This window comes from Lepus europaeus, chromosome 13 (assembly GCF_033115175.1).
Source record: "Lepus europaeus isolate LE1 chromosome 13, mLepTim1.pri, whole genome shotgun sequence".
Lineage (NCBI taxonomy): Eukaryota > Metazoa > Chordata > Mammalia > Lagomorpha > Leporidae > Lepus > Lepus europaeus.
In genome coordinates, this window is record NC_084839.1 from 57,779,802 (window position 1) to 58,068,159 (window position 288,358).

General features: G+C 44.4%; 3 protein-coding genes and 2 pseudogenes across 5 annotated transcripts; 3 read left to right on the forward strand and 2 right to left on the reverse strand.

Annotated features, from left to right (window-relative positions):
- Positions 1-1,351: 1,351 nt before the first annotated feature.
- On the reverse strand, positions 1,352-19,017 carry CCT4 (chaperonin containing TCP1 subunit 4). Its single transcript, XM_062209508.1, has 14 exons — positions 18,753-19,017; positions 15,050-15,102; positions 14,119-14,208; positions 11,944-12,052; positions 10,952-11,094; positions 8,604-8,725; positions 8,148-8,280; positions 7,201-7,340; positions 4,600-4,696; positions 4,401-4,511; positions 4,176-4,306; positions 3,802-4,036; positions 2,094-2,207; positions 1,352-1,881 (listed from the first exon to the last, which is right to left on the reverse strand). Exons 1-14 carry the CDS (start codon positions 18,877-18,879, stop codon positions 1,867-1,869), a joined length of 1,620 nt encoding a protein of 539 aa, XP_062065492.1. The 5' UTR covers positions 18,880-19,017; the 3' UTR covers positions 1,352-1,866.
- A 13,377-nt stretch (positions 19,018-32,394) lies between these two features.
- COMMD1 (copper metabolism domain containing 1) lies at positions 32,395-191,156 on the forward strand. Of its 3 annotated transcripts, XM_062209512.1 has the most exons (4): positions 32,395-32,608; positions 89,157-89,438; positions 107,579-107,610; positions 190,928-191,156. In XM_062209512.1, the coding sequence occupies exons 1-4, from the start codon at positions 32,432-32,434 to the stop codon at positions 190,962-190,964; spliced, it is 528 nt and encodes a 175-aa protein (XP_062065496.1). In that variant the 5' UTR covers positions 32,395-32,431; the 3' UTR covers positions 190,965-191,156. The 3 variants fall into 3 exon arrangements, with proteins under 3 accessions (XP_062065496.1, XP_062065495.1, XP_062065497.1); XM_062209511.1 differs by lacking the exon at positions 107,579-107,610 and having other exon boundaries at positions 32,396-32,608; XM_062209513.1 differs by lacking the exons at positions 32,395-32,608; positions 107,579-107,610 and adding an exon at positions 85,768-85,925.
- Positions 68,548-85,947, reverse strand: LOC133772958 (large ribosomal subunit protein eL6-like; annotated as a pseudogene).
- LOC133772173 (transcription factor BTF3-like) lies at positions 180,135-180,989 on the forward strand (annotated as a pseudogene).
- A 92,434-nt stretch (positions 191,157-283,590) lies between the features above and the next one.
- B3GNT2 (UDP-GlcNAc:betaGal beta-1,3-N-acetylglucosaminyltransferase 2) lies at positions 283,591-286,181 on the forward strand. Its single transcript, XM_062209510.1, has one exon. The coding sequence runs from the start codon at positions 283,591-283,593 to the stop codon at positions 284,782-284,784; it is 1,194 nt and encodes a 397-aa protein (XP_062065494.1). The 3' UTR covers positions 284,785-286,181.
- The last annotated feature ends 2,177 nt before the right edge of the window (positions 286,182-288,358 follow it).

Genomic DNA, 288,358 nt, shown 5'->3' on the forward strand with positions numbered 1-288,358 from the left:
GAAAATGACTCCATTCTTAGAAAAAATAAATCTGAGCACTTAAGTCCACATCTTTCAAATGATTTAAAAGTGAATAGTTAAGTAATGCTTATTTTGAAAATCATGAATTCGCTATTAGTGAACAAGTTGAGTAAAATACTAATTTCACATTTGCTTGTGTGATTTCCTCAGGAAGAAATCTGGGAATATACCAGGTTGAACTGAGCTCCCAAAAACGCAAAAAGCACACCACATACTACTTAACAGTGCGTTATCAATCTCCCATAGCTGGCATTCCACCGCTTTACAACAGCCTGGGTTGGGCCAGGAGCCTGAAACTCATTCCCAGCCCCTCACCTGCCGACTTCCAGGGTGTATAATAGCAAAAGCCAGAATTGGGAGATCTGGGACTCAAACCCAGACACTATGGTACAGAATGGTGTTCCTAACTGGTGTCCGCTATATGAAAACATCCACCCTGATGTATCCAAAGCTTTTATAAAGAGTGCCTGGGCATTGTGGCATAGCAATAAAGCCATTACCTGCCATGCCAGCATTCCATATGGGCACCAGTTTGTGTCATGGCTGCCCCACTTCGAATCCAGGTCCATGGTAATAATCTAGGAAAAGCAGCAAGAGGATCCAGTGTTTGGACCCATGTCACCCACAAAGGAGAGCTGACTGAAGCTCGTGGCTTTGGCCTGCACCCCCCCCCCCCACACCTATTGTAGCCATCTGGGGCAAGAACTAGTACATAGATATTTCTCTGTGTAACCCTTTTCCGCATCAACATAGCTCCGGCCATTGTGGCCACTTGGGGAGTGAACCAGCAGATGGAAGACCTCTCTCTCTGCCTCTCTGTAACTTTGCCTTTTGAATAAATACATAAATATATCTTCTAAAAAAAAAAATCACTAGCTAAAATGTACAGATAAAATGTGAAAGTGACTAAAGCGAGAGAGACTAACTAGGAGATGATTAACTATTCACTGTGAGATCCAATGCTGCTTGGGATCAGAGCACTGGCAATCAAGGTGTTTAAAAAGGAGCTGGCATTATGGTAATAGGCTGAGTGCTGCCTGTAACTCTGGCACCCCATGTGGGCACTGGTGCTCGTTCTGGGTGTTCCATTTCCTATCCAGCTCCCTGCTAATGCTCCTGGGAAAGCAGCGAAGATGGCCCAAGTCTTTGGGCCTCTGCACCCATGTGGAAGACCAGGATGAAGCTCCTGGCTACAGCCTGGCCCAGTCCTGGCAGTTGCAGCCATTTGGGGAGTGAACTAGCAGATGGAATCTCTCTTCCACTCTAAGTCTGCCCATTAAATAAATAAAGTCTCTAAGAAAAAAACCGTTTTAAGAAAACACAAGACATATTCATTAAGAATCCCTTTAGTGTAAGATTTGCTACATATAAGCACATACTCATTTGCAGAAGCACTGCCAATTAACAAAGTAGTGGTTACCCTTAGGGAAAGGGATTAGAAGGAAAAAGAAAAAGGAGGCTTTCATTTGTTTCTATCACTGACTTTTCTAACAGCACTTATATTTTGAAATTTTTTATGCCAAAGGGTATTTTTCAATGAACAGATTGGGCCATTTTTTCTGCTAAAGACTTAAAAGTACCCAGGAGTAAACCATAATAAAACCAACATGTAAAGATGTACTCTTTCTGCCTTTAAGAAATAATAGAATGTTTTAAGGGAATATATTAAGCTGCCTTTTCAAACCAAATATTTAATATTTTAATTAAATTTTTAATACAACTTTAAACAAATGCCAACTGGAAGACCAAGCCCAGTAATTTTTAGAGGAAAATCTTCCAAACAAGGAACACCAAGGAGATCTTCTTCCACTCTGGCCACATTGATGACAGTCAGTGTTACCCAGATTATCGAGTGTTTACCTGGAAAGAGAAAAACTCAGTCTGTAATGATAGAATTTTAAGACTGGTAATGTTTAAGGCATCCAAATTCCCCCCATGTTTACAGGTGAGAAAAAAATTAGTTAAATGTGAACTTATATCATCTTGTTGACTAGCAAACATTAAAAATAAAAACCTTAAAAAAATATGCCTTTTTGACCTGGTAGGGAAACTTGCAACCTGAATATACTTACCACATCATCAATTTTCAGAATGCTCCGGACAGTTTCAGTTGCTAGGGTCAGAGCACTGACTGAAACCAATAGAGGCTGGACCACCAGTTCCTCCAAAATGTTGGAAATACCACCCTGCAAAAGCACAAGTTGCTTTCAGTGATTGTGTGGAAAACGCAAATTAATGCTGGATTCTCCCAATCCTACTCCAAAACAACTTTTATGTATCATTTGTTTTAAAATCACCTTAAAAAATTATGTAGACCCTTTAATACTTAGATCACACCTGAATCTTATTTCTAAACTGAGCCTAGCATGCTCTACATTTCACCCCCATTGTACTATCCTAATCCCTTTTAACCCAGGATTCACTGCTGATGGACATAACATCCATGCCTCCAGTCTTCTCTCCTTTAAAAATCCTTTCATCGGCCGGCGCCATGGCTCACTAAGCTAATCCTCCGCCTGCAGTGCCGGCACACCGGGTTCTAGTCCCGGTTGGGGTGCTGGATTCTGTCCCGATTGCTCCTCTTCCAGTCCAGCTCTCTGCTGTGGCCTGGGAAGGCAGTGGCCCAAGTGCTTGGGCCCTGCACCTGCATGGGAGACCAGGAGGAAGCACCTGGCTCCTGGTTTCCGATCAGCGCAGTGCGATGGCCATGACAGCCACTTTGGGGGTGAACCAACGGAAGGAAGACCTTTCTCTCTTGTCTGTCTCTAACTCTGCCTGTCAAACAAACAAACAAAAAAACTTTCATCATGGGTTCTTGCTTAAAAACCAACTTTGGTGAATCCCAACTACTGGAAGGAAAAGGGGCTCCTCATTCTATCTAGTACGAATTTTTTCACCCTGAAGTTGGCTACCTCACCAACATATAATCCATGCTGCAGGTTGGATCCTGTCACCAAATTGTCCCATCTGAAATTTTCTGATTCCTTATGTGCCAAAATTGTCTCCTACATTAATAAAAAAGGGAACTTTCTATTCTATGTTTACCTTGTATGACTACAACAGCTGATTCTGGTAACAGGAACAATGGTTAATATTTACAGTGTTAATTAGTAATGCATTTAATCCTCACAACAGACCTATGAAAGTAATAGTAATTTTTACAACTGGGGTCAGCACGGTAGTGGTGCCCTTGGCGCCTGCATCCTCTATGGGCACAGATTCAGGTCCTGGCTACTCCTTTTCTGATTCAGCTCTCTGCTTATGGCCTAGGAAAGCAGTGGAAATGTCCCAAGTGCTTGGGCCCCTGCACCCATGTAGGAGACCCGGAAGGCTCAGCTCCAGCTGTCGCAGCCATTTGGGGAGTGAACCAGCAGATGGAAGATCTTTCTCTCTCTCTCTCCCTATCTGTAGCTCTTACCCTCTCAATAAATAAAATCTCAATTTTTTTTTTTTTTTTTTTTTTTTTTTTTACAGCTGAGAAATCAAAACAACATACTAAGTACCAGAGGGATGGGCATTGGTATAGCAGTTACAACACTTGAGATTCCTGAAAACCTATATAGGATTGCTTAAGTTTGAACGCCAGCTCTGTGCTCACTTTCAGCATTCTGTTAATGTGGATCCTGGGAAGTGGTAGGGTCATGCAGTTTGGCTCTTGTCACTGTTGTGGAAGACCCAGATTGAGTTCCTAAAACTAAATTATCCACTCAATAAATGATTACAAAGCTTAGAAAATTTCATATTACTTTTTTCTACAATGACTAAAGATTAAGTGATTACCTTTCGGACATTAATGCCTGTAGTTTTCTCGCCCTGGGCATGCCGGTTTCTTAGTTCTGTTACTGTAGAAATGGGATTCAGGCCAGCATTTTCAGCCAGTGTAGATGGAATGACCTCCATAGCATCTGCAAAAGCACGAACGCAGTAGGATTCCATACCACTCAATGTTCGTGAATATTCAGTCAACCGCAGGGCCAACTCTATTTCTGGAGCACCACCTCCTGCAATAAGAGCTCTGAAATTCACAAATATTTTTAGTTTATTTTGTCCAACAGAAAGCTACTTTTAATAATTTACTAATTATACCTTAAAAAGTCAAAATATAGAAGCTTTAATGTTCAAAATGTTACTTAGTAATGTAACATTCATATTACCTCTTTTTCACTAAACAACGAATAACACACAGAGCATCATGAATGGATCTCTCCGCTTCTTCAATCACCAGTTTGTTAGAACCACGAACAACAATTGTAACTGTTTTCCCAGGGCTTGCACAGCCTGTAATCTTTAGTAAACAAACTAAATTAGGTATCTGAAGTGGAGGAAAAAAAAAAAAAAAAAGCCCTCACCAAATAAAAGCTTCATTATGATATTGTTACCTTGAGCAGTTTGCCAGAGCCATTTAAATTGACCTCCTCTGCTAACTCAGCAGAACCCAGCATATCAGCAGTGAACTGGTCAATATGAGCAACTGGTTTGGTTCCAATTGTCTGGAAAAACAGTACAATCCAAAAATTAAGACATCATGTATTTTACTATTGGGAATTTTATATATAGAGAGAGGTGTTAACATTTTACCTTACAGATGAATTCAATGTCTTCTCTCTCAATATCCTTAATCACCATAATCTTCATTTTGTTCAGGAAATGTAATGCAAGATCACTAAGAGCATCTCTAAAATGCAAATCAGTGATTAAGCTAATGCTAGGTAAAACAAAACAACCCGCATTTTGCTGTTCAACTTCTATTTTACTGTTAAAATGGTCAATATTATTTGTGAACAAAAATATCAGTTGTAAGCTCAAAATTCTTAAAACAATTTCCAATTATACTGGAAATTTCACCGAAATTCTCATATTAAAATATATTCCCCTTTTGCAGGCCTTATGGTGCAGCAAGCTTTGGGTCCTTGCACCCCATATCTGAGTGCCGAGTGTGCATCTTAGCTTATCCACATTTCCAATCCAGCTTCCTGCTAATGCACCTGCAAAGTTGTAGGTGATGGCCCAAACACTTGGGTTTCTGCCAGTCACGTGGGACATCTGGATGGAGCTCCAGGCTCCTGGCTTCAAGTTGGCCCCACCCTGGCCACTGTGGCTGTTTGGGGTGTGAACAGGCTGATGGAACAGATCTCCTTCTATCTCTTCCTCTCTGTAACTCTTTCATATGAATGAATCTTTCTGAATTTTATTTTTAAAAAGTAGTATGACTATAGTCTAGACTCCATAAATTTATACTTTTTGGAAAGATGAGCAATTTGTTCAGTTTACACTTGCTGTAACATTAATTATTGATTAAAAACAAGTCTTCCAAGCCTTCACATGATCTATTAAAGATGAGCATCCAGTCTTTCTGGCCTATTCATCAATAAATGAGAATATGCATACCTTTTAGGAAAAAACAGATTAAGTGAAACTGGATAGTTCATTTTTTCTATTTTTTCCAGAGTAGAAAGGTTTTTATTTAAATTATTTATCCATTTTTTCTTTTTCTTTTTTTTGACAGGCAGAATTAGACAGTGAGAGTGAGAGTGAGAAAGTGAGAGAGTGAGAGTGAGAGTGAGAGTGAGAGTGAGAGTGAGAGTGAGAGAGAGAGAGGTCTTCCTTTCCGTTGGTTCACCCCCGATGGCCACTGTGGCTGGCGCACCGCGCTGATCCGAAGCCAGGAGCCAGGTGCTTATTCCTGGTCTCCCATGTGGGTGCAGGGCCCAAGCACTTGGGCCATCCTCCACTGCCTTCCCATGCCACAGCGGAGAGCTAGACTGGAAGAGGAGCAACAGGGACAGAATCTGGCACCCCAACCGGGACTAGAACCTGGTGTGCCAGTGCCGCAGGCGGAGGATTAGCCTATTGAGCTGTGGCGCCAGCCTCCATTTTTTAAAAAGGCAGACTGACAGAATTTTCCATCTATTGGTTCATTCCCCAAATGGCCGCCAACAGCTAGGAACTCCATTCAAGTCTCCCACATGGATGGCAGGGTCCCAATTAAATCAGCTGCTACCTTTCCAGGAACATTAGCAAGAAGCTGGATGGGAGTGGAACAGCTGGGACTTGAGCTGACTGACCCTGCATTGTGGGACGTGCCACAACACCAGCTTCAATTCTTTAATATTTGGACTACGCAAAGCATTTTCCTCAAAGGAACTTCAAATTTCAAGGCCAGTAATTGTACAGATACCTAAACAAAAGTTTCTTTTAGATTTATTTATTTGTTTGACACCCCAAATGCAGATTCATTCTAGATTTTTAGTGGTTTACCTATAAAAAATTGCTATCAGGGATCCAAAATCAATTATTAAGGCAGGGCTGGCATTGTGGTGCAGCAGGTTAAGTCGCTACCCACGAGTGCCAGTAAGTTCTGGCTGTTCCATTGCCCATCCAACTCCCTGCTAATGTACCCGAGAAAGCAGTGGAGAATGGCCTGAGTACTTGGACCTCTCCCACCCACGTAGGAGAACAAGATGAAGACCCAGGCTTCTGGCTTTGGCCTGGCCCAACCCTGATCATTACAGATAGAAGATTTCTGTCTCTCCTTCTAACTTTGCTTTTCAAATAACATTTTTTTTGTGTGAAGATTTCTTTTTTTCAAGTTAAGAATTACACGGAGGGCGGGGGGCATATCTTCCACCTGCTGGCTTACTCCCCAGATGACCATGACAACATGGGCTAGGCCAAGCCAAAGTCAGGAGCCCTAGTACTTGGGCCATCTTCCTCTGCTTTTCCCAAACTGTTCCCTGGAGCAGAAGTGGAGCAGCCAAGACTTGAACCAGCACAATATATGATGCTGGTGTTGCAGGTGGCCCTTAAGTAATCTTTAAAAAAAGCTATTGCGGCCGGCACTGTGGTGTAGCCAGTAAAGCTGTCCCCTGCAGTGCCGGCATCCCATAAGGGCGCTGGTTTGAGTCTCAGCTGCTCCATATCCTACCCAGCTCTCTGCTATAGCCTGGGAAAGCAGTACAAGATGGCCCAAGTCCTTGGGCCCCTGCACCTGCATGGGAGACCCGGAAGAAGCTCCTGGCTTTGGATCGGCCCAGCTCCGGCCATTGTGGCCAACTGGAGAGTGAACCAGCAGATGGAAGACTTCTCTCTGCCTCTTCTTTTCTCTAACTTCGACTTTCAAATAAATAAATCTTTTAAAAAAATGCTATTAAAGAATGAACAAAGCAAACAGCCTCCTACCTTAGGATGGACTTCTGTATGAGAAGGACATTACATCCTGTTTTCTTAATTTGCTTCACTAAGTTTAAAATATAGGCTCGCTCTTCTCGTAGCACTCGGTCCATCTGGACATAGTCAGAAACGACTATTTGATTATCCATCTGTTTACAAAAGAATTAATAATTTGCATTGGTAAAGAAATTTTAAGTGAAGTTAAGACTCTCAAGCTGTTTCAACTAAATTCACCTAAATCATAGTCAAAAATAGATATGCAAAGAAAAAGGACTGGAAATATGTATTCCAAACTCGAGTGTTTTAACTGTATCAACTGTTGCCTTATTTATATTTTTCATAATAAAAAAAGTAAAATAAATATTCTACTTCTTGAATGTCATCTTTTTCCACATCAAGAAAATTGTATTACAGAAATTTCAGTTCAATCCTCTTAATTTTATTGCTTGTAATAAAAATACTACGCTGAGAAAATAGCGGAAATCTTATCTATATCAAAAGGTAAAACATGAGAGCAAACCTACATAAGGTGACAATCCCCCCTCCCTTTCAGAGAATGCACTCATGACTAAAGGGAAATACCTTACATAAAAAGCAATTGCTTCAGAGCACAGGTATTAAACTAAAGTTCCATTTGTACAATGTAGAACAAGATGCCCAAGGTACTGGATTGGTGAAGGTTTCCATTCTCAGAAAGGTAGAAACAATCTGAAAATTCCACATATAACTTACAATACATTTTTATATCCCTGTTACTTATCTTCAAGTCAGAATTTAATTTCAGTAAATATTCAGTTGAGGCGATATATTTGTTACATGTGTCATCAACAATTTCTATGTCTCTATTTTATTAATCCTTTTTGAGATCTTTGCTTTTTAATTACAGCATTTTCTATTTTCATTTTAATGAACACATGACCCATTAGAGGAACCAATTTCATTTGGAATCTACTTACATCTGTTTTGGGAGCAGATAAGCAAAACTGAATAAGCCCGATCTTAGCCTTTTCAACTCTGGTTATGCCAGTATTTGCCACTTTTTGGGTGAGAACCAATCCTTCCACCAACTCACAGTCATCAATTGTCCCACTCAAAAAAGAAAAGGAGATCATTAAAGAGTAGAAATCTGCAAGTTTAACAGGTTAAAAAAGTGTAAAAATCAGTCCAAAAAATGTGAATCAAATGTAGTTGTGGCCCCATTTCTGAACCTGATTCACTACTGCCCCACCCAAAGATATTATTAACACAGTATCTTGTGATTCCTATACTAATACCAATTTCCTATAAATACAAAACCAAAAGGAGAAAAACAAAGCTATATGATTGTTCTCTAGGTATTTTTTCATTTTAACCTGTTTAAAAGCAGCTTATGCTATCGTATTTTTTATTGAAATTTTATTAGAGATACTTACCCAAGCTTCTTAACTATCTTAATATCTCTAAGATCCACACTAGTAGCTGTGGCTGGGTCAATCACTTTCATCACCGCATTTACACTCATTGGAGAAAGCAGACTTGAATACTGAGACACAACCTACAATTAAAAACAGAAGTTACCTTCACAGTAAAACAAAACAAAGACCAACTAATTCTTCAATTAATGACACAAACAGTAGATGACTCAATCACTGTTTGGGGTACAGTAGAAAGAGGGGGAATAATTCCACACCAACTACTTTTTCTACTCAGGTTATCAGTCACCAGTTGCAAAGAATATGTATGCTCTCCCCTCCACCTTTTTTTTAACTAATGCAGTAGCTGAGACTACCTAAATAACCAAGCATTACAGGAAATAAAAAAAAAAAAGCATCAAATTAATTTTATCTGGAGGTTTCTGATCTACAATGAATGAATGAATGAGTAATCAGGTATCAGAGCTATGCATGCCCACCCATAATACTGGAAGGGCTGATAGAAGCAGCCAATTGCCAATATTATCAACCACTTGCTATAAGCCAGGCAGTTAATTTAGCACTTAGATATTTAACTCATTCAATCTTCAACTGGGAGAAACCAAACAAAAACAAAACGGAAGGATTAAATTATCTGCCAAAGTCCCACAGCTTAAACTCTGGAACCAGTATAAAACACAAATAGTCCAGACTCTGTTACTAGTGCTTGCAACCTTTATGCTATATTATTAGTTCTGGGGATATTTAACACCAAATGCCATTTAAACGATCAAACACAGGCTGGTGCTTGTGGCTCAGCGGGTTAAGCCACCACTTATAACGCTGGCATCCTAAATAGGCATTGATTCAAGTTCTGGCTGCTCCACTTCCAATCCAGATCCCTGCCTATGCACCTGGGAAAAGCAGTGGACGATGGCTCAACTACATGGGCCCCTGTCACCCACATGTGAGAAGCCAACGAGGCTCCTGACTCCTGGCTCTGGCCTGATCCAGCCCCAGTTGAGGCCATGTGGGGAGTGAATCAGTAGACGAAGATATCTCTGCCTTTCATTTATTTGAAAATCTAAATAGATTTTAAACAAACAAGAAATTATTTAATTTAGGCCAGTGTTGTGGCATCAGGTTAGGCTGCTAAGACACTGGCATCCCATATGAGCACTGCTTCGAGTCCTAGCTGCTCCACTTCCAAATCAGCTCTCTAAAGAGCCAGGGAAGGATGGCCTAATTGTTTAGGCCCATGTACCCACATGGGAGACCTGAATAGAGTTCCAGGCTCCTGGCATTGGCCTGGCTCAGCCCTGGCTGTTGCAAATATTTGGGGAGTGAATCAGCGGATGGAAGACCTCTCTCACTCCCTCCATGTAACTCTGCTTTTCCAACAAACAAATCTTAACAAGCAAAAAAACCCACAAAAAATCAGCCAGCTAGCTTCCTATCTGACAAAGAAAATGCAAGTCCAGATTTAATACTGATGACAGAAAAAACCAGGGTGGTGGTGGTGACATACCACATGATGGAAAGTGAAATCAAATTTTTTTAAAAAATTGTATTTATCTGAAAGGCATACAGACAGGCAGATCAGAAGAAATGGAGAGATTTCCTATCCAATCATTGCCTTCTCAAATGCCTGCAATAGCCAAGTCTTGACCAGGCTGAAGCTAGGATCTCCTAAGTACTTGGCAAGGACCTAACTTCTTGTGCCATCACCTGCAGCCCCCTACAGTGCACATAAGCAGAAAGTTGGGATCAGAAGTGCAGATAGGACATTAACTGAGGCACTCTAATATGGGACTGAGTCCCAAGTTGTGTCTTAACTGCTTTATCAGACACCTGCCCCTACATGAAACATTTTATTGTTAATTTTGTTAAAACTTGTTGAAAGTACTTACTATTTCAAATCTCACAAGAAATTTAAAAGTACACAACTTTTTGCTTTTAGTTTCATAACTAAGTAAAGCACCACCGGTTATCAGTTAAGAGATGGACTGTGGATGAGGAAGCTTGCTGTAGGTTTGAATTTTAGTTACACCTCTTAGTAGTGGGTCTTGAATAAGTTTACTCAACTTTTCTAGATCTATTATTTTCCCATCTATAAAATGGGGATAATTATTTATCTGAAACTCTTGAAAACATAAAAAAAAAAATCTCTTTCAATGTTTGGCACATTCAAGCGGCAAAAATAAATTAGGATTTATGGTCCATTTCATCTCATAATCTTACTTAAATCAATTCAGTTATACAAATTAGTCACTCGAGATTTTACATATTGTACAGCAATAAGAATCACAATATAAGAGCAAAGCACCTTAAATTATTATTTGGTAACTATCCCTGAATGCTTGTCTCACCTTTGAATTCAGTGAAGTAGTTGCACTATTTAACAAAGTTTCTCTGTCACTCAGTTCCACAGGTCGAGACATGTCAGTCAAGACTTCAAGACCCTTTTCCAAAGCCTTCTGGAATGACTCAGAAATGATGGTTGGATGAATCCCTGTCATTATAAAAGCACAGTTATTTAATTATAACAGCTATATTACATTTCTGGCACAATCTAAAATCTTTGTACTCATTTAAAATGTCAAAAATTACAAATTAATTCTTAAAAATTTTTGTAGTATTTATTTATTTGAAAGGTAGGACAAAGAGGGAGAAGCAGAAAAAGATCTTCCATCTGCTAGTTCACTCCCTCAATGGCTGCAATAGCCAGGGCTGGGTCAGGCCAAAGTCAAGAGTCACTATCTCCATCCAAGACTCCAACACAGATGTACACCCAAGCACTTAGGCCACCTTCTGCAGCCTTCCAACAAATTTATTAATTGCAAACTAACTGATGTTTTAGTTATAAATATAGTGGCATAAATAAGCTTAACTGCTAATAATGGTTAATAATTTACTTCCACTTAACTTTAAACATCAATTACAAACTCATGTAATAAAAAAAACAAATTTTAACTTTTTTAAAACATCACATATTAAGTAGAATAGTAACTGGAGAGTCACTATTGTGATTCAATATTATTTACCAGAGCAAGTATCCTTTCTTTCTCTTGCAATTCATCTTTCTCATTTATAATCTAAAATTGGTAACAACATCATTTATTTTGGAAAAGCAAAATTCTAATCAGTTCCATTCAAAGCTGCCTGGCAAAAATCAGAAGCAAAAGGAAAAATTTTTTTGAATTTATATTACAGAAAAACCTAAAAACTTCTAGTGAAAAGATTCTGTCTTGAATCAGATCTTAAACATTATATTACTTAAGAATACCTTAGCCTTTCCTAAAGTTTGCTTTTTTTAAAAAAAATTATACCTTTATTCAGTAGTAAAGCATGTTCTACTTACCTTTCTGAAGAAGTTTGGTACAGGAATCTAATAGAGAGCCAGCAATGATGACCACTGATGTGGTGCCATCTCCTGCTTCTATATCTTGGGCCTTAGACAGCTCCACCAGCTACATGAACAAAGGGCATAAATGTGCTCAACGAGTAATGTGAGAATTAAATAATAATTATTTCAAATAATCGTATCAGAGTCACAAACAGACCTTGAAGATTTACTATAATTCCTGACCTCTGACTTCTTGGCCAACTTGAGTTTCACTCAAAAATGAAAACCAATATATTTGTAGGACATATAATTCTTCTTAGAAATTTTCTGTTAAGAGGTGATGCTGGGGCTGGCCCTGTGGCATGGCAGGTTTTTAAAGCCATGGCCTGCAGCACTGGCATCCCATATGGGCACTGGTTTGAGTCCCAGCTGCTCCACTTCCACTCCAGCTCTCTGCTACGGCCAGGGAAAGCAGTAGAAGATGGCCCAAGTCCCTGGGCCCCTGCACCCATGTGGAAGACCTGGAAGAAGCTCCTGGCTCCTGACTGACTCAGCTCCAACCATTGCAGCCATCTAGGGAGTGAATCAGCGGATGGAAGACCTCTCTCTCTCTGCCTTTTTTTTTTTTTTTTTTTTTTGACAGGCAGAGTGGACAGTGAGAGACAGACAGAGAGGAAGGTCTTCCTTTTGCCGTTGGTTCACCCTCCAATGGCCGCCACGGTAGGCGCGCTGCGGCCGGCGCACCGCGCTGATCCGATGGCAGGAGCCAGGTGCTTCTCCTGGTCTCCCATGGGGTGCAGGGCCCAAGGACTTGGGCCACCCTCCACTGCACTCCCTGGCCACAGCAGAGAGCTGGCCTGGAAGAGGGGCAACCGGGACAGGATCGGTGCCCCGACCGGGACTAGAACCCGGTGTGCCGGCACTGCAAGGCGGAGGATTAGCCTAGTGAGCCGCGGCGCCGGCCTCTCTCTGCCTTTTAAATAAATATTAAATAAATAAATAAAATTACTACTATGCCTTTAAAAAAAAAATAAAGATTGGGAACCCAAGAAGTTATTCCAACTGAGCAAACATTACCAGTTTAAGAACTAACTCCATCATTTCAAAGTCATCTCTACATAATGAAAGAGATTTTTTTCAATAGACCTGTTTTTTTTTTTTTTCCTTTCTAAAGATTTATATATTTGAAAGGCAGAGGTACACAAAGAAAGGGAGAGACAGAGATATTCCAGCACCTGGTTCCCTCCCTAGATGGCTACAACAGCCAGGACTGAGCCAGGCTGAAAGCAGCACTTCATCTGGGTTTCCTACATGGGGGATAGGGTCCCAAACACTTGAGCCATCCTCTGCTGCTCTCATCAGGCCATTAGCAAGAAGCTGGATTGAAGTAGAGCAGCCAGGACACAAACTGGCTTCTATATGGAGTATGAAATGCTGGTGTTGCAGGTGGTGGCTGTACCCACTATGCCACAATACTGGGGCCTAGACATGAATTTCTAAGGCGACTGTTTTTACTGATAACGGTGATTTCTTGTCACTGGAATCTTCATGATCTCTGGTTATTTTTAATAAATGTCAGTGCAAGTTTAGACATGACTTACTCTGCATACAATTAAAATTATTTTGTTCTATCAAACATCCAAAAATAATTTGTACTTTAAAAATACTACTTTGGGGGACAGTGTTGGGGCCCAGTAGGTTAAGCTGTCGTTTGCAATGCCAGTTTCAGTCCCAGCTGCTCCACTTCCAATCCTGCTCCCTGTTAATGTTCCTAGAAGACAGCAGAAGATGGCCCAAGTACTTGGGCTCCTGCTACCCCCATGAAAGACCCAAATGAAGTTCCAGGCTTCTGGCCACGCCCTGACCACTGTAGTCATCTGGGAGAATTAACCAGCAGATGGAAGATCTGTCTCTCTGTCCTTCAAAATAAATACATAAATCATTTTATGTACTACTTTGTTTTTATCCTCTCCTTCCTCAACTGTATGGCATGTTCCTATGGATGAAAATAAGGTGATTACATTTTATTATCATCTTGCATTGACTAGGACAAGGCTAAACATACAACATATCCTAAAAACAGCTGTTACACATAAAGAGAAAAAAATCTTCACCATGCTTAAATGATACTATGTCATCAAATAAACAAATCTGCATATCAAACAATACACTTAAAATGATGATACTTACCATTCTGGCTGCTGGATGTAATACTTGCATTTGTTTTAGAATGGTGGCACCATCATTTGTAATTGTCACATCACCTTTTCCATCTTGAATCTGGAAAAAAGGTGATTTTTTTGGGTACAAAATTGTATTTCATTGTGACTCGAAAAGCACTACTGAATTTTAACACTCCACAGTAGAGATTTGTGTAGTGCTTCATTTCAAATTTTCTCCCCTTATGTCATTATAATTAAGAATACGCAGTCAAACTTTACGAAATAACTGGCTTTGATCAGAATATTTTAGAAATGAATCAATCAAGATACACAAACACACTGGAAAAGATACAACACTATCATTTATATCTTCATATTAATAAGAAACACAAATTTCTACCATAGACACCCGAGAAGACTAAACTATATAATATGGTGAATTCTTACAGTTAACACAGTAATTTGTTTCATGGTAGCCTCAAAGAACGGCAATAACATCACTAGGAAGAACAGATCTTATAACATTCAGAAAGAATAATGACCTGTATATTATCCAGACAATCCTTTAAATCGCTTTTTCTTTTCAGTATTAAATAACACTGAATTTGAAATAGGTATATCACTCAACTGTAACGTTATCTGTTTTATGCTAGGAGTTGAAACCCCACAATAGGACACAGAATTATATTTACAAAGAATACTGAATTCAAGTGAAGTCATAACAGTTGGACTTACCATACTTTCCATCAAACTACACAAGAACTACTTTTAGTATGCACTCTCCTTTAAAAGGCATTAAACAAAAACATAATTAATAGGTCCCTATCCATAATCTCTCCTCCTAATTCTGAAAGAAACACTTCAACACTTAATTCTGAAATAGCACATCTTAACCCTCTATCAAGATCTTGCAGCGTAAATAGTAGCATTCACTAATACTGAAAGACTTATCATTTTACCATTTTATCCATTCCTTTTGGCCCAAGACTTGTTCTAATAGCATCAGCAACCGCTATAAACAGAAGAGAAAAAAAAAAGTCAGATCTCCTTTAAAAAGTATTTTTCCTCTAAAACAATCATTTTGTCCTTATTAGGGTATAGTATACAGCAGTTCACTGTACCTACAAAGACAACTCACTAATAATAACCCACTTGAAATAGTAACTCTTCTTCTTTTTTTTTTTTTTTACAGATTTATTTATTTGAAAGGCAGAGTTAGAGAGAAGCAGAGGCAGAGAGAGAGGTTTTCCACCCACTGGTTCACTCCCTAGATGGCTGCAATGGTCAGAGCTGCGCATATCCAAAGCCAGGAGTTTCTTCCAGGTCTCCCATGTGAGTGCAGGGGACCAAGGACTTGGGCCATCATCTACTGCTTTCCCACGCCACAGCAGAGGGCTAGATTGGAAGTGGAGCAGCTGGGACTCAAACCAGTGCCCATATGGGATGCCAGCACTGCAGGTGGTGGCTTTACCCACTACTCCACAGTTCTGGCCCCAGTAACTTATTCTTTACATTCCTGAAGGTTCACCTTTTTTGTTGAAGTTGCTATACATAGTATTTGTGTTCTGCTTATGGCAGAGTACATTGAGAGTTTACCTAATCTTTCTGTAAATATGAAAGTGGTACAATGAGGCCAGCACTGTGGTTCACTAGGCTAATCCTCCACCTGCGGCACCGGCACCCTGGGTTCTAGTCCCGGTTGGGGCGCCGGATTCTGTCCCGGTTGCTCCTCTTCCAGTCCAGCTCTCTGCTGTGGCCCGGGAAAGCAGTGGAGGATGGCCCAAGTGCTTGGGTCTCTGCACCCGCATGGGAGACCAGGAGGAAGTACCTGGCTCCTGGCTTCGGACTGGCGTAGTGCCAGCTGTAGCGGCCATTAGAGGAGTGAACCAACGGAAGGAAGACCTTTCTCTATCTATAATTCTACCTGTCCAAAAAAAAAAAAAAAAGTGGTACAATGTACTGATAAGTTCTGATTGAGGACTGCAGTATTTCCTTCATTCCTTAAAACAGGACAGGCTAGATCTTGTAACATACATTATACATTTTTTTTTGTCTGTCCTCCCACCACTTACAATCTCAGAGAGCAGACTTTGTTCACTAATGTGAATACAGATGGCACCCACTGTCAACATAACAAACCAGTGGTGTGAGCCCTGAAAATGCTGTAGAGCAACACGTCCTCTGAGAAAACCAACAAACAAAACCAAGCAAATGCCAAAACCCTCAAATCATAGCTCTTAAAGAAAACACATTTATTTATCCATATAGTTGAAGGACAGAGTGACAGAGATCTTCCATCTGCTGGGTCACTCCCCAAATAACAGCAGCTAGGAGTGGGCCAGGAGTCAGGAACTCTACCCTGGGATCCATCACATGGGTGGCAGGGGCCCACATACTTGAGCTACCTTCTGCTGCCTTCCCAGGTAGATTAGCAGGGAGCTGGACTGGAAACCAAGTGATCTCTCAAACTGGCATCCCGGTATGAAATCCTGCCATCCCAAATCAGCCCTTCAAATCCTAGCTTCTAGTCACTGTTAGTATAGTCTGAAATATCTTGGGATATACAATCTATTATTCCAAAGTTATGTTCTTAAAATTACAAAAGTTAGGGGCCAGCACTGGGCTAAATCAACACTTTTGAGTTGCCCCGTGGCTAAGACTGCTGCTCGGGATGCTCACATCCCAGTCATAGCGCCTGGGTTTGAGTCCAGGCTGCTTCCAATTCCACCTTCTTGCCAAAACATCCCAGGAGGCAGCGAGTTACAGCGGGAATACCTGGGTCCCGGCCATGCATGTGGGAGACCCAGACTGAGTTTCTGGTTTCCACCTGGCCCACCCTCAGCTGTCTGTGGGCATTTGGGGAGAAAATCAGCAGATAAAAATTGATGTCTTTGGCCGGCGCCGCGGCTCACTAGGCTAATCCTCCGCCTTGCGGCGCCGGCACACCGGGTTCTGGTCCCGGTCGGGGCACCGATCCTGTCCCGGTTGCCCCTCTTCCAGGCCAGCTCTCTGCTGTGGCCAGGGAGTGCAGTGGAGGATGGCCCAAGTCCTTGGGCCCTGCACCCCATGGGAGACCAGGAGAGGCACCTGGCTCCTGCCATCGGATCAGTGCGGTGCGCCGGCCGCAGCGCGCCTACCGCGGCGGCCATTGGAGGGTGAACCAACGGCAAAGGAAGACCTTTCTCTCTCTCTCTCTCTCACTGTCCACTCTGCCTGTCAAAAAAAAAAAAAAAAAAAAATTTGATGTCTTTCTGTCTTGCATATTAAATAAAAAGATGTAAGAGGTTACGTTAATAGATAATTTACACAGCTTTTCCTTCCTATGTAGGTAGGTATCCTTTTCTGTTTCAATTCTCTTACACATTACTGCTTCAACGTTACTCAAGTAAATGTCCAATTTTGTCTCATATACTCTGTTGGTCATTCAGACAGAATTTAAGCTCCAATTATGCCCTCCAGGCAACTATGTGCCAAATCTGACTTCCAGGTATATATTCTTCTAAACTTCAAGTGACTCCTAAATCCACCCACCCATCCCATCATTCTGATTTCTCCAACTCATAAAGCCCAAATTGGAAACCATCATCTTTTATTGATCACTGAGCTGATGAATGCAAATACTTGTAACATGGACTTCATATATAAATAAGTCTTTATACTTTCTCATGAATCCTCACAGCAACCCTACAAGTTAATTATTATCTCACTCTACTGCAGCTTAAGGAGCCAAATGCTTTCCAGAACATCCAGGCCCTTCCAGAGCTGTCCCCAACCTACCCTTCCACACCCTTCTCTCCAGGTATTGTATTCTCCAGCCCAAACGAAACACTACACACTTGTGCAACACCTCTAAACCTTGTCACTTGTCCTTTCAGGATTGCCTATCTCAATTCGACTTCTCTTAATTCTCACAACTCTAAAAAATAAATATTTCCTCTCAATTTTACAGATAAGGAAACTCTAGCTTAAAGGTTAAAAGTCACAAAGCCACGAAGAAACTGAAGCTGTGCAAAGCGGTCTTGATTTCTGCCAGGTTGCCACACTGTTCTACAAAACCCAGAACCTTTCGTGTCTTAAACTTCTTGTATTTGCATGTGCAGAGACGACTAAAAAGCACAGTTTACTTTTTCATAATGATTGCCCAACAAGACGGGTTACGATGGGTTAGGTCAATTCCCCACAATCCGGTACAATGGGCACCCCTTCCCAATTTTGACGCATTTACACAGTTCAGCTCAATGGTTCTGTCGAGGGAAACCCATTTGAGCGTTTTTCTAAGAATTAAAAAAACTGAAACCTAATGTACAAACAACGTTCCACTAGTGGAGTCCAGCTCTTCAATGTCGCATCCCAAGGGACTGCGGAACGCAGGCCTCCGCATTTCAGTGTGAACTGCTTTCGGCTCCAATGTGGTCAACGACTCATAACCCAGGAGGAGGAATTATGGGTGACTAAGATACAAAATGGGGCCGGTCCAAGGGACTCCACACTCGGGAATCATTGGCAGAGAACAGAACGGATTCCCCTCCGCCCCTCCGCCAGCGTCCACAGGGGAACAATAAAGAATCACCTCAAAGAACTGGGAATGGGCCACACTCACGCAAGGTAAAAGTGGAGCGGTCCACCCCTCAGCAGCGCGGGGTCAAGCCCAGGGAGCGTTACCTTTGGCGGCGGAAATGTTGCTGAAGCGAATCTGGGCCGGCTTGTCGCGGTCCTGATAGGCGCCTTTCCCGCGGCCGCCAGCGGCCCCAGCGGGCCCCCCGCTTCGGGGTGCCACGTTCTCAGGCATGGCACACTCGGCTGGGTCTGTGCGAGACCAGGAAGGACGGATGGACGCGGATTCCGAACAGCGGCGGAGTAACGGTACCGGCCACCCGCCTGCACGAACCTTCCAGAAAGCGGCGCCGGCGCCGGCCAGAGACGGGGGCGGGGAAGGGGGCCTGGCTGCCAGCGCGGCGCTGCTGTGACGTAGGAGGCTGTCCGCCGCGCGCCGGCTGAAAGTGGCTGTGAGCGGGAAGCTCCGCAAGTAGGGCTTTGTCGGCCCCGGGTGCTTCGGGTGGGGAGCGCCGTGCGGTCGGGTGGGGTGCATTCACTCGAGGCGTCAGCGACGACGCGCAGTTTGACAGGCGGCTGTTGGGGGCACCCTCATCTCCCCATTCCCGCTCCCGGACTGTAAGGTCCCCTCGGCGTGCTGGCTGGAGGTGCCTACTCTCTGAGCACTCCCGGGTGGGTGTGGCTCAGCCGGTGTTCTGGTGGCGTTGACCTGAATTTTACACATAGTTTTAATCATGTTGGAAAGGATGCAGAAGAGGGAGATTTGGGTTGTTGGAAGCTTTCGTATTTTGAGTGTTGAGGTTGGTTGTTTTGTACTGATTGATGTTGGGTGGTAGATACAGGTTTAATTTAAATTATGGAGAATCTTTTTTTTTTTTTTTTTTTTGACAGGCAGAGTGGATAGTGAGAGAGAGAGACAGAGAAAAAGGTCTTCCTTTTTGCTGTTGGTTCACCCTCCAATGGCCACTGCGGCTGGCGCATCTCGCTGATCCGAAGCCAGGAGCCAGGTGCTTCTCCTGGTCTCCCATGCAGGTGCAGGGCCAAAGCACATGGGCCATCCTCCACTGCCTTCCCGGGCCATAGCAGAGAGCTGGCCTGGAAGGGGGGCAACTGGGATAGAATCCGGTGCCCCAACCGGGACTAGAACCTGGTGTGCCGGTGCCGCAAGGCGGAGGATTAGCCTGTTAAGCCACAGCGCTGGCCAATTATGGAGAATCTTAAAGCTGAAGAGCTGGGACTACCTGCCAGTCAGGATTGCCTGTCCCGTTACTAGTCTGCTTTTTTTCACTAGCTTCTCTTACATAACGTAGCTTCTGAGTCTTAGGGATCCTAAACATTATAGTGATTGTTGCTATTTGCTAAGCACATTGGTAAACATTTACATGTTTTGTTCTACGTAATCTTCACAATAATCCTACGAAATAGGTGCCCTTTATTTAGTGGATGAGGGAAGGAAGCCCAAGGTAAATATTCAGATACAGCACAGGGACTCGGAAGCCATAAGCTAAACTGCCAAGCTCCTATTAGGACTATGAGCAGAGAAGTTTATGCAGGTCAGGTTCATTCAATATGCATCCACAGGTAATCATTAGGTGGCCATAAAAGGATGAATGCTTGCATAGGTCCAAGGGGAATTGCTCAAAGCACTGAATTCTGCGATCATGAGACGCTTTGCTGCATTCAGGAGATCAGCACTAGGCGCTTGCTAGGTGCTCCGTGATCCTTAACACCCCGGCTGACTTCTCTTGGTAGAACTAGATTACCCCCTGTACTGCGTACATATCCCATGATGGTTTGTTTAGACAACTGATGCAATATAATGGAAAGAAGTGTGTCACAATGGAAATAGCATTAATCTGGGAATCTGAAATCCTGAGCTACTTATTGCCCTGATCTTGGGAAAGTCATTTAAGTTTTCTGGTCTCATTTTCCTCATCTTTAGACTAGGAAGATTGAACTAAATGATATTTGAAGGTTTGTTAAACTCTTCTCATTCTGTCAGTGTAAGGATTGGAACTGCCAACCATAGAGCACAGGGCCAAATTTGGAAGAGGCCTTTGTTGGCTTGTTGGAGTGGTCTCTGTAGGTATGACAATTGCTTTAATTGTTTGAAATGTTTCAAGTTATAAACATGTTTATAATATTTTTATGCTAACTTAAATTGGAATTATTTTTGTTCCTTGGATTCAGCAATAGATGTAAAATTTTGCTTACATTAAAATGTTGGTGTACGTTAATTCTCAATTGGAATGGGATTTCAACAAGTGCTAAAAACTTTTGTAGGATGCTTTATATAAACAAAGCACTGTTGCTAATGAAGAACAAAAATATGTGTTAAATCCTATCAGATATAAGCAGACATAAGGCATATGTGGGGATGTTGGCACTAACACTAGCCTTATGGAATTTCTTAAAGGGTGTATGGTGCAGTGGTTAAGACACTCCTTAGGACACCTGCATCCCATATCAGAGTGCTTGGGTTCGAGTCCCTGCCCTGCTTCCGATCCAGCTTCCTACTAATGTGCACCTTGGGAGGCAGCAAGTGATGGCTTAAATAACTGGCCCCTGCCACTCCATGGGAGACTTGGATGGAGTTCCAGGCATCTGACTTCAGCCTGGCAGCCCTGGCTCTTTGCAGACATTTGTGGAGTGAATCCGCAGGTGGAAGCTGTGTGTGTGTGTGTGTGTGTATCACAGTGTTTTTCAAATAAAAATAAATAGGTAAAACTTAAAAATACAATTTCTTTAAAGCTTTGCAAAAAAATAATATCTGGCCGACTATTTAAATAAAGACTCAGGGTTGTATGGCCCACTGTGTCCTAGATCCTCAGTCATAAGATAGGGTCAGGCACTGGTTAGGGTTGGAAAAAGAGATGTATAATGTGTATATTTTATCTCTCATAGGTTTTTCTTCCATTTCAAAGACAATTTTTACCATTATGTATTACCTGTATTTCTTCTCTTTTATGTTAGTTTATGTTGTTGAGATGACCATTAAGCCCTATTTTCTAAGCCACCCTGTTTGCATCATTCTTTTTTTAACTTAAGTTTGCAAAATCAACATGAAAGAGAAGCCTATTTTCATTAAATATATTTGGATCTTCCTTGAAAGGTTTCTAGTACACAGTTTTTTTTTATCACTCTCTAAGCCTCCCAGCAAAAATATTTGTTTGAAAAATGGGAAAAAGAAAAGTCAAAGGAGGATGCTGGGAAGCTCAGAAGTTTTGTGATGTGGAAGTAGGTAAGTAATAGTTTTTTTCTATTTAAAAACAGAAATGAACTAATCTGCAATTACTGTGGTTCTGTCGAGAGCTAGAAAAATTAATTTTTTGACTAAATAAGTGATTGTTATTTTAGGGATTCAGGATGAGGTAGGGCAAAAACATGAAAAGCAAAGGAAGCAAACATTATTTAACCCTGTGGCTTCAAATCTGATTCAGCTCTCTGCTAATGGCCTGGGAAAAGCAGTGGAAGATGGCCCATGTGCTTGGGCCCTTGCCACCTATATGGGAGACCTAGAAGAAGCTCCTGGCTCCTTGCTTCAGCTTGGCCCAGCCCTGGCCATTGCAGCTGGGGAGGGAACCAGAGAATGGAAAATCACTCTCTCTCTCTGTATCTCCCTCTTTCTGTAACTCTGACTTCCAAAAATATAAATAAATCTTAAAATAAAATTGCATGTTATGCTAGCAGCAACCTCATACATCTCACCTTTGCCACTTCTCTTGATTATATCGAGAGGATATATTGAGGGACTGGCGTGGTGGCATAGTATGCTAAGCCTCCACCTGTGGCACCGGCATCACATATGGGTGTCCGTTTGAGTCCCAGCTGCTCCTTTACCCATCCAGCTCTCTGCTTATGGCTTGGGAAAGCAGTGGAAGATGGCCCAAGTTATTGAACTCCTACATCCTCCTGGGAGACCCAGAAGCTCCTGGTTCCTGGCTTCAGATTGGCTCAGCTCTGACTGTCGCAGCCATTTGGGGAGTGAACCAGAGGATGGAATACCTTTCTCTCTCTATCTCTGCCTTTCTCTGTCTGTAACTCTACCTCTCAAATAAATAAATAAAATATTTTTTTTTTAAAAAAAGAGGATATCGGCCGGCGCCGCGGCTCACTAGGCTAATCCTCCGCCTTGCGGCGCCGGCACACTGGGTTCTAGTCCCGGTCGGGGCTCCGGATTCTGTCCCGGTTGCCCCTCTTCCAGGCCAGCTCTCTGCTGTGGCCAGGGAGTGCAGTGGAGGATGGCCCAAGTGCTTGGGCCCTGCACCCCATGGGAGACCAGGAGAGGCACCTGGCTCCTGCCATCGGGTCGGCGTGGTGCGCTGGCCGCAGCGCGCCAACCGCGGCGGCCATTGGAGGGTGAACCAACGGCAAAGGAAGACCGTTCTCTCTGTCTCTCTCTCTCACTATCCACTCTGCCTGTCAAAAAAAAAAAAAAAAAAAAAGAGGATATCTTGAGTGACTGACCAAAGCCATGTAGGTATGTATAAGTGTACTCTATGATGTTTACACAATGATGAAATCACCTATGGATGCAATTCTCAGAACATATCCTTGCCATTAAAGTGACATGTATTGTAATCATCTTAAAGAAGCTCAGTGAGATACAAAAACACAACAACATATAGACATCTAAATGAAATTAGAAAAACAATGCATAAACAAAATGAGAAGTTTAGTAAAGAAATAGAAAGCATTAAAAAAGAACCAAACAAATTCTTGAGCTAAAGGATATGATGATAGAACAGAAAAACTCAATAGATACATTGCTAATTGTACTTGGCTGGCTTAACAATTATTTAAATACTCAAACAATTAAAAACTTGTTTATGAGCTTCTTTTATAGGCAGCTTCCTAAGATAGTGGAGGGGCAGGTCCTGGTGCTAGATGGCCAAAGCTATCTGAGCAATCTATCAGCCATTATGGCCAAGCAGATACTGTTGGATTGGAAAGTAGTGGTTGCACATTGTGAGGACATCAATATTTCTGGCAGTTTCTACAGAAACAAGTCAAAGAAACTGGCCCTCATCTGGAAGTGGATGGACACCAAACCATCCTATGGCCCCTACCACTTCAGAGTCCCTAGCCATATATTTTGGTGAACTGTGCAAGGAATGCTGTGCACCAAGACTAAGAGGGGGTTAAGCTTTTCTGGACCATCTCAAGGTATTTGATGGGATCCCACTGCCCCATGAAAAGAAAAAGCAGATGGTGGTTACTATAGCCCTCAAGGTTATGTGATTGAAACCTACAAGATGTGGCTGGTGCTGTGGTGTAGTGGGTAAAGCTGCCGCTTGCAGTGCAGGCATCCCACATGGGCACCGTTTCAAGTCCCGGCTGCTCCACTTCTAATCCAGCTCTCTGCCATGGCCTGGGAAAGCAGTGGAAGATGGCCCAAGTCCTTGGGCCCTGCACCTGTGTGGGAGATGTGGAAGAAGCTCCTGGTCCTGGCTTTGAATTGGCTCAGCTCTGGCCGTTGTGGCTATTTGAGGAGTGAACCAGCAGATGGAAGACCTCTCTCTCTCTCTCTCTCTCTCTCTCTCTCTCTCTCTCTCTGCCTCCTTCTCTCTCTGTGTAACACTGACTTTCAAATAAATAAATAAATCTAAAAACATCAAAAACCTACAAGAAAGTTTGCCTCCCTGTGGCATCTGGCTCATGGGGTTGTCTGGTAGGAGAAGAGGATGGAAAAACAGCTCATGAGGATACAGAAATAGGCCAAAAAGAACATGGGAAAGAAAAAAATTCAAAGAGGTCTGCAAGACTCAGGTACTCCTAGTCTGACCCCAGTAAAGACAGTAACTGAAAAACGTTTGAGTTGGGGCCAGTGCTGTGCATAGCAGGTAAAGCTGCTGTCTGCACTGCCAGCATCCCTTACAGATGCCGGTTCCAGTGAGTCCCAGCTGCTTCATTTCCAATCCAGCTCTCTGCTATGGCTGGGAAAGCAGTGGAAGATGGTCCAGGTCCTTGGCCCCTGCTCCTGTGTGGGAGTCCGAGAAGAAGCTCCTTGCTTCAGATCAGCACAGCTCCAACTGTTGTGACCATCTGGGGAGTGAACCAGAGGATGAGTTGTAGGTCACTCTAGGTCAGCTTTATCTCCCTTAACTGGTATGAACCTGCTCCAGGCAGGGAATCTATTTATCTTTGGAGCAAGAGGACCCAAACCCATATCATGTAGGCCTTGAGATAATAGAAATACCCCTGTGTGGCTCCACCACTGCTGCCTCCCTGTCTTACCTGTACCAGAAGGAAGATGTTTTTATTACCAAAGAGGAGGAGTCCCGGATTGAGGACAAGAGACAAATGTAAAAACAAACAAACCAACAAACCTGGAGGGCCGGCGCTGTGGTATAACAGGTAAAGGCACAGCCTGCAGCTCCAGCATCCCATGTGAGTACCAGTTTGAGTCCCAGCTGCTCCGCTTCCAATCCAGCTCCCTGTTAATGCATCTGAAAGCAGCAGAGGATGGCCCAAGTGCTTAGGCCCCTGCACCCACTTGAGAGACCTGGAGGAAGCTTCTGGTTCCTGGTTCCTGGCTTTAGCCTGACCCAGCTCTGGCTGTTGTGGCCATTTGGGTAGTAAACCAGCAGATGGAAGACCTCTCATTCTCTCTCTCTCTCTCTCTCTCTCTCTCTCTCTCTCCCTTTCTCTGCCTCTGTATTTCTACGTTTCAAATAAATAAATAAATATTGAAAAACAATTTTTCTGTCACACTAACCTCTATTTTCCCAGTTACTTCTTTGCACTAGCCCAAATCCCCATGTTTTCATGATTTATTATTCTTTGTCCAACTTAGCCTATAATCAAGAGACTCAAACTGCTTCTTTGTGTCTTCATTTCTTTATGAAGTCTCCTGTGTCATGTAAGACTAACATTAAAAAGGGACCAGCATTGTGGCACAGTGGATAAAGTTACGGCCTGTGATTCCATCATCCCATATGGTACCAGTTCCAGTCCTGTCTGCTCCCCTTCTGATCCAGCTCCCTGCTAATGTGCCTGGAAAATCAGCAAAATGTGGCCCAAGTGCTTGGGCCCTACAACTCATGTGGGAGACCTGGAAGAAGCTCCTGGTTCCTGGCTTTGGACTGGCACATCTCTGGTCATTGAGGCTGCTGGGGAGTGAACCAACAGAAGGAAGATAGCTCTCTCTCTCTCTGTATTTCTGTAAACTTTGCCTTTCAAATAAATAAAATAAATCTTTAAAAAAAAACCTTACATTAATTAATTTGTATAGGGGCTGGTGTTGTGGCACAGCAGGTTAAGCCACCACTTCCAGTTCAGTAAGCATCCCCTATCAGAGCACATGTTTGAGTCCTGGCTGCTCTGCTTCCAAAACAATTCCCTGAAGATGGCTTAAGCATTTGGGTACCTGTCCCCATGTAGGAGATCAGGATGGAGTACCTGGCCCCTGGTCCAGCCTAAGCCATTGCAGGTATTTGTTGAGTCAACCAGGAGATGAAAGATGTCTCTGTCTATCTCTATGTGTATGTGTAAGTATATGTATATGTATCTTTCTGTGCATGTCACTATGCCAAATAAATTTTAAAAATCTTATTAAAAATACATTTGTGTGTTTTTCTTTTGTTAATCTATCTTTTGTTAGAATGCTAGCCAAGGGGCCAGCGCTGTGGCATAGCGGATAAAGCCGCTGCCTGCAGTGCCAACATCCCATATGAGTGCCGGCTGCTCCACTTCCAATCCAGCGCTCTGCTATGGCCTGGGAAAGCAGTAGAAGATGGCCTGAGTCCTTGGGCCCCTGCACCCACGTGGGAGATGTGGAAGAAGCTCCTGGCTCCTGGCTTTGGATTGACGTAGCTCAAGTCGTTGTGGCTAACTGGGGAGTGAACCAGTGGATGTAAGACTTCTCTCGCTCTCTCTGCCTCTGCCTCTCTGTAACTCTGCCTTCAAATAAATAAATAAATCTTTTTTTTTTTTTAAAGAATGCTAGCCAAGAACCTAAGATGGGTAGAAAGTAGATTCTTTCTCTTGTATAGTCCACAATGACCAAGTGTAACAGTTGTCATTACATGTGAACTCTCCATCTCTGTGTCCTAGATCCTGTCTCTTCGGCTTTATTACCCTAGATTCCTGGCTTCACTCTTGCTACACTGTTCACAGGTCCTTCAGCACAACATTCTGTTCCATGCCTCCGAATAGGAGTATGGGTGTTACTGAAAGCTCAGTCCCCGTCTTTAGTGTCAAGTCAAAATAAGGAGCACAAGGTTTGGGGGTGAAGAAGTAGAACATTTAGTCAGTTGATAGATGGGAGGGTAGCAAATCACCAGGTCTCAAGAACTATGACCCTGCCAAGAGGGTATTTTTTTTTTTAAAGAGGCTACAAAGAAAGGGGAACCGGTATGGTGAAATTACAAAGGAGCTACATGTCTCTGGTGTCAGGTGTCCAGGCTCGTCACCAGACAGATGGCAATATATTTCTTCTCTGTTTGTCAAGGTGGTACTAGAGAGCCACAGGTGTTGGCCGGCCCCGCGGCTCACTAGGCTAATCCTCCGCCTGCGGCACTGGCACACTGGGTTCTAGTCCCAGTCGGGGTGCCGGATTCTGTTCTGGTTGCTCCTCTTCCAGTCCAGCTCTCTGGCATGGGAAGGCAGTGGAGGATGGCCTGAGTCCTTGGGCCCTGCACCTGCATGGGAGACCAGGAGAAGCACCTGGCTTCGGACCGGCATAGCTCCGGCTGCAGCAGCCATTGGGGGGTGAACCAACCGAAAAAGGAAGATCTTTCTCTCTGTTTCTCTCTCTCTCTCTCTCTCTCTCTCTCTCTCTCTCTCGCTGTCCACTCTCAAAAAAAAAAAAAAAAAAAAAAAAAAAGAGAGAGAGAGCCACAGGTGTTGAGATTAGACCTGGCTTGACCAGGTCATCCTGTTTTCTTTGTCTGCAAAAGAAGTTGAGATAAAGAACAAGGCAGTATGTGCCTTAGGACATGGGTGAGTGGGAAACCAGCGGCCCAGCCTTGATGCATCAACTTTCTGGCTTTACGTTTAATATAAGTAGTTAAAATTATTAGTTTATATTATTTTATATCTGGTTACATAGAACATGTTGTTTCACCTACAACATGGTCAGCTATTCGTCATTAAGCCTTGACCTATTCAAGCTGAGTTAATGCCTTCATTATCCTACCAGCAACCTGACAGCTACTTCTTGGTACTAAATCATAACATTCCTTGATTCACTGTATTTTATTTTATTTTTTAATGATTTATTTATTTATTTGAAAGGCAGCATTACAGAGAGGCAGAGGCAGACAGAGGTCTTCCCTTTGCTGGTTCAATCCCCAACTGGCCAGCCACAACTGCTGGAGCTGATCTATTGGAAGCCAGAAGCCAGGAGTTTTTTCTGGGTCTCACATGCGGGTGCAGGGGCCCAAGGACTTGGGCAGTTTTCTACTTTCCTAGGCCACAGCAGAGAGCTGGATCAGAAGTGGAGCAGCCAGGATTGCAGGTGGCAGCTTTACCCGCTATACCACAGTGCTGGCCCCTCGCTGTATTTTAATAATTTGTTTACATAATTTTCCTTTGCCAGAATTTAAGATTTTAAGGAAGAGACTGCCATTTATTTCTGTATCCCATGGAGCCTAGTAAAATGCCTGGTACAAAGCTCTGACTAATATCTGTTTAGTGTCTGGTTGACTGTGGAATGAATGGTAATAAAGGCAGAATTGCGAACAGGAGAGTAGAGATGGGAGCAGAGAGTGCTGCAAAATTTTGGGACCCTTGTATTTGCATACTATTTCAGTATCTTAATGTTTTCAGAGGTAGAAGATCTTATAAAAATACCTATTGCCTGCCTGGGACCAGTTATTTAATAGAACTTAGAATGGAAACCCATTTGGCTACAAGAGAAGGAAACCTTATAAGGTGAGCTGCTATTGAGGTATTTATAGTTTTCCCTCTGAGTCAAGGTTTCAGGGTCTTTGTTTTGTTATTGCCTTTTCTTAAGCAATTATTTTAATATATCTGTACCCAAGTTTGTTATCTACAATACAGGGTGTGTTTTGAGATTTAGCAAAGTAAAGCTTTGTACTTTTTTTCTTGTTTGAAAGGCAATCTAAAAATGCAGCTGCTACCAACTTTTAACAGCAGCATTGGCAATAGCAGCCCCTAGTGGCACAAGAGTGAATTTCTTTTATTGGTCACCCAGGTATTCTGGAACTTGCTATAGGTTCAGGGAGGCAGGGTTATGTATGGTGATACGCCACGACAGGACATGATCCTTTGGTAAAATAATTCAAGCTAAAACACTTAAAAATCAGCAGGTGCAACAAGTGTACTCTGATCCTTCTCTTTTTTCTTCCTTAAAGCAGGGGTTAAGAGTCTCATATGGAAGATGTCCTCTGTGTACCAGAAGAAAAGTAACAGGGGTAGCAAGTTGTGTCTGAGAAAGTTCTGTACAAACAAACCTTGTAAAAATAATTATCTTCCTGTAGCCTCCCCGCATGGTTTAGTTACTTTTTCACAATTACCTCTCTCTCTCTCTCTCCTTAAAGATTTATTTATTGGCCGGCGCCATGGCTCAACAGGCTAATCCTCCGCCTGCAGTGCCGGCACACCGGGTTCTAGTCCTGGTCGGGGCGCCGGATTCTGTCCCGGTTGCACTTCTTCCAGTCCAGCTCTCTGCTGTGGCCCGGGGGTGTAGTGGAGGATGGCCTAAGTGCTTGGGTCCTGCACCCCATGGGAGACCAGGAGAAGCACCTGGCTCCTGGCTTCGGATCAGCGCGGTGTGCCAGCCGCAGCGCGCCAGTCGCAGGGGCCATTGGAGGGTGAACCAACGGCAAAGGAAGACCTTTCTCTCTGTCTCTCTCTCTCACTGTCCACTCTGCCTGTCAAAAATAAATAAATGAATTAAAAAAAAGAGATTTATTTATTTATTTGAAAGACACAGTTACAGAGAGAGGGAGGGAGAGAGGGAGAGAGGGAGAGAGGGAGAGAGAGAGAAAGAGAGAGAAAGAATCTTTGCTGGTTCACTGCCCAAATGGCCATGACAGCTGGAGCTGGGACAAGCAGAAGCCTGGAGCCAGGAGTCAGGAGCTTCTTCTGGGTCTCTCATGTGGGTAGCAAGGGCCCAAGTGCTTGGGCCATCCTCCACTGCTTTCCCAGGTATATTAACAGGGAGCTGGATTGGAAGTGAAGCAGCTGGGACATGAACTAGCATCTGTATGAGATGCTTACATTGCAGGCTGTGGCTTAACCCATGTTGCCAACCCTTACCTCTCTTTTTAAAACTTAATATAGGGGCCAGTGCTGTGGCATAGCAGGTAAAGCCACTGCCTATGATGCCAGCATTTCATATGGGTGCCAGTTCGAGTCCAGGCTGCTCCACTTCCGATCCAGCTAATGTGCCTGGGAAAACAGCAGAAGATGGCCTGAGTGCTTAGGCCCCTGCCACCTTCAAGGGAGACCTGGAAGAAGCTACAGATTCCTTGCTTCTGCCTGGCCTGGCCCTGGCCATTTCAGCCATTTGGGGAGTGGACCAGTGGATGGAAGATTTCTATGTCTCTTCTGACTTCAAATAAAATAAATATTAAACAAAAAACAAAAAAACTTAGAGGCAGGCACTGTGATATAGCAGGTAAAGCTGCTGCCTGCAGTGCTGGCATCCCATATGGGTACTGGTTCGATTCCTAGCTGCTTCACTTCCTATCCAGCTCCTTGCTAATGCACCTGGGAAAGCAGTAGAAGATGGCCCAGGTGCTTGGGCCCCTGCACCCACGTGGGAGATCTGGAAGAAGCTCCAGGCTCTTGGCTTCGGTCTGATCCAGTTCTGGCCATTGCAGCCATTTGGGGAGGGAACCAGCAGATGGAAGACTTCTTTCTCTCTGCTTCTCCCTTTCTGTAACTCTACCTTTCAAACAAACAAATAAATCTTCAAAAAATTTTTTTGACTTTAAGACATATTACTTATTTAATGGTTTAATTAAATGCCTATTTTTAAAAAGGATTTATTTATTTATTTGAAAGGCAGAGTTACAGAGATATCTTCCATCTGTTGGTTCACTCCCCAAATGGCCACAACAGCTGGAGGTGGGCCAGGTTGAAGTCAGAAGCCAGAAGCCAAGAGCTTCATCCAGATCTCCCATGTGAGTACAGGGGCCCAAGTACTTGGGCCTTCTTCTGCTGCTTTCCCAGGTGCATCATCAGGGAGTTGGGTTTGAAGTGGAGCAGCCTGGACTGGAACCAGCACCCATATACAATGCCAGCACTGCAGACGGTGGCTTAACCTGCTGTGCCACAGTACTGGCCTCTAATTAAATAACTGTTTTATTGCAATGTTTAGAGAAATCAGGGAATTAGAAAGAGAAAATAAGGAACACCCTCATTTAGTGAGTGATGTACACTATAATGTTGGTGAATAATCTTCCAGACCTTTCTATGCATGTAGACAGATTCAACTATATAAACTCGAGACAAATATTTTAATATAGGTGACAAGCTTTAATATTCTGAATATATAAGGAGTTCTTAGAAATCATTGAAGTGTCAGAAACCCCTATAGGGAAATGGACAAAGAAATCGGAAGAAATACAAGCTTCCTATATATATAAAGTATTCACTCTGAAAATTCAAGAAATGCAAATTAAACATAATATTTTTACATAATAAATGGCAAAGATTATAAAGAGTAATCAAGTCATAGTAAGGTTCGGTAAGCAAAATAAGGTAATGGTAAGGTTATAGTAAGGTAACTTACTATAGTAATAATAAGGTTATAGTAGGGTTTCATAGAAATAAATGGATACAGACTTTCTGGTGGGTAATTTGGAAGCTGTGTTTTTTTTTTTTTTTTTTTTTTACAGGTAGAGTGGACAGTGAGAGAGAGAGAGAGACAGAGAGAAAGGTCTTCCTTTGCCGTTGGTTCACCCTCCAATGGCCGCCGCGGCCAGCGCATCGTGCTGATCCGAAGCCAGGAGCTTCTCCTGGTCTCCTATGCGGGTGTAGGGCCCAAGGACTTGGGCCATCCTCCACTGCCTTCCTGGGCCACAGCAGAGAGCTGGACTGGAAGAGGAGCAACCGGGATAGAATCCGGCGCCCCGACCAGGACTAGAACCCGGTGTGCCGGCGCCGCAAGGTGGAGGATTAGCCTGTTAGGCCACGGCGCCGGCCTGTGTGGCCTTTTGTGTCTGGCTTTTCTCACTTTAGCTTGGTTTAAAGTTCATCCATGTTATGGTATGTATTAGTACCTCATTCCTTTTTATAGGAAGTTATATACTCATGTTATCTAGGTATTTCCTTTCAGGATAATAAAGAAAGCTCTAGCAAAATATTTGCTACAGAAAGGAACATGATCAAGGCCACAGATCTAGTTGAAAAGCCAAGACACGGGTATGTAAAATGGCAATTAACAACCCAAGTTATCAGGAGATGGTTACATTTTCTTGGACAAAGTGTCCACAAAGGAAGAGTTAGAGATTAGATCTGAGTGTAGAATCTATTCAGTTAATGGGTTGTCGAGTCCTGAAATGAGACACGGCCTCCCAAAGTTAAACTGGCCCCCTTGTGGAATGCTAAGTGCTGCCCACCAAGCCATCTCTCTTTCAGTAGGCATTGGAGTGCTGAAGCAAATCAGCGGAAGTAAGTGAATGAGCATTTCCGTTCTGGCTCTCAAATGAGATGGGTTTTGCAGAACAAAACTGGGAATTGCCAATACTGACCCCTGGAGGAACCCCGCTGCCGCGTTTCCTGCGAGCCTTTGCCCACACTATTTGGACCCGCCTCGGCCGCCGTTGGGGGAAACTGCGCTCAGCTGTTAGGGGGCGGGGCCTCGGCCGACCATGGCGGGTGAGCTCGAGAGCTGCAAGCCCCTGAGTGGGTTACTGAACGGCTTGGCCCAGGACGCGTTCCACGGGCACCCGGGCATCACGGAGGAGCTGCTGCGGAGCCAGCTCTATCCGGAGGTGCAGCCCGAGGAATTTCGCCCGTTTCTGGCGAAGATGAGGGGAATTCTTAAGGTACTGCGCTTCCTTGTGTAGTTTGCGCCGCGGAGCCCAGACCCTTCCCTTCAGCCCGCACCCGCACCCAGCGCTAAAAGCTTTCCGCCTCAGGCCTCTACTCCATTGGCTGCACGTTGCGCTCCTTCACATCTGGGGTGCTTGCTTCGTCGCCCCTTCTCACCTCCTTAAGAGTGACCCCTTTCTATTCAGGCTCACTGACACCTGCGGCGGAAGACTGGTTTTTTTCCTCAAGGCATCTCTTCTCTGTTGCTGGGTAGTCCACAGTTAGGAAGTTTCCTTGGCGGTTCTTTGAGCTCTGGACTTAAAGAGCGATAGATGTCCAGTTTTCTTGGGTTGTGAGTCCGTGTCTGCCAGGGTAAGGGATGGGTTAGCCAGAACACTTGTCAAGCAGACCGTGGCATGGTTAAGAGAGCGTATTTACCGGCTAGAAGTCAAGGACGGCCAAACATAACAGGTGAAATTAATTTTAGTAATTATATTTTACTTCGTACCATATATTCAGAGTACCACCACTTCACACGTACTCAGTATACAGAATATTAATAAGATTTTTATTGTTTTAAAGATTTTGTTTATTTATTTGAGAGGCAGAGTTACGGAGAGAAAGGTCCACCTGTTCACTCCCCAGCAGTGGCCAGAGCTGGGCCGATACAAAGCCAGGAGCCAGGAGCTTCCTCCTGGTCTCCAACACGGGTGCAGGGGCCCAAGCACTTGGACCATGTTCCATTGCTTTCCCAGGCCATTAGCAGAGAGCTGGATGGGAAGAGGAGTAGCCGGGACCTGAACTGGCACCTATATGGGTTGCTGGCACTGCAGGTGGAGGCTTAGCCTACCATGCCACAGTGCTGGCCCTGATTTTTTATTTTTTAATTAAGTCTTAGAAATATGGTTTGTTTTTTACACTTAAAGCACATATGTATGTCAGTTTGGACTAACTACGTTGTGAGTGCTCAGTTATATGTGGCTAATGAACAACTCTGGGGTAGACCAAGAACTAGTCATAGTAATGATCTAGTGCCAAGTTGTACTGAAGAGACAGACTGTAAAAAATAATTACTGATTTTTGTGGGCCTCCTGTGTGTTAGGAACTGTGTTAGACATTTTACATTGTTATTTGTTTCTTGCAAAAGCATTACATGGTGGACACCTGTTTTAAAATTTAGGAAACAGGCTAAGAAAGCCAAACAGCCTGAAATCACATTCTGTTACAGTCAGTGTTGAAATTTCATCTACTGCCGTTTTGCATTTGATTTTTTTTTTCGAAACTGCTTAAGCTTTTCAAGGCAATTTAGTTTTTGTTTGTTTGTTTTGTTTGAGATTGATTTATTTGAAAGGCAGAGTTAGAGAGAGAGGGAGAGACAGACAGGTCTTTATCTGCTAGTTCACTCCCTAAATGGCCGCATCGACCAGGGCTGAGTCAGGCCGAAGCCAGGAGTTTCTTCCAGGTCTCCCACGTAGGTGCTGGAGGCCCAAGCACTTGGGCCATCCCCTGCTGCTTTCCCAGGTTTATTAGCAGGGAGCCAGATCAGAAGTGGAGCAGTCGGGACTTGAACTGCGCCCATAGGGATGGTGGCATCACAGGCGGCTTTACCTGGTACTCACAAGGCTGGCCTAGTTATATATATATATATATATATATATATATATATATTTTTTTTTTTTTTTGACAGGCAGAGTTAGTGAGAGAGAGACAGACAGAAAGGTCTTCCTTCCATTGATTCACCCCCCAAGTGGCCACTACAGCCGTAGCGCTGCACCAATCCAAAGCCAGGAGCCAGGTGCTTCCTCCTGGTCTCCCGTGCGGGTGCAGGGCCCAAGCACTTGGGCCATCCTCCACTGCCTTCCCGGGCCACAGCAAAGAGCTGGACTGGAAGAGGAGCAACCGGGACAGAATCTGGCGCCCCAACCGGAACTAGAACCTGGGGTGCTGGCGCCGCAGGCGGAGGATTAGTCTAGTGAGCCGTGGCACCGGCCAAGTTCTATATGTTTAAAAACTATTTTTGCAGCGCTGGCATTGTGCATAAGGCTGCTGCCTACGATGCCAATGCTGGCATCCCCTAAGGGCGTCTATTCAAGTCCTGGTTGCTCCACTTCTGATCTAACTCCCTGGTAATGTGCCTGGGGTGCAGTGGAGGATGGTCTAAGTGCTTGAGTCCCTGCACCTACATGGGAGACCTGGAGGAAGCTCCTGGCTCCTGGCTTCTGCCTGGCCCATCCCTGGCCTTTGTGGCCATTATGGGAGTGAACTAGCAGATGGAAGATCTCTATCTTCATATCTCTCTTTCTCTCTCCCTTCCTCCCTCCTTCCTTCCCTCCCTCCCTGTAACTCTGCCTTTCAAATAAATAAATCTTAAAAGAAAAAGTGAATTGTAAAGGAAAATAGTTCAGATATGATCCTAGACATCCTAAGTAATTTAACTTGATATAAACCACTAGTGAATGCCTCTTTCTATCAGATCTTACTCTTCAAGTAATCATGGAGGATTTTCTAGAAAATTTGACATACCTGGATTTTTGAGGTGTTTGTGTGGGGGATGAAGGCAGATTGCAGTCTGAAAATAGCATATGTGTAGTTAATGGCAGTGTCTTAGGATTTCCAAATATTGGGGGCTATTGATTGCATTTTGGTGGTTTTGTTTTGAGATGAAAATTGTGGGATACCTAGAGAAGAGATTGCCTGCAAACTGCCCTCTTACTTTAAGTACATTCTTGAGTAATATCCAGGATACTTAACGTTTCCTGAGTGGTTCTGGGTTGTTGAGCTGGATGGCTCTCTTGAAATTGGGAGTAGGCTACAGAAGATTTACCTGTGCTCAGGTGATTGGTCTGAGGAACTGTGGGAGAAAGCCTTAGATTGATCTAGGGTTGAAAATGTGGGCCTAGGATGACATCTGCTTCCTCCCTCCCTCCCTTCTTCCCTCCCCTCTCTCCATTCCTACCCTTTCTTCCTTCCTTCCTTCCTTTCTTTCTTTCTTTCTTTTCTTTTTTTTTTTTTTTAATAAGATTTGTTTATTTCAAAGGCAGAGTTAAAGAGGAGAGAAACACCTTCCATTCTCTGATTCACTCCCCAAATCACTGTAATTTATGCTATGGCCTGGGCCAGGCCAAAGCCATGAGTCAGGAGCTTCATCCAGGTCTCCCATGTAGGTGGCAGGGGCTCAAGTACTTTTGAACCATTTTCTGCTGCCTTCCCAGGCCCATTAGCAGGGAAATGGATTGAAAGTGGAGCTGCCAGGAGGACACCAACTGGTACTCATATCTGATACTGGCATCTCAGGCGGAGACTGAAGCCACTGCACCATAGTGTTTTTTTTTTTTTGTTTTTTTTTTTTTTTTAAGATTTATTTTGTTTATTTGAAAGGTAGAGTCTGGTTCATTCCCCAAATGCCCACAACAGCTGAGGCTGTGCCAGTCTGGGAGCTTGGAACATACAGGTCTCCCACGTAGATAGCAGGGGCCAAGCCCTTGGGTCATCTTCAGTTGCTTTCCCAGGCACATTAGCAGAGAGCTGGATGTAAAGTGGAGCAGCTGGGACTTGAACCGGTGTCCATATAGGATACTGGCTTTGTGGATGGCAGCTTAACCCACTATGATGGCCTTGACAGCAGTTTCTAATCTTCATTTACCTTATGTAACACTTATGGTTAAATGTTTAATTCTTACGGAAACATTAAAAAGCAAACTTGTCTTTTACTAGTTTTTTAGAATATATTTATTTATTTCTAAGATTTTATTTACCTATCTGAGAGTGAGAGTTACTGAGAGAGGGAGAGAAAGAGAGAAAGGTCTTTGATCCACTGGCTCATTTCCCAAATGGCTGCAATGGCTGGAGCTGGGCCAATCTGAAGCCAGGAGCCAGGAACTGGGAGCTTCTTGCGGGTCTCCCATGTGGATGCAGGGGCCCAAGCATTTGTGCCATCTTCCACTGCTTTGCCAGGCCATAGCAGAGAGCCGGATTGGAAGACAGGCAACTGGGACTCGAATTGGTGCCTATACGGGATGTCACTGCAGGTGGAGTCTTAGCCCACCACATCATAGCTTCGGCCCCCAGATTTATTTATTTGAATGGCAGAGCAGAGAGAGTGAGAGCGAGCGAGCTTCCTGCTGCTGGTTCACTCCCCAGATGGATGCAATGGCCAGGGCTGATCCAGGCACCAGGAACTCCATTCACATCTGCCCCATGAGTGGGAGTGGCCCAAGTACTTCAGCTGTCTTCTGCTGCCTGGTGTGTTTAGAGATACAACATCTTAAAAAAAAATTTTACTCTCTGCTATATGCTGCTGTTTTAACGCTTTATATATTGTCCTGTATATAGGGAATCTATAAAAACTTGAGCAGTGCATATGCCACTTACGGTAATTTTGAAATAAATATTATGTCATTGAAATATTCACAGAATTAAAAACTTGGAACTTAGTGAGATTTACCTAATTTTTAAAAATTTTGAAAAAAAAATTTTAAATTCAAGAAGCAGAGAGAGAGAGAAAGCAACCTATCATCTACTGGTTCACTCCTCAAATGCCCACAACGGCTAGCACAGAAGCCAGGACCCAGGAACTCAATCCAGGTTTCCCATGAGGGTGGCGGAACCAAACTACTTGAGTCATCGCTGCTGTCTCCCGGGGTCAGCTCCAGGCTTCTCTGCTTCTCATCTAGCATGCCTGCTAATGTACACTCTGGGAGGCAGCAGGTAATGGCCCAGATACTTGGATTCCTGCCACACATGTGGGAGACCTGATTGAGTTCCAGGCTCCTGGCTTCAGGCTGGCTCAGACCTGGCTGTTGAAGACATTTGGAGAGTGAACCAGTAGAAGGAAGGTCTCACTCTGTGTGTGTGTGTGTGTGTGTCTCTTTCTCTCTCTGGCACCCTGTCAAATAAGTTAAAACTTAAGACCCTCTCCTTTAAAACATTGTTTTTCTTTATTCTGATACCTAATTATATTTCTAGCATGTAGTAATAGTAAAAACAGTGATACAAATTTATAAAATAAGTAAATGAATGCATGGTGCTTAAATGTGGGTATTGCTACTGAAACGGTAAGGTAGTTTGGCCTAGCAGTTAGGATGTCCACGTCCCATTGGAGGGCCTAGTTTGGAGTCCTGGCTTCTGCTCCTGAGTGTAGCTTCCTGCTAATGAGGACCCTGCTGAGGCAGCAGTGATATCTCAAGTACTTGGGTCTCTGCCATTCACATGGGAGAATTGGATTGAGTTCTGGGCTCCTGATTCTGGTTCCCTGGCTGTGTGGGCCTTTGGGGAGTGAACCAGTGGATGGAAGACCTCTCTCTACCCCTCCCTCCCTCCTTCCCTCCCTCTATAACTCTGCCTCTCAAATAAGTAAATTTTTTTTTTAAAAAAAGATTATGGTGGGGATGGTGCCGTGGCACAGTAGGTTAGTCCTCTGCCTGTGGCGCTGGCATCCCATATGGGCACCAGGCTGCTCCTCTTCTGATCCAGCTCTCTGCTGTGGCCTGGGAAGGCAGTAGAAGATGGCTCAAGTCCTTGGGCCCCTGCACCCATGTGGGAGACCCGGAAGAAGCTCCTGGCTCCTGGCTTCGGATCAGTGCAGCTCTGGCCATTGTGGCCATTTGGGGAGTGAACCAACAGACGAAGACCTTTCTGTCTGTCTCTCCCTCTTACTGTCTGTAACTCTACCTCTCAAATAAATAAATAAAATCTTAAAAAAGAAAGATTATGGTAAGAGACTTGAAGAAATATTTAAACACCTGATTCTGTTTCTTCTGTTGAAGTCATGAAATTTGGTAATTTGAGAATTAGATACACTGGGAAGGAAAGACTCATGGTAATTCAGCTTTGTATATCTTGCAATATCATTTGAAGGATGTTGTATTTAATTTTTTTAAAAAAGCTGTCCAGCAACCTCTGTGCCTATCCTTTATTAATTAAAAACATGTTCATTTATTTGAAAGGCAGAGAAAGAGACAGATGTTTCCCATATGCTGGTTCATTTCCCTAACAGCCCAACCTGTGCTACACCAAAGCCAAGATAAGGGAATTCATTCCAGGCATCCCACATGGATGGCAGGGACTGGAGTACTTGAACCATCACCTGCTGCTTCCTAGGGTGCTCATTAGCAGAAATCTAGAATTGAAAGTGAACCTGGGACTTGAACCCAGGCACTCTTAGATGGGATGTGGGCATCCCAAGTGGCATCTTAACCATGGTGTCAAACACCAGTCCAGACACTGCTTTTTTTTTTTTTTTTTATTTTTATTTTTGACAGGCAGAGTGGACACTGCTTTTTTTAATGTAGTTCTTCAGTGTTAGCAATTTAATCTGTTTGTATCCAGCACTGATGAAAGCTTTTAACAGAGGCTTTTGACAAACATTAAATTGCTAAGATGTTTTTGGGTATGCTGTAAATGCAAGAGTTTATCTGGAGAAGAATATACCACTTAATCTTTTTTTTTATTTGCCTTATGAAAAAGCCAGAATGTTTTTAATATTGAACATGTTTTGTTTTTGCAAGAAGTTTTGCATTTATTGTGTGTTGTAAAAAAGCTTTCTCATGTAAGATAATTTTTCATGTATTAAAATCTTTTTTAAAGATTTTTTAATATAATCTCTTTACAAATGAAAAATGTAGTGTACCACCTTTAATAATTTAGTGTCAATTTAAGAATGAACTTTATTCTTGCATATTTTGAATAACTTGTAATTTTAGTAAGAAGTTAAACAATTAAGAATAATAGATATAAAACATATGGTCTTAAAGTGTTTAGATAGGGGACATAAATTGAAGAGGTTGATAACATTTGACTAATGAGGTCATACTTTTAGGGCTGAATCACAAAAGTAATTCTCTCTTTCCACTGTAGGTGGCAGTAGAATATTTGGTAGTGTACAGATAAAATATGCTAGAATCAACATAATGTTTGAATGTTCTTTCTCTGGGATGATCTAGTTGTGAAAATGGTCAAAAATTGGCTACTCAACAATAAGAACTTCTTACCCCAAAAGAAATCTAAATATTTGGCTCATATTTTGAATTTAGATATATCATTATTTAGAAAATTTAAAGCTCTGTAAATAGATTCGTTTTACTATAGTTTTTTTTTTTTTAATATTTATTTATTTGGAAGGCAAAGCAACAGAAGGAAAGAGACAGACACAGAAACAGAAAGAATCTTCCATCCACTTGTTCATTCCCCAGATGGCCACAACAGCCAGGAGCCAAGAACTTCATCCTGGCCTCCCATGTGCGTGGCAGGGGCCCAAGCACTTGAGCCATCATCTGCTGTCTTTCTAGGTGCATTAGCAAGAAGCTAGATCACAAGTGGAGCCTCCAGGGCTCAAACTGGCATTCTGATATGGGATGATGTCCGTGATACAAGTGGTGGCTTAACCTGCTGTGCCACAATGCAAGCTCCTCTATGGTTTTTATGTAACTGAGTTTTGCTAATTTGAGCATTTTTGAAAATTTAGATGATAATGCATGAGATGTATTTTTAATTCTCTGAAGGATTGACCAGTGATTGTTATGTTATAGAATATCACATGATAAAGCAATGATTGCAGATAACCCAACTGGGGTTTGCAGAACATTTTACCAGAATCATATGACCTGTAAGGTGTTCTGTAGGCTTTCTTTCTTTTTTTTTTTTTTTTTTCTTTTTTTTCCCAGTGCTCAAAAATAATTTTAAAATAGACTTAAAAAATTTTTGAAAGCCAGATTTAAAGAGAGAGCAACACCTTCCATCTACTGGTTTACTCCCTAGATGGCTGCAATGGCTGGGGCTGGGCCAGGGCAAAGCCAGGAATCTGGAACTCCATTCCAGTCTCCTACATATGTGTCAGGGGCCTAAGTACTTGGGCCTTTTTCTGCTGCTTTGCCAGGCACATTAGCAGGGTTCTGGATAGGAAGTAGAGCAGCTGGGACTGAAGTGCGTGTTCCTGTGGTATGCTGGCATCCTAGCTGGTGGCCTAACCTGCTGATCTACCATGCTGGCACCAAGTTGAATATAATATGTATATTTTTATTCATAATTGACATAATTGTGTATATTTACAGAGTACAGTATGATATGCATGTAATTATCAGATTAGAGTTATTAGCATATCCATCACTTCAAACTTTTGTCATTTCTTTGTATTGGGAACATTCAGAATCTTCTCTATTAATTATTTTGAGATAGGCAATTGTTTTCAGTTAATCTGCTATGCTGAGAAGATTACAAGTTGTTTCTCCTATCCAAATATACTCCTGTACCCATTAATGATTCTTTCTGCATTCCCTCCTTGCGCCTCCCCTTTCCAGCTTCTAGTTATCATCATTCTCTTTTATTTTTATTTATTTTTAAAAAATATATATTTATTTATTATTTGAAAGGCAGAGTTACAGAGAGGCAGCGAAAGAGAGAGCAAGCGAGTGAGAGAGGTCTTCCCTCTGCTGGCTCACTCCCCAAATGACCATCACAGCTGGAGCTGGGCGGATCTGAAGCCAGGAGCCCGGGGCTTCTTGTATGTCTCCCACATGGGTGCAGGGGCCCAAGGACTTGGGCCGTCTTCTACTGCTTTCCCAGGCCATAGCAGAGAGCTGGATCCGAAGAGGAGCAGCCGGAACTAAAACTGGCGCCCATATGGGATGCTGGCACTGAAGATTGCAGCTTTACCTGCTATACCACAGCGCCAGCCCCCAAATGTACCCATTTTTTACATGCGTCCTTCCTCCTCTTCACCTCTGATCTTCTTTGATCACTTAAAAGTATTGACAGAATTTACCTGGGAAAATGAATCTTTTTTTAAAACATTTATTTATTTGAAAATCAGAGCTGTGCAGAGGAGGAGAGACAGAGAGAGGTCTTCAATCTGTTGGTTCACTCCCTAAATGGCCACAGCAGCCATGGTTGTGTCAGCCAAAGCCAGGAGCCAGGAGCTTTTTCCTGGTCTGCCACATGAGTGGCAGGGGCCCAAGCACATGGGCCATCTGCTGCTGCTTTTCCCAGGCCATTAGCAGGGAGCTGGATCGACAGTGGAGCAGCCAGGACTCAAACCAGCACTCATGTAAGCATCTGTGTCGCGGGTGGCAGTTTTATTTGCTATGTTGTAATCCAGCCCCTCTCCCTGCTAATAATGAATCCTATATCATTAGTGTCTTTGGCTTCTTATGAGAAAACCAGTAGATTTTTATAGTCAAAGTAGTAAATGTTAGTATTAGTTTTCTACACATTTGATGTTTAGAACAGAGTATTTTCAGTGACTTATTTTGTTGTCCAGATTTCCTTAGTAACATATAGTGGTTTTTTTCTTTTAAAACTTTTATTTCAAGAGAAACCCTCTCCCCTCATCTGCTGGTACAGCCCCCAAAAGGCCCATAATGGCCAGAAGGCCAGAGCCAGGAGGCAGGAGGGAAATCTTGGACTCCCAGGTGAGTGGTAGGGGCCATCACCAGTAGGTCTTCACATCCTTCTTGGCTTTTTAGGTAGCTCTCTTGAAAGGATGCTTTGTGGCTGGTGCTGTGGCATAGCTCATTAAGCTGCTGCCTGCAATGCCGGCATCCCATATGGGTACCTGTTTGATTTCCTGCTGCTCTGATTCGATCCTACTTCCTGCCCATGTGCCTGAGAAAGCAGTAGAGGATGGCCCAAGTGCTTAGGCCCCTGTATCCATGCGGGGATGGATATAGAAGAAGAAACTACTAGCTTTGTCCTGGCCCTGCCCCGGCCGGCCGTTGTGGCCATCTGGAAAGTGAACCAGCTGATGGAAGATCGATCTCTCTCTGTCTCTCTCTGTAATTCTGCCTTTCAAATAAATGTTTAAACAAATAAAAAAGGAAAGGACGGCCTTCCTTTCCTTGGCCTCTTACCAGCACGGAGCTTGCTGCAGCCCTGTGCCTCTAGGGCACGTCACCCCATGCTTCCTGGCCTAGATGCTCCTCCACATGGCTGGTTCGTGGTACTTGTTATGAACCCAGATTTACCTCTTTCCTATAGATAGGAGAGATTTACCTCTCTCCTGTGCATCTTTTGCATTGAATAAAAGCTTAAAATGTAAACAACAACAAAAAAGGACACTTTAATTAGATTTCTAATAATTTACCGGATTTAGCAAACATACAGAAAAGCAGACACGTCTTAGATGTGCCAGCTTAATGGATCTTCACAAACTGAATTTACTGAATGTACCCGTGTAACTAGCACCCAGAACAAGGAACCGAACACTTCCAGCCCTCATGTTCTCTTCCAGTTACTAGGGCCCTACACCCGGGGGAATCACTTTCTAACTCTCCTCACCCACTTTTAAAGATTTATTTATGTATTTGAAAGGCAGAGTTACAGAAAGGTAGAGACAAAGAGAGAGAGAGAGAAAGAGAGAGAAAGCAAGCGAGTGCAGGAGCTTCCATCTGCTGGTTCACTCCCCAGATGGAGCTGGGCCAGGCCAAAGCCAGCAACTTCATCCCAGTCTCCCTTGTGAGTGCAGAGGTCCTAGCACTTGGACCATCTTCCACTGCTTTTCTAGGCCATTAGCAGGGTGGGACGTGGAACAGCTGAGACTTAAACTGGCATCCCTATAGGATGCTTAATGTCTTGTGTCACAGTGTCAGCCTTTTAATGTCTAATGCATGGTTTAGTTTTGCCTGTTTGTAAATTTTGTATTAATGGAATCCTACAGTACTCTTTTGTGTCTGGCTTCTTTTACTCAACATTATGTTTATGAGATTAAGCATTACTGCATGTAATCATTTATTCTCATTGCTGTAGGGAAAGGTCAGCAAACTACAGCCCACAGCTATATTTGGTCCCTTGGTTGTTTTTGTATAGCCAGTGAACTCATAAGAATTTTTATGTTTAAAAAAATTTATTTTTTATTTTTAAGATTTATTTGAAAGGCAGTTACATATGGAGAGAGAGGGAGAGACAGAGAGATCTTCCATCTATTGGTTCACTTCCCAAATGGCTGTGACAGCCAGGGCTGGGCCAGGCCAAAGCCAGGAACCTGGAATTCCATCCAGGTCTCCCACATGAGTGGCAGGGGCCCAAACCCTTGGACCATGCTCGCCTGCTTTCCCAGGCCAATAATAGGGAGCTGGATTGGAAGTGGAGCAGCTGAGAAGAACTGGAGCCCAGATTTTTATGTTTTTAAATGGTTAAAAAAGGGTAGGCAATTTGAGATGCCCACATCTCATTTTGGAGTTCTTAGATTCAAGTCCTGGCTCTGCTCCTGATTCTAGCTTCCTGCTAATGTGCAACTAGGGAGGCAGCAGGTGATGGCTCCAGTGGTTGAGTCCTTGCCACCCACATAGGAGACCCACATTGAGGTCTTTTTTGGCTTCAACCTGGCCCAGTCCAACTGTTGCAGGCATTTGGAGAGTAAACCAGCAGATAGGAGAACTCTGTCTGTATCCAGCTCTTTTTCTTTCAAATAAATTAAATAAAAATTATTAAAACATAGTTAACGAAATAAAAAGTGAAGATATTTTGTGACACATCAAAGTTACATGAAATCCAAGTTTCAGTGTCCATAATAAAATGTGAAGTTGTTTTTACTCTGAAAGGCCAGAGTTGAATAGTTGCAACATAGATTGGATGGCCAGCAAAGCCTAAAATAATTGCTCTGGCCCTTCACAGAAAAAAATTTCCAACTCTTGCTTTGTATTCTAATATTTGAGTATATCATACATAGTTTGTTGATGGGCATTTGGGAAGTTTGCCTATTATGAACAAAGGTCCCATTTATATTATTTTTATTGAAAGGTAGAGAGACTCTCCTCTCTCTTCCTTTCTGTCTCCTGACCGCTGTCTCTCTCTCTCTCTTATGATCTCCTCCTCCCTCTTTTCCTTCTTCGCCCCTTACCTCCAGTCTGTCCCCCAATAAACTCTTTCCTTTAAAAAAAAAAAAAAGAAAGAAAGGTAGAATGATAGGTAGAAATAGAAAGAGCCCTTCCTTCTGCTGGTTCACTCTGCAAATGTTCACAACAGATGGGGGCAGGCCAGTCTGAAGTCAGGAGCCAGGAACTCCATCTTGGTCTCCCACGTAGGAGACAGAGACCCAAGTGTGTGGGCCATCATTTGCTCCCAGGTGCATTAGTGGGAAGTTAGATCAGAAGCAGAGATGGGACTTGACTCCAGGCACTCATATGGGATGCAGGCATTGAGTAACCTGTTGTGCCACAATGCCTACCTGAAGGGCCCTAATTTTTTAAAATTTATTTTTATATTTAATTTATTTTAAGATTTATTTTTTATTTTTTAAAAAGATTTTATTTATTTGAGAGAGTTATAGACAGTGAGAGGGAGAGACAGAAAGATCTTCCGTCCGTTGGTTCACTCCCCAAATGGCCGCAATGGCTGGAGCTGTGCCGATCCGAAGCCAGGAGCCAGGAGCCCCTTCCAGTCTCCCACACGGGTGCAGGGGCCCAAGGACTTGGGCCATCTTCTACTGCTTTCCCAGGCCATAGCAGAGAGCCGGATTGGAAGAGGAGCAGCCGGGACTAGAACTGGTGCCCATATGGGATGCCAGCGCTGCAGGTGGAGGATTAACCTACTGTGCCACTGTGCCGGCTCCAAGATTTATTTATTTTATTTGAAAGGCAGAGTTACAAAGAGAAAGGAGAGAGAGGGATTTTCCATCTGCTGGTTCACACCCAAAATGGTCACAATGGCTGGAGCTGGGCCAGCCTGAAGTCAGGAGCAGGAGTTTCTTCTGGGTCTCTTACGTGATGCCATTTTCTGCTGCTTTCCCAGGAACATTAGCATGGAGCTGGATTGGAAGTAGCACAGCTGGGAAGCGAGCTGGAGCCCTATGCTATCTTTGCAGGCTGTGACTTAACCTGTTATGCCGTGTCACCAGGCCCTTTTTTTTTTTTTTTTTTTTTTTGACAGAGTGGACAGTGAAAGAGAGAGACAGAGAGAAAGGTCTTCCTTTCTGTTGGTTCACTCCCAATTGGCCGCTATGGCCAGTGTACTGCAGCTGGCGCACCGCGCCGATTGGAAGCCAGGAGCCAGGTGCTTCCTCCTGGTCTCCCATGCGGGTGCAGGGCCCAAGCACTTGGGCCATCCTCCACTGCCTTCCCGGGCCACAGCAGAGAGCTGGATTGGAAGAGGAACAACCGGGACTAGAACCTGGGGTGCTGGAGCCACAGGTGGAAGATTAGCCAAGTGAGCCGCGGCACCGGCCTCCAATTTTTTTATTCTTAAAATTTAGTCATTGTTTTCCTTGTGTCTGTTCTATTGATTAGAGGACCATTTTTGATTTTACTCACAGACTGGATGAGTTTTAAAGTTTTTGTATAGTTTAACTTGACTTTTTTTGGTACTTACAAGTTGATTGTGAGGTAGGAATCTGTGTTCTGAGTTCTATTTGTTTTGAACCCCTTTTTTGACAGGCAGAGTGGATAGTGAGAGAGAGAGACAGAGAGAAAGGTCTTCCTTTGCCGTTGGTTCACCCTCCAATGGCCGTTGCAGCTGGCGCATCTTGCTGATCCGGAGCCAGGTGCTTCTCCTGGTCTCCCATGTGGGTGCAGGGCCCAAGGACTTGGGCCATCCTGCACTGCCTTCCTGGGCCATAGCAGAGAGCTGGCCTGGAAGAGGGGCAACCGGGACAGAATCCGGCGCCCCAACAGGGGCTAGAACCCGGTGTGCCGGCGCCGCAAGGCGGAGGATTAGCTCCCCATACTTTTTTACTTCTGTTCCTCATCATACAATTTTTAGCTTTTTTGGTGTTCTTTAAGAGTCGTATTAACTAGTACAGTTAGTGCAGTATTTTTTTGTCTTTTCTCATTTTTCTTTATTATTAAATCATTTAAATTTCCACAGACTCAAGACTTAAGATTTATTCTTCTAGTAGAGACCTGTGAAATTTAGCTGGTAGTGGGGCTCTGGTTGTAATAAGAGATGACCTCTTAAATAATTGTAATTTTTGAATAAGCTTTTGTTTCTTTTTTATGTAATGTTATTTTATGTGCTTGAGTAGGATACTGTATTAGATTAGATACTAATCTAATACTCTTTTCCAAGAAAAGGATTTAGGAGCTGTCAGCTGTATTGAAGAGATAGTTCTAGGGGCTGGAGTTGTGGCTCAGCAGGTAAAGCTGCTGCCTGTGACACTGGTATCTCATTTGACTGCCAGTTCGAGACCTGGCTGCTTCACTTCCAGTCCAACTCCCTGCTAATGTAACTCTGCTTTTTAAATAAATTTAAAAAAATAAGTAAGTAGATGTTTAAAACGAAAATAAAATATAGTTATAAAAGTGATTGGAGAGGGAGAGGCTCATTAACAGGGAGCTAGTTTGGAAGCAGGGAAGCAGAATAGCTGGGACTTTGATATGAAATGCAGGTGTCCCAAGTGACAATTTATGACTGTCCCAGACCTTGTCATAGGTCAATTTGAAGAGTGGAAAATTTGGCAAGGTGAAAAGGCTTTGACAGGAATTTCTAGCAGTTACCAGGAGCCATTATAATATATGTAGCATTTAAACTCAGGGATGTGTAGAACCACAGCATTTGGAAACATAAACTTGAAGGATGTCAGACCACTAGGAACTTCTTTTGAATCAATGTATCATGCCTCTACTGCAGCCCATTGAGGATCCTCACAACATGAAGAACATGCATTCACAGAGCAGTTTCATGTTTGGGATGATCTTCCATCTTCACGTCCAAAGGGAGGCATCGAAGGGAGTATTTCCCTTTTGTGGACAAGGAAAGCAGATTCAGTGAGTGCATAAGTGGTAGAGCTGCAGTTAGATCTCAGGACTTCTGCTTGTGATCTTCACCTTTGCTGAGATGATCTCTGTCTTAGGAAGCATCATTCTTGCCTGCCCAGATGTATAAATCTTTTCTGTTTTTCCACAGAACTTCCTTCCACTACTCTAACCTTTATGGAAAATGATAACAGAATAAATATATATTTAATAGCTTAAAAAATGAAGGGAGAAGGAAAGAAACATGCTTTTTTTTTTTTTAACTTTGTAATTACTTGTGGAGACTTCCCGACACTTAAATTTCTGAGCTGACCAAAATTTTTCTCTAGAAAAGGCTGAATTTTTTCCCTGTGAAGTTAAAGGCTAATGTATTGCTTGGAGTGTTTAATACGAAGAAGCATTCATTGTGCTTCATTGTGGATTTTTCAGCTGTTGCTGGTAAAGGCAGAAGCTCTCAGAACTGTTAAGAACAAAGATGGCCAGTGGTTTACCATGAAAAAGCAACCTGGCAGAAGGAAAACCCCTTAGTAACGGTACCCTTGTATTTCTAAAGAGTATAATTTAGAGTTTGGCAGGCTGCTACTTCTTTATTTCCTTAATTATTAATTTAGTATGGTTTCTTAATTATATAGGTACAAATCAGAAAATTGTTTGTTTTGTGAATCCTTAAGTTGTTTTTCTCTTGCTATATTTTATAGTGTATTTTGGAGTTAAATAGTATATTACCATTTTATATAGTACTTGTTACTACATAAGAAGAAATGTAGAGGATGATAATTAGTTTTTTAAAAAAGATTTCTCTTATTTAATTGAAAGAGTTACAGAGAGAGGTAGAGACAGAGAAGTCTTCTGTCCGTTGGTTCACTCCTCAGGTGGCCGCAATGGCCGGAGCTGCGCCAATCCGAAGCCAGGAGCCAGGAGCTTCTTCCGGGTCTCCCACGTGGGTGTAGGGGCCCAAGGACTTGGGCCATTTTCTACTGCTATCCTAGGCCACAGCAGAGAGCTGGATCAGAAGAGGAGCAGCCAGGACTAGAACCAGTGCCCATATAGGATGCTGGTGCTTCAGGCCAGGACTTTAACCTGCTGCGCCACAGTGCTGGCCCCAGATAATTAGTTTTATAATCCTTTTAATATGGCAAATGACCAGGTCTTGGTGTCATTTAATTGTTTTATGGGATTATTTTTTGGAGGAATCTAGGACAAGGCAGAAAGCATTCTAAAGATTTCCCTTAAAGATAGACTCTTAAATTCTTAGTCTGATTTTGAAGATTCTGTGTCCATCTTATTTTTTGTGGCCATTCTATTATCTTATAAAAGTTTGTGAGTTTAGTTTTTTGCCCCTTTTGTAACTTTATTCAACTTGAAATTGATTAAAATAAATAAATGAGGATTAATTCCAGAGTTGCTATAATTGCAGTTACTTGAATGAATCGCATGTAGGCTTCTGGCCAGAGATTATGTATTACCTATGTAAGCGAAGGATAAGATGAGGATAAACATCTATGTGGAGGAGTATGATTAATAATCAAATTCATGGGGCCAATGTTGTGCAGTGGGTTAAAACATCCCATATTGGGGTTGGTGCTGTGGCATAGCAGGTGAAGCTGCTGCCTGTAGTGCAGGTTTGAGTCCTGGCTGCTCCATTTTCAGTCCAGCTCTCTGCTCTGGCCTGGGAAACAGTAGAAGATGGTCCAAGTCCTTGGGCCCCTGCACCTGCATGGGAGACCCGGAAGAAGCTCCTGGCTCCTGGCTTCGGATTGGTGTAGCTCTGGCCTTTGTGGGTATCTGAGGAGTGAACCAGTGGATGGAAGACCTCTTTTTCTCTCCTCTCTCTGTCTGCCTCTCTGTAACTCTGCCTTTCGAATAAATAAAATATTAAAAAAAAAAAAAAAAAAAAGACACACCATATTGAAGCTCCAGTTTGAATCCTGGCTGCTCTACTTCTGATTGAGCTCCCTGCTTATGTCCCTGGGAAAGCAGTGGAGTACGGCCCAGCTACTTGGGCTCATGCCACTCATGCATGAGACATGACTGGAGTTGTGGGCTCCTGGCTTCAGCCTGGCCCAGTGCAGGCCATTGTGCCCATTTGGGGAGTGAACCAGCAGAAGGAAGATCTCTCCATTTCTCCCTTTCATTCCTTTCATTGACTCTGCCATTCTGCCTTTCCAAAAAGAAAAAAAAAAGTTAGAAGTAATAAATTCATGGAATCACAATTGACTTTGCATGATTTCTGGGTTAGCACGTAAATTAGTTTCAGAATGACTAAAATTATAGATCTTTTTGTTGAATAATAGTGTAATTTAATATAATCCTAATGTAGTGTTCTGTAATTAGACTTGGGTAATGTGGAAGGCAGCAAATTACTTTCAAGATATTTAGCCTCAGGAGCTTTTGCTAATACAGATAGTAAGCTATTCTTTTAGACATTCAGAGTATTAAGATTTTAAAGTTGACTTGAAAACAGAAGATAGCCCTTGTTATAGAATAAAAGTTTTCATTATTACACTGTAAACTTTTTTTTTTAATCTTTTTTTTTTTTTTTGATAGGCAGAGTGGATAGTGAGAGAGAGAGAGAGAGACAGAGAGAGAAAGGTCTTCCTTTTGCCGTTGGTTCATCCTCCAATGGCCGCTGCGGCCAGCGCACCGCGCTGATCCGAAGCCAGGGGCCAGGTGCTTCTCCTGGTCTCCCATGCGGGTGCAGGGCCCAAGGACTTGGGCCATCCTCCACCGCCTTCTCAGGCCATAGCAGAGAGCTGGCCTTGGAAGAGGGGCAACCGGGATAGAATCCGGCGCCCCAACCGGGACTAGAACCCGGTGTGCCGGCACCGCAAGGCGGAGGATTAGCCTGTTAAGCCACGGTGCAGCCTACACTGTAAAGTTTTAATACTCCATTATGTTAGGTACAGTCATTAATTTTCTTCTGAGGTGGATAAACTGAATGATGAATGATACAGAATTGGCATCTTCCTTTTAATCAGCTGATAAAATAAGTATGAAGTCTTTTTTTTTAAAATGTTGTATGAAGTGGGCTTTTTTTTTTTAAGATTTATTTTTTTAGGGGCTAGCATTGTGGTATAGCTGGTAAAGCCGCTGCCTAGCAGTGCCGGCATCCCATATGGGTTCTGGTTCTAGTCCCGGCTGCTCCACTTCCCATCCAGCTCTCTGCTATGGCCTGGGAAAGCAGTAGAAGATGGCCCAAGTCCTTGGGCCCCTGCACCCATGTGGGAGACCCAGAAGAAGCTCCTGGCTCCTGACTTTAGTGCAGCTTCAGCTGTTGCGGCCAATTGGGGAGTGAACCAGCAGATGGAAAACCTCCCTCTCTCTCTCTTTGCCTCTCCTTCTCTCTGTGTAACTCTGCCTTTCAAATAAATAAATAAACCTTAAAAAAAAAAAAAAGGGCTTGAGAACAGATCTTTCTCATTATGTCAGCAGTGTACTAAGTAATGCTGCAAGAGAAAAAGACCGCAGGTTCAGCATTTAAAAATGAATATATTGCTATTGTGAGAACTACATGGCTGGCGCCGTGGCTCACTAGGCTAATCCTCCGCCTGTGGTGCCGGCACTCCGGGTTCTAGTCCTGGTCAGGCGCCAGATTCTGCCCTGGTTGCTCCTCTTCCAGTCCAGCTCTCTGCTGTGTCCCGGGAAAGCAGTGGAGGATGGCCCAAGTGCTTGGGCCCTGCACCCACATGGGAGATCAGGAGGAAGCACCTGGCTCCTGGCTTCGGATCAGCACAATGCTGGCGGTAGTGGCCACTTGGGGGGTGAACCAACGGAAGGAAGACCTTTCTCTCTGTCTCTCTCTCTCTCTCACTGTCTAACTCTGCCTGTCAGAAAAAAACAAAAAAACAAAAAAACAAAAAACCTACATTGCAGGAAGGAAGGAGGGGAGTGCTCACAAGATAAAGGGTGAGGACTACTACTCCATTTCCTTAGCACATTAAAATTGTAGCTTTTTTTTTAATTTAAAAGATTTATTTATTTATTTGAAAGGCAGAATGATGGAGAGAAAGGAACACACACACACACACATGCAGAGGGAGCATGTGAGCTTCCAACTGCTGGTTCACTCCCCCAAATGACTGCAATGGCTGGAGCTGGGCCAGGCAAGAGCCAGGAGCCAGAAACTTTATCCCAGTCTCCCATGTAGGTGGCAGCAGCCCAGATATTTGGACCATCCTCCACTGCCTTCCCAGGTACATCAGGAGGGAGCTGCATCAGAAGTGGAGCAGCTGGGATTCAAGTTGGTACCCAGATGGGATGCTGGTGTCAGAGGTGGTAGCTTAACTTGCTGTGCCACAACACTGGTCCCTGTAACTTTATTTTTTATAGGGGAACTTTTGTGTATGTATAGGAGGGGTTGCTGATGGAATTGCTTCATTATCAGCAGAAAGGAGCTTCTCATGATACTTGGGAGGAAAGAGATTTCTAGACTCACTGGAGATACCGTGAAACAGCCTGGGAGAAAGGGGCTGAGTGGAGCCAGTAGTCTTATTTTAGCAGATTTCAAAAGGGCTGTTCATTAGGCCCTTGATAACAAAACATTTGAAATGCAATATTTTGCCCAGTAAAATATTACAGAATTAGCATTTATTCTCCAACCACTAAAATAAAATGTTACCTTATTAGGAAGGCCTAATTTCCTCATATCAATCAGGGCATTAAAGTTTGTTCCATTGAATATCAGTCTGTGAAATTTATTTTTTGTTAGAAAAAATATTTAGTTATATTTATAATGGAAAATTTTGCATATTATCTACTTTCTTGGAGATGGGCATTAACACATTAAAGACATAAAGAGATTTTTCATTCAAGAGGCCTGTTTGACTTTCTTTGACTCAGAGTTTCTACAATTTACTCAATCTAAGAAATCTTTTCTCCCCACATCACCCATAATATTATTCTGTACAACAGATGATCTGTAATAATGAACACTTATATCATTCTTAATATAGTACATGTACTGTTTTAAGTGCTTTATGTCTATTAGTTTGTTAATCCCTTTTCTTAAGCCACCTGTCTTTTCTTCCGCCATGAGCCTGTATCTCACAGACTGTGATCCATGGAATAAGAGCCAGTGTAGTGTAGAAGCTGGGAGCCCAGATTTGGAACCTGGCCGACTGGATTTGAATCCCAGCCATGCCACTCACAATTTGTTATCTTCAAAAAGTCACTTAGTTTTCTCTGTGCTTCAGTTTTCTCAGGATAGAGTTATCAAAATATTTAAACAAAAAAAAAATAGAGAAAAAAAAATCTGTTACTTGATTTAATGAAGGTTAGCATTTTAAAGTCTATGTCATTTCTCTTGAATTTTTCTTGAATTTTTGTGAGCATTTCTAAACCACATAACTACGATAGAATTAGGATAAAATTAATAATTCCTTAAAATTCAAACATAATCTTCTTTTTTTAAAAATATTTTATTTATTTATTTGAAAGTCAGAGTTAACATAGAGAAGGAGAGGCAGAGAGAGAGAGAGACCGAGAGAGAGGTCTTCCATCCATTGGAGCCAGGAACTTCTTCCAGGTCTCCCATGCGGGTGCAGGGGCCCAAGGACTTGGGCCGTCTTCAACTGCTTTCCTAGGCCACAGCAGAGAGCTGGATTGGAAGTGGAGCAGCCGGGAATCAAACCGGCACCCATATGGGATGCTGGCAATGCAGGCAGAGGCTTTACCTGCTACGCCACGGCACCGGCCCTGACTTAAAATCATCTTCAGAAGTGTCTTTTATTGCTTTTTTTTTTTTTTTTTCCCAAACTAGAATCTACTCATAGACCACATGTTGCATTTGATTGTCATATCTAGAGAGAAATTTAGAAGTAGAGATGAGGTTGAGGAACTTTATGATGAAGTCAGACATGGATTCCATACAGAGACTGAGAGGTTCGAAGGGGAATTCAGAGTTTCAAGAGACTAGAAGAGATTAGTAGTGAAAATAGATAGAGGTGGGTAAATATATGCTAGGTAGTCTTTTGTTGTTGTTGTTTTTGACAGGCAGAGTGGACAGTGAGGGAGAGGGAGACAGAGAGAAAGGTCTTTCTTGGTTTATCCCCAAATGTGCACTACAGCTGGCGCGCTGCAGCCGGCGCGCCATGCCAATCCGAAGCCAGGAGCCAGGTGCTTCCTCCTGGTCTCCCATGCTGATGCAGGGCCCAAGGACTTGGGCCATCCTCCACTGCCTTCCCGGGCCACAGCAGAGAGCTGGACTGGAAGAGGAGCAACCGGGACAGAATCCAGCGCCCCAACTGGGATTAGAACCCGGGGTGCCGGTGCCGCAGGTGGAGGATTAGCCAAGTAAGCCGCGACACTGGCTGCTAGGTAGTTTTTTAAAGATTATTTATTTTATTTGAGAGGCAGAGTTACAGACAAAGGGAGAGATAGAAAGAGGTTTCCCTTCCCCTGGTTCACTTCCCAAATGGCCCCAACAGCCAAAGCAGGGTTGATCTGAAGTCAGAGCTTTTGGGTCCCTCATGTGGGTGCAGGGGCCCAAGCACTTGGGCCATCTTCTGCTGCTTTCTCAGGCCATTAGCAGAGAGCTGGATCAGAAGAAGAGCATCAGGGACATGAATTGGCGCCCATATGGGAATGCTGGTGCTGTGGGCGGAGGCTTAACCTACTATGCCACAGTGCTGCCCCGATGCTAGGTATTTTGAATGGAAACGAAAGCCAAACAACAGGAGCAGAGGGAGTCCAACAGTGGATATCACTTTATTCAAATGGTCAAACTCAATATCTTGTGTGGTCTATGAGTGGATTCTAGTTTGAAAAAAAGCAATAAAAGACACAGATGTCAATTTGTCTAATTGACATCTCTGTCTCCTTATATTACACATTGAACAGGAACAAAGCATGCTCTATATGCTGTTTGTGCTGAGAACAGTAAACTGACTCTGATGAGGAGCAATCCTGGAAAACAACTAACAGACTCTTTGAAAGTTAGGAGAGGACTTGATCATTGAGCGTCCCTTGGAGACTGGCTAGACAGGTTTTCTAAGGGAAAAAAAACTATTTTTGTGCGACAGCAAAGTGAAAGTTCTATTGGATTTGAATATATAGAAGAGAAAAAATTTGGAAAAGTAATTTTCTCTGTATCCTCCATAGTTCCTAGTTGAAATAGACCCATATATCAAAGGACAGATGAATGAGAAAAACAAACTGACATTAATTACATGTAAATTACATACATCTCACATATGGGAGATACCCAAGGAAAAGTGAGTAAATATCATAGAAGTTGCTTTTAGTTCAAGATCAAATACCATCCTCAGCTGAGACATGGCGAGTGCCAGTAATGGGGAGATGCCCAGAAAAAGCACAGGAAGCAAGGATAAGGTCTGGTGTGCAAATTTAAGTCACCGCCTTCTCTTTTGATAAGAGTTTTTGGTGATTTAGAGTCATCTTTCTCTAGTTGGTACAGAGAGGAGATACCTTCACAAAATAAGATTCCTTTTAGATGGAAATTTCTTGACAAAAAGATAGCTGCTTTGATTTTCAGAGCTTCTCCTGGGTCTGCAGTTTCTTCAAACGCTGGTTTAAAATAACCTTAATACCAAAGATGCGTATTTTGGGGTGGATATTCTGGTCTCTATTAGTCATATTTTGGGGTAGCATACTTTGGTTTCATACAAATATAAGGAGTTGGGAGTTTATTCATATTATATGACACATCCAGACAGATATAACCTTTTCAAAGGAAAGTTCAAAATAGCACAAATTTATATGAAATAAAGGAATAGAGGTGAATTGCAAATTAAAACAAGACAAGATTGGTTTCTCCTTCCCTGAGGGAAGAAGGGCTGTCGATTAAGTTATTACCTGACTGAGCAGGATTTACATATCTATCAACTATTTAAAACTTGCAGAATATTGCTGAATAATTCAAAGATAAGTAAAGGGACTTGATAGCTTGGAAGGGTGTGCTAGAGAGGCTGTGCAGCATATTTGTGTTCTTTTCTTTTGATCCTGACCACAGCCCAGTGAGGGACATGTTCTTACATTTACATAAGAAATGACAAATGGAGGCTTAGAATGGATAAATAATTTGCCCAAGATCTTAAAATGTAGAAAGAGTTAGTATATGAAAATGAAGCTGGCACTCAGATGTTAACCTTGAATGCAGGTGCTTGGTGCCATCAGGCCATAGTCTCCTAGCCACTCTCCTGGACTTAATTCACTGAATTGAGGGAGTGGTACAGCAGGTTCTGCAAGATTCAAATCACTGGACTCTGCCTATGGTGCTGGCATCCCATAGGGTGCTGATTCGAGTCCCAGCTGCTCCACTTCTTATTTATTTATTTTTTTTTAAGATTTATTTATTTTACTTGAAAGTCACAGTTACACAGAGAGAGGAGAGGTAGGGAGAGAGAGACAGAGAGAGAGAGAGAGAGAGAGAGAGAAAGTCTTCCATCTATTGGTTCACTCATCAGTTGGCCGCAATGGCCGGAGCTGCACCGATCTGAAGCCAGGAGCCAGGAGCTTCTTCCTGGTCTCCCATGCGGGTGCAGGGGCCCAAGGACTTGGACCATCTTCTACTGCTTTCCCAGGCCATAGCAGAGAGCTGGATCGGAAGTGGAGCAGCCGGGACTAGATCCGGCGCCCATATGGGATGCCGGCACTGCAGGTGGCAGCTTTACCTGCCATGCCACAGTGCCATCCCTTCAGCTGCTCCACTTCTGATCTAGCTTTCTGCTCTAGTCTGGGAAAGCAGTAGAAGATGGCCCAAGTCCTTGGGCCCCTGCACTCCCGTGGGAGTCCCAGAAAAGCTCCTGGCTCCTGGCTCCTGGCTTCGAATCGGCCCAGCTCCAGCTGTTGTGAACCAGCAGATGGAATACCTCTTTCTGTCTCTCCCTCTCTGTAACTGCCTCTCAAATAAATGCATAAATCTTAAAAAAAAAATACAAAAAAAAAATTCGTTCTCACATAGACAAAACCTCATTGGGCATTGTTATTTAGAGGTCTTTTGTTAAGGAGAATTCCAGGTCCAGGGCAGACAGTACTACCCCCTCCATATAGCCACCAGGCTGACTGATGCTCACTTGGCCATCATACCAGACAACCAGAGCAAGATAGCCTGGTCAGGCTAAGTGTGACTTCAACATCTGTGAACCTGAAAGACCTCCATGTTGAAACAGAGAAGGAACACACTGCTGTCAGTCTAGGGATAAATCTTCAAGCCTGATGCCAGAAACTTTTGGCTCCTTTGCACTATTGCCAGACCAACTCTCTCCTCCTATAGCTTCTTCCCCCCCTCCCCCGCCCCAACCTGTAGCCTCTTTTAAAAACCCCAAAGCACCCTCATTCTTGAGGGTGGAAGTTCTCTAGACTTGGAGGTCCGCTCCCTCCTTGTCTGTCAATAGATTACATTTTCTCTTTCCTCTACCTTCAACTCTTGTCCTTGTTATTTTGATTTGGCAAAATTTGAGGGACAGGGACCGAGCGCTCAGTAACAAAAACAGGTGCTTTTGACTGTTTTATAGTCTTTTTTTTTTTTTTTAATTTGACAGAGTTATAGACAGACATAGATAAAGGTCTTCCTTTTGTTGGTTCATTCCCCAAATGGCTGTTACAGCTGGCACCGTGCCGATCCGAAGCCGGGAGCCAGGTGCTTCTTCCTGGTCTCCCATAGGGTGCAGGGGTTCAAGCACTTGGGCCATCCTCCACTGCCCTCCCAGGTCACAGCAGAGAGCTGGACTGGAAAAGGAGCAACCGGGACTAGAACCCAGCGCCCATATGGGATGCCGGCACCATAGGCGGAGGATTAACCAAGTGAGCCACGGCGCCGGCCCTATAATTTATAGTTTCGATTATTCACAATAGACAAAGAAGGGCCCCTGGCAGCACCTCCACCTGCGGTCTTCTGCAGAAGAAAGTAAGAGCCCCTACCAGTTGTTGGCCTCTTTTATGAGGTAAGGGGAGGTGCCTTTCTGCTCGTGAACCCATCTGGGAATTGTATGTTACCTCCAGAGGTTACAACAGGAACTTTTTTTTTTTTTTATTTCTTTGAAAGACAGAGTTACAGAGAGAGTTAGAGACAGAGAGAGAGGTCTTCCATCCACTGGTTCACTCCCCAGATGGCCGCAATGGCCGGAGCTGCGCCAATCCGAAACCAGGAGCCAGGAGCCTCCTCCAGGTCTCTCATGTGGATGCAGGGGCCCAAAGACTTGGGCCATCCTCCACTGCTATCTCAGGCCACAGCAGAGAGCTGGATCGGAAGAGGAGCAGCTGGGATTAGAACTGGCACCCATATGGGATGCTGGCTCCTCAGGCCAGGGTTTTAACCCACTACGCCACAGAACCGGCCCCACAACTGGAACTTAATACCCGTATTTTCATGGTGTCTCCTCTTAAGTCCCTAACGAAGCAGATGCATTCTTGGAAAAGGGGTGTTTCGATTGACAAGTAGGAGAATAGAATTACTTGGGGGCTTGTGACTTCCAGGTCAACAGAACTGTCTAGATGCCTGCCTATCCCACATGAAGAGGGAGCCAGCGAGCAGACGAATGCCTAAATGGCCATAACAGCCAGGTCTAGGCTAGGCCAAAGCCAAGAGCTAAGAAATCCATCCTGTCTGCCATATGGTGGCAAGGGCTTAAGAACTTGGACCATTTTCTAATGTCTTCCTATGTGCACTAGCAGGAAGTTGGATCAGAAATAGAGTGACTGGGACTCAAACTGGCACTTTGGGCATCACATAGGTATCTTAACCCACTGCACCACAATACCAGCCCCAGTTTACTTACTGAGAGAGAGAAATCTCTTTTTCTACTTGGTTCATTCCCTACATTCCTGCAATGGTCGGAGTTGTGCCAGGCAAAAGCCAGTAGCTAGGAATTTGGTGTGGGTCTTCCACATGGGTAGTAGTGACCCAAGTTCTTGAGCCATCACTGTTGCCTCCCGGGGTGCACATTTACAGGAATTTGGAGCTGGGAGCAGAGCTGGGAGTAGAACCAGGCCCTCTGACATGAGATCCAGGCATCCTAACTGTTAGGCCAAATGCTCCCCCCAATATGTTTTTCATTTTTTTTTAAAGTTTGCTTTCAGCTACTTGAAAGGCAAAGTGGTAGATAGGAGAGAAAGAGATACTTTCCATTTGTTTGTTCACTATCCAAATGCCTACAATGACCTGAACTTGACCAGGCCAAAGCCAGGAGCTCGCAACTCCATTCAGGTCTCCCATGTTGGCCCAGGTACTTAAGCCATTGTCTGTTGCCTCCCAGAATGCATTAGCAGGAGGCTGAATCAGAATTGGAGAAGCTGGGACTGAAATTGGTATCTGGGATGTGGGCATCTCAAGAGATGATTAAACTCTCTGGGCCACTATACCTATCCCCCAGTATCTTTTTTTTTTTTTTTTTTTTAAATATCTCAAAGAGATAACTATAAAGTTTTCAATTTTGGAAAGGGAATTGTCATGTATAGGCTTTTTCAGGAATACTGCCTTCATGAAGTTCAGGTCATATATTCCAAACTATAGTATTAGCATATTGCATCTTTTTTTTTAATGATTTTATTTGTTTATTTGAGAGGTAGAGCTACAGACAGAAAGAGGAAAAGAAAGAGAGAAAGGTCTTCCGTCTGCTGGTTCACTCCCCAAATGGCCTCAATGGCAGGAGCTGAGCTGATTTAGAAGCCCAGAGCTTCTTCCAGGTCTCCCATGCGAGTACAGGTGCCCAAGCACTGGGCCATCTTCCACTGCTTTCTCAGGCCATAGGCAGAGAGCTGGATCAGAAGAGGAGTAGCTGGGACACGAACCAGCGCCCATACGGGATGCCAATGCCGTAGATGGAGGGTTAACTTACTACTACATAGAGCTGGCCCCTGAATTTTTTTTAAGCTTTATTTATTTATTTGAAAGGCAGAGTTACAGAGAGGCAGAGGCAGAGAGAGAGAGAGAGAGAGAAAGAGAGAGAGATCTTCCATCTGCTAGCTCACTCCCCATATGGCCGCAACGCTGGAGCTGGGCTGATCCGAAGACAGGAGCTGCTTCTGGATCTCCCACGTGGATGCAGGGGCCTGTGCACTTGGGCCATCTTCTGCTGCTCTCCCAGGCCATAGCAGAGAGCTAGATCAGAAGTGAAACAGCAAAACCAGCACCCATATGGCATGCCGCCACTGTAGGTGGTGGCTTTACCCACTGCGCCACTGCGCTGATTCCCCCCTTCCCTGCCGCCGATGTTTTTTAAGCTGAAGGAATTTGAGAAAATAGCAAAAGCAGGAAGATTTCCCTGACCTTCCTCCACCTTTGTCCCCTGAAGCATATCATAAAGCCAAGGGTGGTTCTCAGGTTTAACTATTTTTTAATTAATTAATTATTTTTTTTGACAGGCAGAGTGGACAGTGAGAGAGAGACAGAGAGAAAGGTCTTCCTTTTGCCGTTGGTTCACCCTCCAATGGCCGCTGCGGCTGGCGCGCTGCAGCCGGCGCACCGCACTGATCCGATGGCAGGAGCCAGGTGCTTCTCCTGGTCTCCCATGGGGTGCAGGGCCCAAGCACTTGGGCCATCCTCCACTGCACTCCCTGGCCACAGCAGAGAGCTGGCCTGGAAGAGGGGCAACCGGGACAGGATCGGTGCCCCGACCGGGACTAGAACCCGGTGTGCCGGCACCACAAGGCAGAGGATTAGCCTAGTGAGCTGTGGCGCCAGCCGGTTTAACTATTTTTTTAGGTCTATAGTTCCTTATGAAAAGCTTCTGTGTCATGTAAAACTCTTATTAAATAAATAAATTTGTATGATTTTCTCGCTAACCTGTCCCTTATCTTAAGTTCCTTGGCTATGAACTCTAAGATGGGTGAAAGGCAAGGCATTTTCCTTTTCCTACCACATGTTGTTATTTTTATGTCATTGTGACAACATGTTGTTAGAAGTCCAGGTGACTGCTACTTAATTTTAAGAAAAATAGGGGGCTGGTGTCGTGGCATAGTTAATCCTCTGCTTGCGGAGCCGGCATCCTATATCTAGTCCTTGGTGCTCCTCTTCTAATCCAGTTTCTGTTATGGCCTGGGAAAGCAGTAGAAGATGGCTCAAATGCTTGAGCCCCTGTAGCCACATGAGAAACAGGGAGAAAGTATCTGGCTCTTGGCTTCGGATTGGCTTAGCTCCAGCCATTGTGGCCATTTGGGGAGTGAACCAACAGAAGGAAGAGCTTTGTCTCTGTCTCTCCCTCTCACTGTAACTCTACCCTCTCAAATAAATAAAGAATTATTAAAAGGAAAAATAGGAGTTCTCGCATAGAGGGAAGCCATCCAACTGCCAGGACATTTGGACATTCATGTCTGGATGGCAGAACTTAGAGAGTGACTAGGATTGAGACCAGCGTTGTGGCATAGCAGGTAAAGTTGTCACCTACAATGCTGGCATCCTGTATGAGTGCTGGTTCCAGTCCTGGCTGCTCCACTTCTGATCCAGCTACCTGCTAGTGCACTGAAAAAAAATTGCTTGGGCCACTGCTGTCCATGTAGAAGACTTGGAAGAAGCTCATTGCTATTGGCTTCAGCATGGCCAGCCCAGCCATTGCGGCCATCTGGGGATTAAACCAGCTGATGGAAGATCTCTTTTTATGTCTTTCCCTCTGTTTGTAATTCTGACTTTCAAATAAATACATCTTTAAAAAAGGAAAAAAAAAAGAGTAAGTAGGATATAACATTGATGGTTTATAAGCATCTTTTGCCTTGATGTCCAGAGCAAATTAGTCTTTCAGAGAATGATCCAAGTAGACTTCTGCAAACCAGAAGGGTTTTTGGGCCACTGTATGGTTGAGCTTACCTATCCATTTACCAGAATGTTTGTATCTTTCTTTCAAAATAACTCTTTTAACATCAAATTACACAGAAGGCTGAGGTTATTAAATGGGAAGATCCTTGGATAGGCATGGAATTGGAGCAGAATGTCTTTGGGGTTTGGGGAGGAAGATCCAAGTTTCAGATATGCTAAGGATCTGGGATACTTGGTTGACAAAAGAAAATTCAAGAAGGCCTAATGAAAAATGTTGTGCTGCTGTTTAAATAGGATTGGGTTCTTGAACTTGTGCTGGATTTTAAAACCTTGAAGTCTTAATCGTACCAAGAGGATGGAAACTTAATTATGATGTTTAGAAGGTGGACATAGTGAATGATTGTCCATAGGTCACTGGGGGGCATTCTCTTCTTCTTTTCTTTCTCTCTCTCTCTCTCTCTCTCTTTTTTAAGATTTATTTATTTGAAAGAGGTAGAGAGAGATCTTCAATCCACTGATTCTCTCCCCAGATTGCAGCAACAGCCAGGGCTAGGCCAGGCCAAAGCCAGGAGCCAGAAGCTTCATCTGGGTCTCCCATGTGGATGCAGGGGCCCCAGGACTTGGGCCGTCTTCCACTGATTTCCCAGGTGCGTTAGCAGGGAGCTGGATGGGAAGTGGAGCAGTCAGGACTTGAACCAGTGCCCACATGGGATCCTGGTTTTGCCAGCATGCTGGCCACAGGGGATGTGGTTTTCAAAGGTAGTTCTCACAAGAGCATTGACTGTAAAAGTCTGAGTCAAGTCAAATTATTTTCTGCTTCCTGACTTGCCATGGTAACCATCCTTCAGGATGTCATGTCATTACCATGCTTGGCCTCACTATATTCCCAACCAGTTGGGCCACTTGATCTTGAACTGTGAACCTCCAGAACCATGTGTTTTCTCAGGTATTTAATTGTAGTAATGGAAAGCTAATACAGACAATTGATACTGAAGAGTGGGATTGTTATTATAAATAAATTAGAAGTGCAGAGGCAGCTTTGGAATTGGTTCATTAGCAACATTGTGGGCTATTCTGGTGAAGGCTCAGATGACAGAGAAACTGGGAAGGAGTTTAAACATATTAGAGATTGACTAAGTATTATGACCAGAATGCTGATTGAAATGTGGATGATGAAAGTTGAAATGAGGTTTCAGTGGAATTGAGGATTCAGTTGGAAATTAGGCTTAAAGCCATCCTTGTTACACTGGCAGAGAACCTGGCTGTATGTGTTGCTGTCCTGTGACATTGTGGAAGGTCAGATTTAAAGATGGTGGACTGGTTGATTTGGCAGACAAGATTTCAAAAACAGTAAAGCACACAGTCTGTGGCATGGGTGATATTGGGTGCTTTTAGTCAGTTTTAAAATTAAAATCAGGAGCAAAAAGGCAATCAGAAGGATTTGGAAAATTCACAGCCTGCCCAGAGTAGAATCACAGAAAAGCAAATTGGAGAGAGGTGATTTAGACAGGGCTGGTGCTGTGGCATAGCAGGTTAAACCAAGTCCCAATTGCTCTGCTTGTGATCCAGCTCCCTGCTAATGCACCTGGGAAAGCACTGGAAGATGGCCTAAAGTCTGTGGGCCTCTGGACCCTTGTGGGAAATCTGGATGGAGTTCCTGGCTCCTGGCTTGAGCTTGGCTCAGCCCTGGCTGTTGTGGACATTTAGGGAGTGAACCAGTGAATGCAGGACTTCCCTCTGCCTCTGTATGTCCCTTTCTGAACTTTGCCTTTGAAATAAATAAATAAATCTTAGACACAGACACACACACACACATATAAAAGGGAGCCATGTGCTAATAAGGACAAAGAACCTGAAGACACATAAGAGATCAGTTGTTCCTTGGAAGCCCAGGACACTTTTCTGATTTTACCCAAGACTGCCACAGGATTCATTTGCCAATATTCAGCTGAAGGCATGGTTCAGACGGGCCCAGTGCAGTTTGTTCTGGTGGCGGACCATGGTGTTGTCCACTTGATGGTGGTTTTACATATGCTCAGAAGGCAAGAGGTGGTGGGTCATGGCATTCCCAGCAAGATTTTAAAGTAAAACCTAGCAGGCTAGACGGCATTGCTTCATAGTGTTGTACCCCATCATGGAACCCTTGATAAGTCAGTGCCTGGTGAGACTGTGGAACCGAAGCCAGTGTGGAGACATTGGAAAGATAAATCAACTGGCAACATGTGTGTACCTCAGGAGAGCGGTGGACATCAGCATGCAACCTGGGAAGCCATGTGAGCAGAAGCCACCAGAGATATGGAGGCCTCCACTCAGACTCTGCACAAACTGGGGGCTCAGGCAGAGACTGGTTGCAGGGATGGAACCACTGCAGAGAGCTCCCACTAGGACATAGCTGAGCAGTAATAGGGGGTTGGAGCCACAGAGAGCTTCCACCAATGGGATTGCAGAGACAAGACTTTGACTTGTGGGAACTGAAGCATGAGGCCATAGGGGCAAGGCTGCTTCTGCCACAGTTTGTCCAGGATGCTGCTGGACATGGAATTTCAGAATTTAATGTTTGCCTGCTGGTGTTTGGTTTTTCTTTAGTCTGATTAATCTTTTCTACTTGACTATTAATCTTTTTGAATGAAAATACATACTTTGTGCTTATTCAGCCCTTGTGTCTTGGAAGTATGTCCCTTGATTTTGATTGTATAGGGGTTCACAGCTGGAGGGGTTTGCTTTGAGTATCAGATACAAATTTAGACTTTTTTTTTAAGCTTTATTTATTTATTTGAAAGGCAGAGTTACAGAGAAGCAGAAGCAGAGAGAGATAGAGATAGATATCTTCCATACACTGGTTCACTCCCCAAATGGCCGCAATGGCCGGAGGTAGGCTGATCCAAAGCCAGGAACTTTGGGGACTGGTGCCGTGGCACAGTAGGTTAATCCTCTGCCTGCGGCGCCAGCATCCCATAATGGGCGCCGGTTCTAGTACCAGCTGCTCCTCTTCCAATCCAGTTCTCTGCTATGGCCTGGGAAAGCAGTAGATGATGCCAAGTCCTTGGGCCCCTGCACCCACATGAGAGACCTGGAGGAAGCTCCTGGCTCCTGGCTTCGGATCAGCACAGCTCTGGCCATTGCGGCCATTTGGGGAGTGAACCAGTGGATGGAAGATCTTTCTCTCTGTCTCTCCCTTTCACTGTCTGTAACTCTACCTCTCAAATAAATAAATAAATAAATCTTAAAAACAAAAACAAAAACAAAAACAACAAAGCCAAGAACTTCTTCTGGGTCTCCCATATTGGTGCAAGGGCCCAAGAACTTGGGTCTCTTCTTCAGCTTTCCCAGGTAAGTTACAGGGAGCTGAATTGGAAGTGGAACATCTGGGACTCGAACCAGCGCCCCTGTGGGATGCTGGCACTGCAGGTGGTGGCTTTACCTAGTATGCCACAATGCCGGTCCTGAGTTGGGAGTTTTGAATTATTTGTGGTCTGAGCTAAGACTTTGGAATTACTGGAGTTAAAATGCTTATCTTTTGTTTTTCTTATTTATTTATTTTTTTGACAAGCAAAGTGGACAGTGAGAGAGACAGAGAGAAAGGTCTTCCTTTTTTCGTTGGTTCACCCCCCAATGGCCGCTGCGGCCGGGGCGCTGTGTCCGGCGCACCGCGCTGATCCGAAGCCAGGAGCCAGGTGCTTCTCCTGGTCTCCCATGCGGGTTCAGGGCCCAAGGACTTGGGCCATCCTCCACTGCCTTCCTGGGCCACAGCAGAGAGCTGGACTGGAAGAGGAGCAACCAGGACAGAATCCGGCGCCCCGACCGGAACTAGAACCTGGGAGAAAGACATGAGTTTTGGGGAGCCAGGAGAATAATGCTGTAGTTTAAATAGGATTTGATTCCTGAGCTAATGATGGATTTTATTTTTATTTAACATTTAAAAAAATCTTATTTTCATTTTATTTCAAAGGTAGAGAGATTGATCTACCATCTGCTCATTCACTCCCCAAATGCATGTAACAACCAGAGCCAGACCAAAACCAGGAGCCAGAATCCTCTGGATCTCTAGTGTGGACTGCAGAGGCCAAGTATTTGAGCTGTCATCTGCTGCCTTCCCAGGGTTAACATTAATAGGAAGCTAGATTGGAAGTGCAGCAGCTAGAATTTGGACTAGGGACTCTGTTACAGGATATAGTGTCCCAAGTAATATGTTAACCACTGAGCTGAATACCTGCCCCCGTGCTGGATTTTAAATTCCAAAGTCATTAGTTAATGTTTGTAGAGAGTAGAAACTTAATCCAGTTATAGCTTTTTTTTTTTTTTGGACAGGCAGAGTGGACAGTGAGAGAGAGAGAGACAGAGAGAAAAGTCTTCCTTTTTCCGTTGGTTCACCCCCCAATGGCTGCTGTGGCTGGCGCACCGCGCTGATCCAAAGCCAGGAGCTTCTCCTGGTCTCCCATGTGGGTGCAGGGCCCAAGCACTTGGGCCATCCTCCACTGCACTCCTGGGCCACAGCAGAGAGCTGGACAGGAAGAGGAGCAACTGGGACAGAATCTGGCGCCCTGACTGGGACTAGAACCCAGGGTGCTGGTGCCGCAGGTGGAGGATTAGCCTGTTGAGCTGCAGCGCCGGCCCCAGTTATAGCTTTTAAAAGTAGGCATAATGGTAGTTCCTTAGGTCATTGGGGATATGCCTTGGAAAAGATGTGGGAAAACTTTACAAATTAATTTTATTTGAAAGGCACAGAGACAGAGATCTACCTGCTGGTTCATTCTACAAATGCCCACAACAGCTGAGACTGGGCCATTCTGAAGCCAGGAGCCGGAAACTCAAACCAGGCCTCTCATATAGGTGGCAAGAATCCAAACAACAGATCAGAGGTTGACACCAAGGTAGTTCTTGTGATTGGGTTGGTTATAAAGTCTGAGCTGGGCCTAGCCAGTCTCTCTGCTTCCTGGCTCACCATGTGATCCTTCCTCTGTATGTACTCTGCTGTTGCCATCCTCTGGCCTCACTAGATGCCTGATTAGTGAGACCACCAGATCTTGGATAGGTTTCTTCCAACATCTATTAGTTAACGAATTCCAAAGCTACCTCTACATATTTAGGTATAGATTATAGAAACATAAATGGAATAAAAATAATCCCATTCCCTGGTACCAGTTTTCTGTTAGCATTTTTTTTTTTAATTACAGTGAAATACCTGAGATAACCAACTTTATAGAGAGAAAATATTTATTTTGGCTCATGATTCTGGAGGCTCATAGTCCATGACTGAGTGGCTCTGTTGTTTGGATTCTTGCCACCTATATGAGAGGCCTGGTTTGAGTTTCCGGCTCCTGGCTTCAGACTGGCCCAGTCTCAGCTGTTGTGGGCATTTGTGGAATGAACCAGCAGGTAGATCTCTGTCTCTGTGCCTTTCAAATAAAATTAATTTGTAAAGTTAGTTTTCCCACATCTTTTGTTAGAATAACAAAAAGCTGAATAATATGTGTTAGCTTCAGTTTGGAAAGGTTTCCCTGGGAAATTAGAATTTTTTTAATTTTTTTTTTTTTTTTAATTTTTTGACAGGCAGAGTGGACAGTGAGAGAGAGAGAGAAAGGTCTTCCTTTTTGCCGTTGGTTCACCCTCCAGTGGCCGCCGCGGTTGGCGTGCTGCGGCCGGCGCACCGCACTGATCCGATGGCAGGAGCCAGGTGCTTCTCCTGGTCTCCCATGGGGTGCAGGGCCCAAGCACTTGGGCCATCCTCCACTGCACTCCCTGGCCACAGCAGAGAGCTGGCCTGGAAGGGGGGCAACCGGGACAGAATCCGGCGCCCCGACCGGGACTAGAACCCGGTGTGCTAGCGCCGCAAGGCAGAGGATTAGCCTAGTGAGCCGCGGCGCCGGCCGGGAAATTAGAATTTTGAGAAGGCATATGCCAAAATAAATTGGTATTTGGGAATGTAACTGAGCACTGCAGGATTTCTATCCCAATTTGGTCTGTGTCTGTAAGATCTTTCAAAGATTCCATGATCTTTATCATGATGCTGACTGGCTTGAATAATGAGTACTCAAGCATTTGCTAACTAACTAAATAAATGTTGATATTTGAAATGTAGATAGTGAAATAGTTACAGCTTTATGGTCTTTCTTGCTGTGAGATACCCTGCTTTTTATCTTAGTCCAGCTTCCACTGTTTCTTCTTTGTGTTAGTATCTCTGATATACTGGTGGAGCTTTGGAGGCAAATATATGTCTCTGGATGCCAGAATCAGCCTCTCCAATTTTTGGGAATAAAGCCTTAGATCTCGGTTTGTGCAATCATATTTTATTATGTTGTTATTTTTAAGTTAAAGTTTGATAGATTATTTAAAAAATCTCTTTACTTGAAAGCACTTTCTTTTCCCATTTATCCATCATATATATGGCAGTTACAGACTGCATTGCAGACTGAACCTGTCTTTTTCTTACCATTTAATTTTCCTGAGAATATGGCATTGATGGGAATGAAACCCTACCGAGTAAAGAAGCCATATCTCCTTTTCCAAATTGACTACAAATTTTTCTTCCTCCTCTGCCTACATTCAGTAATGTCTAAACATGCAAAGTTTTTTGGATAAAATCTATACTAACATAGATTAATATAAAACATTACTCTCATTCATGATATTTGTTTGCTGTTATTTCAGTTGTCTCATTTGCTAAGAGATTCCAATACCACCCTGTTTTCCAGGTGCCTCAGTAGTAAAACAGGAAGCTGTATTCTGTGCATGGGGCTAAAATGTGACAGGAAAATAAGAGAACTTTTAGCTTTATGTTCTGTGCTCTAGTTCTTGGTTTATAATAGACAAAGCAGAGGTTGACACCAAGTCTAAGAAGAATGAAAAAGTGAATAAGGAACTTTTTTTTATTAGTGTAATCCAAAATACCTAGATCTAGTTTAAACATCAATAACTATATGTATTTGTTTTGTGTATGTGTATATTTGGAAGACAGAAGAACAGCAGGTTTTCTGTCTGGTTCACTCCTCAAATGCTCATAATATCTGGAGCTGGGCTGAGGCCAGAGCCAAGAGTCAGGAACACAATCCAGGTCTATCACATCAGTGGCAAGAAACCAGCTGACCCAGGGTCTGCATTGGTGGGAACCAAACACAGGTACCACAGTGTGGGATATGAGCACTTACCTGCTAGGCTAAACTCTCCTCAGATTAATTTTTTAAAGTCCCCCCTCCCCTTTTTGAGGGGGGATTTTAAAAAATTTTTTTATTTTTGAGATTACATATTATCAAGTTATGTTCTAGTCAAAGGCTCAATGCTCCACTAAATAGATTTAAACAAGTGAAAAGTAAAAACACCATAGTTCAGCAGGGATATAAGCAAGGACTGAAACAATAATCAGATGAAAATATGTCACCTTCCCTCAGATATAGTACATTTTAAGATAGCCACATAATAGTATGTTTTTCTTAACAATTTGTTTGACAAAGATTTAAAGCGAAGTTTGACAAAACACCATTGCAGCAAAACTGATACAGGCATTTCTTTTGTTTTTTGTATTTTTTTTTTTTTTTGTTATTAGTTATTTAATGAGCTTCTCTTACGAAATTCAGAACACCAGTTTGTGAGGGTAAATTCCGTTCATTGGAGCAAAAACAGATTGCAGGCAGCCCTGGAGCTGAGGTGCAGCCTTGATTTTCGGCAATATTTGCGAATCCACAGCTTTCTGATCAACCTTGTGCTGCTCTGTTATCTCGTATTTCTCTTTCTCCGTGTTGAAGATCTCACCTTCCTGGTGTCTGGGCTTCCACAGCTGCTTCCTCTTGAGATAAGCATCAGTGAGGGGGGGCAGGGGTTGGGATTTTCACACCGCTGATGTCAATTTTCGTGGAGGTGGTGATGACAAATTTCTGGTGTGTTCTACACAGAGGAACCAATTGAGGGAAAGAGGTCCAGTCACAAGCAGCAAACCACTGCTCAGCTGCTTCAGGAAAACCACCCTCTTGCCCCTGTGGCGCCCTGTGAGGATGACGAGGAAGGTCCCAGGGCTGATGCTGGCCCGCAGTTTCCTCACATGCTAACTGATGGGCTTTTTGCCGTGGCTCAACAGCTTCCGAGGGACATCTTTGGTGGGATAGTATCGAGGCATTTTGTGAAGCTTAACCACCCTGGTGCCACCATTCTTGTCACCACCAACTGGTTTTGTGACAGAAACAAGAACCTTCTCTTCTTTTCAATCCTGGATTTGGGAGCCACGTGCTTCCTTTGTACAGGGCTTTCCTGGAATACCTGGCAGTCTGGGCGTGTCTGCCAATCCCTTCACCGGGGCAGGGTTTCGGCTGCGGTGGGGCCTCCCCTTCTTGGGCCTTTCATCCTTGAGGTTCTTCTTTTCAGCTTTGCCGCTGGCATTATCTGCCTTCTTGGCCGGAGGATTCTTCTTGGTGTCCGGCTTTGGAGCTGGAGCTTTTTTACCCACCACCTTGCAAGATGGGAAAGAGAACTGTTCTTTGATTTTTTTTAAACTTTAGTTCCCACATATAAGGGAGAACATACAGTGTTTGTCTTTCTGTGTCTGGCTTATTTTACTCAGCATGATGTTGTCTAAATTTTTAAAGCTGAGAAGCCAAACCAAGAATTTGTCACCAGATTTCATCTGTAGTACTTATAGATGTGGGTGAATTCTTTTCTTTTTAATGTCTCCAAAATGTATGATTCCTAGGTAAGTAAGTTCCTTACCTTACTAACCTCTAAGTTTGGGAACTCTGTAAGTTAGGTTGGTTTTTCTTTTCATTCTTTTTTTTAAGATTTATTTTATTTATTTGAAAAGCTGAGTGACACACACAGACACACAGACACACACACACACAGATCTTTGAATTGCTGATTCGTTCTCCAAATGGTTGCATTGGCCGAGGCTGGGCTGCACCAAAGCCAGGGTCTTCCATGTGGATGGCAAGAACCCAAGTACTTGAGCCAAAGTGGAGCAGCCAGTACTTGAACCCGTCTCCAATATGGGATACTGGTGTTGCAGTAGCCTAACCCACTGTGCCACAGCACCACCTCCAGAATGGTTTTTCTAAACCCCTCCCACCAAAGAAAACTTTTATTTAACAAGTACAAATTTCATAAGTACAACTTTAGGAATATAGTGATTCTTCCCACCATATTCGTCTTCCCACCCCCACTCCCACACCGCCTTCTTCTCCATTTCCCATTCCCAGTCTCATTCTCCATTAAGATTCATTTTCAATTAACTTTATATACAGAAGACCAACTCTATACTAAGTAAAGATTTTAACAATATGCGTGTGCGCACGCACACACACACAAACACACACACAACAAAAGCTGAGAATAAATTTTACAGTTAATTCTCGTAATACAACTCATTGACAGAGGTTGTACATGGAGGTAAGTGCACAGTGACTACTGTTGTTAATTTAACAACACTTTGATGTATGATGCCAGTGATCATCTGAGGCTCCTAACATGAGCTGCCAATGCTATGGAGGCCTTTTAAATCCACAAACTCCATTAGTATTTAGACAAGACCATAAGCAAAGTGGACGCTCTCTCCTCCCTTCAGAGAAAAGTACCTCCTTCTTTGATGGCCACTTCTTTTTTTTTTTTTTTTTTTTTTGGCAGACAGAATGGACAGTGAGAGAGAGAGAGAGACAGAGAGAAAGGTCTTCCTTTTTCCATTGGTTTACCACTCAGTGGCTGTTGCCGCTGGCGCGCTGCTGCCAGCGCGCTGCCGCCAGCCCACTGCACTGATCCAAAGCCAGGAGCCAGGTGCTTCCTCCTGGTCTCCCATGCAGGTGCAGGGCCCAAGGACTTGGGCCATCCTCCACTGCACTCCCGGGCCACAGCAGAGAGCTGGACTAGAGGACCAACCGGGACAGAATCTGGCGCCCTGTCCGGGACTAGAACCCAGTGTGCCGGTGCCTTGGGCGGAGGATTAGCCTATTGACCCACGGCGCTTCTAAGAGGTCTTTGGAAGTACTGACTCCCTTAAGTCAACCTTGATTCCTTAAAATTGTGTGCTTGTATTTGATTATATGCACAACATTCTCAAATGTAACATTTCAATCAAAGCTTTGCTGTAGTAACCAGTTTTCCCAATTATATCCTCTTAAAAGGAGAACAAATTCTTATTGAACTTACACTAATAACTATGCTGTCATGAAAGTGAAAGCTTTCCATAAGAGTTTTAGAGTTCTGGAGGGTTCAGTTAGGGAGAAAAAGAAAAGTGTTTCATTTTTGTTTACAAAGGTATAATTTAAATTGTTGTGAATTATAAAGAGAAAAAACAAAGGTGTTCCTAAGTCTAGAAAAATAGAAGGTTTATAGAGCTAACAATGTTCCAGATAAGCAAACAAACCCTAAAAATTACTTTCATTCTTTAGTTCATTCTGTTCCATATAATTTTTTCTTATTCTGCTTGATCTTGAGTTACCAGTTTTATGAACGTAGCTGCCTTCCTAGAGTTATGAAATTCTTAGTCAGTGTTACCCTATGGCTATATAAGAAGTGCCATCAGAAATGTGTACCCCAGAGTATATTCTATGGGTCTGTAATGCTGTCTCTTAAGGTGAACATGAATCCTTTTGATACGTAGGTGATTGCAAGAATTTTCAGGGAAGCATCGTGGTAAAACTATATATGAATGAAGACAGTCTTAAAATGGCTGTGGTTGAGGATGTATTGAGAATTCATTATAGAAATAATTAAGTTGGGGATGGACTTTGTGATGTGATGGGTTAATCTGCTTCTTGGGATACCCACATTTTATGTCAGAATGCTTGAAACTGAGTCCTACCTCTGCTTCTGATCCTGCTTTCTACTAATGCTTCTGGGAGGCACTGGATGATGGTGTAAGTGCTTGCGTTCCTGCCACTCATAGGAGTTGGAGTTCCCAGGTTCTGCCTCGCCCAGCCCTGGATGTTGCAGGCATTTTGCATTTGGGGAGTGAGTGACCCTGCTTATAGAAGACATCTATCCTCGTCTATCAGTCTGCCTTCTAAATCAATAAGTAAAAACATTTAAAAAATCATTTGACAAGGAAATTTGATTTTCTATGACATCCAACTTAAAAAAATTTTTTAAATTGTTTGTTTTTAAAGATTTATTCATTTGAAAGGAAGAGTTACAGAGAGGGAGAAAGAAAGGGAGAGGGGTAGGGGAAAGAGGTAGGACTAAAGCCAGGGGCCAGGAGCTTCTTCTGTGTCTGTCTTGTGGGTTCAGAGGCCTAAGCACTTGGGCCATCTTCCGCTGCTTTCCCAGGTGCATTAGTGGGGAGCTGGATCAGAACTGGAGCGGCTGGGACATGAACTGGCACCCATATGGGATGCTGGTATTACAGGCATCGGCTTTACCTGTTATGCCATGATGCTGGCCCCAACATAGAACAGTTTAAGATAACTGGAATTAAGACTGGTAACATTATATTGGAACATATCATGGACAACTCAGGTACTCTCAAATTTCTTGAACATCATATAATTTCCCAAGTACTTATATTAATAACATTTACCTATAAGATATAACCTAGAGATGATTAACCATCACTTCTTATTTGAGAATGTTTCCCATGCAGTTTATCATTAATAAGCCTGGGGCTGGTGCTGTGGCGTAGCGGGTAAAAGCTGCCGCCTGCAGTGCTGGCATCCCATATGGGCACCGGTTTGAGTCCTAGCTGCTCCACTTCCTTTCCAGCTCTCTGCTATGGCCTGGGAAAGCAGTAGAAGATGGCCTAAGTCCTTTGTCCCCTGCACCCATGTGGGGGACCTGGAGGAAGCTCCTGTCTCCTGGCTTCAGATCGGTGCAGCTCCAGCTGCTGCAGCCCATTGGGGAGTGAACCAGTGGATGGAAACCTCTCTCTCTTTCTCTCTCTGCCTCTCCTTCTCTTCATGTAACTCTGACTTTCAAATTAATAAGTATTTAAAAAAATATTAATAAGCCTAATCATTTTAAATATCTTTATTTATTCTGAAGATTAATTAATTTATTTGAAAGATAGAATGACAGATTTTCCTCTTGTGGTTCATTTCCCAGATGGCCAGAAGTCAGGAGCCTGGAACTCCATTTGGATCTCCCATGAGGGTGGCAGGGAACTAAGTACCTGGGCCATCATCCACTGCCTTCGCAGGCACTGTAACAGTGAGCTGGACTGGAAGCAGTGTCAATAGGGTTGTCAACAACAGGTGGCTGGCTTGCCTGGATTATTTTTCGCTAATGGAGTAATTAATTGTAATTCAGAGAAACACAAGTAGGGATAGTAAAGCAAAGTTTATTAAAATACTTACCAAGGTTGCAGTGTTCCAGTCAGGAGAAAAACGTATTGGGATAGTAAAACAAAGTTTATCAGGGAGTAGATTAAGATGGTGGAGCAGGGAAGGAGCTTACTGCTCTAGTCTAGGGGAAGAAAGTTTAAAAAAAAAGTGGAAAGAGTACAGTCTCAGGGAAGAGTTATGGAGAAAACTGCAGAGGAATCTCTATGTGGAGGTCATGGACCCGCACAACTCAGGACCCCAGCAGCTGAGAGCCCCTGCACCAGTGTTGGAGAGTGAGGTGAGACTAGACTACAGTAGCCCAAGCCACTGGCAGAAAAGCTGCAGGAAGACTCTAGAGGGAATCTGGCTTGGAGTCCTGTGGGGGATAATGTACCTGCCATACTAGAGGAGTAAAAACAAAGTGGCGGGGAATGTTTCTCTTGCCCTGATCACCCTGCAAGGGTGTCCGGTAACAAGCTGATAGAGAGCAGGTGCCACTTTGGACATATGTAACAGCTATGCCAGCTCGTGTCCGCACTCAGCAACCAGCCAAGCGGAGACTCCTGAGTCTGGTGGGAAGAACAGAGAGAGGGGCTAGGTGCTCATGACTGTGGAGGCTTGTGTGCCAGGACTGTGAAAATACTGAGGCTGTGTGGGAGGACTCAGGGTGTGGCTGGGACTTTGGGCAGTCACTGTGGGAGGCACCACATGATCAGGGCTCCCTGGTTACCTGGTGAGAGACATTGTTGGGTAATCTGAGCCTATCCTGAGGACTGCACAGATGCTTTGTGTGATCCTTGTGGCAGAGCAGACGAATAATGCACCTATTAGGGCTGGCGCCCAGGCTCTGGTCTCCTTTGAGGAGAGGAGCTCAGCTCAGTCTACGCCTGCAGATAAGAACAAACTCCCCTTGTGATTTAAAAAAAAAAAAAAAAAAAAAGGTTTACCATGCCAAACCTGGGTGTGTCACCTCAGAAATACTCTTCACCCTAGAGCACTGAGCAGAACTCCCTGGCCACATCCACCAGATGCCTCTAGGTATTCGCTGAAAGCAGACACTCCACTAATCTGCAGAGGCATAGTACAGAGATAAAAGATGCCACTGCCAAAAAACAAAGAAACCAACGAGCATCTCCACAAATGCCAAATAACAAATGCACCAATTCAAGAAACAAGAATAAGGAAGACAACATGATGCCCCCTAAGAACACAAGAATTCAATACTAGATTATGAAGATGATGAGATAGAAGAAATGTCAGAAATAGAATTCAAAAAATTGACCATAGAATTACTTAGAAGTAATCAGAAGCAAGTGCAAGAACTAATGAAATCTGTACATGACATCAAAGAAAATTTCTCTCCTGTGATTTTCAATCACAGGACATTGGCAGATTTGGATTAAATCTTCAACCCAGAGATTAAATTCCTGAATTTTATAAATAATGCTGGAAAATAGCATGTGATAAAAGAGGCTGAGCCAACCATATGATATGGAGACGACTGCTACTGACAGCAATTCTAACATGGCTCATGCAATCTCCATTCAAATGTCTAGAATGAGAAATTAGCAGAGGCATATTCATGAGACTGTCATTTTCCCTGTGAGTACTAAGGGCACATTCTGAGAGTTACATTGCTCATCTTAGAAAGGACTGACTAAGATAATCAGTGTGCAGGTACTGTACTTACACAATTTACTGACAAATCTTACAACATCCCAGTATATATGGACACAAACATTCATTTGTCTATTCAGACATGTATACATACATAGATATTAGAGTAAGTGAAGCTTGAAAACAATAAAGGATAACTGCAGAAGTTGAAAATGTGTTATGAACTTTCTGTCAATTATATAAAGTTTGACATCTTAAAAAACAGAGCAAATAAGGCAAAAACTTACAGAATGTTACCACACATTATACAAAATGGCAAATATACATCAGCAAACACACTGTCAGTGTCTACACAAAATAGTCACATGTAACAGACATTAACTTTTCAAGAAAAGAGGTTTCAGATACAAATGCCAGTGTTATATTAAGACAGTACAGTATTACCAAAAGATAAATACTAATCTATAAATAATGTATCTATTGCATTCTAAATATATATATTTTATCTCCATTTATTATAATTTAGTTAAATCTCCATTTATTAAAATTAAATTTCACAGTAAATTGTTACTTTCTAACCTTTCACACTTTATAACAGTGTTACGTTTTTGCTACTTCAAAGAAATAACCTACAGTTTCCCAGAAGAATACTTTTTAATACTGGCAGTCTTCTTTTTCAATGCAGAAAATAAATATCTTTTTCTGTCAGATAGCTCAAAATTAAAAACTTCACACCATGCTGTTTTTCTAAATTAGAGGTTTGTTTATTATTTGAAAGTCAGAGGGATAGAAGAGACAGATACACACACACAATTGAGAGAGAGAGAGAGAGAGAGAGAGAGAGAGAGAGGGAGGGAGGGAGGGAGGGAGGGAGAGAGAGAGAGAGAGAGAGAGAGAGAGGGAGGAAGGGAGGGAGGGAGAGAGAGATACCTTACATTTGCTTATTTACTTCCCAAATAGCTACAACAGCCACAAAATTGAGATCTTAAAGAGAAATAAAAATGGAATCTTGGAAACAAAGAATTCAATAGAACAAATAAAAAATGTACTAGAAAGCCTTAACAACAGAATCGGTGAAGCAGAAGAAAGAATATCCAACTTAGAAGACAAAGTACAGGAAATTATACAATCAGACCAAACACAAGAAGAAGAAAATAGAAAACTAAAAAACACTGTTGGTAATTTAAAGGGCACTATCAAATGACCCAACATACGGATTCTAGGAGTTTCTGAAAGTGTGGAAAGAGAAAGGATTAGAAGACCTGTTTAATGAAATAATAATAGAAAATTTCCCCAATTTAGAGAAAGAAAGGGATATCCAAGTACAGGAAGCACATAGAACTCCTACATGATCAGAAAAGATCTTCACCACGACACATTGTAATCAAACTCTCCACAGTAAAACATAAAGAAAGGCTCTAAAATGTGCACAAGAGAAATGCCAGATTACTTTCAGAAGATCTCCAATTAAACGCACAGCCACTTGGGGAGTGAACCTCGGATGCAAGACCTTTCTCTCTCTCTCTCTCTGTGTAACTCTTTCAAATAAATAAATCTTAAAAAAAAGGAGAGAATGTTCCAACATTGGAGCAGTCTCTTTAAATATCACTTTGACCTCAGAATCAGCCCTTAAAGCATGGTCTGGCTGAAAAGCCCACAAGAGCATTTCAGGCATGGAAAGCCAAGACATTGTGGCAAAAAATGTCCTACATGAAGGACCTCAGTGGCTGAGACCCCAGTGCAAAGAAGTGGTCAAAGAAGGAGGTACTTTTCTCTGGAGGAAGGAGAGAACTTCCACTTTCCTTATGGCCTTGTCTAAATAGTGATGGAGTTTCTGGATCCAAGTGGCTTCCATAGCCTAGGCTGCACATGTCAAGATCCTCAGGTGATCACTGACATCATACATAAGAGTGTTAATTGTTAGATTAACAACAGGAATCACTGTGCACTTCCCATGCAGGACCTCTGTCAGTGAGTTCTGTTATGAGAATTAACTGTAAAACTTTTTCTCAAACAGCTTTTTTTTTTTTTAAAGATTTATTTATTTATTTGAAAGTCAGAGTTACACAGAAAGAGAAGGGGAGGCAGAGAGAGAGAGAGAGAGAGAGAGAGAGAGAGGTTCTCCATCTGCTGGTTCACTCCCCAATTGGCCGCAACGGCCAGAGCTGCGCCTATCTGAAGCCAGGAATCAGGAGCTTCCTCTGGGTCTTCCCACACGGGCGCAGGGCCCAAGGACTTGGGCCATTTTCTACTGCTTTCCCAAGCCATAGCAGAGAGCTGGATCAGAAGTGGAGCATCCAGGATGCGAACTGACGCCCATATGGGATGCCGGCACTGCAGGCAGTGGTGGCTTCACCCGCTACGCCACAGTGCTGGTCCCAGTTTTTTATTTTTTATTTTTTTATTTTTTTTTAAGATTTATTTTTTTGAAAATCAGAGTTACACAGAAAGAGAGAAGGAGAGGCAGAGAATGAGAGGTGTTCCGTCTACTGGTTCACTCCCCAATTGGCCACAACGGCCAGAGTTGAGCCTATCTGAACTAAGGAGCCAGGACCTTCTTCTGGGTCTCCCTTGGGGGTCAGGGGCCCAAAGGCCCAAGGACTTGGGCTATCTTGTACTGCTTTCCCTGGCCATAGTAGAGAGCTGGTCGGAAGTGGAGTAGCCGAGACTCTAACGGGCGCCCATATGGGATGCTGGGACTGCAGGTGGCAACTTTACCTGTTATGCCACAGCACCAGCCTCTCAAGCAGTTTTGTGTGTGTGTGTGTGTGTGTGTATGCATATTGTTTAATCTTTACTTAGTATAGAGTTGGTCTTCCATGTATAAAGTTAATTGAAAATGAATCTTAATGGAGAATGGGATTGGGAATGGGTGAGGGAGGAGGAGAGGGGTTAGGAGTAGGGATGGGTGGGGGGTTATGGTGGAAAGAATCACTATATTCCTAAAGTTGTACTTATGAAATTTGTACTAAAATAAGAGGTTTCTTTCGGGGTAAAAAAATAATGACAATGAAAAGAAAATTTATCAATACCTGTTCTTAGACCAGGGGAGATGGGCCAGTCAAGGCTTGTTCATCCTTTCTTCTTGGTTTAGGACTTTTATCCCTAAAGCTTACAAGTATTTACTGGATTTGAGTCCATGATGGTCATGATTGATATTTGTGATTGGTATGTAAGAGTTGCCTATCTTTGGGCTTTCTGCGTATATGGCTATAAACTAGACTATTCTGGCTGAGCTCCCATTTTATAAGGATACTTTAATGACAAGTTATTTTTTTCTTCTATTTTTTTAAATGAAGACATTTTCCTTTTTAATTTTGTTTTTTAAACATTGATTTTTATTTATTTGAAAGGTAGAGTTAAAGAGAGAAAAGGAGAGACAGAGATCTTCGATTCATTGGTTCACTCCGCAGATAGCTGCAATAGCTGGGGAAGCTTGGAACTTAAACCAGTTCTCCCATGTGGGCAGCAGGGACCTAAGTGTTTGAGTTATCACCTGCTGCATTCCACGGTATGCATTTGTAAGAAGCTTATGTGGAAGCTGAGCCAAGACTAGAACTCAGGCATTCTGATATGGGATGCTGGTTTCCCAAGTAGTGGCTTAAGTACTGTGACAAATATCCACCCCTAAAGCTGACTTTAAAATCTTACTGTTAATCTGTTCAGTGTTAGGTAGCTTGACCAGGTAATATAAGATTTTCTGTCTCTTTTTCTCCCTGCATGTGCTGTTTATATAACTATTGAGCTTTTGTCTTTCACTTTCCCTTCCTCTTTCTCATTCTGGGTCAACCTTTAGCCACCTCCAAATGACTATTTTAGGACAAAATTACTCTTCTGTCTGTCTCTTTTTTTGACAGCCAGAGTGGACAGTGAGAGAGACAGAGAGAAAGGTCTTCCTTTTGCCGTTGGTTCACCCTCCAATGGCCACTGCAGCCGGTGCTCTGCGGCTGGCGCATCACGCTGATCCGAAGCCAGGAGCCAGGTGCTTCTCCTGGTCTCCTATGCGGGTACAGGGCCCAAGCACTTGGGCCATCCTCCACTGCACTCTCGGGCCACAGCAGAGAGCTGGACTGGAAGAGGACCAACCGGGACAGAATCCGGCGCCCCGACCGGGACTAGAACCTGGTGTGCCAGTGCTGCAGGCGGAGGATTAGCCTATTGAGCCAGGGCGCTGGCCTCTTTTGTTTCTTAGCAAAAAGTTCTTACATTCCTAGAGTAATTTTCATACATAATCATTTACTTTTACCATTGTTCCGAGTAGTTTTGTTTATATATATTATTTTAACCTTTTGTTATCTTTTGACAAAATTTACTTATTGAATGGCCAAGTGACAGAGAGATCTGTTGTCCACTGGTTCATTCTCCAAATGGCTAGCAATAGTGAGGGATAGGCAAGGCTGAAGCCAGAAGCCAAGTGCCAAGGTCCCAAGTACTTGAGCTGTCTTCTACTTTCCCAGGTGCATTAGCAGGAAACTGTATCTGAAATGGAGCAGCTGAGACTCGACCTGGAACTCTGATATGGGGTGCTGGCATCACAGCCAGCAGCTTACCCCACTGCACCACAGTGTGGCCCCCGTTAATAATCTTTACTTTGCAGAGAAAAGTAGGAAATATGTTATTGTAAATTCATTGTCATATGCCAGCACTTTTGTAGCAGCTTAGCAAATTTTATTAATATAGGAACTTCTGTGGCCTCTTCCTGAAAGGCTACACTGCCAAGGAGAGAGTAGGGAGACGGTGTTCTTCCCACAAGAAGCGCTGGGGACAGGTTTCAGTGAAACATATCCATCTCTATTCACAGCCACGTGAATAAAGGGCAGGCAGAAGGGGGTAACTAATTCAAGGCAACACTAATTCTATAGGACAGAACCGACACTGGTGCCAATACGCCTCTCCAATCAGCTTGAAATTCACATAGCTAGGGTAACTTTCCAGGTTGGGCCTTGGCCACACCCAAGAACAGTTTACCTGATTGGCAGAAGGCGGGTATGGGGGAAATGTGTCTGGGGGTCCTGCCGGTTGCCAGCAGTCAGGCAAACTGCATGGTCTAGGCGGGCAGCCTCACAGGATCACTCATATCTCCCTCCTTTGTTTTAGGGCAAGTGTGACCCTGCTTAGCATGGCATGGCAACAAGCCACAACCCACGATAAGCTTTGGGTTAAACTGAAGAACGCCTAGCATGGGGATTAAGGGCAGGGAGGAAAACGAAGGGCAAAGGGAAAAAAGACCAGGCCCACTGTGTTGCAGTCTTTTTTGATTGGCACGTGGGCATACAGATGTGATCAGACAGGGACATGAGATCAGCCAGGGGGCATGGTGAAGGTGTGGTCTTCCAGCTCACAAACCGAATCCTATATACCTGCCTACATCATTCCCCTTTCAGAGACTCCATTCCCTTAATCCTAAGGGATGTTGAAAGGCACAGAGTCATCCTGTCTTCTGAAACTGCTTCCTGCTTATGAGGGGCGTAGTGCAGGCCCTGCCTGTTCTGGGTCTGGAAGTCTCTGCCTATCTCAGCTGACAATTTATTTTGTGAGCTGGAGCAGCTTCACTCATCGCCAATGTCTGCATCCCCTGCATGGTCAGTTACTCCCAGAAGTCGAATTCTGAAACATGTAAATTTGTTAATTAGTATGAGCAAAACTGGGACAAGATCAACTGTAAGTGGAGTGCCCCTCTAAGATGAAAAGAACGTATCTTATAGACTTGCAGATAGTGGGTGCTGATAGACTGTAAGTCCATTTAGCTTGAGTATAGAGAATTATAATAGAAGAACCCATTAGGAGTTTTATTGCCAATGGCAGTTCCCAGAGAGAATCAAAAGAGGCAGGTATAGCATATCTGCCTTAAGGTGCAGCAGTTTTGATGTGATGAAGGCAAAAGCTTTACTTATCTTTTTTTCTTAAGACCTCTGGCTTACAGGAATAATCAGGTATGTCTTTTGTGTTCCCCTGTGAAGACTTAAGAGATAGAAGTCTGATCCTAATTTCACTGAGGTTGTCCTGCTCAGTAACACCTGGTAAAGTCCCTTCCACTTAAGCTGTAACCAATCTGAAGAGGATCTTTCTATGAATGGCTTGTTCAGGGAAAGGCACTGACGTTGGCTTTTCGGAGGGTTAGCTTTCGGAGGCTGGCGTCCAGGGTTTGTTTTTTTATTTTGGATGTGCATTACATTCTACCAGCCATGTGTGAGTGAACCAGTTTCTTCACATAATTGCCAGCATTTGGTCTTGTCACTATGTTTAAATCTTAATCGTTCTGGGGTCGGTGCTGTGGCATAGCAGGTAAAGCTGGCGCCAGTTCAAGTCCCAGCTGCTCCACTTCCAGTCTAGTTCTCTGCTATGGCCTGGAAAAGCAGTAGAAGGTGGCCCAAGTCCTTGGGCCCCTGCACCTGTGTGGAAGACCCGGAAGAAGCTCCTGGCTTTGGATTGGCGCAGCTCCACCGATTGGAGAGTGAACAGGAGGATGGAAACCTCTCTTTCTCTCTCTGTAACTTTGACTTTCAAATAAATAAATATTTTTTAAAAATTACATTCTTTAGAAAAAATCTTAATCATTCTGATAAGTATATAGTAATATATCATTGTAGTTTTAATTTGCATTTCTAATATTTTTCATGTACTTATTTACCATCTGTATATTTTCTTTGGTTAAATGTCTCATATTTTTTGTTCATTTATAATAGGATTGTTTGTTTTTAATATTGAATTTTTGAAAGTTCTTTATATGTTTGTTACCAGTTTTGTTGGATATGTGCTTTTAAAATTTTTTTTTATTTATTTGACAGGTAGAATTACAGAGAGAGAGAGAGACAGAGAGAAAGGTCCTCTTTCCGCTGGTTCACCCCCCAAATGACTGCTATGGCTGGCGCTGCGCCGATCTGAAGCCAGGAGCCAGGTGCTTCTTCCTGGTCTCCCAAGCGGGTGCAGGGGCCCAAGCACTTGGGCCATCCTCCACTGCCCTCTCAGGCCACAGCAGAGAGCTGGACTGGAAGAGGAGCAACCGGGAATAGAACCTGGCACCCATATGGGATGCCGGTGCCTCAGGCAGAGGATTAACCAAGTGAGCCACGGCGCTGGCCCCAAGGGATATGTGCTTTGAAAATACTTTCTTCCAGTCTGTAGCTTTCTTCCAATATTCTTTGTAGAGTTTTTTGCATAGAGCAAGAGTTAACAGTTTTTTAAATACTTTTATTTTCATTTGAATCTAAAGGCAGAGAGGGAGAGAGAACTTCCATCTGCTGGTTCACTCCCCAAGTGGCCACAACAGCCAGTCTGGGCCAGGTCAAAGCCAGAAGCCAGGAATTCCACCTGGGTCTCCTACATGGGTGGCATGGGCCCAGGTATTTGGGCCCTCTTCTGCTGCCTTCCCAGGCACATTAGCAGGAGCCTGTATCAGAAGCTGAGTAGCAAGGTCTGGAAATGTCACTCCATATAGGATGCTGGTATTGTAAGAAGTGGCTTAATCTGCTGCACCACAATATCGGCCCCCTGTTTTAGCTGTTCTACTTCCTCTGCCTTTCTATATAAAGTTTAGAATAATTTTGTTTGTATCTACAAAAAAACTTGCTAGGATTTTGGTGGGAGTTGCATGTATAACAATCTATTTTCTCTCCCTACTCCCATGCTTTCTGTGTTCATATGGCATATCAGTTTCAGATGGATAACTTAGTTTTTAACATTTAAACAATTATTATTGGGTCACTATATTTCAGTCAAGTGCATCTTTAGCAGATTGTTTATCTGTAGTGACAGGAGACCAGTGGTTTCTCTCAGTTTCCCATCTTTGGCCACACCACGTGGTATCACTCTCTGATTATTTTCCAAGAGCAACTTTGTCAAGAACACTAATATGAATTACATTTTTGCTATTCAGATTCTTCCTTTCCCCTAATTTTCTTTTGACTCTGAGCCCTTTTCTAATTGCAAGGTCGGAAGTTAACACCATGGATTATTTTCTGCCTTTATCTTAAAGGAGTTTATGGTTTGTGAATATAGGTGGGAGTGTTTTGCAAGCAAGAAGTTGGTGGTGGTATATACTGCTGGACCTAATACTGTTCTGCAGCATTTAATATTTTTTATTTGACAAGTTGTTGATACAGTTTTGAGTGCTCCTTAGACATGAATTCCACTTCAGGGGGTTGTGTTAGATGTTGTGTTTGTAAAGATAAATAGACTCTGCCCTGAAAGATGAGACACTGTTGCATACAAATATTTTCTAAGCAGATAATTTCATTCCTTTGAGGTAGGTGCAGTGATAAGACATACATGTATTTAAGATGCGTTTAGGATTGAGAGGGGTACTTAACCTTACTAGGAGAGCAGAAGATTGGGGAAGCCATATTTAAACTGAGTCTTGACTGGTGAATAGAAGTTAATTTTGTGAAGGTGGTGATACAAAGACATTTTAGGCAGTTAGAATAACCTGAGCAAAGGTACACAGAAAGAGCAAGCATGTTAGGATTACTAGTAGGGGAATCACAGACAGGTTACTGGGGTTTGAACTTCAAGTGTGGGAGGCAGAAGTTGTAAAATAGGTACTAAAAGATAAGCCAGGGCCTGTTTTATTGAGGTTGCACTTGATTCTCAAGCCTGTCTAACCTAGTGCCTCCTTTTTATAGTAAATATTTCCTGATGCCCCTTTATTATCTTTGAATGGAATTTTTACTTAATTTTAATTTATATATAATAGAGTTAACCTTTATAATTTCTAAGTAAATTGATATGACATAAATGTAATGAAAGGAAATAATAAGTTAAAACAATACGTTAATTTGAAATATATTTATAATATAAATGTTCACATTTTATTGCCTTAGAAAATATAACAGATTAATCAGATGCTTGTACCTACAGAAGGAACCACTGAATGTGCAGCAACAAATGTAGATATGTACAGATGTGTTGGTAAAATCAGATATTTTAAATTGTATTGACATTGATAATGAGGTTTTCCATAATGATCAACATTTTATTTGTAAAGTTCTAATCAAGCCAAAGTATGTTATGTTACTTGTATTCTTGGAAGATTTTATATTTATTAAAACTTTACAAGCTATTTTTATATATATATAAGTTAATTTCTAGGCTTTAGTAATTATAAACAGTCTTTTTCTACATACTGTCAGAAATGGTGCTATAAAGTCATGTGCAACACAAGTCAGTTGGTTCTGTGGGATGATTTTGAGCAGAGGTTGGCAAACTACAGCCCACAGACTGCCTGTTTTTGTATAGCCCCTAAGCTGAGTTTACCTTGTTAGAAGGTAAAAAGGAAAAATACGCAACATACAAGGGATAACACCTTTACAGGAAATTTACCAGCCCTGATTTTCTTAGGCACTGTGGGATGCCTAGCATCTCTAGCTTCTGCTTGGATGCCAGTAGTGCTCCCATCACTTTGAATCCAAAGATAGCTCTAGCATTTCTCAGATGCTTTTATAGAGGGTAGGCAATATGACTTTGTTAAGAACTGCTACCCTGGTTTATCAGTTTTTGATACAGTATTCCTCTGTGACACACTTAGCAGATAACACATGCATGATATTTTTCATGTGGAGTTCCCGTGTTTGTAATTTTTTCCTTCTGTTCAAGGAAACAAAATAAGGAGTGAAATTGTTCATATTAAAATATATTGAAAATTCTCAGATTTATACTTATAAAAATAAATCTTTATAAACCGTTATTTGTATTCCTCCAAACATTATTACTTGTAGCTTACTTCATACTTACAGTAGCATGCTTCATCCTGGCTGATAACCATGGTGGCAGATGACCACCAGCCATGGGTCAGCTTTTTTTATTATTATTATTATTATTTATAATAGAGTCATACAGTGAGAGAGAGAGAGACAGAGAGAAAGGTCCTCCTTCCATTGGTTCATCCCCCAAATGGCTGCCACGGCTGGCATGCTGCGCCGATCCGAAGCCAGGAGCCAGGTGCTTCCTCCTGGTCTCCCATGAGGGTGCAGGGCCCAAGCACTTGGGCCATCCTCCACTGCACCCCCGGGCCACAGCAGAGAGCTGGACTGGAAGAGGAGCAACTGGGACTAGAACCCGGTGTGCCGGTGCTGCAGGCGGAGGATTAGCCTAGTAAGCCGCAGCACTGGCCCATGGGTTAGCTTTAAATAAAGAAGTCAGAGGATCTGATTGGCATTTTAGGTCGATCATGTTGGTGGTATAGAAGATAAATTTGAAGGGATCCGAGCTTAACTGAGGCTTAAGATAGTAAAGGCATCTATCAGGTGGTAGGGACAGAGCAGAGGGAATGTATTTTTAGGTATTTATTTCAGATACAAAGATCAGTAGAACCTGCTGGTTGGAAAGCCACAGGCATTATAACCTGTATTTACTGTTTATTTCTTGTTATGATCACTGGGATAGGTTTTAAATACCAGCAATGCCCGTGCCCCACTCCAGAATTTCTAGAAATTAGAATTCCTGGGATAACATGTGTACACTGATATTTTAAGGTGTATATCATGACTGTGATGTGCAGCCAGTATTGAGTAGCACTAATTCATGTTATGGAGGAGAGGGAAAAATCAAAAGTGAGTAGCAGTAGATGGACGTGACTTGATTTGAACAATGTCTTACTCTGTTAAGTATTCAAATATTTACTGAGTTACATGAAAATTAATGCCTTCAAACTCAAACTAAAATGAATTTCTCATTTAATTTCTCTTTTTAAAAATATTTATTTATTTATTTATTTGAAAGGCAGAGTTATAGAGAGAGTAAGAAAGTGAATGAGATCCTCTGTCCACTGGTTCACTCCTCAAATGACCACAATGGCTAAGGCTGGGCCAGGCTTAAGCCAGGAGCCAGGACCTTCATTGGAGTCTCCTACATGGGTAGCAGGAACCCAAGTACTCAGGCCATCTTCTCTTTTCCCAGGCATTTTAGCAGGGAGCTGGATTGGAAGTGGAACAGCTGGGCCTTGAACCAGTTCCCACATGGGATGCTGGTGTGATGGCAGCCTAACCCACTGCACTATAACACCAGTCCTTCATTTAATTTTGAATTGTCCTAAAGCTGGAAGAATTTACCCCATTTGAAGACACTGTTGACTGGAACTCAGCCATAATAACTTCTGTCACAGGTTGGCCAATACCATAGTTCATGTCTCTTGTTATGGGTTGAAGAAAAGAATGATACAGATCACCTGAACTGTGCCATGTGAATTTGAATTAATTGTAGTACATTATGCACATTAATATTTACATTGAGAGGCATAGCCAGAAGTTTTGGGTGCTATATCTGGTAAGTCAGCATATATTCTATAAATGTTTATTGAATTATAACATGAAATGTCATTATCAGGAAGTTACAGTATTTACCATATAATTTTTACATTAATAAATGAAAGGCAATATGTTTGTCTTTCAGCCCCACTCCCACTTCCATTAGCTGTACTCTACCTGTGTATTGTCCACCTTTATGTTCCTTTGTTCCTAGTGCTGCTGCCCTGTTGCAGTCAGGACTCCTGGTTCCAAATGATGGAACAGCCTTGGATAGTAGATAGGATTTTTGGTGCCCATAGATGGGAAGGATGCAGAGTTAGCTTATGAAAATTAAGGAAGGTCTTTAGGAACCAGGGCCCCAAGGACAATAGAACAGGAATATCACCCCACTAGGACCTCCTTTTACCTCTGCTTGGCTTCATTTTTTGTTGTTGTTGTGATTAGGCTTTTGCTACAAGGTAAGGAAGATGGCTGTCTACAATCTCAGCTTCACAACCTTCCGGTCCCATGATCCCCAAAGGCAAGAGTACTTCTTTAGGAAGTTGATTTGGACCCGTCAGTGTGCCCAGAAAAAGGAGGATACTATGATTTATCTGGTTTTGAGTTTGTGCCAGCCACCTTGGTCAGGAGAGAATAGGGACATATCAAAGAAGAGTCAGGGAGAAGCCTGCCTTAATTGTCACTGTCCTCTCGAAGGCTCCATGCCACAACCTTTTGACAATTTTTTTTACTTCAGTCCAGCTACTTAATGTTCTCAGATTTAGCATTGTAAAGCACAGCTTACATCAGGAATACCCAGTTGCCTAACCTTTAGTGGCTCCTTATTACTTATATTGGTACACTCCAAACTGCTTACTTCTCTATTTTCCTATTCACTGTTACACTAAACTGGTTGACCCTGCAAGTTCCCATAACATATTCCTCACTCAAACACCCACATTGTAAGTAAGAAGTTTGTGTTGATACTTTTCATATCCTTGTTTGATGTTTCACAAGTCTCTGCAGGTCAACACTGAAAGCATTGTAGCTGCTCTTTAGGTAATGGCATTTCTGTACACACTGTTGGCACAGTGTACCAGTTGAGAGCTTTTTTTTTTTTTTTTCTGGGTATTGATAAAGAGTCTACTTCTCAGGGCCAGCACTGTGGTTCATATGGGAACTGGTTTGAATCCCAGGTGCTCCAGTTTGTTCCATCTCCCTGCTAATGTGCCTGGGAAAGCAGCAGAAGATGGCCTGAGTGCTTGGGCCCCTGCCATCTACATGGGAGACTGGATGTAGTTCCAGGCTCCTGGCTTTGTCCTAGCCCAGCCCTGGTTGTTGCAGGCTTTAGTGAGTGAACCAGCAGATAGAAGGTCTCTGTCTCTGTAACTCTTTCAAATAAATAAATAAACCTTAAAAAAATAAATAAAACTAGTGAGAAGATCTTAAAATTTTTACTTAGTTTTAAAGATTTATTAACTTACTGGAAAGTCAGAGAGAGATCTTCTGCTGGTTCACTTCCAAATGGCTATGAATACTGGGCTGGGCCAGAACTTCTTCCATGTCTTATACGTGTGTGCAGGGGCCCAAGCACTTGTACCATCTTCCACTGCTTTCCCAGACAAATTAGCTGGGAACTTGCTCTGGAGTGGAGCAGCCAGGTATTGAACTGGTACCCATTTGGGATCCTGTTGGCATTGCATGTGGAGGCTTTACCCACTACATCATAATGCCAGCTCTGAGAAGATATTTTTTTAAAAAGTCAGCTTTATGTATTCATGACAACTAATCAGAGGCATTATGAAATTATGTAAGATTTCCTTAGATGACCAATTAATATTGTTCTTTTGTTTTATTTTAAAAGTTTTCATTTTATTTCTCCACCGTGGAAGTGAGTACATTTAGTTGTTTTTTTGTTTATTTGTTTGTTTGCTTACTTGTTTTAAAGATTGATTTATTTATTTGAAAGAGTTACACAGAAACCGAAGGAGAGGCAGAGAGAGGTCTTCCATCTGCTGGTTCACTCCCCAACTGGCCGCAATGGCCGGATCTGTGCCGATCTGAAGCCAGGAGCCAGGAGATTCTTCCAGGTCTCCCATGAGGGTGCAGGGGCCCAAGGACTTGGGCCGTCTTCCACTGCTTTCCCAGGCCACAACAGAGAGCTGGATTGGAAGTGGAGTAGCTGGGACTCGAACCGGCGCCCATATGGGATGCTGGCAATGCAGGCAGTGTTTTTACCTGGTATGCCACAGTGCTGGCCCCATTTAGTTGTTGATACAGAATTCAAGCAATGTGAATTCATTTGAGAGAGAGTGCATTCCCATCTGCTAGTTCACTTCCCACTTGTCCTTAATAGTTGACCTGGAGCCAGGACCCAGTAATGCAATCTTGGCCTCCCATGTAGGTGGCAGGAACCCAATTACTTGAAACATGACTGCTTCTTCCTGTGATCTGTGTTAGTAGGAGGCTGGATTTAGGACCCAGAGTTGGTAATAAAACCCAGGCACTCTGATGTGAGATGTACGCTTTTTAACTATTGGGCTAAGTGCCTGCTCCTCACATGGAGTTTTTACAGTAGCTTTTCTGGTTTTTAGTATTTGTAGAGAGAGTGTTTTTGTACTTATTACTGTTGCTTGATGATCCTTTTTGAACGTTTATTCAGTGGGCTGGCACTGTGGCTTAGTGGGTAGAGCCACCTCCTGGAGTGCCAGCATCTCATATGGGTGCCGGTTTGAGTCCTGGCTGCTCCACTTTCGATCTGGCTCTCTGCTATGGCCTGAGAAAGCAGTATAAGATGGCCCAAGTGCTTGGGCCCCTGATCCCATGTGGGAGACCTGGGAGAAGCTCCTGGCTTCCAATTGGCCCACCTCTGGCTATTGCAACCATGGGGAGAGTAAACCAGCAGATGGAAGATCTCTCTTTCTTTCTCTCTCTGCCTCTGCCTCTCTGTAGCTCTGCCTTTAAAATAAATAAACAAATCTTTAGAAAAAGAAAGTATATAAAAAAGTATATTCAGTGGTTAAGAATCACTCAAAATGTGATCTGTAGGTATGAAGGTATCATTTTATTTATCAAAATAAAAGTAATGCTTTTTTCTACTGTCTTTGTAGTCTATTGCATCTGCAGACATGGATTTCAACCAGCTGGAGGCATTCTTGACTGCTCAAACCAAAAAGCAAGGTGGGATCACTTCTGAGCAAGCTGCCGTCATTTCCAAGTTCTGGAAGAGCCACAAGACAAAAATCCGCGAGAGCCTCGTGAACCAGAGCCGCTGGGACAATGGGCTTCGGGGCCTGAGCTGGAGAGTTGATGGCAAGTCTCAGTCAAGGCACTCAACTCAAATACATGCTCCTGTTGCTATAATAGAACTGGAATTAGGAAAAAGTGGACAGGTAATTTCAACTTTAAGTTCTATCTGTAAACTGTATTTTCCCTTACATATTGGCTCAATTTTATGTGGCAGTCTTTGTATCATAAGAATCATAGGAAAAGACCTTCTATTCTAGAATTCCTTTTCACAGGTAGAATGACCTGAAAATATGGATATTCCCAGTTGTGGACAGAGCCTAAAAACTAAGCTCAGGACCCTGGCACCTGTGGTTCAATAAGGGGATTGCACAGAAGTTAGCCACTACTGTGTTTTGGTTAGATCTCAGAATCCTTGACATTTGGTTAAAATCTGCAATGCAATAATAGTAATATGGACTATGAATTCAGATAAAACAACACAGAATGAAACGATCTTTTCCAGTTGTCTTTGTAGTCAGGAATAGCAGGCAGTATATCTTAATTAATGTAATATTCCCAAAGACTCAGTATGCCATCTTTTCCCTAGAGTTCACAACTACTTCTCAGTTTGATCCTTTTTTTTTTTTTAAGGATTTATTTATTTATTTGAAAGACACAATAGAGAGAGAAATCTTCCATCCGTTGGTTTACTCCCCAGATGGCTGCAACATCCAGTTCTGGGCCAGGCTGAAACCATGAGTCAGGAATTGAAATCTAGTCTCCCATATGGAAGACAGGGGCCCAAGTAGTTGAGCCACCTTCTACTGTCTTCCCAAGTGCATTAGCAGGAAGCTGAATTGGAAATGGAATAGCTGGAACCTGAACCTGCACTCCAGTAAGGGCTACTGAAGTGGCAGGCAGCAGCTTAACCCACTGCACCACAACGCTGGCCCCTGAAACTCACCCAGTCTGTGTGCCCAGAGGCCTGTTGTAGTGCAACAGCAGCCACAGGCAATATGTAAACAGATGGGCATATCTGTGTTCCTGGAAGGTTTACGTGTCTCAGTAGAATCAATAGGTCTTAGAAGACAGAGTCCTTTTTTAAAAAAATTTTTTTTTTTATTTAGTAAATATAAATTTCCAAAGTACAGTTTATGGATTACATTGGCTCCCCCCCTCCCCCCGTAATTTCCCTCCCACTCGCACCCCTCTCATCTCCCGCTCCCTCTCCCATTCCATTCACATCAAGATTCATTTTAAATTATCTTTATATACAGAAGATCGATTCAGTATATATTAAGTAAAGATTTCATCAGTTTGCACCCACACAGAAACACAAAGTGTAAAAATACTGTTTCAGTACTAGTTATAGCATTACTTCACATTGGACAACACATTAAGGACAGATCCCACATGAAAAGTAAGTACACAGTGACTCCTGTTGTTGACTTAACAATTTGACACTCTTGTTTATGGCGTCAGTAATCTCCCTAGGCTCTAGTCATGAGTTGCCAAGGCTATGGAAGCCTTTTGAGTTCGCCGACTTCGATCTTATTCCGACAGGGTCATAGTCAAAGTGGAAGTTCTCTCCTCCTTGCAGAGAAAGGTACCTCCTTCTTTGATGGCCCCGTTCTTTCCACTGGGATCTCACTTGCAGAGATCTTTCATTTAGGTCGTCGTCGTCGTCTTTTTTTTTTTTTTCCAGAGTGTCTTAGGTTTCCATGCCTAAAATACTCTCTTGGACTCTTCAGCCAGATCCGAATGCCTTAAGGGCTGATTCTGAGGCCAGAGTGCTATTTAGGACATCTGCCATTCTATGAGTCTGCTGTGTATCCCGCTTCCCATGTTGGATCCTTCTCTCCCTTTTTGATTCTATCAGTTAGTATTAGCAGACACTAGTCTTGTTTGTGTGATCCCTTTGACTCTTAGACCTATCAGTGTGATCAATTGTGAACTGAAGTTGATCACTTGGACTAGTGAGATGGCATTGGTACATGCCACCTTGATGAGATTGTATTGGAATCCCCTGGTATGTTTCTAACTCCACCATTTGGGGCAAGTCCGATTGAGCATGTTCCAAATTGTACATCTCCTCCCTCTCTTATTCCCACTCTCATATTTAACAGGGATCACTTTTCAGTTAAAATTTAAACTCCTAAGAATTATTGTGTGTTAATTACAGAGTTCAACCAGTAGTACTAGAACAACAACAACAAAAAAATACTAAAATGGATAAAGTATTACATTGTACATCAACAGTCAGGACAAGAGCCGATCAAGTCACTGTTTCTCATAGTGTCCATTTCACTTCAACAGGTTTCCCCTTTGGTGCTCAGTTAGTTGTTGCCGAACAGGGAGAACATATGATATTTGTCCCTTTGGGAGAGGAGACAGAGTCCTTAAGCAATTGTCTTTTTTACATAGGTAAATTACATAGGGGAGATGTTATATCTTCAGTTTCTAGAGAGGGTATCAGAAATAGGTAAGTGACTTGCTTCATATGTAGCTAAGTGAAGTGAGAACTAAAATGGGGATCACCAAACTGATTTTTCAAAAAAAATATTCTGTGCCACAAAAACATGCTAGTTATACAGTATGGTAATCAAAAGTGTAAGAGTTCAGGTTGAATATCCTTTATTCAAAGTGCTTGGAACCAAAAATGTTCAGATTTCAGAATTTTTCAGACTGAAATATTTGTATAGACTTTGCTGGTTGAGCATCAGAATGGGATTTGGGAGCATTTCAGAGTTTTAATTTTCTGATTGAGACTGTTCACCTTGTACCACTCAACAATGGAAAGGAAACAACTTTTACATATGACCATATGTTTGGAAATCAAAATAATATGTTGAATTAAATAAGCCATACCAAAAATATGTAATGTATGATTTTATTCATACAAAATTCTAGGAAATTCAAGCTAATCTGTAGTGACAGAAAGCAGATCAGTGAATGCCTGGGAATAAGAATTGGAGGAGGGATGGATTAGATTATGAGAAATGCATGAAGACTTTGTTTTTAGATTTACTTATTTGAAACGTAGAGTGACAGAGAGTGTGGGTGGGGTGGGAGGGTTTGGAGAGAGAGAGAGAGTATATTCTATCTGCCCCAAATGCCTGTAACAACCAGGGCTAGGCCAGGCCAAAGTCAGGAGCCAAGAACTCAGGTTGGGTCTCCCATATTTGTGGCAGGAACCCAAGTACTTGGGCCATCATCCACTGACTTCTAGGCACATTACCAGGAAGCTGGATCAGAATCACAGAGTAGCCAGAACTCAAACTGGCATTCCAGTATGGGATATGGGTGTCACAAGCAGTGGCCTAACGTGCTGTACCACAACACCTACTCTTTAAGGTTGATAAAAATGTTTGTGTTAATTGTGGTGGTAAATACATTAAAGCTTAACAGAATTGTACTCTAAGTGTATGCAACTTACTGTCTATTACTTGAACTTAAAACTAGTAAAAAAAAAAAAATGGCTCAGTGACAATTGAACATTGAAATTTCACTTTAACCTGCAAAATCTTTTATATTACAAACATTGTTAAACCAAGCAAAGCTGCAAAGAAAAAGGTAAACAATAATAATAATAATACCTAGACTGACAGCAAAATATAAAGTCCAAATCTACAGGACATGTTTTTGTGAGATGTGGATCCTTAGTACTTCTGTCAGCTTTTGAGTGTTATTTATGAAATAAAACACCAAGTTGCCAACTTTTAGAGTACCTGAAGGCATTGAAGTCAAAGTTACTTTCAAACTGCTGACATTGGATGAGTGTGTGGGAAAATTGGTGATCCTGGGATGTCAAGAAGTTGTATCCAAGAGGAATGGTCAGATTTTTTTAAAAAAACTAGTCTCTGTGTGTGTGTTTTATATATATATATATTTTAAATTTTATTTATTTATTTGATATGTAGAATTACAGACACAAGGAGAGACAGAGAGAAAGGTCTTCTATCCGCTGGTTCACTCCCCAAATGGCCACAATGACCAGAGCTGGGCTGATCGAAATCCAGGAGCCAGGAGCTGCTTCTAGGTCTCCCATACGGGTACAGGGGCCCTAGTACTTGGGTCATCTACTGCTTTCCCAGGCCATAGCAGAGAGCTGGATCAGCAGAGGAGCAGCCGGGACTCATAGGATGCTGGCACCGCTGGCAGAGGGTTAATCTGCTGTGCCACAGCCCCGGCCCCTGTGTATGTTATGTTTGTAAATGTGCATATACTCCAAAGTAGCTAGGTTAATGTCTTCAATATATGTCATTTTAAAGTAGTGGTTTTTAGCCATGGTCACACATTAGAATTACTTGTGGAGCTATTTTTGATATTCAGGCCACACCCCAATTACATAAGAATTTGTGGGGATGGGACGTAGACATCACTATTTTTTAAGGCTATTACGGATGACTACAGTATTCATCCACATTTGAAAACTGCCACGTTAAGAGTAACCAAAATAATCTGATTTGATGTTTTAATAGTGCTTGTGATCAGATTTTTATGGTGAGAATCCTGTATATGAAGGCATATTCTACTTAGCATAATTTGTGGGGAATTTGGGCATTATTTACCTAGGAACTAATGGTGATATTTTTTGTTTTCCCTTCTCCCTATTTTTTTTTTCAAGATTTATTTATTTATTTGAAAGTCAGAGTTATACACAGAGAGAGGTCTTCCATCTGCTGGCTCACTCTGCAATTGGCTGCAACGGCCAGAGCTGCGCCTGTCCGAAGCCAGGAGCCAGGAGCTTCTTCCTGGTCTCCCACATGGGTGCAGGGGCCCAAAGACTTGGGCCATCTTCTACTGCTTTCCCAGGCCACAGCAGAGAGCTGGATTGGAAGAGGAGCAGCCGGAACTAGAACTGGTGCCCATATGGGATGCTGGTGCCACAGGTGGAGGATTAACCTACTGTGCCACAGTGCCAGCCCCAAGAGTATTTTCTTAAATAGTAATGGGGTGTGGGAGAGATGCTAATTTTTTTAAAAAATACTTATTTATTTATTTGAAAGAGTTACCCAGAGAAAGAAGAGAGGCAGAGAGAGAGAGAGAGAGGTCTTCCATTCGCTGGTTCACTCCCCAGTTGGCCGCAATGGCCGGGGCTGCGCCGCTCTGAAGCCAGGAACCAGGAGCTTCCTCTGGGTCTTCCCACATTGGTACAGGGTTCCAAGGACTTGGGCCATCTTCCACTGCTTTCCCAGGCCATAGCAGAGACTAGATCAGAAATGAAGCAACCTGGACTTGAACTGGCACTCATATGGGATGCCGACACTGCAGGCAGTAGTGGCCTTACCTGCAGTGCCACAGTGCTGGCCCCAGGGATGGCTAATTTATATCTTTTCTGGAATTTCTTTATGGTTACTTTTTTTTTTTCTTTTCAAGATTCATCTATATGAGAGGCAGAGTTACAGACAGATGGAGACAGAGACAGAGGGGTCTCCCATCCTCTGGTTCACTCCCCAACTCCTGCAATGTCCAGAGCTGAAGCAATACAAAGCTAGGAGCAAAGAGCCTCTTCCAAGTCTCCCACACAGGTTCAGGGGCCCAAGCACTTGGGCCATCTTCTACCTCTCTACCAGGCCTCAAGCAGAGAGCTGGATTGGAAGAGGAGCAGCCAGGACACTAACTAATGCCCATGTGGGACTGTAGATGGAGGCCCAACCCAGCACTGGCCCCTGTTTATGGTTACTTTTTTTTTTTTTATAAAAAGATTTTATTTATTTACTTGAGAGGTAGAGTTACAGATAGTGAGAAGGAGAGACTAAGAGAAAGGTCTTCCATCCACTGGTTCACTCCCTAAATGGTCCTGACGGCCGGAGTTGAGCCATTCCAAAGCCAGGAGCCAGGAGCTTCTTGCAGGTCTTCCAGGCGGGTGCAGGGGCTCAAGCACTTGGAGCATCTTGTACTACTTTCCCAGGCCATAGCAGAGAGCTGGATGGGAAGAGGAGCACTCTGAACTAGAACTGGTGCCCATATGGGATGACAGTACTTCAGGTGGAAGCTTAACCTACTGCACCCCGGTTACCTTTTTTTTTTTTTAAGCTTAAATTTCTTAAGAGATTTATTTATTTATTTGAAAGTCAGCATTAACAGAAAGCAAGCAAGCACGCATGTGCTTTCGTCTGCTGGTTCACTCCTCAGGTGGCTGCAATATCCAGGACTGAGCCAGGCTGAAGCCAGGAATCATGAGCTTCATCTGGCTCTCCCACATGGGTGGCAGGTGCCCAAACACTTGGACCACCTTCCACTGCTTTCTCAGGACAGTAGCAGGGAGCTAGATTGAAAATGGAGCAACTGGGATATGAAGTGGTACCCATATGGAGTGCCAGTGTCACATGTAGTACCTTTACCTGCTATTCTATGATGCTGGCCCTTTAAGGCTAAGTTGTGCTACTTTATAAATGTATTGGGTGGTTGATTGTCTATTTCTTTTGATGATGATTAATATCTTTCTCTGAAACTGAAAGGACATTTTTTGAGGAAATGTTTAGTTTCAACTACAGAGGTAAGCCATTTTTGTAATGTTACTCCTCATTTCTTCCTCTGAATTGTTCTTGCTTATACATTTTGAGATGCACTTCTTGTAGAGATTCTGAAATATACAGCTCTATTTTTAATTTCCTTTTAAAAAAGTGACTTATATTAATGTTTTTTCTAGACTGAGTTTGAGTGTAGCAGGCACTCTTGTAGTTTTGGGCTGGCTTTTCAGCAGACCTAGAGAGGAAGCTATATTTACCTGTTCTGATCTGATTTTTTTCATTCCAACCAGCTCAATCTGTCATTTGGAAGCAGTTAAGTGAGAGGGATATGTACTAAACATAGTCACTCTATTTCATAGAATCAGGACAGGTTGGGCGCTGGATGAAAAGCCCCAGCAGTTTGTTTGAAGCATGGATAAACATCTAATCTTAGAGGGGAATATTAATTTATTCTTAACTTCCAAAATTATTTCTGAAAGAAAGTACACTTATCTTGTGAAATTCTGATTCATAAGTAACGAGTATGAAACTGCTAAAAATCCATGATTAAAAATCATCAGTTTGGGGCTGGCACTTTGGCTTAGTGGGTAAAGCCACCACCTGTAGTTTGAGTTCTGGCTGCCCCACTTCCAATCCAGCTCTCTGCTGTGGCCTTGGAAAGCAGTAGAAGATGGCCCAAGTGCTTGGGTCCCTGCACCCATGTGGGAGACCTGCAGAAGCTCCTGGCTCCTGGCTTCGGATTAGCCCAACTTCGGCCGTTGAAGCCATTTGAGGAATGAATCAGTGGATGAAAGATGTCTCTTTCTGCTTCTGCCTCTCTGTAGCTCTACCTTTCAAATAAATAAATGTTTTTTTTTTTTTAAAGATTTATTTACTTTCTTGAAAGAGTTACACAGAGAGAGAAGGAGAGGCAGAGAGAGAAAGAGAGAGGTCTTCCATCCTCTAGTTCACTCCCCCAGTTGGCCACAACAGCCAGAGCTGTGCTAATCCGAAGCCAGGAGCCTGGAGCTTCTTCCTGGTCTCCCATGCAGGTGCAGGGGCCCAAGGACTTTGGCCATCTTCTACTGCTGTCCTAGGCCATTAACAGAGAGAAAAAGAAACCTGTAACTCTGTAATGTCTTTGTAACTCTGTCTTTCAAATAAATAAATCTTAAAAAAAAAAAAAAAAAAAAGGGAAGGGGCTGGCATTGTGGTACAGTGGGATTAAGCCACAGCTTCAGTATCAAAGCACTGGTTTGAGTCTCTGTTTCTCTGCTTCCAATCAAGCTTCTTGCTAATCTGCTTGGGAAAGCAGCAGATGATGGTCCAAGTACCTGTGTCCCTTACCCCCATGTAGGAGCCTTGGATGGAGTTCCTGGGTTTTGGCTTTGACCTCGCCCAGCCCTGAATGTTGTGGCCATTTGGGGAGTGAACCAACGCATAGAAGGTCTCTTTCTCTGCTGCTGGATCAGGAGTGGAGCATCCGGGACTCGAACTGGTGCCCATATGGGATGCGGCACTGCAGATGGTGGCTTTACCCACTATTCCACAGCGCCGGCCCCATAAATAAATAAATTTTTTAAAAGATCATCAGTTTATATGGTGCTGCAGCTCAATAGGCTAATCCTCTACCTGCGGCACCGGCACACCGGGTTCTAGTCCCGGTCGGGGCGCCGGATCCTGTCTTGGTTGCTCCTCTTCCAGTCCATCACTCTGCTGTGGCCCAGGAAGGCAGTGGAGGATGGCCCAAGTGTTTGGGCCCTACACCCGCATGGGAAACCAGGAGAAGCACCTGGCTTCTGGCTTCGGATCAGCTCGGTGCGCTGGCTGCAGTGCTGTGGCTGCAGCGGCCACTGGGGGGTGAACCAACGGAAAAGGAAGACCTTTCTCTCTGTCTCTCTCTCTCACTGTCCACTCTGCCTGTCAAAAAAAAAAAAAAAAAAGGAAAAAAAATCATCGGTTTATATGATTTCGGTTATGTACCACTGTAGTTTCACAAGTCTGAAAAGTGATACAACCCTCTGCAAAGACAAGAGTGCACATACACCCATACACACACATATACACACATTTATATTTGTGTGTGTGTGCACGTATGAATATATGGAGATATTTGTAAGGGTAGGAAGTAGAGTAAATAAAATGCCATCTTAATTTTATCAACACTCAGTCACCATTTTGAGATCTTACTGCCTTACTCCGTGTAGCTACTGAGGGTGACTTAGATGTCTTCCTTGGTTCTATAAGCTTCAGAACAAGCAATACAAGTTGGTCCATGATTATTCATATATTTAAGATTGATTTTTATTTCTAATGACATAATTAACAGAGGAAAGCTTCCAAAGAAATGGATGAAACTAATCTTCTAACAGACATTTGGCCTCCCTTTGTCAGTAGGATTGATGCAATTTAACAGCTGAGGATACTTAAGTCAGTTTAGAAATTATTTTTAAAAATAGGGAAGTGGGGGAGGCCAGCGCTGTTGTGCAGCAGGTTAAAGCCATGGCCTGAAGTGCCGTCATCCCATGTTGGCGCTGGTTTGAGACCTGGCTGTCCCTCTTCCGATCCTGGATGGAAGAGGATGGAAGATGGAGTTCCTGGCTTCTGTCTTTGGCCTCACCCAGCCCTGAATGTTGTGGCTATTTGGGGAGTGATCCAACACATAGAAGATCTCTTCTTCTCTCTGTTTCTCTTGCTCACTCTCTTTGCCTCTCCAATAAATAAATAAATCTTAAAAAAATAGTGTATAAAGGAATTTTCCATGTTATGTTTTTTTTCCATGTTATGTTTCATGTCAGGCTTAGAACATGGGATTCATTTAAACTTACATTGCAAATGAGTCGACTCTGCTGTAGCTCTTATGAAGTGTTTTATAATAGTTTATGTTCTAAAGTTGTGATTCTAAACTTACAGTTCGAGGTATAAATTAAAGCAGACATTGCTTGAAGTCTGTAACAACAATGAAAAGAAAAAGCATGGGAAATTTCATTCCTTAGAAAGCCATTGTAATTTTTATTGTGTTCATGTAGAACTTATTTAAATTATAATTACTTCTGATTTAGTTATTACCAAAAATAACTTGTACAGAAGGGAGTATTTTACAAAAAAATGCTAGAGGAAAATGTTAATTTTACTCATTACAGTGAGTGGTTATATGTTAGAGAACAGTTAATAGCTAGCTAAAGAAAAATGTAAATTAGAGTCATCATCTGGTTTTGAAAGAATTGAAACAAATCAGAATTATTCAGTAGTTGATAGCTTGCCAATTGGACAGTAGACTTTTTTTGGGGGTATGGTTTATGTAAGAATTGTGTAGTAATAGGCAGCATTTAATGTTTCTAATGTGTTGAGGATTAGACTGTTCTATTAATATAATGCTTGTTTTTCTTAGTCAAGTCTTTGTTTAAAAATTTGTCTAGATAGTAGATATTTGGTTTAGTAGATAACATGCCTGCATCCCACATTGCAGTGTATGGTTTCAGTTTTGAGCTCTGGCTCCTTACTCTAGTGCTCTACTAATGGAGACCCAGGGAGCAGTGAAGATGGTTTAAATAATTGGTTTCCTGTCACCCACATAGGACACCTGCATTACATTCCAGGCTGTGGCCCCAGTCTGGCCTTTGTCATTGCAGGCATTTGGGGAGTGAACCAACACATGAGGGTGCATACTGTCTGATTCTCAAATATAGAAAATATTTTAAAAACGATTAAAAATAGAAATTTAGATAAAGTCCGTATGTCTATTTTTGATCTTAAAAACAGCCTTTAAGATTTCAGTTACTTGATTCATGAACATTTGACATTGAATTCTTTTTTTTTTTTTTAAAGATTTATTTATTTATTTGAAAGAGTTACAGAGAGAAGGAGAGGCAGAGAGAGAGGTCTTCCGTCTGTCCCCTGGTTCACTCCCCAAATGGCTGCAGCAGCCAGAGCTGCGCTGATATGAAGCCAGGAGCCAGGAGATTCTTCTAGGTCTCCCATGTGGGTGCAGGGGCCTAAGGACTTGGATCATCTTCTACTGTTTTCCCAGGCCATGGCAGAGAGCTGGATTAGAAGTGGAGAGCCGGGAAACGAAGTGGTGTCCATATGGGATGCTGGCATTGCAGGCGGTAGCTTTACCTGTTACACCACAGCGCTGGCCTCCAAATTCTCTTTGAAGTACTTGTTTTTAAGGACACATCATTGCCTGATTTTCCTCCTAGCTTCAGGCCCATCCTTTCTTTTTCTTCTTTTAAAATCTCACTGGTTTCTTCTCATTTCCTCACTCTAAATGTTGGATTGCTCTGGGCTCAGTCCTTGGTTTCTTTTCCTTTTCTGCTTCTCACTTCCTAGGTGATCTCATCATGTTCTATGGATTTAAATACTATACATATGCTAATGACTTCCAAATTTATATCTCCAAACTGGATATCACCCCTAAATTACAGATATATATATTTATGACATACTTCAGAATTCATTTAAATGTGTAAAAGGTCTCAAAATTTTAATATGTCCCAGACTGAGTTCCTCATTTACCTCCCAAACCTGTTCCTCCTGGATTTTTTTTTTCTCATTTCAATTAGTGGCAACTCTATTCTTCTTGTTTACATCCTTGCTCTTTCTCACACCCACATCCTGTCCATCATCAAACCTTACTGGGTCTCTTTCAAAGTATATCTAAAATCTCACTTTTCACCACCACCCACTAGTCTAGTCTGTAGAGAGAGCCATCAATTCTCTCCTAGAGTATGACAACATCCTCCTAGCTGATCTGTTTTTGCTCTTTAACTTGTTCTCAACACACAGCCTCCAGATTGACGATGTTAACATATATCAGATAAAGGTATTCATGGCTTCCTGTCTTGATCCCATAACTTGCTATTGCCATCAGGGTACTAACTCTCTCCCTTTTTTTCCTCTGTCTACACCCACTGGCTTCCTTGCTGACTACAAGAATATACCAGGAATGCTGTCTCTTCAGGACCTGTGTATCTACTGTTCCCTTTTTCTGGATTGGTCTTCTCCCAGAAAACTGCATAGTTAGCTTCTTTACTTCCTTGAATTCTGTTTTTAAAAATCACCCTCTTTGATGTGGGCTTTTGGCTCATTGATTTAGGCACCACTTGGGATGCCCACATCGAGTGCTTGGGTTATGTCTTCATTCAGCTCTCCATCCCAGTTTCCTGCTGATGTGCACCATGGGAGGCAGTCATGATAACTCAAGTAGTTGGGACTCTGCCATCCACATGGGTGACCCAGATGGAGTTCCCTTGCTGGCTTCAACATGGTCCAGCCACATCTGTTGTGGACATTTGCGGAGTGAACCAGTGGGTGGAAGGCCTTTCAAATAAAGAAGTAAATTTTTTTAAAGTACGCATTAATTTTGTATAAAATTTTTTTGGTCTGAAATTTTTTTTCCATACTATGTAGAAAATACATGGTATGAAAAAACTATGCATGCATTTAAAAACTTTTATAATTATTTATTTTTCATTTTATTTGAAAGGCAGGCAGAGAGAAAGACAATGACAGACAGAGATCTTCCATCTACTCTTTTTTTTTTTTTTTTTTTTTGGACAGGCAGAGTTAGAGACAGAGAAAGGTCTTCCTTCCATTGGTTCACCCCTAAATGGCTGCTATGGCTGGTGCACTGTGCCGATCCGAAGTCAGGAGCCAGGTACCTCCCCCTGGTCTCCCCAGATGCCTATAACAGCCAGGGCTGGACCAAGCTGAAGCCAGGAGCCAATTCCATATGGTCTCCCACATGGGTAGCAGGGACCCAAGTACCTGAGCAATCACCTGCTGCCTCCCAGGGTGTACATTAGCAGGAAGCTGGGATTGGGAATGGAGTTGGGACTTGAACCTAGGCACTCCTACATGGAATGTGGGCATCCTAAGCAGCATCTTAATTGCTGTGTCAGACATCTACCCTCAGATTTTTCTTTTTGCACCAAAATAATCTTATAGTTTTAATTCTATTTTTCCACAAACTTTTTGAAGAACCTTAATATAGTCAAGAGGGAATCTAAGATATTGAGTTCTAGGGGTGGGAGGGAATCATTAATGTTGGAATTATTATAATTTTTTAGAGATATATATTTTTTGGAAAGGCCGAGTTACAGAGAGAGATCTTTCTTCTGCTGGTTCACTACTCAAATGACCATAATGTCCAGGGCTCGGCCAGGTCAAAGTTAGGAGCCTGGAACTCCAGCCAGGTCTCCTTTGTGGGTGGCAGGGACCCATGCGTTTGGACCATCTTCTGTTGCTTTCTCAGGTGCGTTAGCAGGGAGCAGGACTGGAAATGGAGCAGATGGGACTTGAACCAGTGCTTTTATGGGATGCTGGTGTTGCAGGGAGCCACTTGACTTGCTACACCACAATGCCTACACCTGGAATTACTTCTTTAAAAACAGATCTCTTCCAGGAGGAAGCACCTGGCTTCTGGCTTCGGATCAGCACAGTGCACCGGCCATAGCAGCCACTTGGGGGGATGAACCAATGGAAAAAGGAAGACCTCTCTGTCTCTTTGTTTCTGTCTCTCTCTCACTGTCTAACTCTGCCTGTCCAAAAAAAAAAAAAAAAAAAAAACCCACAGATCTCTTGATTCCAAACATCTAAAGTAATGAGGTAAAATAAGATCTCAAGGTTTAAATGAAAAAAACTTCCTGCTTCATTCTTTTAGCAAGATTAGGTTTTCAGAAGTTAATGGAGCCAGTATTAATGTTTTACTTCAAGAAAGAGTAGAAATGGGGTTACATGGATTTCTGGCATTTCCGTTTGTGTTCCTCATTCATGACAATTCCATTATTTTTTCTTAAATTGTAATATTTTCCAAAATTTATTTGCCAGGAGTTTTTGTTTTGTTTTTATTTATTTGACAGAGTTAAGACAGTGAGAGAGACAGAGACAGAGAAAAGTCTTCACAACCCCCCCCCCCCCCCCCCGCAAATGGCCGCTATGGCCGGAGCTATACCAGTCTGAAGCCAGGAGCCAGCTATTTCTTCCTCGTCTCCCACACGGGTGCCGGTGCCCAAGCACTTGGGCCATCCTCCACTGCCTTCCCAGGCCACAGCAGAGAGCTGGACTGGAAGAGGAGCAACCGGGACTAGAACCCGGCACCCATATGGGATGCTGGCGCCACAGGCGGAGGATTAACCAAGTGAGCCATGGCGCCAGCCCCCAAGAGTTTTTTTTTTTTTTTTTTAACTTAGTATTATAACTAATAAAAAAGTCACTGTTTTGGGAAAAACATAGAGCCAGGAGACTTCTTGAGGAGGCTGCTGCATTGGTCTGGGTGAGATAATATTAACAAGGTAGATGGAGATAATTTAGTAATGAAAATGGAAAGAAGTGAGCAGATAGAAGATGTTTTGAATGTAGATGGGCTGCTTTCAGATGACTTGGATGGAATGTAGGGATGAGGGAAAGTGATGAATGGTAAATAGCTCCATGTTTTTTCTTGCATGAGTTTGTAAGTAAAAGTTGGTAATCCTGGTCATTGTTTGACAGTGTTCTTGGTAAATTGACCATTTAATTTACAACTTAAAATTTAAAACAATTATTTATCTTATTTGAAAGAGAAAGATGCAGACTGGCAAGAGAGATCTCCCATCTGCTGGTTCACTTCTACAAATGCCGGTAAACAGCCACAGCTGGGCCCAGCTGAAGCCAAGAACTGAAAACTTAATTCAGGACTCTCACAAGAGTGGCAGGAACCAAACTATTGTAGTCATCACCTGTTAGTTCCCAGCTAGTGTCTCAAATGGCATCTTAACCACTGTGCCAAACATGAACCCCAACTTGAGGTTTTTTTTTTTTTTTTTGACAGGCAGAGTGGACAGTAGAGGGAGACAGAGAGAAAGGTCTTCCTTTTGCCGTTGGTTCACCCTCCAATGGCCGCCGTGGTAGGCGCACTGCGGCCGGCGCACCGCGCTGATCCGATGGCAGGAGCCAGGTACTTATCCTGGTCTCCCATGGGGTGCAGGACCCAAGGACTTGGGCCATCCTCCACTGCACTCCCTGGCCACAGCAGAGAGCTGGCCTGGAAGAGGGGCAACCGGGACAGGATTGGTGCCCCGACCGGGACTAGAACCTGGTGTGCTGGCGCCGCAAGGCGGAGGATTAGCCTAGTGAGCCACGGCGCCGGCCCCAACTTGAGTTTTTTGATAGCTATAATCACTTCTTCCACTTGGGGAAAAGAAATTAACATTTGGCAGCTAAGAATGTTGTTTGTGCTGAAATAATTTTATTTTTAAATTCCCAATTTATGAGAGATGAATTTGAGTATACTGGACTTAAATTTTACCTAACATGCTTTAAAATTTCTTTGTTTCATATGATGTACCCTTTTCTGTATGTATATTAAACTTCAATAAAATGATTCAAAGAAGTTGAGGGCGAGAGATGCATGCTGTAGCAGACTCACTGGCCCTGTGAGAACAGAACTTTGGCACTGCTGAAACCTCAGCCTCTATAATAGCCTGTTGGCTGCAGCCGTGGTGTGGGGCGTCTTTGGCATTGTTGCCAGTCAGGCTGTCTGTTGCTGTTCTTGCGGACAAATGCGCTTGAGAGGAAGCCAGGAAGCTAAGCCTGAAGAAGACTTGGAGTCGATTTTTGAATGAAGTCCTTTGTCCCAAAGTCAGGGTAACAGTGTATCCTGCCCAGGAATGTTGAAACTGCTTGTATTTGTCTCGTTTTTGTGTACTGGGCGGTTGACTATGGGCGTCATTCCATGTGTGCTGCTGCTCCACTGCTAAGATAAATGTAGAAGGTCTCTGATCCATGTCTAATTTTAGCACATTTTTAAAAACTGTGGCAAAATATACATAACATAAATTTTACCGTGTTAGCCATTTTAAAAACGTACAATCCAATAGTAGTATGTGTATTCACAATGTTGTATAACCATCACTGCCTGTCCATTTCCACAACTTTTTTTTGTTTATCCCAAAGTAATCCAGCACCTTTTCATTAATAATTTTATTTTACTTCTCTCCAGGTTTTGGTAGTCTGTATTTTACTTTCTGTCTCTATGCACATGCCTATTCTAGGTGCATAATATAAATATAAATATAAATAGAGCCATACAATACTTGTTCTTTTTGTCTGGCTTATTTTACTTAGCAGAGTGTCTTTACAGTTCATTCTTATTATAGCATGTGTCAGAATTTCATTCATTTAATGGCTGAATAACATTCCATTGTATCTTCACACATCATTTTGTTTAGCTCTTCATCTGTTGGCGGACATTTGGGTTGTTTCCACCTTTTAACTATTGTGAATATTGCTGCTATGAACATGAATGTTTACAAATATCTATTTGAATGCTTTTAATTCTTTGGGGTATATGCCTAGGAGTAGACTTGATGGATCATATGGTAATGCTTTTGAACTTTTTGAAGAGTTGCCAAACTGCTTTCCACAGTAGCTGTAACAAGTTAACACCATTTTATGTTCTCTGCAGCAGTGCATGGGGGTTCCAATTCCTGCAAATACTCACTAATACTTATTTTTGTATTTTTATTTTTGGTAGCTGCCATCCTAATGTATGTAAAGTGGTTTCTAATTGTAGTTCTGAGTTAACTTCCTTAGTAATTAGGGATATTGAACAGCTTTTAATGTGCTTATTGACTATTTATGCATCTTCTTTAGAGAAATGTATATTCAATGTCTTCCCCATTTTTTATTTACTTATTTATTTTAAGATTTATATATTTATTTGAAAGAGTGGCAAAGAAAGGAGAGAGAGAGAAAGGTCATTCATCTGCTGGTTTACTCCCCTGAAATGGCCGTAATGGTTAGGCCTGGACCAGGCCAATACCAGGAGCCTAGAATTCCATCCAAGTCCCCTATGGGGTGGCAGAATCCCAAGCACTTAGGCCATCTTTCTCTGCCTTCTCAGGGGCATTAGCAGGAAGCTGGATCAGAAGCAGAACAACTGGGAAGCAAACTGATGCTCATGTGGGGATGCTGGTATTATAGGTGGTAACTAACTTGCTGTACTGCAATGCCAGGTCCCCCATTTGGAAATCAGTTTGTTTTCTGTTGTTAGAATTGTTTTGGAGTTGTAGAAGTTCTTTGTTTACTCTGGATCTCAATCTTTTATTGGATTATAATTTGTATCAGACATGCAGATTTTTTTTTTTCATCCTGTGACTTGCCTTTTAACTCTCTAGGTAATATTCTTTGATGTGCAAAAGTTTTAAATTTTGATGTCATTCATTTTATCTGTGTTTCCTTTTACTGCCTTCCCATTTGCTCTCATATCCAAGAAATAATTGCCATATACAGCATCATAAAACTTTTCCTCTATGTTTTCATCCAGGAATTTTTATAGTTTTAGCTCTTAGGTTTAAGTCTTTGATCTGTTTTGAGTTAGTTTTCTGTATGGTGTCAGATCATTCTTAAAACATTTGTATGAGTACCAGCATTAAGGCATAGCAGGTTAAGCTTCTGCCAGTGGTGCAGGTATCCCACATGGGTGCCAGTTCAAGACCTGGCTACTCTACTTCCCAGCCAGTCCTTGCTAATGTGCATGGGAAAGCAGCTGAGAATGGCCCAAATCCTTGTCTCCACGTGGGAGACCTGAAGAAGCTCCTTGCTCCTGGCTTTGCTACCAATTGGCTGACTGAACCAGTGGATGGACGATCTCTGTCTGTCTCTCTTTCTCTGTAACTCTGCCTTTCAAATAAATAAATAAAGTTTAAACAAAGAAAAAAAAACTTAAGATCTCTCTCTTTCTCTGAAACTCTGCCTTTCAAATAAATAAAAAGTAAACTTAAAAAAACCTTTTGCATGAATTTTAAAAAATGATACATGCAGAACTTTTAAACTTAAAAGCTGACAAGTTTTAGGCTTTGTCCTGTTTCTGAACTTTTCTTTTTTTTAAAGATTTATTTTATTTATTTGAAAGAATTATAGAGAGGGAGGGAGGGAGGGAAGGAGGTTGGTTTTCTGTCTGCTGGTTCACTCCCCAAATGGTCGCAATGACCAGAGCTGAGCCTATCTGAAGCCAGGATCCAGGAGCTTCTTCTGGGTCTTCCACGTGGGTGAGGGGCCTAAGGACTTGGGTCATCCTCCATTGCTTTCCCAGGCACATTAGCAGGGAGCTGGATCAGAAGTGGAACAGCCAGGACTTGAACTGGTGCCCATATGGGATGCCAGCACTGCCAGCTGGGGCTTTAACCCACTGTGCCACAGCGCCGGCCCCATGTTTCTGAACTTTTTAAAAGTTTATTTCTTTGAAAGGCAGAGTTACAGAGAGGGAGGGAGGGATAAGGGAGAGAGATAGATTGAGATTGATCTTACATCCTCTAGTTTACTGTACAAATTCCTCTATCAGCAAGGCTAGACTTCATCTGAAGTCAGGAGCTGGGAGCATTAGCAGGAAGCTGGGTTGAAAGCACAGAGAAGCTGGGATTCAAACCAGGAACTCCAATATGGGATGTGGTGTCCCAGGCAGTGGCTTAACTTGCTGCACTGTAATGCCCACCCCCATGTTTCTGAACTTAGTAGATAGTTCTCTGTGTAGTTGATTAAAAGAACTAAGAGGCAGTCTTTTAGGGTAGCAGTAAAGCTGCACTTGGGATGCTCTCATCTCGTATCAGAGTGCCTGTGTCCAAATACCAGCTCTTTTCCCAAAGCCAGCATCCTGCTAATGTGAACCCTGGGAGGCAGCAGACAATGACCCAAGTATTTGGGTCCCTGCCACCCCCATGGGAGATCTGGATGGAGTTCCAGGCTCCTGGCTTTAGTCTGGCCCAGGCCTGACTGTTGTGGGTATCTGGGGAATGATCCAGTGATGGGTGTTCTCTCATGTGCACCCCCCCGCCCCTCTATTTCTCTATTTATGTCTCTCTCTCTTTCAGGAAAAATACTCTCCTGCACTGTGGCCTAGTGGGTAAGCTACCACCTGTAGTGCTGGCATCCCACACAGGTGTCAGTTCCAATTTCAGCTGCTCTACTTCCAATCCAGCTCTCTGCTTGCACCTGGGAAGGCAATGGAAGATGGCCCAAATGCTTGGGCTCCTGTACCCACATGGGAGAGCCAGATGAAGCTCCTGGTTCCTGGTTCTTGGCTTCAGACTTGCCCAGCTCTGGCCATTGCAGCCATCTGGAGCTTGAACCAATTGATGGAAGATTGATTGAAAGGCAGAGTTACTAGGAACCAGCTCAGATTAACTGCCAAATAAACTAACTGTGGTTTGTATAAAAGTTTTTTCATGTCTTTCATTTATTTCTTTTTAAATTTTTTTATTTAGAGAGATCTCTCATCTGCTAGTTCACTCTCCAAATGTCTGCAACAGCTGTGGCTGGGCCTCAGTCCCCATGGGTGGCAGGGTCCCAAGTGCTGGAGCTATCTCCTGCTGCCTCCCAGGGTGTGCATTAGCAGGGAGCTGGAATGGAGAATGGAGCCAGGACTTGAACACATGGGATGAAGGCATCCCAAGTGGTAGTTTTACTGTTTATCAAACTCTCACCCCTAAACTTAAGGTTTTTGTGTGTGTGTGTGTGTGAGAGAGAGAGAGAGAGAGAGAGAGAGAGAGATCCTGTCCATTTGTTCACTCTTCAGATACCAGCAATGTCTAGAACTGGGTTGGATTGAAGCCAGTAGCCAGAGACTGTAGCCAGTTCTTCCACATGGACTGTAGGAACCCAGTGTTACTTGAGCTGTCACTCCTGCCTTCAAGGTCTGCATTAATAGAAAGTTGGAATCTGGACCTAGAGCCAGGTATGGAACTCAGGTACTCCCGTATGGGATGCTGGTGTCTTAACTGGTGTCTTAATTACTAGGCTAAATACCCACTCCTAAATTTGCTTTTTGTTGCCTGGGTTATTACTCTTATTAGATTAGAAGTCAGTAATAGAAGACGTACATCTGAATTCTAATGTCATTTACTAGTGGTAGTCTTGTATATATAATAAAAAGCCTGAACTGCATTATGATGATAAAATTAATGACTGCATAGTTAAGTGGTAAATACAATATTGATCCCAAAAATGTGTTTGATCTGTCTTTTCTATATACCGTCCATACCCTTCCTTAGTCTAGAGCAGAGGTGGGGAACTTTTTTTTTTTTTATTATTAGTCAAGAACCATTTGGATATTTATAACATCATTCGCAAAGCCATTCATAATTATCAACTTAAAAAGTATCTGCTATAGATTTATTGAGATTTTTTAAAACTACTTATTTATTTGAAAGTCAGAATTAGAGAGATCTTCCATCTAGTGGTTCATTCCCCAGACAGTCGCAATGGCTAGGGCTGGGAAAGGCCAGAGCCAATAGCTTCTTCCAGGTCTCCCACATGAGTGGCAGGGGCCCAAGCACTTGGGCCATCTTTGCTGGTTTTCCCAAGCTATGAGCAGGGAGTAGAGCAACTGGAAAACAAACTGGCACCTATGTGGGATGCTGGCGTTGCAAGCAGCAGCCTTACTCTCTATATCACAGTGTCAGCTCCGGATTTAATGAGTTTTGAGTCCTGCCTGTCATTGCCTTGGCAGGGCAAGAGCAGATGACTTTGTGAGCCTTTTGGGGACAAGGTTTTCTCCCCCACTTAGCCTAGAGGAATCAGTCTAGTCTTGTAACAGTAACATTTAGGGCTTCTGAGATCCATTATCAGTTTATATTGTACTGTTTAATGATGTTAGATTGTATTTTCCCTACATATTCTTTCTTATTGCTACTTAGGATTTTTTTTTTCAATAGTTATTTATTTATTTGAAAATCAGAGTTAGAGAGAGAGGCAGAGAGAGTGAGAGAGAGTTCTTTCTTCCGCTGGTTCACTCCCCAGATGACCACAACAGCCAGCACTGGCGCCAGGCTGAAGCAAGGAGCTCCTTCCAGGTCTACCACAGGGGTAGCAGGGACCCAAGCACTTGGGCCATCTTCTGCTACTTCTCCAGGCCATTAGCAGGGACCCAGGTTAGAAGTGGAGCAGCTGGGCCATGAACCAGAGCCCATATGGGTTGCTGGCATCTCAATCAGTGGCTTTACCCACTATGTCAGAATGCTGGCCCCCTACTTAGGATGTTCTTTATCCATCCCCAGTTCTGCTTGGTAAGATTCTCTCCCTTCTTTGATGCCTGTATTACTGAATACCTTTGCTATGAATTCCTGTCCAGTATGTCAGTTGAATCTGATAACTTGAGTTCCTATGATATTTTGAAACTTCCTTTAACATTTAATACAACTTAGATTTAAAAAGCAAAAGACAAAAACACTTACATTAGTGTCAGACTCACTTAAGCAAAAAAAGAAGTTAGTGGGTTACACATTGAGGAAGCCCAAATGTAGTTCCTGGCTTCAGATACCTGTTTTGTGTGTCTGGCACTGTTCATTCTTTTTCTTTTCTTTTCTTTTTCTTTTTTTTTTTTGAGGGCGGAGTTAGAGAGACAGAGAGAGAGACAGAGAGAAAGGTCTTCCTTTTCTGTTGGTTCACCCCCCACATGGCTGCTACCGGCCGGCGCGCTGCGCTGATCCGAAGCCAGGAGCCAGATGCTTTCTCCTGGTTTCCCATGCGGGTGCAGGGCCCAAGGACCTGGGCCACCCTCCACTGCACTCCTGGGCCACAGCAGAGAGCTGGACTGGAAGAGGAGCAACCTGGACAGAATCCGGTGCCCCAACTGGGACGAGAACCCGGGGTGCCGACGCCGCAGGCCGAGGATTAGCCAAGTGAGCCGTGGCGCCAGCCGACTGTTCATTCTTTAAATGAGTTGACTTTATATAGAGGTCAGATAATGGCTAGCAGGCCCACACTCATCTTTTCAGGTGCTTGCTTCTGTCTTTCCAACATATGTGTGTAGACAAGGGGTGAATTCTTATTTCACATGGCTACTAATGGAGAAGTCACTGTTTACAGGAATCAATGTAGTTTATATATTTAATATTTGCTCCACCCTTTGACCAAGGATAAGTTAGGTATCTCAGATTGCAACTCATACCATGTGGAATAGAGGCCCTTGGAATTTTTAAACATTTTAGATTTACATAGAAGTCGCAAGGATAGTACAATGAGTTTCTTATCCAATTTTCCCATCTTAAAATTACCAAGAAACATCTGTCAAAATAAAAAAAAAAACTAACATTGTAAATAAATAAATCCTAAAAATAGAGAGGGGAAACATTGTGGCACAGCCAGTTAAGGTGCTGCTTGTGTCAACAGCATCCCATTTCAGGGTCCTGGTTCGAGTCCTGGTTTCTCAGCTTTCAAGCCAACTTCCTGCTAATGTTCTTGGGAAGTCAGTGGATGATAATCCAAGTGCTCGGGCCCCTGCCGCCCACATGGGAGACGTGGATGGGTTTCTGGCTGGTCTAGCCCAGGCTGTTGAAGCCATTTGGGGAGTGAACCAACAGATGGATGATCACATTTTCTCTTTCTCTCTCCCTCTTCCAATGTGCCTTTAAAATACATACATACATACATACAGAAATACATAACTTTTAAAAAGAAATGAACATTGGTACTATTTTTACTAACTAAATTCCAGATTTTATTTATACTTCTCGGTTTTTCCATATATATTCTCTATTTTAGGATCCAATCTGAAGAACTATTAAGTTGCTAAGTAAACTAAGTTATTGCATTAACTAAATGATGTTATTTGTATTTATTTGTCATGTTTCCCTTGTGTTCTCTGATCTCTGTTTTTCAGTCTTTCCATATTTTGTCATGTGATTGACAGCGGTTTGTTTTTTAGCCTTATTGAGGTTTAGTCAACAAATAGAGATTATATATATAGGAGATGTTCAACTTGATGTTTTGGTTTACAACATTGTGAAATGATATTGACAGTTGAAGAGTACTAGCCAGATATCCTATAATAACTGTTTATTGTTTTTGTTGTGATTAGCCTAGTTTTTGTGTGGCTTAATCTGTTTTGTGCTGCTGTAACATCATAACTGAGACTAGGTAATTATAAACAACAGAAATTTATTTTCTCACAGTTCTAGAAGCTATAAGTCCAAGATCAAGATACCAGCAGGTTTGGTGTCTAGTAAAGCTCCAGTCTTTGCCTCCTTGAATGCTGTGTCATCCAGAGGGTGGGAATACTGTGTCTCCACATGGCAGAAAGTAGACAAGCAAAAAGGGACTGTCCTTACATGGTAGAAGGGCAGAAGAGAGTGAACCCATTCCCAGAAGCCCTTTGTGGGTTTTTGGTTAAAATTTATTTATTTATTTCAAAGTCAGAGTTACACACAGAGACAAAGAGAGAGAGAGAGGTCTTTCATCCACTGGTTCACTCCCCAATTGGCTGCAATGGGCAGAGCTTCACCAATCCAAAGCCAGGAGCTAGGAGCTTCTTCCAGGTCTCCCACATGGGTGCAGGGGCCCAAGGATTTGGGCCATCTTTTACTGCTTTCCCAGGCTATAGCAGAGAGCTGAATCGGAAGTGGAGCAGCTGGGACTTGAACCGGTGCCCATATGGGATACTGGCACTGCAGGTGGCAGTTTTACTTGCTACGCCACAGCACCTGCCCCCGGAAGCTTTTTTTATAAACAGCATTAATCCATTCATGCGGGTAGAGCCCTCGTGACCTAAACCCTCCCCAAAGGCTCCACTTTCCAATGCTGTTACACTAGAGTTCAGGTTTCCAGCACATAGATTTTGGGGGGTGCATTCAGATCTAGTCATGGGCTTGGGGAAATAATACAACAATGATGAAGGCCTTTTCTGTCCCACCATGTTAGGGGATAGATGCAGTCCACACCACGTTCACCGTTGACATTAACTTGTATCATTTGATTAAGGTAGTATTTACCCGATTCCTCCACTGTAAAGTTTCTGTTTCTCCTCTTCCTACTCTGTTCTCTAGAAGTGGCTTTTTGATTGTAGAAACAAGTCACCAAATCCAGCTTGCACTCAGGAGAAGGGGACTTAGGCTGTCCCTTGGGAAGGAAATGTCAGATAATTTGTGAACATATTTTCAGCCACCACAGTATGCTCTGTAGGCACAAATTATTTACATTTATTTCACATACAGATTACACTCAGCATCTCTAAGAGCCTTTTCCTTATAGAATCACCTTTCATTCCAGGATGTTGTCATCTGAATCAGGTCCAGCTTTAGATGAGGCTCCTTAGATGTAGTTTCTTAATTGCTTTAACTGCCTTACCTCTTTATCTGAAGACTTGTGAAAATGAAGAATCTGCCCCCCCCCCCCCCCCATTTAAAATACAGTGGGTGGGCAGGCAAGAGATAACCACTTTCGGCATCCTTATTCAAAAAGAGGCAAAGTTTTTGCATAAAGGTGTCCTTACTTCATATCAGTTATGAAATTCTTCTGGGTAGTGGTTAGTAGTTCCTTAATTAGAACTCAAGGCCTGGTAATAATTCTATATGGCTTTTTATTCTGCTATTAGGGCTTTTGGTTTTGCATTCTGAGTCACACTTCCTTTTCTATAAGAAGTAGGCTATGTTCCCAGCTGTGTAGTTTGTTTTACCTGGTTCATGCCTACACAAGTTTGGGAGTCCAGGGACCTCTTTTAATTTTGTATTGTTCTGTCCATTTCAGTTCAAATGGTATTTCTACCAATGTAATTTTTTTTCAAACAGTGAGTCTCTGGTACCAGGTGTTTAGCCAAACAGTTAAGGCACCCGTATCTGAGTTTCTGGTTTGTTTTTCAGCTCTGGCCTCTGATTCCAGTTTTCTGCCAGTGCAGACTTGGGAGGCAGCAATGATGAATCAAGTAATTGGGTTCATGCCACCCTGCTGTATTGTGTTCCCAGCTCCTGCCTGGCTCCAGCTCTGGCTCAGCCCTGCCTATTGTGGGTGTTTGGGAAGTAAACCAGCAAATAGGGAGAATTTTCTGTCCCCCCCCCCCCCCTCCCCTTCTCTCTCTCTCTCTCTTTTTTTTTTTTTTTTTGACAGGTGGAGTGGACAGTGAGAGAGAGACAGAGAGAAAGGTCTTCCTTTTCTGTTGGTTCACCCCCCAATGGCCGCTGCAGCCGGTGCGCTGCGGCCGGTGCCCCCGCACTGATCCAAAGGCAGGAGCCAGGTGCTTCTCCTGGTCTCCCATGTGGGCTCAGGGCCCAAGGACTTGGGCCATCCTCCACTGCACTCCCAGGCCACAGCAGAGAGCTGGACAGGAAGAGGAGCAACTGGGACAGAACTGGCACCCTGACCGGGACTAGAACCCTGTGTGCCGGTGCCGCAGGCAGAGGATTAGCCTAGTGAGCCACAGCGCTGGCCCTCTCTCTCTCTCTCTTTCTCTCTTTCTCTGTGTCCATATCCCCTTCCCCCCTCTCAGCCTCTCCAATAAATAATAAAAGCCTATGAGTGTCCTGTAAATCTTATTTGAGCTTATGTAATTAGACAGAAGCTACTGAAAATCTCTTTGAGGGAAAAGCATTTAGCCTAGCAGTTAAGATGCCTGTGCCCCATATTGGAGTTCCTGGGTTGTATACCCAGATTTGACTCCAGACTCGGGCTTCCTGCTGATAGAAAGCCAGCAATGATGATTCAAGTAACTGAGTTCCTGCTACTCCCATGGGCTACCTAAATTCAGGCTGCTGTTCTGAGTTCCCAACTTTAGCTCTACCCAGTCCGCCATCTTTGTGGCTGTTTGAGAAGTGAACCAGCAGATGGGAGTGCTCTCTCTCTCTCTCTCTCTCTCTCTCTCTCTCTCTCTCTCTCAGATTTTATTTATTTGAGAGGTAGTTACAGAGACAGAGACAGAGAGAAAGGTCTTTCATCAGCTGGCTCACTCTCCAAATGGCCACAATGGCTGCAGTTGAGCTGTTCTGGAGCTAGGAGCTTCTTCCGAGTCTCCCATGCAGGTGCAGGGGCCCAAGCACTGGACCATCTTCTAGTGCTTTCCCAGGCCACAGCAGAGAGCTGGATCAGAAGAGGAGCAGCTGGGACTTGAACTGGTGCCCATGTGGGATGCTGGTGGGATACTGGTGCCACAGGTGGAGGCTTAGCTTATTATGCCACAGCACTGGTCCCATTAAATAATATTTGTGAAGGATAAATAAGATACAGATTTGCATATGTATTATACTGTAAACTATTTTGGTAAAATACTCATAACATAAAACCATGAATGACATTTTAGTTCATTCACAATGATAATCCAAAATTTTTAAATATACTTGCAATTATGTGGGGAAAAATGCCAAAATAAAATACACAAAAAATGTAATGAATTATTGGCCAAATTACTACATAATTATCCTTTGAAGGACTGTGCTAAAGATTAAAGATGATGTATGTTATGTATATAAATGTATCTAGAAGATATGTATATATATAAATGCATCATGATGCCTGTCATATTTAACATATGATAATGGTTTTTAAAAATTCATTCTTTCCAGAGATTATCTTAAAACAGAATAACCTACGATTTAAAAAAAAAACTTTTCAAAAATCTCTATTTAATTGCGTTTGAAATAGACAGAGATCTCTCATCCACTGATTCATTCCAAATGCCCACAACAGTCAGGTCAAAACCAGGAGCTGGAAACTCCATCAAGAAATCCCATGTGGGAGGCAAGGACTCAACTACTTGGGCCATCTTCTTTTGCCTCCCAGCTCATTAGCAGGAAGCTGAATCCAAAGTGGAGTATCTGGGACTTGAACCAACACTCTGATAAGGGATGCAGGCACTGCAAGTGGTGGCTTAACCTTCTGCACTGCAACTTTCTTTCTTAACATGACTCTTTTCTGTCTACCATAAAAATCAAGAGCTATAAGATTTAATAAGGCCATAGTCCTAGTGTTTACCATTGCTATATAATTTAAAGAGTTAACTATTATTGCAAATCTTTAGAAGAGCATGGGTAATTATCCCACTAAGAATGACTGTTATTTTTAGTATCATATTCTACACAGAATTTCTATTTTCACTTGAAATTTTTGTCATACATTTCATGTGAGGTTAAAGGCAACACGGAACACCTCCTTTTAAAACTATGTTGAATTTGGGCTTTGAGTGTATATTTTAGAGACTTTTAAATTGTTAGCACAAGTTTATGACAGAAAAGGGCAACAGTTCCTAAGCCTTAATCTAAAAATAGGGAGTAACAGCAAGCAAGTTCCTAATTTGGTAGTCCATGTCACCCCGTTTTAGGCATTAAACAGTAGATAATCCTCTTCACTCTAGAATAGAGTCTCAGTGACCCTTTAGAATGTTCAGGAGCTACAGGGTCGGCACTGTGACATAGCAGGTTAAGCCACCACCTGTAGCTACAACATCCTATATGGGCACCAGTTTAAATCCCCGCTGCTCCATCTCCCATCCAGCTCCATGCTAATGTGCCTGGGAAAGCAACAGAAGATGGCCCAAGTGGTTGGCTCCTGTCTTTGGTCTGGTTCATCCCAGAAAGTATTTTCCGGTGTAAAAGGAAAGTAAGTGGTTTTCTGAGAGAAAAGAGATGGCAAGTTTTCTGAACTTTTGCGGGGTGAAGGTAGGAAGAAGAGCTTAATTTCATGTCTTAATACACTTTAATATTTTGTAATCATTTTGCAAAAATTACTTGCCAAAATTTATTTTTAATACTTTATCTAAACAAATTTTGTATCTTTTATAATTCAAAAGCAGTATTACAGTAGCCACCCTAGCCCTGCATCCAAGGTTTCACTTTCTGCTGTTTCAGTTTCCTTTGATCAACTGAGGTCTGAAAGTATTAAATGGAAAATTCCAGAAGTAGACATTCATAAGCTTTAAATAAGTTTTACTATTTTCACATATTGTTATAATTATTGTGTTTGGTTTTTAGTTATTGATGTTAGTCTCATATGGGATGCTGGCACTGCAGGCAGTGGCTTTACCTGCTATGCCTCAGTGCTGGCCCCTGCTGTCTCTCTATTGGGTTACTTTCTGTAAGTCAGAGCATCAGGGCTGGCACTTTGATGTGGTGGGTAAAGCCGCCACCTGCAGTGCTGACATCTCACATGGGCACTGGTTCAAGTCCTGGCTGCTCCAATTCCCATCCAGCTCTCCTCTATGGCCTGGGAAAGCAGTGAAAGACGGCCAAAGTCCTTGGGCCCCTGCAGGTGCATGGGAGACCCAGAAGAAACTCTTGGCTCTTGGCTTTGGGTCTGCACAGCTCCGGCTGTTGGGGCTAATTGGGGAGTGAACCATTGGATGGAAGACCTCTCTCTCTCTCTCTGTTTCTCTGCCTTTCCTTCTTTCTCTGTGTAACTCTTTCAAATAAATAAACAAATCTTTTTTTTTTAAAAAAGACAGGACATAAATACATAAGTACTTTTTTTTTTTAAAAGAATTTTGTTTTATGCATTTAAAAGACAGGCATGAAGAGGGAGACACATACACACGTGCACACACACACAGATCATCTGCCCACTGGTTCACTTCCCAAATAGCTGCAAAGGCTGGGGCTGGGTCAGGCCCAAGCCAGGAGCCAGGACCTTCTTCGGGGTCTCTCAGGTGACTGCAGGGGCCCAAGCACTTGAGCCATCTTCCACTGCTTTCCTTGGCCATATCAGAGAGCTGGACTGGAAGTGGAGTAGCCGGATATTGAACCTGCTCCCATATGGGATGCCAGCACTGCAGGCTGCGGCCTTACCTGCTACGCCATGACACTGGCCCCAAAGCTATTTCTTAAAAAGGGGGGAAGACAGACACTTCAGATGTCCACATCCCACCTTAGAATGTGTGGATTGACACTGGCTCCAGCTCCTACCTCCATCTTCTGCTAATATGCACCCTGGGAGGCAGCAGTGATGGATCAAGTAATTGGTTCCTTCTACCCATGTGAGGAACCTAGGTTGAGTTCCTGGCTCCTGGCTTTGACATTTGGGGGAGTGAATCAACAGTTGGGTTATCTCTGTTTCTGTCTCTCTTTCTCTCTGCTTTTCCAAAAAAATAAAAATAAAGGAAACCAAGTCCTTTTCCTCAATACCTTTTTCTGGCCCTTAGCATCTCTCTCTTAGGTTTAATTTCCTCTGTCTCCACTCTGATGATTATGAGAAAACTCCCTATTAAAGATGAACTCACTAAATTAAGGGAGTGGTATATGGGTCAGGCCAGCCCCACAAGACCCCAGATCACAAGACTCAGAATTCAGTGACCACCTCTGTTGTGAACATCCTAGCACTAGACTCCAATTTGAGACACTTGACGGGAACCTCAGGCCCTGATGAAAGTACCTGTAGATGCCAGACAGACCAAAGCTCGCTTTGCCATCACAGTATTTTCTTTTCTTTTTTTTTTTTATTAAACTTTTATTTAATGAATATAAATTTCCAAAGTATAGCTTATGGGTTACAATGGCTTCCCCCCTCCCATAACTTCCCTCCCGCCCGCAACTCTCCCCTTTCCCGCTCCCTTTCCCCTTCCATTCATGTAAAGATTCATTTCCAATTCTCTTTATATACAGAAGATCAGTTTAGTATATATTAGGTAAAGATTTCAACATTTTGCCCATATAGCAACATAAAGTGAAAAAACTACCATTGGATTACTAATTATAGCATTAAATAGCAATGTACAGCACATTAAAGACAGAGATCCTACATAATTTTTTTTCAAATTAATTAATTTTCTATGCCATTTCCTTTTTAACACCAGGTTGTTTTTTGTTTTCATTTCCAATTCTCTTTATATACAGAAGATCAATTCAGTATATAATTAGTAAAGACCTCATCAGTTTGTGCCCACACAGAAACGCAAAGTATAAAAATACTGTTTCAGTACTAGTTATAGCATCACTTCGCTTTAGACGACACATTAGGGACAGATCCCACATGGGGTGTAAGTACACAGTGACTCCTGTTGCTGATTTAACAATTTGACACTCCTGTTCATGGCGTCAGTAATCTCCCTAGGCTCTAGTCATGAGTTGCCAAGGCTATGGAAGCCTTTAGAGTTCGCTGACTTTGATCTTATTCCGATAGGATCATAGTCAAAGTGGAAGTTCTCTCCTCCCTTCAGAGAAGGGTACCTCCTTCTTTGATGGCCCCGTTCTTTCCACTGGGATCTCACTCACAGAGATCATTCATTTAGGTCTTTTTTTTTTTTTTCCATGATATCTTGGCTTTCCATGCCTGCTATACTCTCATGGGCTCTTCCGCCAGATCTGAATGCCTTGAGGGCTGATTCTGAGGCCAGAGTGTTGTTTAGGACATCTGCCATTCTAACACACAGGCCTGCTGTCACTGACATATCAGAGGAAGGCCAGGACTACAGTGGACCAACCAAAGACCTGTGTACGGGCCGTTGACATACTGCTCAACCCCGGTGTTAACAGGATTCGCCACCCTCAGTCTCTTAGGGAGTCTGGGAATTGAGCAGCAACTGCCTGACTCCTTGCTCTGCTCACTACAAAGTGTCTGCTTTCTCCACTACCCTGGTGTCAGTGATTGGCTTGCTATTCCTCAGGAAAGCAAGCCCAGGTTTTATTTGGAGTTTTACAACAGAAATGCCTTAGCAGTAAGAATTCAAGTATTGTTTGAATTGCTTTGCTGTCACATTACTACAAATAAGTTTGCATCCTAGGCTTCAGCTGATGGATATATTACACAACACATTTGGGAGGTGAAACCCATAAAGGAGTGTGACTGCCTGCTTTGTTCTCTGCATTTGTGATGAAAACCAAAGGTAGATAGTGTATCAGAAGAGACTGAATTTAGGAATTCAGCCTGTTGGTGTGGAAGTTTCAGGTAGGAGACTGTGTTTTGATTTGGTTTCTATTAATAGTCACACTCAAATTATGTCAAAGAATAGAGGATAATAAGAGGAGCATGTAGACTGGGTCTAAGCCTGGGTAGCCCCAGGATTGCTTCTGGACTCAGACTGTTTGGTCCTCTTTTTTTGTGTCTCCTCCATCCCTTCCCTTTTTATAAGGTCACTTGCAATTTCTCCCTGTACACTTGCTCCACTGTCCTCTTTCTTTGGACTGGCTGCTTTTGCTCACTCCATCAAGCTACCACATGTAAAATTCTCACGTCTTTTCCAACTCTTCTCTACATTACAACCTTTTGGTGTAACTTGTCAGTAATAGCTAACAAATTCTCTAGTATTTTCTGAATATTTTCAGATGACCAGGACTGAACTTAACATTTTATAATCAGGTCATGTCTACCTTGACCAGGAAGTTGTTGGAGTATAAAATACATAGCCGTTGCATTGTGATAGCTAGTCTACATGCATATGTTTCATGGATCACCAATAAAGTTTTCTCAGTGAATGTAATACATACCAGGAACACCTTTGATCTTTGTAAGCAGGAACAGTTTTGTAAAAAGTGCATCCTGTGTTTTTGAATGCTAGACTATTAAAAGCTTTAGTTTAGACATATACTACACAAGAAAACCAAGTAATACGTGAGGCTGCTAGCATGAGGCCCAAATGACATGCTTCATATCGTCATCTTTTTTTTTTTTTTTTTTTTTTTCCAAAACATCCAAACTGTTACTGAGTACTTCTTCGGTGTCAGATGTTGTTCCACATATTTAATGCCTTTGACTCCTCCGTTGACACTTGCAGGAAGCTTGGGATATGATTTCAGTCTTTGGTTTAGACAGAAATTTCTGTTGGACTGCTTGGTGGCCATAGCTACTACATACAGACCTCTGCAGCACGGGGTCTGGGGCACAGTGGAGTAGGCATTCACTGTATGCCTAAATGAATTGTCATTTTGTATACCGATGTATTTTTGAAGTAAAATATGGCACCTCTCGTTTAATGTTTTCTATAGGAGTCTTCACAGCATGCCCTCCACTCTTATTTTAATGTTATTTATTAGGTTAAAATTGAAAACTCAACTGAAAAACTGCTCAGGCAATTAAATTAAGTTGTTACTGACATTGACATCTGGTGGATGAGGAAGTCTCACTTCTCTCTCTGTAATGTTGAGAGAGAGCCAGAGCATGTATATCATCTGTAATTATCAAGATAGGATGGTTTCTTAGTATAGATGGTAGGACTTTTTCTTATTCAGTTCACAATGGTAAATTAATATGGAATCTTTTCATGTTGAGTTTAAAAAAGATAAATTGAGACTTTATTTGCTATGATTAGTTGGTAAAATGGATGTCTTTTACAGTTGATAAGAAAAAAATTCTGAGATGTCCTACATTTAATTGTAATAGGCTAGGGGATGGAAATGAGGAAAGATAGAGGGAGTTTAATTATTAAAAAGCTACCAGCAGAAAAGAATAAATGACTGTTTTACATTCTTTTAAAGATTTATTTTATTTATTTGAGTTTATTTTATCTATTTGAGAGTTACAGAGAGAGAAGGAGAGATCCTCTATCCACTGCTTCATTCTCCCAATGGCTGTGACAGGCCAGGCGGAAGCCAGGAGGCTAGAACTCCATCCTGGTCTCCCAGAAGTGGCAGGTGCCCAAGTACTTGGGTCATCATCCATTGCTTTCTTAAACTCACTAGTAGGGAGCTGGATTGGAAGTGGAGCAGAAGGGACTTGATCGGAACTCAGAGAGTATGCTGGTGGTGTAGGCAGCAACTTAGCCTGCTGTGCCGCAGTGCTTGTCCTTGTTTCATGTCTTAGATGTGTGTTAAAACATTGACTCAGATCTTGTCCCAGGCCCCCTGGGTGCCATTGCATCCTGCTCCCAACCCCAACCAATCCAGAGTCCACACTTGCTTCTTGTGGATTGCCTCCCTATCTCAAAGCCTGCCTCTCCTGACAGGTATCCTGCAACTCTTATCAGTAGCCTTTGTAGGTTCAGTATAAACAACTTGTGCTTGCCTTCCCCAGATTTTCATTTTAAAATACTTGGGCTTATGTTTCCAACTGTTACCTAACTCTGCTGCTTGGGGCTGTGGAAATTTGTCCCAATACCAGTACTTTATGGTTAACATTTGTAGTGATTCATTAAATCTTTTATTTCAGAGGTCTCTTGGTCTTAAAAGTTGTGGTTTAACACAGTGTGCATATTACATGATATTTAGCACTTCAAATCTCTTTTTTTAAAGTTTATTTGAAAGGCAGAATTACAGAGAGGCAGAGAGATGGTGAGAGAGAGAGAGAGAGAGAGAGAGAGAGAGAGAGAGAATATGAATGAATCTTCCATGTGCTAATTCACTCCCCAAATGACTCCAGTGTCTGGAGCTGGGCCTATCCAAAGCTAGGAGCTTCTACTGGATCTCCCACATGAGTGCAGGGGCCCAAGCACTTGGATCATCTTTTACTACTTTCCCATAGCAGATAGCTGGATCTGAAGTGGAGCAGCCGAGACTCCAACCAGCACCCATCTGGGATGCCGGTGCTGCAGGCAGCAGCCCCACCCACTAGGCCATAGCGCTGGCCCCTTGTGTTATTTTCTTTAGGGCAAGAATTTTCCTTAACTACTGATCACCATTTCCTCTTCACTCTGCTGTATTCCCTACTTCCAAGATATTATGAAGATCTTTTTGGTCCATGACACAAGAAACTGTTTTTTCTCCAGATATCCATTACTCATGTAGAGAAACAGTATTACATTTAGTCATCAGGAGCCATTGTCTAACATAGGCTATCTTCAGCCTGAAGCTGTGTTTATTCATGGTTTTAATTTAAATGAATCTCTTTCTAGTCTCTAGATTAAAAATTCTGGATCTCTAATTTGTTTATAGTGAAAAATACTTACAGTTTTCTTTGATAGATTACATTTATAAAGTTGATTTGTGCTTTCTTTTGCCAATTTTATTAATAAAAGAGGTTGAGTAGTTACAGAGCTGTTTTTATGCATTTTGTATGCTGACACCGAGATAATGGTGCCACTGTTTATCAGGGAAAAAAAAAAAAAAAAAAGCCTTTACTTTCCAAAGATACTTCGAAGAAATTGAAGTAACCATTTTGTCTTTAAGGCCAAACAATGCTGTTTTCTGTGAAAATTAGGCATTCAGAAGACTGTCAAGTATCCTGTTACTTAGGACTAAGGAACACAGTGTATAATCTTTTCACCCACTAACCACACCTTGTTTTATTCAAAGATGTCAAGCCCTGTGATCGTCTTGAGATTGCGAGTTAGAACCTTTGGAAATACCAGCTAAGCTGGTATATAGCTTCTGGCAAAGGGAACAGTTTGTTTCTTGGCCCATTGCAGGTTAAACAGGGATACCAGTTACTGTTCACTGAATATGCCTCTGTTTACTAATGGCTGGGTGGTATTAGAATACCAGAGGGTAAAGCCCCGCCTGCAATGCCAGTATGCCATATGGCTGCTAGTAGGAATCCTGGCTGCTCCACTTCCAATCAAGCTTCCTGCTAGTGGCTTGGAAAAGCAGTGGAGGATGGCACAGGTGCTTCGGCCCCTGCACCCACATGGGAGACCTGGAAAAAGCTCCTGGCTCCTGGGTTCAGGTGGACCCAGCTCCGGCTGTTGGGACCATTTGGGGAGTGAACCAGCAGATGGAAGACCTCTCTCTCTGTTTCTCTGTTTCTGTCTCTTCCTTCCTTCCTTCCTTCCTTCCCTCCCTCCCTCCCTCCCTCCCTCCCTCCCTCCTTCCTTCCCTCCTTTCTTATTTATTTATTTATTTGAAAGAGTTACACAGAGAGAGAAAGAGAGGCAGAGAGAGAGAGAGAGAGGTCTTCCATCCACGGGTTCACTCCCCAATTGGCTGCAATGGCCAGAACCACACTAATCTGAAGCCAGGAGCCAGGAACTTCTTCCAGGTCTCCCACGCGGGTGCAGGGGCCCAAGGGCTTGGACCATCTTCTGTTGCTTTCCCAGGCCATTAGCAGAGAGCTGGATTGGAAGTGGAGCAGCCAGGACTCTAACTGGCGCCTATATGGCATGCCAGCACTGCATGCTACGCCATAGTGCCAGCCCCTGTAACTCTTTCAAATAAGAAGATCTTTTAAAATAAAATATCAGACTTGAGTTCACTGCCTTATTTCATATTTCTTTGTTAGCTACCCTCCCTTTAGTTTTTTATATGTATACATACATATATACATGTATATGTGTACACACATGTTTTGTGTGTGTGTGTTTAGAACCCAATTGTTTGGAATTTTTTCATCTCATGAAGGAGGAAGGAAGGTTTTATTTTTTTTTAATTTTCATTTAATAGTATTCCACATGCAGAACATGTGTCTCTATTTGCTCCGTCCTAGTTTCTAATGTGAATTAACTTGAACTTTATTTATGTATGTTAGGTCTAATTAAATCTACTAGCCAAGTGCTTGGCAACAGAGATCCATACTTACATAGTTTTCTTGCCTGCACATACATAGCTATTAAATTCAAGGTGTTTTAAGGTTTGAAATACTTGAAATGAGTATGGCAAACAATGTAAGAAGGTGAAATTATTATTTATTTATTCTTGATGTGAACAGCAAGGGAGGAAACGTTAAGTGCTTTTCATGGGAAACATAATGAGTTCATTTTTATCCTTCTTGACCCTCAAATGTCCCTTGATTATGGAGATTTTTTTTCTTGACTTCCTTACTTTTTGTAATGCTTGTCACATTTGTAGTTAATTATTTAGTATCATCTCATCAGAATTTAAGGGCCATGAAAGTAGGAATAATGCTATTCGTATTCCTTTGTTAAAAAAAAAAAAAAGAATGTATGCCATTGGGGCTGGCACTGTTGCATAGTAGGCTAAGCTTCTGCCTGCAGTGCTGATATCCCATATGGGCACTGGTTTGAGTCCTGGCTGCTCCACTTCCGATCCAGCTGTCTGATTATGGCCTGGAAAAGCAGTGGAAGATGGCCTAAGGGCTTGGGGCCCCCTGTATACCACATGAGAGACCTGGAAGAAGCTCCTGGCTCCTGGCTTCAGATCAGCCCAGCTCTGGCTGTTGCAGCCATTTGGGAAGTAGACCAGTGAATGGAAGACCTTTCTCTATGTCTTTCTGTTTCTGTGTCTGTAGCTCTACCTCTCAAAGAAATAAAAATCTATTAAAAAAATTTGGCAGTGGGGTGGGCATTGTGCTGCCATATGGGATTGCCTATTTCTCATTTTGGAGTACCTGTTGGAGTCCCAGCTACCTTATTTCTGCTCTAGTTTCCTACCAATATTCCTGGGAAGCAGTAGATGATGGCTTGAGTACTTGAGTTCCTGCCACCCATATTGGAGACCTGGATGGAGTTCCTGGCTGCTGGCTTCAGCTTGGCCGTTTGGGGAGGTAATCAGCAGATAAAGGATCTCTCTGCCTTTCAAATCAATCAATCAGTCTGAAAAACATAATAAAACTTATTTAGAAAAAGCTTTTATACAGACATATAAGTATTATACATACATATGGGTTCTTATTCTTTTTTGAATCACGGTTACACCAAATGGAAGCTATTGCATTAATGGACAAATGAATGGTCATACAATTTGAGAGGCTAGAAATTCTTGATAAGGATTTGCCTAATTTATTGTTAGTCCCCTAAACAAATCAGTCTTCTCTAAATTCTTGATAACTACTTTGAGTAGATGGAGGAAGGACATTAATCATGAATATGATGACAGGTATTCTGGGGATCCTATATAAATGTACAAGATGGATGGTAATTTGTTTTTTGTTTTTTGATAGCCATGGGAGCATTAAGCCATTTGTTTTTGATTTTTTTTTTCTTTTTGTATTTTCTTTTTCTTCTTATTTTTGGTTAGATTGTCAGGAGCTTTTTTTTGGTTGACTTTTGTTTTTGTTTTTTGATGCTCATGTCAATTTAGGGGTTTTGTCAGAGCATTTGTTTTATCTATAAAAGGGATTGCAGACATATAGGTTTTCACCATAGTAACTAGCACAGAGTATATGTTCATTTTTGTGTGGATAGAACCTGAGAGATGAGAAGGAGTACAAAAATTACATGAATTGTCTGTCAGAACTCAGAACATGATACCTCAAAGTATGGCAATGGGGTTGCCAAGTACTTTGAAGAAAATTGGGAAGGCCTCACAACAAATGTCTTGCACGCTGTCTCCAGTCCTCCTGTTTCCTGCCTGCTTTCTTTCCTGAAGCAAATCGTAGAAACCGTAATTCCTTTTACCCAAGGTGGGTCATAGAAACTTGAAGACCTTGTACCCAAAGCAAGTCATAAAACGAAGAAAGGTCACTTTCTATTTGTTTTTCCTTTGAAGACCCTCTTTGAAGAGAGGTCCTGCACTGTGCCTTGTGGAAGGAATGCTACAGATGCCTAGAAGAGTCTGAATGAACAGGCCTATTTGGCTTCTCCCCAGTCTGTTACATTAGATTATACCCTTTTGTCCAATCACATTTTTACATGACCATCCATTCTTCAACTAACCTGATCATAAAAACAGTTTCCCCTGCATCTCTGGGGATGTATGTCATGTGAAACTTTGTTGTGTAAAACTTCGATTAGTTTGTTTTACTTATTTCTTGTTAATCTGCCTGTTGAGAATGTCAGCCTGTACCCTTAGGATGAGTGAGGAAAGTTCTCACACCTTTATGCCCCTACAAATAGTTGCTTTATAGTTAGTGTTATTGTTCGTGATAATAATGTACCACTCTTTGTGGCACTGAGGAATATTTGTTATGTCATTTGTAGTATATTTTTGTTTCTCAGCAGGGAGTAGAATTCAACCATTTTCCTTAAAGAAAAATCATGATCCTGATCTAATTAAGTTTTGTTCTTTGCTGCTTTTATGGTCTCCCTACTGATACTCACCAGGTGTTAGTTTTGCCCTTTGGCTTTCCTCTTATTTAAGTTAAGTGTACTACTAATTAAGTTCCAGCACCTTTACAAACTTTGGCAGCAAATTTTAATCCATTTGGTTATTCTTTTCCTTCATTATGAGTAACCAAAATTAGTTAGCTTGAAGATTGACTTGAATTTGTGGTTTTTGTAGCAAACCTTCGTTTTGTTCAGTTAGTCTTTGTAACATTAGGTTGAAATAGAGATGTCATTTTGAATGAGAGGTCTTTATCTTACATTCAGTAACCTTCTGAACTACTTCCTGATTAATCTCTTTCTTTTGCTTTTTGTTTATTTCTCTTTGTTACTTTAAACCCCGTTACTGATTTTTGTGTTAACCTCTGTTTTTTTAAACTACAATTTTAAATTGGAAATTAGGCACAGAATTTATAAATGTGAAAGTAGCTCTTTAGCATGTTTGCTTGCATAGTGCTTTTCCTCCATAGTGCTTTCTGATTTTATAAGTGTTTTATTTGTCTTTCTGGCATTATTGCAAAATAGATTTAAAGATGTAGATTATTCTGTTTCGTTTTACTTTTTTTCCCCCGTGAAAGAGAAACCAAACATTGTGAACTAGCAGTGTCAAAAGTAAAAGGAAGTAGCACAGCAGGATGTAGAAACCAAGGTTCCATTCCTTCTTCTATCACCTACCAAAGAAATAGGTGAGAATGAGTTTCTGATCATTTATACATAAGATCTCTAAGGTGCAGGCTCCTAACCATAAGAATTGCCTATTTTCTTCTGTATAAATCATTATAGGATTTCTGTCATCATGTTCATGTTAATTTGATTGTGATAAAGACATCGGAAAATGAGATTATTAGTACTATTTTTATTAATAACTTACCAAGAAATTGAGTCCTGGGTAAGTCATATAACTTCATTTTTTTAAAGATTTAGTTATTCAGATTCTGTCAGGTTCTATTTGCCTCTCAATCAAAAAACTTAATTGTAACTTAGCACCTTTCTTAGCTCCTCTAGTAATGACTCTGTCCTTTGTTCTAGACCCTGTCTAGCGCACTTGGGCCTCATTCCTTTGTAATCATAACCTCTACTCTACCACCAATGGCTCTACTTCCAACCTGTGTGTACTGATGGTCCTCTTCCCCACTTAATGCTGTATAATTGTTCAGACCTGGTTAATGCCACTCTTAGGATCATTGGTTACTATCCTCACCCTGTCTTTTATGACCTTGTCTAAATATGATCAGAGTTGGTGAACTCGGAAGGCTTCCATAGCCTTGGCAACTCGTGACAGGAGCCTAGGGTGGTTACTGGCGCCATAAACTAGAGTGTCAATTTGTTGGGTCAACAACAGGAGTCACTGTGCACTTTCTCCTCATGCGGGATCTCTATCCTTAATGTGCTATACATTGTGATTTAATGCTATAACTAGTACTCAAATAGTATGTTTCACTTTGTGTTTCTATGTGGGTGCAAACTGTTGAAATCTTTACTTAATATATACTAAATTGATCTTCTGTATATAAAGAGAATTGAAAATGAATCTTGATGTGAGTGGAAGGGAGAGGGAGTGGGAGAGGGGAGGGTTGTGGGTGGGAGGGAAGTTATGGGGTGGGTAATGGGGGGGGAAGCCATTGTAATCCATAAGCTGTACATTGGAAATTTATATTCATTAAATAAAAGTTAAAAAAAATAGTTATTCAGTTATTTATTTTAAAGGCAGGGTGACAGAGAGAGGGGAAAAGGCAGACACGGAGATCTTCTATCCCCTGGTTAACTCCCTAAATAGCCACAACAGCCAGGGCTGAACAAGGCCGAAGCTAGGAACCTGGAATTCCATCCACGTCTCACCGTGTGGGTGGCAGGGGCCCAAGTTCTTGGGCCATTTTCCGCTGTGTTTGTAGGAATGTTACAGGGAGCTGGATGGGAAGCAGAGTAGCCAGACTCCAACTGGCACTTTGATATGCAGTGCTGGCACTGCAAGTGGTAACTTAACACATTGTGTCACAGTGCCAACACCAACTTCATTTAAAAAAAAGTTTTGAAGACAACTTTTATTTATTTACTTTTAAAAAATATTTATTTTATTTATTTGAAAGAATTACAGAGAGAGGTAGAAACAGAGAGAGAGGTCTTCCATCGCTGGCTCACTCCCCAGATGTCCACAACGGCTGGAGCTGCACAGATCCGAAGCCAGGAGCCAAGAGCTTCTTCTGGGTCTCCCACGTGGATGCAGGGGTCCAAGGACTTGGGCCATCTTCTACTGCTTTCCCAGGCCATAGCAGAAAGCTGGACTGGAAGAGGAGCAGCCGGGACTAGAACCAGCACCCATATGGGATGCCGGTGCTTCAGGCCAGGTCTTTAACTTGCTGCGCCACAGCGCCGGTTCCTATTTATTTACTTTTAATTTATTTTCTTTTATTTGAAAGGCAGAGAGACAAAGACAAATTCTTCTGGCTCACTCTTCAAATACCTAAAACTGCCAGGGCTGGGGTAGGCCGAAGGCAGGAGCTGTGAACTCAATCCAAGTCTCCCATTTGGGTGGCAGGGATCCCAGTACTTGAGTTGTCACCTGCCATCTCCCAGGCTGCACATTACCAGGAAGCTGGAATTGAAAGTGGAGCTGGGACTCAAACCCAGACACTCTGATATGGAATGTGTCACATTGGCTGCTGCTGTGTAACTCCGTTCTATTTTAGCTTTACTTCAACAATTGTTAGAAAATGTGTCTGGGGGGAAGATGTTTGGTGTAGCAGTTACGATGCTGCTTGGGATAGCCACATGCCATATTGGAGTTCAAGAACTGTCTCCATCCCCATTTCTAGCTTCCTGCTCATATGCACCCTGGAAGGCAGTAGGTGATGGATATATTGAGGACTTAGGTTCCTGCCACCGATGTGGGAAACTCAGATTGAGTCTCGGGCCCTTGACTTTGGCCTGGCCCAGCCCCTGGCTGTTGTGGGCATTTGGAGGAATGAAACAGTAAATGGAAGATTTCTGTGAGTATGTATATCTTTCTTTCAAATAATAAATAAAAATAAATATATAAAATTTATATTAAAAATGTGACTAGCTTTATACAATAAATAATATAGAATGTAAAGAACTTGGGCTGGCCAAAGATAAGATAGGTACTTATATCTGCAGTTTTTGATTAATAAATTAATGAAGTTTATTAATTTTGAGACAACGATATTAGGTATAAGGATTCATAAGCTGTTCTCTTTAACTTTTTTTTTAAAGATTTATTTATTTATTTATTTGAAAGACAAAGTTCTAGAGTTCCAGAGAGAGAGAGAGAGATCTCCCATCTGCTAGTTCACTCCCCAGATGGCTGCAAAGTCCAGGAAGTGGACTTCCTGTGCTGGTGTCACAGGCAGTGACTTTACCCATAGTCTGAAGGACTGTGGACAGAAGTAATAGGCAACTCAAAGTCAAGGGACATGAGGCTAATCAGAAACAGTGTTCATAAAATGGTGACTTAACTTGGGCTGAAAAATAGGATAGAATTTATCTGGAGCGACATAACAGATAGGTGATCTGTTGTCCTTCATTGTATTCATTATATGCTACCTCTTTCTGCCTGAGAATTAAGAGTAAGGTATAATTCACCATGACACGTTCAGTTAAGAAGTTGAACAATGGGCTGGCTCTGTGGCATAGTGGTTAAAGCCATTGTCTGCAGTGCCAGCATCCCATTTGGGTGCTTGTTCAAGTCCCAGCTGCTCCACTTCCAATCCAGCTCCCTGTTAATGTGCATGGGAAAGCAGAGAAAGATGGCCCAAGTGCTTGGGCCCCTGCACCCACATGGGAGACCTGGAAGGATCTTCTGATTCCTGGTTTCAGATTGGCCCAGCTTTGGCCATTGCAGCCATCTGGGGAGTGAACTAGCAGATGGGAGATCTCTCTCTCTCTCTCTCGAACTGTAGAACTTTGTCTTTCAAATAAATAAATAAATCTTAAAAAAAAAAAGTTAAAGAGAACAGCTTATGAATCCTTATACCTATTATTGTTGTCCTTTGAATGTACTTGATTTTCCTTACAATGGATCTTTTAATTTCCTTTGTTAAAAAATTTATTTATTTGAAAGAGTTGACAGAGAGAGAGAGAGAGAGAGAGATATCTTCCATCCACTGATTTATTTCCAGGTGGCTGCAATGACCAGGGCTGAGCCAGGCCAAAGCCAGGAATGAGGGGCTTCATCCAAGTCTCCCACATAGATGGCAGGGGCCTAAACACTCAGGACATCTTCCACTGCTTTTCCCAGGCCATTAGGGAACTGAAATGGAAGTGGAGCAGCCAGGATAGGAACCGGAACCCATAAGGGATGCTGGTGTCACAGGCAGTGACTTTACCTGCTATACCATAATGTCAGCCCCCTTGCAATGAATCTTGATAACTTATTCAATTCAAATTTAGCAGATAGAAGTCTTAATAAAAGAAGTGATGGATTTCTTTTTTTCTTTGTTTCCAATTCATGATTTACAAAGTAGGAACTCTATAGGAAACATAGGTTTCCTATGTGGATGGCAAGGGCCCAAGGAGTTGGGCCATCCTCTGCTGTTTACCTAGGTGCATTAGTAGGGAAGTGGATTGGAAAGTGAAGCAGCCAGGATTCGGGGTACTGGTGCCCATATGGAATGCTGGTTGCAGATGGTAACTTAACCCGCTGTGCCACAGTGCAGGCCCCTGGACAATACTTCTTAAAGCATGAGGCCTTGAGGTGAATTCTAAAGAGTAAGCCAAGTGAAGAGAGAGAAACTAGATAGAGAGAAGCCTACACCTAAAATTTCTTGTTTCTTCTCTGAATAGTCTCTTGAGCTGCTAGGTCCTCATCAGATTCCTATTGGGGTTTGCTTGCTTGCTTATGTGAATTTTCATGGCATTGTTCTTTCTCTCTTTTACTAGACTCATGTTCCAAGAGTCATAGTTGGTTTGGATAGAGTTGTTACTGGTCACATAAAATGTCTTCCTAATAAATTTTTTAAAAGATTTATTTTATTTGAAGAGCAGAATTCTGGAATAGAGGTGAAAGGGTGGAGTTTATCTTCCATTTTCTGGTTTACTCCCCAAAGGCCACAACAGCCTGAGGCTGGGCCAGGTCAAAACTTGGAATCAGAAGCCGGAAGCTTTATCCTGGTCTCCCAAATGGGTGCAGGGACCAAGTACTTGGGCCATCTTCTGTTGCTTTCTCAGGTGTTTTAACAGGGAGCTAGAAAGAAAGTGGAATAGTTAGGACTTGAACCAACACCCATATGGGATGCTGGTGTTGCAGGCGGCAGCTTAACTCTATGCCGCAGTGCTGGCCCTATTCCTAATAATTTTTAGTTATGATTTAATTAGTAGGATCTATCTATCCTTCCTTGCTCCTTGCTCCTTCCTCCCTTCTTTCCTGTGAGAAGAGTATCTAAGACATGAACACATGTAGAAATGTTGTTTTAGCAAGAAAATTGAATAATCATTAACTGTTCAATAATAACTGTGATATCTGTATGTTTTACTTAATTTAACTAATCCGAAAATTTGCCAAATACTTAACATATACCAGAAACTTCTGAGCATGCAGTTACCAGAAAAAAACATACGTAGCTGCCATGAAACATTCAAAAGAAATCCCACAGATGTGTGTGTAATTTGTAAATTCATTTATACTTAGAGATATGTGTTTTTGGAAAATACTAAGATCATTGAACTATATTGGCAGGACTTTTTCTTTTCTATCCTTCCCCCATCCACTCTCTTCCCTTTTTTTCTTTCTTTTTTTTTTTTCAACTTTTATTTAATAAATATAAATTTCCAAAGTACAACTTTTGAACCATAATGGCTTTTCCCCCCATAACCTCCCTCCCACCTGCAACCATCCCATCTTCCACTCCCTTTCCCATCCCATTCCTCATCACGATTCATTTTTTATTGTCTATTTATACAGAAGATCAACCCAGTACATACCAAGTAAAGATCTCAACAGACTGCAGCCACACAGAAACACAAAGTATAGAGCACTGTTTGAGTAGTAGTTTTACTGTTAATTCGCATAGTACAACACATTAAGGACAGAGGTCCTACATGGGGAGCAGGTGCACAGTGACTCCCGTTGTTGATCTAACAACTGACACTCTTATCTAAGACTTCAGTAATCATCCGAGGCTCCTGTCTTGAGCTGCCAAGGCTATGGAAGCCTCCTGAGCTCACCAACTCGGATCTTATTTAGACAAGGCCATAGTCAAAGTGGAAGTTCTCTCCTCCCTTCAGAGAAAGGTACCTCCTTCTTTGATGGCCCTTTCTTTCCACTGGGATCTCATAGAGATCTTCCATTTAGGTTTTTTTTTTTTTTTTGCCACAGCTTCTTGTCCTTTCACACCTGTGAAACTCTCATGGGTTTTCTAGCCAGATCTGAATGCCCCAAGGGCTGACTCTGAGGCCAAAGTGCTCCCTTTCTTTCATGTTATTTGAAAGGCAGAGACAGAGTTATCTTCCATTTGCAATTTACTCCCCAGATGCTTGTAACAGCTGGGGCTGGGCTAGGCTGAAGCCAGGAACTCAGTCTGGGTCTCCCATATGGGTGGCATGTACCTGAGGCATGATCTGCTGCCTTCCCAGAAGCAGATGGAACCAAACTAGGCACTCCAATATGGGATGTGGGTATACGAAGTAGAGTCTTAGCCAGTGTACCAAATGCCCTCCTCCAGGATCCCTTTCTGTTGATTGTTTTCCTTTTAAATGTGCATTTTCATGGGGCCTTGGTAGCAGTTGCCCCTCAGAGGAAATTTAGCAGTGTCTGGAAACATCTTTGGTTGTTTCAGTTGGGTATATGCAACTGGTATTTAGTACCTAGAATCCAGGGGTGCTGCTAAATATAGCATAACAAATAAGACAGCTTCACAACAAAAACAAACCATCCAACTGAAAATATCAGTAGTGGCCGGCCCCGTGGCTTAACAGGCTAATCCTCTGCCTTGCGGCGCCGGCACACCGGGTTCTAGTCCCGGTTGGGGCGCCGGATTCTATCCCGGTTGCCCCTCTTCCAGGCCAGCTCTCTGCTATGGCCCGGGAAGGCAGTGGAGGATGGCCCAAGTGCTTGGGCCCTGCACCCGCATGGGAGATCAGGAGAAGCACCTGGCTCCTGGCTTCAGATCAGCGAGATGTACCGGCTGCAGCGGCCATTGGAGGGTGAACCAACAGCAAAAAGGAAGACCTTTTTCTCTGTCTCTCTCTCTCACTATCCACTCTGCCTGTCAAAAAAATATATATGTATCAGTAGTGATAGTGAGAAGAAACCCTGCCTAGGATAGTATTTTAAAGTAACTGAAAAGCCAAAGTTGTTGAATAGGCCTTGATAAGGTAGAGGCAGGGCTTATTTGGTATTGCATTACTTCAATATCATACCATTCTGTGGTTCTAGTGTTTCGTCATTAGTGGCTTTCAGACTTATAAAAGTTTCTCTGGGGCCGGCGCTGCGGTTCACTAGGCTAATCCTCCGCCTTGCGGCGCCGGCACACCGGGTTCTAGTCCCGGTCGGGGCACCGATCCTGTCCCGGTTGCCCCTCTTCCAGGCCAGCTCTCTGCTGTGGCCAGGGAGTGCAGTGGAGGATGGCCCAAGTGCTTGGGTCCTGCACCCCATGGGAGACCAGGAGAAGCACCTGGCTCCTGCCATCGGATCAGCGCGGTGCGCCTGCCACAGCGCGCCTACCGCGGCGGCCGTTGGAGGGTGAACCAATGGCAAAAGGAAGACCTTTCTCTCTGTCTCTCTCTCTCTCACTGTCCACTCTGCCTGTCAAAAAAAAAAAAAAAAAAAGTTTCTCTGCCATACCCATAATCTGCTTTTGGTCCATTTCAGTGGATATGGTTAATGTAATAGAGGGTGGTGGCCGGAGTTTGAAGTTTAGAACTCTGCTGTTTTTTTTTTTTTCCCAAAATATTGTGGTATGGTTATTTTTATTGTTAATGATTATTTGTTTATTTTCATCTACATGAAGGCAGAGTGACAAGGAAGGAGGGAGGGATGGAGGGACGGAGTGCAGATCTTGCATCTGCTGGTTCACATCCTAAATTCCCACAATAGCCAGGGCTGTGCCAGGCTGAAGCCAGGAGCTCAGAATTCTGTGTCTCCCACATAGGATACAGGGGCCCTAATACTTGAGCCATCCAGAAATCTCCCACTGCTTTCCCAGGCCATTAGCAGAGAGCTGGATCAGAAGTGAGGCAGCTGGGACTCGAACTGGCGCACCCATATAGGATGCTGGCACTGCAGGCGGCAGCTTTACCTCCTGCACCACAATGCTGGCCCTGCATTATGCAATTTTGTAGTTGCTTTTGTTGGGAAAAAATAGAAGGAAAAAACTGCCCTTTTTGTTTTCCCTCATTTGTCTACTCTGTTAGTATGTCTGGTTGTTTAGCCTTGAATAGTTCATTTCAGGAGAGAATTTGTCACTTAGGAAAAGACGTGCTGAAGGAGATCAAGGATCACATGGTTTGCACTAGAGATTTCATTTTGTAAGCTGACTTATGTCATATAGCAATTAAAAATATACTTCTCATTACTGAGAAAAAACTAAAATGATTTAAATTTGATTTTGGTTCTCCTTAAAGATGCACGGTTGATGTTCTGGAACTTTTCTAGTCAGGAATATGGCAATTCTATTGAAATTGAATTTTTTTAAAGAAATCCCTTTTCTTCCTCATAATCAGCAGCTCAATGACAAATGTGGGACAAATATGCAAGTACACCTTGATATGTGCAGTTGCTCCAAGTTTGTGTATGGGTTAAACATGTGTTATCCAGAATCTTAATTTTCATTTACTCATATGAATAGTTCATAAATACCCTCTAACGAGATGATTGTAAAGAAATTTACAGATTTTTAGAAGTAATTACTCTTTGCTCTATGCTTTTGGTGCAGCTCATTATCCTAGTATTTGTTTACTTTAGATAGGCTTACTATCTTTCATGATATGCTTCTAGACTGGCAAACAAATACATTCTGGTGGGTTTTTTTTGGTTTGCTTGGATATTTATTTATTTGATAGTCAGAGTTACACACAGAGAGAAGGAGAGGCAGAAAGAGAGAGAGAGACAGACAAACAGAGAGGTCTTCTGTCCGCTGGTTCACTCCCCAATTGGCCTCAGCAGCCAGAGCTGCGCCGATCCGGAGCCAGAAGCCGGGAGCTTCTTCCAGGTCTCCCATGTGGGTGCAGGGGCCCAAGGACTTGGGCCATCCTATACTGCTTTCCCAGGCCACAGCAGAAAGCTGGACTGGAAGTGGAGCAGCCGGGACTTGAACCAGCGCCCATATGGGATGCCAGCACTGCAGGCAGCGGCTTCACCCGCTACGCCACAGCGCTGGCCTCTGGTTTATTTTTAATATGTGCATCTTAATTGTCAATCTAAAAAGTCAGTAACTTAAACTTTTGTCTGCTCATCTTTGGTCTTCATTTTTTACAACTTTTTAATCTTTCAAGGCTTTTAATAGTTTCTTTAAATTGACAAATTTCAAATGTGGTTACATAATATATCTCCTTGGATAGTCAGCCCTGTTAACGCTGTTGTGAATTATTATTTTATGGATTTTCTTAGGTGTGACTCTTTCAGGGAATGGATTTTTAAATCTCCTGTGGTTGTATGGTAATTGTTTCTATTTGGGCTTCCTGCAGTTGATTGAAAGCAACACTATAAATGGTCCAAAAGTTTTAAGAACCTTATGTTCAGTGAAGCTTACTAATGGTTTAGTAAGTTCATGTACTCTGTCAAGCTACCAAGGTGATTAGGCTTTATAGCAACTGATAATATTCTCTGAATATGCCAAAGACTTAGCTCATTCATTCAGCTGAGTTCACTTTTTATACAAACAATTCTGCAGATCTGCTATGTTATAATGGTGGAATAGTGTCAAGCAGTTCCTGATCTCCTTTCTCAAGGGGGGATGTATCATCTTTCAGTCAGTCAGCTTCAGTACAATGACTCTACAACTCAAAAGGAGTCTAAATTATTTTGTTTTCATTTATCTATTATATCAGTTGGGATTAACTTTAGCTGCAAATAATAGAGATCTAAATTAAAACCTCAAAAAGATAGAAGGTAGGCTTAAGTACTTGGGTCCCTGCAACCCATGTGAGAGACCCAAATTGAGTTCCAGGCTTCTGGCTCTGGCCTGGTCCAGCCCCAACTGATGCAGGCATTTGGTGAGTAAACTAGCAGATGGAAGATCTCTTTCTGTGTGTGATTGTCTCTCTGCCTTTCAAATAAATAAATGAATTTTTAAAAAGAAGTTTGTCTTACATAAAAGTCCTAAGATAGGCTTGGTTCCACATGGTCTTCAGAGTCCCAGACTTTTTTGTCAGATCTCTTCATTGTCCTTTGCATGTGATCCTTGTCCACAAGGCCCAAGGGGTTATTATATCCACATTTCAGGCGTTGGGTTACAGGAAGGGTCAAAAAAGAGATGAGCATAAAGAACATATCTGCTGTCTGTTAAAGAGGATCCCTTGAAGCTAACACAATAATTCTTCGAATTACAACCTATTGATTCCAACTTAGTCACATGGCTGTATCTAGCTGTAGGGGAGGGAGGAACATTTTTTATTTCGAGTGGCTGCATGCCCAGTTTATTACTGCAGAAAAAAGGATATTGAGGAACAAATGGTGACCCAAAAACACTTGCCATGTTTGCTATTCCATCCACTATAATTGAGCAGAAAAAACATAAACACAATTTTATGTCAATTTTAGCATAGTGGCGTTAGGATATTATTGATAAGAACTTTTTAAGAAAAATGTATTTATTTGAAAGGCAGAGCCAGAGATCTCTCATCTACTGTTCATTCCCCAGATGCAACAGTTGAGGCTGCCCAGGCTGAAGATGGGAGCTGGGAACTCAGACTGGATCTCACTTATGGGTGGTAGGGATCCAGGTCCTTGAGCCATTAGCTCCTGCCTCCCAGGTATACATTAGCAGGAAGTTGAAACCAAGAACAGAACCAGAACCAGAACTTGAACTCAGGCACTCTAATATGGGATACAGATATCCCAAATGGTTTGTCTCTCTTTCTTCTCTTCTTCCTTCCTTCCTTTCTTTTCCTTCCTCCCTTCCTCTCCCCTCCCCTGACCTGACCTGGCCTGCAAGGCAGAGTTACAGAAAGAGAGAGAGAAAGAGATCATCCATCCGCTGGTTCACTCCTCACATGGCGGCAATGACCAGGGTTCAGCCAGGCCAAACCCAGGAGCCAGGAACTTCATCCAGGTCTCCCATGTGGGTACAGGGGCCCAAGGACTTGGGTCATCTTCTGCTGCTTTCTCAGGCCATTAGCAGAGAGCTGGATAGGAAGTGGAGCAGCCAGATTTTGAGCTGGCACCCATTTTGGATGCTGGCATCACAGGCAGCAGCTTTACTTGCTATGCCACAACACTGGCCCCCCAAATGGTTTAACTCTGTATGCCTGCTCATGAATTTTTTAAAAAAATATTTTGTTTATTTTATTTGACAGGTAAGTTACAGACAGTGAGAGGGAGAGACAGAGAGAAAGGTCTTCCTTCCATTGGTTCACTCTCCAGATGGCTGCAATGGCCGGAGCTGCGCCGATCCGAAGCCAGGAGCCAAGTGCTTCTTCCTGGTCTCCCATATGGGTGCAGGGGCCCAAGGACTTGGGCCATCTTCTACTGCTTTCCCAGGCCATAGCAGAGAGCTGAATTGGAAGAGGAGCAGCCGGGACTAGAACCGGCACCCATACGGGATGCTGGCACCACAGGTGGAGGATTAACCTACTGCGCCACAGCGCCGGCCCCTGTTCATGAACTTTGATGAAGGTACTTGTAGATTAAGATTAGGAGGGAAAATAGAACTGACATGAGCAATGTGTCTGCATATTTTCTCCTCTTTTTAATTTCTATATATCACTCAAGAGTTTATTTTCTTACTAGTCACTGCAGTTTCTTTATCATTTGGGTAAAAAGGATAGCTGATTGTTAGTTATGTTTATGGAAGATCCTTCCTGTCATCAAAAAGTTTTGGGTGTAAAACCTAGGCTGATAAAAAAGAACCATTTTCAATACCTTTCATGATTCTGATGCCTACTTCACATCCTTAGAATGCCTTTCTCACCTTCGAATACAGCAGAGTGTTAAAATGTGAGTCACAAAATCGTGAAAAGAAGATGGATATGGAAGAAGTTACAGGGGGAATAATGACAGAAATAGAATGTTTAATTAAAGTGTCCTGAATAAAGCAGGACATTTAAGGCAGGCTACTACTCATAGAAATAGAATATAGAACCTTAAGAAGTTATGGTCTTTGGAAAGGAAATGAAGACCTAGATCAGCTAATAAAAAATAATGTACTGCCACATTTCAGGAGGTATTTGTCTTTATTAATTATTGGTATCAAATTTTTAAGTGTTATTTATTTTCATTTTAATCAAAAGCAGAGAGACAGAGATCTGCCATCTACTGGTTCACCCTCCAAATGCCCATAACAGTCCATCCTGGGCCTGGCTGAAGCCTTGAGTCTGGAACTCAATCTGGGTCTCCCACATGGGTGTTAGGGACCCAAATAATCGAGCCATCGCCTCTGCCTCCCAGAACACATTAACAGGAAGCTGGACTGAAAGTAGAGGACCTGGAACTCAAGTCAGACCCTCCCAATATGGGATGTGGACATCCTCAGTGGTTACCAATATGCCAAATCCCCTTCCATTATTAAATTTTTATTAGTAGAATTTTGTGTGATGAAAAAAATGAGGCGATGCTTCTCTCTTGCTTTCCTGGTGAATTACAGAAAACAATATTAATTCTCAACTTCTAGTTAGCATGCTTTTTTATTTTTATTTTTTAATTTTTATTTAATGGAAGAGTTACAGAGAGAGCGAGACAGAGGCAGAGACAGAGAGAAAGGTCTTCCATCTGCTGGTTCTCTCGCCAAATGGCTGCAATGGCTGCGCTGATCCAAAGCCAGGATCCAGGAGCTTCTTCCGGTTCTCCCATATGGGTGCAGGGGCCCAAGGACTTGGGCATCTTCTACTGCTTTCCCAGGCCATTAGCAGAGAGCTAGATCAGAAATGGAGCAGCTGGGACTGGAACCGGTGCCCATATGGGATGCTGGTGCCACAGGCGGAGGCTTAACCCACTACACCACAACATCCGACCCACAGCATGAATTTTTGAGGCCAATGAGCTAAGTCTAAAGTTGAGACTGTGAGAAGAAGGAATAAAGAGGGCCAATTCCTTTTTCTGAATTGTCCAGATGGCCTCATTGAGTTCCTGTGGAATTGACCAATCTCAGCAGTAGGGTTTCAGAAACTGAAATAGTTGAATTGACCATAATGCAGCTCAGCAGGACATCTGGAAACACATTTGACCAAATCCCAAGAAATAGTGGATGTGTCCAAGGACATCAAATTGATGTCAACACACTTTACTCCAGAGAAGAGGGCTTTTTTGTGCATGAAGTGTTACAGTTGGCATATTTTTGCATATGTATTTCCATAAGGCTAAATGTTTCACTTTTACTTTAAAAAATAAGTTTTATTTATTTGAAGGACAGAGTGGGAGAGATTGACTTCCCAAATGGCTAGAGGAGCCTGAAATTCCACTAGGTCTTCTACATGGGTGGCAGGACCCAACTTGAGCCATCATTCTGCTGCTTCCCAGGCACATTAGTTGGAAACTGGGTTGGAAGTGGAGTAACCAGGACATGTGGGTGCCTCAAATTGCAGCTTAACCTGTTACGCCACAATGCCAGCCCCTCCCTGTCCCTCATTTTAAATTTTATCCACTTAAGGCCTTTTAATACAAGAATTTAGTGTCTTTTATTAAATTGCAGCTCTTTTAGAAATAATTAAAGGCAGGGGCTGGCGCTTTGGCTGAAGTGCCAGCATCCTTTATGGGTGCCGGTTCGAATGAGACCCAGCTGCTCCACTTCCGATCCAGCTCTCTGTTTTGGCCTGGGAAAGCAGTAGAAGATGGCCCAAGTCCTTGGGTTCCTGCACCCGCATGGGAGACCTGGAAGAAGCTTCTGGCTCCTGGCTTTGAATCGGTGCAGCTCCAACCATTGTAGCCAATGAGATAGTGAACCAGCAGATGGAAGACCTCTCTCTCTCTCTGCCTCTCCTCTGTTTGTGTAACTCTGACTTTTACATAGGTAAATAAATCTTTAAAGAAAAAAATAAATAATTAAAGACAAATTGAAAGGTATATTTCATAGCTGTGGAACACTTTTGTGCAATCTCAGCACTATAAAAATAACTTGTAGAGGCAAGCGTTTGGCCTGCCATTAAGATACCCGTGTCTCACACCAAAGTGCTTGGTTCAGTTCTTGATTCGAGTTCCTGATTGCTACCAGTGCAGACCCTAGGAAATAGCAGATGATGGCTCAAATAATTGGGTTCTTGCCACCCATGTGCAAGACTTGGATTGAATTCTTAGCTCCCAGCTTCCACCTGGCTGTCCTCAGCTTTTGTGGTTATTTGGGACAAGAATTAGTGGATAGGCATACTGTCTCTCTATCTAACTCTCTAACAACAACAACAAGAACCTGTATATGAAATTAAAAAGAATTTAAGTAGAACAATGTGTTAGGTACTTATTCTCATCTTTCCAACACATTTGGGTACTATTAATATCAGTAAAATTTATATAATTCAGTTTTTAGAACTAAATTATTTGATTCTCATTAAAGATTAGCAGAAAAAGTATTGCAGTTTTGTTTTTAAATTTTTTTTGTCCAGTGAAGACTATGAATTTATGAGACCGGTTAAGGTCTTCCAACATTGTTCTAGCAGGGTAACTTGTAACACATCTGCTACTTGTACTGTCATCTCAGCACCACCTACTAGTAAAATAATGTATTGTCCACCAACTGTACTCAGCTTCCAAGACAGAGCAACAAACCATAAAGGCACACCTGTTTAACCAGCTGTTGTTGAGTCAAGATGAAGCCCTTAAACACATCACACCTGGACCATCCCTGGATAATAAATTTACTCTAATTGGAATCTGCACTTCCAGTTGTCTTCCCAGCAGCAAGCATGCACTTGTGCTGATCTACTTTTTTTTTCTTTAAGTATATTTATTTATTTGAAAGACAGGGTTACAGAGAGGCAAAGGCAGAGAAAGAGCGAGCACGAACAAGTTCTTCCATTTGCTGGTTCACTCCCCAGATGGCTGCAAGGGCCGGAGCTGTGCCGATCTGAAGCCAGGAGCCAGGAGCTTCTTCCGGGTCTCCCACGTGGGTGCAGGGGCCCAAGGACTTGGGCCATCTTCTACTGCTTTCCCAGGCCATAGCAGAGAGCTGGATCGGAATCGGAGCAGCCAGGACTAGAACCAGCGCCTATATGGGATGCTGGCACTTCAGGCCAGGGCGTTAACCTGCTATGCCATAGCGCTGGCCCCCATTGATGTGATTTTTTACACTTTGCTTTCATTGCATTTTTTTTCCACTCAAGAGGATGTTTCAAATATGGAGGTAAGTTGCATCTAACATTGTAGAAACATTGGCTTCAAAAGAGTCAAAGAAAATAAAGGTTGAGGAGTTTAAGTCTTAGAAATTTTTGTGATGAATTGGTGGTTGTAGAGTAGGCCCTGTGAAGAGCTCTGGTGATTCATAATGAGTTGGAAGGCCACTGAAGACTCTCTTAAAGCAGAAAAGCACAGACCTTTGAATAAACTGTTTACTGTGGTGACAACATTGGGTTGTGAAAAGTTAGTGCCCTCAAAACAGTGTTTCCTGATACAGTTGCAATGCCATGCCAGTTACAAATAAAAATGGACTGTTGTGGTTCTTATCTTTCAAGAACTTTGAAGAGTCTGAGATTTTATCCTACTTACAAGCTGGCAAGTTAGTCTCCTGTGGTTTTTTTTTTTTTTTTTTTTTTTTAAAGATTTTATTTATTTATTTTGAGAGAGTTTCAGACAGTGAGAGGGAGAGACAGAGAGAAAGGTCTTCCTTACGTTGGTTCACTCCCCAGATGGCCACAACAGCCAGAGCTGTGCCGATCTGAAGCCAGGAGCCAGATTCTTCTTTCCAGTCTCCCATGTGAGTGCAGGGGCCCAAGGAGTTGGGCCATCTTCTGCTGCTTTCCCGGGCCATAGCAGAGAGCTGGATTGGAAGTGGAGCAGCTGGGACTTGAACTGGTGCCCATATGGGATGCTGGCACCACAGGTGGAGGATTAACCTACTGCACCATGGTTCTGGCCCCGACCTGTGGTTTTATGAACACTGGTGGAAGTTGTGAGATTCCTGGATTTAATTGATGGCTGTAGCAATAACCAGAGTATTAGCATTAGTGCCGTTTGCCTGAGACTCATTTCTACAGGGTGATACAAGAGGTCCTGGTGACGTCTGCACATGCAGTTGGGTCTATTACAAGAGAGGAACTCTGAGCCCTGGGCAGACATTATTTATACTGATAGTAACAGACCTGACCTCTGCTCCAGCTGGTGACGCTTTCTCTGCCTTCTGAAGCTGTTCACTGTACTAAGATTATTGAAAAGGTGTTTTAGAAAAAAAAAAAGGCAGTCAGTGCTTCTCAAAAAGTTGGCAGAAATGTGTTAGACGTATGGAGATTTGTTTCTCAGTGCTGTCCTTTAAGATTTAAAGCATAGTGTTATGTGGATCATGAAAAACCTGCGTGAGTTCTCAGCTCCTGGCTTCCACATGGCTCAGGGCCAGCTATTGTGGACATTTGTGAGGTGAACTAGTGAATAGAAGCACTTTCTCTCTGGCTGTACCTGTGTGTGTGTGTGTCTGCCTTTCAAATACATATTTAAATTTTTTTTTAAAGTTTTATTTATTTTATTTTAGAGGTAGAGTTACAGACAATGAGAGGGAGAGACAGAGAGAGGTCTTCCATCCACTGGTTCATGGCTGCAACGGCTGGAGCTTTGCCAATCCGAAGCCAGGAGCCAGGTGCCTCTTCCGGGTCTCCCACATGGGTGCAGGGACCCAAGTACTTGGGCCATCTTCCACTGCTTTCCCAGGCCATCGCAGAGAGCTGATTGGAAGTGGAGCAGCCAGGACTCGAACTGGCGCCTATATGGAATGCCGGCGCCACAGGCGGAGGATTAACCTACTGTACTATGGCGCCGGCCCCCATATTTTAATTTTAAAAATAAAATCCATGGACTTTTCAACTCCTCCTTTGCTTTTGGGTATCCCATCCATTTTTTTTTTTTTTTTTTAAGATTTGTTTATTTACTTGAAAGAGTTACACAGAGAGAGGAGAGGCAGAGAGAGAGAGGGATATCCTCCATTCTCTGATTCATTCCCTTGAAGGCCGCAACAGCTAGAGCTGCGCCAATCCAAAACCAGGAGCTTCCTCCAGGCTTGGGACTTGGGCCATCTTCTGCTGCTTTCCCAGGCCACAGCATAGAGGTGGATCAGAAGTGGAGCAGCCAGGACACAAACTGGCGCCCATATGGGATGCTGGCGCTGCAGGCGGCAGCTTCACCCGTTATGCCACAGCGCCAACCCCATCCATGTTTTTTTTTGAACCTAGTCATTTATTTAAAAGGATGTTATATTTGTCCAATATTTCTCAATGTCTTTTAAGAGGTATTTTTTTAGGATATCTTGTCTACCTTTTTCTCAGAAATCAGACTCCAGCTACTTTAACTCAGATGGTATGACTAAAATTATTCTGCATGAGTAGATGCAAATGTATAATCCAAAGGAACACAGTCACTGTTTTGTGGCTGTGTTTTTCATTGTAAATATGTATGCTGTTTTTACCTGGCAACTGTATGATGAAGTTTGACATTCTGTCAATTGGATGCAGAGATTCAAAATTAGTGAATCAAAACTAATTATAACTCCAGGCCATTGTGACCCAGAAAAGCACAGTAGTGAAATTTTTTGACTGACTTTAAAGAGAAACTGGGAATTTGATTTTTATTTCAAATGCTTTTTTGGGAATATCATTTATGTGATAACAGTATATTTATTATAATTATTCATTTGTTTTTATTGAAAGCATTTTGGTGAAACTTTTGATAGGTTGTGCCTCAAGGAGAAAATTAACCTACATGTTTCTGTGTAATTTAGAAGAGAAAGAACCATTCAACTGGAAGGTTCTTTATGATGACTTGAATTCTATTGTGCAGTTCAATTATTAAACTAGAATTTTAAAAGCTATGAAAGAAAGTGAAAGGAGCAAAATAAGAATGAAAAATAGTCACAATGGAAGGAGTGTGTGACAAACCCAGATGTGGTGGTTGGGTCTTTCCATTTGCAACCCTGGTAGTATATCAGAATTTCCCACCCAGTTGGCTATATAGGCAATGAAACTGCTGTTACTTTGCCTTAATTTGAATTGACTAAGGGTATTCGTCTTCGTTTCTTTTGAATAGTAAAATTGGAGAGGACAGTTGTATTCTTGAATTATTTATCATTTCTAATCTCACAGTTATTTCCTGAAATGACCTGTAGATACCCACCTCCTTTTTATCATTACTGTGCTGTAAGTCATAAGCTGTTCCTTTTTAGCACTTAAAATACCCATACTGTAGATGGAGGAGAAGAGGGCAGAATATCTGCCTGAAAGTGATTTTGAAAATACTCAACTCCCAGGTGACAGTGAGGGGAAATTTGGCTACAGCTGCTTCACTTCTATAATGACTGATCAGGGATGCAAATCAAGATCAAATCTACAGATTTAGTGAGTTATTGTTATTGCCAAAATCCCAAGTTCAGGTTTGAATGTCACATTTGGAGAAAAGCTTGGAACCTGGTCGTCATGAGTTCTTAAAATTAGTTTCTTAAGTGAAAAATCAGAATAAGCCTTGTATTTGTATAGCTCATTTGTAGCATTTTCTTGTCTGTTCTGCCACTTGACTTTCATGTTCCTTTATTGTTAAGTATTATTTTTCTCAAGACCTATGGAAATTGTCTGATTAGGATTGTAGGGGAGAAAATGTGATTGCAAATTTCAGCGCTAACACCCCAATAAAACAAAAGACAGATTAACAAGAGAAAAATCACGCAAATTTATTAAATACAAATTTTACATGGCATGGAAGCCTTCAGAACAGAATAGCCCAGGCTGGCTTTGTGGTGCAGTGGGTTAAGCCACTGCCTGTGATGCTGCCATCTCACTGGGGTGCCAGTTTGAGGCTGCTCCACTTCTCATCTAGCTCCCTGCTAATGACAGCAGACAACCTAAGTCTTTGTGCCTCTGCACTTATGTGGGAGACCTGGATGGATTTTCAGGATCCTGGCTTTGGTCTGGGCAAGCCCCGGTGGTTGCAGCAATTGGGGAGTGAACCAGCAGAGGGAAAACTTCTGTCTCTCCCCGTCTGTCTGTAAGTCTGCCTTTCAAATAAATACATCTTTTTTTTTTTTTTTTAAGAAAGCTTTTATTTAATAAATATAAATTTCATAGGTACAGCTTTTGGAATATAGCAGTTCTTCCCCGCATACCTACCCTCCCACTCCCACTCCCATCCCACCTCCTATTCCCTCTCCTATCCCATTCTTCATTAAGATTCATTTTTAATTATCTTCATATACAGAAGATCAACTCTATACTAAGTAAAGATTTCAACAGTTTGCACCCACTGCCACACACAAAGTATAAAGTACTGTTTGAGGACAAGTTTTACTGTTAATTCTAATAATACAGCTCATTAAGGACAGAGATCCTGCATGTGGAGCACGTGCACAGTGACTCCTGTTGTTGATAATAAATAAACTTTAAAAAAAAAAAAAAGAAATGAAGACCCAGTGACCCAGGAAAACAGTATTTTTGAGCTTAGATTATTGAAACATGAACAGTTATGTAGAAGTATGATTGAACAAAAAGAGAATTTGACTCAGTGGTAATAAAATGCAAAGATTCACAGCTCCGACTTCCGGCTCCAGCTTTGGCTCCTGACTCCAGGTCCCTGCGAATGTAGACCACGAGAGGCAGCAGCTGCCATCCTTGAGGGAAATGAATTGTGTACCTGGCTTCCAGCTTCAGCCCAGGCTGGCCCTGGCTATTTGGGGCATTGAGGTGTCAATCAGTGGATATTAGTGCTCACGCTCGCACTCTCTTCCCCTTTCCCTCTCTTTCTCTCTTCTGCCTCAAATAAATAAATGAAAGTGTCTGCCAATGTTACTTCAAAGATAGTGGTTACCTCTAAAGGTAATATTGGAAAAAGCAGTTGGAAAAGGGGATGCAGAGACTTCAAAGACAGTGGTGTTGTATTCTTAAGCTAAGTGAAAAGATACTGAAGACCTTTTTGGAGAATGGGAATACTGCAGTCAAATACAGTTTCATGTAGTTTTGTCTAGAATCATAAATAATAGGATTTAGGAAAACTGGTTTTATGTAACAAAAGGTAGCTATTTTATATCCTGGCTGTTTGTACTTTTTCTGGAGCTGACATCAAGTTGTGTTTTTTTTTTTTTTAAAGACTTATTTTATTTATTTGAAAGAATTACAGAGAGAGGTAAGAGACAGAGAGAGAGGTCTTCTATCTGCTGGTTCACTCCCCAGATGGCCCCAACAGCCGAAGCTGTGCCAATCCGAAGCCAGGAGCCAGGATCTTCTTCCAGGTCTTCCACACGAGTGCAGGGGCCCAAGAACTTGGGCCATCTTCCACTGCTTTCCCAGGCCATAGTAGAGAGCTGGATTGGAAGAGGAGCAGCCAGGACTAGAACCAGCACCCATATGGGATGCCAGCGCCACAGGCGGAGAATTAACCTACTGTGCCACAACACCCGCCCCACATCAAGTTGTTGTTGTTGTTGTTTTTTTTTTTTACAGGCAGAGTGGATAATGAGAGAGAGACAGAGAGAAAGGTCTTCCTTTTTGCTGCTGGTTCACCCTCCAATGGCCGCTACGGCTGGTGCATCTCGCTGATCCGAAGCCAGGAGCCAGGTGCTTCTCCTGGTTTCCCATGCGGGTGCAGGGCCCAAGGACTTGGGCCATCCTCCACTGCCTTCCCGGGCCATAGCAGAGAGCTGGCCTGGAAGAGGGGCAACTGGGATAGAATCCGGCGCCCCGACCGGGACTAGAACCCAGTGTGCCGGCACCGCAAGGCGGAGGATGAGCCTGTTAAGCCACGGCGCCGGCCCCCACATCAAGTTTTAATATGGAATTAACTCTGTGTGTTTTAGGACTCCATAAAACTATAACAGAGGCAGATATGGGAGATATGAAGATCCTCAGTGAGACAGGCAAAAATAAGTTAACAATCTGATAGGAAACAATGCAACAGAAGGAGAAATCTTCCTTGCTTAAGGCTAGGTACTTTATTTGGCTTGAGAAAACAACTAAGATAATGTTATAATTAGAAACTCAAAGTCTGAGGCCAGTTGAAGGGGAAGGAATTGATAGGGATGTTGTGGAGGGCACACACTTAAAGCTGAGTGAAAATAAGTAAGAATGCATAAAGCTGGGTACTGAGGAACAAACTTTCACTGGTTGTATTTCTGGTTGGCAGGCTTGTGACAAGAAGTTTTCAGGGGAATGAATGTGAGTTTTCTGTTTTTGCTTTAAGAAAGAGATAATTACCAAGTTGACTTTGTCTTTTCAGTGTAACATTTGGCACTTGCTTTTGCTAACATAATCACTTGTGGCTGAGATACAAGCTGTTGAATTTTGACTGTAAGCTAAATTGTTGGCTCTGGATTATTCCTGAGATTGGAATTCTTTCTGGCATCAGCGATTTAGATCTATCAAAATGTGTTAATAGTGTTAAATCTTACACTTAGAGGAAATGCTCTTGCAATATTGCAGTATTTCAGTTCTGATGCTAACCATTCTAAGGTGGTGCAGACGCCACAAGTTAAAGGCACTGTTTTCAACTAGACGGTCATCACATCAGACATCTGCTAAAAATTTGAGAGTTCGGGCCACTGGCAATTATAATAAAAATTCAACTGGCTATGAATCTAAAGAATTTCCACAACTGCCCTTAAGTTTTATAATTAGCTAAAATAACTCAGAAAACTCAGGGAAGCACTTACACTTAGAATTAAAGCTTAATTATAGACAATGGCAGGTAATGCAGCACAGAAAGTTAAGCCAGAGAAGCTCTTCCACTTCTTATCCAGCTTCCTGTTAATGCAACCTGGAAGGCAGCAGATGACAGTTCAAGTACTTGGGGTTCTGCCACTCAAGTGGAAAGCACAGGTGGAATTCTGGGATCCTGGCTTCTACCTGGCTCAGTCCTAGCTGCTATTGCGACATTTGGAGAGTGAACCACTGGATGGAAGAACAATTGCTCGCTCACTCTTTCACGCTCTTTCACCCTGCATTTCAAAGAGATGAATGAACATTTGGTTATAAAGTATATAAACTAGGATCAGCCAAATAAAGAAGCACAAGGGCTAATTCTAGGAGAGTTCCTAAATCAGAGAATCCATTCCCTCTCCCCTTTGAATCAGGGCACATCACCTTCCCACCATATCTGTGTATTCACCAACCAGACGCTCCATTGAATCGCTGGGTCCAGAGTTTTCATTAGAACTTCAGAACATAGATATGATTGATGGAATCACTAGCCACATGATTAAACTCAGTCTCCATCATTCCTTCTGTCTGCAGATATTAAGCTGATACTAAGTGGTTCAGAGCTCCAATCTTCCAATCACACAGTTGGTCTTTCTAGTTTGGCCTGTTCCCATATCATTAACATAGGCTCTCTAGGGACTCACATTGAGTTACTTCTTGGTGTAAACTATCAGAGCCCAGCATGAATAATAAAGACACTCCTGTCACTTGGGAAAGCCCAAAGGTTTAAATTTTTCCCAACCAGGAAACTGGGAAAGACCAGTCAAGGTCTGTGTCATCTAATACCCTGAATTCAGAAGTTTAGCCAGTATTCAAGGCCTTTGTTTTTTTGTATTTGTTATTTTCTCTGAAGAATGATATCTAATTTGCCTTGTCATCACTTTTTCCATGCAGGGGAAATTAAGAACCCAGCATTGAAACCATAACTAAACATTACTTTCTACTCTTAACACATCTTTGAAGCTTCCAGCAAAGGAATTATATTTGTTGCTTCTCCCTTCTCTCATGGTCATTAAGACAAATTACAGTGCTGGTGTTGTGGCTCAGTGGGGTAAGCCACTGCCTGCAGTGCTGGCATCCCGGATGAGTGCAGGTTTGAGTCTTGGCGCCTCCACTTCAGATCTAGTGCCCTGCTAATACAACTGGAAAAGCAGTGAAAGATGGCCCAAGTATCTGGGCCCCTGCTACCCACTTTGGAGACTTGGATGAAGTGCCTGGCTCCTGGCTTCAGCCTGACACAACTCCTGCCGTTTTAGTTATTTAGGGAGTGAACCAGCAGAGGGAGGATCTCTGTCTCTTTCTCTAATTCTCCCTTTCAAATAAATAAATCTTAAAAAAACAAAACAAAACAAAACAAAACACCAAAACTGCAAACTGATGACTTCAGGTTTTAGCTAGCAGATGTTTTATTTGGTGCTTACATTTTTAAAACAGTTGATTTACCTGTCAGTGTTTTTTAAAAATGAACTGGTTCAATGCTAACTTTTAGACTTCTCCTAATTTTTTTTTTAAATATCTATAAGTCTGTGTTCCTGTGTAGCAATACTTGGCTGAAGTAGAATAGAAGTCTCTCTGATTTATCAGAATCTTTACTCTTTCTCACTCCCATCCCACAGCTTGATCTTTAAGGAATGTCGGAGTTAAAACAAAACTGCTCATCTATAGTGTGTCCATCTCTGGCTAGAGTCCCATACTTTTGTTCTCTTATTTAATTCTGGGTATAATTATTTGAGACAAACATTGGAGTTTCCATTTTGTCCTTATGAAACTGGGTGAATGAATTTCCTAAGGACTCATAATACATGGAAGAACTAGAATGCAGGATTCATTCTTTTAATTTTTAAAAAAGATTTATTTATTTGTAAGTCAGAGAGTTACACAAAGATAGAGTCAGAGAAAGGGATCCCTCCCATTCACTGCTTCACTCCCCAAATGTCCTCAATGGTTAACAATAAGCCAGATTGAAGCCAGGAACCTGGAACTCCATCCGGGTCTCTCACCTGGGTGGCAAGGGTCCAAAGACTTGGGCCATCCTCCACTGTATTCCCAGGCCTATTAGCAGAGAGCTGGATCGGAAGTGGAGCAGCTGGTACTTGAGTCTGCACACATATGGGATACCAGCATCATCCGTGGAAGCTTAAGCCCACTATGTCATAACACTGGCCCCAATCTCATTCTTTTGCTTAGCTGGCCCCAGATTTCTGGCTCTCAGCTCATTCTAAGAAATGCAACTCAAAATTAAGAAACTAACAACATGTGCTTAAGTGTCTAGCACAACTTTTTGCTAAGTGTAGTAGCACAACAAATGTGAATTGAAATCAAAATTAAGTGATACATTTATTGATAGCTGATTGTATGGTTCATATGTTGTCTCATGGAATTATAATGATTTAGAAGCTCTAGAGAAAGATACTTTCCAGCTGAGTTGCTGGAGTACCCCAGTCTGAGAGCTTTCTAACTCTAAGTTCCCTAGGACATTTCCTCTGAATTCTATGGGGAGAGACCACAACAAAAGGAAAGGAAAAGGTCCTGCAGCTGTGATATCCTTTTCCCTCTGGAAACTATACAATGGGTTTGACTTTTCACATTCTCCCTGACTCTGCCTGACTGTGGTCCAAACAAACTCTTATCCTTTCATCAACTGATCAATGAATACTTACTGTATTCAAAATACTGTGTAGATTATTGTGAAGCAGACACTTATGGAGGAAAAGAGCTGTGTTGTTTCAAACTATTGTCTTTGTTTAGGAAAGGATAATTGCCAGGAGTGTAGACAGATAAAGTACTGAGAAGGGACCAAGATGAGGCAAGAGAGGGTTAATTTTTGAGAGAGGAACGTAGAAGAGAATATCTTTGGCTCAAGCCTTGAAGGATGGGTAGATCCAAGATAACAGTGATGGAAGAGAGGCCATTTCAAGTTGAAAGATATTGAAAGCTGGGAGAGGAAATAGAACATAGGGGTGTTTATCAAGAGAAGCAAGTAGTTTGTTGACTATTTCAAGGGTATTTGAAGGGAATAAAAGTGAGCTAATTTGGCAGAGTCAGGTGGAAAGGCTAGATATTTTAAGTTCAGAGGTTAGGTGATGGGGGATAGCTTTATGGCCCAGTGGGTTAAGCTACCATTTTTGACTCCTACTACCCATATGAGCACCAGTTTGAGTCCTAGCTATTCTTCTTTTGATCCAGCTCCCTGCTAATGTACCTGGGAAGGCAGCAGAAGATGCCTCTGCCACCCATGTGGGAGACCCAAATGGAGTTCCTAGGTCCTGGCTTCAGCAATTTGGGAAGTGAACCAGCAGATGGAAGGTCTCTCTGACTCTCCCTCTTTCTAACTCTGCCTTTCAAATAAATAGATTAAAAAAAATTTTAAGCTGGTTGGAGGGTGAGCTTTTAGTACAGCAGTTAGGATGCTGCTTAGGATGACCACATCCCATATCAGAATGTCTAGGCTTGAGTCCTGGCTCTGCTCCTGATTCCGGCATCCTGTTAATATACACCCTGGGAGACAGCAGGTGATGGTTCAAGTTATTGGGTCCCTGCCACCCACCTGGAATACTAGGATTAGATTCTGGGCTTCTGGCTTCAGCTTGGTCCAGGTCTGGCTGCTGCAGGCATTTGTGGAGTGATCAGCGAACAGAAGATACCTGTCTATCTGCCTTTCAAAAAAATACTTCAGACTTTATTTAAAACTTCAGCTGGACTCGATCAAAAAGGCAATATAAAAGATTATTAAATGGGGGCTGGCGCTGTGGTGCAGCAGGTTAAAGCCCTGGCCAGAAGCGCCGGCATCCCATGTGGGCACTGGTTCTAGACCCGGCTGCTCCTCTTCTGATCCAGCTCTCTGCTATAGCCTGGGAAAGCAGTAGAAGAAGGCCCAAGTCCTTGGGCTCCTGCACCGATGTGGGAGATCCGGAAGAAGCTCCTGGCTCCTGGCTTCAGCTCAGCGCAGCTCCAGCCATCTGGGGAGTGAACCAGCGGATGGAAGACCTCTCTTTCTCTGTCTCTACCTCTCTGTAACTCTGACTTTCAAATAAATAAAATAAATCTTTTAAAAAAAGATTATTAAGTGAAAAAGAGAGGTAATTTAGCTATGTTTTGGAAAGCTTATCTCTTTACAGTGAGTAGTATATATTGGAATAAAAAGAAACTACCAGTGGTAGCCCCTGTAGGAGATGAATGCAGTGATCCAACTGGTGGAAGGTAAAGACCTAAAGTAAGATGTGGTTATGGCTTTGGAAAGAAAACAATAGATTATTTGTAATGATTTTAGCATTTGGGGATAATACACTGTGGCCTTCTTAAAGATGAACTGTATGTCTTATTCTTTCTTTCTATCCCTTATATACTTGAGCACAGTGCCTGTTGAACAGAGTAGGTGCTCCTCAGGTATTCATTGCATTCAGTTGGATTTCTCTGGGTAGAATTGAAAGATGTAACAACTTACTGGATGTTAGTCACAAAGAAAAGGAACATATCAGAGGGAGCCAAGGTCATTTATTGATGACTGGAAAGATCAAGTTTGTTGGAGACATAGGGAACATGGGTAGCAAGCTAGTTTAGGAAAAAACATAACTAGTATTTTATTTTAAAAAAAGGTTTATTTATTAATTTGAAAGAGTTACACAGAGAAGGAGAGGCAGAAAGTGAGAGAGAGATCTTCCATCTGCTAGTTCACTCCCCAAATGGCTGCAATGGCGGGAGCTGCGCTGATCCGAAGCCAGGAGTCAGAAACCAAGAGCTTCTTCCAGGTCTCCCACATGGGTGCAGGGTCCCAAGGACATGTGCCATCTTCTGCTTTCCCAAGCCATAGCAGAGAGCTGGATTGGAAGTAGAACAGCCAGGACTCGAACTGGCGCCCATATGGGATGCTGGCACTGTAGGCAGTGGTTTTGCCCACTACACCACAGCCTCCGGCCCTTGTTTTTTTAAGTTCTATATTTTTATTTATTTAAAGGCAGATATATAAATGTGTATATATATGGGGGTTTAAAATCTCTCTCTCTGTGTGTGTGTGTGCGTGTGTGTATGAGGGAGATACCTTTGGTCTGATGGTTCACTCCTCATATAGGCACAACGACCAGGGCTGGGCCACACCCAAGTCAGGAGCCTGGAACTTCCTCCAGATCTCCTTCGTAGGTGGTAGGGATTCAAGTACTTGTACCATCATTTGCTGTCTGCCAGGTGCATTAGCAGGAAGCAGGATCAGAAGAAGTAGAACTCAATCCCAAGCACTCTGATATGGGATACAGGCTTCTCAACGGGCAACTTAATCCACTGTTGCACAGTGCCTTTTTATTTATTGGAGAGGCAGAGTGAGAGAGAAACAAAAGCAGAGGAAGATCTTCATCTACTGATTCCGTCCCCAAATACCCACAACAGCTAGGGCTCGACCAAGCCCAAGGGGCCCAGAACTCCATCCAGATCTTACATGTTGGGAACAGTCTCAAGTACTTGAGCCATCACCTGCTACCTCCTTTGGTGTGCATTAGCAAGGAACTGAATTGGAAACAGAGCCTGGACTCCAATCCTGGTACTTGGCACACAGAAAACATCCCAAAATAGTGACAGGTGTGTCGTGCAATGGTTAAGATGCCATTTGAGACACCTCAATTGCCAGACACTGCTCAGGTCTTAATATGGATTATTTTGTTTAAACATCACAATAAACCTTTGCTTGAGGGTACTGTAACTGTCTTTATTTTACAGAGGAGGAAACAGGTTCATAGTATTTTAAGTAATTTACCCATTGTGTCACAGCTAATATGAATATAGTGATAGAATTAGAATCTTAACCCAGGAGTATATGGTGCTAGAGTCCATTTCTTTAGACTTGTTAGATTTAAAACACTATGAGGATGGCCTTATGACAATATCTGGCATATAGCTGGAAATACAGGAACTGTGGTCAGTAGATACATCAGGATCTAAATGATTAATCTGAAAGTAAATTACATTGTCATAACAGTGTGTTGGTTTACCTTTGCCTAGAGACAGATCCAAAGCCAGAAAGTTAAGGAACATCAGTTTACTAAGTGAGAGAAAGAAGTAAGATTCTTTGTATCTTCGGAAAATAAGAGTAATTTTGTATTTATTTTTTGTTAAGAGTAATTGTCATTAGGCAAATTCAGTATCATGTTGTTTGAGTGCTGCTTAGTGGTAGCTATTTAGTCTGGTTTAAGACAGTGAAAAGACATTACCCACTTTCAATTTGTAATAAAACTAAATTCAAATTTACTTTATTAAGTATACTTATTAGAGTGACTATTACAAAGGGAGCAAATAGTGAATTTTAAACAGAGATGACTAGTTAACAAATCAGTCCTTCTTTTTCTATTTTGAGAAGTCACTGATCAGAGATTTTTTTTAAAAATCCCATTTGAAGACATTTTTATATTTTAAATGGGGATTTCTTTGCAATCTGCCTACCAGGCAGAATTGTTAGTTTAAAAAAAAATGTCTTGAATGGCAGAGAGAGCGAGAGCTCAATCTTCTCTGGTTCACCAGGAACTTCATTTGGGTCTCCCATGTCAGTGGTGGGGCCCAAGAACTTGGGCCATCTTCCATTGCTTCCCCAGGTGCGTTAGCTGGGAGCTGGATTTGAAATAGAGCAGCCAGGGTTCTACTTCTTTTTTTTTTTTTTTTTTTTTTTTTGACAGGCAGAGTTAGAGCGAAAGAGAGACAGAGAGAAAGGTCTTCCTTCCATTGGTTCACCCCCCCAAATGGCCACAACGGCCAGCGTGCTGCACCCATCTGAAGCCAGGGGCCAGGTGCTTCTTCCTGGTCTCCCATGCGGGTGCAGGGACCCAAGCACTTGGGCCATCCTCCACTGCCCTCCCGGGCCACAGCAGAGAGCTGGACTGGGAGAGGAGCAACTGGGACTAGAACCCGGTGTGCCGGCACCGCAGATGGAGGATTAGCCTAGTGAGCCACGGCACTGGCCTACTTCTTTGTGCTCCTATATGGGATGCCAGCATCACAGGTGGTAGCTTAACCCACTGTGCCACTACACCAGGCCCAACACTTTACTCTTAATTGTTCCCCAGATCTAGAGAGTGTGCTTAGCAGCCAGAACCCGTTTTGGATACAATTATTTGTTTTGTTAACTTCTAGATGAAAGGGCAATTCTGCAGGTAAAATAGCAATCTAATTTTGGAACAATTGCTAAATAATGTTCCTTAAATAACAAAATATATTTTTAAGTTAACAACAAAATTATCAAAGAATGGTGTGAGTTATTAGTCTTTCTGAGCTTCTTAATTTTTGTTCAAGTGTCCCAAAGTTCAATGATTTAGAGATAGAGTCCTATCAGGGCTGTGGTACTCCCAAAGCCATCAAAGAAATAGGCTGAATGCAATTGGAGGGTGGATAACAGCTCCCATTCTAAAAACCTGTACTGGCATACTTGTATAAAAATAGGATCTTGAATCTTTATGATAACCAACTTCTTCCACTTTTTTCTTAAACTGTTCTGGCAGAAACCAATAGCTTTTTAACGGCCAGATTCAACTTTGTCATCTTATTTCTTGTTTTTTTCTCATTGTCGTATTTAGTACTCTGACCGCTTTCCTCCCTTGACTTCTTTGACATTGCTCTTTCCTCTTTTGCTTTCTTTTGTCTTTGTTCTGTTTCCTTTGTGATACCATTCTTGACTTTCCTGCTTGTTCTGTCAGTACACTTGGAGCCTCAGCTTCCTTCTGTTTGTGCTTTCACTTGAAAATCATCTCCTCCATCTACCACTGCTGTCTTCATTCTCAGTTCCTTATGATTTGCTTCCATATCTATATCTTTAGCTCTCCTTTTCCTCATAGGCATAGATCCACATTTCTTTTTTTTTTTCTTTCTTTTTAAAGATTTATTGATTTATTTCAAAGGCAGAGTTAGAGAGAGGGAGGGAGAGAAAGAGAGATCTTCCATCTGCTGATTCACTCCCCAAATGGCCTCAGCGACTGGGGCTGGGCCATGCCAAAGCCAGGATCCATGGAATTTCTTCCGGGTCTCCCACATAGGTGCAGGGGCCCAAGGACTTGGGCCACCTTCTGCTGCTTTCCCAGGTGCATTAGCAGAGAGCTGGATCGGAAGTGTAGCAGCCGGGATTCAAACCAGTGGTCCTATGGGTTGTCATCCAAACCACAGCACCTGCCCCAGAAGCATATTTCTTCACTCTGTGGTAAACAGTGCTGCATAAATTCAGTGCAGGGACTTCTGGCTCAGTATTTCCTGTTTCAGTTAATGGTATCACCATCATGCTCATAATTCAAATAGAAAATATGTGGTTTTCATTACTTTTCTGCCTGTTTTCTCTAGTCTGTTGAGAGATTGTAGTCCTGTATGTCCACAGTGTTTACCCATCCATCCAGCTATTGCACTAGATCAGGTCGTCTTCTGTTCTCTATAGTTTACCTCTGTAGTCCTCATACTGCTTCCTGAAATGTATGCTTGACCACTTGACTCTTGAATGAATCCTGTGGGATGTTTTTATTCACAACACCTCTGATATCAAATATGTGGAATTTGTTTTCTCAGACCAACCCATTCTCTTAACTCTTAGTACCTACCAGACACTATCTGGGTTTTCTACAATTGAATTCTTTTTTTATTTTATTTTATTTTTGACAGGCAGAGTGGACAGTGAGAGAGAGAGACAGAGAGAAAGGTCTTCCTTTTCCATTGGTTCACTCCCCAGTGGTCACTGCGGCCAGCGTACCACGCTGATCTGAAGCCTTTAGGAGCCCTGCAGGTGCTTCTCCTGATCTTCCATGCAGGTGCAGGGCCCAAGCACCTGGGCCATCCTCCACTGCACTCCCGGGCCGCAGCAGAGAGCTGGACTGGAAGAGGTACAACCGGGACAGAATCCGGCGCCCTGACCAGGACTAGAATCCAGTGTGCCGGCGCCGCAGGCGAAGGATTAGCCTATTGAGCTGCGGTGCCGGTCTCTACAATTGAATTCTAACACTAACAAATTAATGTGGAATTAGTACATACTCCATAAGTCTTGCTTGTGGGCTCAGATGCACAATATGCCCCAACTTCAGATGCAATTCTGAGTGCCAATAAACTGTCACCAAAACACAGTCTGTATTCTAGCCTTAGGACACAGTCATGTCAGGAAAGCTTAAAATATACAACATTGTAGTAGATTGAACTGTACAAAATGCTAAGAAAACTCAGAGAAAATCTCTTTTTATATGATTGTCAGAATTTGGGTTTAATTGCTTGCTGTGAGTTAAAATTCTTGCTTATCTATCATCTTCTTTACATATGCCAATTTTGTTTGGGGTTTGTATTTTGGGGCCCAGATTACATATTGATTTATAAATACTAAACCTAGGGGCCAGCACTGTGGCACAGTGGGTTAAAGCACCTGTCTGCAGTGCCGGCATCCCATATGGGCGCCAGTTCAAGTCTTGGCTGCTCCACTTCCAATCCAGCTCTCTGTTTTGGCCTGGGAAAGTAGAAGAAGATGGCCCAAGTCCTTGGGCCTCTGCACCCACGTGGGAGAACCGGGAGAAGTTCCTGGCTCCTGGCTTCAGATCGGCACAGCTCTAGCCGTTGCAGCCATCTGAGGAGTGAACCAGTGGATGGAAGACCTTTCTCTCTTTCTCTTTGCCTCTGCCTCTCTCTAACTCTGACTTTCAAATAAATAAATAAATCTTAAAAAAATAAATACTAAACCTAAATAGAACATATTAAGCTTAAATATGATTTATTGGATAAATGTGTTATTCATCCTAAATAGTACGTAAGTTCTTAGAAAATCATGAATATCAAATCACTGAAAATTTTTTAAAGATTTATTTATTTAAAATTTATTTATTTAAAATGTAGAGTTACAGTGAGAGAGAGAGATCTTCCATCTGCTGGTCCACTCCCCAAATGGTGCTTGGAGGCCAAAGGCAGGAGACTGGAATGCCATTAGGTCTCCCAAGTGAATTACAGAGAGTCATCACCTGCTGCTTTCCCAGGCACATTAGTAGGAAGCTGGATTAGAAATGAATCAGCCAGGACTCATGCTGGAGCCATGTGGGATACTGACTTTGCTGGCAGTGACTTAATGTGCAATGCACAATGCTGGCCCCTCTCTGAAATTTTTATTTTTTATTTTTTTTGAAAAGCAGAGGCACAGACAGATGTTTCCCATCTACCAAATTCACTTCCCAAATGTTTGCAACAGCTGGAACTGGGCCAAGCTGGAGCCAGGAACCCATTGTCTCACATGGGTGGCAGGGACCCAAACACTTAAGCTATCACCACTGCTTTTGAGGTTGCCCATTAACAGGAAGCTGGAATTGGAAGCACAGCTGGGACTTCAAAGTGGAGCCAAGACTTGAACCCAGGCATTCTGTTATGAGATGTGGGCATCCCAAGTGACATCTTCCACTGTACCAAATGTCTGCCCTGAATCTCTGAAATTCAAAATTTCAGCATTAGAGGTTTGCATTAGCTTGCCCTTACAATAACTAAATACCTTAGGAAACTAACTTTATAAAGAAAAGAAGGTTTATTTAGCTCACAGTTTTAGATGTTCCAGTCTAAGATCAGGTGGCCCCATTGGTCTAACAGCTGATGAAGACAGTGGGTGGCAAGGATGGAGCATAGATGGAAAAATGCTCACATGGCAAGCCAGGAAGCAGGGAATAGCTGGGCCCAAGTCAGGCTTTTGTAACCAGCCTCATTCTGAGACCTCCCTTCTGAGGACACATCCCCAATGACCTAAGTGCCTCTCACTAGGCCCAGCTTCTGAGTACAGTAATTGGATTATGTTTCTACCCTCTTAGCACCATTAGTTTACATTTTTGGAGTTTAAAATCTAGCATGGGGACTGGCGCTGTGGTGTAGTAGGTAAGGCCGCCACCTGCAGTGCTGGCATCCCATGTGGGTGCTGGTTCAAGTCCCGGCTGCTCTACTTCCAATCTATCTCTGTGCTGTGGCCTGGGAAAGCAGTGGAGGATGGCCTAAGGCCTTGGGCCCCTGCACCCAAGTGGGAGACCCGTAGAAGCCTCTGGCTCCTGGCTTCAGATCAGCGCAGTTCCAGCCGTTGTGGCCATTTGGGAAGTGAACCAGCGGATGGAGGACCTCTCTCTCTCTCTCTCTCTCTCTCTCTCTCTCTTTCTCTTTCTCTCTCTGTTTCTGCCTCCCTCTAACTGTGCCTTTCAAATAAAATAAATAATCTTTAAAAAAAAAAAATGTCTAGCATGAGCTCAGGAGCCAAACCATAGCAAGGATTATGCTTTTTAAGGACCTGTGAAATCATTCCTTTCTGCACTGTTATGGTTTGAATTTGTCACCCAATTCTTGTGTTGCAAACTTAATCCTAATACATCATTAGTGGGAGGTGGAGCCTACTGGGAAGTGTTTAAGTCATGAGGGTTCCACCCTCATGAGTGGATTAATAAAATTATAAAAAGACTTGAGGCTGTGAGTTCTGTCTTGTTCTGACCCTTGTGCACATACTCTCTTCTCTGTCTACCTCCCAAAGGACCTTGACAGATATGGGTCCCTTTACCTTGGACTTCACAGCCCCTAGAGCAGTAAAAAACTAAATTTCTTATAAATTTCCCAGTCTGAGATACTCTGTTAACAGCAGCACAAAACATCTGTCCTGCCAGCTGACCAAAGAAAGCTACTTTCTCTACATCCTTGAAAAGTAGACCATGACAGCTTTTTAACCCTATTCACTGGCCCTAGCTAATTATATCAGAGGAAGCCTTCAACAAGGGTGCTCCATCCATTGTCTCCATAGGTACTTATGAGGTGGTTTGGTGTGCTCTGCTCAGGTAGATAATATTTTTTGAGTGAGATAGATTCTTCTCAGGATTTTCAATTTATCGAAGGAAGGAAGCTCCCAGATGGTTATGAGCACTGTAACAGGTCACATAGAGCTTGGATTAGGGGAGTTACCGTTGACCATCTGTGTACTGTGGAAGTTTTCTGGAAGGGAGAAGATTTTGGGTGTAGTAGGTATATATTGTGATAATATATATGTGAGAGTTTGCATGTGTGCAAAAGCACACATGAGAGAATACCAACAGTTCCTGATGGTTTCTTAGGCTCTGAGAGGCCCAGGCTAGCTTCCTTATTATGCTGTAGACCTACCATCCTCAGTCTCAACTCTGCTCATTTCCTTAAGTTGGTCTTCCTATTTTGGTCTTTCTGTCTGCCTCAAACCATCCTTAATATTATCCAGATTAGCTTTCCTTGAAGTTGCTCTTGGGTCGGCATTTTGGTACAATGGATTAAGACGTTGACATCCCATATTAAAGTGCTGGTTCAAGTCCCAGCTGCTCTGTTTATGACCCAGTGTCCTGTGAATATGCCTGGGAAAGCAGCAGAAGATGGCCCAGATACTTTAGTCCCTGCCACCCAAGTGGGACACCTTAATGGAGTTCCAGGCTTCTGGCTTCAGCCTGGCCCAGCCCTTTAAGGGGTGAACTAGCAGATGAAGATTCTCAAGAGTCTGTCTGTCTGTCTCTCTCTTTCTCTGTTTCTGTCCCCCTCGCATTACTCTGCCTTTTAAATAAATGAATAAATCTTTTTTAAAAAATTATTTTCTGAGGTCCTGAGCCATGGTGTAGCAAATAAAGCTGTCGCCTACAGTGTCAGCATCCCATATGGGCACCGGTTCCAGTTCTGGCTGCTCCACTTCTGATCCAGCTCTCTGCTGTGGTTTAGGAAAGTAGTAAAAGATGGCCCAAATCCTTGGGCCCCAGCACTTGTATGGGAGACCTGCAAGAAGCTTCTGGCTCCTGGCTCCTGGCTCCTGGCTTCAGATTGGCCCAGCTCTGGCTGTGGTGGCCATTTGGCAAGTGAACCAGTGGATGGAAGACTCTCTCTCTCTCTCTACCTCTGCCTCTTTGTAACTCTGTCTTTCAAATAAATAAATAAATACATAAATAAATCTTTTTAAAAAATTCTATTCTGATCATGTTTACCTGGTCATAATTCATTAATTGCTTTCTCACTATCTTATAAAGTTTATGTTCTTTTTTTTTTTTTTGACAGGCAGAGTGGACAGTGAGAGAGAGAGACAGAGAGAAAGGTCTTCCTTTTTGCCGCTGGTTCACCCTCCAATGGCCACTGCAGCTGGCGCACTGCGCTGATCTGAAGCCAGGAGCCAGGTGCTTCTCCTGGTCTCCCATGGCGGTGTAGGGCCCAAGCACCTGGGCCATCCTCCACTGCCTTCCCGGGCCACGGCAGAGAGCTGGCCTGGAAGAGGGCAACCGGGACAGAATCTGGCGCCCCGACCGGGACTAGAACCCGGTGTGCCAGTGCCGCAGGCGAAGGATTAGCCGCCAGAGTTTATGTTCTTTAGCAGTGTGTATATGGGCTGTTTTGACTCCAGGATATTTTCTCTAGAAGAGCATAGTTCACCTAACTTTGTATTTCGATTTTGCAGTTTATGACTAAAGTCACTAGCTCTATTCTCTCCCAACCATTTGTCTTCAGGAATTCTTGTGGGAGAATCAACTGGGCTGTAACCACAAAATCATTTGTTGCAAAAGAAAATGAAAATGGGGGTGATTGTTTGGCACAGCAGTTGGGATGCCACAAACCACACCAGAGTGTCTGGTACAGGTCAGGTAACCTGGTAGCAGCAAGTATTTGGCTCCTTGCAACCACATAGGAGATATAGATTAATATCCAGGCTCCTGGCTTTGGCCTGACCAGCCCTAGCTGTTGGGAGTATTGGGAAGTGAACCAGCAGATTGAAGATATCTCTCTGCCTTTGAAATAAAATGCAAATAAATAAATAAATCTTTTAAAAATGAAAATGGCTCTGAGGTTGAAACATGAATTGCTGTATGCCTATCTCTACATGGCCAATATGGATGATGCTGTGTTCTGGGGTTTTTGTGCCTGGTTGAAGATTTTTGTGAAGCCAGTCTTCCCCATCCAGTTTCTTGGCAACTGGCAGGCAAGTCTTGATGAGAGCACTGTCTGATTATGAACCTGACAGTGTGCCAAACTGTCCAGAATCAGAATCCTTTTCTTGACATTTTAAATTCTAAATGTTTTTTATTGATCAGAAAGAAATAGTCCTTCAGAGATCATTTAATTTTTCTTTGAAAGCCTTTACCACCACTTTGCCAGTAGAGTTGACTCATTTTCATGGGTCAGTATTCAGCCTTATCTTCTATTTTGAAAAAAATGGTAAGAATGGTTAACATATAATCCTTGACAAGATGTGAAATACTGGGGCCAGCGCTGTGGCTAGGTGATAGCGCTGTGGCTAGGCCTCTGCCTGTGGCACCAGCGTCCCATATGGGTGTCTGTTTGAGTCCCAGCTACTCCACTTCCAATCCAGATTCCTGCTAATGGCCTGGGAAAGCAGCAGAGGATGGTCCAAGTGCTTGGGCCCTGCACCACGTGGGAGACCCAGAAGAAGCTGCTGGCTCCTGGCTTTAGATCAGCCCAGCTCTGGCCATTAGGACCATCTGGGGAATGAACCAGTAGATGGAGGACCTCCTTCTGTCTCTTTTTCTCTCTCTGTAACTCTGCCTTTCAAATAAAATAAATCTTTTTTTTTTTTTTTTTTCCTAAAAAAGTGAAATACTGGGGCCGGCGCTGTGGTGCAGCGGGTTAACGCCCTGGCCTGAGGCGTAGGCATCCCATATGGGCACTGGTTCGAGACCTGGCCGCTCTACTTCTGATCCAGCTCTCTGCTATGGCCTGGGATGGCAGTGGAGGATGGCCCAAATGCTTGGGCCACTGCACCCATGTGAGGGACCCGAAGGAAGCTCCTGGCTCCTGGCTCCTGGCTTGTATCGGTGCAGTTCTGGCCATTGCAGCTAGTTGGGGAGTGGACCATCGGATGGAAGACCTCTCTCTCTCTCTCTCTCTCTCTCTCTCTCTCTCTCTCTCTACCTCTCCTCACCTCACCTCACCTCTCCTGTGTAACTCTGTCTTTCAAATAAATAAATAAATCTTTAAAAAAAAGTGAAATACTGTACAATTGTCCACTTCCTCATAATGCTTCTCTATTTTCTGTAGACTTTAAAACTTAATAAAAACTGTAACTCTGAGAATTCAGTGCCTTTTCAATTAAAAAAAAATATTTTAAAAGTGGAGAGAGAAAGTCTTCCATTGCTGGTTCACTCCTCAAATGCTTGCAACAGCTGATGCTGGGCCAGGCAGAAGTTGGGAGTTAGGAACTCCGTCTGCTTTCCCACCTGCATGGCAGGAACCCAGGTACTTAAAACATTGCCTGCTGCCTCCCAGCGTGCACATTAGCAGGAAGTTAGAACTGGAAGCAGTGCCAGGACTCAAACCCAGGCACTCCAATATGGGATGCAGGCATCCCAAGTGACATTTTAACTATTGCACCAAACACCTGCCCCAATTATATCTCTTTAGAGGGTAGTTGTACTCTTCCCTTTGGTCTCACCATTCATCACACTTCCCATGTTGTCCCAGCCATCTGTTAGTCAGGTTGGCCCTCTTTTCTTGTAGATAACTGAATTTAAAATGGTGGCTATACAGATATTTAGGAAAACCAAGGTACAGTCTTCCAAGGAGAGAGATTATCAAGGTGCTTGATAATCATTGTCTTAACAGCTAAAGGGGGGGGGGGGGATTTCATACTTACTTCCTACCTCCTAATTGAAAGTAATCACAAGAATAACTCATAGCCGGCGCCATGGCTCAACAGGCTAATCCTCCGCCTTACGGCGCCGGCACACCGGGTTCTAGTCCCGGTTGGGGCACCGGATTCTGTCCCGGTTGCCCCTCTTCCAGGCCAGCTCTCTGCTGTGGCCAGGGAGTGCAGTGGAGGATGGCCCAGGTGCTTGGGCCCTGCACCCCATGGGAGGCCAGGAGAAGCACCTGGCTCCTGCCATCGGATCAGCGCGCTGTGCCGGCTGCAGCACGCCAGCCGCGGCGGCCATTGGAGGGTGAACCAACGGCAAAAGGAAGACCTTTCTCTCTGTCTCTCTCTCTCACTGTCCACTCTGCCTGTCAAAAAAAAAAAAAAAAAAAAAAAAACCTCATAAAGAAAGAGCATTTATCATGGGAAAGTGTACCAGAAAATGGAATACCTTTCAGAAAGTGATTTTCTGATTATAGCTCAGTTGGGGCAGAGAGAAGGCTAATCGCTAAAAAGAGCTCACTGTGCTCTGACTTCACTTTTTGGGACCTCCAAAGGGTGAGCCTTTGGGGCATAAGAACAGAGGAGATTTCAAAATAACCATTATATAGAAGCAGGGTTTCTGTTTGGTCTGCAGTGTAGTTCCTCTTGTCTTTGGTTCTCATATGAGTATTCCTATAAATGTTATAGTTAATTATAGATAGTATTTGATTAGTGTTTTGAAATTTTTCAAGTATTTTCTGTTTTTTATTTAGATACATTTTTATATTTTATTTGAATACAGAATTACAGAGAGAGGTAGAGAGGGAGAGAGAGAGAGGTCTTCCATCTGCTGGTTCACCTCCCAAATGGCCGCTGGAGCTGAACTAATCCAAAGTTAGGATCCAGGAGCTTCTTTTAGGTGTCCCATGTAGGTGCAGGGGCCCAAAAACCTGGGCCATCTTCTGCTTTCCCAGGCAGTAGCTGATAGCTGGATCAGCTGGGACTAGAACTGTTGCTTCAGGCTGGGGCTATAACCCGCCGTGCCACAGTGCTGGCCCCCTCAAGTATTTTCAAGTATGTTATTGCCTTATTAAAACTTCCTAAAAATCCTGTGAAGTGAGATTGAATAGATGGAGTAAGTTAGCCTCTGAGCATTTAAGTGAATAACCTAAGTTCCCACGAATATTAAGTGATAGAATTGGAAGTAGAGCCTAGATCTTTTGACTTCTAATCTTATGCTCTGTAATTTTATACTGATTGGATCTTCTTTATCTCCCTATAAGTGATGTCATCCTGCTTTTGTATATTATCAGAGGACCCAAGCAGGACACAGGCAGTGATGCTAACTGTAGTAAGTAGACAATAATCTGAGAATTGAATTTTGTAATTGGGTCAACCTCTGTCTAATTAATTCAGTCTCTGCCTCCTTGAATAAACTATTGGGAAATAGGTAACAGTTTTCTCATGACTTCAAGTTTTGGTCTCATGTCTACTAAAAATGCCTTTGAGTTGTTTTGGCTCCCCACTCCTGCCCCATTAAAATTGGATCTCTTTAAGGGCAATGACTGTCTTATTTAAAACAGAAACCACAGTGTCTGGAACTGTACCTGTCAAGTATAAAACATTCAGTATTTTATATCTAATTTACTAACTTAAGAGTTTTATGATTCTTAAATTGAAAGCTGCCTGCGCAAGTCACAATATTTACTGCTTTTCTGATGTCCAGTTTCTCCTTTAGGTCTGACAGGAGTGTAGTGATCAGTGTGAACACTGACCCTGAGCTATTTACCACTGAAACATTTAGGTTCATATGCTAAAGTCTGTATTAGATGGCAAAGTTTATCTTTGTATACCTTTTCTTTCATTGCCACTTTCACTTGAACCCTTTGTGGTGTAGAGGGAGGAAAAATAATTTTATTCTCCATTCTTCTTGAATTCTTATTATACCCTTCTAATAAAAGACAAAAAAGAGAAAAACAAGTTTACACATATACCTCCTTTATACTTGGGAGGTAACCTAGAGAGATGATTAAATCTCCAGAGTAGATCTCAAGGGTAGTTTAAATTTTAGCTTAAATACCATCATTCTCTGCAACAGAGAAGGATAAGGGCAAAATCCCTGATTAGATGAGGGGACAGAGAGCACCGTGTAACAAAGGTAAGATTTATTACACATGTTTAAGTCCATGCCTCCTCTGTTGAATAAGAGTGGCTCATGATTGCTCATCATCCTTTTCCTGGTACAGAAAAGGAGAAACCATTATAAATGGAGATTGTCTCTATAGATGTGAATTTCTCTCTCTCTTAAAGATTTATTTATTTATTTATTTGAAAGAGCTACAGAGAGAGAGGGAGAGACACAGAAAGAGTTCTTTCATCAGCTGGTTCACTCCCTAGATAGGCACAATGGCCAGGGCTGGGCCAGGCCAAAGCCTGGAGCCAGGAGCTTCCTCCAGGTCTCCCATGTGGGTAGCAGGGGCCCAAGGACTTGAATCATGCTTTTCCTAGGCCACTAGCAGGAGTTGAACTGGAAGTAGAGCAGTTGGGACACAAATTGGTACCTATAGGGAATGCTGGTGTTACAGGCAGTGGCTTTACCTGCTACACACAAGGCCGGCCCCAAAAGATGTGAATTTCTCATAGGAAGATTAACTTTTCAGGACTTCTATGTCTGCAGTTTCTCAAAAGGAGCCTTATGCCATAGAGGCAAATTTTACGGTAGCATATTCTGTGGTCTCCTACAGCCTTCTTTTGGAGTGCTATATCCTGAGCCCTATCAGTAGTCATCAGTGTTTTCAAATCTGTTTCATTCAGACCGTTCCAAGAGGTGCCCTGTATAAAGATCTATGAAGGTATTTTTAAAAGTTCTAGAAAATGGAATTAAAAGATAAATTTATTTTGGTGTAAAACTTTTGAAATCTATACATCGAGTTCATGAGAAATGCATATTATAAAAAATTTCACAGATTTCAATTTTTTTTGCACAAAAACTTATCTTTTAATTCCATTTTCAAGAAACTTTTGAAAGTACTTTTAAAGTGGGAAAGATTGAGAAGTACTATTTTATTAAGCTGTAGTCAACCTCTGAGATTTTGGACTTAAATAAGAAGTCCTCTGCATCGTAGGAGTTCTTTGATAATGTGGGTAAGGGAAATACATAGACATGTTTGAATCAGTGCAAAGGCAATCTGCTGTTTCTGAGAACAGGATGCAAAAAATTCCTATTCTAAAGGTTAAGAAGAGCTTACTATTTAGTCCTGAGATGTTGCTAGTTTTTTTAATAGTTGAACCTGTCCTTATCTGATTCCTAATGTTTGAATCCATTGGGTGGTCTTGTTGAATAAAGATCTGTATTAAGAAAGGAAAAGAGAGCAAATGGTGTGCAGGGAGAAAGACTCTTGGAAGAGCCCTATGTTCTCAGGATGTAAAGTAACGCTGTAAAAACATGCAGGGAGGGATTCACTGGGGCTTGTCATAGCCTGAAGCAGTTGGTGCTGTTCTACATTGTGAGAACTTTTTTGTTTTCTGGGACAGTGTTGGCTGTCCCAGTGCTCTTTCACATGACTGTTTGTTACTATTAAAAGCCAAGTGTTTGTTTTAAAGAAAACAGAGCTGGTAGTTTAAGTTTTTAGTAGAAATACTTACAAAGCATTATGAGACAGGTGTGACTGGATGGAAAGACTTACGTTTATTGAGAGCCTGTTTCACATCAGATACAATGTTGGGTGCTAATACATCAGCTATCTTACTTAATCTTTGTAACAGTTCTATAAAATAGCCAGTATTTTTTCATTTTTTAGATTTAAATAGCAAGAAAGTTAAATTTTTCCCCAAGCTAATACAGCTAATAATAGTTAAGCCAGCTCTAAATCCAAGTAATTTCAACTCTCAAACCAATGATTCCACTCCCCACCCCCACCCCACCCCACCCCACCCCACCCTGCCACAATACTGCTTTGAGTTCCCTAGATAATGATGGAGATAATTCACTCCCTGATTTTCTGTAGAAAGAAAGGGAAGTTGGGTATAAAGTGGCAAAATTTCTATGCAGATGCTTTTCTAATGCTAACCTTCAAAATACTTCAAATATAAGGAACTTTTACATATAATTCCAAGATCTCATGAGTGATATAGTAATAGGGGCTAAGGAAACTTCTTCATCCTCTGAAGGTTTGGTAATCAAGTCTGCTGAGACAAACTAACAGTGGATAGATTAACTGGAGAAAAGGCGAGCAGATTTACTACCGTGCAAGCTGATGGGAGTCAACACAAGCTATGAAAACTCAAGAAAGGGGCCGGCGCCGTGGCTCACTAGGCTAATCCTCCGCCTGCGGTGCCGGCACACCAGGTTCTAGTCCTGGTCGGGGCGCCAGATTCTGTCCCGGTTGCACCTCTTCCAGTCCAGCTCTCTGCTGTGGCCCGGGAGTACAGTGGAGGATGGGCCAGGTGCTTGGGCCCTGCACCGCCATGGGAGACCAGGAGAAGCACCTGGCTCCTGGCTTCAGATCAGCGCGATGCACTGGCTGCGGCAGCCATTGGAGGGTGAACCAACGGCAAAAGGAAGACCTTTCTCTCTGTCTCTCTCTCTCACTGTCCACTCTGCCTGTCAAAAAAAAAACCCAAAAAACAAAAAAAAACTCAAAGGGTCAGATGGTTTATACCTATGTACCCCCTTCATAGGAGAGAGGAACTGGGGAGCTATAGGCAACTTCAGATGAAGAGCAAATCCCTTTTAGGGGAAATAAATAGGCCCAAAGAACAGAGAGTAATACCCTGGGACAGAGCTTGCTTGGGCTCTCTACGTGGTGTCTTTCTTCCTACAAGGTAATCTGGTGGACCCAGTCTCTGGGTAAACAGAGGAACTTCAGACCCATCCCGTGCTTCAGGAGAGAAAGCGGATCCAGACCTGGTGAGAAGGGGAGTAGAGGGGAGGGTCAGAGAGACTCTGAGACTTCTTCCTAAGTTCAGCATTTCAAAGCACCCTACTTTGGGCTAGCGTTTTCTGAAGCCAACACAGTGGAGTGAGTTGAGAAGAATGTCACTCTGTTTTAAGATTCATTTTATTTATTTGAAAGGCAGAATTAGAGAGATACCTTCCATACGCTGGTTCACTCCCCAATTGGCCGCAACTGCCAGGAGTGGGCCAGGTCAAATCCAGGAGCCTGGAACACCAGCCAGGTCTCCCACATGGGTGGCATGAAATAAAGCACTTGGGCCATCTCCTGCTGCTTTCCCAGGTGTATTAACAGGGAGCTGGATTGGAAATGGAGCAACTGAAACTCGAACCTGTGCCCATATGGGATGCTGGTGTCGCAATCAGCAGCTAAACCTGATCTGTCACAACTTCGGCCCTAAGAATTCACATTTTTAAAACTGTTTATTTTACTTTGTTTCTCAGGCAAATTTATATTTAGTGCCTCTACCCTCTAAGTGGCAAAATTATTGGGTTCTGTTTTAATGTTCATGTTACAGTGAATTTACTCTTTGTTGATGAAGATAAAACAAAGGCTTTGCATTAGAATTTTTTCTCTTTTCTGATTGCAGATGTAAATCCTCATTACAGCCCAGTGATGAGGATATTATTTTATACTAGATTTGCTAGAGACTGATCATCACAGCTTGAAATGAGCAAATCAGGGGTTTCCTTGTTTAATTTTTTGCTGCTAAAATGCATTTGACTTTCATTTGAAGTCCTAATTGGCAGAGGGGAATACAAAAATGATAGACTTTTTGAATTAATGTCATAAAAAAATCCAAACTAAATTTTATTACAAGTCTCAAAGTGGGTTTGTACTTCTATACTTGGAAGAATTGAAGCAGCAGCAATAAGCTAAGCTTTGTTTTGTTCTTTTTTTAAAAAAGATTTATTTTATTTATTTGAAAGACAGAGTTACAGAAAGAGGTATAGCCAGAGAGCGAGAGAGAGGTCTTCTATCCGCTGGTTCACTTCTCAGATGGCTGCAACGGCTGGAGCTGAGCTGTAATCTGAAACCAGGAGTCAGGGGCTTCTTCTGGGTATCCCACACAGGTGCAGGGTCCCAAGCACTTGGGCTATCTTGCACTGCTTTCCCAGGCAATAGCAGAGAGGTGGATTAGAAGTGGAACAGCCGGGACTCAAACCAGCACCCATATGGGATGCTAGTTTTGAGGCCAGGGCTTTAACCCACTGTGCCACAGTGCCAGCCCCTGTTTTGTTCTAATCTCCAACATAAATGATTGATTCAACATAAAAAGAAATCGTTTTATATTTTTTTCCAGAGCTGGAGAATATGAGATTATCATATCAAAGCAACAGATTGGAAATGCTCCTCATACCAACTCCCCAGCCTTCTTGCTAAGGGCAAGGGAATTATGGAAATTAAGTAGAACTTCCTGATTTTCAGTGTTATTATTGAATATTAAAATTATTTCTTAATTTGATTATTCTCTTCTTCTTTCTTAAGAGATGGGTAGATAGGAAGGACAGAGTTTGCACCTGCGCTCTTGACCCCTGCTTTTAGTCAGAATGTGCATCAGTAGTCCTCTAATCAGGTTCACATTCTTGGCAGCTCCAGCCTGGAGTCTTGTTTGCATTCAGTGCCTAATTATATTCTTCTCTACTCTGCTGCACTGGCCAATGTCACAGGCAGACCTTGGTGAAGGAACACACTGGACTGTGGACTTCTGATATTCTTCCTCTGGCTAATGGACATGTATTTCTTAGGCTCTTACAGGCAGCAGCAGGATATTGGGAACAGCCATTAGGAACACCCAGGAAGTGGGATGCTGCTGCTGATTTCAGGCCTTGAAAGATACATTAAATTTGGAAGTAGTGATGACTCTCCATGTGGGAATAATAACAGGAGTAAAAACAGTAATGCTGACTAAGTGCAATGTATGATCATTGATTTGATTCTGGACCAGAAAAAAAAGTTGTACAGGACATGACTGGGGCATTTGATAAAATTTGGATATAGACTGGATTACACAGTAATTTATATAAGTGTTAAGAGTGGTTGGCTGGCGCTGTGGCTCACTTGGTTAATCCTCTGCCTGCGGTGCCGGCATCACAATTGGGGGCCGGGTTCTAGTCCCAGTTGCTCCTCTTCCAGTCCAGCTCTCTGCTGTGGCCCGGGAAGGCAGTGGAGGATGGCCCAAGTGCTTGGGCGCCTGTACCCGCGTGGGAGACCAGGAAGAAGCACCTTGCTTCTGGCTTCAGATCGGCGCAGTGCTGGCCATGGCAGCCATTTGGGGAGTGAACCAATGGAGGGAAGATCTTTCTCTCTGTCTTTCTCTCTCAGTGTCTATAACTCTACCTGTCAAATAAAAAAAAATAAAAAAAAAAAAGAGTGGCTATGTAAGAGAATATTTTTGTCTTTAGGAAATATACACTAAAGTACATAGGAATAAAGGGGCATGACATAGAGTACTTATTCTTGTGTTTAAGAGAGAATGACAAAGCAAATGTAGTAAAATAGAAACAATTGGTTAATCTGGATAAAGAGTTTAGGAGAGTCATATTTGTATTTTTGTATGAATATATATGACAAAAGTATTTTAAATGTCTCATATTTATAAATGTGGCTAAAATTCTTCAGAAACCAGCAAAACCCAACTGAGATATCAGCCAGGAGTCCAAGGTCCATATTTCTGTTCAAGTTTGCTCTATTGTCAAAGAACTTGCCAAGCAAAATTGACAGGGTGACCAGAGACTGTAATTTCACAGAGGAATATAGAAATCATATAGGCAAGATGTTTTTTCTTTTTTAAATTAAATTTATTTGACAGGTAGAGTTATAGACAGTGAGAGAGACAGAGAGAAAGGTCTCCCCTCCGTTGGTTCACTCCCCAAATGGCCGCTACGGCCGGCGCTGTGCCGATCTGAAGCCAGGAGCCAGGTGCTTCTTCCTGGTCTCCCATGCTGGTGCAGGGGTCCAAGGACCTGGGCCATCCTCCACTGCCCTCCTGGGCCACAGCAGAGAGATGGAGTGGAAGAGGAGCAACCGGGACAAGAACCCAGAGCTCATATGGGATGCCAGCGCAGCAGGCGGAGGATTAGCCAAAGTGTTAGCCAAGATGTTGGCACCAACCCCATGATGTTTTTTCTTATACCTCCATTGCAGACATATCTCATTTTTCTACAAAAATATTTTTTTTTCATTTTTTTCACTCATTATTTGAGAGAGAGAAATATGTTACATCTGCTGGTTTACTCCCGAAATGCCTACAACAGCCAGGACTAGAAATTCCTACTGATTGTAGTTGGAAAGAACCCCAGTTTTTTTTTTTCCTTAAGATTTTATTTATTTATTTATTTACTTACTTATTTATTTGAAAGATTTACACAAAGAGGGAAGGAGAGGCAGAGAGAGAGAGAGAGAGAGAGAGAGAGAGAGAGAGAGGTGTCCCCCATCTGCTGGTTCACTCCCCAATTGGCCGCAATGGCCGGAGCTGTGCCTATCCAAAGCCAGGAGTTAGGAGCTTCCTCCAGGACTCCTACATGGGTGCAGGGGCCCAAGGACTTGGGCCATCTTCTACTGCTTTCCCAGGCCATAGCAGAGAGCTGGATGAGAAGTGAAGCAGCCAGGACTCAAACTGGTGCCCTATGGGATGCTGGCATTGCAGGTGGCAGCTTTACCCACTATACCACAATGCTGGCCCCTGAACCCCAGTTTTAAGCAGATATTTTGGTACTACTGATTCTGACTTAGGATGATGGGAGAAGGAATTTCATTCACAGAGCTCCACACATTGCCCACAGAAACAAAGATTCTGTGTTGCTGATGGTAACAAGTAGCTGAATATAGTGAATCCTCCCTGTCTCCTGGAATAGAGGCCACCCCAGGATGCTTGTCCATTATCTTCTCTGCGGGGTTCATATTGACTCAGCTGCTGTCCCTCACACTATTATGTTCATGCCAGAAATCTTCCAAATGCTGTTAGGATGTACTCATTGACTACCCTTGACATGATTTTTAGAGGCAATTTTATATTGACTTTAAGTATCATGCTAGCAGCTCCTGGCCTTCCTTGGAGTCTTTCTTGAAGTTAACTAAATAATAGAATATAACTTTCACATATGGATACTTAATGACTACTATTGATGGTACTTACATATGAATATGAGTCAGGATTGTGAAATGGTTTAAGTGTTTTAGTTTTGAAGCCAGAGAGATGTTGGGTTTGAAACTGCCTCTGCCACTTACTACTTGGGTGGCTTCAAACAAGTTACTTACCATCTTGCCTTATTTTCCTCATCTCTAAAACTAGATAAAATTATTTTCACCAACATGAAATACTACATGTACAAGATTAGTTTGATACATGGCATTTTGTGTGTGCTCAATGTTAGCCATTGTTAGTTATCATTACTTATTAATATTATTTTAAGTGTTACTTCTGTCTCTCATGAAATTACAAATATCTTCAGATTTGTCAGAACTTCCCCACAATGTTCTCTTTTTTTTAAACTTTTATTTAATAAATATAAATTTTCAAAGTACAACTTTTGGATTATAGCGGCTTCCCCCCCCCCCCCCCCATAACCTCCCTCCTACCTGCAACCATCCCATCTCCCGCTCCCTCTCCCATCCCATTCTTCATCAAGATTCATTTTCAATTATCTTTATATACAGAAGATAAATTTAGTATATACTAAGTAAAAATTTCAACAGTTTGCACCCACACTGAAGCACAAAGTATAAAGTACTGTTATTTGTATCTTCTGTGCTGATTGTTCTTTAGTTCTGTAGGCATTTCATTTTTGCAGAGGACCTAGAGAGGATCCCTGCATTTTCTGTTCCCAGTACACACACTTTCTATTTTCTCCACCACTTCCAAAGTCTACTTCATGAATGATGACCAAGAAAGAGTATTTCTTCGTTAGTCAGGACCTGATTGTCTGCTTTGTTTTCTGCTAAGCACTGAACTTTTAAACTAATTTCTAGATCTGTGGGCAATTTTAAGTTTAACGAGCCCTTTCTTTTCATCCATAAATGTGCTCAGAAGTATAGCAAAAGCCCACGAAATCTTTCGCATTATGTGACAAAGTCTGCTGGGTATGGCTAAAAAGATCCGCTTTATGTTAGATGGGCAAATTCTGTCACTTACAGTTCAGAGTACCTTGTCTTCTGACTTGGTGTCTTCCTAATTCCCAAGAGTGTTCTAAGCATTAAATGAGATCATGCATGTGAAAGGGCTTTCTAACCTATAAAGGACCGTGTGTTCATGTACTCAATGATTATTAACATTTGAATAAAGGCCTCAACAACCCAAGTAGTGTTTGAATTCAACCATAGATAATAAAGATGTAACATTATCTTCTTGCCTTCCTACACACCACCTCCAAAATGAGGCAGTAAGCTGTTTGAGAGGCTGATGACTAACCTCATGTAGCTGCTATTAATCTTTCTTCTTCCCTCTTCCCCACATTATTGGCTCACTGAATGGTGTGCCAGATCCTGAGTCAGTCCTCAAGGTTAGGCTTTGGGAAGCAATATGGCTGGCAAGGCATTCAATAGGATTTAGAGGTGAGGATTAGGAGAGACTTTTTTTTTTTTAATTTTTAAAAATCTTATTCAAGGTATACAAGTTTCATGTATTTCCTATATATAGATTCAGGAACATAGTGATACTTCCTACCCTGCCTTCCCTCCCACCCATGCTCCCACCCTTCTTCCTCTTCCCTCTCTTATTCCCATTCTTAATTTTTACAAAGATCTATTTTCAGTTAATTTTTTACTCATAGGATTAACCCTACACTAAGTAAGGAGTTCAACAAATAGTATGAGGAAAAAAACACTGCTCCTTAACAGTTGAGAAAAGGGCTGTAAACAACCATCAAAATGCAAATTTCACTCCTATAGATTACCTTTTAGGTACTCTGTTAGTTACCATTGATCAGGGAAAATTGGGGACTGGCTTATTTCACTAAGTATAATGTTTTCCAGTTGCATCCATTTTGTTGCAAGTGACAGGATTTCATTTATATTTTTTACCACTATTTAGTATTCCATAGTGTATATATGCTATAATTTTTTTATCCAGTCTTCAGTTGTTGGACAACTCTGGGTTGATTCCATATTTTAGCTATTGTGAATTGAGCTGCAATAAATATGGGGGAAAAGATCACTTTTTCATGTACTGATTTTATTTCATTTGGGTATCCCAGGAGTGGGATGGCTGGGTCACATGGTAGGTCTATATTCAGATTTCTGAGGTATCTCCATACTATCTTCCACAGTGGCTGCACCAGTTTATATTTCCACCAACAGTGAATTAGGGTACCTTTCCCCCCACATCCTTGCCAGTGTTCACTGTTCGTTGATTTCTGTATAAGAGCCTTTCTAACTGGGGTAAGGTGAAACCTCATTGTGTTTTTGATTTTCATTTCCCTGATGGCTAGTGATCCTGAGAATTTTTTCATGTGTCTGTTGGCCTTTTGCATTTCTTCTCTTGAAAAATGTCTGTCCAGGTCCTTTGCTCATTTCTTAACTGGATTGTTTTGTCATTGAGTTTCTTGGGCTCTTATAGTTATAGATATTAATCCTTTATCATAGTTTGCAATAATTCATAGTTTGGAAATAATTTCTACCATTCTGTTGATTTCCTCTTCACTTTGCTGAGTGTTTCTTTTGCTCTGCAGAAGTTTCTCAATTTTATGTAATCTCATTTGTCAGTTTTGGCTTTGATTGCCTTTGGAGGTCTTTTCCAAGAAGTCTTTGCCTATGCCAATGTCTTGCAGAATTTCCCCAATATTCTCTAATAATTTGGTGGTATTGGGTCATAGATTTAGATCCTTGATCCATTTTGAGTGGATTTTGGTGTAAGGTAGGGGTCTAGTTTCATACTGCTGCATAAGAAGATCCAGTTTCCCCAGCTCCATTTGTTGAAGAGACTGTCCTTGCTCTTGGGATTGATTTTTAGCTCCTTTGCCAAAGATAAGTTGGTTGTAGATGCATAGATTGATTTCTTTTTTTTTTCTTTTTTCTTTTTTCTTTTTTCTTTTTTTTTTTTTTTTTGATAGAGTGGACAGTGAGAGAGAAAGACAGAGAGAAAGGTCTTCCTTTTTGCCGTTGGTTCACCCTCCAATGGCCGCCGCGGCCGGCGCAGCACGCTGATCTGAAGGCAGGAGCCAGGTGCTTCTCCTGGTCTCCCATAGGGTGCAGGACCCAAGGACTTGGACTATCCTCCACTGCACTCCTGGGCCACAGCAGAGAGCTGGCCTGGAAGAGGGGCAACCGGGACAGAATCCGGTGCCCTGACCGGGACTAGAACCCGGTGTGCCAGCGCCACAAGGCGGAGGATTAGCCTATTGAGCTGCGGCACCGGCCCCATAGATTGATTTCTAATCCCCTGCCTGACCATTTTTATCCTGGCAGCCCCACAGTTTAAATGACATTTCAGAATCAAGTTCAGTGCAGACAAAGCAAGATATGGCTTCTGCCAAATGTAGCTGGTAGACAGCAGATGGCTTTTGTGTATAGTATGTTTTTCTTATTTCTGTATTGATTGCTAGAAATTCTTTATTTGTACAATATGAGCAAGAGTTAATAATTATGAAATCATCAACCATGCAAACTGGAAGCCTGCTAAACTTAGGACTTTCTAAGCATTGGAGATTGTTATTGACTGAATTATTTACCCCCAAAATTCATATATTGAGTTTCCAACACCTGTCCCCTCAGATGTAACCCTTTTTGAGATAAGGTCATTAAAGTAGTGATTCTGTGAGGCTAGCATTGTGTCGCAGCAGATTAAGCCTCAGCAGGTTAAGCCTCAACCTGTGATACTGGCATCCCACTTGAGCACTGATTGGAGATCTGGCCACTCCAATTCCAATTCAACTCCCTGCTAATGTGCTTGGGAAAGCAGCAGAAGATAGCTCAGGTGCTTGATCCCTTGCCATCCATGTGGGAGACCCAGATGGAGTTCCTGGCCCCTGCTGTCAGTTTGTCCCAGCGGCCGTTTGAGGAATGAACCAGTGGATAGATCTCAACCTTGCCCTACCCCCACAGCTTCCATTCAAGTAAATAAATAAGTCTGATTTTAGAAAAAAAGTGAAGTGATGATTGAGTTAACAGTGAAGCTGTTAGACTAGAGCCCGAATCCAGAGTTACTTGGACATGGAGAAAAGGCTATGTGAGAAGGCAACAGAGCCAAAGGGAGGGCTCTGCAGGATTGAAACCTGCTGACAGCTTCATCTTGGCCTTCTAGCTTCTAGAACTGTGAAAAATGAATTTTTTTGGTTAAATTACATTTTTATACATATATTTTAAGATGTATTTATTTATTTGAAAGGCAGAGTTACAGAGAGGCAGAGGCAGAGAGAGAGGACTTTAATCTACTGGTTTACTCCCTAAATGACTGCAACAGCTGGAGCTGGGCTGATCCGAAGCCAGGAGCCAGGAGCTTCTTGTGGGTCTCCCACATAGGTGCAGGGGCCCAAGGACTTGGGGCATCCTCTACTGCTTTCCCAGGCCATAGCAGAAAGCTGGATTGGAAGTGGAGCAGCCAGAACTCGAAGTGACACTTTTGTGAGATGCCGGCACTGTAGGCAGCGGCTTTACCCACTATGCCATAGTGCTGTCCCAAGAAATGAGTTTGTGTTGTGTAAATCACTCAACCTGTGGTATTTTGTTATAGCAGACTCACTCAGGGACCCATGTAGGATGATGAGCTTTTGTAGCTGGAAATACAGCAAAATCAGTCCACTATGTCACCCAAATGAAAGGAAAAAATTCAAACCTTTTCCTCAAATCAGCATTTTCTGCAAAGTCTTCCTAGACTTTGTCATTCCTATCTTTGTCCTTATTGCATAACCCTTTTGCTTTCCCTAGGGCAGGGCCAAGGAAAATGCTTAGTGATCTCTTCCTTGCTAACTGACACTACACTGAGAAAGTGGGAGAAAAATTGGTGGTGCTGTTGTCAGAGCGAGTTGGATTCCGCAGGTTGGAGAAAATCTGCAATCCCAGAAATGGTCTGGTGATTACCACTTCTGCTTTCCTCCCTTGCCAAAGAGGTTGTCATTCATTGCTGTGCTCCTGTTTTTGTATTAGATGTAATACTGTGTTTTCTCCATCTTATTGTAGAATGTAGATTATCAAGGACTCTTTAGAAAGCAAGTGTCATTGCATAGTTTGTTCCTGCATCTCTCAATATGTTCCAGAATGACTTTGGGGTATGGGTGTGGATATGTGTGTTTTCTTGATATCTCTTTCATGTCAATACATGGTAGTTTGTCTAAGTTGTTTGCGCATGAGTTTGCTGTGAAATGAACCTCATCTGGAATGATGGCGGTACTCAATTTGAACTTCAAACTAAAGTCAACAGTGATCTTTATTTAATGTACTAAGAGTTTTATCATTTGGCCTCCTTTTTTAAGATTTATTTATTTATTTGAAAGAGTTATAGAAAAAGAGAGGGAGAGACAGATCTTCCATTTGTTGGTTTACTCCATAAGTGGCTGTAACATCTCGGGCAGGGCTAGGCTGAAGCCAGGAGCCAGGAGCTTCCTGTGGGTCTCCCGTGGTGGGTGCAGGGGCCCAAGCGCTTGGGCCATCCTCTGCTGTCCTCCCAGGCATATTGGCAGGGAGCTGGATTGGAAGTGGAGCAGCCAGGACTCCAACCAGTACCCATATGGGATGCTGGCATCAAAGGTGGCATCTTGACCCACTACACCATAATGCCAACCCCTGGCCTCTTAATTTAAGTGAAATTTCTCTCTTTCAGTGTGATTTGCATTTCAACTATCAGCTGTTATTCCTGTGTCTATTGTCTTGTGGGAAGTAGTCCTACTTGGGCAAAAATTAGTATGATTTCCTGCAGATGAAACCAAAGCAACTAAAAGTAGTTCTGTACTCAAATACTTTTTAGGCGAAGGTTTCCAAAGTATAGAAAATCTTAATGGCTAAACATTTTGAATACTGGTGAAAATGGGGAGTTCTAAAAGGAATTGAGGCATAATGTTTTTGGAAAAACATATAAATTAGCTAGTAATTTAACTGTATTCAGATCTTATTACTTATACAATGTAGCTACATTTTATTTTCTAAAAATCTTTTTGTGCGGTGCCGGCACACCGGGTTCTAGTCCCGGTCGGGGCACCGATTCTGTCCCGGTTGCCCCTCTTCCAGGCCAGCTCTCTGCTGTGGCCTGGGAGTGCAGAGGAGGATGGCCCAAGTGCTTGGGCCCTGCACCCATGGGAGACCAGGAGAAGCACCTGGCTCCTGCCTTCGGATCAGCGCGGTACGCTGGCCGCAGCATGCCGGCCGCGGCGGCCATTGGAGGGTGAACCAACGGTAAAGGAAGACCTTTCTCTCTGTCTCTCTCTCTCACTGTCCACTCTGCCTGTCAAAAAAAATAAAAAAATTTAAAAAAAATAAAAATCTTTTTGTAAGTGTTTGAGTCCTGGTCCTTATGTAATCAATAGAAAATCAGACATTTATAATTAGTTCTCATTCTACTGTGTTACATGTACACTTGTGGGGATTGAAAGCATCCAGATTCAGTGAGTGTAGCAGATGAGGTAAAATGGGAGAGCTGGGGTTCTGGTCTTCACATAATTTGGACAAATCTGTGGGTTTCTTTTGTTTTCTAGTGGCCAAATGAAGATCCATGGAACCTCCATCTTTGATTATCCACTATAATGGGGTCATAATATATGCAGGCTGCTTTGAAGTCTGGGGCAAAAGAGTGGTGATAATCTTGGTGAACACTACATAATTCAGCCACTGAAAGAACTAGTCATTCTTGCAAGATCAGAACGTTTTTCTCCTTTAAGAAATAAGTCAAGGTTATCTGGGCCAAAATACATGTTCCTTTGACCATGTATTGGCAGGACAGGAATGGCTACTTTTCTTCTAAACTGTGGGCTCTAGCATGTTTTCAGGAAAAAAAAAAAATCTTAAACTGAAAGAAGCAACTCAGGGTCTTGTTCTTGGCATGTTTCTACTTTACCTTTTCTTAGAAATCAAAACAGTTCGAGTGGCGATGTTCTTGAAGTCTCCTTGCCTTACTAGCTCACAGGCCCTAAGCTTGCAGACAAAAACGAAAGCACAGCAGCAAGAGGGGGTGGGGTGATGTGTGTGTGTGTGTGTGTGTAAATTCAACAATTGACCTTGATTTTTTTTTTTTAAAGATTTAGTTATTCATTGAGATCTTCTGACTAAAGCCCTTTGTACAACTACTCGTGTTTTCCTGATGACTAGCAGCCTTGGTAACTGGGTGGTTAAAAAGGCATGGAGCCTCTAGCTGCCATCCTGTGTCCCTGTGTGTGTGCACTTAATCTCAGTTGGTCTGCCTGGGACCCCCCGAGCACCATCCCTAGTCCCCCACATGGCCCCATTTCCACTTGGACAAGATGAAAGAAACTATCATGAACCAGGAAGAACTTGCCCAGCTGCAGGCAGAGGTGCACACTGGTGGGAAAGGAACTGCTTGCAGAAAGAAGGTGCTTCATAGAACAGCAACAGCAGATAAAAAACTTCAGTTCCCCTTAAAGAAATTAGGGGTAAACAATATCCCTGGTATTGAAGAGGTGAATACGTTTACAAACCAAGGAACAGTGATCCACTTTAACAACCCTAAAGTTCAGGCTTCTCTGGCAGCACTTTTGCCTTTGTAGACCACACTGAGACAAAGCAGCTGACAGGAATGCTCCCCAGCATCTTTTTTTTGTTGTTGTTGTTGTTTGTTTTTTTTGACAGGCAGAGTGGACAGTGAGAGAGAGAGAGACAGAGAGAAAGGTCTTCCTTTGCCGTTGGTTCACCCTCCAATGGTCGCCACGACCGGTGCGCTGCAGCTTGCGCACCGCGCTGATCTGAAGACAGGAGCCAGGTGCTTCTCCTGATCTCCCATGGGGTGCAGGGCCCAAGGACTTGGGCCATCCTCCACTGCACTCCCTGGCCACAGCAGAGAGCTGGACTGGAAGAGGGGCAACCGGGACAGAATCCGGCGCCCCAACCGGGACTAGAACCCAGTGTGCCGGCGCCGCTAGGCAGAGGATTAGCCTGTTGAGCCACGGCGCCGGCCCACTCCCCAGCATCTTGAACCAGCTTGCTGCAGACAGCCTGACTAGTTTGAGGAGGTTGGCTGAAGCTCTGCCCAAATAATCTGTGAATACAAAAGCACCACTTGCTACTGGAGAGCGCGATGACAATGAAGTCCCGATCTTATGGAGAATTTTGATAAGGATTCTAAGGATGAGGTGAACTGAATGGAGTCAACTTCTGAGGAAAGTAAAACTTGAAGAAGTTACTGGGAGCTGCTATTTTATATTATGACTGCTTTTAAAAATTGTTTTGTTTATGATCTGATAAAATCTAGATCTCTAATATTTTTAAGCTGGAGCCCCTTGGACAGTGCAGCTGTTTTCAGTTTTTGCTTATACACGATTTGTTCTTTGCAGCTAATTAAGCTGAAGAAGCCTGGGAATAAAATTTGAAACAAAGGTTAATAAATTTCTTTGCCTAGGTAAAAAAAAAAAAAAAAAAAAAAAGGTATGGAGTATGGAGTGTATAAGTGAGAGCACCTGAGAAGCTGAAGCTGTTTTGCCTGCTTGTCTGTGCATGTGTCTGATAGGAGTTAGAGTCAGAAGAGGGAATTTGCCTTTGGTACTTTCTGGTTCTTTTATGTTTTGTGCTCTACTTATTCACCCTCCACTCCCAGTTACTCCTCCTCCTCCTCCCCCCACCCCCAAATGGCTGCAGCGGCCCTGGGCTGGGCCAGGTCAAAGCTAGGATCCAGGAGCTTTATGCAAGTCTCCCACATGGGTGACAGGGGCCCAAAGCATTTGGGCCGTCCTCTGCTGCTTTCCCAGTCACATTAGTGAGGAGCAACAGGGACTCAAACCGGCACCTACACGGGATACCAGTGCTGTAGGAAACTGGTTAACCTGCTGTGCCACAAATATAGGCCTTTCTTAATTCCTAACCCCTATACTTTTAAGGCAAACAACTTGGATTCATATTTTTGGGAAAAAAATAAGACTCTTAATTTTTAAGTAATATAAAGATGTTAGTGACTTTGGTATGACCTCTCCTGGGAGTATTTGTTTTGAAGACATAACCAGGCCATTTTTATCCAGAATCATCTTCATTTCAAATACAATTGCTAACAAGTCCCACATCTACTATATTAAGAATATACTAAGGATATGAACAGACATTTTTCAAAGGATGATGAACAAATGACCAACAGACATACGTTCATGTCCTTAGCATATTCTTTAATGGCCTGAGTAAGGATCATTGGTAGTGATATTTATTGGTAAAAACAAAAAGCCTTTATTTAAAGATAAACAAAGAAGTTCATAAATCATGTAGGTTATAGAGATGAGGCCATGTTTTTGGTATCAAGGATTTTTGATGCAAATTTCTCATGAAATCTTATATTCTGTTGTTATTGGTGGTAGTCTTCCTCTTCTTCCCTCCCTCCCTCTCTCCTTCCTTTTTTTTTCTAAATAGTACCCTACAAGATTTCAATATCAAATGATTATTTTTTAAAAATCAAATACAGTTGTTTCTTCTTATCCATAGTCTTGCTTTCCATAGTTTCAGTTACCAATTGTCATCTTCAGTTAGGAAGTATTAAATGGAGGGACCGGCACTGTGGCCTGTGATGTTGGCATCCCATATGGGCACTGGTTCTAGTCCTGGATGCTCCACTTCTGATCCAGGTCTCTGCTAATGTGTCTGGGAAAGCAGTGGAGGATGGCCCAAATACTTGGGCCCTTACACATAGGTGGGAGACCTGGAAGATCCTTGCTTCTGGCCCCTGGCTTCAGCCTAGCCAAGCCACAGTGGTTGTGACCATTTGGGGACTGAACCAGCAGATGGAAGATCTCTCTTTCTGTCCCTACTCCTATCCCAGTTGCGCCCCATGCTCCTATAACTCTGACTTTAAATTTTTAAAGAAAATATTTAATGGAAAATTCTAGAAGTAAATAGTTCTCCACATTCTAAGTAGCTTGATGAAATCTCACACTATCCTGTCCAGAAAATGAGTCCTTTGTCCCATGTATCCATGCTGTCTATACTATCTGCCTGTTACTTCCTTTGTGGCTGTCTTCATTATAAAATCAACTCTTGTGGCATTGCAGTGTTTGTGTTCAAGTAATCCTTATTTTAATTAAAGATGGCCCCACCGCCGCTGTGGTGGGTAAAGCCACCGCCTGCAGTGCCAACATCCTATTTGAGTGCTGGTTCAAGGCCTGGCTGCTTCACTTCCAATCCAGCTCTGTGTTATGGCCTGGCAAAGCAGTAGAAGATAGTCCAAGTCCTTGGGCCCCTGCACTCATGTGGGAAAACCTGGAGGAAGCTCCTGGCTCCTGGCTCCTGGCTTAGGATCGGCGCAGCTCTGGCTGTTGCGGCTAATTGGAGAGTGAACCAGTGGATGGGAGACCTCTCTCTCTGTCTCTGCCTCTCCTCTCTCTGTGTAACTCTGACTTTCAAATAAATAAATAAAATCTTTAAAAAAAAAGATAGCCCCAAATTGCAGCATAATAGTGCTGACAGTTCAGATCTGCCAAAATGAAGTCCGAAAGCGCTCTTTTTAAATGAAAAGGTGCGCCGGCACCGCGGCTCACTAGGCTAATCCTCTGCCTGTGGTGCCGGCACCCCGAGTTCTAGTCCTTGTTGGGGCGCCGGATTCTGTCCCTGTTGCCCCTCTTCCCTGTTGCCCCTCTTCTGTTCCAGCTCTCTGCTGTGGCCCGGGAAGGCAGTGGAGGATGGCCCAAGTCCTTGGGCCCTGCACCCCATGGGAGACCAGGAGGAAGGACCTTTCTCTCTCTCTCTCTCTCTCTCTGTCTCACTAACTCTGCCTGTCAAAAAAAAAAAAAAAAAGAAGAAGAAGAAGAAGAAGAAGAGATGAAAGTTCTCAACTTAATTAAAAAAAAAAAAAATCATGTACTGAGGTAGCTGAGATCTACTATAAGAAGGAATCTTCTGTCCATGAAATTGTGAAGAGGCAAAAGGAAATATGTGCTATTTTTCTCTCACCTGAGACTGCAAAAGTGGTAGCCATACTGCATGGGAAGTGGCTAGTTAATATGTAAAAAACATTAAATTGTGTATGTATGTATAGGAAAAAGCACAGTATACCTATATAGGGTTCTCCTGTCTGTAGTCTCAGTCATCCACTAGGAGTCTTGGAACATATTCCCCATATATAAAGGAAGGGGGGGGAGGACTTCTATATTGGTTCTGGCTCATTCTGTTATTTATCACTTCTAAGCAGCCTTCTTACCAATTTAGACTTGATGAAAATCTTTGCTGTGCTCATCTTTGAAGTTTGTGCTTGGTGGTTATATACTTTGGTAGTCTGAGGAGACTCAGTTTTATTCTTGCTTATGTGAACCAGAAGAGGCAGTATTTGCGGTCAGTAAATAGGAAATGAATGATACTTCTACGTAGAAAATGTTGGAAGCCACAGCGGAGGAGTTGGGGAATAAACATCATCACCTCTTTCTTCCCTTGCCTGAACCCAGCTGTAAGCCAGAGAACAGCAGAGTGACACAACCCTTAGAGTATAGCTTCCCAGGATATGGATCTGAAAAGACAAGTGGTCAGTAATCACCACGGTTTTCAGGGAACTGTAAAATTTTAACTTTGGATAAATAGTTCCTAGGAAGGAGTTTGAGCATCCTTTGCTGCAGAGAGGCAGTTTCTGGAATCCACAGGCTTCTGAGGCGCTGGGGAGCAGTAACAGTGGTTGTTCTGGGAAAGCCGTTGGATGTGTGGCAGTGTGAACGCAGGTTTAAGTTCTGACTTTCTCTGGCAGACAGTGTTCTGGATATTTTATTATATAGTTGCAGTTCCAAGAAGCCGTTGTTGCTTTTGAATTCTGCCTCATGTCCTGTCTCTTTCCTTTTTTTTTTTTTTTTTTAATTTAAAGATGAGTTTATCTTAATGCAGAGAGTTTTGAAATCCTTGCATAGTTTTTCATCATATGTATTTTTGTGAACTTTTGCTTTATATCATTTTTAACTGACATGTAAAAATTGTACATATTTATGGGGTACTGTGTGATGTTTCCATACATGTGTGTACTACATAATGTCAATCAGAGAAAACATACCTATCTCCTCAAACATTTGATACTTTTTTAAAAATTTTATTTAAACGATACAAGTTTCATGTATTTCATATGTACAGATTTGGGAACATAGTGATAACTTCCCACCCTAACTCTACCTCCCTCTTGCTCACACACCCACCCTTCTTCCTCCTCCCTCTCTTATTCCCACTCTTAATTTTTACTTTAACTTTTTACTTTATACTCTTAAAAATCACAGAATTTTAGATAGTTGCAGATTATAGAATTCTTTTAAGTTTATGAAAGGACAGTCCAGATGGAAGATAAGCATTATGGCTCAAGTTTGTGCTCCATAAAGGTACCTTTGTGTCAACAAATGAAACCTAAAAAAAAATTTGGGGAATAAGCCTTAGGAAAACCTGGCTAGCTTTGTGTGGCCTTCTTCAGTCTATTTGTTAACTGGATCGTATGGCAACCTTTGCCATTCTTTTTCTTTATCCTCCAATTTTATCACTTTATAAGAAACCACAACACATTAGAATTTACCGAGGTTATATCATAATGCTAAATATTAAAGCAGTAAATTGGGTGATCAAGATTTGTGAAAATTTTGGCCGGCGCCATGGCTTAACAGGCTAATCCTCCACCTTGTGGCGCCGGCACACCAGGTTCTAGTCCCGGTTGGGGCACCGGATTCTATCCCGGTTGCCCCTCTTCCAGCCAGCTCTCTGCTGTGGCCTGGGAGTGCAGTGGAGGATGGCCCAAGTCCTTGGGCCCTGCACCCACGTGGGAGACCAGGAGAAGCACCTGGCTCCTGGCTTCGGATCAGTGTGATGCGCCGGCCGCAGCGGCCATTGGAGGGTGAACCAATGGCAAAAAGGAAGACCTTTGTCTCTGTCTCTCTCTCTCTCACTATCCACTCTGCCTGTCCAAAAAAAAAAAAAGATTTGTGAAAATTTTGCATGGGAAATATTAATTGAATAGAAAATAGATTATAGGGGTTTTGTTATTTGTTGAATTTGCTCTAAATGTTTACACTTAAGTTTTTAGATTTTTATTTATTTGAAAGAGAGACAGATCTCCCATCTGCTGGTTCACGTCCCAAATGCCCATAACATCCATGGCTGGGCCAGGCTGAAACCAGGAGCCAGGAACACAATCTGTGTCTCCCTTGTGGGTGACAGTTGCCAACTACTTGAGCTGTCACCTGCTGACTCACTATGATGCACATCAGCAGGAAACTGGAATTGGGAGCAGAGCTGGGACTCAATGCTAGGCACTCCCATATGGGACTCAGGCATCTCAAGTGGCATATTAACCACTAGACCAAATGCCATCCTCATTTAAGTGTCTAATAAGTCATAAATCTTTTATTATTATCTATTTTTAGCATTTTGTCACTGTAGTATGGTTTTACTGAATTACTTGGGTGTGCTCATTGGCCTAGAAAAGGAGGTCATTTAGTGGACATGATACACACAGAGGTCATTTAGTGTATAGATAAAAACCAAACAATCACTTAATAACAGCCTTCATTTTTATATAGACTAATAATCAGTTATACTCTCTAACTCCCCAGAAAATGAGCTTAAGCATTAAGGATTTAGGCTTGACAAGTATACAGGAGTTCCTTAGGAATAACTGAGTATAGCCTCTTCTGGAAGTGTTAAAGCTGGCTTAGTTTATTTTTGGTTTGGAGAGAGTAGCCTCTCAAGGTTATCTAGGATTTTATGACTAGCTTTTACACTTAAAAAGTTAAAATTTGAATATTTTGCCTTTGCTTTTTATTTATTTTGATGTGGTTATTTAACCCCTTGAATTTCACATGCTGCTATACTCCCTATGATCATAAAGTACAAGTTAGGCCCAGATAAAGAAAATGAATGAAAAAATATATCAAGTGTTTTCAGGTTTTTTTTAAAAAGATTTATTTATTTATTTGAGAGGCAGAGTTACAGACAAAAGAGAGGAACAGACAGAAAGGTCTTCTGTCTGCTGGTTCACTCCCCAAATGGCTGAAATAGCCAGGGCTGGGCCAGACTGCAGCCAGGAGCGTATTCTGGTTCTCCCATATGAGTATAGGGGCCCAAGCACTTGGGCCATCTTCTACTTATTTCCCAGGTCATAGCAGAGAGCAGGATCGAAAGAGGTGCAGCCAAGACACAAAATAAATATCTTAGTGAAAAAAATCCTGAAATTCATGTCGTTTTTTCATAATACACATTCTTATGAACTTTTCTAAGCCTCCTCAGATACATGCATTTCACAGTTTTTTGCACCAAAAGAAACTGATCTTTTAGTTCTGTTTTCCATGGACTTTAAAAAAAAAAAAGATTTATTTTTATTTATTTGAAAGACAGAGTTACAGAGAGAGGTAGAGACAGAGAGGTTTTCCATCCGCTGGTTCACTCTCCAGTTGGCTGCAAGGGCCGGAGCTGAGCTGATCTGTGGGAGCCAGGAGCTTCTTCCAGGTGTCCCATGTGGGTGCAGGGGTCCAAAGACTTAGTCCATCTTCTACTGCTTTCCCAGGCCACAGCAGAGAGCTGGATCAGAAGTGGAACAGCTGGGACTCGAACTGGTGCCCATATGGGATGCTGGCACTTCAGGCTGGGGCTTTAACCCGCTGTGTCACAGTGCCAGCCCCTTCCATGGACTTTTAAAAAGTGCCTTTAGGTTGGTAATTATTAGTTTCTAGACCATTGTTTCCAAGGCCAACTGTTAAAAAATATTTTTTTCAAATATAACAGTGTTTATGGATAGATACAAGTATATAAAATCAGGGCATGAACATGACTTAATAAATTAAATAGACTTAATTTCAACATTATAATAAGAGGGACCAATTCAGATTCTCACAATTTGTTTCACACCTACAAAAACCACTTCAAGAGCATTAATGATCTCAATACTGTTCTATCTTGTGCAAGTAAACCTTACTTCATTTTTTAAAAGATTTTATTTATTTATCTGAGAAGTAGAGCTACAGATAGAGAGAGGAAGAAATAGAGAGAAAGGTCTTCCATCCACTGGTTCACTCCCCAAATGGCCGCAACTGCCAGAGCGAGGCCAATCCAAAGCCAGGAGCCAGGAGCTTCTTCTGGGTCTCCCACACAGATGCAGGGGCCCAAGCACTTAGGCCATCCTCCACTGCTTTCCCAGGCCATAAGCAGACAGTTGCATTGGAAGAGGAGCAGCCGAGACACAACCCATATGGGATGCCAGCACCACAGTGCCAGTCTCCATGTTTCTTTTGAAAAGATGTGTGCACTTGGGGCTGATGTTGTGGTGCTGTGGTTAAACTGTAGTCTGAGATGCTAGCATCTCATATGAGCACTACTTGGAGTCCCAGTTGCTTTGCTTCTGATCCAGCTCCCTAGCTATGTGCCTGGGAAAGCAGCAGAAGATGGCCCAAGTACCTCGGCCCCTGCCACCCACTTGAGAGACCCAAATGGAGCTCCAGGCTTCTACCTTCAGCCTGAGTCAGCTCTGGGCATTGTAGCCATTTGGAGAGTGACCCAGGTGATGGATGATTGCCCTCTCTGCGTCTCTTTCTGTAACTCTGCCTTTTAAGTAAATAAATAAAACCTTTATTTAAAAAAAAAAAAAAAACTTATTTACTTGCCCAGGCTCAGGGACATTAAAAAATATTTTAAAGTCAAGCTAAAGATCTAGATAAAATGGAATGAAGAACAAGAAACTTTCTGATCTGAGATGTGTCCTTTTAAAAAAAAATATTTATTTGATAGGCAGAGTGACAGAGAGGGGAGAGAAACCGAGAGACTTTTTTGGGGGGTGGGGGGGTCTACTGGTTCATTCCCCGAATGCCTGCAATAGCTGGGGACGGGCCATGCTGACACCAGGACCCAGAACTCCATCCAGATCTCCCATATGGATGGCAGGAACTCAAGTACTTGGGCCATCACTTTGGGCTCAATGAAAATATAAGTTTCTAAACAGTTGTTTGAGTACCAAGTTCCTTTAAGCAGCAAAAGAAGCTGCCTTCCCCCATTTGGAAGCCTTTTGTCTGAGAGGCCCCTTTCTCTCTGCCCCGATTTCTCCTAGGATGTCCAGTGCATTTATTATAGACTTAGTAAATCAGCTTAGCAACAACAAAGGTACTTTTTCAAAATAAATTCCTTTTAGGTGATAGCAGAATGGCTCCTTCCTTCTGAAGGTGCTTATTGGTCTTTCTTTACTGGTCGCTTGGAGATGAGAGTGGGAAAATCCCTAGCATAGTTCAGCAAGAAAAAGTTTTCCTTTACCTTCTTAGGTTATGTCTGTGATGCCTATAAATTAAGTGTAAACAAACAAGAAAAAGCTAATGAATTTTATTCATGTTGATATCTTTAACATTACATGCACAGGAGTTTCAACAACAATAACAAAAAGTAAAGACCCAAAGAGGCAGTTAGCCTTGGAATATTATATGCCATTTTAACAAAGAGGGATAAATTATGGCCAAGAGGCTAGTCAGTGTATAAAGGGGTTGGGCTTCTAAGGACAAATGAAGTAAGTATATGGGGAAACAAATGGCAAATAAGGGTTATTTTAACAAGGTTTGTGTAGGCTCCTCTTGTTGCCAACTTTTCATATTCATGGCTAGAAAACTCCCCCAGACAAGAGATTTATAACTGTCCTTATTTACCAGAATTTTCTGCTTTTAGTCATATAAGGGATACTGCAAGAAGACTTCTTTTTCCATCTGTTGGTTCTCAATTGCCTTCAACTCAAAATAATCCATATGCCAAAGTGGAATGTTTTGGAGTGACATAGTCTGGTTCCCTTCAATATTTAGAGAGGAAAACATGGAGAAAACAGCTGATAAGTGTGCCATCAACAGAGGGATATTAGGCATGTCATTTACCATGGCTAGGTATGTAATTTCATTATCCGGAAAAAAAGACAATTGGGTTATATGATCTCAAGAATTCACACTGCTTTCAAATTGTTTGATTTTTGGGGCTGGCACTGTGGCGCAGCAGGTTAAAGCCTCAGCCTATAGCACTGGCATCCCATTTGGGTGCCCGTTCGAGTCCTGGGTACTCCACTTCTGATCCAGCTCTCTGCTATGTCCTGGGAAAGCAGCAGAGGATGGCCCAAGCCCTGGGGCCCCTGCACTGCATGGGAGACCTAGAAGTCCCTGGCTCCTGGCTTCAGATTGGCTCATCTCTGGCCATTGTGGTCATTTGGAGAGTAAACCAGTGGATGAATGGCCTCTCTTTCTCTCTGGCTTTACCTCTCTCTTTCAAATAAATAAATCTTTTTTTTAAAAAAATTGCTCGATTTTGTTTTTATGGATCTTGAATGTAGTCACTCTTGGATATATACAATTTGCCCTTATCTCTTAAAACATGTTATACTTGTCAATAAACATGAAATTTCTACCACTATACTTCAAATACCTTATTCTTCAGTATCTACCTAACCTAGGATTGATTGACCAATCCTAACAGTGAATGAAGGGAATGTGTTTGAGGGCGCTGGAAGGAGGGTGGGCTGGCAGCAACTGGAAAAACCCCAGAAAATGTTTGTTGCTGTTTCAAGATCTGGTTATCTTTCAATTATCTGACTGATAGTTCCCAAGCAACTTGTTACAGCTTCTTGGCATAACCACTACTTCTGAGTTAGCTCAATGCCTAGGCTATCTCAGAGCCAATCAGAATCCTTCTTTTATAATTATACTACAGGATGCCGTAGAGATGATATGGACTTTGGAGTCTGCCAAACACAAGCTGACTGCTTTTTTCTATTTTTTGAATACAGTTTAATCTTTCTGGGCTCCAGGGTTGTCATCCATAAAACAGCAGTACTTAACTCCTTGACTTAAAAATCATCATAGGGTCAAATGAGACAACAGACAGGAACAGCTAGCTTCTCACATGCCTCATAGTGAGAGCACCTGACATATGTATACTTGTACCATTAATAGAACATTCTCAAAAAAAAAAAAAAACAGTTTTGTTTAAGGCATTGTGTGTATTTGCTTTGCTGGGTAAAATATCACTTAGGTATTAAAGGTCTGAACTAGGCTTGCTGAGTTGGGACCCTGAGCCTTTGGAACTTGGTCATGACAGGATGCCTCAGGGGTCCCCCTCTAAAACATCCTTCTATGTTTTCCAGGAATCTGAATTTCTGTGTTTGGAATTTGATGAGGTGAAGGTCAACCAAATCCTGAAGAAGCTGTCAGAGGTAGAAGAAAGTATCAGCACACTGATGCAGCCAGCGTAACTGCAGATGACACAGGAAGGAGTTGGAGTTTTTGAAGCAAAGGTGTTCGTGATTCCTCCTCTCTGACTTTTTTTTTAAATATTGTTCCCCCATTGGTATTAAATTTTCAAATTCAAATCTTGCCTGTCTCTTCTTCTGGGATTTCTTTTGTCCTTTTCATTCACTCTTTTGTTGTTGTTGTTAGAGATTCATTTATTTGAAAGGTAGAGATACAGAGAGAAAAGGAATGAGAGAGATCTTCCATCCGCTGGTTCACTCCACAAATGGTTGCAGTGGCCAAACTGAAGCCAAGATCCAGGAGCTTCTTCTGGGTCTCCCGTGTGGGTGCAGGGGTCCAAGGACTTGGGCCATCTTCCACTGCCCTCCCAGGTGCACTAGCAGGGAGCTGGATTAGAAGTGGAGCAGCTGAGACTTGAACTGGCAGCCCTATAGGACACCGGTACTGTAGGGGAAGGCTTAGCCTTCTGTGCCACAGCGCTGGCCCCTGCCCCTCATTCACTCTTTGAATTGTTCTTGTAAAAGCATTCAGATTTAAAAAGGAAAAGAAACAAGGTAGCAGGCTTTCAGGGTCCTATCCCCAAAGACTTGGATTCAATAGGACTAGGGCAGGTGGAGTCAACTTTGGAAACCATTTTTATCAAGCTTTGTTCCCGAAAGGGATTTTAGTATTATGTGTAACAAATCAAGAATTTGAAAAGGAAGAAAACCCCATTTTAGTCATGCAAATACAGGTGCCATTTGTCATTAGTTGAGGCCTACAGGATCCTTCCCAAACTAGAAGAGATTTACCTGACACTAGTAAAACCCAAGGTGCTTCTGGACCTGGTTTGAGCATTTGGATTAGTTCTGCCTGAATCAGGGAGGTAAGATAAGTCTGGTTTGGTTTGAACTACAGAAACACTTGGACTTTTGTGGCACCTCAAACTAAACTGGCTTCCTAACAGAAGGATGTCTTCACTCACTTGCCTCATGTCAGGATTGCTTGGAAGGAAAAATGTCTACTGGGGTGATAGGAAGTCTTTTACCTCAGACAATTTTACCTGAATCATCAAATAAAACTTTTCCAGGAAAACTAATGTAATAAAAATGAGATCCTTATAGAGAAATTACCAAATACTAAGAATGTTCACAGGGGAGGAGATTGTCAAACAGTATATTGAGGCTTGAGTCTTGGTTGAACAGGTTTTGTCATATGACACTGATAGTATTTCAAAACTTCAGTGGCCTTTGGGATCTAATGTGTTCAAAACATGTGGTTCTCTTAGTCTGTGGTTACAGCTTGTGTCAGTCCTAATGAGTTTATTGCAGAGCAGAAAGAATTCCTCTTCTCTTAAGCAGTTTCTCCTCAGTCAGTTTGGAGACATCTTAGGACCTTTTCCAAGAACCCAGACTGAAAATATTGGCTCTTCCTCGATTAAGACCATCCCAACAGTTAGCAAACAATGACCAGAAGGTTTTGTATGTAGTCCCTGTGGACTCTTTAGAGAAGATCTTGAAAGATGTATTTGAAAGAGTGCTGCAAATAGATTCAGAAAAGGCATGTGGTTTGACCAAAACAAATAAATAAATAAATAAACTGAAACTTGCTTTCTGTTCCCAGTGATTCAGGAGAATTTAGATAGTGTCTTTTGCTGTAACATGCAGGAAAAGAATATCTCATCACATAATGGTATTCTAGCGGTCCTTGGAAGGAGCATCTATGCCTTCTAGATCTGTGGAAGCATGAAGGAACAGCCCAGGACCACTCATCGTTGTGGTCTGGATCTCTGTCTCATCCCATGAAAGTATCAGCCACAAAAATGAGCATGGGCTTGTTTATTATATCTCCAAACACTAGATGTTAGAAAAACAACTGTTAATATGTACTGAGTTTTTTAATAATTATAAAACAAAACAAAACAAAACCTAATTGTTAAAGGTGGTCCCCCACATTTAACACTTTTGAATGAAAGTTGTTTTGGACAGGATATGTTTAATGTTTACTGAAGATTTTTAGTTTTGATTACCACACAAATATGTTTATTATATTCCATTATAAAAATACTGAAAGAACTGTTAAATGAGCCATCAACATAACATCCAGCTATAAAGCTAGAGGCTGACTGACATGTTACACACAGCATGCGACAAGCTACATGCAACATGTGACGTGTTGCTGCTTGGGACACCTGCGTCGCTTGTTGGAGAGCGTGGTTTAAGCCTTGGCTACTGTGCTTCTGATCCAGCGTCCTGCTAACGTGCACTCGGGGAGGCAGCAGCTGATGGTCTAAGTACTTGGGTCTCTGCCACCCACATGGGAGACTTGGACTGAGTTCCAGACTCCAGACTTTGTCCTGGCCTGGCCCTGGCTGTTACAGACTTTTAGGGAGTAAACTAGTAGATGGGAGCGTTCTCTCCATCTGTTTCTCTTTCTTCTTTCCTTTTAAATAAAATGAAAGAAAGAAGCTGGAACTAAGAGAAAAGGTGACTTTACTTGAATAAATTCCTGAAAGTAGAATACAGTGTTCTTAAGGCTTTGATAATCATTGCCAAGTTGTTCTCTAGTAAGGTTATATCAGTTTCTATCCCCTCTGAGGAAGTATGAGAGTAAATTGCTCCCCTTCTTGCCCAGTTGGATATTAACACCACCACCATCCCCTTTGATATCTCCTAGGACTGAGTTGTTTGGGTAAACTTTTATCAGGAAGACTTGCATTAAACCAGAGCATCTCCTTGGTGATAATGGAAACGTGGAGAAAGGATCAGAGGAGAAAACTAGCACAAGGATCCCGGAGACGCCGCTCGGTTTTATATCTCTGTGATCCTAAGTTTAAACTACTACGAGTTCAGGAAATAGGGGACAAAAGGAAAATAATCCTCAGCCTGAACTGGGCCTTGTAGCAATGATCACTGCTTGAGCAATAACACTCTAACTTTAGTCTGTTTATAATCAGTGCAGCTGAAACAAAAGTTAGCTCTCAGAAGAAAGTTAAAAAGTTAACTCCAGACTTGGGTAGTTTCATGTTGATACGGAGCAAAGGATTTGGCCTTATTTTCGTGTTTGACTTTTATTGGAGGCTCTTGTTCTCATCACCTTCATCAGCAAAAGTCAAATTTCACTCTCTTCCTCTAGTCACTCTCTTCCTCTAGTCTTAGTTTAATGACAATTCAAAAATATTTGCAGCGTTTTTAAAATTCATTGTAACCATTCTCCCCAAAATACAAGAAATCAGTGAGAAACAAAGGATGACACTGAGTATCTTAAACCTTAAATACTTGGTGTAGTGTCAATTCATTATTGAAGTTCTCTTTTTAGACCTGGGTAAAAATTTGGAAAGCAATATAAATAGAAATTAAAGGAAAATAGAAAGTTAAACAGATGTTAGAAAATATGTTACTGATGTGTATAGTATAGTTCTAGACCAGTGAGAGAGACAGGAGAATAGAAGAAATCCTTTCAGGATCAAACAGAAATGACTGGAATTCTTCCTAAAAGAACAGGGTGCTACAAAGAATAGAATTTGTGGGACAGTTGTTATCTTAAAATTCTTAGCTCTCTAACTTTACAGTCAGGTTTTTAAAATATTTTAGATGGAGATTTAGCCAGCAGAGCAGAGAGCCCAAATAGAATATATAAATAGCTTAAACTTAACTCTAGTTGTAGATTATGTAGTTTTTAACCTCAACACTTCAAAAATAGGAATTTTTATCTAAGTGCAGCCAATTTTCCATTCTGTGGGATGGCTGTAATTGTGTCTTACAGCATCACAACCATATGCAACACTGAGCTAGCTTTTGTTGCACAGGAACCCGCCTGGACCTGCTTCCTGTGAGATAACAGTGCCAACTGACATGATTTGCAAGTTCAGTACTTACTTCAGTTATCAGAATAATATACTGAAGTTATACCACAGCAGATAATAAAAATTTGCATATTCACATCACTATTCACCAAGGACTGTAATCAGGCCCTTTCCCACCCCTCTCTTCACTGCTTGCTTTTGACTAGTTTTGTGTTTTCTGCTGGTGTGAGAGTTTCAAGTTCTGTTGATTTACAGAATTCGGGGGGGGGGGGGATATGGATTTGATTGATCAAGTAAAATAAGATTAAACTGTTAGTTTAAAGGAATTCGAGGATGAAAAATTGAAATAAATACTTTCCTTGACTGCTGTTATTATACTATTAGGAAATAAGCATAAATTTGAGAGTTTTATATGATTTATATTCTGTCTGCTTTCAGAACTATGGCTAAGAATTGGCAAAGATCTTAGAATGGCTGATTTGTATATAGGTTTTTTTTTTTTTGTTTGTTTGTTTTTTTGTATATAGGTTTTGGTAAAAGCTATTTTAGTATCTTTTAAAAAATGAGGAAACATCTGGACAGACAGGGCAAATGACTTATACAAGGCCATGGTCAAGAAGAAATAATGGGCTGCTGTCTTCCATCTCTATGTTCTGCTTGCCAGGTCCTTCAAAAGAGTAATTTTGTGTGTGTGTGTGTGTGTGTGCTCATTGTGTTTAGATGATGACAGTTCCTACAGTGAGGGTCACCTGTATCCTGCGTCTGTGTTAGATCTGTCTCTGGGTCTGGGCTGCTGTTGCTCTTTGTAGAACCTCTTGTTGTGATAACCTTGGCCTCACTTTCTATGCAATGCCAGCAATCTCTGGGTGCAGTGTGTTAGATGAATGAGTCTGTTGCACATAGGACTTCCTGACTACCCACACACAGTACCCAGATTGGCCTCAACCAAGCTTCCTAAGTACAGCCATTAATTAATTGTAACAATATCTGTTGTGAATTCTGTAGAATATTTACTCCTCACTATGATGGTCTTCTCAACATGGTCTATTCATAGTACAATAAAAACAGAGATCGGCCGGCGCCGTGGCTTAACAGGCTAATCCTCCTCCTTGCGGCGCCGGCACACCGGGTTCTAGTCCCGGTTGGGGCGCCGGATTCTATCCCGGTTGCCCCTCTTCCAGGCCAGCTCTCTGCTATGGCCCGGGAAGGCAGTGGAGGATGGCCCAAGTCCTTGGGCCCTGCACCCGCAAGGGAGACCAGGAGAAGCACCTGGCTCCTGGCTTCGGATCAGCACGATGTGCTGGCCGCAGTGGCCATTGGAGGGTGAACCAATGGCAAAAAGGAAGATCTTTCTCTCTATCTCTCTCCCTCACTATCCACTCTCCCTGTCAAAAAAAAAAAAAAAAAAAAAAAAAGAGATCATTTTTTACTATAAAAGCATTACATATACATTACAAATTACTAAATTAACTTTTAAAATTTATTTTTAAATGTTTATTTATTGAAAGGCAGAGAGACAGGGAGAGAGATCGCACTCACATCTGCTTGTTCACCCTCAAATGCTCACAAGAGCTGGGGCTAGGCCAGGTCAAGCCAGAAGGTAGAAACACAATTTGGGCTCCCAAATGGGTGGCAAGTTCCCAACTACTTAAGCCATCACCTGCTGCCCTGCAGGGTATGCATGAGCAGGAAGCCAAATTCAAGAGTCAAAGCCGGGGCTTGAACCCAGGCACTCCAATATGGAATGCAGACATCCCAAGCAACATGACTATTATACCAAATGCCTTCCCCTAATTACTTAATTTTTCAGTCAGCACAGAATAGTATGGAGCAGAAAGTGAATCTCTTTTTCTTTCTACTTAAAGAAAATTCAACCCAGAAGTGGTTTTTAGGCATACTTTCTGTGTGTATAAAAACATGTGTTCTTGTGTGCATGTATATGTATTTATGTATAGGTATATTTAAGGATTTATTGCTATATATACAGGTACAACATCATTTTAGTGATTCATAAGTTTTGCATGGCACTTTAGATCATTAAGAATCAAGGAAAGCTATGAATTTTCCTCCCCAGGGGAAAACACACACACGTGCACACACATTCACACAGAAAATTTTTTATTCAGTGTCAGTAGTTCAACAGTTTCCTACAAGAAATTTGTGACTGTCCTCACCCCATTTCCCAGATTTTGTGGTAACCCATAGAATAACAGCATTTCATAATAAATTTGGAGAGGATGATGGCTTATGGCAAAAACCTAATGAACCAGAGTATTTAGGGTGCTCTTAGTTTCTGGACAGTGGAGCTTATCACAAAATCTGTTTTTATCAAAGCCTTTTTTTTTTTTTTCTTGTTAAAAGGTGAGCATTTGGTGCTGTGGTAAAGTCACTGCCCGTATTGGATGCCAGTTGGAGTCCTGACTCTTCCACTTTTGATCTAGCTTCCAGCTTGTACCCCGAGAGTCAGCAGGTGATGGCTGAAGTACTTGGATCCCTGCTGCCCATGTGGGAGACATAAGTTGAGTTCCATGCTCCTGGCTTTGGCCTGGCCTAGCCCTGGGCATTTGGGTGGAAGATCTCTGTGTCTCTAGCTTTCACATAAAATGAAAATAAAAGAAAACAGTTTTACAAATGTTGAATTCTGGGTCTACTTCCCTATGTGACAGTCCCAGGAACCCCGGAATATTGAGAACTTCATCTGTCTTTGTGCCTGCTGAACTTCCGGAACTGCCACCACAGTACCTACATTACCTCCTGATCTGCACATCTGTCTTGTCTCTCCCACTCTGTCAACTCCTTTAGGGCAAGGACCTTATCTTCACATCTTTGTATCTCCACCCTGTCACACACACTCTACTTACAAAATCCTTTCTACAAATGTGCGTGAGTTTAATGATTATCAGAGAGGTGCTGGTTGAGTGTTGATCGAACATATGGTTTCCAGTTAATGTGGGCAAAGAAAACATTAGAGCCAGATGGACCTACATTTGAATCACAGCTCTGCATGGGGTTCTTGGTCTCAGACAAATTTAGTTTTCTCACCTGAAAATAGGGATGATAGGGGCTGGTGTTGTGCCATGGCAGGTAAAGCATATGAGCACTGGTTTGTGTCCTAGCTGCTCTGCCTACAATCCAGCTCCCTGCTGATTGGCTTGGGAAAAGCAGTGGAATATGGCCCAAGTGTTTGGGCCCCTTACACTCACGTGAGAGACCTAAAGGAAGCTCCTAGTTCCTGGCTTTGGCCTGGCTCACCCCAGCCATTACTGCCGTGGAATGAACCAATGGATGGAAGATTTTGTCTGTCTCTCCCTCCTGCCTTTGTAACTCTGACTTTTAAATAAGTGAATAAATCTTTTTTTTTTTTTTTTTTGACAGGCAGAGTTAGTGAGAGAGAAAGAGACAGAGAGAAAGGTCTTCCTTCCATTGGTTCACCCCCCAAATGGCCGCTGTGGCCAGCGTGCTGTGGCCAGCATGCTTTGCCAATCCGAAGCCAGGAGCCAGGTGCTTCCCTCGGTCTCCCATGCGGGTGGAGAGCCCAAGCACTTGGGCCATCCTCCACTGTCTTCCTGGGCCACAGCAGAGAGCTGGCCTGGAAGAGGAGCAACTGGGACAGAATCCGGTGCCCCGACCAGGACTAGAACCCGGGGTGCCGGCGCCACAGGCAGAGGATTAGCCTAGTGAGCTTCGGCGCCGGCCTTTTTTTTAAAAAAAATTGGGAATGAAAAACCGGATTGACAGGCTTAGATACTGTGGAGTAAATGGGATTTAGGAGATAGTGTGAAAAGTATCTTTTAGAAACCTAAGGGCTAAATAACTGAGACAGGTCTTTGCTCTTTTACTTACTGGTTGTGTAACTTTGGCCGCTTCTATGCCTCCTTTTCTCCATTTGTTAAAAAAATAAAAATGGGGGCCGGTGCTGTGGCACAGTGGGTTAAAGCCCTGGCCTGAAGTGCCGGCATCCCATATGGATGCCAGTTCTAGTCCCGGCTGCTCCTCTTCCGATCTGGCTCTCTGCTATGGCCTGGGAAAGCAGTAGAAGATGGCCCGAGTCCTTGGGCCCCTGCGCCCATGTGGGAGACCTGGAGGAGGCTCCTGGCTCCTGGCTTTGGATCGGCACAGCTCCAGCCATTTTGGCCATCTGGGAAGTGAACCAGTGGATGGAAGACCTCTCTCTGTCTCTGCCTCTCTCTGTAACTCTGTCTTTCAAATAAATAAAATAAATCTTTTTTAAAAAATGTGATAATCTGATTGTACCTACCAAGGTAGGCATATTAGGGGGAGAAAGATGAACTAACATGTTTCCACACATGGAGTGGTAGCTGACACAGAGCACATACTCATGGTTTGCCACTGGTATCACTGTCACCATCATCACTACTGCCAGGAACTGTCTCCTTAGGAAGCTGAAAGCAGTAACCGTGAAGCTGTTGATAAGCTGAATTGAGTGGTGCGAACAATAGTTGCTTTGAGAATTTCAGCAAAGAGAAAGGTCAAAGGAACCTGGAGATAAAAGGTTTTTAGCAAAAAATCAGGCAACTTTGAGAAGGATAGAGGAGTATTCTGCCCTAGGGTGGAGAAACCAAATAAATGAAAGTAAAAACAGTGTATTTGGATTTGGAGCTGGGAAGGCATTCAAGAAGAGGTGAGGTCAGACCTTTTATGGAAGAGGGCTTTTTTTTCTCTTGATGGCTAGTTACCCACCTTGGTGATAGCCAGCTCAGGTTCTTGCTGACCATCTGTTGTAAATGGAGAGCTGAGGAAAGGAAGACTAAAGCATTTGTGTTCCCATGGAAGACAATCAAAGCTAAATATAGCCAGAGCACCAGAACTTACAGCTGCTACCAGATGTGGGACTACGCAACTGAACAAACCCCGAGGCTCACCATCTCTCTCTGGGGGGTTGAGGCCAGAAACAGTTTTTGTAGCATCCCTATCAGAGCCATGGGGCCTTTCTGGCTTGATTGGGGAGGCAGGTGATGTCTCTTGCTCTTTAAGGGGTCTTTTATCTGACTCCTGGATCTGGGATCACTAGAGAAGAGAAAGTGGGGAGATTATTTAAAAAAAAAAAAACATGTGGGGCAGGTGTAGCGCAACAGGTTAAACTGCTGCTTGCAAAACCAGCATCCCATATCACACTGCCTTTTCTGTATCCCAGCAACTCCACTTCCTATGCAACTTCCTGCTAATGCATCCTAGGAAGCAGCAGATGATGGCCCAAGTGCTCAGGCCCCTGCCACCCACATGAGAGACCCAAATGGAGTTCTCTGGCTCCTGCCTTCAACCTGGCTCACCCTTGCTGTTTACAGGCATTTAGGGAGTGAACTAGCCAAGGGAAGATCTCTCTTTCTCGCCCCCTCATCTCTTTCTCTCTCTCCCTCTTTCTTTTTCTCTCTTTCCCTCCTCCTTCACCCCATCACTCTTGCCTTTCAAGTATATGGAAATAAATTTAAAAAATAGACATTGCAAAAAAGAACCATTTTTTTGTTAGCCCATGAGATTCAAGTTCATGTTCCTAAAGCAGATTGCCAAAGGAAATAAGGGTTCTTAAAAAATAATAATAATGTCTTCCTGCTCTTTCCCTCAAAGCAGAATTATATTATGGAAGACTTAAAGGGAGTGAAGGTTGTTACTCTCTGCAAAACTAACTTTGCTCATTGGGTTTATATTTACTGTCAACCCATATCAGCCTAAGAGTAGTATGAGAAAGCAGGCCAGCCATGTAACATTTCATTCTTTCCAGAACCCTGAGGCTGGCCCAGATTGGCTGGCCTAGGTGGGGCTAGAGGTGACTCTTGACTCTCTGGGTATATGCCAATCACATTGACCCAGAAGGTGCCTTTCCTCTGATCCCCTTTGACTGAAAGAAAAGTGATTTAATGGATAATCCACTTAAACCATAGAGACAGCTATTTACTGACTAGTATACCATCACTTCGATACAGTCTGAGAGAATTTAGAGAAAAATGTTTGGCCCCACAGTATCAGGAAGTTAAAAAGTAAATAAATAACCAGATAACTTGGGACCAGGAGCATCTGGTGGGAGAGTTATCAAGCCCACCCAATCTTTGTGCTGAAATGGATGAGAAAAGCTGACTTTCTCCTTGTCAGTGATTATGGATACCATTTAAGCAAGTGGGGATGATAATGCAAAAGTTGTAATAAACAATTCCCTTTCCTCTCTCTGTTCGCAGGGGAACAGTTGAATAAAAAGCTAAGGGAATTTAGTTCTGAAGGTCCCCAAGGAGCTGGAGAGATCTCCTCACCGTGGAGAATTAACTTGCAGCCCTTTTGGGCAACAAGCACAGAACTGTTGCTGTAAGGGCAAGACCTAGCAAGTCCCTGTTGTCTTCAGTCAGTCCTGGGAGAGAAGTGGTTACTACAGTAACCACAGCCTGTGCCATTCTTTGTAGCTCAAATGCCACACCTAGTTTTGCACCTGGAAGTTTAACGAGTTAACTGTGTGCTTGGTTGTTAGGGTGCTGGTTTGAGGAGGCTAGTAGACATTAAAATCTTGTTGTCCTTCTCTTTGGGAGGACAACTGAAAATCACTAGTTTTCACTCTTATTGTTTGCTGCTAAATTACCCAGTAAATCAGAATTAAGCATATGCATCTATACCTAGGCCAAAATTTTTTTGAGAAATTAAAAAATTTCAAATGTCAAAAGTATCCTCATAGTCATTACAGGAAAAAGCAGAGCTTTGTAGAAGTTACTTCATAGTGGTTTTGTTTTGAATTATACATGCTAAGGAGGGAGAAGCAGCATTTTTCCCTACTTTTAAGGAGGCCTCTGGAGAAAGATCATGTTCCAAGAGTAAGACTCCCTCCACTTTCTTGGCCTTTGGGAAGCTTATGGATATCATGTCTTCATGGAGTTATTTTGCTTTGATTTTAACTCTACAGAAATAATCCATATATGTATTGTCCTTAGGAAGCATCCAGACCTTATATATAAAGCTGAAGTCGCCTCTGACTGCTATCATCTGTCCTGGTTTCCTCTTCCACTTCCCTCTCACTTTGAGGGCATCTCCATCCATATTGTTTTTGTGATTTTAACCTATGTAGTAGTCAGATTTTCACTGCTTTAACTAAAATACTTAAGAGGAGCTCTTATGAATAAGAGTTTATTTTAGCTCACAGTTGCAGGATTCACAACCCGAAGATCTGGCAGCCCCATTAGTCTGTGTCTGATGGAGGCTGTCAGTGGTGGAGCACTGGTGAGCCTAGAAGAGAAGAGGCCGTTAACTCAGCTTGAATAGCCAATAGCAGGAACAAGTTCCCTGGGGCCTGAAGACCTCCCACCAGGCTCACCCCTAGATGCCATAATTAGATCAAGCTTTTTTTTTTTTTAGAGATATTTATTTATTTGACAGGTAGAATTATAGACAGTGAGAGAGAGAGAGAGAGACAGAGAGAGGTCTTCCTTCCGTTGGTTCACTCCCCAAATGGCTGCAACGGCCGGCGCTGCGCTGATCTGAAGCCAGGAGCCAGGTGCTTCCTCCCAGTCTCCTATGCGGGTGCAGGGGCCCAAGCACTTGGGCCATCCTCTGCTGCCCTCCCAGGCCACAGCAGAGAGCTAGATTGGAAGAGGAGCAGCCGGGACTAGAACTGGCACCCATATGGGATGCCTGCACCGCAGGCGGAGGATTAACCTAGTGAGCCATGGCACCGGCCTCTAGATGAAGTCTTTACTCTTAATTCACTAACCATTAACATAAGACTTTGGGATATAAATGTCCACATGAGTTGGGGGAGCCAAGTCCTGTTCAGGCCACAGCGACCTACTTGCATATATACCCATATTTGCAGTATTGTTTTCTGTATTTCTGTAACACAAATGCAGTCGCTGTGTATTATCCTGCATATTGCTTTCCCCCCAACAGTATGTCTTGAGACTTTTCTGCATTAGCACCAAAGAAACCAACACCCTGACAAACTGATACTGAGAATACTTCAAAGTGGAAACATCTGAGCTATGGAAGATGCACAAAGATCTCTTACCTGAACTTCCCTATCTGACTCAAAAAGAGCTTTGCTACAGTCATCACCAAACAACCTCCCTCCCTAAGGAGGTCTTTAGTCAAGGAGTCACTGACCTTGAACATTGGGAAATCCCCCCCAAAAGTATGTAAACAAGCCTCATCAGAGGTTTCCATCCTTTGAAGCCCTAAATGCCTCCCTGCTTTTGAAACTGATAGGTTTCTTTACCCTTAGATGTTCTTGAAGCGCCTCTTTTCAGTGTACGGCTGCAGAGTAAGCTTTTACTTAATTCACAGGTCATGGGCCTGAGTTAGTAGAGACCTTTTTCCTCCCAATAGTTTATATACATTTATCTCATTAATTTAAACTATAAAATGGTATTCCATAGACAAAATAGGTTGGAGTTATTTGTGAATTCCCTATCAATGTGTTTAAGGTTGTCTCCAACTTTTCCCCATTGCAAACAATGTTGGACATACCTGCCTGTATACATGTGCAAATGTATGTTAGGAAACAGAACTTGCTACTTAATGGGTTATGTGCTTTTTAGGCTGTAGACACTGTCAAGTAGACTCTGGAGTGCTGATAAATGGCTAACAACCGATCTACCAATAAAAGGGGTGGGGCTGATAGGCAACATCTGCTGCTTTCCACAGTGTGAATTCTCCTTCCATGACTTATTTCAGCTTATTTCAGCTACTGGGATGTAAACCAAATGGCACACAGTTTATTTATGCATGTGGGCCTGACTAGACTTCTATCTCAAACCCCATCCTTTGTCTTTTTCTACCTTATACCCTAAATTAGCAAGGAAGTAACAAGGCAGTTGCGGGGTGGGGCACTGTTATCTTGGGTATTTCAGGAGTTAACACATCACAGCTACCAGGTAAGCTAGTTTTATGACACAGTAACTAGTAAATCACAATTTCAAGGTAATTTTAGGAGGCATACAACTGTCTTATCTTAGAGATGAACTAAGCTTTTAATGGCAGCTGGGGAAAGGATTTCTAAAGTCATCATTGGCCTATTCAAACCCAGCTGGCCTTTTGATAAGGGGGAGGGGCTTGCTAACAAGCAGGAGAGGGTTTTGTAACATTCCCTCCCCTTCTTTTAGAATCCTCCAAAAACTTTATCTTCCAGGGACTGGTCCTCTAGGGGCCAGTACTCCGGTGAGGAGTAGCTGGAGCTTGACTTTGGCAATTTGTGAGTCAATAAAACGGGTAACGGCATTGAGTATGCAGGGGCCAACCATAGTTATCAATAACAGGAGAACCAGGGGCCCAATAAAGGTGATATCCGATCCATCAGGGAACTTCACCATGTAGACGGTGACAGAGCCTCATGTCTTTTATTGATTCTGTCTTAAAGTTGTTGTTGTAGGGTCTTTCAAACTACACCTGCCTCTTTGGTATAGAAACAACACTCTTGGAGGGACAGACAGATGCTTCCATGGGTGGCGATCAGGAGATCAAGGCCTCGATAGTTTAGTCTGTCTTTGGAGGGCCAAGGCAAACCAAGTCAGGTCTGTGAAGTTAATAGTGATTTGTTCAGTGAGAACTCAGTATTGAGCCTGGAACAGCCCTATGCCTGTGGCCCCCATAGCAGCTAGGGGAACAGCAGCAACTGGACTGCGTTTGTATCTATGTGGACAGTTAGACAAGGAGGGAACCTGAGACCCCAGAATCAGGGAGAGATCAGGCAACAGACTAACAACCTGGCAAGAGGAGTTACCCAGCAAGACTCAGGAAAGGACACCCATGGGAGCAGGCCAGGACAGTGTGGTTGGGACTGCAGACCGTGATAGATCCAGATATGACAGAAGAATTTCCATAGATAGGGGCTGGGGCCATCGGTAGTGTGTCAGTGCAGTTCTTACTCGAGGGGCTAGCTGTGGAGGAATTGCCAGCTAAGCTGATATATCACAAGAGCCCTGGGGTCAAGCACAGTCAGCTGTCCCTAGCCAGGTCTGGATTGGATTGACTGAGGGCAGTGTGGATAAGATTGACCACTTGGATAAGTTGGGCCTTGCTCTCTTGCTTTGAGGGGAGTCTGTAACTACTGGGCTGTCTTCAAGGGATCTTAGTTATTCCAAGAAGACTTTTGTCTTAACAGGTTGCTTCTGGGAGGGCTTTGTTATATCTAGCCTCTCCCAGGCATCCTGGAGCTTTATGTTCTGAACCACACCATGAGGAACAAGCCTCGCCTTAACCTTAAAAAGGACCATGGGGTTTTTATTAGGGCATGAGTGGTACTGGCCCAACTGGAGGATGGTTCCAGTGGACCATAGGCCATGTCAGGCTTAAAGACAGTAATGATGAGAGTAACACATTCACTGTGTCTGCAATTTGTTTTTGTTTGTTTGTTTTCAAAGACCTATTTATCTATTTGAAAGTCAAAGTTACACAGAAAGAGAAGGAGAGGCAGAGAGTGAGAGAGGTCTTCCATCTGCTGGCTCACTCCCCAATTGGCCACAACGGCCGGAGCTGTGCCGATCCGAAGCCAGGAACCAGGTGCTTCTACAAGGTCTCCCACGCGGGTGCAGGGGGCCAAGGAGTTGGGCCATCTTCTACTGCTTTCCCAGGCCACAGCAGAGAGCTGGATCGGAAGTGGAGCAGCCGGGACTGAAACCGGTGCCCATATGGGATGCCAGCACTGCAGGCGGCAGCTTTACAGGCCCCTCTGTCTGCAATTTGACAGAGGCCTCCTGCCATTCCACCATAAGGATATGGGGATGTCTTGACAGAGGTTTTGGGGCCCAATGCTGAAGTAAGTGCTGGGGGCCTTCACGACCCAGGACTCTCAACCCCAACCAGGTGTGCAGTGTTGAGTGCACTTTTTGGGGCAAGTGGGAGTGGGTCCACCTCAGAGGTAGGTGTCAGCCAGGAAGTAATTATTGCGGGGGCCCCAGTAAGAGCAGTGTGCAGCTGTTATCTTTGGCAAAACCTAGGAGTACACACCCATTGAAAGTGAGGCTAAAGGCTGTTGACCTTGAGACCAAGTGGCTGAGGTGATAGGATTTGTCAGATCATCAGGGAGTACTTCAGAAACCCATGTGTCCTGGAACTTAGCAAAACACACGTTACAAGAAACAAAAATTCCTCCTAATAGACTTAATATTCCTATATAGAACACACCTAGAGCAACTCTCTGTGGCCAGCTGCAGTCCTTTGGGCCAACCTCAGCTAAACCTATAGACAACAGTAAAATCAGCATCATTATTATCCACCACAGAGTACGGTGACAGCGTGACCCCAATACCCAGGTGTCCTTTGTTAAGTTTTCTAGACTTTCGCCATGCATTGACCGTTTGGCCTCCAGGTTTGTGGCTGGAGCAAAGGCTGTAGATTCCTCAAGCTTCCACCATGCTGAGACCGACCAGCCTCTGGTGTGTGCTTATGGCAAGGTGTCAGTGTCTGAGTCAGGTGAGCTTTCTGAAAGGGACGGCTCTTGTGGTCTCCTGCCAGGGCCCTTAGACAGGAGGAGCTTTAGGGGCTCCCCAGGAACCAGGTTAGATGACCAGGTAGTGTGTGGAGTCGGCTTAACCTGAGTGTGATGAATCCAAGGGGTGAAACCTGTAACTGAGAACAGTGGGAGAAACGAGCACAAAGAATATGGTTCCTGCCATAAGGGCTCAAGAGGTCTGTTTTCCAATCTGTGACTAAAACAAGGTCACCTGGTGAATGTCATTACCCAAGACGACTGGGGTACGTTCTAAGACAGTTGTATGAGTTTTGTGAACAATCTTCCTAAAGACTGAAGCTCACTTTCTAGGTGAGCATCTCCCAGTGCCTGGAAGCTACCTTTAAAAAGGCGGGGCAAAGGGGGAGGTTAGCTGTAGAGTATCTCAAATGGTGAGGACCCAGCAGGCTCTGAAGTGGACCTGACCCTGAGCAAGGCTGATGGGAGCAGGCTGACCCATGGCAATCTGGTTTCAAAACACAATTTTCCTAAAATGTTTTTGAGAGTCCGATTTAGTCTGTGAACCTTTCCAGAGCTCTGCAGCCCCCAGGCTGTATGGAGCTTCCATTTGATTCCAATGGCTCTGTCTAGCTGCTGGACTATATTGGCCACAAATGCAGGACTGTTATCACTCCCTGTTGTTAGGGGAAGTCTGTATCATGGAAGGATTTCCTGTAGGAGAGCCCTGACCACTTCTCTGGCCTGCTGGGTCCCAGTGGGGAAAGCCTCAACCCGTCCAGAAAAAGTGCAGACTGTCACCAGGAGATACTTGAATCCTTGACATGGCTTCACTTCAGTAAAATCAATGACCAAGTCCTCAAATAGAGATGTTCCCGTCCTCTGGATTCCTGGGGCGGGGGCCAGGGAATTATTTGGGTTGTACTTAGCACAGGTCTGGCAGCGGCTGGTTACAGCCATGTTTAGAGTGGAAAGATGGGGCACGAAGATTTGCCAACAAATCTATGAGTGCTGTTTCTCCTGGGAGGGTTAACTGGTGATTTGATTTTACTAGGACATAGGCCAAATGTTGGGGCACAGTCCAGCATGTGTCGGGTAGTACCTGCCATCTGTGAAACTCTTTTCTTCCCTCCCTCCGTCTGGGCCCACTCTTCTTCTGGAGTATAGGCAGGTGTCCCCAAATGCCCCAGGTCCTTTACAGGTGCAACAGGTTCCGGGATGGGTGCTGCTCGCACGTCTTGCTCCTCTGTCTGCTAGAGCACTGCGCTTTGAGATGTGGTCGGTGCCAGTTTGGTGGCCCTGGGCATGCATGACTGCCACTTGCTGGGGATCTCAGATAGCTGAGTAACTTTAAAACCTCTCTTTTGTTGTTAATTTCCTTGCTGCCGGTGCTGAGGAGACCCCTTTCCTTGTAGATGGCCCCGAGGACATGTGCAGTAGCACAAGCATACCTAGAATTGCTATAGATGCTGGCCTCTTCTCCCTTTCCTAGCTGGAGGGCTCATCTTAGTGGGCGCCTTCAGCTCTTGTGTTCTGGAATACAATGGCTCCGGCACAGTTCCTGGAACCCCTCAAAGTCACAATGCAAACAGATTTTGGCAAATAGCTTTCTGAAGTACCCCAACCAATTTATTAGACTTTTACAAGTAGTGCGTGAGACTTCTCCTTGGCAACAGTTAATAATATCAGATTTGCTTACCAATATCAGACTTGTTTATCCAAATCATCTTTGCAGTTGAACATCTTTTCGTGTCTCTTCCATTTGTAGTTCTTCTTCTGTGAAATGGCTTTTTTTTTTTTTTTTAAGATTTATTTATTTATCTGAAAGTCAGAGTTACACCAAGAGAGGAGAGGCAGAGAGAGAGAGAGGTCGTCCATCCAATGGTTCTCTCCCCAAATGGCCGCCCATATGGGATGCTGGCACTTCAGGCCAGGGCTTTAACCCACTGCACCACAGCGCTGGTCTCTGTGAAATGGTGCTTATTTGTCTTTTTCTTACTGGTTTTTTGGATCCCTTGATATAATCTGGAAACACTTGTTTGTCGTGAAGTTCTCAGTATATCCTAGAGAATCAAAGAGGGAGAATGTTCCCGAGTTGTATAGAGTATTTGCATATGAGCATACCCAACGAGGGCTGGGGCTGAGAGAGAAAACTCCATTTACAGGTTTAACGTTGTGGCAGGGTTCTGTTGAATCCTCACACTAGTGATGGTAATCAAAAGTAATTCCTAGGAGTAGTGAATAAACTCAGTATTATATCTTGGCTCAGCCTATTTTTTTTCCCACAAGCATCCTAATAACCCTCAGTTCCTTTGGGTCACTTAGGTCACTGATTTTGTTTTATTTTTTGAGAGGTGACACTAGCACCTCCTGTTCTCACTCTTTAGTGGATTTTCCTGTGAGTCTCTTTCCTTTTCACTGTTGGTTGTGGTCTGCAAAGGTAGAGTGTTTTTTTCCTCAGACTGTTTCTCCCTGAAAATGGCTGGCCGTCCCACCTGCTTCCATCCTCTAGACTGAGTTAAGATGCTCAGTTTTTCTGTGCTATGAGCCGTCCTGTGCAGTATGCAGGGGGTAGCTGGGTCTTAGAAAGGCAGGGTTGTGGGGGAGTAAACCACACAGTTACTGTCTTCAGTAGGAGTGCCTGCACAGTGCAAGCCAGAGCTGCTTCTCACCTGCTGCTTAGGAAAAAATCCATCCTTAAATCAGATACGAACATTTCACGTTGAAAAAATACTAAAATGGTTCCAGGTAGTAACGTAGACATTAGTTACAGAAGATAGCTCACGGATCCCTCAGTTCCCTGGAATTCTCATCCTCCTCCCCAGCACCCAGCTCTTGTCCAATACTGATTTTAACAAATTCTGAAAGGTGACCTCAATGCTGCGAATTTGCACCGAGGTCTATGGTAACATGTTAAGTAAGGCACTAAATGGTTCTTAACTAGGGATGGACATCAAACCCCCCTGGGGAGTGTCTGCTAAGTATGCTCAGCCTGCTGAGCGAGAGTCTTGGTGGAGAGCAGGCACAGATATCAGAGAAAAGCTCTGGGAATGGTCCACGTGCCGTCTTCACCGGGAACCACTATTCTAGTACCATGCAGGACAAGATCGGCACAAACGTTTGCAGTTAACTCCACAGAGTATATCTGTCAGAGGAATGAGTTTGGGCTTGTATTTTCCAGGAATTTTATATCATTTTATAGCTTATAAAATGATCAGTCTGTGATGATTTGGAAACTTTAAAAATTGCTGGAGAAGTGCTGTTCTTGGCTGGTTTAGTTGTGTCCAAATCAGACAGACACAACTCTGGTGTTAAAATAGTTGAGAGAGGCTGAGACACCTCCAGTGCCTTAAATTGCCCCCCCCCACCACCTTTTTTTTTTTTTTTTAAAGACTTATTTATTTATTTATTTGAAGGAGTTACAGAGAGGGAGAGAGAAAGAAAGATCTTCCATCCACTGGCTCACTCCTCAGATGGCCACAGTAGCCAGGGCTGAGCCAGGCCAAAGTCAGGAGCTTCAGTCAAGTCTTCCACATAGTTGGCAGGGGCCTAAGTATGTGGGCCATCATCTGCTGCTTTTCCCAGGCCATTAGCAAGGAGCTGGCTAAGAAGTGGAGCAATCAGGACATCACTGGTGCCCGTATGGATGCTGGTGTCGCAGGCAGCAGTTTTACCCGCTGCACCACAGTGCTGGCCCCAGTGCCTTAAGTTTCCATGTGAACAATCAAAACCAACTCAGCAAATGATCATAGCCTAGTAAAACCAAATTTAAGTTTAACCAATCCCAACCTGCCAATTAACTTTTAATAAGAGAATTTACCAATCAGAAACCACTAATTAACTTTTAACTAGGGATTTTTCACTTCAACCAAATATTTTGTTTGTCTTCCATCTTGAACACCTTATAAATGGTTTCCCACTTGATTCATGAATCACTGCTCAAATAAACCATTTAAAATTTCAGATGCCTAAGTTTATATTTTAACACTGATTTGTGGCTTCGTGACCTTAGGAGAGTTACTAAATTTTAATGACCTCTTCTGGTGAGTTTTGAGAGGATTTGAGATAATGATGTATCTGAAGCACCTAGTATTATGCCTGACATTAACAGAAGTATACAAGCCCATGATGCAATACTTCTTAACAAAACTATCTTCCAATTGATTGTTGAAGAACAAATAGAATCCTGGAGGGTGGTAGGTGAATCTTTCTATTCAGAGTCATGCATCGTATTCTAACCAGAGATTTGAATGGTCTCTCTAAACTGTTCAACTTGGAGTATAGCCATGGGCAAGAGGGTCATGGTAGGACAGGTCCAACCTCTGGTAGGCAAACCCACCCCCAACCTCTTCTTCCTGACCCCTCTTTCATATTTCCCATCTTTATGGTGATTTTTCTCTTTTGTACTCCACTGAACCTTCCCCCAAATGACCCAGCGTTTTTTATTTCTTACCTCTAGTACAATCATTTTCTGTTCCTAATGGAGGGTGAGACAGGTGAAGGATGGAAAGTTCTGGCACTGTGGTCTAGTCTCCTATTCGAGCATCTAAAATAACCCAGACATTCATACTGGGTCAGTTAACCCCCTGTTGTCCTCAGTCCTGTGCTATATTATTTTTTCCAGAAGAGTATCTATCCCTTCCTTTGACTTAAATTACAAAAAGCCTTTCTTTAACTTTTACCTTGTGTAGGAACTGTTATTACTACCGGGAGCAGCACTGTGATAAATACAGGCAACTTGAATTGGATTCTGACTTTGCCATTTACTAGTTGTGTGGCTTAGGGAAAAAATTTAATTATGATAATTATTAGATGCAACAGTAGCAGGGATAGTTATTCTGCTGGAGGATGGGTTTGAGCTCCTCACCTAACTTCAGTATTGAGGAAAGTCAAATGGAGTAAAGGGCCATCTTTTCTTTCAGAATCCACAGTTCTTCTAGATGGTAGTGAAGACCACTGACTATAATTCTGAACAAGAAGTTCTCTGGTTCAAGTTTTTAATTTAGATCAATGTGATTTAAAATTCCTCCATCCCCTGAGGATGTATTTCCTGTATACCAGAAGTTAGTACTAGAATTTTTAATAGTTCATATTAAAATCTGGGGCAAGAGGGGCCAGTGTTGTGGTACAGCAAGATAAGCTGTTACTTATGATGCTGGCATCCAATATCAGAGTGCCTGGACACAGCCCAGGCTGTTACAGACATTTTGTGGGAGGCGGGGCGCCCAGTGGATGGAAAATCTTTCTGTCTCTTCCCCCACCCCAACCTCTGTAACTCTGCCTTTCAAATAAATCTTTCAATAAAAAAATTCTTATACCCCCAAAGTTTTTTTTTTTAATATTTATTTATTTATTTGAAAGGCAGAGCAGCAGAGATTGCAAAAGAGACAGACCTTCCATTTGCTGATTCACTTCCCAAATGTCTACAACAGCCAAAGATTAGCCTGGCTACAGGAACTCCATCTGAGTCTCCCACGTGGATGGCAGGTCTCAAGGACATGAGCCATCTTTCACTCCCTTCCTAGTTGCATTAGCAGGAAGCTGGATTGGAAGCAGAATAGCTGGGACTCAGACTGGCACTCCAACATGGGATGCAGGCATACGGAGTTGTGGCTTCATCTACTGTGCCACCATACTGGCCCCAAGAACAATTTTCCTGAGCTTAATTGCTACACAGATTTAATTCTGGTGATTAGTAGCTATTGGCTTCCCCATCTTCCCTATGCTCATCTCAAATGACTTGGTCACCCTTCCAGCCTCAACCAAGCCATCACTGCCTCCTGGAAGTTACCTCAGACCCTCCAAGTCTTACATGTAGGTTCCTTCCTTTCCTAGCTTCTCCACAGGGATTTCTAACTGCATGTTTGCCCGTCTGTGAGCTTCCTGTAGTCCACCACCTCCCATACTATTTCACACTAATCATTTTCTCCCACCACACAGTGTGGCCCCCTACCTTTCAACTACTTGATACCTGTGCATTCTTCAACTGTCACCTCAAGTGTCACACCCTCTGAGTCAGGTTCCCATTGTACAGGTTCAAACTTCCTTATACTTTCTTTCTTAGCATTAATTGCAAGTTATTGCTGGGTTTCCTTTTCTGTGAATGGTTGTCTCACAGTTTGACCATAAACCTATTGGAAACAGAGCCTGTGTTTGCATTTACTTAATGCTGTGTCCCCAGCACCTAGCATGGGGCTTAGCTCCTTGTAGCAGTTACTAGATATTTGTTGGGTAATAAAGGGTCCTGTTGCATTCATTCAGCTCCTCTGGGACAGGAACCGTCATTGTTGCTTGTGGCCTTGGAATCTAGCTGGTAGATGCTGCATAAGGTTTTTCGCACAGGTGCACAATTCCTTCATGGAATGAGATAAATGCAGGAAAACCAGGCCTATAGGGAGGTGAACAAGATGGAAAAATAAGTCTGTATCACCTGTGAACTCTTATTCGCAAAAGTGTTTAATTTGAACCTAATCAAGCCTTTAGCCCTAACTTTTTACAGAAAATCCAGAACTAGAGAAACATGCTTGATAACACCATGAGGAAAGCACTCAGACAAATCCAGAATGCCAGACATCCTGCAGCACAACTGGCTTGAACAAAAGGTCATGAAAAGAGAAAAAAGTTATTCAAAATGAGAGATTGAATAAACATAATAGCCAAATGCATTATATGACCCTTGGTTTAATCCTGGTTAGAAAAAAGATAATTATAAGAGACATTGTAAGTACAACTGGGAAACTTGCAATACAGACTATAAATTAGATAATTTGAGTTATTGTTACTTTTATTAGATATCTTATGGGGGAAAATTATCCTTAGAAGATATGTGATGAAATATTTAGAAGTAAAGTATTCTGATATTTGCAATTTTTAAAAATTATTCCACATATAAAGTATAGATTAAGCAAATGGCCAAATATTAATAGCCATTAAATCTGTATAGAAGGTACACATGATTTTTTGTTTAATTTGTTTTGAGATTTGTTTTAAAAATCAGATTTATTGGGACATGGTTTACATAGAACACAAATTCACCTATTTGTAAAATTTTATGAATTTTGACAAATACATGCAATTATGTCTACCACCACAACCAAGATAATAGAACTATTTTACCAATTATCCCAAAAATTCTCCCGTGCCCCTTTGTAATCATGTCCTCCCTCTACCCCCAGTGCCTGGCATCATTAATCTGTCCTCCATCCCTCTGATTTTGCCTTTTCTGCAATATCATAAATGGAATTGCACAGTATTTTGCTTTTGAATCTGGCTTCTCTCACTTAGTTCATTAATTTCCAGGGCCATTGTAATGAAGTACCACAAACTAAGAGGCTTACAACTACAGAAGTTTATTGACTCATGGTTCTGGATGGTAGGAATCCAGAAGGAAGGGCCATGTTCTCTTTTTTTTTTTGACAGGCAGAGTGGATAGTGAGAGACAGAGAGAAAAGTCTTCCTTTTGCCGTTGGTTCACCCTCCAATGGCTGCCGCGGCCGGCGGACTGCGGGCTGCGGCCGGCGCTCCGCGCTGATCCGGACGCAGAAGCCAGGTGCTTATCCTGGTCTCCCATGGGGTGCAAGGCCCAAGCTCTTGGGCCATCCTCCACTGCACTCCTGGGCCATAGCAGAGAGCTGGCCTGGAAGAGGGGCAACCGGGACAGAATCTGGCGCCCCGACCGGGGACTAGAACCCGGTGTGCCGGTGCCGCAGGAGGAAAATTAGCCTATTGAGCCACGGCGCCAGCTGGAAGGGCCATGTTCTCTTAAAAGCTGTAGGGCAGAATCTGTTCCACCCCTTTCTTTTAGCTTCTGGTATCACCAGCGATCCTTGCCATCTGTTATCTTACAGTTGTGTAACTCCAGTATCTGCTCCTGCCACTTCGTGATGTTCTCCCCCATCTCTGTGTGAGGACACCACCCTGATGAATGGCCTGCTGTGTTCCAGGGTGACCTCATCTTGAGTATTTACATCTGCAATGACACTATTTTCAAATAAGATCACATTTGAGGTGTTAGGAAGTTAGAACTTCATATTTTGGGGAGAACACAATTCAGCCTCTGACATAAAGCATCTAAGACCCATATTTTTGAATGTGTTGTAGTTTCTTCCTTTTTATTGCTCTGTAGTATTCCGTTATTTTGCATACACCACTCTTTGTTTATCCGTTTATCAGCTGAAAGACATGTGGGTTGTTTCCATGTGTTAGATAACTGAATAAGCCATTATAAACATTTTCATGGGGATTTTTGTGTGAACACAGATTTTCACCTCTCCTGGGTAAATATGAGATTCCTGGGTCTGACTTGTTCCCTCGGCTACTAACACACTCCCAGCTGCAGAGTTATCAGGCCTCCCTGCCTCTGCCAGACCAGGATGGAAGGCTGGCTGATGCTGCAGAATCTGTGGCCTGAAGGGCAGCGGTTTCCTCTCGTTGCAGGCCGAAGTCTTCCAAAAACAGATGATAAGCAGATAAGAAGAATTCCAGTCTCTGTCCCGGCTTCCTCTGTAGGCTCCTCTCCCATCTCTCCTGGGCACAGATGTGCCTGCCACATCCCTCACTCCACCACCTCTCTGATTCTTTGAACTTCTACCGGCTCTCTAAATGAGAGGCTGGGACAGGTTTTCTGCAAGACATTTCCTGGGCAGGAGCCAAAGCAGAGGAAGACTTAGCTCATTTTTTGCCCATGCCCTTGTGGTTTCTCTTACTTTCCATGCTGCATTCATTCACTCTGCCAAAAAGGAGAAAGTTGGACACAGATGGATGCTTAATTCCATTTGGGTCCTAGTTTAGATTCTAGATGATCTTTGAAATAGGCCCTCTGGGTGGCTTTTGGGAGACCTCCTTCTGCTGAAGTCTGTTGTGGGTGAAACCTAGCATTATCACACGTTCAAAAGTGGGCCTCTTCCTGGAAGAGGGTGCCGCTCCTTATCAGGCCACAGCTGGCCTTGTCTCCTGCTGGGTGCTTCCAGTCCCTGGGTAATAGGTAATTGGAACGGTCCTCCAACCCTGTCTGCGGTAGTTTTTGTGTGTCATTGGCTTCCCAAAATTCATTCCCTATGAATCATTCAGACCCTATTTTATGCCTACTGTAATCATTTTGGATTTGTCCTGTGACCTACATTCTCTCTCAGTCAGTATGGGTGCTACCCAGCTTCATGAATTCCTGATCCTGGAGAACATACTGAATATGACTAGACGCCACCTTGCTATTGGTCTGTGGTGGCTGCTCCCATTAGAACAACAGCTGGGACTCCCGCCATGGCTAGAGTGGGGCTGAAAGCAATAACGGAACCCGGCTGACCCAGAGGCCAAATTTGAAGAAAATCTAGAGAAAGGGAGAGTCACAAATCATCCCTTATAGAAGACACAGAAATGGCAAGACAAGCATGATAAGTACATGAAGCCAATGCAATGTCCCGGGGCCACTCATGCCAATCAGCCTGGCTGCACAGCAGGCTCATGCAGGCAACTGTGAATTAACATCACACTACTATGTGGAGATGGCTATAATACAGGGTGTCCATGAAACGTGCAAAGAAGGCTACCCTTCATGTCCCAGTGCTTACATCAGTCATCCCCAACTTGTGGGTCACAAGCCTCACGGAGCCTCAGGACTTGCCATGGATGTCTCCGGCTCACATGTTTTCACTGAGGGGACATTAGGATGCTATGTGATGCTCTCTGTGTTTCCAGTGCACCGAGCAAGGAGATACCAATGTGCATTCCTAATTCACGGGCAAGCCCTCATGCCTAGCCATAGCTCCAGCGAGGTCTCTGGAAATGACTCACAGATGTCTAGTGATTTACCAAAAGTATTAGACTTTAAGGCACAAAGAACCTTGTCCTGGTTTTTCACAATTCATTTTTAATTATTTTGAACTTAGTAAATATTTCTTAGACACATTTACCACATTTGGAACTAAAAGATGAAAGAAGAAAATATGGATGTGGGGCGGGTGCTGCGGCTTAACGCCCTGGCCCAAATTGCCAGTATCCCACATGGGTGCTGGTTTGAGACCCGGTTGCTCCACTTCCAATCCAGCTCTCTGCTATGGCCTGGGAAGGCAGCAGAAGATGGCCCAAGTGCTTGGGCCCCTGCACCTGCCTGGAAGACCTGAAAGAAGCTCCTGGCTCCTGGCTTCGGATCGGCACAGCTCCGGCTATTGCGGCCAATTGGGGAGTGAACCAGCAGCTGGAAGACTTCTCTTTCTCTGCCTCTCCTCTCTTTGTGTAACTCTGACTTTCAAATAAATAAATAAATCTTTATTAAAAAATGGATGAGACTCATAGGATGAGATATTAAATATAGCTAATGAAGACTCTTTCCTTAAAGAACTTCGATTGATGATAGATATTACCATTCAGATCTTGAAAGCTCTGAAACAGGATGGTGATATTCTAGTGACAACTAGCGTGGACCACCAGAAGTGGATCAGAGAACTTTACAAAGCTTAAACAAGGATGCTGAATGAGAAAATAGACGGGACATTGTTTCAAGAAAGAACAGGCCAGAGCCATGGCTTAACAGGCTAATCCTCCACCTTGAGGCGCCGGCACACCGGGTTCTAGTCCCGGTCGGGGCGCCGGATTCTGTCCCGGTTGCCCCTCTTCCAGGCCAGCTCTCTGCTGTGGCCCAGGAAGGCAGTGGAGGATGGCCCAAGTGCTTGGGCCTTGCACCCACATGGGACACCAGGATAAGCACCTGGCTCCTGGCTTCGGATCAGCGAGATGCGCTGGCCACAGCGGCCATTGGTGGGTGAACCAACGGCAAAAAGGAAGACCTTCCTCTCTGTCTCTCTCTCTCACTATCCACTCTGCCTGTCAAAAAAATTAAAAAAATAAAAAATAAATTTAAAAAATAGAAAAAAAGAAAGAACAACAGTTGAGGTGGATGTAGTATTTTTCTATATGGAAAATACGACTAAGTGTACTTAATGCTCATCCTAGACTTGTAAAATAAGTAGTATTACCCCCACTTTTCTGTTGAAGAATCTGACTCAAAGATGTTATTTCCCCAGGGTCACCCAGCTAGTAAGACATAGAACTGGGATTTGACTTAGGATTTCTGAGGAAAATAAGAAAACACTTTAAAAGTGTTTACTTACTTATTTTCATCTACTTGAAAGACAGGGGAAAAAAGATCCCATCCACTGATTCACTCTCACATGCCCACAACTGCCAGAGCTGAGTCAAGCCAAAGCCAGGAGCCTGGAACTCCATCTGTGTCTTCCATGTATGTGGCAGGGAGCGCTTGAACCATCATCCACTGCCTCCCAGAGATGCATCAGCAGGAAGTTGGATAGGAAACAGTAGCCAAGACTCAAACCAGGCACTCCCGTATGGGACATGGATGTCCCAAGCAGTAGCTTAACCGTTTACACCATGGGATCTGCCAGGGCACCTGTTTTAATATGTAAGACTATCCCTGGAAGGATATATAAAAAAACTCATTTTATGAATGGTCTATCAGTTGAGGAGGATGGGTGATAGGAGGACAAGAGTGACAGGAATACCTCCTACCATGTACCATTCTGAGAACTGTGTTACTGTGTTATCCATTAAAAACAAAAACAGATGCCTTGTCCCTGCCTGATCTGCTTCCTGTGTTGGTGACCAGCTTAGATAGCCGCACAGCTGAGGGTACCAAGACAATTTGCCTGTGTAACTGGCAATATTTGGGGTATAAAATTAAAGTACTAGCTTCAGTTTTCCAGCATGAATCCATTCAACATTAGAAATGAAAGGAAATTAGAAAGAGAGGAAAGAAAAAAAAAAAAAAGAAAGAAAGCTCTGTTTTTCTTTTCAAGGCCAGCTATACCTGAGTTGTCTGGGCAGAGCACATTGGCTGGCCTGGTAGGCAGCTGGGACTGCAAGGAGACCCAGCACTTCCACTCTCATCTGCCACAGAATTGCCCGAGATGATCCTACTATCTCAAGAATTTAGAAATTTTTTGCAGGATGAGGGATTTTATCCTGTATCAGATTCTTGGTCATTTTAAGGATCAAGCTTGGGGGACTCAGACTTCAGAATTTTAGCATAAGGAGCTCAGAAGACCCTCTCCCCAGCAAACAACAAGTTGAAAATAAGAAAAAGAGAGCTCCCATCATTGGTTAACTCCACAAATTCCCATAGCATTTGAGACTGGACCAGGTTAAATCCTGGAGCCAAGAACCCAATCCAGGTCTCCCACATGGGTGACAGGGACCCAATCACTCTAGCCACCACCTGGTGTCTCCCAGGTTGTGTGTACATCGGCAGAAAGCTGGAAACTTATTTTTTCCCCAGAAACATTTTATTTAAAGAATACAAACTTCATGCATTTCATAAATACAACTTTAGGAATATAGTGATTCTTCCCATTGTAGCTGCCGTCCCACCCATACTCCAACCCTTCTTCCTCCTCCCTCTCTTATTCCCATTCTTTTTTTTTTTTTAACTAAAATCTATTTTCAGTTAACTTTGTACACATACTAAGTAAACTTTGTACACATACCAACAAATTGTATGGAGAAAAAAAAATGCCTCAACAGTTGAGACAAGAACTGTTCAAAGTCCTTGCATCTCGAAGTGTTAATTTTACTTCTATAGATTACCTTTTAGCTGCTCTATTAGTTATAACAGATCATGGAGAACATATGGTATTTGTCCTTTGGGGACTGGCTTATTTCACTAAGTATGATGTTTTCCAGTTTCTTCCATTTTGTTGCAGACAACAGGATTTCATTTTTTTAACCTCTGTGTAATATTCCATGGTGTACATATCCCATAATTTCTTTAGTCTTCGGTAGATGGGCATTTGGGTTGATTCCATATCTTAACTACTGAGAATTGAGCTACAGTAAACATGGGGGTACAGATAACTCTTTCATTTTCTGATTTCACTTCCTTTGGGTAAATTCCCAGGATTGGGATGACTGGGTCATATGATAGGTCTATATTCAGATTTTTGAGGTATCTCTATACTGTCTTTCACAGTAGCTATACCAGTTTCCATTTCCACCAACAATGGATTAGGGTACCTTTTTCCCCACATCCTCTCCAGCATCTGTTTGTTGATTTTTGTATGAAAGCCATTCTGGTGGGAGAGAGGTGAAACCTCAATATGGTTTTGATTTGCATTTCCCTGAGAGCTAATGATCCTGAGCATTTTATCATGTGTCTTGGCCATTTGGATTTCCTCTTTTGAAAAATGCCTGTTTAAGGCCTTTGCCCATTTCTTCACAGGGTTGTTTATTTTGTTGTTGTTGAGTTCCTTGATCACTATATATTCAGGTTATTAATCCTTTATCAGTTGCATAGTTTGTAAATAATTTCTTCCATTCTGTCGGTTGCCTCTTCACTTTGCTGAGTGTTTCTTTTGCAGTACAGAAGCTTCTCAATTTGATGTAATCCTATTGTAACTTTTGGCTTTTATTGTCTGTACCTCTGGGGACTTTTCCAAGAACTCTTTTCCTGTGCAGATGTCTTGCAGGGTTTCCCCAATGTTCTCTAAGTATTTGATAGTTTCAGGTCATAGATTTAGATCTTTAATCCATGTTGAGTGGATTTTTGTATAAGGTGTAAGGTAGGGGTCTTGCTTCATACTCCTCTTTGTGGCAATTTAGTTTTCCCAGCACCATTTGTTGAAGAGACTAGCTTTGCTCCAGTGATTGATTTTAGCTCCTTTGTCAAAGATAAGTTGGCTGTAAATGCATAGGTTGATTTCTGGTGTTTCTATTCTGTTCCATTGGTCTATCCATCTGTTTTGTACCAGTAAAAGGCCGTTTTGATTATAACTGCTGTGCAGTATGTCTTTTTTTTTCTAAAGATATATTTATTTATTTGAAAGGCAGAGTTACAGAGAGGCAGAGGCACAGACACAGGAACAGAGGTCCAAGGATTTGGACCATTTTCTGCTGCTTTCCCAGGCACATTAGCAGGGAGTTAGATCAGAAGTGGAGCAGCCGGGATTTGAACCCATGACCATGTGGGATGCTGGCACTGCAGGTGGCAGCTTTACCCACTAAGCCCCACTGCTGGCCCCCAGTGCAGTATGTCTTGAAATCTGATATTGTGATGCCTCTGACTTTGTTTTTGTGGTATAAAATTGCTTTAGCTGTTCAGGGTCCCCAGTGTTTTTGTATGAATTTCAGCATTTTTTCTATATCTGAGAAGAATGTCCTTGGTATTTTTATTGGAATCTCATTGATTCTGTAAATTGCTTTCAGTAGTATGGACATTTTGATGATATTGATTCTTCCAATCCACAAGCATGGAAGATTTTTTCGTTTGTGTGTGTGTGTGTGTGTTCTTCTATTTCTTTAACATTTTGTAATTTGCATTGTAGAGATCTTTGACATCCTGGTTAAATTTATTCCAATGTATTTGATTTTTTTGTAGCTATTGTGAATGGGATTGACCTTAGAAATTCTTTCTCAGCTATGGCATTATCTGTGTATGTAAAGGCTGTTGATTTTTGTGTGTTGATTTTATATCCTGCCATTTTACCAAACTCTTCTATGAGTTCTAGTAGTCTCTTAGTGGAGTCTTTTGAATCCCCTATATATAGAATCATGTCGCCTGTAAATAGGGGTAGTTTGACTTCCTGCTTCCCAATTTGTATCCCTTAATTTCTTTTTCTTGCCTAGTGGCTTTGGCTAAAACTTTCAGGATTATATTGAATGGAAATGGTGAGTCTGGCCATCCTTGTCTGGTTCTAGGTCTCAATAGTATGCTGGCCATGGGTTGTCATAAGTTGCCTTGATTGTGTTGAGGAATGTGCCTTCTATACCTGATTTGCTTAAAGTTTTCATCATGAAAGGGTATTGTATTTTGTCAAATGCGTGTCTGTATCTATTGAAATAACCATATGGTTTTTGTTCTTCAGTTTGTTAATGTGTTGTATCACATTGATTGATTTGTGAATGTTGAACTGTCCCTGCATACCTGGGATAAATCTCACCTAGTCCAGGTGAATGATCTTTCTGATGTATTGTTGGATTCAATTGGCTAGTATTTTGTTGAGAATTTTTGCATCTATGTTTATCAGGGAAATTGGTCTTTAGTTCTCTTTCCCTGTTATATATTTTTCAGATTTAAGAATTAAGATGATGCTGGCTTCAGAAAAGGAGTTTGGGAGGATTCCCTCTCTTTCTTTTTTTTTTTTTTTTGTGACAGAGTGGATAGTGAGAGAGAGAGAGAGACAGAGAGGAAGGTCTTCCTTTTTGCCGTTGGTTCACCCTCCAAAGGCCGCTGCGGCCGGCGCATCTCGCTGATCCGAGGCCAGGAGCCAGGTGCTTCTCCTGGTCTCCCATGCGGGTGCAGGGCCCAAGCACTTGGGCCATCCTCCACTGCACTACCGGGCCATAGCAGAGGGCTGGCCTGGAAGAGGGGCAACCTGGATAGAATCCGGTGCCCCAACCGGGACTAGAACCCAGTGTGCCAGCACCGCAAGGTGGAGGATTAGCCTGTTAAGCCACGGCACCAGCCTCCTCTCTTTCAATTGTTTTGAATAGCTTGAGAAGAATTGTAGTTAGTTCTTTAAATGTCTGGTAGAATTCATCAGTGAAGCCATCTGATCTTGGACTTTTCTTTGCTGGTAGGGTCTTTACTACTGATTCAGTTTCCACCTTGGTTATTTGTCTGTTTAGGTTTTCTTCATGGCTCAATTTAGGTAGGTTGTATGTATCCAGGAATCTATCTGTTTTTTCTAGGTTTCCTGATTTGTTGGCATATAGCTCTTTGTAGTAATTTCTCATGCTTCTTTTTATTTCTGTGGTGTCTGTTGTTACATTTCCTTTTTCATCTCTAATTTTATTGATTTGGCTCTTCTCTCTCCTTTTTGTAGTTAGTTGGGCCAATGGTATGTCAATTTTGTTTATTTTTTCAAAAAACCAGCTCTTCATTTTGCTGTTCTTTTTTGGCTTCAATTTTGTTGATTCCTTCTCTAATTTTAATAGTTTCTTTTCTCCTACTAGTTTTTGATTTGGTTTCTTGTTTTTCTAGATTCTTGAGGTACACTGATAGCTCATTTATTTGGTGCCTTTCTATTTTCTTGTGGAAGGCACCAATTGCTATAAACTTTCCTCTTAACACTGCTTTTTACTGTATCCCATAAGTTTTGGCATGTGGTATTATCATTTGTTTCCAGAAATTTTTTGATTTCTCTTTTGCTTTCTTCTTTGACCCACTGTTCATTCAGGAGCATGTTGTTCAATCTCCATGTATTTACATATGTTCTAGAGATTCTTGAGTTGTTGATTTCCAACTTCATTTCATTGTGTTCAGAGAAGTTGCATGGTATAATTTTGATTTTTTGGGGGGGGATTTTCTGAGACTTTCTTTATGGCCTAGCATGTGGTCTATCCTAGAGAAGGTTCCATGCACTGGTGAGCAGAATGTGTAGTCTGCATTTGTAGGATGAAAAGTTCTGTAGATATCCATTAGGTCCATTTGTTCTATAGTGTTAACAGTTGTTTCCTTGCTGATTTTCTTTCTGGTTGATCTCTCCATTGCTGAAAGTCCCCCATTACTATTGTTTGGAATCTGTCTCCATTTAGATCCATTAACATATCTTTTGAAGAGCCAAGTACCCTATAATTAGGTGCATATATGTTTATAATAGTCACATCATCCTGTTGAATTGATCCCTTAATCATTAAATAGTGCCCTTCTTTATCTCTTTTAGTAGCTTTTGTGTTAAAGCCTATTTTGTCTAATATTAGGATGGCTACACCAGATTGTTTTTAGTTTCTGTTAGGGTGGGATATGTTTTCCATCCTTTCAATCTGAGTCCGTATCTTTGTTGGTAAGATTTGTTTCTTGTAGGCAGCAAATAGATGAGTTTTTTTTTTTTTTAAATCCATTCAGCCAGTCTGTATCTTTTAACTGGAGAGTTGAGGCTATTTACATTCATGGTGACTATTGATAAGTAATAACTTGGCCCTGCCATTTTCCCATAAATATTCCTAATGTTTACTTTGAATTTCATTTGTACTTTTATTGGGAGACTTTCTGCCTTCACTTTCTTTTGTAGTGCTGACCTTGTTTCTGTGTTCCTTTGTGTATTACATCCACCACCTTGAAAAACTCTCTCTGGAAACTTATTTTTTAAAAAGCTTTTATAGTCTCTGGGAGTTATCCTAAGAGCATACAGCAAATGAAGAAAAATTCATTCAAGTAAATCTACAACTGAAAAACAAACTCTTTTACAGTTTTCCCCAGCTTCGTATTCTAGAAGTCACGCCTCAGGCATTGTACTCCATACAAGGGCAGCTCAGAAGACAGGGGCTCTCTGCCCCCAGAGCTCCCAGGCTATAGTCACAGTTTGTGCCCAGGATGGAAGGCTGCCCATGTTTCTCACCCACCCCCCGACCCCTTGTTCTAGAGACCCTGTGACAGGACAGGGCCTCAGAAAGAACCAGGTCTCCCTTCCTGCTCTGCCTCCTGTGCAGCAGGAAGCCGGATCTCTCAGACATCCCTGGAGGGAATGTGAAGTGGCACACCCACGCCGGAAATCAGTTTGGCAGGCTCCTTAAAAACTAAATATACAACGTCCATACAACCCAGCAATTTCAATACCAGGCATTTATCCCAGAGAAATGAAGACATATGTTCAAACCAAACCTGTACACGTATGTTTACAGAAGCGTTACTTGTAATAGCCTGAAACAGGAAACAACCCAGATGTCCCTCGACAGGTAAATGGCTAAACAAACCGGTGTAGCCCTAGGATGGACTGCTACTCAGCAATAAAAAGAAACAAACTACCATGAACAGCCTGGGTGAATCGCCAGAGAATGGAGGGGGAAAAAAAACCAAAGTGCCATACTGTATTACTTCACTTCTATATCGTTCTTGAAATAACAAAATTATAGAAATGAAGAACAGCTTAGTTGTTGCCCGGAGTAAGGAGAGGAAGTGGAAGGGAGCAGATGTGGCTGTAAAAGGGCAGCGTGAAGAATTCCTGCAGTGGTGAAACTCCTTTGTCTTGGTTGCATCAGTCCATGTTTTGGGTATGACACTGGAGTACAGTTTTACAAGATATTACTGTGGACAAAGCCAAGTAGAGGCTCCTCAAGCCCTCTTTGTATTATTTCTTGGAGCTGTATGTGAACCTGTAATTACCTTAAAATTAATAGCTTAATTTCTTAAGAAAGAAGGAAAGGATTTGCAGAGAGATTTTTTCCAAAGGAGATACACAGATGGCCCATAGTATATGAAAAATGCTAAACATCATTAGTCATTAGGGAAATGCAAATCAAAGCCACAATGAGATAAGATGCTTGTAATAAAAAAGCCAGATATTAGGCAACATTGAGCAGGATGCAGAGAAATTGGAACCCTGTACACACTGCTGATGGGAATACAAATGGTGTGACTGCTTTCGTAAGCAGTTTGCTCAGAATCATAAGAATCATCAACAATTACCATGTGACCCTGCAGTTCCTACATATACCCAAGAGAAATGAAAACACACATCCAAGCAAAGCTATTTTTCAGCAATAAAGGAATAAAATACTGGTATGGCGCAATATGGATGAATACCAGAAACATTCTGAGTAGTAGGAGAAAGCCCAGGCATTGGGCATAGTGGATAGGATGCAGCTTGGGACACAAGCATCCCATATTGGGGTGGCTGGGTTTGAACCCCAGCTCCATTCCTGATTCCAAGTTCCTGCTACTGTGCATGCTGGGAGAAAGTAGGTGATGGCTCCAGTACAAGGGTCCCTGCCACCATGTGGGGGTCTCAAATGGAATTCCAGGCTCCTGGCTTCAGCTTGCCCCAGCCTTGGCTGTTTTGAACATTTGAATGGTCAACCTTTGGGTGGGAGTTCTCTTGCTTGTGTGAATATGTATTTCAAATAAAGAAAGAAAGAGGGGTAATGTTTCACTTTAAAAAAACACATTGGTCATAACACATATTGTATAATTGCATTTATATGTCCAGATTGGCAAATAGAAGAAACAAAATAGATTAGCAGTTGCTTGGGGGAGATTTGTGTGACTGCTAATGGGTCTGAAAATTCTTTTGGGGGGAATAAATGTCTAAAATTAGATTGTGGTGATGTTTGCACAACACTGAATTTACTAAAAAACATTGACTGTAAATGAAATGTTAGGATTGATTTTATTTTTAAGTGTTTATTTTCATCTACTTGAAAGGCAAGCAAGAGAGACAAAGACAGCGATCATCTATCAACTAGTTCACTCCCCAAATGTCTGCAACAACCAGGGCTGGGCCAGGCCAAAAACCAGGAGCCTGGGCCACCATCCAGGTCTCCCCGCATGGGTATGAGGAACCCAAACGCTCAGGCCCTCCCCTGCTGCAGGAAACTGGATCAGAAGCAAAGTAGCGAGGACTCCAGCCAGCACTGATACAGGATCCAGGTGGCCAGAGCGGCAGCCTATACTGATGTGCCAAAACACTGACCCCTAAAATTGACTAAAAAAGAATGAATAACTTTAAATTAAATGTATCTTTTGATAGGTGAATAATTTGGTATATGAGTTAGATATCAATAAAGCTGTTTTTTTTAAAGGAGGTGGAGAAGCAAGCTTAAATCCAAGCTATGTCTTTTTCTGTGTTTAAAATGTTTCAATTTGAAACAATTTCAAGGTTATAGGAAGTTGCATAAGTTATTAACATTTTGCCTCTTGAGGACAAATTCTATCAGCTTTGGGCTGATACATTCATTGGCCTTTTTTGTGGGCCTGGATTTCAGTTATGTAGCTTACTCTATCTCACTGGTTCTCAGGATATCTGGCACTGCTGCGAGACATTCTGGGTTGGGGGTTGTTGCTCCTGGAGCCAGGGGTGTGGCTAAACATCCCGGCAAGAAAATATGTTCACCAAAAAGCAAATAGTGCTAAGGTTGAGAGCCCAGCTCTACTCATTGTATTTATTAAAACAAGAAATATTGTAGTCTGATGTAATGGAGTGGGGATTTTACTCTCAGATTAGGAGTTTGAAGTATGGGAAGTGTGTATCTAAATTTTTTTTATTATTATTATTACTTGGTCTTCCTGTTGGTTCTTCCATCCTAAACATTTGCCCGTTGCTGGACTTAAAGTACTATAACAGGGGCAGGTATTGTGGCACAAGGTGTTAAGACACTGCTTGGGGTGCCTGCATCGCATATCAAAGTGCCTGGGACTGAGTCCCGCCTCCACTTCCACTCCAGCTTCCTGCTAATATGCACTCTGGGAGCAGCAGGAAATGGCTCAGCTGTTTGCTCCATGCGATTCCTGGATGGAGTTCCAGGATCCTGGCTGCAGCATGGCCCCACCTTGGCTGTTGTGGGTATCTGGGGGGTGATCCAATAGATAACAATCAATCTCTCTCTCTCTCTCTCTCTTCTCCCCCCTCTCTTCTTCTCCCTCTTCCTCTTGTCACTCTACCTTTCAAATAAATAAAAATAAACTTTTTTAAAAAGTGCTTTAATAATCTGTGTACCACCCTAAACTAGTGATCACATGTGTATTTGGAAAAGATAAAGCGGCAGCTGGGAAGCCAGGTGGCAGCATGAACGTGAGGGACATTGGTGAGGACTTGAGTTGGGGAGATCTGGTCCCAGTTTGAGGCAGCCCTGTCTTGGCACTGGGATAAACCACAATCACAGGATTTAAAATGTCCAAAGGGTCATTTCATATGTGACTTTTTTGTACTGGATTTCCTTTGAAACTGGTAGCCTGTGGTCATTTCTCGAGGCTGAACAGCTGAAAGGGTTACTGTCTGCTGGGATATGTCTACTCGTAACTAGTCGAGGCATTTCAAAGCTGCTTCAGCCAGAGTCTGCCCCTGCTAGTTCCATGTGATGGGCGTGGGCCAGGTTTCTATAGCCCTTAAGGAAGATTCCCATGGTGGGGGGCCTTGATTCTTCTGAAAGGCCTTGGCAGAGTGAGTCAAAACTCCCACCCACTGTTAGGTGTATGTGGCATGATGGCCCTTAAGTAGGCCAGGAGTGTGTTGCTCTTCGGCCCCTGAATCCTGTATTTCTACATATTCCCTAAAGAATACGCTTAGCTTCTAATATTCAAATGCAGCAGCACTCTTTTGGAAAGCCATCATTTGTCTTTTCCCATATGATGTCTTCAAAATTCAATTTATGCTCCCATATTTTCCATTTCGCTATCTTGTTTCTCAATTACTGAGCTCTTAGTGGCTAATCACTTACATCTTAAAAAGGACTTTGCAGTCCTTCTTTGGCAGTATGCTGGTCAGGGAAGGCTCTCAATTCTCAGTAAATATTTGAGTCTCCACCATGACCCAGGCATCATGGGAGGACATGGCAGTGGACAAGAGAGAAGACTCCTGCCCTCTGAGGTTAACATACTTTTTTTTGTAGAAAGACTTTCTTTCTTTTTTTTTTTTAGATTTATTTTATTTATTTGAAAGACAGAGTTACAGAGAGAGGTAGAGCCAGAGAGAGAGAGAGGTCTTCCACGCTCGCTGGTTCACTCCCCAGATGACTGCGACAGCCAGAGCTGCACCAACCCGAAGCCAAGAGCCCCAGGAGCTTCTTCCAGGTCTCCTACATGGGTGCAGGGGCCAAAGTTTGGGCCAGCTTCTACTGCTTTCCCAGGGCATAGCAGAGAGCTGGATTGGAAGAGGAGCAGACAGGACTCAAACCGGCACCCATATGGGATGCTGGTGCTTCAGGCCAGGGCTTTAACCCACTGCGCCACAGTGCATGTCCCTGAGGTTACATACTTTTAAAAATTATTTATTTGAAAGGCAGAATTAGAGAGAGAGAGAGAGAGAGAGAGAGAGAGATCTTCTATCCACTGGTTCATTCCCCAAATGGCCACAACAGCCAGAGCTGGCATTCAAAGCCAGGAGCAGCAAAAACTTCTTCTGGGTCTCCCACATGGGTGCAGGGGCCCAAGGATTTGGGCCATCTTCTACTGCTTTCCGAGGCCATCAGCAGGGAGCTGGATCAGAAGTACGGCAGCCAGGACTCAAACCAGTGCCCATATGGAATGCCAGCACTGCAGGCAGTGGCTTTACCTACTATGCTACAGTGCTGGTCCCACCATATATGTATGTATGTATGTGTGTGTGTGTGTGTGTGTATATATATATATATATATATATATGCCTTTTAAAATATTTATTTATTTGAAAGAGTTACAAAGAGAGAGGGAGAGACAGAGTTCTTCCATCCACTGGCTCACTCCCATAACGGCTGCAACTGCTGAGGCTGGGCTGGGCCAGGCCAAAGCTAGCAGCCCAGAACTCCATCCTAGTTTCCTACATGAGTGGCAGTGGCCCAGACTCGGGCCATCTTTTGCTACCTTCCCAGGCACATTAGCAGGGAGCTGGATCGGAAGTGGTGCAGCCAGGTCATGAAATGATGCCCATATGGTATGGGATGTTTGGTGTTGTAGGTGATGGCTTTACTCACTGTGCCACAGTGCCAGCCCTGGTTGTGTTCATTAACAGGAACATCTCAATATGTGTTTATTCATCAGGTGGTCTGGCTGTCTTATTTAGTTTGGGCTACTGTAACAAAATACCACAGATTAAGTGGTTTAAACACTTACTTCTCACGTTCAGATCCTAGGAAGTCCTAGACCAAAGTGCTGGCTGATTTGGTTCCAGGTAAGGGCCCTCTCCCTAGCTCCCAGACAGTGGTCTTCTCCCTGTGTCAGATGGCAGAGAGAGAGAGAGAGAGAGAGAGTGCTCTTGTCTTAGTCCTACCCTGAGGCCCTTACCTTGTAGACTGCCTAAGAACCCCATCTGCAGCCATCCTCACATTGAGGGTTAATACTTCAATAGACAGATTTCAAGTGAGGGTCGAGGGACACAGCTCAGTTCAGGGCACCGACCTGGTCAGATCTCTGCAAGTTTTCATCAGGAGGCTTTGGAGATGAATCTTGTTTGTCCAAAGGAGCCATCTGTGTTGTTTTCTAGAAGGGATAATGGTCATCAGCTGGAGTCTTTGTCCACTGGGAAGTCCTTTTTAAGATGTTTATGTAAGTGATAAGCCACAAAGAGGTCAGTAATTGAGAAACAAAATAGTGAAATGGAAAATATGGGAGTATAAATTGAACTTTGAAGGCATCGTATGGGAAAAGACAAATGATGGCTTTCTAAGATTATTGTTGCATTTGAATATTAGAAGCTAAGAGTATTCATTCAAAGCCGGCGCCGCGGCTCAATAGGCTAATCCTCCGCCTAGCGGCGCCGGCACACAAGGTTCTAGTCCCGGTCGGGGCACCGATCCTGTCCCGGTTGCCCCTCTTCCAGGCCAGCTCTCTGCTGTGGCCAGGGAGTACAGTGGAGGATGGCCCAAGTCCTTGGGCCCTGCACCCCATGGAAGACCAGGATAAGCACCTGGCTCCTGCCATTGGATCAGTGCGGTGCGCTGGCCGCAGTGCGCCTACCGCGGCGGCCATTGGAGGGTGAACCAACGGCAAAAAAGAAGACCTTTCTCTCTGACTCTCTCTCACTGTCCACTCTGCCTGTCAAAAAAAAAAAAGTATTCATTCAAGCAAAGTATTATTGTGGATGTTAAATGTCAGTGTGGCCATATCTATTTTTCTGCTTCTTTCAATTCATTTTTGTTTTGTTTTACTCCTCCCCTTTTTTATTTGAAAGTCAGAGCTACAGAGAGATAAGGGGGAGGGGTGAGAAAGCGAGCGAGCGAGAGCGAGCTTCCATCTGCTGGTTCACTCTCCAAATGGCCACAACAACCAGGGCTGGGCCAGACTGAAGCCAGGAGGCAGGAACCCAGTGCCCCCTCCAGGTCTCCCATGTGGGCAGCAGAGGCCGAAGCACTTAGGCTATCAGCAGGGAGCTGAATCTGAAGTGGAGCAGCCAGGACACAAACCAGGGCCTTTATGGGATGCCGAGGTCACAGGCTGTGGCTTTACCTACTGCACCACAATTCCTGCCCCTGTTTTCCATTTTGTTATCCTGTTTATAGCAGAAAACAGTTTAGTGTTAAATTTCTTCAAAGATTTTTGGAGTACAGCATAGTATAGATCAATATGTTTTCAAAACTCAGTCTGGAATGTGGACAATGGATGTCTCCTGGAGTGGAGGGCAGGAAGGGCAGGTGTGGAGGAGGGAATGCTGGGAAGGACAGAAAGTTCCCAGAGAGCATTACTGCTGTCTGAGGTCTTGAGCACAGTGTTCTGTGTCATTCCAGACAAAACCGACCTTTGTCTCAAGAGCTGTTGTTTTTTTTAAAAGCCAAGTATTTGTGATACATGCAGGCCCTCTGCTCTTTAGATAGCTGAGGTCCATTAATTGTAAGCAATGTGGTTTTACCCACAGCTGTCAGTAAATGGAACTCACTGTCCAGGGCTTCATTCAGCAGACAGGAGTTGAGGAAAATGAGTTAGAGTTGGACGTGGGTGGTGACCTGGGAGTCTTCTCGGCAGGATCCAGTGGGGAGGGATGCAGTGTTCTCAGGTTGAAAATCCATCCCATTTGGCCATAGGTGAGCAGGAGCTTTTGTTAGCTTTGTCCTCTTTCTTTGCAAAACACAGAAAGAAGCTGAACCCCTTTTTGAAGATCAGAAAAGCATCTTCTTTGAATGCCATTTCTCTCCCCTAGATCTTCAAGGTGCTGATGTTGAGGCTGGGCTGGATCCATACAGTGATTCCTGCTTTCCTCCTTCTGTAGAGTTGTTTTTCCCCCCTGAGCCAGGTGGTCCACAGAGAGGCTGTGCTGGACGCAGGTTCCTCTCCAGTGCAAGGTTCATCATCCAACACACATCACTGCTGCTGAGTTCTGTGAGCCCATGGGGCTGGGAGAGCTGACTTCAGAGAAAGTAGCTTCCTTTTGCGCTCTAGTCTTACTTCTCTGTTTCTTCACATGCAGAAGCTGGCTCTTTGCCACACGCAGAAAGAACTTAACTCTTAGCCAGACATAGAGGAAATGCAAACTAGATAGTATTGGCTCAATTGCTTTAAGATCTGTGCTCAGCTTTATTAAAAAAAGTATGCACACAGCTACCAGAATGACTACCACACAGTTAGTGATAATACCAAATTCTAGCAAGGATACAGAAACATCATCACTCATACGCTGCTGGTAAGCATGGAAAGCAGTTCGCATTTCCTTACAAACGTAAACATATACTTAGCATATGACGCAGCAATTAGTACTCCTGAGAAATAAAACCCTATGCTCACACAAAAACCTGTTCATAAATGTTTTTAGGAACTTTTTTCATAATAGCCAAGAAGTGGAAATAATTCAAATGTCCTTCAACAGATGAATAGTAAAACAAACCAGCACTTATATATCATAGAATGTTATACTGCAGTAAAAAGGATTGAATCATTGATACATGGAACAATTGAGATGGATTCAAGGAGTCGGAGAAAGCCTATCCAAAATGATGCATACCATATGATTCAGTTATATTCTTGAAACAGAATTACAGCAGTGGAGAAGAGTTGGTGGTTGCCAAGGATTAGGGATGCGGAGTGAGGAGATGGGTATGGCTGTAAAAGGCAACCAGAGATCCTTGTGGTTATGAAACTGTTAGGTTTCTTGACTGTGGTGGTGGATGTACAAATTGGTACATCCATACAATGGAATGTTATAAAGCAATAACATGAAATGAGCTGTTCAAGATGGAGCTGAATCTTCAATGCAAACACTAAGTGAAAGAAGCCAGTCTGAAGAAAGCAGCACACTGGATGAGTCCAGTTATATCACATTCTGGAAAAGACGAAACTGTAAAACTGGTGAAAGCTCAGTGGCTGCCAGCAGTGTAGGGTAGGGAATGTTTGCCTGGGCGAAGCACAGGGGATATTTTTAAGGGTGGTAAAACTACTCTGGATGATACTGTATGGTGAATACAAGGCAGTAAACATTGTTCAAAATCCACAGAACTTTGTATTGTATTGCAAAGAGTAAATCTTAATGTATCCAAATTTGGAGACTAGTGTTGTGGGACAGTGTGTTAAGCCACCACCTGGGAAGATATGGGCACCGATTTGAGTCCTGGCTGCCTTTTGTTTTTTTTCTAGTTTGGTTATGGATTTTATTGGACACATTTATTTGTTTATAAGGCAGGGTTACAGAGATAGAGGCAGAGAGAGAGAGCGAGAGAGAGAGAGAGAGAGCGCGATAGCGATCTTCTATCCACTGGTTCACTCCCCAAATGATCACAATGGCTGGAGCTGAGCTTATCCAAAGCCAGAAGCCTGGAGCTTCTTCCAGGTTTCCCACATGGATGCTGGGGCCCAAGGACTTGGACTACCCTCCACTGCTTTCCCAGGTCGTAGCAGAGAGCTGGATCAGAAGTGGAGCAGCTGGGACTCAAACCAGTGCCCATATAGGATGCTGGCACTGCAGGTAGCAGCTTTTCTCACTACGCTACAGCAATGGCCCCAAGATTTATTTATTTATTTGAAAGTCAGAGTTAGAGAGAGAGATGAGAGATCTTCCATCTGAGCGAATCACAAGTAGAGCAGCTGGGACTTGAACCAGCGCCTATATGGGGATGCCAGCATCTCAGTGACAGCTTTACCTGCTACACCACAACACCAGCCGCTGGCTGCTCCACTTCCAATCCAGCTCCCTGCCAATGCATCTGGGAAAGTAGCAGCAGATGGCCCAGGTGCTTGGACCTCTGCACCCACATGGGAAATCCAGATGGAGTTCTGGGCTCCTGGCTTTGGCTTGGACCAACTTAAGACGTTGTGGCTATTTGGGGAGTGAACCATCAGATGGAAGATCTTTCTATCTGTCTCTCCCTCTCTCTTTGCAACTCTTCCTTTCAAATAAATAAGTAAATCTTTTTGTAAAATGTACACAGATTAAAAAAAATTATTTAGGAGATCAGAGGGATCCCAAGGTAGAGTGCAGATCCCAAGGCTATTTTTTGTAACTTAATATAAATCTATGATTATGTCAAGATAAAAACTTAACAAAGCGTGTAGCAGAGGAGCCATGTATAGTGGTGGCTCAGCCATTGTCGCTACCCTGAAGAGGTTTAATCTAGTGGAGAAGAATACAGAGTGATAAGGAAGATGCGAGTATGTGCAGGTGGCTGCCTGCTGCGGAGATGAGAGGAACACGGGAGCCAGGGAGGGACCATCAAGGGCTCACTTGAATTGAAGAGCCAGGCTTTCATCATGGGAGTTCCACACTCAGAGGCCACCCCTTGGGAGGCCCTCATTTATTTCTTCTCAGATCTCTAGGTACTGTAGCTGAAGCCGTGTGGGACAGGGATGGAAGCGCACTCTGATTAAGGCTAACGTTCCTTGCTGAGGCTTTTTCTCTGTAGCACAAGATGTTCAAAGACACCTCCGTCTCCGACCGAATCACTCAAAGAGTTCAAAATGTGCAGACTGACTTCCTTTACAAAGGATTCCTAGAGTGCTGTTTAAACGGCAAGGGAAAACTGGGTTGTGAATGCTGAAAACATTTTTAAAAAATATTATTTATTTATTTGAAAGGCAACGTTACAGAGAGAGGAGGAGAGACAGAGAGAGAAAGCTTCCCTCCTCTGCTTCACTCTGCAAATGGGGTTGGGCCAGGCCAAAGCCAGGAGTTTCTTCCCGATCTCTCACATAGGTGGCAGGGACCCAAGCACTTGGCCTGTGTTCTGGTGCTTTTCTCAAGCCATTAGCAGGGAGCTAGATCAGAAGTGGAGAAGCCAGGACTCGAACTGTTGCTCATATGGGTTGCCAGCACTGTAGGTGGTAGTTTAACCTACTGTACCACAGCACTGGCCCCTGAAAACATTTCTTTTAACTTTTAATTTTGAGACAATTCCAGACTCACAGGTGCATCGGTGTATTTCCTTATGCAAACATAAACAAAATATTTTAACGCCCTCTCTCTCCACACACATACAAAAGCTAGCAGCCTATGCGTACTGTTCTGGACTTGGCATTATTTAACAATGTAGCTTAGAAATATTTCCAAACTAGAACACAGGAATGCCTGTCTTGAGTTTTGAGGCCTTTGATACTGACCTCCTCCCAGTCCCGCTGCTCTTCACCGTCACCTCCAACATTGTTTATGCTCAGATCCCCAGTTCTCCAAGCATAGTTCATTAGTTCATTCTCTGTGCTGACAAGCCCAGGGCTTCTACGGCTCCCAGGCCGCGTGACTGCAGCAAAGCCCCCGACATGCTGTGCTATCAGAAGCTCAGGGCACATTCAGAAGCAACAGTAGGAGGGTGATGATTGCCTCAGTCTGAGCAACACCCCAAAGAGATCACTCTGGGCCAAGGAGAAGGGATGGTGTGGAACAAGGCCTTGTTGCCAGGCAACCCCAGAGGGGATGAAATTAACGCAGTCTGTTTTTCATGTAACTGCATCTCAAATGAAAGCTGAGGCCAGAGTTGATCCCATGCAAAATTAATAATTACCATATGATTCTTTCTCTTAAAGGGCTATTGCCAGAAGACTTCGAACTAAAGAAAACAGTGTATCCTGTGCCCTTTATTTAAAACGAATGAGAGAAAGGCAAGAAGAGAAAACAAACAAATTCTGATCTTGTGTTTTTCCATTTGCGTCTGAAGTAGGAGCTCAGACATTTCTCTCCTAGATTCCTGTTGAACCTGCCTGGTGGGAAATGTGCTTTAAAAGCACATCTTAGGCAGACAAGATAATATGCACCAACGTGCTGGGAAAAGATACTTTTTTAGCAATAAGAGAAAGCTTAGGATAATTTGAGACCCTTTTAATGTCCTTTTCAGAATATCTAAAATGTGCTTTTCTCCATTAGCTTGTTCAGGGAAAGCAAATTGTGGTAAAAATGAAAGTAACCCTCCTGCTCCTGGCCCCTCTCTCTAACCCTGTACTTAGGCTGAAAGGGCACAGCTTGAGATGGCCAGCCCCCCTTGCTTTTTGAGAGCTTATCAATATTAAAAAGGCAAAAATGGGATAGAAAAGAACATTGCAGCCCCATCCTGCCTCTGTGGCATTGATTTGGGTCAGTTAACTGTATGATTGCAGCAGAGCAACGGCCCCTCATGGAGAGAATTTTCTGCTTCTGTAGTTGTACAATAAAATGTAGCTCAAAATAAGGCCCGATTTTGATCTAAGAGGAAGGCTTTCTTGCCTGGCAGGAGGTTGGACCCAGACTTTATTCTCAGGCACGGTAGCCACTGAGTCAAGTGTCCGCCTCACTTTGTGTGGGCGCCTGAGGGGCAGCTCCTCCCTGCCCTCCTGCCAGCCACCACCCTCATCTCCCACTGGGCCAGTTGGAGCAAACGTCCTCCCAGCCCCCTTGCCCCTGGGAGGCTGGGCTGGAGTGGGTGCAGCTAAGCAAAATGTACGAGCACTCAGAGCACCAGATAGCAACAAGTGCAAGCTTGAGTTCTGGAGCCTCTATCAGTCAGGGTGTCAGCAGGAAAGGGATGCCACGCTCAGTGTGGGTGGTTTGAGCAGTGTTTAATAAAGGGATTGTTTATGAAGGTTGGCGGGGACACCACAGAGGACAGGGGTAACTCTGGGCTGGCAGCATTGGCCTGGAGTCGTTACCGTGTCCGGGCCTGAGAATGGGGAGGCAGGGGAGAGGGCTGCTTCACAGGAGTGTGATGCCACTCACCTTCCCTCTGACTCTGGCCAGGGTCCTCATCTGCTGAACCCCACCGGAAGTCAGAGGACAGGGCAGCCTCGCTGTGTGACGCAGCCGGGAGAGATCAGGACCCACAGGCCACAGCCAGCACTAAGCGTCGGTAGTCTTTCTGGCTCGCAGCCTCTCTAGTCATTCATTCAGCCAGCAGTTAATGATCACCCGCTCCATGCCAGGCGGGCCCTGAGCAAGGAGAGCAGCAGTAAACATCACAGCCCTTGTGCAGCTCGCAGTCCCCGTGGTCTGGCAGGCCTGACAAGCTTCAGATGGCATCCAGACGGGTGTCACATGGCGCAGTCCTGCAGCCTGCACCAGGGCTGTCCTGTGACTTGCCCTGTCCTCTTCCCTCCTGTTGGAGGGGAGAGTCTCTGGTTCCCATAGCAGTGGCAGTAACGGGGCATGGCCATGTTGCTGTGTATTAAGGTATGGGTATCGAATGAGTGCTTGCTTATACAGAAGAGCCCAGAAAAAGGAATCAGGGTCTTTGAGCTTCAGGAAAGGCAAGACTGCTGGAAAGCCAAGTTTCAGGAGCCTCAGTGCAGCCCATGGCTGGGGATGTGACCCAGGTCCTGCCCATGCTCTGACCCTGTGCCTCCTCCACGTGCACCTAGATTGTAGCTCCCACTCCCATAGTTTTGGCCCAGCTCATCTTTCCATGCCAGCCTCTCCCAAAGTCACTTCCTACCATAATGTGGGGTGAGGGGGTGGCCCTTGGGCTCACCCCTGGTCCTGGCCCAGTCAACATCCATTCCTGGGCATAACACAGCTTGGTGTCATCTCTGAGCAGGGGCTATAGGTTGGGCCCATTCCCTCTCTATGGAGGACATTTGGTATGGCAGAGCCCATAGCTGACACTCCAGGGCTCCTAAAAAGATGATGAATTCCTTGAGGTCAGGGACCTGGGTCTTAACATTAGTTTTCCAGTAGTGTGTGGCATTCTTTTGTGTAAGACAGCCACTAAGTTGCTATTTACTGAATTAGAATGGGTGAGATTGCCCTTCATTACAGTGGGATACCTCAAGCACATGGGTGCATAGAGATCTTTTAAAGCTCAAAGACATTTGTCGAGAAAGACACTGCTGATCCATAGACAGGGAAGCCAGCCTGTGTGGTGCTGATGAGGGGCAGGCTGGTGAGGGGTGCATCCTGCTGCAGGAAATGGTCCCCTTTCTCCTGAAATGCCTCCTAGGTGTGCGTGGCTAATCCAGGGCGAAGCTCAATAGTTTGTACTAAGAAATCTCCCATAGGGGCTGGCATTACATAGCAGGTAAAATCATTGCCTTTGATGCCAGCATCCCATATTGGCACTGGTTCGAGTCCCAGCTGATCCAGCTCCCTGCTGATGGCCTGGGAAAAGCAGCAGAAGATGGCCCTAGTGTTTGGGCCCCTGCCAGCCACATGGGAGATCCAGATTAGGCTCCTGGCTTCAGCCTGGCGCAGCTCTATTTCTGGCCATTGCAGCCATATGTGGAGTCAACCAGCAGATGGAGGCGCGCTCTCTCTCTCTCTCTGTATTTCTTTCCTTCCTTCCTTCCTTTCTTCCTTCCTTCTTCTTCTTTTTTTTTTTTTTTTTTTTTTTTTTTTTTTTTTTTTTTTACAGATAGAGTTAGACAGTGAGAGAGAGACAGAGAGAAAGGTCTTCCTTCCGCTGGTTCACCCCCAAAATGGCCACTATGGCCGGAACTATGCCGTTCCGAAGCCAGGAGCCAGGTGCTTCCTCCTGATCTCCCATGTGGGTGCAGGGCCCAAGGATTTGGGCCATCCTCCACTGCCTTCCTGGGCCACAGCAGAGAGCTGGACTGGAAGAGGAGCAACCGGGACTAGAACCCAGTGCCCATATGGGATGCTGGTGCCACAGGCGGAGGATTAACCTAGTGAGCCACAGTGCCGGCCCCCTCTCTCTCTGTATTTCTGACTTTCAAATAAATAAACAAATCTTAGAAAGAAAGAGAAGGAAATCTCCGACAGTAGCAGGAGAGTAGGTGAAATGTCACTTCATGCATGATGGTCCTCTCATTCTGTTACTGTGATACAAGAGCTTACTGTGGGACACGGATGCCACCCATTCTTCCCTTTCTGATGGCCTTCCCCTACTATGTACCAGAAAGATGCTTTCTCCCTGGGTGAATCTGGGGGATGGGCTTTCCTTGGCTGAAAAGGAGATCTGTGCAGCGAAAGCTGCTAGTGGAAAAGCCTCAGGACCTTCCTCCACGTCTGGTTCAGAACCTCCGAGGGAGAGAACACCTGTTTCTCTTGTAGGGACAGCGGGAATTTTCTACATGGCGCAGTTTCCAAATCAAGTTCTCAGGTCCTTGGAAAACTCATTCACTTGGAGACTCGGCAGGACAGGAATCGGAAGGCTGTGCTCGGGAAAGAGGAGGCAGTAAAGAACTCCATCTGAGAAACGCCCAAGGACTTTTCAGCTGCTTTAGAATGCTCTGTTCTAAGTTGCTGCAGAGCTGAAGGCATAGCTTCCTCTTTCTGGGACCCAAAAGTGACTTCTGGAAGCAAAATGAGAACAGCTTCTGGCCCCCTACCCTGTAGCATATCAGCCAGGCTTGGGTCTTGCCACTAAACTGGGAAGAAGCAGTCTCTGGTGTCTCTTGGCCGGAGGGGCACGTTTGACCTCAGGCACGCGGCTTGGCAGTCTTGCAGCAGACTGCAAGTTTGGCTGTTGACCCTCTGCTAGGGTCTACGTCTTCTCCCGGGGCCGGGGATTTGATGGGCAGCCACGTATGGAAAGGCCAGCACTGCTGTGCTGAACACCAGGAGTGGGAGGATGATGGCCCTTCATTACCGTGAGGCCTGACACAGGCCACTCGTCGGCACTAATGGACCTAAATGCGGAGGAAAAGGGTGTATGGATTTTTTCCGGTGGAAATGAGGTGCTGCATCTTTTCAAACCTGGACATCCCATTCTTCCATCCAGGGGAGAGTAACTGAGCCCCTTCTGTCTGGCAAGCACCTGGCTTGGTATTTGGGATAGAACAGTAAATCAGAGTCACACATTATAAGGACGAGGACCATGCTCCATCCTTCTTTGTTTTGCTCATAGCAGGTATTCAGGTGATATGTCGCTGAAATTAAATCATCCCCACAGTCACCTGGCTTCCCCAGTGGGCGTCTTCAGCCCGCTCCCTCCTCTGACTGATCTCCTATTTCACCGAGTGAGACAAATGCACAGTCTTCCCTGTGCAAGCTGCTGCCTGGCACAGAATCTCACCCTTCAATCAAACCAAAAGAAAACCAAAGAGGAGGGGAAGTACAAGTGGTTTCCCTCTGAGCCCCACCTAGTTTCCATCCAGCACGTCCTGATTCTAAGTAGCTGCTGGTCACATAGGCAAAAAGCATTTCTCCTTAACCCTTCCTCCCCAAATTCCCATTCTATCATAAAAAAAAAAAAATTGACATTTCCTGACAATAAAAACAAATAAAACATTGTGCTTGGAAAAGAAAGCACAATGTCCCCATCCCCACTACAGGTGAAAAATGACTTTCTGGGAGAATTTCTGAAGCCATGGTTGGCCCTTCCCTCTCAGGGGTTTCCTGAAGAGATAAGTAAACCCCTTCATCTCTCTAATTTATAAATTTTTGTTTATTTATCTGCACTCCTTTTGAACAGCTGGGAGACAGACAGAAATCTTTCATCCACTGCTTTACTCCTCAAATACCCTCGACATCAAGGACTGGTTCAAGCCAAAACCAGAAACCTGAAACTCAATCCAGGTCTCCCAGACAGGTGGCAGGGACCCAAGTACTTGGACCATCTGCTGCCTCCCAGGGTGCACATTATCAAGAAGCTGGGTCAGAAGCAGGAGAGCTGGGACTGGAAACAGACAATCTGATAGGAGATGCAGCTGCACCTCCCACCCTATCTCAGATCCTCAACTCCATCATGATGCCTGGTGCCCAGCGAGAAGCCTAGTGCCTGTGATTTCATGCAGATAATCACAGCTGCCCAGACATTCATTTTAACCACATTTCACTCTTCAAAGTAAAGGAGAGTCAACCTACCAATCTGCAAGTGGCCACCATGGAGGCCTAAGAGCAGGCCCAAAGGGGTCCCTGAAGCTGAAAGGCATTGCAGAACCAAGTGGAGGGGCTGGCGCTGTGGCACTGTGGCATACCAGGTAAAGCTGCCGCCTGCAGGGCTGGTATCCCGTATGGGTGCTGGTTCGAGTCCTGGCTGCTCCACTTCCGATCCAGCTCTCTGCTATGGCCTGGGAAAGCAGTAGAAGATGGTCCAAGTCCTTAGGTTCCTGCACCCACATGGGAGACCTGGAAGAAGCTCTTGGCTCCTGGGTTTGGATCAGCACAGCTCTAGCCATTGCGGCCATCTGGAGAGTGAACCAGCAGAAGAAAGACTTATCTCTCTCTCTCTCTCTCTCTGCGCCTCTGCCTTTCAAATAAACAAATCTTTAAAAAAAACAAAACAAGTGGAAGAAGAAAATGAAAGCTAAACTCCTGAAAGCAATGGGAACAAGTGGAAAAAAAATAAACGGGGAGAAGTGGCAGCATTGCCTGGAGACATGGACCCCAGCCCTGGGAAGCCTTCAAGAAAATGGCAAGGGGCAGGTGCTTTGGCACAGCATGTTGAGCTGCTGCTTGGGTCACCCACATTCCATGTCTGAGTGCTGGGTTTAAGTCCCTGCTGCTCTGCTTCCAATCCAGCTTCCTGCTAACTGTATCCTGGGAAACAGCAGATAATGGCCCAAGTACTTGGGTTTGTGCCATCCACGTGGCAGACCTGAATGGAGTTCCTGGCTCCTGGCTTCAGCCTGGCCCAGCCCTGACTGCTCTGGGCATTTGGGAAGTCAACCAGTGGATGGAACATCTCTGTCTCTGCGTGTGTCTGCCTTTGAACTAAAAAATAAATAACATAAAAAAAAAAAAAAGACAAGTGGAAAAGATTGTGGAGAAAGCATCCATGAAGCTTTCTCTGGATCCCACCAGGAGCGTCCCGGCGGCCCCAGTGCAGCTATGGCGAGGAGTGCTGGGGGAGGGAAAGGTAAGTCAGGCCTCCGTCCCCTTGTATTTTCTGGAAACATTCTTTTATGTATGAACTTGAATCTTCTGCTCAGATGTTTCTTTTTGGAGCTGTGTGCTCTCATTCTGGAACTTGATTAAAGTTGACCTTTAGACAAATAAAAAGTGAAGGGGCCCAGTAGTCAGATCTTTTTATAATGGATGTAGCAGCGAGGGCTGAGCCCTCAGTTTGAGTCTGGCTTTGCCAGGAGCCAGCTGCTCCCCTGAGCGGCCCTCTCAGGCTGCGAGCTGCTCACTTACCAGCTAATGCTCTTGATCTGATCCCCGCGAAGACCCAGAAGCTACCGTGATAACAGCGCTTAGGAAGCAAGCGTGTCTGGTTAATCTACTGCCTCCCCTACTGTGGCTCTTTGACCTCCACGGCCACCCTCTTGCCCAGCTCTGGGTAGCCAGAGCGGCGCCGCAGCCGTTGGGTGAGGACTGGGACGTCCTGCTTTCCAGCTGTTTGCGCCGTCTTCTGGCCCCGCCGTTTTCAGCCTCTGCCTCTGTGAGCCTTCTGTTGTTTTCCCAGTCTTTTATCCCAAAGGAGGCCTCACACGAGCAGGTTTGCCTCTCTGGTCTGTGGCTTTGTGGGCATGTTCAGCAAATAAGCAAGTCTTACTGGGCACCTCCAGTGAACAGCCCAGTGCTTTTATAAGGATAAAACAGGCTTCAGACCTGTTCGCTGCCAGATGTCTGGTTCCCTCGCTGAGCTCCACAAACAATGCCGTAACCACCTGGCCGGAGCCAGGAATCCATCCAGCAATCTAATATGGGATGCCAGCGTTGCAGGTGATGGCAATACTCACTGTGCTACAACAGCCTTCCCTTTGGTGCCACTTTTTGAAGAGCTGGGACTTGAACTGGCACCCATATGGGATGCCAGCAGTGCAGATGGAGGCATAGCATCATTCTATGCCATAGTGCGGGCCCCTGCTCCACATCTGATCCAGCTACCTGCTAATGGCCTGGGAAAGTAGCAGAAAATGGTCCAAGTGCTTGGGCCACTGCACTCAGGTGGGAGACCTGGAAGAAAATCCTGGTTTTGGCCTGGCCTGGCCCTGGCCGTTGCAGCCATCTGGGAAGTGAACCAGTGGATGGAAGACCTCTCTCTCTTTGTCTCTTTGTAACTCTGTCTTTCAAATAAATAAGTAAGTATTTTAAAAAGAACAACAACAAATAATAATTACAGCAAGGACTATAGGCCTATATGAGAAGGAATGGCCTTTATCAGACCAGAGATGGAAAAGCAAAAGCTACATTTATTTGAAGAATACACAATGTACACAAATATTGAAACATAACCTGCTACTCTGGGAATAGGTACATTGTTAACATATCAGTTAAAAATTCAGAAGTTTCAAAAAAAGGAAAAAGAAAGCAATTGTTCATTCTCCTTTCCCCAAGACAGTGAATAGCCACTGGCCTTATATCTGCAGAACCAAAGCAACCAATGGTTCCCTCCCAGGACACGTGCCGGCTTTCCTGCTAGAAGGAGGACACTGTTGTTCAAAAGATGATCAACATAAAGAGGGACTACCCAGGGCTCCCCGGGCTGGTGGCAGCCACAGTGTGAGATTTGCGCTTCTCACTCTGCTATTCGGGTGGCTAACCTGTTTGAGGTTTGGTGCCTGATGGTACCACAGTCTCAGGCACACGCTCGCTCGTAGATGGCTTTAATTTGTAGGTGTTTAACTAGACCCCCAACAACGAACAAAGTCATTCTCCAGCCCCTGTCGGTGACCGCTGTTTTCACACACTTCTAGGAGCTGGCACTATGGCCAGATGAGCAACAGAGCCAGGGAATGTTCTGGGGGGTGAGGGGGCGGAAGCAGCAGGGCAGCAAGGAGAGCTGAATAAAATGTTAGTTTAGGATTTCCAATGAGACAGAAAAAAATTCGCAGAAACATCTCCTCTCCCTCCTTCCCTCTTGTTTTGTAAAGCCTTTCTTTGTCCAAAGCTCAGTTTGGGATTAGACCCTTGTTGACTATGTCTGTTTAAGTCCTAGATAAAGGCTTATTTATTTGACCTGTGTATCCATAATTGCTTGAACTGCTCATTTTGAGTTTCCTATTGTGTTGACTGTGTTGGGAAGCTTGGCAAGAAGCACTATGGAAATGTGGAACTGAACAGTTTAATTTGTGTGATCTGGGAAGTTCAACAGATGCCAGGGCTCAGCGGGCTCCTGGCTTGTGCAAGGCTAATCCTGTGGATTTTCATTCTTGTGGGCATCATGCCCCTTAAGTCTGAGGACTTGGGTTCTGCATAGCTGCCTCCTGGCTGTCCTCCTCTTAAAGACCAGGACAGTGGCTGCTGCTTGGACACGCTCTTGTTTGCTCTCCGTCCAGGAAGTAGAGGAGAGAAACAGTGAGGTTCCAGAGATGATCCTGGTCAAAGCTGCCATACGATGCTTTCTCTGGACATACAGGTTGGTTTCCAGGAGGCCCTATTAGACCACCCACCCAGTAGCCATCTCCCCTGTAGTGAATGTCATGTTGTGCCACCCAAATGCACCCTCCAAAACTGAAGCCCCTATTCCCCCATCTGCTAGGAGTGTTGATGGCAGACCTGCCAGCCGAGTCCCTCTCTGAGACAGGTCCTCTGCTGTAGAGAGCCACCCTGCCAGAGGTCACCGTCACATGGGTGGTGGGCAGCCCTGGTCTGATGAATGATGGATGTCAAAGGCATTGTCCTCTCCCCTCAGTTCGGAACAACTCTGAGGCATCCCAGCACCAGAGCCCCTGAGGATGAGCCAAGGCCTTTGTCATGATAGCATTGGAGGTCATTTTCTTTCTGTCCATCCTTGCTTTCTTCTCTTCCCAAGGCATTGATACTGAGATTACACCTCAACAAACTTCCAACGTGCAAACCTGTGTTGCAGAGCTGGGAAATCCTGCCTGTCACACCTTTTCCACTCTACTTGGTCAAGCCCTGACTGTGTGAAGGCCTATAGCCTCTTCATGCAAAGAATCAGGAGTAAATGCTAATCGGTTAAGCTATTCAGGGTAGTGCTGATCACTTTTGCCAAGGATTGGCTAGGGAAGCGTCATGTGTCTCCATCCCAGTCAATGAGATAAGAGGAGAAATCTGGTGGGGAACTATGGAAAAGGTTTCCTGGGCCATAAAAAGAGACACGGGGAGAAACAGTCCTTCTGTTGAATGTTGGTTCTGAGATACCTAAAATAGCTGCAGAGAGGAAGAGACGTGGGAAGAAGATGGAGACAAGAGAACAGCAGAGAAGTCCAACTGAGGCAAAGCCACAATCCGCTGGGCTGAAGCCTGCCCTGCCTACCCTCTTGTCACATGAGATAAATTCCCTTTGCCATCACAGAAGGGATTTGTCACGGAGGTGCTTAATAATGGCCTCGCATCCACAACTGGCTATTTTTGTTCTAGGTCCAACTGCCCAATCTACCCTGCCACATTTTAGGTGACTTTGCTTTTTGAAATGCTTGATTGTCAGGTTTCTTTCTAGCTGGGATTCTCCTGGTGATCCAAACACTCTTTTTCCTAATTTTTAATGATCATGAATATGTCTGTGGTGGATCAACCAAACCGCTGTTTTTCTCTGTCGAATTATGGACATGACATTTAGAGAGCCGGTGTTATGCAATAATGTGTATGTACTGCCGGGGATGGAAGATGCTGATTCTGGAAAATCATTTCCTGGATCACCTTGGATGAGAAAAGGAGGAAAAGGTCATGAAAATATTTTCAAATCATAGAGGGCCAGAGCTTGAATCCAACTTGTTAACCCAGTCTCGGATATTTTTAGAAAAACACATTCCTAGGGCTGGTGTTATGGCATAGAGGGCAAAGCCACTGCCTGCAATGCCCACATTCCCTATCAGCACCGGTTCATGTCACAGCTGCTCTGCTTCCAATTCAGCTCCCTGCTAATAGCTTGGGAAAAGCAGCAGAAGATGGCCCAAGGGGGTGGCCCCTCCTACTCATGTGGAAGACCTGGGAGAAGCTCCTGGCTCCTGGCTCCTGGCTCCACGTGGCCATTGCAACCTTCTGGGGAGTAAACCAGCAGATGGAAGATCTCTCTGTCTCTGTTACTCTGACTTTGAAATAAATCCTCAAAAAGTAAAGGAAACAAAAACGCATGCCCCCTTCTCCAGTTGATTTGGAAGCGTCAGTTCATACTGGCAGCGGGGCAGTTGCCTGACATGGGAGCTGGGCTGATGGATAGGGAACAATCTTCTTCTCCCCCTGGCCCATGCTCCCCCCTGCATAAAATCAGTTGCTTCTCTTTTTTTCCTTAATTTAAATATAACAAATACAATGTCCCTATGTCAAGCAGCTAACTTATGAAAAAGATTTATTTTTTTCTTGAAAAAGTGCACAAATCTGAAGTGTATAGTGTGATGAGTTGTGACAGGAATGCTTGCCTATAACCACATATTTCCATTGAAAACACAGAACATTTCTGGGATAAAAGAAATGTCTCTCATGTCTCTTTCCAGTTAATTTTCTCCTTATCCCAGAAGGAACTACCATTCTGAATTCTACCACCATGGATTAGTTTTCACCTGTTCTCGAACTTTGTATGTGCTGTGTGTGACTGCCTTCACTCAACATGTTTTAATATTCATTCATGTTGTGTATATCCCGATTCCCTTTTAAGACTATCCACGGGGCCTCTTGTTCTTTAATTTCCCTATCTTCATTTTAAAGTTTATATAATGTATTTTAGAGACGGAGAGCTCTTCCCCCTGCTAGTTCACTTTCCAAGTGCTGGCAACGGTTGGGGCTGGGCCCAGCTGAAGCTAAGAGCTAGGAACTCAATCTGAGTTCTTATGTGAGTGGCAGGAACTCAACTACTGGAGCCAGCACCTGCTGCCTCATAGGTGAGCATTATCAGGAAGCTGGAATTGGAGCAGAGCCAGGACTCAAACCCAAGGCCTCTAATATGGGATGGAGGCATCCCAAGCAGTACCTTAACTGCTGTGCCAAACATACATCTCCCTTTCTAAAAACAAAACAAAACACAAATTACTTGAGAGAGAGGGGCTCCCATCTACTGGTTCAGTCCTCAAATGCCTGTAACAGGGGTGTGGGGGGCAAAGGCAGGAGCTGGGAACTCATCTTGGTTCGCCCATGCAGGTGGCAGGCCATCACTGGTGCAGTGTAGGGTCCTCATTAGCACAAATCTGGAATCAGGAGCTGAAGCTGGGAATCAAACCCAGGTACTCTGATGTGGGATGAGGGTATCCTAACTGTCAGCTTGACTGCTAGGCCAGACACTTGCCCCATCAATTGGCGTGTTTGAGGAATAGGCCCTCCCCTTCCAGCGATGGTTTTACTGGAAGACAAACTTGCCCAGTAAGTTTCATAGGTCACAGTCCTGAAGCGGCACCTCCCCAGGATAACCAATTGTTTCCTACATTCTGGGCGATGATGATGATGATGCTGTGATGATATCAGAACCCTCTGGAAGGAAAACAGAGTGCTTCTTCCTTTGGGCAGCCTAGGACCAATGTTGAGAATCTCAAGGATTCTACGCCAAGATACCATCTGCACTTCATTCTGGTAAGGACTTCGTCCCATGGCCAAGGCCAAGGATGGAAACATTTATTAAGCCCCATGAGTCTACAGGAACTTGGTCATGAGTGACATTTCCTTTTCCTGGAAACTTTGAGCCAGGTGTTACTATCCTTATGAGAGTCACATTTGGCTTCTTTCCAGAGTAGGATTTTTTTTTTTTTAAGATTTATGTATTTATTTGAAAGGCAGAGTTACAGAGAGGGAGAGAGAGAGAGAGGTCTTCTAACCACTGGTTCATTTCCCAGATGGCTGCAACAGCTGGAGCTCAGTCTATCCGAAGCTAGGAGCCAGGAGCTTCTTCCGGATCTTCCATGCAGGTGCAGGGGCCCAAGCACTTGGGCCATCTTCTACTGCTTTCCCAGGCCACAGCAGAGAGCTGGATCGGAAGTGGAGCAGCCAGAACTCGAACCTGTGCCTATGTGGGATGCTGGCATTGCAGGCAGTGGCTTTACCCGCTATGCCACAGCGCCGGGCCCCAGAGTAGGATTTGAGACTAGATTTGGAGACTCCTCTGCCATGACTTCTCACCAGATGTAGCCAAGTCCTGGGGCACGGCGTCCCCCTGAATTGGCTCATGCAGATGTCCAGGTGGTGGTCTGACCTCACATTTAGTTCTGTCCACGACTGGACTGCTGTGAGTGTCTGTAGGACTCAGAGCCAGAAACACTTCCTTTCTCAGCAACAGTCAGCTCGAGCTGGCGGACCAGTCTTCATTTTCCTTTTCCAGAAGTGTTTTCGCCTTAGCCAGATGGCTTTGACCTTTGATAAAGGTCAGCAGATTTTTGCTATATCCCTTGGAAGTCACTGTTTTGCAACAGTTGTGTTTACAACTGAGACAGTTTCTACTCCCCAGGAAGCTTTACACAGGATGATGCCAGCAAAGAGGCATTAAGTTCTCTAATAGGCTTATGTCCAGATAATCATATTAAAGGCATCATCTCACGCTGGATGCTGCAATTATGCGCCTCTCCTCTTGAACATCATGTTGCAGTTTGATGAGCATTAAGAGTATGATGTTTGCATTTCTCTTTAATGAGGGCTCCAGTTCCCAGATAGGCCGATGACCCCAATAGAAACAGCTGTTCTTGCTGACCTTACACAGCACTCACAAGGTCAGGCCATATAGGAGCTGGACTTTTACCTACCTGGGGGTTTTGAGTTCTCACTGCATCTGGACTATGGGCAATGGAGAGAGTCCTCTGGGAATCCCAGCCTTTGCTTCTGGTCTCTGCATCTGCTAACAAGGTGCTCTCTTTTTCTGCTGTTGCAAATCCACAGTAACCTTGGGAGGTGAAGTTTGACTTTAGGAACCAGGTGATTTTTAACCTGGAACTTAATTGTGCAACATTCAAGATTTTATCTCTAGCATCAGGTGTTTGGCCTCCAGAAACTGAGTTTTCAAACCTCTTCTTATTTGCCAGTTCCAAGGGATCTGGAGTATAATTCTAAGAATTCCATACTTGCCATCAATAATGAGTCTCTCGGCCCCTGCCAGAGGTGGTTGTTCCTTTCAAGGTCCCACCTGGGACTGGTTAGCAGACTGACAAAACACTGCTGTCCTTCTGAGGTTCACAGTGAGGTTCACAGTGTGACTGCGCTTTGGGGACTGCTGTTGCCAATGTGTGCCTGGCCCCTCAGCATGCTGGGACCTTGCTAGGCCTGTGATAAAGGAGGAGGCACCTGTAGGCTGAGGCACAACCATGGGGCAGGCCCCTGGGGAAAGAGGCCTTCATTCTGAGCTACATGCAAACATCTGCAGGGGTTGGTTGGTTCCAACAGAACCAAGGAGTAGAAGGCGGCTCTCAGCTTGTAGATGCTTGAGCTCTGAGCCAGCAGATCCGTGGGGCCTGTACTGAATACTGGTTACAGGACACACCTGGCTAGTGAAACAGAAGCCGTGAAAACCGAAGGAGGCAGGTGTAGCCCAGCAGGTGCCCTGGGCTAGTCAGGTGAGCCGCAGACATTGAAGGCTAAGAAGTACATCCAGTTCTGCTTGCTCAAAAGCCAGGCAAAACCCAGATGGGTGCTAGCACTAAAGGGGACACAGGTAACTTGCTGAAGGTCAGCCTCGGTTTCCTCACCAGAAAAATGGGTGACACGGGAAATCCAAACATGAGCAGCCTGGGGAATGCACATCGCATTCCTTGTGTAGTGCAGGCCGCTGTCCACCTAGGAGGAGCACGTGGCAGGACTGAGAGGGGCCGGGGCTGCCAGAGTAACAGGCTGGGAATCAGGGTGCAAAAGAGAAATTCATGACCTGGAAGCTTTTGTAGACTCAAGTCACACAGTCAGATCCGCATGAGGGTATTTGCAAAGGTTCTCCTTGGGGGCCTAAGTGAGCAGTCTGGCACCTCCCACCCCACCTGTTCCAGGAAGCCTCCGGACTTTCCCAATCCTGGCTAATTGTTCTCTTTTCTGATCTCAGATCTTATTGTCTGTGCCTCACAATTTCGCACTTAAACAGACACAGCTACTTCCTCGCCAGTTGTCCTGAGTGTGTTTGCCTTGCATCTTCCTCCGGGAGCAGAAGATTCAGTCTTCTTGGAGGGCTCCTGAGAGAGACCCAGAGCTGTATTTGGGGGTGCGTGGGGACTCTGACCCAGGGGAGTCACTCACAGTCACACAGGGCTTTCCAGTGTGCAAAGTGCTTGTCCCGAAGTTCCCTCCTGCTCCTTACGGCAGTCCTGCCAGATAGTTGTGCCTTAGCACCTCCATTTTACAGATGACAAAACTGAGGCCCAGAGCCCAATAACCTGTTCAAGGAAGAGAGAAGGAGCCGAGGTAGGTTCAGTCCTGGGTTCTCGAATCATGACTGTATAGCATCCACAGAGGCTCAAGGCCCTGGGGGAGGACCACCAGGAGAGCACAGGGTTGGGGTGGGAGCTTCAGTGTGCCTTTCCTTGCTGGGAGTCAGGGAAGGAAACAAAAGTGGGGGGCGACTGGAGGAGAAATCCACGTGCCACTCCCTCTGCCATCATTCCCTCACGCGTCCTCTGCCCTCCGGCATTACACAATGCTCTGCTCTTCCTGGCACCGCCGGCCCTTCTACTAATCCCCCCAAACCCTTTCACGTGATCCTCTGCAACTGCTGATTTCAACCAGCAAACTGAGCTGAACTTCCTCCTTCCATGCCTCCACCCATCCGCCTCTGGTCGGCATTAGGTTCCCCCCTTCCTGACCTTCCCTGAAGTGCTGGGAGATGAGGCTGCTTTCACCCCTGTCCCCCGGAGTACAGAGCTGGGCTGGGCCCTCTACCTGGTCATCTCCACCACCCTGCACCTTGTGCACACGCCTGTTCCTCTGGGGAGAAGCCGCTCAGACATCTTCCTCTCTCCTTCCTGGTACTTCCCACCTTCTGACTTCCTAGTCACTCCCTCATCACCCGCTCCTAAACTTTAGCTCCTGGCTCCTTGACTTTCACACCATAGCCCCAGTTCCTTCTCAGATCTGGGGGTGGGGGAGAGGCTTCACTGTCCTCAACACCCCAGCTGCTCCCCAGCACGTCCTCGTTTTGCCATGGCCTTAGACTGCATTCAGACCTTGGGCCCCACAGACACCTCTCACGGCCGAGTCCTGACCCCTTTGATTCTCTATTGCATGGACTGCTGTCCTTTCTCTCTGACGACGCATCGTGGCAACCTCTCCTTTGCCAAGGCTTGCGATTCCTTGCTGTCTTGCGCCAGCAGACCTGGACCTGCACCAGAGGAGGCAGCTGAGCTGCTGGAGGAAACCACACAGGAGGGCCTGAGGGCACTGTCAGAGTTCATAGCCACTCACCTCCGTGGGCTGCCTCGCTGTTTCTCTGCGTATCGCAGCCCTTGCAGTCTTGCGCAACGGCTGTTGTGGAACTTCTGCTGTTCTCTCAGATGTCCCATCTCTTCTTGACCCATCCCTGCCTCCTCCATGCTACAAAGAGGAAGAGACCAAGTGGGAAGATTCAGCTACCTGCAGCCCCTCTCCCCCGCTCCCTCCTCCTCCATCAGCCTCCTCCTTGTCCATCTTCCCAGGCATCCTGTGGCTCCGCCCTCTGTGGGCACGTGCACCTTTAGGGTCCACTGACCTCTGTCTGCATACCTCATTTTCCTTTGGGATTTCCTTTGGGATTCCCCGCTCTGCATTTAAACCCACCTAAGTCCCTGCATCCTACATAATAGTGGCACACATACACACACTAAAAGAAACCCACTGCCGACCTCTTCCTTGCCAGCCATTTCCCGTGCAGGTGCCTCACGGTCAAACCTTTTCAGAGTCGTCTGCACTCAGTGGCTTTCTTCATCTCCTCTCTCCTTCACCCCTCGGTCCACCCCAGTCTGTCTCCCGTCCCTCACCAGAGTCTGCTCTGGAAAAGACCCGGTGACACTGAGGTCACCAAATCCAGCAGGCAGACTGCATTTCTTGGCTCTCACAGCCATTTCGATAGCCCCCTACTTACAGACTGTGTTCCCACTCCCCCTCGTTCTTCCTGCCTCTCTGGCTGCTCTACCACCTCCTCTTCTGCCCAGAGTTTGCGTCTGTCCAGCCCTTGGATAAGGGCTCCCCCAGGCTTCGTCCCAGCTCCTTTTCTGGTCTAAGTCTGCGCTCCCCCTGACCGCCTCACTCCTGTGGCTTCTTTACCCCAGCCCAGCCTCCCCTTGGAGCACCAGACTCTGCACCAGCCACCTGCAGCACATCCCCACTTGGACATCTCACAGGTACCGCAGTGCCGACCTAGGACATCAGGAGGGCTGTTCAACCCTCTTCTCCCCAGGTCAGTTCGAAATGGCAACACTGTGTACTACCTCCTTAAGGAAGCAGAGGTCTGGAGCCTTCATTCCTCCCCTTTTCTTCCTCCGCTCTTCTCAGTCTGGACAATTACTTCCACTCTGCCCCTCCCCCATTCCTTCTTCACAGTCAGAATCATCTTACCAAAATGCAAATTTCACTTCTTTCTCTTTTCAAATAAGGAGACCATGGGGACCCACCTGCAGACTCCCTGTGACTCCCTGAGCATGGGACGAAGAGCATGCAAGAGATGAAGTTCTTTCTTTAAAAAAAAAAATTTACTTGAAAGGCAGAGAGAAAGATACGGGTATCTTCTGTCTGCTGGTTCACTCCCCAAATGTTCCCAACAGCCGGAGGTGGGCCTGGTCAACGCCAGGAGATCAGAACTCAATTCAGGTTTCCCATAGAAGTGGAAAGGACTCAAGTACTTGAGCCATTACCTGATGGAACCAGGAGCAGAACGGAGACTTGAACCCAGGCACTCTGATATGGAATGCAGGTATTCAAGTGTCTTCTAAACTTCTGCACTAAATACCACCCATCAGATGTCTCCTAGGATATAGACCAAGCTCTGTAACATGGCATGCTAGCCCCTGCATCCCTCACCACTTTTGTCTCAACCACCTCTCCCTTCGCAGCCTGAATCAAGTAGCAACTTTTCTTGCACTCCCATTGACGCATATCATGATTTTAATTCTATAATTTAATTCTATAATTCATTGAATAGGTAAGCCTCTCTTTAGGCTAGATTGAGAGCTCCAAGAGGGAAGTGTGTCTACCATGGGCATCCCCTCCCTTGCCTAGCCCCTAGTAGGTGGTCAGCATGTGTGAGATTATGTGTTGAATAAAGGAATGCTGTACCCACCTCTGCTGCTGCTGAACCCTGGTTCCAGGCTCAGAGAAGGCACTAAAGCCAAGTGGGCGTGGACTCCAGCACTGAATGATTCCCCCGAAGACAGTGTAAATGCTGCAGCTACACTCCTAGCTGCATTAGTTAATGGCACCACTGAGAGAATGCCCTTAGTTTTTTAAGTTTCAGGGCCTGGGCAGCCTTTGGCAGCTGTGAGGGACACAAACTTAATTTCCTTGTTGGTTGCCAGCTGACATTGGAGCAATTCCTTGACTAAAAACTCCCTGGCTGGCAGCCGTGCAAGCGTGTCTCCGGCGTGCTCCGAGTATATTTCAAAGGAAGAAGACGGGCATGGCAACAATATACCCATGTGATGGCGCCGAACCTCTTCAGGTGTCTGCCTTGCCCCATCACAGCAATTTAAGGATCCCAACAGTAGCCTAGAGACATCTTTTTTTTTTCTTTAGATTTTTATTTATTTATTTGAATTAGAATTACATACAGTGAGAGGGAGAGACAGAGCGAGGTCTTCCTTCCACTGGTTCACTCCCCAAATGGCCGCTACAGCCGGCGCTGCACCAATCCGAAGCCAGGAGCCAGGTGCTTCCTCCTGGTCTCCCATGCGGGTGCAGGACCCCAGCACTTGGGCCATCCTCCACTGCCTTCCCGGGCCACAGAGAGATCTGGACTGGAAGAGGAGCAACCGGGACAGAATCCGGCGCCCATATGGGATGCCGGCGCCGCAGGCGGAGGATTAACCAAGTGAGCCATGGCGCCAGCCCCTAGGCATCTTTCTGTAAAGTAAACAGCAGGACTCAAGATTAATTTGGCACAGAAATTCACCTCCTTTATCTGCTATACTTTCTGTAGAGTTCATAGATAACTTCCAGTTTTTAGCTCTATCAAAATGTTTTATTAGCGTTCTACATCATAAAAGTAAGCAAAACCGGAAAAATACAAAATCCAGTCGGTAAGTCTACAGTTGACCTCATCTCCTTGCTGGGCCCCAGCCGCATGGCCGCTCGGCTGGCGTGCGTCCGTCCAGGCGTTTTTTCTGTGACTATACAAAAACCCAGCTTGTGTCTTGGACTTCCACGGCGCAGTCTTCAGAGACTCAGGTGAGCAACAGGTGTGCGGGCTGCACAACCGCACATTTCCAGCTCTCTGACCGGGAATTCCGTTCCTGGAGGACAGCACTCGGGATGTGCACATCCAGCACCAAGGTGCTCTTCCTTCGCGGCTCCGGACAGGGAGGACCCACAGGGCGCGGGCTGAGCTGACAGGGGTCTGGGAGGCCTACCTTGGGCATTCCTTCTCTCTGGCTAATTTCGCCTCTGAGAACTTCCTGAAAAAAAAAAAAAAATGCAAACCGTTGGGAATGCCGTGTCCTTAATTCCTCAGCCCCATTATCTAGAGGGGCTCCTTCGCGGCCTGGGGAGGGCGGTGTCTGCCTCCCCGCGCGGCCGCGCATTACCAGGGCGACTTCCCCATCCGGTGGCGCCGACCTCACCGGGGGCCCCGAAGCGGCGTCCACCGCGGGCTCGGACTCACCTCCGGACGCAGTGCTCTGGAGAGCCGCCAGGGGCGCCGCGTAGCGGGGCGCGGCGAGGGCCCGGGGCTCGGCCGGTGGGCGGGCTCGGCTTCCCGCGGCGCCGGGAGCCGCTCGGCCGCGGTCCAGCCGCTGGGGCCGCGCCGGGGCGTCCGCCCTGCCCTTTGGGCCGCGGCGCGGGTTCGCGGCCGGGGCCGTGTACTTTGTTTCTTTGCTTGACATCACGGGGAGAACCGCGGCACGCCTCCTCCCTGCAGGTGCTGGGCTGGCAGGGTGAGAGGGTTAGGGCCCCCTTTCGCCCGAGCGTCCCTGTCCCCCTTCCTCGGTGGGACCTTTCCTCACGGGCCCCAGCACGTGCGGAGAGGCGGGCATCCGATCTGGGCCCAGCTGCAAACTGGCTCTGGCCAGCAAAGGTCCTTAGTGTTCAGGCGAAATGCCTGGCGCCACTCCGGACAACTCGAGTCAGGACAGTGTTTTGGCGCTCAGGCTGCCCGGCTTTCCTGGGGGAGGGGTCTACTTCCCAGGGGGCCCCCTCCTCTCCCAGCTTAGCACCTGGCTTTCCAGGTGTGGGCGTGGGGGCCGGCGGGTCCCCGGAAGCCGCAGGCGGCACGAGCCTGGGCGGGTCCCGGGAGCCCGGCCTGCCCAAAACTTGGGGCGCCGGGCGGTGCTGGGCAGTGACGCGAGGGGCGGCGCTGGGCCCGATTGGCGCTCCCCGCGGGGGCGGTGCTGGGCTGGGCGCCCGGAGGCGGCGGCGGCGGCGCCGGGAGCCGGAGCCGGAGCCGGGAGTGAGGCGCAGCGGTGGCGGCGGCGGCGGCGGCAACAAGTGCCGTAGGCGAGCCGAGCCGGAACCGGAGCCGACGCTGTCGGGCCGCCCGTCCCGGGCCCCGCGCATGGAGCGTGAGCGGCGGCGGTCGCCGGGCTGAGCCGCGCCGAGCGGCCGGGACGTGCATGCGGCCGCGATCTCCCGCCCCCGCCCTGCCGAGCTGGAGCCGCTCCTGGACAAGGTAGGGCCTGGGCGGGTGGGCGCCGCCGCCGCCTGGCTCCCTTCCTACTCTGCTCCGCCGCCTCCCTGGGGCCACGCGGCCCGATCCCCCTCCCTAGCCCCCAGCCTCCCGGGTCCTGGCCGGCTCCGGCTCAGTCCTTGCGCGCCCGCGGTGGACACCGTCCCTAGGTGGCTCCTGCCGCATCGTAGCCGCCTCCACCTTTCCCGACCCCGAAGGGAGCCGGTAACGAAACCGCCAGCAGCGTCTTGGGCGCTTCTCGCCCCATCCCACGCCCGCCGCCGAGCCTGGGGGCACCCCCTCCCTGCTGCGCCTCGACTTCCGGGGACCCCGTGCCAGGCGATGCGACCTGCGGGAGGGCGGCCGTGGGGCTCGCACTAGCACCCCGCGCCAGCCCTTGCGCGGCGCGGGCCCGGGCGCCGCAGGGGAGATCAGGTGCTCCGCGCCCCGCCCCCACCCGCCGCCGCCTGCGGGTACCCGAAGACGGGTTTCTGCGAAACTTGGGGCGCACATTTAGCTTTGACCTCTAAACACAGATTCCTCGTCGTCCACCTTGAATGCTTAACCAGGCGGCTCCCCTGGGGCCGGAGCGTGGTTCGGGCAGGTGGGCGCAGGGCTACCCCAAGCGGCGCGGGCCCTCGGAGGGCCGCGCAGCCGACCGCGCGGTGCGCTCCAGGCCCGGCGTTTTGCCCTCGGGGTTGGGGCGCCGCCAGACCCCGGCGCCACCAGGCGGAGACGCGGACGAGAGGCCCCCACGAGTGTCGTGGCGCGGTCATTCCTAAAAGCCGCACGTGTGTCTGTAGCCCTGGGCGGCGACCTCCTGCCCAGCGCGTAGGGGTGCTGGGCTTCGCTCCCCGCCGGTCGGCCACCTCGAGCTCCCCAACTTCGTAGGGTTGTTTAGAACCGGGGAGCCGCGTCCGCCCTTCCATCCCTCCCCGTAGCCTGGCCTTGGGTTCCCCACTGCGGAGCCGTCTGCCGAAGATGGGCTTCTGCTTGTCGCAACAGATTCTTGCCTGGAGAGACTCCGGGACGGGTGGCGACGGGGCGCGGGCTGGGAGTCACGGTGGGGACCCCAGCTGCCGTCCTGCCTCTCGCTTCTGTTGGCTTTGAAGAGAGGTTGTGAGGGCCGGTGGGAGCCGGCAGTTTTTGTGTTCTTCAACTGGACCCGGTTTTCAGCCCAGAGAAGTGCGGAGCCCTGCTGAGTCCCCAGCCCCCCTTTCGCGCCCTGCCCGGCCGCTCCAGAAGCGGCTGCTGGAGACCAGCTCTTCAGTCGCAACCTTGCTTCTCCCCCCGGACGCTCCCCGTCGCGACTTGCTGTGTGGTTTTTTGGGCAGACGGCATCTGTGTGAGGAAAGGCCTTCAGACAGGAGGTTGCCACCCTCACCTCTCGCTTGCCTTGGTTCTGCCTCCTCTGTTCAGCGACCTTGGGCGAGTTACTTGTCCGCAGAGCCTCGTTGTCCGTATCTGCTTAGAGTGTCATAGTGTCTGCTCTTACAGGGTTGCTTCTGAGGACACACAGGACGCCTGCCAGCTCCTGGCGCTGCACCGTGGGCCTCAGAGCGCCTCATGAGTGGTGGTCATTGCTGTAATTAATATAGAAGTTTCTCCCCCGCAGCTTCCCCTTAGCAAAATGGGAGTCCTGTGGGAGGTGTGCCGAGTGGTCGGCTCAGACTGAAAGGTGCCACATTTGGCAGCTGCAGGTTGCAGATTTTTTTAAAAAAAGATTTATTTATTTATTTGAAAGGCAGAGGAGAGAGAGGGAGAGACAGATCTTCATCCACAGATTTACTCCCCAGATGGCCGCAAGAGCCAATAGCTTCCTTTGGGTCTCCCGCGTGGGTACAGGGGCCCAAATACTTGGGGCATCTTCCGCTGCTTTGCCAGGCGCACTAACAGGGAGCTGCACTGCAAGTGGAGCAGTCTGGACTGGAACCTGCACCCATGTGGAATGCCCGCACTGCAGGCCCCGACAGAACCTGCTCTGCAGCGCCGGCCCCCAGGCCGCAGGTTTTTAAAATCCAAGCAGTTAAGTCATCTTCTGAAGAAAATAAACTTAATTTGCTTGTAGAAAATTATGATTTTTGGGGGGCTTTTTATGAAAGCTTTGTAGTTTTCCTTGTGCTTTAAAAAATCATAACTTAGATTTCTTTTATTCTAACATATTATGGTTATGTTAAAAATACTAAGGTGGAACTAATAATTCATGGTTTATTTATTTCACTATACTGTGAAATAAATGTGTGTTTTTAGAGTTGTATTAGGAAATGAATGAGCATCCCAAAATTATTATTAATCACCTTACTTTACATGATGCGTTGTTGGGTGTAAAGAATTGGTAATCGCAAATGGCTGCTTTTATAGACATTGAAATCTTGCAGCCAGGGTGCTCTTTGGTTATGCAATCTATTGCAGCACACTTGGGGGCGGTGCATAAATTACCAATACTGAAAAAGTCTCATAATGGTCTTTGGAGCTGATGTGTGTATATGCATGTGAATGCCCAGGGGAAACTAAAGTCATTTCTGTCAACGGCCAGGTATTTTTTGGGTGCTTACAGAGGGTTAAAACATAAATTAGGCTGTGGTCATTTGAAACGGCATTCGTTAAAGCACCTAGCAAGAAAGACAGCAGGTACCGCCCAGCCAGCAGGGCCCCAGCTGTCTACCCCTCTCTCCAGTGGACAGCCGTTACTAGCTGCTTGCCAAAGATGCCTCCCAATTGTAGGATGAACAAATTCCTGTCTCTGGAGAGGCAATTACTGTTTGAATAAGAGGTGTGTGGGGTGAGGCTTTGCAAAAATTGATGTAATGGTTTCATCACCACCCATTGGTGATGAGGCTTTGCCAGTCTGAACAAGGCTTCGGGGAGAATTATCTGATCACACGATTGCTGCTGTTGTACCAAGTTTCCTATGTGTCCCACTCTCCCCGTTCTGATTGTTGCACTGAGTAGGTGCCCCTGCCCTGAGTTCCATGCCCTTTGCCTGCAGCTTTGTCTTCACTATAACAGAATCTGCACATTTGAGCCAGCACCATTGATGAAATTCTAACATGTATCTTGACATTTTGTGTAGTTTTAGCTTAGATAATTCCGTGGATAACTCCAGGAACTTCCTTACTATTTCTTTTCTGTGCAAGCATAAACATTGCCTTATAACTGAGTTGATTTAAAAAAAAAAATTCTGTTGCGGCTATAGCAGGGAAATCCCCAGTAGCTAGGAAATCGATACTTTTTCCTCTTTCTGTGGCATTTTAAAACAGGTGTCTTGTTCACATGTCTTCACTCTGTTGTGATAGGTTGTGTGTTGCTTACCAACATGTTTTTAAAAACTGATTATCCAGAGTGATCAATTCTAGCATCTGACTGGGTTCTGTCGGAGCGGCTGTGCGGTGGTTTGGTGGTTACGAGCAGGAACTGGGGTGGATCATAGGAGGAGGTTTTTACCTGAGATCCAGTGCACTGAGAGTGGGTGTGGACATGTGAACGTGTGTCCATCTCCCAGCTGGAGAAGTGAAGGTTTCCACTACGAGGGCAGGTTCCGGTGGTCCTTTCCGGTCAATAGCCACCCCCTAGAGGACATGGATACTCTTCCTCCAGTCAGCACAGTCACAGATCATCATAGGTGGGTTTGCCTGTCTTGAACTTCTTGTGAATGGAATCACAGAAACCTTGTGTAGCCTTTGTGAAACAGAGCTGGATTTGAATTCTGTTTTTTACGGCTTGCTGAGTGACACGTAGCTTCGGTCTGTGAAATTGGGAAGACAAAGCCCTGTGTGATAGACTTGCCAGGGAGATGGTTGTGAATGCCCCAGCGCTGTGCCTGGCGTGCAGTTTCCGCTTCCCCTTTTAGTTCTTTAAAAGGATGATAAGTAAAGCAACTGCATTTTCTGTGTTGAAATAAGCTATCTCATTACAAAAGTTATGCAACTCTGTACTGAAGGTTACGAGGCCAGATCCATGTAGATTCAACCTTTCTTGGTGTAGCATTCAGCTTGAATAAGCTGAGTTATTTGTTGATGGCTGGTCCCCTGTCACTGGTGACTGACATTTCCTCTCTAGTGACAGTCACTGAAATGTCCTCTCGCGAGCTGTTTGGTCACCGGTGTGATAAGAGTGCAGGTGCAGAAGGGTGTCCAGTGTCGAGAGCTGCTTAAGCAGGGCATGGAAGAGTTTAGTTTACATGGGAGTCAGCGGTAAGTGCTCAGGATGCTTGGCCACCTACTGCTTCGTGTTTTGTGAAATAATTATTTCAGAAGTGAAAGCACACAGCCAACCGGTTGTTTCAGTTGCGTGAGTCAGGCCATTTAAAATGTTTCAGCTTTTGTAATCTGACTTCATAGGTGATGTTGTATGTATTCAGTGGTGTCGTGCCTACATTTTGTGGATGCATTTGATTTTTATTTTTGGACCCATTCCTTAGATCTTATTTGGGTGGTATTTGGGCATTCTTTCTAAAAGTAATTTTCTTATGCTTCTTTAGAGAGAAATATTCAAGATAAGGTAAAGGAAATTAAAGTGAATCCCAGCATTTCTGAATGCTGTGACAGCCATTAGTGATTTGATTGGGATGCTGCTAGGCCCTATTCTCTGCGTCATTTATGCCCTGCTAGAGTGACCTTAGGGGAAACACATTACTGACACTCAGGCAAGTTTAAGATGGGGTACAGGGGCCTGCAGAGGCAGGAGATGCTGAAGGCCTCTGTTCAGATCCTCCATGCTCTACTCCCTACTGCGCTCTCATGTTTCAGGCATGCTGGGTACACAGTGCCCCGAGGCTGCAGCCGGGGCCCCTGGCCTCCAGATTATGTGGTACATGAGTGGGGAAACCCCTCCTTGAGTCTGCCTCCCCCATTAGGACCTCAAGATGGCGTCTAGCAGAATGGATGGCTTGCTCTCTTAGCCAGCACGTGTTGATGCAGCACTCAGTGTGTTGTGTGCTTAGCAGTGCTTTGCCCTGTGTGTGTTCTCAGATGGGTCAGGCACGTTGGTGCCCCATGGTGCTGGCAGCCTGGAAGGCGCTGACCAGGAACTGGCCAAGAGGGCTCCAGTAGAGGTGTGAGCAAAGTGCATGCTGGGGACAGCCAAGAAAGGCTTGCCAAGGAAGTGGCATATGCTTAGTCTTGAAGGATGAATAAGTAACACTTCAGGGGCAGAGAAAGGAAAGCAGAAGTGGCCAAAGGATTGTGGGCTGAGAAAATGCAGGATGCAACACAAAGGCTCCTGGAGTAGATTTCCTGGGGGACACATCAGGTGAGTCTGTGGGTTTAGAGTGCAGGTGGTTGAGGGCTGTAGTGCAAATATGTGGCACTTGACGGCTACGATGGCAGTGAGGAGCCATTGCAAATTCTTGCAGTGCAGAGAAGGTCATGGTCAAGTGTGACATGTGATGATCAGGTTTGCATTGAGGAAAATGAGCTGGAGCCAGACAGGTGGAGGAAGGACAGGTCTGACCCTGGGCCGGGGCCGTTTTACAGTCTCTTGAGGGGCTCTCTGCCACCCATTTGCCACCGTCAGTTTATTCTCAGACACTGGGGCTATTATTAAAAACTGAGATGACTGGAGGCGAAGCTTTCTTCCCTAATTCAGAATCTCCCAGTGGCTCCCTGTCTCCCTCAGAGTAAAGCCAGTGTTCTTAGGTCACGTACAAGGACTCTGTCCTCCTCTCCTTCTCCCCTCAACTCATTGCGGCCACGCTGGCCCAAGCGTCCCCACGTCTAGCCTCTGCTGGGATCTGGCGATCTGTGAAGAGAGAATTTCTGATCACCCTGCCGCTGCAGCCTTCTCCTTAACCCTCCTTCCATGCCTTCTGTTCCATCTAAGGGCCTGTCAGCCTTGCAGCTCCCAGCTGTGTGGCTTCAGTCTTCATTGTGTGGTTCTAAACACTGCTTGGTTTAAATGGGTGCTTGATACTTGTTGAATTAGGCCACTTTATTAGTTGGAATGGAGAGAAAACACTGCCCAAACCAGGACAGGGATGGCACACATCGAAATGTGTTTGTGCTTTATCGAGAGAGGTGGGAGATAAAAAGACTCGGGGTGGGTGGGATGGGATTTGGAAAGGAGGTAAGGGAGGTGTGACAGGCAGGCTGCAGCCCCAGGTATGTTGGGGGTGTGTTTTAGCATATGGCAAATTGGAGTTGTGATATGCCAGAGGACCTGGGGCTCCAGGCGCATGGGGTAAGGTAGTGCCTGGCAGTAGACTTTGGCTCCGCACTATGCAGGGGGCCCCTTCCAGGGGCTGAGGCGAGGAGAAAGGCTGCCAGGAAGCAAGAGAACCAGGAAGAAAATCAAGGGGCTAGACCAAGGCATGGTCCTGAATGGAGAGTGGGGGTAGCGGCGGTGGCAGCAGTGTGGGTGCCCTGGAAAGCCAGGGGAGTGAAGGAACATGAAGGGTACAGGGAATTGAAAGGTCAAGGCAGGAGAGCGGGCATGACCAGGCGCGGGGGCCTTTGAGGTAGAGGAGTAGGTGGAGGTGCAGTTGGCACAAAATCCCAGGGGAGTGAGGTCTATGGGGGAGCCAGGAATCTGGAGAGGGAGCATTCCCAGGGTGGGCGTGAGAGTGTCTCAGGCTGATGTGAGACCTTAGAGAAGTAGGTTTTGTTCTCCAAACTGACATCAAATATCTTTGTAACCATGGCAACTCACTGTTTCCCACCCCTACAAAACTGAATAAAACCTGCCCAGAATCAACTTGTTTATTGTGTGAATTCACTGAGATCATGACTGTGAAAGCATGAACACTCTAGTAAGGTGGGTCTATGGGCCATAGGCTTGCTGCAGCTTATAACTTGTGCTTCAGGTTTTTTGTGTTTTTTTAATTGTTTGTTTTCTTTGAGAAGCTCTTAACATCCAAATGTTTGTCTGAGTCCTGATCAGCGAGTATCACAATTATTGAGCATACTTTTAAAACAACCCCTTCAGGTCTGGCTCTGGGTTGTTCAATGGGAAGCCTAATGATGTTTTCAGGATCAAATGGAGTTTGTTATAAGTGCCATTCTTTCTAAACACAGTGCTCCTTCTGATCTTCAATTTCTACATCCACAGAGTCAACCAATTACAGATTGAAAATATTCAGAAAAGATTAAAATGGTACAAATAAAAAATGTTTAATAGCTATTTGCATATCATTTACATCATATTCCATATTGTCAGTAATCTGGAGATGATTTAAATATGTGGCATGGGGTTGGCCTTGTGCAGCAGGTTAGGTTGCTGCTTGTGATGTCTGCTTCTTGTATCAGAGTGCCAGTTTGAGTCCTGGATGCTCTACTTCTGATCCAACTTCCGATCCAGCTAATGCACCTGGGAAGGCAGTAGATGATGGCCCAAGTACTTGGGTGCCTTCCTCCCATGTGGGAGACTCAGATAGAGTTTCTGGCTCCCGGCTGTTGTGGCCTTTTGGGGAGGGAAGCAGCAGATGCAAGATCAATTAATCTCCCTCCCTCTCTTTCAAATAAATAAATAAACAAGTAAATCCTGGAAGTGTATGGAAAGGGGTGAGTACTTGGTACAGCTGTTAAGATGCCACTTGGTGTACCTGTGTCCCGTATCTGTACGCCTAGGTTCAAGTCCCGGCTCTGCCTCTGATTCCAGTTTTCTGTTAATGCACACCCTCAGAGGCAGCAGTGATGGCTCAGGTAATGGGGTCCCTGCCACCTGTGTGGTAGTTGGAATTTGAGTTTCCTGCTCCCAGCTTTGGCCTGGCTGGGCCCTGCCCCTGCTATCTTGGGCATCTGGGGAGTGAACCAGCAAATAGAAGATCTACATTTATCCATTTCTCTGGCTCTCTCTGCCTTTCAAATAAAAAATTTAAAAATAAGGTACTTTCTTTCTTTTTTTTTTTTTTTAGGATTTATTTATTTATTCGAAATGCAGAGTTAGAGAGAGGTAGAGGCAGAGAGAGAGAGAGAAAGAGAGAGAGGTCTTCTATCCTCTGGTTTACTCCCGAAATGGCTGCAACTGCTGGTACTGTGCTGATCCGAGCCAGGAGCCTAGAGCTTCTTCCAGGTCTCCCATGTGGGTACAGGGGCCCAAAGACTTGGGCCATCTTCTACTGCTTTCCCGGGCCATAGCAGAGAGCTGCATCTGAACTGGAGCAGCCTGAACTTGAAACGCCCATATGGGATGCTGGCACTGCAGGTGGTGGCTTTACCTGCTATACCACAGCACTGGCTCCAACAAGATACTTCTTAAAAAAATAAAGTACACAGGAAGATAAGTGTAGATTTTGTGTGTTCTAGGTAAAGACTTGAGCATCTATGGGTTTTGGTATCTGAGGAGTCTTGGCACCAATTCCTTGCCACTAGAGGAGATTGTATGTGACCTTTGGAACTAATGAGATGTGCTTTACATTATTTTATTATTATTATTATTTTTATTTTTGACAGGCAGAGTGGACAGTGAGAGAGAGAGACAGAGAGAAAGGTCTTCCTTTGCCGTTGGTTCACCCTCCAATGGCCGCCACGCTGCAGCCAGCGCATTGTGCTGATCCGAAGGCAGGAGCCAGGTGCTTCTCCTGGTCTCCCATGGGGTGCAGGGCCCAAGCACTTGGGCCATCCTCCACTGCACTCCTGGGCCACAGCAGAGAGCTGGACAGGAAGAAGAGCGACCAGGACAGAATCCGGTGCCCCAACTGGGACTAGAACCCGGTGTGCAGGCACCGCAGGCGGAGGATTAGCCTAGTGAGCCGCAGAGCCGGCCTACATGTATTATTTTATGGCTGAGTGTGAAGCTTGTTTGTAAGAAACTTTTGTTACTTTTATTGTTTAAATGAGATGCAGCCAATTTTTCTTCTCTCCTTTTACCACATAAGGAATTATTTTCTTCAAATGAACCTAAAATATCTCTCATGAATACTCCTATTTTTAACTGAGTGTTTCTCTCTTGTTCTTCAAGGTTCTGATGGATTTTTTTTAAAGACGCCTTATAATGGAAATGTTTCAAACAAGTGCAGCTGCAGAGAGGTGTGGGGGGCCTCAGGTGGAGCCTCACTTCCCATGTTCATCCGGGCCCCACCGCTGCCTGGGGCGCCGTGGGCACCTTCCGGGGGCGAGGCAGGTCCTCTGGACTGCGGCAGTGGATGCCCTCTCTGTGGGGAGAGCGGAGGCTGGGAGGCAGTGGCGACTCAGGGCTGTCTGGTGGTGGAGGTTGGACGGCTGTGGTTCCCGAGTTCCCACGTCGTGATAGCCTCCAGTGCAGGTTGAACATCCCTGGTCCAAACATCCACAGTGCTCCAAAACCCGAAACTCTCAGAGCACCGACATTATCCCATGAGTGGAAAATTCCATACTTGACTTCCCCTGACAGGTTTCAGTCAAAATGCAGGCATGTTAGAATTACTGTGTAAAATTTCCACCAGTTGGCCGGTGCTATGGCTCAATAGGCTAATCCTCTGCCTTGTGGCGCCGGCACACTGGGTTCTAGTCCCGGTTGGGGCGCCGGATTCTATCCCGGTTGCCCCTCTTCCAGGCCAGCTCTCTGCTATGGCCTGGGAAGGCAGTGGAGGATGGCCCAAGTGCTTGGGCCCTGCACCCCATGGGAGACCAGGAGAAGCACCTGGCTCCTGGCTTCAGATTAGCGCGGTGCACTGGCCCGCGGCAGCCATTAGAGGGTGAACCAATGGCAAAGGAAGACTTTTCTCTCTGTCTCTCTCTCTCACTCTCCACTCTGCCTGTCAAAAAATTAAAAAAAAAAATTTCCACCAGTCTATTCATATAAGCTGTATATAAAACGTAAGTGAATTTCATGTTTTGTGTTGGGTCCTATCCCCAAGATATCTCATTATGTATGTAAAAATATTCCCAAATCCAAAGAAAAAAATTCCCAACTGCAAAACACTTTGGGGCATTTGGAGAAGGGATACTTAGCCTGCATATGAAGGCAATATTCAGCCATACTTTTGTTTTGTTTCATTTTAAAGAAAGGCAGAATTACAGAGAGAAAGATCTTCCACCCGTGAGTTCACTCGCTAAATGGCCTCAATGGCTGGGACGGGGCCAGACTGAAGCCAGGAGCCAGGAGTTTCTTCCGGGTCTCCCACATGGGTGTAGGGGCCCAAATATTTGGGCCATCTTCTGCTTTCCCAGACACATTAGCAGGGAACTGGACCAGAATTGGAGCCCATATGGGTTGCTGGTGTCACAGGTGGCAGCCTAACCCATTATGTCACAACATCAGACCCATGGATATACTTAAAGCTGGAGTGGTTCAGCTGCTTGGTAGAAGAGGTCCAATTTCTAAGCTGCTCAGTAGTGTGTCCACATAGTGAGCAAACAACATGTTCTCTTTTGCTTTGGCAACACAAAGTTTTCTCTGCAGAGAAAGCTATGTTACTGTTTCACCTCTAACTCAAACATGTACATATAACTCTTGGTTGAATGATTGAATGACCCCTTCTACCTCCAACCATAGAATATTGGAAGATTCTAAAAGGCTAAAATATCATTGATTTGAGGGTATGCATTTTAAGTCCATATGATTTATTCTATTTTTAAATTTTTAGTTATTTGAAAGGCAGAGAAGACACAGAAAGATCTTCCATCCTCTGGTTCACGCCCCAGATGCCTGCAAGAGCTGGGACTGGGCCAGGCCAAAGTTAGGAGCCCAGAACTCCATCTGCGTCTCCCATGTGGATGGCAGGGACCCCAGGACACGAACCATCACCTGCCACCTCCCAGGGTGCACTTTAGCAGGAAGCTGGAATTGGAAGTGGAGCTGGGACTCGAACCGGCTGTGCATACAGACCAAGCAGTGTCTTCACCACTGTGCCTAACAGACACCCTGAATTGTTTTTTTTTTTGACAGGCAGAGTGGACAGTAGAGAGAGAGACAGAGAGAAAGGTCTTCCTTTTTGCCGTTGGTTCACCCTCCAATGGCCGCCGCGGTAGGCATGCTGCGGCCTGCGCACCACCCTGATCCGATGGCAGGAGCCAGGTGCTTCTCCTGGTCTCCCATGGAGTGCAGGGCCCAAGCACTTGGGCCATCCTCCACTGCATGAATTGTTTTGATAGTCTAAAAACAGTGGCCTAGGTGCCGGCACTGTGGCATAGAAGATAAAGCTGCTGCCTTTAGAGTTACAGAGAGATGATCTTCTATCTGCTAATGGCCGCAGTGGAGCTGAGCCAATCTGAAGCCAGGAGGCAGGAGCCTCTTTTGGGTCTCCCATGTGGCTGCAGGGGCCCAAGCATTTGGGCCATCTTCTGCTGCCTTCCCAGGCCATCAGCAGGGAGCTGAATCTGAAGTGGAGCAGCTGGGACTTGAACCATCACCCGTATGGGATGCTGGCATTGCAAGTGGCAGCTTTACCCACTATGCCACAGTGCCAGCTCCATATGCTGAAATCTAGCCAGCATTTGAGAAAGACAGGAAAGGTCCCAAGAGACAAGGTCCGGGGAGGAAGGGGAGGTTTTGTTGCTTGTTTGGTGCTCTTCGTTGAAGTTGCCACCCCAGGGCCCCATGTCACAGAAAGGCTGTCTTCTGGGAAGAGGATGGTCTGACTCTGGAGAAGAGAAGAGGTGGTGGCCTGGGGCGGGGAGGGGGGCGGGTTGCAGCGTAATTGGCTTCTCCGGGTGTGAGGATGGGGTGCTGTGCGGCCAGCCCCTTCACGGCAGTTGTGGCGCTTGGGGGATGGGGTGCACAGTTCCTTCCTCCCTCAGAATCAAGAGCTGGACTTGGCTCTTCTGGAACCTTCCTGTCTGGGAGGCGTTGCTGGAGCAGGAAGGGGGATTCCAGGTGACTTTGTTACTCCCTCTGACGGGCTCCAGCTTCGGGTCTGAGTGCCAGGAGGAGAGAAATGCAAGGCACTGGGGCAGCTGGGGCAGCTGAGGCTGGCCTCGTGCAGGAGGAGGCAGGGTTTGAACCTGGCTGTCCGGGATTGGACTGGGACTGGGAAGCCAGAGAAGGGGCATTTCAGGCTGGGAGGTGCCAGCCGGAGCCCAGGCGTGGGGGGGGGGGGGCAGCCGTTGGCTAGGGTGCTGCTGTCCAGGAGGCCTCGGGGGAGGATCAGGTTTTCGTGAGAGGGCCTGATGAAGATGAGGCTGGGTTGCCTGCCTCCCCTGCACTGGGAGCATGGCACCCCTACCCCGCAGCTCCTCGACTCTGCTTGGGTGTGTCATGAAGTTTCTGACCCTGGCAGCTGGCTTAACTGACCTGTGGAGTGAGGACCTCAGCCGCCACTTTGCAGGGCTGTGTATCCAGCTGGCCGTTGGCACTTGTGCTGGCCCACGGACGAGCCCTGTTGAATGGGTGGAGACCGGGTGTGCAGTGGTTAGCTTGTCTCGTGACAAGGAGCGTATGTGACACCTCTATCCCTCTTCCCTTTCTTCCATCCCACGGGGTGTCAGACTCTTGACCAGCCTTCCTGTTGGTTCCCTTTCCTCAAATGCATTATTTAAAAATCCCTGCACAGGCCAATTTTGTGGAATTTTGTATGCTTTCTGTGCCCGTTTTCTGAGAGTGGATCAGACACGCTGTCTGCGAGCTGCCAAGTCCTGGGTGCTTGGACCCCTGGTGCCGCCTTCCCTGGCTGTCAGGGCCAGTTCTCTCTTGAGAAAGCACATTGCTGGAGAGCTTCGTCCTAAGGGCTGAGACACTGAGACTTCCCCAGGGAATTTATGAAATGACTTAAAATACACACAGTGAATGTCACTGATATAAATTTAAATATTTATTGAAGTTACAGAAGAGGGCTATTTTTAATATGCTGTATGTAATCCCGAGTTGTGGCCTGTTCAAACAATGCTTTCCTGGCGACTGTGTTTATTCTAGAAGGGAAACAAGTGTGAGTATTGGAGGAAAATGACGGAGATGCTCTCAAATTGTGTTTCCTGGGGAACGAGACTTGGCAGATATAATTTAAAGGCACTGGGAAGGGCAGTGATTATTTTGAAAGAGTATTTTGGGCTGGCGCCGTGGCTCAATAGGCTAATCCTCCACCTGCAGTGCCAGCACACCAGGTTCTAGTCCCGGTTGGGGCGCCGGATTCTGTCCCGGTTGCCCTTCTTCCAGTCCAGCTCTCTGCTGTGGCCCAGGAGTGCAGTGGAGGATGGCCCAAGTGCTTGGGCCCTGCACCCCATAGGAGACCAGGAGAAGCACCTGGCTCCTGCCTTCGGATCAGCGCAATGCGCTGGCTGCAGCGTGGCGGCCATTGGAGGGTGAACCAACGGCAAAGGAAGACCTTTCTCTCTGTCTCTCTCTCTCACTGTCCACTCTGCCTGTCAAAACAAAACAAAATAATATATAGTCCTTTATGCCAGGGAAATTGGCAGATTGAATTTGGGTGCCCAGCTACTTAATAATAAAGTGTGATCATGGCATTACCACACTACCTATGAAACTAAGCCGTGGGAATTCATGTAATTTTGGGAGTCAGTTTGAAAGACTTTTGAGGGGGGTGACTTTTAGTTTTGTTAATTGGTCATCCGTTGAAGTTTTACGTGTCTTACTACGTAAAACGACATAATCGCCTTCCAAGTACCTATGTGAAAGTATTCTTAACCGATGTCACCAGCTTTTCTGCGTGTGTCTGCAGACCGAGTAGCCCAGGTGACAGTCACCAGGTCTCCCATGCCCGTTGCCGGCACACCAAGATTGCCCAGCCAGGGCGCGTGGCCTACTTACTTTCAGAAGCCTTTATGCAAGGTCAGTTGATAACTTAGTTTATGTAATGAGCTTCTGTTTCTAGCTCAGTACTTGTAATTTATGCTTGTGCATTTCCATTAATGTTTAATTGCCTTCTGCCTCCCTCCCCCCTCCTGGGGGGCCTGTGTGTTTATAGCTGGCTCTAATTGTATGTGACTGTTTCCTGGGAAGAGTGTTCAGGTTGCCTTGAGATGCCACCAGATAAAGCTGTCTTGAGGGGGAGGGGTGGCCGGGAAGCCGGGGTTCTGGACCCTTATGGGGAGGAGGGGCGGGAGAGGGGTGCTCTGTAGGGGCCTGGAACGGCAGGGCTTGTGTATGAACTTGTCCAAGAATGCTGTAAAGACTCCTGCTGGGAAAGATCAAACAATGAAACCTTTCCTTTAGCTGGGTACTGGCTCCTCCCAGCTCCTCCGCTGTGTGTCCTTTCCTGTCCTCACATTTATTCTCTGTTGAGCGGCAGACACTGGAGTCCGCCTCTCTGGGCGTGGGTCCTGTGGGCGCCTGTGACGTGTTATCACTCGGCGCGATAAGTCAGATGGGCAGGTGAGGTGTGGAAATAGCAAGGGGAACTAGTGGTGGCCTGGAATTGAAGCTCTAGACTGAATGAAGCCTTTGTCGCTACTGTCCTCTGTCCCGGGGCCTGTGGGTTGGCCATCCCTTCTCTGCCGGCAACCTCAGGTGGCTCCTGCCACGCTGTGCCTGGGCTGCCTCCTCTGGAAGTCCCGTGTTGCTCTGTAAGACTCTGAAACAGAAGTTCTTGTAGCTTCTTTCTGGTAGCAGAACTGGGACATGATCTGTGTTTGTGTTGTTCAAAAAACAAGAGTGAAATGGTTCATTTTGTGGCTCACGAAGGTTCTCTGATCCCTTTTTTTGTCTTGGGCTGGCTGGCTGATGTCTGTGAACAGGGGAGCTGGGGGCTGGGCCTGCTCTTCTGGCTCCTGCAGTTGGAGCCGGTTGCAGGCTGAGCTGGCTCCCTCACCTCGGGCTGTGGAGCCAAAGGGGAGTGTGAAGGAGAGCTTTCTCCCTGTGTCAGCAACTCAGCCGGAGGTGTTGTGATGAGGCTTGGCCTCTGGTTTCCTAGTGTAGGTGAGTGATGAGCAGATCACAAGTGACTCAGCAGGGGATTCTGCCTGTGGTACATACGTGCCCCTGGACACCTTCAGCCTGGGCGTGGTGTCCCCTAGCCACTTTGTTGATGCTGCTCCTTTCTCTGGTTAGAATAAACATCTCAATCTCTGGCTTTCTTTGGAATTACCTGCATCTTCCTGGGTTTCCACAACTGCCTTGCTTTCCGTTCCTTAATGGTTTTCGAGAAGCGCAGCTTCATTTGGAGAGTTGGGAAGTCCTTGAGCTTTTACCAGTATTATCACATGGTAAAAGGTGTAAGGGCTGGGGTTGGCGTTGTGGCGGAGCAGGTAAAGCTACCGCCTGCAGTATCCCATATGGGTGCCAGTTCAAGTCCTGGCTGCTCCACTTCCAGTCCAGCTCCCTGCTAATGGTCTCAGAAAAGCAGCAGAGAATGGCCCAAGTGCTTGGGCCCCTGCACTCATGTGGGAGACCCGGAAGAAGCTCCTGGCTTCGGTCTGGCATAGCCCTGGCCATTGAGGCCATTTGGGGAGTGACCCAGTGGATGGAAGATCTCTCTCCCTCTCTGTGACTCTTGACATCCAAAAGTGTTAAGAGTAGACTGGGTGGGGGAGTTGGGTTCTAAGTCCCAACTCCACCAGGATTAGCTCCTGTGACCTCACACTAATTGCTTCACATTTTTGAGCTTGTGAAGATTAAATGAGATGAGAACATCTCGGCATAGAAAAATGGGCAAAGGGCAGAGGGAATGGGAGAATCGAGAAGGAAGCACATGGAAGGATGGCGTGAAGTAGAACACGGGGATGTGCTTCTTTGGGACAAGCTCGTCCACGTGGGAGACTGTGCCTCTTGGTTTGGAGGGTGAAGTGGACTGGCCGCTCTTCAGTGGGACATGGGGCTGAGGGAAGAACAGTAACTTTTGATTATGTGCCAAGTGACTTTGAAAGGTCGTGTTCCCTTTCTAGTTTTTCCTTAGGAAATAATCTCATGATGAAAAAAAATGTGCAGATTATTCTTCACCTTTTTTTACTATAGGAAAAATCATAAACAGCTCCTACCCATTCGTTAAAGGTTGATCAGACCAAGTGTGCCTGTTTTTTTTTTTTTTTTCAGAGGTGCGTTAGACACCTGCTGGTAGAAGAGAGACTACCGTGAACTGAATGTGCTTTGCAGAAACTAAAGCTCAGAGAACACAAATGCCAAATATATTTGTAGTCAACATGGACATCCAATTTGGAGTGCTTTGTTTTCCCCTTATTTCATAGTTCTATAATGTGTAGTCAGGTTTTTAAAAAATTTTTATTTATTTTCATTTTATTTGAAAGACAGAGAGAGAAATCTTCCATCTGCTGGTTCACTCTGCAAATGCCCACAACAGCCAGGGCTGGGCCAGGCTAAAGCCAGAAGCCAGGAGCTCCATCCGGGTCTCCCACGTGGGTGGCAGGGGCCCAGACACTTGAGCCATTACCCGCTTCCTCCTAGGGTGCACATTAGCAGGAAGCTACTGAGTAGGAAGTGGAGGAGCTGGGATGTGAACCTGGCACTCTGCTGCAGTATGCACGTGTCCTAAACAGCAACTTCACTGCGGCACCAGGCACGTGAAAGAAAACACAGGGCTTCAACCTGCCCAGTAGCAGCGTTTGTCAGGGTAGATGTTGGCCTGGCCGTCTTCTAGCAGAGGCTGCTGCCCGCTCCGTCACCTGAACTGACTGCCCATGTCCCTCACTGCCCTGCTTCCCCCACGTTCCTGAAATCAGCCCTGTCGCAGGCGCCGCTCAGGTCTCACGGCTCCCCTGCTGCTGATGCTGTGTATTTCTTGCCTGTCTGCCAAGGACACACGTTTTATGCCCTTTTGCTTGGAGATGACTTTGGGTTGGTGAAACAGAGGTCTGAGCTGGTGCCAGTTTTCAGCGGAGGATGTACCTGGCCTTGCCACACTCACAGCCAGCGTGTTTTCCAAGATAGGTTCATAGCAACAATGGGTGGAGCAAGTCTGTCAGCACCACCTTCCCAACAGCTCAGCATGTACCCCCCCCCCCCACAGGCAGAGTTAGACAGTGAGAGAGACAGAGAGAAAGGTCTTCCTTCCGTTGGTTCACTCCCCAAATGGCCGCTACGGCCGGCGCTACGCCGATCCGAAGCCAGGAGCCAGGTACATCTTCCTGGTCTCCCATGCGGGTGCAGGGCCCAAGCACTTGAGCCATCTTCCACTGCCTTCCTGGGCCACAGCAGAGAGCTGGACTGGAAGAAGAGCAACCGGGACAGAATCTGGCACCCCAACTGGGACTAGAACACGGGGTGCCGGCACTGCAGGTGGAGGATTAGCCTAGTGAGCTGCGGTGCCTGCCGCTCAGCATGTTTTTTTTTAAATTATTTTATTTTTTTGACAGAGTGGACAGTGAGAGAGAGAAACAGAGAGAAAGGTCTTCCTTTACCGTTGGTTCATCCTCCAATGGCCGCTGTGGCCGGCGCACCGCGCTGATCCAAAGCCAGGAGCCAGGTGCTTCTCCTGGTCTCCCATGTGGGTGCAGGGCCCAAGCATTTGGGCCATCCTCCACTGCCTTCCCGGGCCATAGGAGAGAGCTGGCCTGGAAGAGGGGCAACCGGCACAGAATCCGGCACCCCGACTGGGACTAGAACCCAGGGTGCCGGCACCACAGGTGGAGGATTAGCCTAGTGAGCCGAGGTGCTGGCCTCAACATTTTTTTTTTTTTTTTTTTTGACAGGCAGAGTGGACAGTGAGAGAGAGAGAGACAGAGAGAAAGGTCTTCCTTTTGCTGTTGGTTCACCCTCCAGTGGCTGCCGCGGCTGGCGCGCTGCGGCTGGCACACCACGCTGATCTGAAGGCAGGAGCCAGGTGCTTCTCCTGGTCTCCCATGGGGTGCAGGGCCCAAGCACTTGGGCCATCCTCCACTGCACTCCCGGGCCACAGCAGAGAGCTGGCCTGGAAGAGGGGCAACCGGGACAGAATCCGGCGCCCTGACAGGGACTAGAACCTGGTGTGCCGGGACTGCTAGGCGGAGGATTAGCCTGTTAAGCCACGGCGCTGGCCCTCAGCATGTTTTTTAAACAAAGTGTTTTTTAAAAAGATTAATTTATTTACTTGAAAGAGTTACAGAGAGAGATTGATCTTCATCTGCTGGTTCACTTTCCAGATGGTCACAATAGCTAAAGCCTTGGGTGCAGGGGCCCAAGAACTTGGGTCATCCTCCACTGCTTTCCCAGGCCGTCAGCAGAGAGCTGGATCAGAAGTGGAGCAGCTGGGACTCGAACCAGCACTCTTATGGGATGGTGACGTCACAGGCAGCGGCTTTACCCGCTACGTCACAAGGGTGGCCACAGAAAGCATATTTTGATGAAGGTATGTGCGTTGTTTTTTTAAGACATAGCACTGATGTGTACTTAATAGACTCAGTGTCCTGTAAGCATAACTTTTATATGCACTTGGAAACTGAAAATCAAGTGACTCGTTTTATTTTGAGATTTGTCTCATTGCGGTGGCTGGGGCCCGGTATGAAGTTGGTCCGAGGCACACATGGTGCCCCTCGAGCCACAGCCACCCTGGGCCGCCTCATCTCCGGAAACGGAGCTGCACCCATGTACTTTCCTTTGTCCTCTGTAAGTGCCGCAATCTGACAAGGACCTCGGAGGAGGAAGGGGCTTTCCTGGCCACTCCCTGCGCGTGCATGGGACTCTGGGCTTCCACTCCCTGTGCATGCAGAGACTGGGCTCCCAGAGGCCCTGTTTGCTTTTCCGCAGCTTGGTGCCTGCAGGGCACAGTTCTCTCCAGCATCAGGCTGCTCTGCTTTCTCCCGCCCTGGCAGTAGTGCTGGCACTGGGTGCCTGCGGCAGGCCAGCATGCCCAGCCTGGTCACTGCTGCCTGTGCCCTCTCCCAGGCTCCTATGGCTACACACCCTGAGGCCCGTGCTGCTGGCCAAGCAGGGCATCCTGAGCCTGGCCCTGAGCTGCTTCTGTCCATGCCCTGCCCTGACGTGGAGAGGCCCTTGGGTTCCTGGTTCCAGCAGCACCCGCAGCACGCCGGTGGGGGGTGTGAGCTCCGCCCCTCCACGGCCCTCCGCCACTGACCTGCAGCACTGTTTGTGCTCTTACTCCATCTTCACAGGCGCTCAGTTACCATCGTCTGCGTAGTAAACTGCCCTTGATTACGTGACAGCTGGTTTCCACCTCCGTGATTGGACCCAAGCTGAAAACTGTTCCCTGCAGCCCCGCTAAGCCCGCAGCAGGCCCCAGCGGAGAAGTCCGCTCACACCCGGGTCCGAGGAATGTGGAAACACTGACCAAGCCCTCACCACCTCTTACCCAAGGGCTTCCAAAACACGGCCAGCTCCTCAGCAAGAGACTGCCCGCCTTGCAGCATCGTTTTCCTTCCCTTCTATTTTTTTTAAATGTTTATTTAATTTGAAAGGTAGAGAGAGATCTTCCATCCACTGCCCGTGCCAGCTGGGGCTGGGACTGGCAGACGCCCAGAGCCTAGAACTCCGTTGTGTCTCCTATGTGGCTGGCAGGAGACCCAACTACTTGTGCCATCATAGCTGCCTCCCAGGGCGGGAAGATGGAATCGGGAGCGTTTGGGACTCAAATCCGGGCTCTTGACGTGGGCTGTGGAGCATCCTAGTGGTTAAAATGCCACCCATCTCGGCAGCATTTCTTTCCCAAAGTGGTCACTCCACCTTAGGACTGCAGGTGCCTGCAGGTGGCAAGTCGGGACTAAGGCCCCTCCTTCCTTTAGGTGCACACGCCTAGCCTGCTGCTGTCAAGGCCTTGTGGGTAATAATTGCCTGAGATCCGCCCCTCACCTGGAAGCGGGTGGAGGGGCCTCGGTTTCAGAACAGGATGGAGGGAGAGGTAGCGTGGGTGTGCTGTGTAGGAGGGATGGAGGCCTTACCTGCGAGCTCTGCTGAGTGCCGCACACCTGCATCCTGCCTTTGGAGGGTGGGGCTGCCTGGGAAGGCAGGGCCATGGCTGCACTTCCCACCCAGTTTAACCTCCGCAGAGCTCGCCTCTCTCCCCGCACAGGTCTAAGATGAACTCGCTGCTTCTGCAACTCTCATCTCCCCTAACTCTAGGAAATCCTCTAAATGTTTTCTGTTGCCCTTTAGAACATAATGAAGTGAGATAGCTTTATAGAAATGAGCATGTGCGTAACTGACTCACCATCACACCCCTAGTGGTTTTCTGGCGTCCTCTCTTCCGGGAAAGGCTGAGTATGTTTCATTCATCTCATTTGCACCGAACATTCACTGTGTTCAATGAACTTGACCAGCTGACCAGAATATCTCTTTGTTCAGCAAATACTGAGGGACTGTCGGGTGTAAGAGTGGTGCAGAGTGGAGGCCTTGGTCATGGAAAATGCCCAGGGATAGGCCAGCCTGAGCAGGAGAAGGTAGCCAGCTCGTGGGAGGTGAGGCTGGTGTTCAGACTGAGTCCTAGCCTAGGGGAGCTCTCACAGGAGGGGCAAGGAAGCCCTGTGAGCAGACTCTGGCAGTGGAGAAGAAGCGTTCTAGAAGGCAGCATGTAGTTCAAGCTCAGGTTTAAGGGATCAGTGGCCTGGTGGTGGCAGACTGACCAAACTGGGGTGTGTGGGGTGGGGAGTGAGGGCAGGGAGGGTACGTGCCAGGGCCTGAACACTGGCTGGCTGAAGAGTAGGGTGTAGTTGGAAGCACAGTTGAAAATGAAGCTTTAGGCTGTGCTGTTTGCCAACATCAGCCTGAATGCAATAGAGGAAGGTGAGGAGGAGGTGCAGAAGACGCTATGGAGTTGGGAACAGCGTGAGCGCAGGCAGCAGGAGAAAAAGCAATTCCAAGTCGGGCTGGAGTCTTCACCCAGAGGCCTGGGGACTTGCTCCATTGCACACGGGGCACCCAGACGAGGAATCTGGCAGGCATTCAGAAGCTAAGCTCAGGGGTTAGGTGGGTGGGCCTGTGAGCCCTGCCTCTGGGGTGATGTTCGTGGCCGCAGTTGGGTATAATTCTAGAGGGAAAACTTACTGAGGAGAGCGTGAAGGACACGACAGGAGCTGTGCTTGGCGCTCAGTGTGTGGTGGAGGAAGTGGAACCCCTGAACTCCCTGATGCCCGTCGTACGGTAGGCAGCACACGCCACGGCGGGTTCTTACGTCCCCATGCTGCAAAGCAGGAAACCAAGGCAGAGAGGTCAAATAAGTTACCTGAGGTCGCACAGAGTAGGTACCACATGTGGAATTCAGCCCTGGTCCCACTCCGGATGCTGCCCTGGTTTTCCATCTCCTCCTCCAGCATCAGCTAGCCTTAAGGACCCAAAACCCTTTTGAGTTTTACTAAAGGCAGGGCGAGGTGGCCCCTGGGAGTGTTGATTTCCTGCCTTGGTTCCTTCCCTCTGTCTGCTCTGAAAGCTCTCTGTGTGTCTGTTTGAAGAGTAAAGTTGGTGGTCAGTTTGCCGGTGAATGACCAGTATCGATGGAGCTCTGGGGGTGTGGCTGTGAACAGGGAACAGACCACGCGCTGCTGCGGACACTTTGATCTGTGGCGTTGCCTGTGGGGTGTGTGGGTGAACAGGGTCATTATAAGTACTTTTTCTCTTTTAATTGTGGACATGAAGGGTGAAACTAATGACTAGGAACCAAACTTCTTGAGCTTGGCTGGCAGTTGTTCTGTGACTTACGACCAAACATGCAGAAGCAGACACATCTGTTCAGCTTAGTGCCAGCCTCTCGGTGTGGGAGTGGGGGGAGTCCCGGGGCTCCCCTGCGCCAGCCCTGGTGAGAAGCCAGGCCAGGTCTCTTGCTGTGGGGGAGGAATGTGCTGGAGGTCTGGCGCTGCTCTGCTTCCCCGGGTGCTGCTGCCCTCACACCCCTCGGACTCTGTGTGTCCTGCGTGCTAGGAGCTGTTCTCTCCCCTAGAGCCATTTAGCTGCAAATTGCCTCTGTCTCTGTTGGTCTGAGCAGAGCCTGGGAGGGGCTGGCAGGGAGCAGGCAGCAGATGGGCAGCCCAGGAGGTGAGGATTTAGGTAAGCCGTGCTGGGCAGGCTCCTGGAAGAGCAGGGCTGGACACGATCCGGTACAAGTGCTCCACCCCCGCGCCCACGCTGGCGATGTCACACCGGGCACTGGCTCCTCCTCCTAGAGGATCTGTGGGCTGTGAGTCAGCAGGGAGCAGGGCCTCCCTGCGCTTGGAGGTGGATTGCCAGCCTCCTCATCTCTGCCCGATCGGTCGAGGATGACTAGGCGTTTTGTATCATCGTTACAGGAAGGCCCTGCCTTTCTCTGATCCTTAACCTTGGCCCAGATTTGAGGTCTGGCTGGGGTGTGTTGCTGGGCATTCGCCTGACTTCCTGAGCCCTCAGTGGGGGAGGTCAGTTTGGGGAGAGAGTCCTGTGGCCCTTGATGGCCACACTGGCCATGTGACACGTCTTGTGGCCAGCACGTGGCTTTAAGCCTTGTAGACCTCTCGGGGGACCTTCTCAGATCAGGCAGCCTGGTGGTTCCCGGTCTCCGGCGGGTGAATGAAACCTTGGAGTGGCTTCAGTGTTCCTGAACCCTGGAGAAACCGGAGGCGTGCGTGGGCTGAGTGCGGTGGAGGCTGCCCCTGGATGGAGTGCGGCCTCGCCGTCCCCCTCAACGGCGGGATGGTGGGACGGCGGGACATACGTTCATAGCACACGGAAGAGCAGGAAGGTGCATGTCTTTGAAGCCACGGTTCTGTGTGGAGGGAAAAACAAAACCAATTTCTTATTCAAGAAACTAAGGTCTTGAGAACTTGGCTTCCCAAGGTCAGAGTGACATGTGCATCCGTCTGTCCTCCGAGTGTGGTCATCTGTCCGTGTTCCAGTGCACCAGGTAGCAGCCTGGAAACAGATGCCCAGGCCCAAGTCCTGACCTCGTCACTCCCGGGCCAGGAGCCCAGAGCTCCCGAGCCAAGTTTTCCCTCATTTATGAGAGAGAGAGAGAAACGCAGACTGCACTGTGCCTGGAGCTTTGCCTGTAGAACATTCAGTAAATGTTACTTACGGAACCATCCTGCCTCCTGTAGCTGGTTTTTGAATCACAGTAATTTTGTGGGTTTACAAATGTATAAGTATAAAGTGTAAGTGTAACTGCTTTAAGAAGATTAACCATTGAAAATAAGACCAGCACCCCTGCCACGGCTTCAGTCGTAACCCAGTGCAGCGGCGGTCACTTGGGTTGGGATCCTGGCTCTGCTGTCTGCCAGCTCCGTGACCTTGGGCAAGTTCAGTCACCACCCGCCTCTGCCCTGGGCCTTGGCTTCAACGGGGTGAAGTGAGAGCAGGGGTGTGTGGAGTTATCTGTCTATAGGAGTGACTGCTGGTCCCTGGCACGTCTCCATCAGAATGAAGTGAGTGTGTTTGTATTTTATGATTATGTTAAGGAGTCCTTTTAGGATTTTTAAAAAAAGATTTATTTTATTTATTTGAAAGTCAGAGTTAACAGAGAGAGGTAGAGATAGAGAAAGAGGTCTTCCATCTGCTGATTCACTCCCCAAATAGCTGCAAAGACTCAAGGATGGGCCATAATGAAGCCAGGAGCCAGGAGCTTCTTCCAAGTCTTACCACATTGGTACAGGGACCCAAGCATTTGGGCCATCTTCTGCTGCTTTCCCAGGAGCATTAGCAGGGAGCTAGATCAGAAGTAGAGCAGCTAGAACTCGAACTGTCACTACATAGGATGCCAGGGCTTTAACCTGCTGCGCCACAACCCTGGTCCTAAGGGTTTTTAAAAAGATATTTTTGTTTGTTTAAAACGCAGAGTGACAGAGAAGAGAGAGGAAGAGAGACAGAGAGAGACAACTTCCATTTTCTGGTTTGCTCCCCAGCTAGGTCTGGGCCAGGAACTCTGTTCTAGTCTCCCACATGAGTAGCAGGGGCCGAAATACTTGAGCCATCTTCTGCTGCTTTCCCAGGTGTATTAGCAGGAAACTGGACCAGAAGGGACAGCAGTTGAGACTCAAACCAGCACTCCCATACGGGATGTCGGTACTGCAGGTGGCAGCTTACCCAGCTGTGCCACAGTGCCAGCCCCAGTGAGCCCTTTCTAATAGATGGTGCCAGCATAATGGAAGATGTGCGTGACGCAGGGCTGGGAGCTGTGATGATGTGATGTAGGATGGTGGTTGAGGGTGTGAAGCCATGGATGGACTGGCGGTGCAGGCCGTGACAGCTGGGCTTGAAGCTGTGCAGCCCTCAGCCCCCGGCATCTGGAAGTTTGCAGAAGGGGGTGCTCAGAGGGAGCGGTGGTAGCAGAGGTAAAGATTGCTCAAACAGCCTGTAATCCTACCACGCATTTTGTCTTGTGTGGTATTTTATCTGGATTTTCACCTAGTTTGCACATAGCAGCTGTGCTGTTTCGTAACCTGTTTTCAGCTGACATTTTTCCTGTTTCTACATATTACCTTTCTAAACATTTTAATCATAAAATAAAGAAGGAAGTTGTTTTTTCCTTAAACAGAATTAACTGAAGTACATTAGAAGTTTTTAAACTGTTGTGTCCTTGTTGAGGACAAGGCAAAAAGCAAAGGTGGCTCTGTGTTTGCAGTTGGGATTTTCTTGATTCTGTTAGGATAAAAACTGTTTCGCAGTGAGGGTTTTTATAATGTTTTCCCCAGCTTTGGGGTAAGTTTTCTTACTCAAATTCTTTTTAATCAACGTAACTTCCTGCTCCAAAAAGGACATGGAATTGGGTTTTATGTCTGCAGTGGGAATATGTGGCAAGATATTTAGAGAGCCTTTTCCCACAGATATTTTTATGGGAGTCAGAGCTTTACCCGGGCTTCCATGGACTTCAGTTTGTCGTAAGAGTCTGCCAAAAGCAGAGTTCTCATGCACGAGACTGTGCCCTGGTCACAAGTGAAAGATGACATCCTCCCTTGGTGGAAATGTACAATGGAGAGTCATGGCTCTTGCCCCGTCCCGCCCCAGGTTGGTTGGGGAGAAATGCCCTTAAGCAAGGGTTGGGAAGAGTTTCCCCGAAACAGAGCCTTTGGGGATTTGGACTTTGATGGGAAAGGCTGGCCCATTTTCTGAAGAGGGGCTGGGAGGGAGCTTCATAGCAGCTCCTGTTTCTGCTTCCGGGGAGCCTCTTTGTCATGCTCTAATGTGTGCTGACTCCATACCACGATCTTTTCGGCCATGAGCCAGCCCTGGAGACTTCACCACAGTCCTGGACCAGGTTAGAGAATGTGGTAGTGCCTTACAGACCAGCAAGGGCCCCCGAGAGCCATGCACTGGGTGGGAGCCCACTGGGTGGGAGCCGGAGGCTGTGTCATCTCAGTGCTGTTGCTTACCTCTCGGAACCTCCATCGCTCACCCTTCAGAGCGTCCGTAGGCGCCCCTGCCTGGTGAAGCTGCAGAGGAGAGACAGGCGCGTGCAAGGGGAGGATGCTGTTCCTTAGCCCCAGGGTCTGTCTTGGGTGGAGGTGATCTGGGGTATGCCGGGCTGGGTCCCCATTGAGGAAATGAAAGCCCAAACTATAGCAGAAGAAGTTGGAAATCTTGGTCAGGTTCAGCAAGCCCGATCAGCCCTTAAAGAATTCTCAGAAGAAGGGCTGGGGCTGTCCGTGATGGAAACTTCAAGTGGTTATGACTCCCGATACCCACAGCCTCTCGCGTAACCTGGATGCACAACTTGTGAACTTGCCTCAAGTAATTTTTGTACACATTCTTACCCTGTATATTTTATTTATTTATTTATTTTGACAGGCAGAGTTAGACAGTGAGAGACAGACAGAGAGAAAGGTCTTCCTTTTCTGTTAGTTCACTCCCCAAATGGCCGCTGTGGTCAGTGCACCGCGCTGATCTGAAGCCAGGAGCCAGGTGCTTCCTCCTGGTCGCCCATGTGGGTGCAGAACCCAAGCACTTGGGCCATCCTCTGTTGCCTTCCCGGGCCACAGCAGAGAGCTGGCCTGGAAGAGGGCAACTGGGACAGAATCCGGCGCCCCGACCGGGACTAGAACCCAGTGTGTCGGCGCCGCAGGCCAAGGATTAGCCTAGTGAGCCGCAGCACTGGCCGTATTTTATTATTTTTGAAAGACAGCTATGCATGTTTCCATCTACAGCTGGAAGCTGGGGACTCTCTGGTTCTCCCATGTGGGTGACAAGAACCCAGCCACTGGACCCATCCCCTGCTGCCTCTCTGGGTGTACCTTAGCAAGGAGCTGGAATCAAGGGCAGAGTCAGGGCTCAAACCCAGGCACCCTGGTATGGGGTATGGGCATCCTAGCTGGCTGTCCATCTCCAGACCGAACGCCCGCCCTTTGGCCTGCTTTTTTAGGAGACTTAGCTCTGGAAGTTCACAACCTGCTCAGTACTGTACTTCCCTTTATCCTTAAACTGCCTTCTGTTACTCTAGAAATTTCCATAGCCTCTTGGTGTCTAAATTCCTTTACCAAAGCTGCAAATTTCTGCCAGAGACAGAATGTCTCTTAATGTGTGCTGTTTTTTGTTTTTTTTTTTCCCCCTGATGACGTTTCCAGATCTTTTTCCTGACTAGTTTTGCTCCATTCGTCCTCACACCTGGTTGCTGTTCTTCCAACCTAGGAAGGGCCCATTACCGATTGGCAGGACTGGTCAAGTGTTGTGTTACCTTTAGGTGGGTTGTCCTAATTTAGAGAGAGCCATTTACTTTTCAAAAGGATTTCGTTTCAAATCTTGGAAGTCAGAAAAGGTGCTCAAGTGGATTTATGATTTATTTTCTAAAAAGGTCACTGATTCTTCATCTGCCCCAGGTAGCCACACCAATACCTTCTTAGTGTATTGCATTCTACCTGGCTGCAAGTTAGGCCCCTAGCAAAGAGATTTAGGCTTCCAGAGATGTGCCAGAGTCAGCCCATGTTAGTGAGCTCTCAAGATTTGTCCAGAAACTCATTTGAAAGGAGTTGACCTAAGAAGATTGTGGTCCTGAGATGCGGGTGTGGCCATTTTCAGTAACTCAGGCTGTGCCTTGGGGCGCTTTCAAACTGTGATTAGGGAATAAATAAGAAATGTCTTGTGGCTGACTTTAGTGAAAGGAAGATTATGAAAAGCCTTGTCACTGGCTCAGTTGGCGAGCTGCTTGAGGGGTGGAGGGAAGACCTGGGGTGTGAGGGGAGACTGCTTAGTTGGTGGGCCGAGGGCACCTGCTGCACTTCCCAGTTGGCATGCTTGCCGGATGTGCGGGCTTCCGGGAGTGATAAGGGCTGCTTCAAAGTGAATAGAACCAGAACCTTTACTTACGTGTTCATAGCTGAAGCCACTAGATTAAGACCTGCTAGGTGGATTTTAAGACACAGAAGAGCTTGGGAATTCCTATCAGTCTAATCCAGGTTATCCAACGTGTGATAGTTTCACAGCACTCTGAGCATGACATACCCCTTTTGCCTTAGGACTGTTTGTAAGAACTCACCGAACTGAAATATCTTCTAATGAAAAAAACCTGTGAATACTGCTCCTGATTTAAATAGTCACACAGGGGCAGGTGTTTAACCTAGCAATTCAGAGATTGATTAAGATACACTCATTGGGCCAACGCCGTGGTGTAGCAGGTAAAGCCACTGCCTGTGGTGCCAGCATCCCTTTTGGGTGCCAGTTCAAGTCCTAGCTGCTCCACTTCCGATCCAGCTCTCTGCTGTGGTCTGGGAAAGAAGTTGAAGATGGGCCCTGAACCCACTTGAGACTCAGAAGAAGCGCCTGGCTGTTGGGGCCATTTGGAGAGTGAACCAACAGAGGGAAGCCTGTCTCTCTCTGTCTCTCCTTTCTCCCTTTCAAATAAATAAATAAATAAATAAATCTTTAAAAAAAAAAAACCCTCATTCTATATCGACTGCCTTGGATTTAATTCCTGGCTCTACCTCCTGGATTCAGCTTCTGGTAAGGCAGATCTTGGGAGGCAGCAGTTATGGTCCAAGTGGTTGAGTTCCTAACACCCATATGGGAGACCTAGATTAAAACTCTGGCTCCCAGCTTTGGTCCTGGCCAGGGATCCTTTGCAGGTCTTTGCAGGAATAAACGGGTAAGTTCCCAGTTGTAGAATTATAACCTCATAAGGATATTGCCCATTCACTTTTTAGACTTGTCTTAATGTCTTTCTTGTCCAGATTGTTGGTCTTGGGCCGGTCATCCTTGTCAGTCATGTGAGAACCCTGGAGCTATCCTCCCAAACCATTTATGACTCCTTCTAGGTTCTTCTGTGGTCCACAGCTTGACTTTTTTTTTTTTTTAATATATTTCTCTTTAAGGCATTTCTCTTTTTCTTTTACTACAAGCAGCTGAAATCTTAACTTTACAGTTTATGCGTTTTGAGAGACATGAACACAGCCATGAAGCCAGCACCCAGATCAGGGCAGGTGTAGTAATTCCAGCACCCTGGGGAGTTCCCTCTTGCCCCTCTCCAATCCACCCTGTGTCTCTGTCACGTTCAGATTTTGAGGGCATCGGTTAATTTTGCCTATTGATGAAGTTGAAATAAATGTGGGGTTTGACTTTCACTCACCATGTAATGATGCTGATAACAGTCGTTTTCTTTTGTATTTGTTGTCTTGATATACTGAGATTTGATAATTCCATTGTTTGAGTCTACTGAGATTTGGGGTGTTCTCAGTTTTGGGCTACTGTAATAAAAGTATTCAGAGTTTCTTTTTATGTTATCTCTGAATGGGCAGAGTAGTTAGTGTCTTCTGTAGTTCCTAGCTCTGTAACTCTGGGCAGACATTGTAATCTCTCTGCCTCGGTTTCCTGTGTAAAATGATGGTTTGGGAAATAATTTAGGTCTGGGACTAGCATACTGAAAAAAAAATTCAGGTAAATGGCATGGAACTATATATATAGTGTATACTCTGATTTATCTTCAGACTGTATAACTCTTTCACCTTTTACTATATAGTGTAACACAACTTTAAATACAGCTCTCTCTGTGTGTGTGTGCATGTGTATAATGGATCACAGTATAAAATATGTTTGCTCTGAACTGTAGGCAAATCAGTTTGCTAAGCACTGATTTGTATGTGCCCTTGTAAGCAAGGAAGTTGAACACTAGTGAGGTTATTTGGTAATCTGTATCCAAGGGCTCTGCCCTTGGGATAGCAAAAACAGCAATGCTAACAGCCATTTCCTTTGTGCTTGCTATGGGGCAGACACTATTTTAAAAACTTTGCATATAAAGTCATATATTCCTCACAACTGTCCTCTGAAGAGGACTGTTAGTCCCATTTTGTAGATGGAGAAGCTAAGACGTCAGTGATATCATTTGTGAAGGTCACAGAATTAGAAAGGAGGTCTGGAGTCTGTGCTCTGAACCACTAAGTCTGGGGGAGACAAGGAGGCAAGTAAAGTGCCAATGCAAATTTCCGATACCTAATTAACGCACTGTTCCAATCCTTTTATTCCAGATATGAGAAATGAGTGTTGGACGTCGAAGAATAAAGCTGTTGGGTATCCTGATGATGGCAAATGTCTTCATTTATCTGATTGTGGAAGTCTCCAAAAGCAGCAGCCAAGAAAAAAATGGAAAGGGGGAAGTGATCATACCCAAAGAAAAGTTCTGGAAGGTCTCTAACCCTCCCCAGGCGTACTGGAACAGGGAACAAGAAAAGCTGAACAGGAGGTACAATCCCATCTTGAGCATGTTGGCCAACCAGACGGGGGAGGCATCCGGGCCCTCAAACATAAGCCATCTGAACTACTGTGAACCTGACCTGAGGGTGCCGGCGGCCGTGACGGATTTTAACAACTTGCCGGACAGGTTTAAAGACTTTCTGCTGTATCTGAGATGTCGCAATTACTCCCTGCTTATCGATCAGCCGGGAAAGTGTGCGAAGAAGCCCTTCTTACTGTTGGCCATCAAGTCCCTCACGCCACACTTCGCCCGGAGGCAGGCGATTCGGGAGTCGTGGGGCCGAGAGACCCGCGTGGGCAACCAGAGCGTGGTGCGCGTCTTCCTGCTGGGCCAGACCCCGCCGGAGGACAACCACCCCGACCTTTCCGACATGGTGAAGTTCGAGAGCGAGAAGCACCAAGACATCCTCCTGTGGAACTACAGAGACACCTTCTTCAACTTGTCCCTGAAGGAGGTGCTGTTCCTCCGCTGGGTGAGCACCTCCTGCCCGGACACCGAGTTCGTGTTCAAGGGCGACGACGACGTGTTCGTGAACACCCATCACATCCTCAATTACTTGAACAGCTTAGCCAGGAACAAAGCCAAAGACTTGTTCATCGGCGACGTGATCCACAACGCGGGGCCTCACCGGGATAAGAAACTCAAGTACTACATCCCGGAAGTGGTGTACTCGGGGGTGTACCCGCCGTACGCGGGGGGCGGCGGCTTTCTCTACTCGGGCCGCCTGGCGCTGCGCCTGTACAACGTCACCGACCGCGTGCACCTCTACCCCATCGACGACGTGTACACTGGGATGTGCCTTCAGAAACTCGGCCTCGTGCCCGAGAAGCACAAAGGCTTCAGGACATTCGACATCGAGGAGAAAAACAAAAATAACATTTGTTCCTACGTAGACCTGATGTTAGTGCATAGCAGGAAACCTCAGGAGATGATCGATATCTGGTCCCAGTTGCAGAGCGCTCATTTAAAATGCTAACATAGATGCAAACTAGATTTTGCATAGAAAGGCATATGCTGAAGTGGTTCCCGGGTGTCCTGCTCCCCTGAGGGCGATTCCCCTGTTAGCCGGCAGAATCATCTGGAGAAGTGGTTTCCCTTTGAAGGCCTCCAAACCCTCCCAGTTGGTACTTCGGTGAAGGGGGAAGCAAAAGACAATGATTTTTGACAGAGAAGGGCGCAGGACACCTGGCTTTGATCCTTTCTGCTGGCAAGTTGCTGGTCACTTTTCTAGTTATCCCCCTTCTCGTCAGAAATCATTAAGTTTCTAGAATTTACCGCTTTAAGTTATTTTTGGTTTGTCCTCCTGTATGGATAACATTGCCCTTATAATACTGATTTGTGTACAATCCAGGTATTTGTAAACATATTGGCAACAAAGACTCTGTTATATGTGATTCAGTGGTTTTTGTAAAATGGAATTATGTTTAATTTCATGTAATTTGGTTGAGTTTTAAAAATTGTCCAGAAAATTGACTTTTGTCAAACTTTTCTACCACCCAACAGTATTTTCTTGTGTTAATATAATTAGTTCATTTTGCAAAAATAAGAATCACTGTGTGACCCTCATCCAGTTTATCTTGTCGTCCTATGGTCATAACAAGAGAGAGACAGTGTGTAAGTTTAATTTCTTCTTGTATTTGGTTTGCTGGGTGGTATCGTAATAGTTACCTACTTTTAGTATTTGAAAATGATGAGTATGATTCCAGAATAGCCAGCTCAAGAAGAGATTGCCCCTAACAGCCATATTGGGTTTGTGAATTTTCAGTGTGGACCAGAAATGCATAGAAGTAACCATTGAACCTGAAGTGAAAAGATTGAAGTTGCAGACCTTTTTCATCACTGAGTTGTCAGCTTAAGACTCCAGGATTCTATCCTTGCCATATTTTCACAAGTTGCTTATACAGAATCCTTACTCTGAGTAGTGATGGCCTCCCTGTCTCAGTGTAGAAGTGCCTGTGTTTTTATTTATTGCTCAGATCAAAGACCAAAACATTTTCTTAAATATATTTTGTGTAATATTTTATTTGTATACAGTGTTGTTGATGAGATATTTAACTAGAGCATGATATTTTAAATGTTAAAGTGTAAAATATGTTAAATAAAGCTAACTGTTATTTTTGGATTTTAAGATTGTTTTTTGGGGGTGTGAACTATTAGAGTTGATAAAATTCTGCCAAACTATTGCTTATATGTACTATCTTGTAACATGCTTTCTTGAACTATTTTTGTGTTTATAGAGATGAGGTTCTTATCAGATGCGAGAGTGGGGACTGTACAAAAGTGGAAATAAAGTTGATGTATTTTTAATTAGCACCTGTAATGTGTAGTCATCTCTGATCCCTTTTTGTATCTGATTACGTTTTCCCTGAAGAGGCTGTTCCCACCTCCGAAATACAGTTATATTGATTATATAATTATATTGAATTATACCTTCTTCTTTGTCTTGGAGGGAGTCATAATTCTTTTCATTTTAAATCTCAAAGACGCTTTTCTACTTGGAGTCTTGAAAGGGAAACGTGTTTATTTCTGCGTCCATGTTCTGTGAGTATAAGGAATTTCATTAGAGAATGGGGCAGCGGCGTTCCTGGCCTCTCCCGGAGCCGTTTCTGGTTGGGGTTGAAGCCACAGTGATGAAATACAGAGGCAGCCTTGACCACTCGAGTCACTGTCACAGCCTCCTGTCGAGAAGCAATGGCTTGTGTTCAGGTAAAAACATGTAGACTTTGAAGCTCAGAAGACAGAAGAATGAGTGTTAGAAGATTCAGTGGCTGGCCGGCGCCGCGGCTCACGAGGCTAATCCTCCGCCTGCGGCGTCGGCACACCGGGTTCTAGTCCCTGTCGGGGTGCCGAATTCTGTCCCGGTTGCTCCTCTTCCAGCCCAGCTCTCTGCTGTGGCCCGGGAGTGCAGTGGAGGATGGCCCAAGTGCTTGGGCCCTGCACCCCATGGGAGACCAGGAGAAGCACCTGGCTCCTGCCATCGGAACAGCGCGGTGCGCCGGCTGTGGCGGCCATTGGAGGGTGAACCAACGGAAGGAAGACCTTTCTCTCTCTGTCTAACTCTGCCTGTCAAAAAAGAGCGGCGTGGAGGACGTTTGTGGGCAAGGGAGGACGTTTGTGGGCAAGGGTGGGGACACGGGCCTGGCGCGGCGGCCCGGTTCTCGGGGCTCCCCAGGCCTGCTCCAGGGTAGTAGCACATTTCCCAGAGGGCCGTGTTGCCGCTGCGTTAAGAGCCGGAAAAGGACGCCATCGCAACATTCACAGGTCATTGCCTCACGGTCGGCGTGTGGCCATTTAAAGGGCACTTAAAAATGCGTGTGGAAAAATGAAACTAAAAGTTTAGTTTGGTGCGAAACCATGTGGGGACCTGGGGCTAGTTTGTTCCTCATTCACGTTTTCTGGGAGCTTCCGGGAGCCGCCATGTTCCCAGACCGTGCGTCCTCAGGCAGGGAGCTTCTCCTCTGAGGGAAAAAATGTATGTATTTTTTTCTTATAGAGATTCTTCTTCCCTGGGGAAGCGCTGTAGCAGAGGAAGCAGAGCGGTGGCAGGTTTCGAGCGGGTTTGGCGGCCTGGCGGGGAGGGGGGACGGCAGTGGGCCTCCCCATGTCCTGTGTGCTGCTGTTTGCGCGGGAGTCCTTGCGTCGCGCAGTGGCTGCCCGAGCCGTGGCTGACCTGAGAGGCTGACCTTACGGGCTTTGCAGCCAAGGGAGCCTGGTGCTGGAGTGTTACCCAGGCTTGGGTTCAGTTGTAGGACTGACTGAACCTTACCTCCACGCAGCCTTGTCTTGCCTCCGTGCTTACGGGTGTAAGGACCACGAGTGTAATTCATTTCTCTGACAACCGCTCAACACTTGAGGCACCGTGCAACAGGGTGTTTTGGCCCTTTTTTGTGGCTGTTGCTGTCATGTTGATTTTGAGTTGAAGGTCAGAAGGGCTCAGTGAGCATTGCTACGGTTTAAGCTTTTCCTAAATCCAAGCAGGTCTTCCTTAAGAGGAAAAGGAGGAAAGAGGCCAGAACAGCTCACTTCCGTCCCTGGGCCTGGTTTTACACCACCTCTTTCTTGAATTAGTCAAGGGAGACAGGAAAACAGAGCCAGGAAGTTGGGGGAATGCACTGTTAACAATTGGACGTCGAGTCCCGAGTCCCGAATTAAAAGCTTCCTATGGGGACCACCAGTTTTTCCACTCCGGACTGACTGATGGTGATGTAGCCTTGTCTCGGCCCCCTCAGACACAGAGAGGGAGGGTGGCTTTATTGGGGCAAAGGCTGTCCGATTGTTCACTCCAGGAAAGCTGGAATGGGTGAATTTTATTTGGGCTAAAAACAAGCTTCTCTGATTTGCCTCCTGATGAAAAATGCCAGAAGAAGTAAAAATTCTTGTTTAGAACCAGAAAATAACTCCAGTGCTGGCCTTTTGAGGTTCAGATATCTGCTTAGTTTTTCCAAGATGGCAGTTCTGTGTTGGTTTTGGTTTTCAAAGGTAGAGGCCAAGATTGAGGCACTTCAGTTCTTTGAATGCTCAAAAATACTGTAAGCTCTAATACTTCTATA

Bases quoted from the DNA above. Each gene is read 5' to 3' on its own strand.
- CCT4 (XM_062209508.1), bottom strand. From the start codon at position 18,879: ATGCCTGAGAACGTGGCACCCCGAAGCGGGGGGCCCGCTGGGGCCGCT. The intron at 14,209-15,049 runs GTAAAATGATAA...CCTTTTTTCCAG, and splicing joins CAAAAGGAATGGATAAAATG to ATTCAAGATGGAAAAGGTGA. The intron at 8,726-10,951 runs GTGAGACAAGCA...TTTTAATTGTAG, and splicing joins CTACTTCACTGAATTCAAAG to GTTGTGTCTCAGTATTCAAG.
- B3GNT2 (XM_062209510.1), top strand. From the start codon at position 283,591: ATGAGTGTTGGACGTCGAAGAATAAAGCTGTTGGGTATCCTGATGATG.
- COMMD1 (XM_062209511.1), top strand. From the start codon at position 32,432: ATGGCGGGTGAGCTCGAGAGCTGCAAGCCCCTGAGTGGGTTACTGAAC. The intron at 32,609-89,156 runs GTACTGCGCTTC...CTGTCTTTGTAG, and splicing joins AGATGAGGGGAATTCTTAAG to TCTATTGCATCTGCAGACAT. The intron at 89,439-190,927 runs GTAATTTCAACT...TATGTTTTCCAG, and splicing joins AATTAGGAAAAAGTGGACAG to GAATCTGAATTTCTGTGTTT.